Source organism: Salvia hispanica, chromosome 1 (genome assembly GCF_029641045.1).
Source record: "Salvia hispanica isolate PSC_SH4W2 chromosome 1, Shi_PSC_v1, whole genome shotgun sequence".
In the NCBI taxonomy this organism is placed as follows: Eukaryota; Viridiplantae; Streptophyta; class Magnoliopsida; order Lamiales; family Lamiaceae; genus Salvia; species Salvia hispanica.
Window position 1 is genome coordinate 194,800 of NC_142692.1, and position 263,117 is coordinate 457,916.

General features: G+C 37.7%; 28 protein-coding genes, 5 non-coding genes and 4 pseudogenes across 46 annotated transcripts; 18 read left to right on the plus strand and 19 right to left on the minus strand.

Annotated features, from left to right (window-relative positions):
• Nucleotides 1-88,944: 88,944 nt before the first annotated feature.
• On the plus strand, nt 88,945-91,666 carry LOC125221517 (WD repeat-containing protein GTS1-like). The gene is made up of 8 exons (XM_089069953.1): nt 88,945-89,160; nt 89,267-89,474; nt 89,637-89,732; nt 89,952-90,026; nt 90,552-90,662; nt 90,797-90,888; nt 90,975-91,059; nt 91,191-91,666. The coding sequence occupies exons 1-8, from the start codon at nt 89,021-89,023 to the stop codon at nt 91,548-91,550; spliced, it is 1,167 nt and encodes a 388-aa protein (XP_088926079.1). The 5' UTR covers nt 88,945-89,020; the 3' UTR covers nt 91,551-91,666.
• A 244-nt stretch (nt 91,667-91,910) lies between these two features.
• Nucleotides 91,911-94,611, minus strand: LOC125221852 (sm-like protein LSM4). Of its 3 annotated transcripts, none has more exons than XM_048124147.2 (8): nt 94,517-94,611; nt 94,342-94,374; nt 94,203-94,244; nt 93,807-93,905; nt 93,643-93,720; nt 92,933-92,972; nt 92,369-92,530; nt 91,911-92,240 (listed from the first exon to the last, which is right to left on the minus strand). In XM_048124147.2, exons 2-8 carry the CDS (start codon nt 94,342-94,344, stop codon nt 92,221-92,223), a joined length of 444 nt encoding a protein of 147 aa, XP_047980104.1. In that variant the 5' UTR covers nt 94,345-94,374; nt 94,517-94,611; the 3' UTR covers nt 91,911-92,220. The 3 variants fall into 3 exon arrangements, with proteins under 3 accessions (XP_047980104.1, XP_047980103.1, XP_047980102.1); XM_048124146.2 differs by having other exon boundaries at nt 94,342-94,375; nt 94,511-94,611; XM_048124145.2 differs by having other exon boundaries at nt 94,493-94,600.
• On the minus strand, nt 94,200-100,694 carry PMS1 (DNA mismatch repair protein). Of its 3 annotated transcripts, XM_089062551.1 has the most exons (13): nt 100,236-100,693; nt 99,474-99,797; nt 98,084-99,319; nt 97,540-97,811; nt 97,320-97,446; nt 97,127-97,195; nt 96,962-97,035; nt 96,549-96,614; nt 95,978-96,081; nt 95,385-95,566; nt 94,493-95,270; nt 94,342-94,374; nt 94,200-94,244 (listed from the first exon to the last, which is right to left on the minus strand). In XM_089062551.1, the coding sequence occupies exons 1-11, from the start codon at nt 100,464-100,466 to the stop codon at nt 95,145-95,147; spliced, it is 2,811 nt and encodes a 936-aa protein (XP_088918677.1). In that variant the 5' UTR covers nt 100,467-100,693; the 3' UTR covers nt 94,200-94,244; nt 94,342-94,374; nt 94,493-95,144. The 3 variants fall into 3 exon arrangements, with proteins under 3 accessions (XP_088918677.1, XP_088918676.1, XP_088918675.1); XM_089062550.1 differs by lacking the exons at nt 94,200-94,244; nt 94,342-94,374 and having other exon boundaries at nt 94,957-95,270; nt 97,519-97,805; nt 100,236-100,694; XM_089062549.1 differs by lacking the exons at nt 94,200-94,244; nt 94,342-94,374 and having other exon boundaries at nt 94,957-95,270; nt 97,519-97,811; nt 100,236-100,694.
• A 36-nt stretch (nt 100,695-100,730) lies between these two features.
• TRNAV-AAC (transfer RNA valine (anticodon AAC)) lies at nt 100,731-100,805 on the plus strand. The gene has a single exon. It is a non-coding gene; the product is annotated as a tRNA-Val (tRNA).
• A 1,576-nt stretch (nt 100,806-102,381) lies between these two features.
• On the plus strand, nt 102,382-103,465 carry LOC148933009 (uncharacterized). The gene is made up of 2 exons (XM_089067099.1): nt 102,382-102,690; nt 102,848-103,465. The coding sequence occupies exons 1-2, from the start codon at nt 102,508-102,510 to the stop codon at nt 103,463-103,465; spliced, it is 801 nt and encodes a 266-aa protein (XP_088923225.1). The 5' UTR covers nt 102,382-102,507.
• Nucleotides 103,466-105,600: 2,135 nt separating this feature from the next.
• LOC125221515 (B3 domain-containing protein At5g57720-like) lies at nt 105,601-106,856 on the plus strand. Its single transcript, XM_048123632.2, has 5 exons — nt 105,601-105,632; nt 105,714-105,789; nt 105,978-106,242; nt 106,330-106,523; nt 106,611-106,856. Exons 1-5 carry the CDS (start codon nt 105,601-105,603, stop codon nt 106,851-106,853), a joined length of 810 nt encoding a protein of 269 aa, XP_047979589.1. The 3' UTR covers nt 106,854-106,856.
• A 5,764-nt stretch (nt 106,857-112,620) lies between these two features.
• On the plus strand, nt 112,621-112,694 carry TRNAV-AAC (transfer RNA valine (anticodon AAC)). Its single transcript has one exon. It is a non-coding gene; the product is annotated as a tRNA-Val (tRNA).
• A 74-nt stretch (nt 112,695-112,768) lies between these two features.
• Nucleotides 112,769-114,986, minus strand: TPK1 (thiamine pyrophosphokinase1). 3 transcript variants are annotated; one of them, XM_048125083.2, is made up of 7 exons: nt 114,825-114,986; nt 114,663-114,759; nt 114,456-114,528; nt 114,033-114,131; nt 113,464-113,713; nt 113,104-113,228; nt 112,769-112,997 (listed from the first exon to the last, which is right to left on the minus strand). In XM_048125083.2, exons 1-6 carry the CDS (start codon nt 114,955-114,957, stop codon nt 113,107-113,109), a joined length of 774 nt encoding a protein of 257 aa, XP_047981040.1. In that variant the 5' UTR covers nt 114,958-114,986; the 3' UTR covers nt 112,769-112,997; nt 113,104-113,106. The 3 variants fall into 3 exon arrangements, with proteins under 3 accessions (XP_047981040.1, XP_047981039.1, XP_047981041.1); XM_048125082.2 differs by having other exon boundaries at nt 112,769-113,228; nt 114,825-114,985; XM_048125084.2 differs by having other exon boundaries at nt 112,769-113,228; nt 114,663-114,764; nt 114,825-114,967.
• Nucleotides 114,987-115,334: 348 nt separating this feature from the next.
• LOC125222455 (uncharacterized) lies at nt 115,335-125,142 on the minus strand. The gene is made up of 27 exons (XM_048125078.2): nt 124,932-125,142; nt 124,662-124,836; nt 124,354-124,478; nt 122,511-122,633; nt 122,251-122,394; nt 121,505-122,142; nt 120,916-121,037; nt 120,729-120,820; nt 120,424-120,628; nt 120,276-120,339; nt 119,805-119,953; nt 119,654-119,724; nt 119,381-119,554; nt 119,180-119,251; nt 118,820-118,921; nt 118,651-118,740; nt 117,978-118,053; nt 117,785-117,881; nt 117,595-117,664; nt 117,335-117,514; nt 117,121-117,243; nt 116,913-116,996; nt 116,645-116,829; nt 116,417-116,555; nt 116,264-116,323; nt 115,930-116,034; nt 115,335-115,732 (listed from the first exon to the last, which is right to left on the minus strand). The coding sequence occupies exons 1-27, from the start codon at nt 125,016-125,018 to the stop codon at nt 115,619-115,621; spliced, it is 3,666 nt and encodes a 1,221-aa protein (XP_047981035.1). The 5' UTR covers nt 125,019-125,142; the 3' UTR covers nt 115,335-115,618.
• A 2,484-nt stretch (nt 125,143-127,626) lies between these two features.
• On the minus strand, nt 127,627-128,456 carry TSPO (TSPO(outer membrane tryptophan-rich sensory protein)-like protein). The gene has a single exon (XM_048125085.2). It carries the CDS (start codon nt 128,338-128,340, stop codon nt 127,837-127,839), a length of 504 nt encoding a protein of 167 aa, XP_047981042.1. The 5' UTR covers nt 128,341-128,456; the 3' UTR covers nt 127,627-127,836.
• Nucleotides 128,457-129,406: 950 nt separating this feature from the next.
• LOC125222456 (dol-P-Man:Man(5)GlcNAc(2)-PP-Dol alpha-1,3-mannosyltransferase-like) lies at nt 129,407-133,069 on the plus strand. Of its 2 annotated transcripts, XM_048125080.2 has the most exons (13): nt 129,409-129,665; nt 129,754-129,788; nt 129,977-130,114; nt 130,498-130,566; nt 130,640-130,797; nt 130,928-130,994; nt 131,086-131,139; nt 131,346-131,434; nt 131,697-131,813; nt 132,031-132,164; nt 132,258-132,336; nt 132,544-132,600; nt 132,694-133,069. In XM_048125080.2, exons 1-13 carry the CDS (start codon nt 129,488-129,490, stop codon nt 132,875-132,877), a joined length of 1,359 nt encoding a protein of 452 aa, XP_047981037.1. In that variant the 5' UTR covers nt 129,409-129,487; the 3' UTR covers nt 132,878-133,069. The 2 variants fall into 2 exon arrangements, with proteins under 2 accessions (XP_047981038.1, XP_047981037.1); XM_048125081.2 differs by lacking the exon at nt 130,498-130,566 and having other exon boundaries at nt 129,407-129,665.
• Nucleotides 133,070-133,395: 326 nt separating this feature from the next.
• On the minus strand, nt 133,396-133,928 carry LOC125221513 (rapid alkalinization factor-like). The gene has a single exon (XM_048123631.2). It carries the CDS (start codon nt 133,910-133,912, stop codon nt 133,601-133,603), a length of 312 nt encoding a protein of 103 aa, XP_047979588.1. The 5' UTR covers nt 133,913-133,928; the 3' UTR covers nt 133,396-133,600.
• A 1,071-nt stretch (nt 133,929-134,999) lies between these two features.
• Nucleotides 135,000-139,113, minus strand: LPA1 (tetratricopeptide repeat (TPR)-containing protein). The gene is made up of 9 exons (XM_048126930.2): nt 138,795-139,113; nt 138,218-138,321; nt 137,883-138,018; nt 137,417-137,648; nt 137,128-137,285; nt 136,564-136,752; nt 136,183-136,283; nt 135,798-135,894; nt 135,000-135,213 (listed from the first exon to the last, which is right to left on the minus strand). The coding sequence occupies exons 1-9, from the start codon at nt 139,077-139,079 to the stop codon at nt 135,139-135,141; spliced, it is 1,377 nt and encodes a 458-aa protein (XP_047982887.1). The 5' UTR covers nt 139,080-139,113; the 3' UTR covers nt 135,000-135,138.
• Nucleotides 139,114-146,135: 7,022 nt separating this feature from the next.
• GH3.9 (putative indole-3-acetic acid-amido synthetase GH3.9) lies at nt 146,136-149,488 on the plus strand. Its single transcript, XM_048122059.2, has 4 exons — nt 146,136-146,570; nt 146,675-146,776; nt 146,899-147,737; nt 148,757-149,488. Exons 1-4 carry the CDS (start codon nt 146,269-146,271, stop codon nt 149,329-149,331), a joined length of 1,818 nt encoding a protein of 605 aa, XP_047978016.1. The 5' UTR covers nt 146,136-146,268; the 3' UTR covers nt 149,332-149,488.
• Nucleotides 149,489-151,227: 1,739 nt separating this feature from the next.
• LOC125219692 (uncharacterized) lies at nt 151,228-152,333 on the minus strand. The gene is made up of 3 exons (XM_048121735.2): nt 152,181-152,333; nt 152,016-152,091; nt 151,228-151,936 (listed from the first exon to the last, which is right to left on the minus strand). The coding sequence occupies exons 1-3, from the start codon at nt 152,256-152,258 to the stop codon at nt 151,341-151,343; spliced, it is 750 nt and encodes a 249-aa protein (XP_047977692.1). The 5' UTR covers nt 152,259-152,333; the 3' UTR covers nt 151,228-151,340.
• A 997-nt stretch (nt 152,334-153,330) lies between these two features.
• Nucleotides 153,331-153,401, plus strand: TRNAG-CCC (transfer RNA glycine (anticodon CCC)). The gene has a single exon. It is a non-coding gene; the product is annotated as a tRNA-Gly (tRNA).
• A 454-nt stretch (nt 153,402-153,855) lies between these two features.
• Nucleotides 153,856-155,496, plus strand: LOC125223114 (pentatricopeptide repeat-containing protein At5g66520 pseudogene; annotated as a pseudogene).
• A 136-nt stretch (nt 155,497-155,632) lies between these two features.
• On the plus strand, nt 155,633-155,706 carry TRNAV-AAC (transfer RNA valine (anticodon AAC)). Its single transcript has one exon. It is a non-coding gene; the product is annotated as a tRNA-Val (tRNA).
• Nucleotides 155,707-156,112: 406 nt separating this feature from the next.
• Nucleotides 156,113-159,345, minus strand: LOC125221512 (autophagy-related protein 18a-like). The gene is made up of 4 exons (XM_048123630.2): nt 158,322-159,345; nt 157,853-158,057; nt 157,225-157,351; nt 156,113-156,460 (listed from the first exon to the last, which is right to left on the minus strand). Exons 1-4 carry the CDS (start codon nt 159,102-159,104, stop codon nt 156,370-156,372), a joined length of 1,206 nt encoding a protein of 401 aa, XP_047979587.2. The 5' UTR covers nt 159,105-159,345; the 3' UTR covers nt 156,113-156,369.
• Nucleotides 159,346-162,230: 2,885 nt separating this feature from the next.
• LOC125223858 (nuclear transcription factor Y subunit B-4 pseudogene) lies at nt 162,231-163,001 on the minus strand (annotated as a pseudogene).
• A 7,417-nt stretch (nt 163,002-170,418) lies between these two features.
• LOC125185647 (zinc finger protein GAI-ASSOCIATED FACTOR 1-like) lies at nt 170,419-172,465 on the plus strand. Its single transcript, XM_048082209.2, has 3 exons — nt 170,419-170,764; nt 170,857-171,253; nt 171,328-172,465. The coding sequence occupies exons 1-3, from the start codon at nt 170,581-170,583 to the stop codon at nt 172,238-172,240; spliced, it is 1,494 nt and encodes a 497-aa protein (XP_047938166.1). The 5' UTR covers nt 170,419-170,580; the 3' UTR covers nt 172,241-172,465.
• Nucleotides 172,466-172,659: 194 nt separating this feature from the next.
• On the minus strand, nt 172,660-177,129 carry LOC125185649 (Cation efflux family protein). Its single transcript, XM_048082210.2, has 12 exons — nt 176,540-177,129; nt 176,384-176,453; nt 175,526-175,623; nt 175,250-175,404; nt 174,934-175,049; nt 174,313-174,409; nt 174,088-174,172; nt 173,915-173,977; nt 173,706-173,811; nt 173,429-173,574; nt 173,226-173,317; nt 172,660-173,147 (listed from the first exon to the last, which is right to left on the minus strand). The coding sequence occupies exons 1-12, from the start codon at nt 176,876-176,878 to the stop codon at nt 173,030-173,032; spliced, it is 1,485 nt and encodes a 494-aa protein (XP_047938167.1). The 5' UTR covers nt 176,879-177,129; the 3' UTR covers nt 172,660-173,029.
• Nucleotides 177,130-177,233: 104 nt separating this feature from the next.
• LD (Homeodomain-like superfamily protein) lies at nt 177,234-183,802 on the minus strand. Its single transcript, XM_048082208.2, has 13 exons — nt 183,449-183,802; nt 183,336-183,363; nt 182,945-183,075; nt 182,201-182,655; nt 182,023-182,116; nt 181,833-181,926; nt 181,283-181,412; nt 181,148-181,199; nt 181,025-181,068; nt 180,855-180,937; nt 180,134-180,568; nt 178,611-179,110; nt 177,234-178,152 (listed from the first exon to the last, which is right to left on the minus strand). The coding sequence occupies exons 1-13, from the start codon at nt 183,623-183,625 to the stop codon at nt 177,451-177,453; spliced, it is 2,925 nt and encodes a 974-aa protein (XP_047938165.1). The 5' UTR covers nt 183,626-183,802; the 3' UTR covers nt 177,234-177,450.
• A 517-nt stretch (nt 183,803-184,319) lies between these two features.
• Nucleotides 184,320-193,020, minus strand: LOC125219349 (cysteine-tryptophan domain-containing zinc finger protein 3-like). 3 transcript variants are annotated; one of them, XM_048121310.2, is made up of 14 exons: nt 192,780-193,020; nt 192,440-192,566; nt 191,858-191,930; nt 191,644-191,765; nt 191,165-191,533; nt 189,737-191,064; nt 189,068-189,528; nt 187,230-188,947; nt 186,991-187,142; nt 186,546-186,706; nt 186,067-186,227; nt 185,257-185,893; nt 184,876-185,169; nt 184,320-184,600 (listed from the first exon to the last, which is right to left on the minus strand). In XM_048121310.2, exons 2-12 carry the CDS (start codon nt 192,548-192,550, stop codon nt 185,702-185,704), a joined length of 4,848 nt encoding a protein of 1,615 aa, XP_047977267.1. In that variant the 5' UTR covers nt 192,551-192,566; nt 192,780-193,020; the 3' UTR covers nt 184,320-184,600; nt 184,876-185,169; nt 185,257-185,701. The 3 variants fall into 3 exon arrangements, with proteins under 3 accessions (XP_047977267.1, XP_047977268.1, XP_047977258.1); XM_048121311.2 differs by having other exon boundaries at nt 187,230-187,937; nt 188,019-188,947; nt 192,440-193,020; XM_048121301.2 differs by having other exon boundaries at nt 192,440-193,020.
• A 2,018-nt stretch (nt 193,021-195,038) lies between these two features.
• LOC125221511 (glucosamine 6-phosphate N-acetyltransferase pseudogene) lies at nt 195,039-195,515 on the minus strand (annotated as a pseudogene).
• A 968-nt stretch (nt 195,516-196,483) lies between these two features.
• LOC125223416 (chalcone--flavanone isomerase-like) lies at nt 196,484-199,090 on the plus strand. Its single transcript, XM_048126550.1, has 4 exons — nt 196,484-196,643; nt 196,714-196,872; nt 198,503-198,726; nt 198,804-199,090. The coding sequence occupies exons 1-4, from the start codon at nt 196,532-196,534 to the stop codon at nt 198,996-198,998; spliced, it is 690 nt and encodes a 229-aa protein (XP_047982507.1). The 5' UTR covers nt 196,484-196,531; the 3' UTR covers nt 198,999-199,090.
• On the minus strand, nt 199,015-203,442 carry LOC125223414 (uncharacterized). The gene is made up of 15 exons (XM_048126549.2): nt 203,130-203,442; nt 202,964-203,036; nt 202,835-202,856; nt 202,682-202,760; nt 202,572-202,604; nt 202,120-202,268; nt 201,808-201,964; nt 201,147-201,387; nt 200,821-201,062; nt 200,486-200,749; nt 200,290-200,400; nt 199,975-200,199; nt 199,696-199,896; nt 199,460-199,636; nt 199,015-199,364 (listed from the first exon to the last, which is right to left on the minus strand). The coding sequence occupies exons 1-15, from the start codon at nt 203,235-203,237 to the stop codon at nt 199,176-199,178; spliced, it is 2,271 nt and encodes a 756-aa protein (XP_047982506.1). The 5' UTR covers nt 203,238-203,442; the 3' UTR covers nt 199,015-199,175.
• Nucleotides 203,443-205,230: 1,788 nt separating this feature from the next.
• NDHT (Chaperone DnaJ-domain superfamily protein) lies at nt 205,231-206,178 on the minus strand. Its single transcript, XM_048122133.2, has 2 exons — nt 205,759-206,178; nt 205,231-205,686 (listed from the first exon to the last, which is right to left on the minus strand). Exons 1-2 carry the CDS (start codon nt 206,085-206,087, stop codon nt 205,266-205,268), a joined length of 750 nt encoding a protein of 249 aa, XP_047978090.1. The 5' UTR covers nt 206,088-206,178; the 3' UTR covers nt 205,231-205,265.
• Nucleotides 206,179-209,053: 2,875 nt separating this feature from the next.
• Nucleotides 209,054-209,708, plus strand: LOC125223711 (glutaredoxin-C13 pseudogene; annotated as a pseudogene).
• Nucleotides 209,709-210,365: 657 nt separating this feature from the next.
• Nucleotides 210,366-214,870, plus strand: LOC125224113 (E3 ubiquitin-protein ligase MIEL1-like). Of its 3 annotated transcripts, none has more exons than XM_048127462.2 (13): nt 210,366-210,654; nt 211,337-211,446; nt 211,537-211,624; nt 211,724-211,780; nt 211,891-211,923; nt 212,024-212,101; nt 212,224-212,267; nt 212,349-212,389; nt 212,637-212,719; nt 212,799-212,890; nt 212,998-213,067; nt 214,079-214,117; nt 214,305-214,870. In XM_048127462.2, exons 2-13 carry the CDS (start codon nt 211,352-211,354, stop codon nt 214,440-214,442), a joined length of 858 nt encoding a protein of 285 aa, XP_047983419.1. In that variant the 5' UTR covers nt 210,366-210,654; nt 211,337-211,351; the 3' UTR covers nt 214,443-214,870. The 3 variants fall into 3 exon arrangements, with proteins under 3 accessions (XP_047983419.1, XP_047983418.1, XP_047983420.1); XM_048127461.2 differs by lacking the exon at nt 210,366-210,654 and adding an exon at nt 211,039-211,193; XM_048127463.2 differs by lacking the exon at nt 210,366-210,654 and having other exon boundaries at nt 211,200-211,446; nt 214,086-214,117.
• A 1,220-nt stretch (nt 214,871-216,090) lies between these two features.
• LOC125217993 (zinc finger protein CONSTANS-LIKE 13-like) lies at nt 216,091-217,986 on the plus strand. The gene is made up of 4 exons (XM_048119579.2): nt 216,091-216,808; nt 216,916-217,095; nt 217,241-217,503; nt 217,654-217,986. The coding sequence occupies exons 1-4, from the start codon at nt 216,296-216,298 to the stop codon at nt 217,742-217,744; spliced, it is 1,047 nt and encodes a 348-aa protein (XP_047975536.1). The 5' UTR covers nt 216,091-216,295; the 3' UTR covers nt 217,745-217,986.
• A 982-nt stretch (nt 217,987-218,968) lies between these two features.
• Nucleotides 218,969-220,782, plus strand: LOC125219356 (rRNA-processing protein). The gene is made up of 3 exons (XM_048121317.2): nt 218,969-219,226; nt 220,003-220,112; nt 220,270-220,782. The coding sequence occupies exons 1-3, from the start codon at nt 219,046-219,048 to the stop codon at nt 220,546-220,548; spliced, it is 570 nt and encodes a 189-aa protein (XP_047977274.1). The 5' UTR covers nt 218,969-219,045; the 3' UTR covers nt 220,549-220,782.
• A 1,017-nt stretch (nt 220,783-221,799) lies between these two features.
• Nucleotides 221,800-224,653, minus strand: LOC125222064 (protein TRANSPORT INHIBITOR RESPONSE 1-like). 2 transcript variants are annotated; one of them, XM_048124474.2, is made up of 4 exons: nt 224,113-224,653; nt 223,195-223,448; nt 222,956-223,128; nt 221,800-222,862 (listed from the first exon to the last, which is right to left on the minus strand). In XM_048124474.2, exons 1-4 carry the CDS (start codon nt 224,565-224,567, stop codon nt 222,062-222,064), a joined length of 1,683 nt encoding a protein of 560 aa, XP_047980431.1. In that variant the 5' UTR covers nt 224,568-224,653; the 3' UTR covers nt 221,800-222,061. The 2 variants fall into 2 exon arrangements, with proteins under 2 accessions (XP_047980431.1, XP_047980429.1); XM_048124472.2 differs by having other exon boundaries at nt 222,956-223,448.
• Nucleotides 224,654-233,282: 8,629 nt separating this feature from the next.
• On the plus strand, nt 233,283-235,251 carry LOC125219061 (protein NETWORKED 3C-like). Its single transcript, XM_048120925.2, has 3 exons — nt 233,283-233,399; nt 234,031-234,160; nt 234,371-235,251. Exons 2-3 carry the CDS (start codon nt 234,049-234,051, stop codon nt 235,060-235,062), a joined length of 804 nt encoding a protein of 267 aa, XP_047976882.1. The 5' UTR covers nt 233,283-233,399; nt 234,031-234,048; the 3' UTR covers nt 235,063-235,251.
• A 1,725-nt stretch (nt 235,252-236,976) lies between these two features.
• On the minus strand, nt 236,977-247,469 carry LOC125218287 (protease Do-like 2, chloroplastic). 2 transcript variants are annotated; one of them, XM_048119924.2, is made up of 21 exons: nt 247,208-247,469; nt 246,644-246,799; nt 245,869-245,919; nt 245,088-245,161; nt 244,779-244,842; nt 244,003-244,047; nt 243,147-243,254; nt 242,359-242,436; nt 241,850-241,916; nt 241,627-241,685; nt 241,260-241,359; nt 240,809-240,888; nt 239,993-240,049; nt 238,985-239,088; nt 238,345-238,432; nt 238,157-238,242; nt 238,031-238,055; nt 237,855-237,926; nt 237,647-237,697; nt 237,500-237,560; nt 236,977-237,426 (listed from the first exon to the last, which is right to left on the minus strand). In XM_048119924.2, exons 1-21 carry the CDS (start codon nt 247,385-247,387, stop codon nt 237,188-237,190), a joined length of 1,845 nt encoding a protein of 614 aa, XP_047975881.1. In that variant the 5' UTR covers nt 247,388-247,469; the 3' UTR covers nt 236,977-237,187. The 2 variants fall into 2 exon arrangements, with proteins under 2 accessions (XP_047975881.1, XP_047975880.1); XM_048119923.2 differs by having other exon boundaries at nt 246,644-246,802; nt 247,208-247,468.
• Nucleotides 247,470-255,851: 8,382 nt separating this feature from the next.
• TRNAP-UGG (transfer RNA proline (anticodon UGG)) lies at nt 255,852-255,923 on the plus strand. Its single transcript has one exon. It is a non-coding gene; the product is annotated as a tRNA-Pro (tRNA).
• A 2,471-nt stretch (nt 255,924-258,394) lies between these two features.
• On the minus strand, nt 258,395-260,194 carry LOC125218150 (gibberellin receptor GID1B-like). Its single transcript, XM_048119759.1, has 2 exons — nt 259,898-260,194; nt 258,395-259,689 (listed from the first exon to the last, which is right to left on the minus strand). Exons 1-2 carry the CDS (start codon nt 259,934-259,936, stop codon nt 258,694-258,696), a joined length of 1,035 nt encoding a protein of 344 aa, XP_047975716.1. The 5' UTR covers nt 259,937-260,194; the 3' UTR covers nt 258,395-258,693.
• Nucleotides 260,195-263,117: the final 2,923 nt, after the last annotated feature.

Consider the following 263,117-nt stretch of genomic DNA (forward strand, 5'->3'; position numbering starts at 1 on the left):
AAATGACAGAGAGATAATCCAATTTCGAGAATGCCCAACTGTTACCCATGGAATAAGGTTTCCAAAGCCTCCTGGAGTGGCCAATTATCACGAGTAACAAGAAAGTTATGGCCTTTTTAATATTCTAAATAAATCCAAAGGTAGTAGTCTTTGGCCGTTTCTCAGAAAAATGACAGAGAGATAATCCAATTTCGAGAATGCCCAACTGTTACCCATGGAATAAGGTTTCCAAAGCCTCCTGGAGTGGACAATTATCACGAGTAACAAGAAAGTTATGGCCTTTTTTATATTCTATATAAATCCAAAGGCAGTAGCCTTTGGCCGTTTCTCAGAAAAATGACAGAGAGATAATCCAATTTCGAGAATGCCCAACTGTTATCCATGGAATAAGGTTTCCAAAGCCTCCTGGAGTGGCCAATTATCACGAGTAACAAGAAAGTTATGTCCTTTTTAATATTCTATATAAATCCAAAGGTAGTAGTCTTTGGCCGTTTCTCAGAAAAACGACAGAGAGATAATCCAATTTCGAGAATGCCCAACTGTTACCCATGGAATAAGGTTTCCAAAGCCTCCTGGAGTGGCCAATTATCACGAGTAACGAGAAAGTTATGGCCTTTTAAAATATTCTAAATAAATCCAAAGGTAGTAGCCTTTGGCCGTTTCTCAGAAAAATGACAGAGAGATAATCCAATTTCGAGAATACCCAACTGTTACCCATGGAATAAGGTTTCCAAATCCTCCTGGAGTGGCCAATTATCACGAGTAACAAGAAAGTTATGGCCTTTTTTATATTCTAAATAAATCCAAAGGCAGTAGCCTTTGGCCGTTTCTCAGAAAAATGACAGAGAGATAATCCAATTTCGAGAATGCCCAACTGTTATCCATGGAATAAGGTTTCCCAAGCCTCCTGGAGTGGCCAATTATCACGAGTAACAAGAAAGTTATGTCCTTTTTAATATTCTATATAAATCCAAAGGTAGTAGTCTTTGGCCGTTTCTCAGAAAAACGACAGAGAGATAATCCAATTTCGAGAATGCCCAACTGTTACCCATGGAATAAGGTTTCCAAAGCCTCCTGGAGTGGTCAATTATCACGAGTAACGAGAAAGTTATGGCCTTTTAAAATATTCTAAATAAATCCAAAGGTAGTAGCCTTTGGCCGTTTCTCAGAAAAATGACAGAGAGATAATCCAATTTCGAGAATACCCAACTGTTACCCATGGAATAAGGTTTCCAAATCCTCCTGGAGTGGCCAATTATCACGAGTAACAAGAAAGTTATGGCCTTTTTAATATTTTAAATAAATCCAAAGGTAGTAGTCTTTGGCCGTTTCTCAAAAAAACGACAGAGAGATAATCCAATTTCGAGAATGCCCAACTGTTACCCATGAAATAAGGTTTCCAAAGCCTCCTGGAGTGGTCAATTATCACGAGTAACGAGAAAGTTATGGCCTTTTAAAATATTCTAAATAAATCCAAAGGTAGTAGCCTTTGGCCGTTTCTCAGAAAAACGACAGAGAGATAATCCAATTTCGAGAATGTCCAACTGTTACCCATGGAATAAGGTTTCCAAAGCCTCCAGGAGTGGTCAATTATCACGAGTAACGAGAAAGTTATGGCCTTTTAAAATATTCTAAATAAATCCAAAGGTAGTAGCCTTTGGCCGTTTCACAGAAAAACGACATAGAGATAATCCAATTTCGAGAATGCCCAACTGTTACCCATGGAATAAGGTTTCCAAAGACTCCTGGAGTGGTCAATTATCACGAGTAACAAGAAAGTTATGGCCTTTTTTATATTCTAAATAAATCCAAAGGCAGTAGCCTTTGGCCGTTTCTCAGAAAAATGACAGAGAGATAATCCAATTTCGAGAATGCCCAACTATTACCCATGGAATAAGGTTTCCAAAGCCTCCTGGAGTGGCCAATTATCACGAGTAACAAGAAAGTTATGGCCTTTTTAATATTCTATATAAATCCAAAGGTAGTGGTCTTTGGCCGTTTCTCAGAAAAACGACAGAGAGATAATCCAATTTTTAGAATGCCCAACTGTTACCCATGGAATAAGGTTTCCAAAGACTCCTGGAGTGGTCAATTATCACGAGTAACAAGAAAGTTATGGCCTTTTTAATATTCTATATAAATCCAAAGGTAGTGGTCTTTGGCCGTTTCTCAGAAAAATGACAGAGAGATAATCCAATTTCGAGAATGCCCAACTGTTACCCATGGAATAAGGTTTCCAAAGCCTCCTGGAGTGGCCAATTATCACGAGTAACAAGAAAGTTATGGCCTGTTTAATATTCTAAATAAATCCAAAGGTAGTAGTCTTTGGCCGTTTCTCAGAAAAACGACAGAGAGATAATCCAATTTCGAGAATGCCCAACTGTTACCCATGGAATAAGGTTTCTAAAGCCTCCTGGAGTGGTCAATTATCACGAGTAACAAGAAAGTTATGGCCTTTTTAATATTCTAAATAAATCCAAAGGCAGTAGCCTTTGGCCGTTTCTCAGAAAAACGACAGAGAGATAATTCAATTTCGAGAATGCCCAACTGTTACCCATGGAATAAGGTTTCCAAAGCCTCCTGGAGTGGCCAATTATCACGAGTAACAAGAAAGTTATGGCCTTTTTAATATTCTAAATAAATCCAAAGGTAGTAGCCTTTGGCCGTTTCTCAGAAAAACGACAGAGAGATATTCCAATTTCGAGAATGTCCAACTGTTACCCATGGAATAAGGTTTCCAAACCCTCCAGGAGTGGTCAATTATCACGAGTAACGAGAAAGTTATGGCCTTTTAAAATATTCTAAATAAATCCAAAGGCAGTAGCCTTTGGCCGTTTCTCAGAAAAATGACAGAGAGATAATCCAATTTCGAGAATGCCCAACTGTTACCCATGGAATAAGGTTTCCAAAGCCTCCTGGAGTGGCCAATTATCACGAGTAACAAGAAAGTTATGGCCTTTTTAATATTCTAAATAAATCCAAAGGTAGTAGTCTTTGGCCGTTTCTCAGAAAAATGACAGAGAGATAATCCAATTTCGAGAATGCCCAACTGTTACCCATGGAATAAGGTTTCCAAAGCCTCCTGGAGTGGACAATTATCACGAGTAACAAGAAAGTTATGGCCTTTTTTATATTCTATATAAATCCAAAGGCAGTAGCCTTTGGCCGTTTCTCAGAAAAATGACAGAGAGATAATCCAATTTCGAGAATGCCCAACTGTTATCCATGGAATAAGGTTTCCAAAGCCTCCTGGAGTGGCCAATTATCACGAGTAACAAGAAAGTTATGTCCTTTTTAATATTCTATATAAATCCAAAGGTAGTAGTCTTTGGCCGTTTCTCAGAAAAACGACAGAGAGATAATCCAATTTCGAGAATGCCCAACTGTTACCCATGGAATAAGGTTTCCAAAGCCTCCTGGAGTGGCCAATTATCACGAGTAACGAGAAAGTTATGGCCTTTTAAAATATTCTAAATAAATCCAAAGGTAGTAGCCTTTGGCCGTTTCTCAGAAAAATGACAGAGAGATAATCCAATTTCGAGAATACCCAACTGTTACCCATGGAATAAGGTTTCCAAATCCTCCTGGAGTGGCCAATTATCACGAGTAACAAGAAAGTTATGGCCTTTTTTATATTCTAAATAAATCCAAAGGCAGTAGCCTTTGGCCGTTTCTCAGAAAAATGACAGAGAGATAATCCAATTTCGAGAATGCCCAACTGTTATCCATGGAATAAGGTTTCCCAAGCCTCCTGGAGTGGCCAATTATCACGAGTAACAAGAAAGTTATGTCCTTTTTAATATTCTATATAAATCCAAAGGTAGTAGTCTTTGGCCGTTTCTCAGAAAAACGACAGAGAGATAATCCAATTTCGAGAATGCCCAACTGTTACCCATGGAATAAGGTTTCCAAAGCCTCCTGGAGTGGTCAATTATCACGAGTAACGAGAAAGTTATGGCCTTTTAAAATATTCTAAATAAATCCAAAGGTAGTAGCCTTTGGCCGTTTCTCAGAAAAATGACAGAGAGATAATCCAATTTCGAGAATACCCAACTGTTACCCATGGAATAAGGTTTCCAAATCCTCCTGGAGTGGCCAATTATCACGAGTAACAAGAAAGTTATGGCCTTTTTAATATTTTAAATAAATCCAAAGGTAGTAGTCTTTGGCCGTTTCTCAAAAAAACGACAGAGAGATAATCCAATTTCGAGAATGCCCAACTGTTACCCATGAAATAAGGTTTCCAAAGCCTCCTGGAGTGGTCAATTATCACGAGTAACGAGAAAGTTATGGCCTTTTAAAATATTCTAAATAAATCCAAAGGTAGTAGCCTTTGGCCGTTTCTCAGAAAAACGACAGAGAGATAATCCAATTTCGAGAATGTCCAACTGTTACCCATGGAATAAGGTTTCCAAAGCCTCCAGGAGTGGTCAATTATCACGAGTAACGAGAAAGTTATGGCCTTTTAAAATATTCTAAATAAATCCAAAGGTAGTAGCCTTTGGCCGTTTCACAGAAAAACGACATAGAGATAATCCAATTTCGAGAATGCCCAACTGTTACCCATGGAATAAGGTTTCCAAAGACTCCTGGAGTGGTCAATTATCACGAGTAACAAGAAAGTTATGGCCTTTTTTATATTCTAAATAAATCCAAAGGCAGTAGCCTTTGGCCGTTTCTCAGAAAAATGACAGAGAGATAATCCAATTTCGAGAATGCCCAACTATTACCCATGGAATAAGGTTTCCAAAGCCTCCTGGAGTGGCCAATTATCACGAGTAACAAGAAAGTTATGGCCTTTTTAATATTCTATATAAATCCAAAGGTAGTGGTCTTTGGCCGTTTCTCAGAAAAACGACAGAGAGATAATCCAATTTTTAGAATGCCCAACTGTTACCCATGGAATAAGGTTTCCAAAGACTCCTGGAGTGGTCAATTATCACGAGTAACAAGAAAGTTATGGCCTTTTTAATATTCTATATAAATCCAAAGGTAGTGGTCTTTGGCCGTTTCTCAGAAAAATGACAGAGAGATAATCCAATTTCGAGAATGCCCAACTGTTACCCATGGAATAAGGTTTCCAAAGCCTCCTGGAGTGGCCAATTATCACGAGTAACAAGAAAGTTATGGCCTGTTTAATATTCTAAATAAATCCAAAGGTAGTAGTCTTTGGCCGTTTCTCAGAAAAACGACAGAGAGATAATCCAATTTCGAGAATGCCCAACTGTTACCCATGGAATAAGGTTTCTAAAGCCTCCTGGAGTGGTCAATTATCACGAGTAACAAGAAAGTTATGGCCTTTTTAATATTCTAAATAAATCCAAAGGCAGTAGCCTTTGGCCGTTTCTCAGAAAAACGACAGAGAGATAATTCAATTTCGAGAATGCCCAACTGTTACCCATGGAATAAGGTTTCCAAAGCCTCCTGGAGTGGCCAATTATCACGAGTAACAAGAAAGTTATGGCCTTTTTAATATTCTAAATAAATCCAAAGGTAGTAGCCTTTGGCCGTTTCTCAGAAAAACGACAGAGAGATATTCCAATTTCGAGAATGTCCAACTGTTACCCATGGAATAAGGTTTCCAAACCCTCCAGGAGTGGTCAATTATCACGAGTAACGAGAAAGTTATGGCCTTTTAAAATATTCTAAATAAATCCAAAGGTAGTAGCCTTTGGCCGTTTCTCAGAAAAACGACATAGAGATAATCCAATTTCGAGAATGCCCAACTGTTACCCATGGAATAAGGTTTCCAAAGACTCCTGGAGTGGTCAATTATCACGAGTAACGAGAAAGTTATGGCCTTTTTAATATTCTAAATAAATCCAAAGGCAGTAGCCTTTGGCCGTTTCTCAGAAAAACGACAGAGAGATAATTCAATTTCGAGAATGCCCAACTGTTACCCATGGAATAAGGTTTCCAAAGCCTCCTGGAGTGGCCAATTATCACGAGTAACAAGAAAGTTATGGCCTTTTTAATATTCTAAATAAATCCAAAGGTAGTAGCCTTTGGCCGTTTCTCAGAAAAACGACAGAGAGATAATCCAATTTCGAGAATGTCCAACTGTTACCCATGGAATAAGGTTTCCAAAGCCTCCAGGAGTGGTCAATTATCACGAGTAACGACAAAGTTATGGCCATTTAAAATATTCTAAATAAATCCAAAGGTAGTAGCCTTTGGCCGTTTCTCAGAAAAACGAAAGAGAGATAATCAAATTTCAAGAATGCCCAACTGTTACCCATGGAATAAGGTTTCCAAAGCCTCCTGGAGTGGACAATTATCACGAGTAACAAGAAAGTTATGGCCTTTTTTATATTCTAAATAAATCCAAAGTCAGTAGCCTTTGGCCGTTTCTCAGAAAAATGACAGAGAGATAATCCAATTTCGAGAATGCCCAACTGTTACCCATGGAATAAGGTTTCCAAAGCCTCCTGGAGTGGCCAATTATCACGAGTAACAAGAAAGTTATGTCCTTTTTAATATTCTATATAAATCCAAAGGTAGTAGTCTTTGGCCGTTTCTCAGAAAAACGACAGAGAGATAATCCAATTTCGAGAATGCCCAACTGTTACCCATGGAATAAGGATTCCAAAGCCTCCTGGAGTGGTCAATTATCACGAGTAACGAGAAAGTTATGGCCTTTTAAAATATTCTAAATAAATCCAAAGGCAGTAGCCTTTGGCCGTTTCTCAGAAAAACGAAAGAGAGATAATTCAATTTCGAGAATGCCCAACTGTTACCCATGGAATAAGGTTTCCAAAGCCTCCTGGAGTGGCCAATTATCACGAGTAACAAGAAAGTTATGGCCTTTTTAATATTCTAAATAAATCCAAAGGTAGTAGCCTTTGGCCGTTTCTCAGAAAAACGACAGAGAGATATTCCAATTTCGAGAATGTCCAACTGTTACCCATGGAATAAGGTTTCCAAACCCTCCAGGAGTGGTCAATTATCACGAGTAACGAGAAAGTTATGGCCTTTTAAAATATTCTAAATAAATCCAAAGGTAGTAGCCTTTGGCCGTTTCTCAGAAAAACGACATAGAGATAATCCAATTTCGAGAATGCCCAACTGTTACCCATGGAATAAGGTTTCCAAAGACTCCTGGAGTGGTCAATTATCACGAGTAACGAGAAAGTTATGGCCTTTTTAATATTCTAAATAAATCCAAAGGCAGTAGCCTTTGGCCGTTTCTCAGAAAAACGACAGAGAGATAATTCAATTTCGAGAATGCCCAACTGTTACCCATGGAATAAGGTTTCCAAAGCCTCCTGGAGTGGCCAATTATCACGAGTAACAAGAAAGTTATGGCCTTTTTAATATTCTAAATAAATCCAAAGGTAGTAGCCTTTGGCCGTTTCTCAGAAAAACGACAGAGAGATAATCCAATTTCGAGAATGTCCAACTGTTACCCATGGAATAAGGTTTCCAAAGCCTCCAGGAGTGGTCAATTATCACGAGTAACGACAAAGTTATGGCCATTTAAAATATTCTAAATAAATCCAAAGGTAGTAGCCTTTGGCCGTTTCTCAGAAAAACCAAAGAGAGATAATCAAATTTCAAGAATGCCCAACTGTTACCCATGGAATAAGGTTTCCAAAGCCTCCTGGAGTGGACAATTATCACGAGTAACAAGAAAGTTATGGCCTTTTTTATATTCTAAATAAATCCAAAGTCAGTAGCCTTTGGCCGTTTCTCAGAAAAATGACAGAGAGATAATCCAATTTCGAGAATGCCCAACTGTTATCCATGGAATAAGGTTTCCAAAGCCTCCTGGAGTGGCCAATTATCACGAGTAACAAGAAAGTTATGTCCTTTTTAATATTCTATATAAATCCAAAGGTAGTAGTCTTTGGCCGTTTCTCAGAAAAACGACAGAGAGATAATCCAATTTCGAGAATGCCCAACTGTTACCCATGGAATAAGGATTCCAAAGCCTCCTGGAGTGGTCAATTATCACGAGTAACGAGAAAGTTATGGCCTTTTAAAATATTCTAAATAAATCCAAAGGTAGTAGCCTTTGGCCGTTTCTCAGAAAAATGACAGAGAGATAATCCAATTTCGAGAATGCCCAACTGTTACCCATGGAATAAGGTTTCCAAATCCTCCTGGAGTGGCCAATTATCACGAGTAACAAGAAAGTTATGGCCTTTTTAATATTCTAAATAAATCCAAAGGTAGTAGTCTTTGGCCGTTTCTCAGAAAAACGACAGAGAGATAATCCAATTTCGAGAATGCCCAACTGTTACCCATGAAATAAGGTTTCCAAAGCCTCCTGGAGTGGTCAATTATCACGAGTAACGAGAAAGTTATGGCCTTTTAAAATATTCTAAATAAATCCAAAGGTAGTAGCCTTTGGCCGTTTCTCAGAAAAACGACAGAGAGATAATCCAATTTCGAGAATGCCCAACTGTTACCCATGAAATAAGGTTTCCAAAGCCACCTGGAGTGGTCAATTATCACGAGTAACGAGAAAGTTATGGCCTTTTAAAATATTCTAAATAAATCCAAAGGTAGTAGCCTTTGGCCGTTTCTCAGAAAAACGACAGAGAGATAATCCAATTTCGAGAATGTCCAACTGTTACCCATGGAATAAGGTTTCCAAAGCCTCCTGGAGTGGTCAATTATCACGAGTAACGAGAAAGTTATGGCCTTTTAAAATATTCTAAATAAATCCAAAGGTAGTAGCCTTTGGCCGTTTCTCAGAAAAATGACAGAGAGATAATCCAATTTGGAGAATGCCCAACTGTTATCCATGGAATAAGGTTTCCAAAGCCTCCTGGAGTGGCCAATTATCACGAGTAACGAGAAAGTTATGGCCTTTTTTATATTCTAAATAAATCCAAAGGCAGTAGCCTTTGGCCGTTTCTCAGAAAAACGACAGAGAGATAATCCAATTTCGAGAATGCCCAACTGTTACCCATGGAATAAGGTTTCCAAAGCCTCCTGGAGTGGCCAATTATCACGAGTAACATGAAAGTTATGGCCTTTTTAATATTCTAAATAAATCCAAAGGTAGTAGCCTTTGGCCGTTTCTCATAAAAACGACAGAGAGATAATCCAATTTCGAGAATGTCCAACTGTTACCCATGGAATAAGGTTTCCAAAGCCTCCAGGAGTGGTCAATTATCACGAGTAACGAGAAAGTTATGGCCTTTTAAAATATTCTAAATAAATCCAAAGGCAGTAGCCTTTGGCCGTTTCTCAGAAAAACGACAGAGAGATAATCCAATTTCGAATATGCCCAACAGTTACCCATGGAATAAGGTTTCCAAAGACTCCTGGAGTGGCCAATTATCACGAGTAACGAGAAAGTTATGGCCTTTTTTATATTCTAAATAAATTCAAAGGCAGTAGCCTTTGGCCGTTTCTCAGAAAAACGACAGAGAGATAATCCAATTTCGAGAATGCCCAACTGTTACCCATGGAATAAGGTTTCCAAAGCCTCCTAGAGTGGCCAATTATCACGAGTAACAAGAAAGTTATGTCCTTTTTAATATTCTATATAAATCCAAAGGTAGTAGTCTTTGGCCGTTTCTCAGAAAAACGACAGAGAGATAATCCAATTTCGAGAATGCCCAACTGTTACCCATGGAATTAGGTTTCCAAAGCCTCCTGGAGTGGTCAATTATCACGAGTAACGAGAAAGTTATGGCCTTTTAAAATATTCTAAATAAATCCAAAGGTAGTAGCCTTTGGCCGTTTCTCAGAAAAATGACAGAGAGATAATCCAATTTCGAGAATGCCCAACTGTTACCCATGGAATAAGGTTTCCAAATCCTCCTGGAGTGGCCAATTATCACGAGTAACAAGAAAGTTATGTCATTTTTAATATTCTATATAAATCCAAAGGTAGTAGTCTTTGGCCGTTTCTCAGAAAAACGACAGAGAGATAATCCAATTTCGAGAATGCCCAACTGTTACCCATGAAATAAGGTTTCGAAAGCCTCCTGGAGTGGTCAATTATCACGAGTAACGAGAAAGTTATGGCCTTTTAAAATATTCTAAATAAATCCAAAGGTAGTAGCCTTTGGCCGTTTCTCAGAAAAACGACAGAGAGATAATCCAATTTCGAGAATGCCCAACTGTTACCCATGAAATAAGGTTTCCAAAGCCTCCTGGAGTGGTCAATTATCACGAGTAACGAGAAAGTTATGGCCTTTTAAAATATTCTAAATAAATCCAAAGGTAGTAGCCTTTGGCCGTTTCTCAGAAAAACGACAGAGAGATAATCCAATTTCGAGAATGTCCAACTGTTACCCATGGAATAAGGTTTCCAAAGCCTCCTGGAGTGGTCAATTATCACGAGTAACGAGAAAGTTATGGCCTTTTAAAATATTCTAAATAAATCCAAAGGTAGTAGCCTTTGGCCGTTTCTCAGAAAAATGACAGAGAGATAATCCAATTTCGAGAATGCCCAACTGTTATCCATGGAATAAGGTTTCCAAAGCCTCCTGGAGTGGCCAATTATCACGAGTAACGAGAAAGTTATGGCCTTTTTTATATTCTAAATAAATCCAAAGGCAGTAGCCTTTGGCCGTTTCTCAGAAAAACGACAGAGAGATAATCCAATTTCGAGAATGCCCAACTGTTACCCATGGAATAAGGTTTCCAAAGCCTCCTGGAGTGGCCAATTATCACGAGTAACATGAAAGTTATGGCCTTTTTAATATTCTAAATAAATCCAAAGGTAGTAGCCTTTGGCCGTTTCTCATAAAAACGACAGAGAGATAATCCAATTTCGAGAATGTCCAACTGTTACCCATGGAATAAGGTTTCCAAAGCCTCCAGGAGTGGTCAATTATCACGAGTAACGAGAAAGTTATGGCCTTTTAAAATATTCTAAATAAATCCAAAGGTAGTAGCCTTTGGCCGTTTCTCAGAAAAACGACAGAGAGATAATCCAATTTCGAATATGCCCAACAGTTACCCATGGAATAAGGTTTCCAAAGACTCCTGGAGTGGCCAATTATCACGAGTAACGAGAAAGTTATGGCCTTTTTTATATTCTAAATAAATCCAAAGGCAGTAGCCTTTGGCCGTTTCTCAGAAAAACGACAGAGAGATAATCCAATTTCGAGAATGCCCAACTGTTACCCATTGAATAAGGTTTCCAAAGCCTCCTAGAGTGGCCAATTATCACGAGTAATGAGAAAGTAATGGCCTTTTTAATATTCTAAATAAATCCAAACGCAGTAGCCTTTGGCCGTTTCTCAAAAAAACGACAGAGAGATAATCCAATTTCGAGAATGTCCAACTGTTACCCATGGAATAAGGTTTCCAAAGCCTCCAGGAGTGGTTAATTATCACGAGTAACGAGAAAGTTATGGCCTTTTAAAATATTCTAAATAAATCCAAAGGTAGTAGCCTTTGGCCGTTTCTCAGAAAAACGACAGAGAGATAATCCAATTTCGAGAATGCCCAACTGTTACCCATGGAATAAGGTTTCCAAAGCCTCCTAGAGTGGCCAATTATCACGAGTAATGAGAAAGTAATGGCCTTTTTAATATTCTAAATAAATCCAAACGCAGTAGCCTTTGGCCGTTTCTCAAAAAAACGACAGAGAGATAATCCAATTTCGAGAATGTCCAACTGTTACCCATGGAATAAGGTTTCCAAAGCCTCCTAGAGTGGCCAATTATCACGAGTAATGAGAAAGTAATGGCCTTTTTAATATTCTAAATAAATCCAAACGCAGTAGCCTTTGGCCGTTTCTCAAAAAAACGACAGAGAGATAATCCAATTTCGAGAATGTCCAACTGTTACCCATGGAATAAGGTTTCCAAAGCCTCCAGGAGTGGTTAATTATCACGAGTAACGAGAAAGTTATGGCCTTTTAAAATATTCTAAATAAATCCAAAGGTAGTAGCCTTTGGCCGTTTCTCAGAAAAACGACAGAGAGATAATCCAATTTCGAGAATGTCCAACTGTTACCCATGGAATAAGGTTTCCAAAGCCTCCTGGAATGGTCAATTATCACGAGTAACGAGAAAGTTATGGCCTTTTAAAATATTCTAAATAAATCCAAAGGTAGTAGCCTTTGGCCGTTTCTCAGAAAAATGACAGAGAGATAATCCAATTTCGAGAATGCCCAACTGTTATCCATGGAATAAGGTTTCCAAAGCCTCCTGGAGTGGCCAATTATCACGAGTAACGAGAAAGTTATGACCTTTTTTATATTCTAAATAAATCCAAAGGCAGTAGCCTTTGGCCGTTTCTCAGAAAAACGACAGAGAGATAATCCAATTTCGAGAATGCCCAACTGTTACCCATGGAATAAGGTTTCCAAAGCCTCCTGGAGTGGCCAATTATCACGAGTAACATGAAAGTTATGGCCTTTTTAATATTCTAAATAAATCCAAAGGTAGTAGCCTTTGGCCGTTTCTCATAAAAACGACAGAGAGATAATCCAATTTCGAGAATGCCCAACTGTTACCCATGGAATAAGGTTTCCAAACCCTCCAGGAGAGGTCAATTATCACGAGTAACGAGAAAGTTATGGCCTTTTAAAATATTCTAAATAAATCCAAAGGAAGTAGCCTTTGGCCGTTTCTCAAAAAAACGACAGAGAGATAATCCAATTTCGAGAATGTCCAACTGTTACCCATGGAATAAGGTTTCCAAAGCCTCCAGGAGTGGTCAATTATCACGAGTAACGAGAAAGTTATGGCCTTTTAAAATATTCTAAATAAATCCAAAGGTAGTAGCCTTTGGCCGTTTCTCAGAAAAACGACAGAGAGATAATCCAATTTCGAGAATGCCCAACAGTTACCCATGGAATAAGGTTTCCAAAGACTCCTGGAGTGGCCAATTATCACGAGTAACGAGAAAGTTATGGCCTTTTTTATATTCTAAATAAATCCAAAGGCAGTAGCCTTTGGCCGTTTCTCAGAAAAACGACAGAGAGATAATCCAATTTCGAGAATGCCCAACTGTTACCCATGGAATAAGGTTTCCAAAGCCTCCTAGAGTGGCCAATTATCACGAGTAATGAGAAAGTAATGGCCTTTTTAATATTCTAAATAAATCCAAACGCAGTAGCCTTTGGCCGTTTCTCAAAAAAACGACAGAGAGATAATCCAATTTCGAGAATGTCCAACTGTTACCCATGGAATAAGGTTTCCAAAGCCTCCAGGAGTGGTCAACTATCACGAGTAACGAGAAAGTTATGGCCTTTTAAAATATTCTAAATAAATCCAAAGGTAGTAGCCTTTGGCCGTTTCTCTGAAAAACGACAGAGAGATAATCAAATTTCGAGAATGCCCAACTGTTACCCATGGAATAAGGTTTCCAAAGCCTCCTGGAGTGGTCAATTATCACGAGTAACAAGAAAGTTATGGCCTTTTTAATATGCTAAATAAATCCAAAGGCAGTAGCCTTTGGCCGTTTCTCAGAAAAACGACAGAGAGATAATCCAATTTCGTAAATGCCCAACTGTTACCCATGGAATAAGGTTTCCAAAGCCTCCTGGAGTGGCCAATTATCACGAGTAACATGAAAGTTATGGCCTTTTTAATATTCTAAATAAATCCAAAGGTAGTAGCCTTTGGCCGTTTCTCATAAAAACGACAGAGAGATAATCCAATTTCGAGAATGTCCAACTGTTACCCATGGAATAAGGTTTCCAAAGCCTCCAGGAGTGGTCAATTATCACGAGTAACGAGAAAGTTATGGCCTTTTAAAATATTCTAAATAAATCCAAAGGTAGTAACCTTTGGCCGTTTCTCAGAAAAACGACAGAGAGATAATCAAATTTCGAGAATGCCCAACTGTTACCCATGGAATAAGGTTTCCAAAGCCTCCTGGAGTGGTCAATTATCACGAGTAACAAGAAAGTTATGGCCTTTTTAATATTCTAAATAAATCCAAAGGCAGTAGCCTTTGGCCGTTTCTCAGAAAAACGACAGAGAGATAATTCAATTTCGAGAATGCCCAACTGTTACCCATGGATTAAGGTTTCCAAAGCCTCCTGGAGTGGCCAATTATCACGAGTAACAAGAAAGTTATGGCCTTTTTAATATTCTAAATAAATCCAAAGGTAGTAGCCTTTGGCCGTTTCTCAGAAAAACGACAGAGAGATAATCCAATTTCGAGAATGCCCAACTGTTACCCATGGAATAAGGTTTCCAAAGCCTCCTGGAGTGGCCAATTATCACGAGTAACAAGAAAGTTATGGCCTTTTTAATATTCTAAATAAATCCAAAGGTAGTAGCCTTTGGCCGTTTCTCAGAAAAACGACAGAGAGATATTCCAATTTCGAGAATGTCCAACTGTTACCCATGGAATAAGGTTTCCAAACCCTCCAGGAGAGGTCAATTATCACGAGTAACGAGAAAGTTATGGCCTTTTAAAATATTCTAAATAAATCCAAAGGCAGTAGCCTTTGGCCGTTTCTCAGAAAAACGACATAGAGATAATCCAATTTCGAGAATGCCCAACTGTTACCCATGGAATAAGGTTTCCAAAGACTCCTGGAGTGGTCAATTATCACGAGTAACAAGAAAGTTATGGCCTTTTTTATATTCTTAATAAATCCAAAGGCAGTAGCCTTTGGCCGTTTCTCAGAAAAATGACAGAGAGATAATCCAATTTCGAGAATGCCTAACTATTACCCATGGAATAAGGTTTCCAAAGCCTCCTGGAGTGGCCAATTATCACGAGTAACAAGAAAGTTATGGCCTTTTTAATATTCTATATAAATCCAAAGGTAGTAGTCTTTGGTCGTTTCTCAGAAAAACGACAGAGAGATAATCCAATTTTTAGAATGCCCAACTGTTACCCATGGAATAAGGTTTCCTAAGCCTCCTGAAGTGGTCAATTATCACGAGTAACGAGAAAGTTATGGCATTTTAAAATATTCTAAATAAATCCAAAGGCAGTAGCCTTTGGCCGTTTCTCAGAAAAATGACAGAGAGATAATCCAATTTCGAGAATGCCCAATTGTTACCCATGGAATAAGGTTTCCAAAGCCTCCTGGAGTGGCCAATTATCACGAGTAACAAGAAAGTTATGGCCTTTTTAATATTCTAAATAAATCCAAAGGTAGTAGTCTTTGGCCGTTTCTCAGAAAAACGACAGAGAGATAATCCAATTTCGAGAATGCCCAACTGTTACCCATGGAATAAGGTTTCCAAAGCCTCCTGGAGTGGTCAATTATCACGAGTAACAAGAAAGTTATGGCCTTTTTAATATTCTAAATAAATCCAAAGGCTGTAGCCTTTGGCCGTTTCTCAGAAAAACGACAGAGAGATAATTCAATTTCGAGAATGCCCAACTGTTACCCATGGAATAAGGTTTCCAAAGCCTCCTGGAGTGGCCAATTATCACGAGTAACAAGAAAGTTATGGCCTTTTTAATATTCTAAATAAATCCAAAGGTAGTAGCCTTTGGCCGTTTCTCAGAAAAACGACAGAGAGATATTCCAATTTCGAGAATGTCCAACTGTTACCCATGGAATAAGGTTTCCAAACCCTCCAGGAGTGGTCAATTATCACGAGTAACGAGAAAGTTATGGCCTTTTAAAATATTCTAAATAAATCCAAAGGTAGTAGCCTTTGGCCGTTTCTCAGAAAAACGACATAGAGATAATCCAATTTCGAGAATGCCCAACTGTTACCCATAGAATAAGGTTTCCAAAGACTCCTGGAGTGGTCAATTATCACGAGTAACGTGAAAGTTATGGCCTTTTTAATATTCTAAATAAATCCAAAGGCAGTAGCCTTTGGCCGTTTCTCAGAAAAACGACAGAGAGATAATTCAATTTCGAGAATGCCCAACTGTTACCCATGGAATAAGGTTTCCAAAGCCTCCTGGAGTGGCCAATTATCACGAGTAACAAGAAAGTTATGGCCTTTTTAATATTCTAAATAAATCCAAAGGTAGTAGCCTTTGGCCGTTTCTCAGAAAAACGACAGAGAGATAATCCAATTTCGAGAATGTCCAACTGTTACCCATGGAATAAGGTTTCCAAAGCCTCCAGGAGTGGTCAATTATCACGAGTAACGACAAAGTTATGGCCATTTAAAATATTCTAAATAAATCCAAAGGTAGTAGCCTTTGGCCGTTTCTCAGAAAAACGAAAGAGAGATAATCAAATTTCAAGAATGCCCAACTGTTACCCATGGAATAAGGTTTCCAAAGCCTCCTGGAGTGGACAATTATCACGAGTAACAAGAAAGTTATGGCCTTTTTTATATTCTAAATAAATCCAAAGGCAGTAGCCTTTGGCCGTTTCTCAGAAAAATGACAGAGAGATAATCCAATTTCGAGAATGCCCAACTGTTATCCATGGAATAAGGTTTCCAAAGCCTCCTGTAGTGGCCAATTATCACGAGTAACAAGAAAGTTATGTCATTTTTAATATTCTATATAAATCCAAAGGTAGTAGTCTTTGGCCGTTTCTTAGAAAAACGACAGAGAGATAATCCAATTTCGAGAATGCCCAACTGTTACCCATGAAATAAGGTTTCCAAAGCCTCCTGGAGTGGTCAATTATCACGAGTAACGAGAAAGTTATGGCCTTTTAAAATATTCTAAATAAATCAAAAGGTAGTAGCCTTTGGCCGTTTCTCAGAAAAACGACAGAGGGATAATCCAATTTCGAGAATGTCCAACTGTTACCCATGGAATAAGGTTTCCAAAGCCTCCAGGAGTGGTCAATTATCACGAGTAACGAGAAAGTTATGGCCTTTTAAAATATTCTAAATAAATCCAAAGGTAGTAGCCTTTGGCCGTTTCTCAGAAAAACGACATAGAGATAATCTAATTTCGAGAATGCCCAACTGTTACCCATGGAATAAGGTTTCCAAAGACTCCTGGAGTGGTCAATTATCACGAGTAACAAGAAAGTTATGGCCTTTTTTATATTCTAAATAAATCCAAAGGCAGTAGCCTTTGGCCGTTTCTCAGAAAAATGACAGAGAGATAATCCAATTTCGAGAATGCCCAACTGTTATCCATGGAATAAGGTTTCCAAAGCCTCCTGGAGTGGCCAATTATCACGAGTAACAAGAAAGTTATGTCCTTTTTAATATTCTATATAAATCCAAAGGTAGTAGTCTTTGGCCGTTTCTTAGAAAAACGACAGAGAGATAATCCAATTTCGAGAATGCCCAACTGTTACCCATGAAATAAGGTTTCCAAAGCCTCTTGGAGTGGTCAATTATCACGAGTAACGAGAAAGTTATGGCCTTTTAAAATATTCTAAATAAATCCAAAGGTAGTAGCCTTTGGCCGTTTCTCAGAAAAACGACAGAGAGATAATCCAATTTCGAGAATGTCCAACTGTTACCCATGGAATAAGGTTTCCAAAGCCTCCAGGAGTGGTCAATTATCACGAGTAACGAGAAAGTTATGGCCTTTCTAATATTCTAAATAAATCCAAAGGTAGTGGTCTTTGGCCGTTTCTCAGAAAAACGACAGAGAGATAATCCAATTTTTAGAATGCCCAACTGTTACCCATGGAATAAGGTTTCCAAAGACTCCTGGAGTGGTCAATTATCACGAGTAACAAGAAAGTTATGCCCTTTTTAATATTCTATATAAATCCAAAGGTAGTGGTCTTTGGCCGTTTCTCAGAAAAATGACAGAGAGATAATCCAATTTCGAGAATGCCCAACTGTTACCCATGGAATAAGGTTTCCAAAGCCTCCTGGAGTGGCCAATTATCACGAGTAACAAGAAAGTTATGGCCTTTTTAATATTCTAAATAAATCCAAAGGTAGTAGTCTTTGGCCGTTTCTCAGAAAAACGACAGAGAGATAATCCAATTTCGAGAATGCCCAACTGTTACCCATGGAATAAGGTTTCCAAAGCCTCTTGGAGTGGTCAATTATCACGAGTAACGAGAAAGTTATGGCCTTTTAAAATATTCTAAATAAATCCAAAGGTAGTAGCCTTTGGCCGTTTCTCAGAAAAACGACAGAGAGATAATCCAATTTCGAGAATGTCCAACTGTTACCCATGGAATAAGGTTTCCAAAGCCTCCAGGAGTGGTCAATTATCACGAGTAACGAGAAAGTTATGGCCTTTCTAATATTCTAAATAAATCCAAAGGTAGTGGTCTTTGGCCGTTTCTCAGAAAAACGACAGAGAGATAATCCAATTTTTAGAATGCCCAACTGTTACCCATGGAATAAGGTTTCCAAAGACTCCTGGAGTGGTCAATTATCACGAGTAACAAGAAAGTTATGCCCTTTTTAATATTCTATATAAATCCAAAGGTAGTGGTCTTTGGCCGTTTCTCAGAAAAATGACAGAGAGATAATCCAATTTCGAGAATGCCCAACTGTTACCCATGGAATAAGGTTTCCAAAGCCTCCTGGAGTGGCCAATTATCACGAGTAACAAGAAAGTTATGGCCTTTTTAATATTCTAAATAAATCCAAAGGTAGTAGTCTTTGGCCGTTTCTCAGAAAAACGACAGAGAGATAATCCAATTTCGAGAATGCCCAACTGTTACCCATGGAATAAGGTTTCCAAAGACTCCTGGAGTGGTCAATTATCACGAGTAACGAGAAAGTTATGGCCTTTTAAAATATTCTAAATAAATCCAAAGGTAGTAGCCTTTGGCCGTTTCTCAGAAAAACGACATAGAGATAATCTAATTTCGAGAATGCCCAACTGTTACCCATGGAATAAGGTTTCCAAAGACTCCTGGAGTGGTCAATTATCACGAGTAACAAGAAAGTTATGGCCTTTTTTATATTCTAAATAAATCCAAAGGCAGTAGCCTTTGGCCGTTTCTCAGAAAAATGACAGAGAGATAATCCAATTTCGAGAATGCCCAACTGTTATCCATGGAATAAGGTTTCCAAAGCCTCCTGGAGTGGCCAATTATCACGAGTAACGAGAAAGTTATGGCCTTTCTAATATTCTAAATAAATCCAAAGACAGTAGCCTTTGGCCGTTTCTCAGAAAAACGACAGAGAGATAATCCAATTTCGAGAATGTCCAACTGTTACCCATGGAATAAGGTTTCCAAAGCCTCCAGGAGTGGTCAATTATCACGAGTAACGAGAAAGTTATGGCCTTTTAAAATATTCTAAATAAATCCAAAGGTAGTAGCCTTTGGCCGTTTCTCAGAAAAACGACATAGAGATAATCTAATTTCGAGAATGCCCAACTGTTACCCATGGAATAAGGTTTCCAAAGACTCCTGGAGTGGTCAATTATCACGAGTAACAAGAAAGTTATGGCCTTTTTTATATTCTAAATAAATCCAAAGGCAGTAGCCTTTGGCCGTTTCTCAGAAAAATGACAGAGAGATAATCCAATTTCGAGAATGCTCAACTGTTATCCATGGAATAAGGTTTCCAAAGCCTCCTGGAGTGGCCAATTATCACGAGTAACAAGAAAGTTATGTCCTTTTTAATATTCTATATAAATCCAAAGGTAGTAGTCTTTGGCCGTTTCTTAGAAAAACGACAGAGAGATAATCCAATTTCGAGAATGCCCAACTGTTACCCATGAAATAAGGTTTCCAAAGCCTCCTGGAGTGGTCAATTATCACGAGTAACGAGAAAGTTATGGCCTTTTAAAATATTCTAAATAAATCCAAAGGTAGTAGCCTTTGGCCGTTTCTCAGAAAAACGACAGAGAGATAATCCAATTTCGAGAATGTCCAACTGTTACCCATGGAATAAGGTTTCCAAAGCCTCCAGGAGTGGTCAATTATCACGAGTAACGAGAAAGTTATGGCCTTTTAAAATATTCTAAATAAATCCAAAGGTAGTAGCCTTTGGCCGTTTCTCAGAAAAACGACATAGAGATAATCTAATTTCGAGAATGCCCAACTGTTACCCATGGAATAAGGTTTCCAAAGACTCCTGGAGTGGTCAATTATCACGAGTAACAAGAAAGTTATGGCCTTTTTTATATTCTAAATAAATCCAAAGGCAGTAGCCTTTGGCCGTTTCTCAGAAAAATGACAGAGAGATAATCCAATTTCGAGAATGCCCAACTATTACCCATGGAATAAGGTTTCCAAAGCCTCCTGGAGTGGCCAATTATCACGAGTAACAAGAAAGTTATGGCCTTTTTAATATTCTATATAAATCCAAAGGTAGTGGTCTTTGGCCGTTTCTCAGAAAAACGACAGAGAGATAATCCAATTTTTAGAATGCCCAACTGTTACCCATGGAATTAGGTTTCCAAAGACTCCTGGAGTGGTCAATTATCACGAGTAACAAGAAAGTTATGCCCTTTTTAATATTCTATATAAATCCAAAGGTAGTGGTCTTTGGCCGTTTCTCAGAAAAATGACAGAGAGATAATCCAATTTCGAGAATGCCCAACTGTTATCCATGGAATAAGGTTTCCAAAGCCTCCTGGAGTGGCCAATTATCACGAGTAACAAGAAAGTTATGTCCTTTTTAATATTCTATATAAATCCAAAGGTAGTAGTCTTTGGCCGTTTCTTAGAAAAACGACAGAGAGATAATCCAATTTCGAGAATGCCCAACTGTTACCCATGGAATAAGGTTTCCAAAGCCTCCTGGAGTGGTCAATTATCACGAGTAACGAGAAAGTTATGGCCTTTTAAAATATTCTAAATAAATCCAAAGGTAGTAGCCTTTGGCCGTTTCTCAGAAAAACGACAGAGAGATAATCCAATTTCGAGAATGTCCAACTGTTACCCATGGAATAAGGTTTCCAAAGCCTCCAGGAGTGGTCAATTATCACGAGTAACGAGAAAGTTATGGCCTTTTAAAATATTCTAAATAAATCCAAAGGTAGTAGCCTTTGGCCGTTTCTCAGAAAAACGACATAGAGATAATCTAATTTCGAGAATGCCCAACTGTTACCCATGGAATAAGGTTTCCAAAGACTCCTGGAGTGGTCAATTATCACGAGTAACAAGAAAGTTATGGCCTTTTTTATATTCTAAATAAATCCAAAGGCAGTAGCCTTTGGCCGTTTCTCAGAAAAATGACAGAGAGATAATCCAATTTCGAGAATGCCCAACTATTACCCATGGAATAAGGTTTCCAAAGCCTCCTGGAGTGGCCAATTATCACGAGTAACAAGAAAGTTATGGCCTTTTTAATATTCTATATAAATCCAAAGGTAGTGGTCTTTGGCCGTTTCTCAGAAAAATGACAGAGAGATAATCCAATTTCGAGAATGCCCAACTGTTATCCATGGAATAAGGTTTCCAAAGCCTCCTGGAGTGGCCAATTATCACGAGTAACAAGAAAGTTATGTCCTTTTTAATATTCTATATAAATCCAAAGGTAGTAGTCTTTGGCCGTTTCTTAGAAAAACGACAGAGAGATAATCCAATTTCGAGAATGCCCAACTGTTACCCATGGAATAAGGTTTCCAAAGCCTCCTGGAGTGGTCAATTATCACGAGTAACGAGAAAGTTATGGCCTTTTAAAATATTCTAAATAAATCCAAAGGTAGTAGCCTTTGGCCGTTTCTCAGAAAAACGACAGAGAGATAATCCAATTTCGAGAATGTCCAACTGTTACCCATGGAATAAGGTTTCCAAAGCCTCCAGGAGTGGTCAATTATCACGAGTAACGAGAAAGTTATGGCCTTTTAAAATATTCTAAATAAATCCAAAGGTAGTAGCCTTTGGCCGTTTCTCAGAAAAACGACATAGAGATAATCTAATTTCGAGAATGCCCAACTGTTACCCATGGAATAAGGTTTCCAAAGACTCCTGGAGTGGTCAATTATCACGAGTAACAAGAAAGTTATGGCCTTTTTTATATTCTAAATAAATCCAAAGGCAGTAGCCTTTGGCCGTTTCTCAGAAAAATGACAGAGAGATAATCCAATTTCGAGAATGCCCAACTATTACCCATGGAATAAGGTTTCCAAAGCCTCCTGGAGTGGCCAATTATCACGAGTAACAAGAAAGTTATGGCCTTTTTAATATTCTATATAAATCCAAAGGTAGTGGTCTTTGGCCGTTTCTCAGAAAAACGACAGAGAGATAATCCAATTTTTAGAATGCCCAACTGTTACCCATGGAATTAGGTTTCCAAAGACTCCTGGAGTGGTCAATTATCACGAGTAACAAGAAAGTTATGCCCTTTTTAATATTCTATATAAATCCAAAGGTAGTGGTCTTTGGCCGTTTCTCAGAAAAATGACAGAGAGATAATCCAATTTCGAGAATGCCCAACTGTTACCCATGGAATAAGGTTTCCAAAGCCTCCTGGAGTGGCCAATTATCACGAGTAACAAGAAAGTTATGGCCTTTTTAATATTCTAAATAAATCCAAAGGTAGTAGTCTTTGGCCGTTTCTCAGAAAAACGACAGAGAGATAATCCAATTTCGAGAATGCCCAACTGTTACCCATGGAATAAGGTTTCCAAAGCCTCCTGGAGTGGTCAATTATCACGAGTAACAAGAAAGTTATGGCCTTTTTAATATTCTAAATAAATCCAAAGGCAGTAGCCTTTGGCCGTTTCTCAGAAAAACGACAGAGAGATAATTCAATTTCGAGAATGCCCAACTGTTACCCATGGAATAAGGTTTCCAAAGCCTCCTGGAGTGGCCAATTATCACGAGTAACAAGAAAGTTATGGCCTTTTTAATATTCTAAATAAATCCAAAGGTAGTAGCCTTTGGCCGTTTCTCAGAAAAACGACAGAGAGATATTCCAATTTCGAGAATGTCCAACTGTTACCCATGGAATAAGGTTTCCAAACCCTCCAGGAGTGGTCAATTACCACGAGTAACGAGAAAGTTATGGCCTTTTAAAATATTCTAAATAAATCCAAAGGTAGTAGCCTTTGGCCGTTTCTCAGAAAAACGACATAGAGATAATCCAATTTCGAGAATGCCCAACTGTTACCCATGGAATAAGGTTTCCAAAGACTCCTGGAGTGGTCAATTATCACGAGTAACGAGAAAGTTATGGCCTTTTTAATATTCTAAATAAATCCAAAGGCAGTAGCCTTTGGCCGTTTCTCAGAAAAACGACAGAGAGATAATTCAATTTCGAGAATGCCCAACTGTTACCCATGGAATAAGGTTTCCAAAGCCTCCTGGAGTGGCCAATTATCACGAGTAACAAGAAAGTTATGGCCTTTTTAATATTCTAAATAAATCCAAAGGTAGTAGCCTTTGGCCGTTTCTCAGAAAAACGACAGAGAGATAATCCAATTTCGAGAATGTCCAACTGTTACCCATGGAATAAGGTTTCCAAAGCCTCCAGGAGTGGTCAATTATCACGAGTAACGACAAAGTTATGGCCATTTAAAATATTCTAAATAAATCCAAAGGTAGTAGCCTTTGGCCGTTTCTCAGAAAAACGAAAGAGAGATAATCAAATTTCAAGAATGCCCAACTGTTACCCATGGAATAAGGTTTCCAAAGCCTCCTGGAGTGGACAATTATCACGAGTAACAAGAAAGTTATGGCCTTTTTTATATTCTAAATAAATCCAAAGTCAGTAGCCTTTGGCCGTTTCTCAGAAAAATGACAGAGAGATAATCCAATTTCGAGAATGCCCAACTGTTATCCATGGAATAAGGTTTCCAACGCCTCCTGGAGTGGCCAATTATCACGAGTAACAAGAAAGTTATGTCCTTTTTAATATTCTATATAAATCCAAAGGTAGTAGTCTTTGGCCGTTTCTCAGAAAAACGACAGAGAGATAATCCAATTTCGAGAATGCCCAACTGTTACCCATGGAATAAGGTTTCCAAAGCCTCCTGGAGTGGTCAATTATCACGAGTAACGAGAAAGTTATGGCCTTTGAAAATATTCTAAATAAATCCAAAGGTAGTAGCCTTTGGCCGTTTCTCAGAAAAATGACAGAGAGATAATCCAATTTCGAGAATGCCCAACTGTTACCCATGGAATAAGGTTTCCAAATCCTCCTGGAGTGGCCAATTATCACGAGTAACAAGAAAGTTATGGCCTTTTTAATATTCTAAATAAATCCAAAGGTAGTAGTCTTTGGCCGTTTCTCAGAAAAACGACAGAGAGATAATCCAATTTCGAGAATGCCCAACTGTTACCCATGAAATAAGGTTTCCAAAGCCTCCTGGAGTGGTCAATTATCACGAGTAACGAGAAAGTTATGGCCTTTTAAAATATTCTAAATAAATCCAAAGGTAGTAGCCTTTGGCCGTTTCTCAGAAAAACGACAGAGAGATAATCCAATTTCGAGAATGTCCAACTGTTACCCATGGAATAAGGTTTCCAAAGCCTCCAGGAGTGGTCAATTATCACGAGTAACGAGAAAGTTATGGCCTTTTAAAATATTCTAAATAAATCCAAAGGTAGTAGCCTTTGGCCGTTTCTCAGAAAAACGACAGAGAGATAATCCAATTTCGAGAATGTCCAACTGTTACCCATGGAATAAGGTTTCCAAAGCCTCCTGGAGTGGTCAATTATCACGAGTAACGACAAAGTTATGGCCATTTAAAATATTCTAAATAAATCCAAAGGTAGTAGTCTTTGGCCGTTTCTCAGAAAAACGACAGAGAGATAATCCAATTTCGAGAATGCCCAACTGTTACCCATGGAATAAGGTTTCCAAAGCCTCCTGGAGTGGTCAATTATCACGAGTAACAAGAAAGTTATGGCCTTTTTAATATTCTAAATAAATCCAAAGGCAGTAGCCTTTGGCCGTTTCTCAGAAAAACGACAGAGAGATAATTCAATTTCGAGAATGCCCAACTGTTACCCATGGAATAAGGTTTCCAAAGCCTCCTGGAGTGGCCAATTATCACGAGTAACAAGAAAGTTATGGCCTTTTTAATATTCTAAATAAATCCAAAGGTAGTAGCCTTTGGCCGTTTCTCAGAAAAACGACAGAGAGATATTCCAATTTCGAGAATGTCCAACTGTTACCCATGGAATAAGGTTTCCAAACCCTCCAGGAGTGGTCAATTACCACGAGTAACGAGAAAGTTATGGCCTTTTAAAATATTCTAAATAAATCCAAAGGTAGTAGCCTTTGGCCGTTTCTCAGAAAAACGACATAGAGATAATCCAATTTCGAGAATGCCCAACTGTTACCCATGGAATAAGGTTTCCAAAGACTCCTGGAGTGGTCAATTATCACGAGTAACGAGAAAGTTATGGCCTTTTTAATATTCTAAATAAATCCAAAGGCAGTAGCCTTTGGCCGTTTCTCAGAAAAACGACAGAGAGATAATCCAATTTCGAGAATGCCCAACTGTTACCCATGGAATAAGGTTTCCAAAGCCTCCTGGAGTGGTCAATTATCACGAGTAACGAGAAAGTTATGGCCTTTGAAAATATTCTAAATAAATCCAAAGGTAGTAGCCTTTGGCCGTTTCTCAGAAAAATGACAGAGAGATAATCCAATTTCGAGAATGCCCAACTGTTACCCATGGAATAAGGTTTCCAAATCCTCCTGGAGTGGCCAATTATCACGAGTAACAAGAAAGTTATGGCCTTTTTAATATTCTAAATAAATCCAAAGGTAGTAGTCTTTGGCCGTTTCTCAGAAAAACGACAGAGAGATAATCCAATTTCGAGAATGCCCAACTGTTACCCATGAAATAAGGTTTCCAAAGCCTCCTGGAGTGGTCAATTATCACGAGTAACGAGAAAGTTATGGCCTTTTAAAATATTCTAAATAAATCCAAAGGTAGTAGCCTTTGGCCGTTTCTCAGAAAAACGACAGAGAGATAATCCAATTTCGAGAATGTCCAACTGTTACCCATGGAATAAGGTTTCCAAAGCCTCCAGGAGTGGTCAATTATCACGAGTAACGAGAAAGTTATGGCCTTTTAAAATATTCTAAATAAATCCAAAGGTAGTAGCCTTTGGCCGTTTCTCAGAAAAACGACAGAGAGATAATCCAATTTCGAGAATGTCCAACTGTTACCCATGGAATAAGGTTTCCAAAGCCTCCTGGAGTGGTCAATTATCACGAGTAACGACAAAGTTATGGCCATTTAAAATATTCTAAATAAATCCAAAGGTAGTAGCCTTTGGCCGTTTCTCAGAAAAACGAAAGAGAGATAATCAAATTTCAAGAATGCCCAACTGTTACCCATGGAATAAGGTTTCCAAAGCCTCCTGGAGTGGACAATTATCACGAGTAACAAGAAAGTTATGGCCTTTTTTATATTCTAAATAAATCCAAAGTCAGTAGCCTTTGGCCGTTTCTCAGAAAAATGACAGAGAGATAATCCAATTTCGAGAATGCCCAACTGTTATCCATGGAATAATGTTTCCAAAGCCTCCTGGAGTGGCCAATTATCACGAGTAACAAGAAAGTTATGTCCTTTTTAATATTCTATATAAATCCAAAGGTAGTAGTCTTTGGCCGTTTCTCAGAAAAACGATAGAGAGATAATCCAATTTCGAGAATGCCCAACTGTTACCCATGGAATAAGGTTTCCAAAGCCTCCTGGAGTGGTCAATTATCACGAGTAACGAGAAAGTTATGGCCTTTGAAAATATTCTAAATAAATCCAAAGGTAGTAGCCTTTGGCCGTTTCTCAGAAAAATGACAGAGAGATAATCCAATTTCGAGAATGCCCAACTGTTACCCATGGAATAAGGTTTCCAAATCCTCCTGGAGTGGCCAATTATCACGAGTAACAAGAAAGTTATGGCCTTTTTAATATTCTAAATAAATCCAAAGGTAGTAGTCTTTGGCCGTTTCTCAGAAAAACGACAGAGAGATAATCCAATTTCGAGAATGCCCAACTGTTACCCATGAAATAAGGTTTCCAAAGCCTCCTGGAGTGGTCAATTATCACGAGTAACGAGAAAGTTATGGCCTTTTAAAATATTCTAAATAAATCCAAAGGTAGTAGCCTTTGGCCGTTTCTCAGAAAAACGACAGAGAGATAATCCAATTTCGAGAATGTCCAACTGTTACCCATGGAATAAGGTTTCCAAAGCCTCCAGGAGTGGTCAATTATCACGAGTAACGAGAAAGTTATGGCCTTTTAAAATATTCTAAATAAATCCAAAGGTAGTAGCCTTTGGCCGTTTCTCAGAAAAACGACAGAGAGATAATCCAATTTCGAGAATGTCCAACTGTTACCCATGGAATAAGGTTTCCAAAGCCTCCTGGAGTGGTCAATTATCACGAGTAACGACAAAGTTATGGCCATTTAAAATATTCTAAATAAATCCAAAGGTAGTAGCCTTTGGCCGTTTCTCAGAAAAACGACAGAGAGATAATCAAATTTCAAGAATGCCCCACTGTTACCCATGGAATAAGGTTTCCAAAGCCTCCTGGAGTGGACAATTATCACGAGTAACAAGAAAGTTATGGCCTTTTTTATATTCTAAATAAATCCAAAGGCAGTAGCCTTTGGCCGTTTCTCAGAAAAATGACAGAGAGATAATCCAATTTCGAGAATGCCCAACTGTTATCCATGGAATAAGGTTTCCAAAGCCTCCTGGAGTGGCCAATTATCACGAGTAACAAGAAAGTTATGTCCTTTTTAATATTCTATATAAATCCAAAGGTAGTAGTCTTTGGCCGTTTCTCAGAAAAACGACAGAGAGATAATCCAATTTTGAGAATGCCCAACTGTTACCCATGAAATAAGGTTTCCAAAGCCTCCTGGAGTGGTCAATTATCACGAGTAACGAGAAAGTTATGGCCTTTGAAAATATTCTAAATAAATCCAAAGGTAGTAGCCTTTGGCCGTTTCTCAGAAAAATGACAGAGAGATAATCCAATTTCGAGAATGCCCAACTGTTACCCATGGAATAAGGTTTCCAAATCCTCCTGGAGTGGCCAATTATCACGAGTAACAAGAAAGTTATGGCCTTTTTAATATTCTAAATAAATCCAAAGGTAGTAGTCTTTGGCCGTTTCTCAGAAAAACGACAGAGAGATAATCCAATTTCGAGAATGCCCAACTGTTACCCATGAAATAAGGTTTCCAAAGCCTCCTGGAGTGGTCAATTATCACGAGTAACGAGAAAGTTATGGCCTTTTAAAATATTCTAAATAAATCCAATGGTAGTAGCCTTTGGCCGTTTCTCAGAAAAACGACAGAGAGATAATCCAATTTTGAGAATGTCCAACTGTTACCCATGGAATAAGGTTTCCAAAGCCTCCAGGAGTGGTCAATTATCACGAGTAACGAGAAAGTTATGGCCTTTTAAAATATTCTAAATAAATCCAAAGGTAGTAGCCTTTGGCCGTTTCTCAGAAAAACGACAGAGAGATAATCCAATTTCGAGAATGTCCAACTGTTACCCATGGAATAAGGTTTCCAAAGCCTCCAGGAGTGGTCAATTATCACGAGTAACGACAAAGTTATGGCCATTTAAAATATTCTAAATAAATCCAAAGGTAGTAGCCTTTGGCCGTTTCTCAGAAAAACGACAGAGAGATAATCAAATTTCAAGAATGCCCAACTGTTACCCATGGAATAAGGTTTCCAAAGCCTCCTGGAGTGGACAATTATCACGAGTAACAAGAAAGTTATGGCCTTTTTTATATTCTAAATAAATCCAAAGGTAGTAGCCTTTGGCCGTTTCTCAGAAAAATGACAGAGAGATAATCCAATTTCGAGAATGCCCAACTGTTATCCATGGAATAAGGTTTCCAAAGCCTCCTGGAGTGGCCAATTATCACGAGTAACAAGAAAGTTATGTCCTTTTTAATATTCTATATAAATCCAAAGGTAGTAGTCTTTGGCCGTTTCTCAGAAAAACGACAGAGAGATAATCCAATTTCGAGAATGCCCAACTGTTACCCATGGAATAAGGTTTCCAAAGCCTCCTGGAGTGGTCAATTATCACGAGTAACGAGAAAGTTATGGCCTTTTTAATATTCTAAATAAATCCAAAGGTAGTAGCCTTTAGCCGTTTCTCAGAAAAACGACAGAGAGATAATCCAATTTCGAGAATGTCCAACTGTTACCCATGGAATAAGGTTTCCAAAGACTCCTGGAGTGGTCAATTATCACGAGTAACGAGAAAGTTATGTCCTTTTTAATATTCTAAATAAATCCAAAGGAAGCTGCCTTTGGCCGTTTCTCAAAAAAACGACAGAAAGATAATCCAATTTCGAGAATGCCCAACTGTTACCCATGGAATAAGGTTTCCAAAGCCTCCAGGAGTGGTCAATTATCACGAGTAACGAGAAAGTTATGGCCTTTTTAATATTCTAAATAAATCCAAAGGCAGTAGCCTTTGGCCGTTTCTCAGAAAAATGACAGAGAGATAATCCAATTTCGAGAATGACCAACTGTTACCCATGGAATAAGGTTTCCAAATCCTCCTGGAGTGGCCAATTATCACGAGTAACAAGAAAGTTATGGCCTTTTTAATATTCTAAATAAATCCAAAGGTAGTAGTCTTTGGCCGTTTCTCAGAAAAACGACAGAGAGATAATCCAATTTCGAGAATGCCCAACTGTTACCCATGAAATAAGGTTTCCAAAGCCTCCAGGAGTGGTCAATTATCACGAGTAACGAGAAAGTTATGGCCTTTTAAAATACTCTAAAAACCCCAGAAAAACGAGAGAGAGATAATCCAATTTCGAGAATGCCCAACTGTTACCCATGGAATAAGGTTTCCAAAGACTCCTGGAGTGGTCAATTATCACGAGTAACGAGAAAGTTATGTCCTTTTTAATATTCTAAATAAATCCAAAGGCAGCTGCCTTTGGCCGTTTCTCAAAAAAACGACAGAAAGATAATCCAATTTCGAGAATGCCCAACTGTTACCCATGGATTAAGGTTTCCAAAGACTCCTGGAGTGGTCAATTATCACGAGTAACGAGAAAGTTATGGTCTTTTTAATATTCTAAATAAATCCAAAGGTAGTAGCCTTTAGCCGTTTCTCTGAAAAACGGCAGAGAGATAATCCAATTTCGAGAATGCCCAACTGTTACCCATGGAATAAGGTTTCCAAAGCCTCCTGGAGTGGCCAATTATCACGAGTAACAAGAAAGTTATGGCCTTTTTAATATTCTAAATAAATCCAAAGGCAGTAGCCTTTGGCCGTTTCTCAGAAAAACGACAGAGAGATAATCCAATTTCGAGAATGCCCAACCGTTACCCATGGAATAAGGTTTCCAAAGACTCCTGGAGTGGTCAATTATCACGAGTAACGAGAAAGTTATGTCCCTTTTAATACTCTAAATAAATCCAAAGGCAGCTGCCTTTGGCCGTTTCTCAAAAAAACGACAGAAAGATAATCCAATTTCGAGAATGCCCAACTGTTACCCATGGAATAAGGTTTCCAAAGACTCCTGGAGTGGTCAATTATCACGAGTAACGAGAAAGTTATGGCCTTTTTAATATTCTAAATAAATCCAAAGGTAGTAGCCTTTAGCCGTTTCTCTGAAAAACGACAGAGAGATAATCCAATTTCGAGAATACCCAACTGTTACCCATGGAATAAGGTTTCCAAAGCCTCCTGGAGTGGCCAATTATCACGAGTAACAAGAAAGTTATGGCCTTTTTAATATTCTAAATATATCCAAAGGTAGTAGTCTTTGGCCGTTTCTCAGAAAAACGACAGAGAGATAATCCAATTTCGAGAATGCCCAACTGTTACCCATGGAATAAGGTTTCCAAAGCCTCCTGGAGTGGCCAATTATCACGAGTAACGAGAAAGTTATGGCCTTTCTAATATTCTAAATAAATCCAAAGGCAGCTGCCTTTGGCCGTTTATCAGAAAAACGACAGAGAGATAATCCAATTTCGAGAATGTCCAACTGTTACCCATGGAATAAGATTTCCAAAGCCTCCTGGAGTGGTCAATTATCACGAGTAACAAGAAAGTTATGGCCTTTTAAAATATTCTAAATAAGTCCAAAGGTAGTAGCCTTTGGCCGTTTCTCAGAAAAACGTCAGAGAGATAATCCAATTTCGAGAATGCCCAACTGTTACCCATGGAATAAGGTTTCCAAAGCCTCCTGGAGTGGCCAATTATCACGAGTAACGAGAAAGTTATGGCCTTTCTAATATTCTAAATAAATCCAAAGGCAGCTGCCTTTGGCCGTTTATCAGAAAAACGACATAGAGATAATCCAATTTCGAGAATGTCCAACTGTTACCCATGGAATAAGGCTTCCAAAACCTCCTGGAGTGGCCAATTATCACGAGTAACGAGAAAGTTATGGCATTTTTAATATTCTAAATAAATCCAAAGGCAGTAGCCTTTGGCCGTTTCTCAGAAAAACGACAGAGAGATAATCCAATTTCGAGAATGCCCAACCGTTACCGATGGAATAAGGTTTCCAAAGCCTCCTGGAGTGGCCAATTATCACGAGTAACAAGAAAGTTATGGGCTTTTTAATATTCTAAATAAATCCAAAGGCAGTAGCCTTTGGCCGTTTCTCAGAAAAACGACAGAGAGATAATCCAATTTCGAGAATGCCCAACCGTTACCCATGGAATAAGGTTTCCAAAGACTCCTGGAGTGGTCAATTATCACGAGTAACGAGAAAGTTATGTCCCTTTTAATACTCTAAATAAATCCAAAGGCAGCTGCCTTTGGCCGTTTCTAAAAAAAACGACAGAAAGATAATCCAATTTCGAGAATGCCCAACTGTTACCCATGGAATAAGGTTTCCAAAGACTCCTGGAGTGGTCAATTATCACGAGTAACGAGAAAGTTATGGCCTTTTTAATATTCTAAATAAATCCAAAGGCAGTAGCCTTTGGCCGTTTCTCAGAAAAACGACAGAGAGATAATCCAATTTCGAGAATGCCCAACCGTTACCCATGGAATAAGGTTTCCAAAGACTCCTGGAGTGGTCAATTATCACGAGTAACGAGAAAGTTATGTCCCTTTTAATACTCTAAATAAATCCAAAGGCAGCTGCCTTTGGCCGTTTCTAAAAAAAACGGCAGAGAGATAATCCAATTTCGAGAATGCCCAACTGTTACCCATGGAATAAGGTTTCCAAAGCCTCCTGGAGTGGCCAATTATCACGAGTAACAAGAAAGTTATGGCCTTTTTAATATTCTAAATAAATCCAAAGGCAGTAGCCTTTGGCCGTTTCTCAGAAAAACGACAGAGAGATAATCCAATTTCGAGAATGCCCAACCGTTACCCATGGAATAAGGTTTCCAAAGACTCCTGGAGTGGTCAATTATCACGAGTAACGAGAAAGTTATGTCCCTTTTAATACTCTAAATAAATCCAAAGGCAGCTGCCTTTGGCCGTTTCTCAAAAAAACGACAGAAAGATAATCCAATTTCGAGAATGCCCAACTGTTACCCATGGAATAAGGTTTCCAAAGACTCCTGGAGTGGTCAATTATCACGAGTAACGAGAAAGTTATGGCCTTTTTAATATTCTAAATAAATCCAAAGGTAGTAGCCTTTAGCCGTTTCTCTGAAAAACGACAGAGAGATAATCCAATTTCGAGAATACCCAACTGTTACCCATGGAATAAGGTTTCCAAAGCCTCCTGGAGTGGCCAATTATCACGAGTAACAAGAAAGTTATGGCCTTTTTAATATTCTAAATATATCCAAAGGTAGTAGTCTTTGGCCGTTTCTCAGAAAAACGACAGAGAGATAATCCAATTTCGAGAATGCCCAACTGTTACCCATGGAATAAGGTTTCCAAAGCCTCCTGGAGTGGCCAATTATCACGAGTAACGAGAAAGTTATGGCCTTTCTAATATTCTAAATAAATCCAAAGGCAGCTGCCTTTGGCCGTTTATCAGAAAAACGACAGAGAGATAATCCAATTTCGAGAATGTCCAACTGTTACCCATGGAATAAGATTTCCAAAGCCTCCTGGAGTGGTCAATTATCACGAGTAACAAGAAAGTTATGGCCTTTTAAAATATTCTAAATAAGTCCAAAGGTAGTAGCCTTTGGCCGTTTCTCAGAAAAACGTCAGAGAGATAATCCAATTTCGAGAATGCCCAACTGTTACCCATGGAATAAGGTTTCCAAAGCCTCCTGGAGTGGCCAATTATCACGAGTAACGAGAAAGTTATGGCCTTTCTAATATTCTAAATAAATCCAAAGGCAGCTGCCTTTGGCCGTTTATCAGAAAAACGACATAGAGATAATCCAATTTCGAGAATGTCCAACTGTTACCCATGGAATAAGGCTTCCAAAACCTCCTGGAGTGGCCAATTATCACGAGTAACGAGAAAGTTATGGCATTTTTAATATTCTAAATAAATCCAAAGGCAGTAGCCTTTGGCCGTTTCTCAGAAAAACGACAGAGAGATAATCCAATTTCGAGAATGCCCAACCGTTACCGATGGAATAAGGTTTCCAAAGCCTCCTGGAGTGGCCAATTATCACGAGTAACAAGAAAGTTATGGGCTTTTTAATATTCTAAATAAATCCAAAGGCAGTAGCCTTTGGCCGTTTCTCAGAAAAACGACAGAGAGATAATCCAATTTCGAGAATGCCCAACCGTTACCCATGGAATAAGGTTTCCAAAGACTCCTGGAGTGGTCAATTATCACGAGTAACGAGAAAGTTATGTCCCTTTTAATACTCTAAATAAATCCAAAGGCAGCTGCCTTTGGCCGTTTCTAAAAAAAACGACAGAAAGATAATCCAATTTCGAGAATGCCCAACTGTTACCCATGGAATAAGGTTTCCAAAGACTCCTGGAGTGGTCAATTATCACGAGTAACGAGAAAGTTATGGCCTTTTTAATATTCTAAATAAATCCAAAGGTAGTAGCCTTTAGTCGTTTCTCTGAAAAACGACAGAGAGATAATCCAATTTCGAGAATGCCCAACTGTTACCCATGGAATAAGGTTTCCAAAGCCTCCTGGAGTGGCCAATTATCACGAGTAACAAGAAAGTTATGGCCTTTTTAATATTCTAAATAAATCCAAAGGTAGTAGTCTTTGGCCGTTTCTCAGAAAAACGACAGAGAGATAATCCAATTTCGAGAATGCCCAACTGTTACCCATGGAATAAGGTTTCCAAAGCCTCCTGGAGTGGCCAATTATCACGAGTAACGAGAAAGTTATGGCCTTTCTAATATTCTAAATAAATCCAAAGGCAGCTGCCTTTGGCCGTTTATCAGAAAAACGACAGAGAGATAATCCAATTTCGAGAATGTCCAACTGTTACCCATGGAATAAGATTTCCAAAGCCTCCTGGAGTGGTCAATTATCACGAGTAACAAGAAAGTTATGGCCTTTTAAAATATTCTAAATAAGTCCAAAGGTAGTAGCCTTTGGCCGTTTCTCAGAAAAACGACAGAGAGATAATCCAATTTCGAGAATGCCCAACTGTTACCCATGGAATAAGGTTTCCAAAGCCTCCTGGAGTGGCCAATTATCACGAGTAACGAGAAAGTTATGGCCTTTCTAATATTCTAAATAAATCCAAAGGCAGCTGCCTTTGGCCGTTTATCAGAAAAACGACATAGAGATAATCCAATTTCGAGAATGTCCAACTGTTACCCATGGAATAAGGCTTCCAAAACCTCCTGGAGTGGCCAATTATCACGAGTAACGAGAAAGTTATGGCATTTTTAATATTCTAAATAAATCCAAAGGCAGTAGCCTTTGGCCGTTTCTCAGAAAAACGACAGAGAGATAATCCAATTTCGAGAATGCCCAACCGTTACCAATGGAATAAGGTTTCCAAAGCCTCCTGGAGTGGCCAATTATCACGAGTAACAAGAAAGTTATGGGCTTTTTAATATTCTAAATAAATCCAAAGGTAGTAGCCTTTGGCCGTTTCTCAGAAAAACGACAGAGAGATAATCAAATTTCGAGAATGCCCAACTGTTACCCATGGAATAAGGTTTCCAAAGCCTCCTGGAGTGGTCAATTATCACGAGTAACAAGAAAGTTATGGCCTTTTTAATATTCTAAATAAATCCAAAGGCAGTAGCCTTTGGCCGTTTCTCAGAAAAACGAAAGAGAGATAATCCAATTTCGAGAATGCCCAACTGTTACCGATGGAATAAGGTTTCCAAAGCCTCCTGGAGTGGCCAATTATCACGAGTAACAAGAAAGTTATGGGCTTTTTAATATTCTATATAAATCCAAAGGTAGTGGTCTTTGGCCGTTTCTCAGAAAAACGACAGAGAGATAATCCAATTTCGAGAATGCCCAACTGTTACCCATGGAATAAGGTTTCCAAAGCCTCCTGGAGTGGTCAATTATCACGAGTAACGAGAAAGTTATGGCCTTTTTAATATTCTAAATAAATCCAAAGGTAGTAGCCTTTGGCCGTTTCTCAGAAAAACGACAGAGAGATAATCCAATTTCGAGAATGCCCAACTGTTACCCATGAAATAAGGTTTCCAAAGCCACCTGGAGTGGTCAATTATCACGAGTAACGAGAAAGTTATGGCCTTTTAAAATATTCTAAATAAATCCAAAGGTAGTAGCCTTTGGCCGTTTCTCAGAAAAACGACAGAGAGATAATCAAATTTCGAAAATGCCCAACTGTTACCCATGGAATAAGGTTTCCAAAGCCTCCTGGAGTGGTCAATTATCACGAGTAACAAGAACGTTATGGCCTTTTTAATATTCTAAATAAATCCAAAGGCAGTAGCCTTTGGCCGTTTCTCAGAAAAACGAAAGAGAGATAATCCAATTTCGAGAATGTCCAACTGTTACCGATGGAATAAGGTTTCCAAAGCCTCCTGGAGTGGCCAATTATCACGAGTAACAAGAAAGTTATGGGCTTTTTAATATTCTAAATAAATCCAAAGGTAGTAGCCTTTTGCCGTTTCTCAGAAAAACGACAGAGAGATAATCAAATTTCGAGAATGCCCAACTGTTACCCATGGAATAAGGCTTCCAAAACCTCCTGGAGTGGCCAATTATCACGAGTAACGAGAAAGTTATGGCATTTTTAATATTCTAAATAAATCCAAAGGCAGTAGCCTTTGGCCGTTTCTCAGAAAAACGACAGAGAGATAATCCAATTTCGAGAATGTCCAACTGTTACCCATGGAATAAGGTTTCCAAAGCCTCCAGGAGTGGTCAATTATCACGAGTAACGAGAAAGTTATGGCCTTTTTAATATTCTAAATAAATCCAAAGGTAGTAGTCTTTGGCCGTTTCTCAGAAAAACGACAGAGAGATAATCCAATTTCGAGAATGCCCAACTGTTACCCATGGAATAAGGTTTCCAAAGCCTCCTGGAGTGGCCAATTATCACGAGTAACGAGAAAGTTATGGCCTTTCTAATATTCTAAATAAATCCAAAGGCAGCTGCCTTTGGCCGTTTATCAGAAAAACGACATAGAGATAATCCAATTTCGAGAATGTCCAACTGTTACCCATGGAATAAGGCTTCCAAAACCTCCTGGAGTGGCCAATTATCACGAGTAACGAGAAAGTTATGGCATTTTTAATATTCTAAATAAATCCAAAGGCAGTAGCCTTTGGCCGTTTCTCAGAAAAACGACAGAGAGATAATCCAATTTCGAGAATGCCCAACCGTTACCGATGGAATAAGGTTTCCAAAGCCTCCTGGAGTGGCCAATTATCACGAGTAACAAGAAAGTTATGGGCTTTTTAATATTCTAAATAAATCCAAAGGTAGTAGCCTTTTGCCGTTTCTCAGAAAAACGACAGAGAGATAATCAAATTTCGAGAATGCCCAACTGTTACCCATGGAATAAGGTTTCCAAAGCCTCCTGGAGTGGTCAATTATCACGAGTAACGAGAAAGTTATGGCCTTTTTAATATTCTAAATAAATCCAAAGGCAGTAGCCTTTGGCCGTTTCTCAGAAAAACGAAAGAGAGATAATCCAATTTCGAGAATGCCCAACTGTTACCGATGGAATAAGGTTTCCAAAGCCTCCTGGAGTGGCCAATTATCACGAGTAACAAGAAAGTTATGGGCTTTTTAATATTCTATATAAATCCAAAGGTAGTGGTCTTTGGCCGTTTCTCAGAAAAACGACAGAGAGATAATCCAATTTCGAGAATGCCCAACTGTTACCCATGGAATAAGGTTTCCAAAGCCTCCTGGAGTGGTCAATTATCACGAGTAACGAGAAAGTAATGGCCTTTTTAATATTCTAAATAAATCCAAAGGTAGTAGCCTTTGGCCGTTTCGCAGAAAAACGACAGAGAGATAATCCAATTTCGAGAATGCCCAACTGTTACCCATGAAATAAGGTTTCCAAAGCCACCTGGAGTGGTCAATTATCACGAGTAACGAGAAAGTTATGGCCTTTTAAAATATTCTAAATAAATCCAAAGGTAGTAGCCTTTGGCCGTTTCTCAGAAAAACGACAGAGAGATAATCAAATTTCGAAAATGCCCAACTGTTACCCATGGAATAAGGTTTCCAAAGCCTCCTGGAGTGGTCAATTATCACGAGTAACAAGAACGTTATGGCCTTTTTAATATTCTAAATAAATCCAAAGGCAGTAGCCTTTGGCCGTTTCTCAGAAAAACGAAAGAGAGATAATCCAATTTCGAGAATGTCCAACTGTTACCGATGGAATAAGGTTTCCAAAGCCTCCTGGAGTGGCCAATTATCACGAGTAACAAGAAAGTTATGGGCTTTTTAATATTCTAAATAAATCCAAAGGTAGTAGACTTTTGCCGTTTCTCAGAAAAACGACAGAGAGATAATCAAATTTCGAGAATGCCCAACTGTTACCCATGGAATAAGGCTTCCAAAACCTCCTGGAGTGGCCAATTATCACGAGTAACGAGAAAGTTATGGCATTTTTAATATTCTAAATAAATCCAAAGGCAGTAGCCTTTGGCCGTTTCTCAGAAAAACGACAGAGAGATAATCCAATTTCGAGAATGTCCAACTGTTACCCATGGAATAAGGTTTCCAAAGCCTCCAGGAGTGGTCAATTATCACGAGTAACGAGAAAGTTATGGCCTTTTAAAATATTCTAAATAAATACAAAGGTTGTAGCCTTTGGCCGTTTCTCAGAAAAACGACAGAGAGATAATCAAATTTCGAGAATGCCCAACTGTTACCCATGGAATAAGGTTTCCAAAGCCTCCTGGAGTGGCCAATTATCACGAGTAACGAGAAAGTTATGGCCTTTCTAATATTCTAAATAAATCCAAAGGCAGCTGCCTTTGGCCGTTTATCAGAAAAACGACATAGAGATAATCCAATTTCGAGAATGTCCAACTGTTACCCATGGAATAAGGCTTCCAAAACCTCCTGGAGTGGCCAATTATCACGAGTAACGAGAAAGTTATGGCATTTTTAATATTCTAAATAAATCCAAAGGCAGTAGCCTTTTGCCGTTTCTCAGAAAAACGACAGAGAGATAATCAAATTTCGAGAATGCCCAACTGTTACCCATGGAATTAGGCTTCCAAAACCTCCTGGAGTGGCCAATTATCACGAGTAACGAGAAAGTTATGGCATTTTTAATATTCTAAATAAATCCAAAGGCAGTAGCCTTTGGCCGTTTCTCAGAAAAACGACAGAGAGATAATTCAATTTCGAGAATGCCCAACTGTTACCCATGGAATAAGGTTTCCAAAGCCTCCTGGAGTGGTCAATTATCACGAGTAACAAGAAAGTTATGGGCCTTTTAAAATATTCTAAATAAGTCCAAAGGTAGTAGCCTTTGGCCGTTTCTCACAAAAACGACAGAGAGATAATCCAATTTCGAGAATGCCCAACTGTTACCCATGGAATAAGGTTTCCAAAGCCTCCTGGAGTGGCCAATTATCACGAGTAACGAGAAAGTTATGGCCTTTCTAATATTCTAAATAAATCCAAAGGCAGCTGCCTTTGGCCGTTTATCAGAAAAACGACATAGAGATAATCCAATTTCGAGAATGTCCAACTGTTACCCATGGAATAAGGCTTCCAAAACCTCCTGGAGTGGCCAATTATCACGAGTAACGAGAAAGTTATGGCATTTTTAATATTCTAAATAAATCCAAAGGCAGTAGCCTTTGGCCGTTTCTCAGAAAAACGACAGAGAGATAATCCAATTTCGAGAATGTCCAACTGTTACCCATGGAATAAGGTTTCCAAAGCATCCAGGAGTGGTCAATTATCACGAGTAACGAGAAAGTTATGGCCTTTTAAAATATTCTAAATAAATCCAAAGGTAGTAGCCTTTGGCCGTTTCTCAGAAAAACGACAGAGAGATAATCAAATTTCGAGAATGCCCAACTGTTACCCATGGAATAAGGTTTCCAAAGCCTCCTGGAGTGGTCAATTATCACGAGTAACAAGAAAGTTATGGCCTTTTTAATATTCTAAATAAATCCAAAGGCAGTAGCCTTTGGCCGTTTCTCAGAAAAACGACAGAGAGATAATCCAATTTCGAGAATGCCCAACTGTTACCGATTGAATAAGGTTTCCAAAGCCTCCTGGAGTGGCCAATTATCACGAGTAACAAGAAAGTTGTGGGCTTTTTAATATTCTAAATAAATCCAAAGGTAGTAGCCTTTGGCCGTTTCTCAGAAAAACGACAGAGAGATAATCAAATTTCGAGAATGCCCAACTGTTACCCATGGAATAAGGTTTCCAAAGCCTCCTGGAGTGGTCAATTATCACGAGTAACAAGAAAGTTATGGCCTTTTTAATATTCTAAATAAATCCAAAGGCAGTAGCCTTAGGCCGTTTCTCAGAAAAACGACAGAGAGATAATCCAATTTCGAGAATGCCCAACTGTTACCGATGGAATAAGGTTTCCAAAGCCTCCTGGAGTGGCCAATTATCACGAGTAACGAGAAAGTTATGGCATTTTTAATATTCTAAATAAATCCAAAGGCAGTAGCCTTTGGCCGTTTCTCAGAAAAACGACAGAGAGATAATTCAATTTCGAGAATGCCCAACTGTTACCCATGGAATAAGGTTTCCAAAGCCTCCTGGAGTGGTCAATTATCACGAGTAACAAGAAAGTTATGGGCCTTTTAAAATATTCTAAATAAGTCCAAAGGTAGTAGCCTTTGGCCGTTTCTCACAAAAACGACAGAGAGATAATCCAATTTCGAGAATGCCCAACTGTTACCCATGGAATAAGGTTTCCAAAGCCTCCTGGAGTGGCCAATTATCACGAGTAACGAGAAAGTTATGGCCTTTCTAATATTCTAAATAAATCCAAAGGCAGCTGCCTTTGGCCGTTTATCAGAAAAACGACATAGAGATAATCCAATTTCGAGAATGTCCAACTGTTACCCATGGAATAAGGCTTCCAAAACCTCCTGGAGTGGCCAATTATCACGAGTAACGAGAAAGTTATGGCATTTTTAATATTCTAAATAAATCCAAAGGCAGTAGCCTTTGGCCGTTTCTCAGAAAAACGACAGAGAGATAATCCAATTTCGAGAATGTCCAACTGTTACCCATGGAATAAGGTTTCCAAAGCATCCAGGAGTGGTCAATTATCACGAGTAACGAGAAAGTTATGGCCTTTTAAAATATTCTAAATAAATCCAAAGGTAGTAGCCTTTGGCCGTTTCTCAGAAAAACGACAGAGAGATAATCAAATTTCGAGAATGCCCAACTGTTACCCATGGAATAAGGTTTCCAAAGCCTCCTGGAGTGGTCAATTATCACGAGTAACAAGAAAGTTATGGCCTTTTTAATATTCTAAATAAATCCAAAGGCAGTAGCCTTTGGCCGTTTCTCAGAAAAACGACAGAGAGATAATCCAATTTCGAGAATGCCCAACTGTTACCGATTGAATAAGGTTTCCAAAGCCTCCTGGAGTGGCCAATTATCACGAGTAACAAGAAAGTTATGGGCTTTTTAATATTCTAAATAAATCCAAAGGTAGTAGCCTTTTGCCGTTTCTCAGAAAAACGACAGAGAGATAATCAAATTTCGAGAATGCCCAACTGTTACCCATGGAATAAGGCTTCCAAAACCTCCTGGAGTGGCCAATTATCACGAGTAACGAGAAAGTTATGGCATTTTTAATATTCTAAATAAATCCAAAGGCAGTAGCCTTTGGCCGTTTCTCAGAAAAACGACAGAGAGATAATCCAATTTCGAGAATGCCCAACTGTTACCCATGGAATAAGGTTTCCAAAGCCTCCTGGAGTGGTCAATTATCACGAGTAACAAGAAAGTTATGGCCTTTTAAAATATTCTAAATAAGTCCAAAGGTAGTAGCCTTTGGCCGTTTCTCACAAAAACGACAGAGAGATAATCCAATTTCGAGGATGCCCAACTGTTACCCATGGAATAAGGTTTCCAAAGCCTCCTGGAGTGGCCAATTATCACGAGTAACGAGAAAGTTATGGCCTTTCTAATATTCTAAATAAATCCAAAGGCAGCTGCCTTTGGCCGTTTATCAGAAAAACGACATAGAGATAATCCAATTTCGAGAATGTCCAACTGTTACCCATGGAATAAGGCTTCCAAAACCTCCTGGAGTGGCCAATTATCACGAGTAACGAGAAAGTTATGGCATTTTTAATATTCTAAATAAATCCAAAGGCAGTAGCCTTTGGCCGTTTCTCAGAAAAACGACAGAGAGATAATCCAATTTCGAGAATGTCCAACTGTTACCCATGGAATAAGGTTTCCAAAGCCTCCAGGAGTGGTCAATTATCACGAGTAACGAGAAAGTTATGACCTTTTAAAATATTCTAAATAAATCCAAAGGTAGTAGCCTTTGGCCGTTTCTCAGAAAAACGACAGAGAGATAATCAAATTTCGAGAATGCCCAACTGTTACCCATGGAATAAGGTTTCCAAAGCCTCCTGGAGTGGTCAATTATCACGAGTAACAAGAAAGTTATGGCCTTTTTAATATTCTAAATAAATCCAAAGGCAGTAACCTTTGGCCGTTTCTCAGAAAAACGACAGAGAGATAATCCAATTTCGAGAATGCCCAACTGTTACCGATTGAATAAGGTTTCCAAAGCCTCCTGGAGTGGCCAATTATCACGAGTAACAAGAAAGTTGTGGGCTTTTTAATATTCTAAATAAATCCAAAGGCAGTAGCCTTTGGCCGTTTCTCAGAAAAACGACAGAGAGATAATCAAATTTCGAGAATGCCCAACTGTTACCCATGGAATAAGGTTTCCAAAGCCTCCTGGAGTGGTCAATTATCACGAGTAACAAGAAAGTTATGGCCTTTTTAATATTCTAAATAAATCCAAAGGCAGTAGCCTTAGGCCGTTTCTCAGAAAAACGACAGAGAGATAATCCAATTTCGAGAATGCCCAACTGTTACCGATGGAATAAGGTTTCCAAAGCCTCCTGGAGTGGCCGATTATCACGAGTAACGAGAAAGTTATGGCATTTTTAATATTCTAAATAAATCCAAAGGCAGTAGCCTTTGGCCGTTTCTCAGAAAAACGACAGAGAGATAATCCAATTTCGAGAATGCCCAACTGTTACCGATGGAATAAGGTTTCCAAAGCCTCCAGGAGTGGTCAATTATCACGAGTAACGAGAAAGTTATGGCCTTTTAAAATATTCTAAATAAATCCAAAGGTAGTAGCATTTGGCCGTTTCTCAGAAAAACGACAGAGAGATAATCAAATTTCGAGAATGCCCAACTGTTACCCATGGAATAAGGTTTCCAAAGCCTCCTGGAGTGGTCAATTATCACGAGTAACAAGAAAGTTATGGCCTTTTTAATATTCTAAATAAATCCAAAGGCAGTAGCCTTTGGCCGTTTCTCAGAAAAACGACAGAGAGATAATCCAATTTCGAGAATGCCCAACTGTTACCGATGGAATAAGGTTTCCAAAGCCTCCTGGAGTGGCCAATTATCACGAGTAACGAGAAAGTTATGGCATTTTTAATATTCTAAATAAATCCAAAGGCAGTAGCCTTTGGCCGTTTCTCAGAAAAACGACAGAGAGATAATCAAATTTCGAGAATGCCCAACTGTTACCCATGGAATAAGGTTTCCAAAGCCTCCTGGAGTGGTCAATTATCACGAGTAACAAGAAAGTTATGGCCTTTTTAATATTCTAAATAAATCCAAAGGCAGTAGCCTTTGGCCGTTTCTCAGAAAAACGACAGAGAGATAATCCAATTTCGAGAATGCCCAACTGTTACCGATGGAATAAGGTTTCCAAAGCCTCCAGGAGTGGTCAATTATCACGAGTAACGAGAAAGTTATGGCCTTTTAAAATATTCTAAATAAATCCAAAGGTAGTAGCATTTGGCCGTTTCTCAGAAAAACGACAGAGAGATAATCAAATTTCGAGAATGCCCAACTGTTACCCATGGAATAAGGTTTCCAAAGCCTCCTGGAGTGGTCAATTATCACGAGTAACAAGAAAGTTATGGCCTTTTTAATATTCTAAATAAATCCAAAGGCAGTAGCCTTTGGCCGTTTCTCAGAAAAACGACAGAGAGATAATCCAATTTCGAGAATGCCCAACTGTTACCCATGGAATAAGGTTTCCAAAGCCTCCTGGAGTGGTCAATTATCACGAGTAACAAGAAAGTTATGGCCTTTTAAAATATTCTAAATAAGTCCAAAGGTAGTAGCCTTTGGCCGTTTCTCACAAAAACGACAGAGAGATAATCCAATTTCGAGAATGCCCAACTGTTACCCATGGAATAAGGTTCCAAAGCCTCCTGGAGTGGCCAATTATCACGAGTAACGAGAAAGTTATGGCCTTTCTAATATTCTAAATAAATCCAAAGGCAGCTGCCTTTGGCCGTTTATCAGAAAAACGACATAGAGATAATCCAATTTCGAGAATGTCCAACTGTTACCCATGGAATAAGGCTTCCAAAACCTCCTGGAGTGGCCAATTATCACGAGTAACGAGAAAGTTATGGCATTTTTAATATTCTAAATAAATCCAAAGGCAGTAGCCTTTGGCCGTTTCTCAGAAAAACGACAGAGAGATAATCCAATTTCGAGAATGTCCAACTGTTACCCATGGAATAAGGTTTCCAAAGCCTCCAGGAGTGGTCAATTATCACGAGTAACGAGAAAGTTATGGCCTTTTAAAATATTCTAAATAAATCCAAAGGTAGTAGCCTTTGGCCGTTTCTCAGAAAAACGACAGAGAGATAATCAAATTTCGAGAATGCCCAACTGTTACCCATGGAATAAGGTTTCCAAAGCCTCCTGGAGTGGTCAATTATCACGAGTAACAAGAAAGTTATGGCCTTTTTAATATTCTAAATAAATCCAAAGGCAGTAGCCTTTGGCCGTTTCTCAGAAAAACGACAGAGAGATAATCCAATTTCGAGAATGCCCAACTGTTACCGATTGAATAAGGTTTCCAAAGCCTCCTGGAGTGGCCAATTATCACGAGTAACAAGAAAGTTATGGGCTTTTTAATATTCTAAATAAATACAAAGGCAGTAGCCTTTGGCCGTTTCTCAGAAAAACGACAGAGAGATAATCAAATTTCGAGAATGCCCAACTGTTACCCATGGAATAAGGTTTCCAAAGCCTCCTGGAGTGGTCAATTATCACGAGTAACAAGAAAGTTATGGCCTTTTTAATATTCTAAATAAATCCAAAGGCAGTAGCCTTTGGCCGTTTCTCAGAAAAACGACAGAGAGATAATCCAATTTCGAGAATGCCCAATTGTTACCGATGGAATAAGGTTTCCAAAGCCTCCTGGAGTGGCCAATTATCACGAGTAACAAGAAAGTTATGGCCTTTTTAATATTCTAAATAAATCCAAAGGTAGTAGCCTTTTGCCGTTTCTGAGAAAAACGACAGAGAGATAATCCAATTTCGAGAATGTCCAACTGTTACCCATGGAATAAGGTTTCCAAAGCCTCCAGGAGTGGTCAATTATCACGAGTAACGAGAAAGTTATGGCCTTTTAAAATATTCTAAATAAATCCAAAGGTAGTAGCCTTTGGCCGTTTCTCAGAAAAACGACAGAGAGATAATCCAATTTCGAGAATGCCCAACTGTTACCCATGAAATAAGGTTTCCAAAGACTCCTGGAGTGGCCAATTATCACGAGTAACGAGAAAGTTATGGCCTTTTTTATATTCTAAATAAATCCAAAGGCAGTAGCCTTTGGCCGTTTCTCAGAAAAACGATAGAGAGATAATCCAATTTCGAGAATACCCAACTGTTACCCATGGAATAAGGTTTCCAAAGCCTCCAGGAGTGGTCAATTATCACGAGTAACGAGAAAGTTATGGCATTTCTAATATTCTAAATAAGTCCAAAGGTAGTAGCCTTTGGCCGTTTCTCAGAAAAACGACAGAGAGATAATCCAATTTCGAGAATGTCCAACTGTTACCCATGGAATAAGGTTAACAAAGCCTCCTGGAGTGGCCAATTATCACGAGTAACGAGAAAGTTATGGCCTTTCTAATATTCTAAATAAATCCAAAGACAGTAGCCTTTGGCCGTTTCTCAGAAAAATGACAGAGAGATAATCCAATTTCGAGAATGCCCAACTGTTACCCATGGAATAAGGTTTCCAAAGCCTCCTGGAGTGGTCAATTATCACGAGTAACGAGAAAGTTCTGGCATTTCTAATATTCTAAATAAATCCAAAAGCAGCTGCCTTTGGCCGTTTCTCAGAAAAACTACAGAGAGATAATCCAATTTCGAGAATGCCCAACTGTTACCCATGGAATAAGGTTTCCAAATCCTCCTGGAGTGGCCAATTATCACGAGTAACGAGAAAGTTATGGCCTTTTTAATATTCTAAATAAATCCAAAGGCAGCTGCCTTTGGCCGTTTATCAGAAAAACGACATAGAGATAATCCAATTTCGAGAATGTCCAACTGTTACCCATGGAATAAGGCTTCCAAAGCCTCCAGGAGTGGTCAATTATCACGAGTAACGAGAAAGTTATGGCCTTTTACAATATTCTAAATAAATCCAAAGGCAGTAGCCTTTGGCCGTTTCTCAGAAAAACGACAGAGAGATAATCCAATTTCGAGAATGTCCAACTGTTACCCATGGAATAAGGTTTCCAAAGCCTCCTGGAGTGGTCAATTATCACGAGTAACAAGAAAGTTATGGCTTTTTTAATATTCTAAATAAATCCAAAGGCAGTAGCCTTTGGCCGTTTCTCAGAAAAATGACAGAGAGATAATCCAATTTCGAGAATGCCCAACTGTTACCCATGGAATAAGGTTTCCAAAGCCTCCTGGAGTGGCCAATTATCACGAGTAACGAGAAAGTTATGGCATTTCTAATATTCTAAATAATTCCAAAGGCAGCTGCCTTTGGCCGTTTCTCAGAAAAACGACAGAGAGATAATCCAATTTCGAGAATGCCCAACTGTTACCCATGGAATAAGGTTTCCAAAGCCTCCTGGAGTGGCCAATTATCACGAGTAACGAGAAAGTTATGGCCTTTCTAATATTCTAAATAAATCCAAAGGCAGCTGCCTTTGGCCGTTTATCAGAAAAACGACATAGAGATAATCCAATTTCGAGAATGTCCAACTGTTACCCATGGAATAAGGCTTCCAAAACCTCCTGGAGTGGCCAATTATCACGAGTAACGAGAAAGTTATGGCATTTTTAATATTCTAAATAAATCCAAAGGCAGTAGCCTTTGGCCGTTTCTCAGAAAAACGACAGAGAGATAATCCAATTTCGAGAATGTCCAACTGTTACCCATGGAATAAGGTTTCCAAAGCCTCCAGGAGTGGTCAATTATCACGAGTAACGAGAAAGTTATGGCCTTTTAAAATATTCTAAATAAATCCAAAGGTAGTAGCCTTTGGCCGTTTCTCAGAAAAACGACAGAGAGTTAATCAAATTTCGAGAATGCCCAACTGTTACCCATGGAATAAGGTTTCCAAAGCCTCCTGGAGTGGTCAATTATCACGAGTAACAAGAAAGTTATGGCCTTTTTAATATTCTAAATAAATCCAAAGGCAGTAGCCTTTGGCCGTTTCTCAGAAAAACGACAGAGAGATAATCCAATTTCGAGAATGCCCAACTTTTACCGATGGAATAAGGTTTCCAAAGCCTCCTGGAGTGGCCAATTATCACGAGTAACAAGAAAGTTATGGCCTTTTTAATATTCTAAATAAATCCAAAGGTAGTAGCCTTTTGCCGTTTCTCAGAAAAACGACAGAGAGATAATCCAATTTCGAGAATGTCCAACTGTTACCCATGGAATAAGGTTTCCAAAGCCTCCAGGAGTGGTCAATTATCACGAGTAACGAGAAAGTTATGGCCTTTTAAAATATTCTAAATAAATCCAAAGGTAGTAGCCTTTGGCCGTTTCTCAGAAAAACGACAGAGAGATAATCCAATTTCGAGAATGCCCAACTGTTACCCATGAAATAAGGTTTCCAAAGACTCCTGGAGTGGCCAATTATCACGAGTAACGAGAAAGTTATGGCCTTTTTTATATTCTAAATAAATCCAAAGGCAGTAGCCTTTGGCCGTTTCTCAGAAAAACGATAGAGAGATAATCCAATTTCGAGAATACCCAACTGTTACCCATGGAATAAGGTTTCCAAAGCCTCCAGGAGTGGTCAATTATCACGAGTAACGAGAAAGTTATGGCATTTCTAATATTCTAAATAAGTCCAAAGGTAGTAGCCTTTGGCCGTTTCTCAGAAAAACGACAGAGAGATAATCCAATTTCGAGAATGTCCAACTGTTACCCATGGAATAAGGTTAACAAAGCCTCCTGGAGTGGCCAATTATCACGAGTAACGAGAAAGTTATGGCCTTTCTAATATTCTAAATAAATCCAAAGACAGTAGCCTTTGGCCGTTTCTCAGAAAAATGACAGAGAGATAATCCAATTTCGAGAATGCCCAACTGTTACCCATGGAATAAGGTTTCCAAAGCCTCCTGGAGTGGTCAATTATCACGAGTAACGAGAAAGTTCTGGCATTTCTAATATTCTAAATAAATCCAAAAGCAGCTGCCTTTGGCCGTTTCTCAGAAAAACTACAGAGAGATAATCCAATTTCGAGAATGCCCAACTGTTACCCATGGAATAAGGTTTCCAAATCCTCCTGGAGTGGCCAATTATCACGAGTAACGAGAAAGTTATGGCCTTTCTAATATTCTAAATAAATCCAAAGGCAGCTGCCTTTGGCCGTTTATCAGAAAAACGACATAGAGATAATCCAATTTCGAGAATGTCCAACTGTTACCCATGGAATAAGGCTTCCAAAGCCTCCAGGAGTGGTCAATTATCACGAGTAACGAGAAAGTTATGGCCTTTTACAATATTCTAAATAAATCCAAAGGCAGTGGCCTTTGGCCGTTTCTCAGAAAAACGACAGAGAGATAATCCAATTTCGAGAATGTCCAACTGTTACCCATGGAATAAGGTTTCCAAAGCCTCCTGGAGTGGTCAATTATCACGAGTAACAAGAAAGTTATGGCTTTTTTAATATTCTAAATAAATCCAAAGGCAGTAGCCTTTGGCCGTTTCTCAGAAAAATGACAGAGAGATAATCCAATTTCGAGAATGCCCAACTGTTACCCATGGAATAAGGTTTCCAAAGCCTCCTGGAGTGGCCAATTATCACGAGTAACGAGAAAGTTATGGCATTTCTAATATTCTAAATAATTCCAAAGGCAGCTGCCTTTGGCCGTTTCTCAGAAAAACGACAGAGAGATAATCCAATTTCGAGAATGCCCAACTGTTACCCATGAAATAAGGTTTCCAAAGACTCCTGGAGTGGCCAATTATCACGAGTAACGAGAAAGTTATGGCCTTTTTTATATTCTAAATAAATCCAAAGGCAGTAGCCTTTGGCCGTTTCTCAGAAAAACGATAGAGAGATAATCCAATTTCGAGAATACCCAACTGTTACCCATGGAATAAGGTTTCCAAAGCCTCCAGGAGTGGTCAATTATCACGAGTAACGAGAAAGTTATGGCATTTCTAATATTCTAAATAAGTCCAAAGGTAGTAGCCTTTGGCCGTTTCTCAGAAAAACGACAGAGAGATAATCCAATTTCGAGAATGTCCAACTGTTACCCATGGAATAAGGTTAACAAAGCCTCCTGGAGTGGCCAATTATCACGAGTAACGAGAAAGTTATGGCCTTTCTAATATTCTAAATAAATCCAAAGACAGTAGCCTTTGGCCGTTTCTCAGAAAAATGACAGAGAGATAATCCAATTTCGAGAATGCCCAACTGTTACCCATGGAATAAGGTTTCCAAAGCCTCCTGGAGTGGTCAATTATCACGAGTAACGAGAAAGTTCTGGCATTTCTAATATTCTAAATAAATCCAAAAGCAGCTGCCTTTGGCCGTTTCTCACAAAAACTACAGAGAGATAATCCAATTTCGAGAATGCCCAACTGTTACCCATGGAATAAGGTTTCCAAATCCTCCTGGAGTGGCCAATTATCACGAGTAACGAGAAAGTTATGGCCTTTCTAATATTCTAAATAAATCCAAAGGCAGCTGCCTTTGGCCGTTTATCAGAAAAACGACATAGAGATAATCCAATTTCGAGAATGTCCAACTGTTACCCATGGAATAAGGCTTCCAAAGCCTCCAGGAGTGGTCAATTATCACGAGTAACGAGAAAGTTATGGCCTTTTACAATATTCTAAATAAATCCAAAGGCAGTAGCCTTTGGCCGTTTCTCAGAAAAACGACAGAGAGATAATCCAATTTCGAGAATGTCCAACTGTTACCCATGGAATAAGGTTTCCAAAGCCTCCTGGAGTGGTCAATTATCACGAGTAACAAGAAAGTTATGGCTTTTTTAATATTCTAAATAAATCCAAAGGCAGTAGCCTTTGGCCGTTTCTCAGAAAAATGACAGAGAGATAATCCAATTTCGAGAATGCCCAACTGTTACCCATGGAATAAGGTTTCCAAAGCCTCCTGGAGTGGCCAATTATCACGAGTAACGAGAAAGTTATGGCATTTCTAATATTCTAAATAATTCCAAAGGCAGCTGCCTTTGGCCGTTTCTCAGAAAAACGACAGAGAGATAATCCAATTTCGAGAATGCCCAACTGTTACCCATGGAATAAGGTTTCCAAAGCCTCCTGGAGTGGTCAATTATCACGAGTAACGAGAAAGTTATGGCCTTTTAAAATATTCTAAATAAATCCAAAGGTAGTAGCCTTTGGCCGTTTCTCAGAAAAACGACAGAGAGATAATCAAATTTCGAGAATGCCCAACTGTTACCCATGGAATAAGGTTTCCAAAGCCTCCTGGAGTGGTCAATTATCACGAGTAACAAGAAAGTTATGGCCTTTTTAATATTCTAAATAAATCCAAAGGCAGTAGCCTTTGGCCGTTTCTCAGAAAAACGACAGAGAGATAATCCAATTTCGAGAATGCCCAACTTTTACCGATGGAATAAGGTTTCCAAAGCCTCCTGGAGTGGCCAATTATCACGAGTAACAAGAAAGTTATGGCCTTTTTAATATTCTAAATAAATCCAAAGGTAGTAGCCTTTTGCCGTTTCTCAGAAAAACGACAGAGAGATAATCCAATTTCGAGAATGTCCAACTGTTACCCATGGAATAAGGTTTCCAAAGCCTCCAGGAGTGGTCAATTATCACGAGTAACGAGAAAGTTATGGCCTTTTAAAATATTCTAAATAAATCCAAAGGTAGTAGCCTTTGGCCGTTTCTCAGAAAAACGACAGAGAGATAATCCAATTTCGAGAATGCCCAACTGTTACCCATGAAATAAGGTTTCCAAAGACTCCTGGAGTGGCCAATTATCACGAGTAACGAGAAAGTTATGGCCTTTTTTATATTCTAAATAAATCCAAAGGCAGTAGCCTTTGGCCGTTTCTCAGAAAAACGATAGAGAGATAATCCAATTTCGAGAATACCCAACTGTTACCCATGGAATAAGGTTTCCAAAGCCTCCAGGAGTGGTCAATTATCACGAGTAACGAGAAAGTTATGGCATTTCTAATATTCTAAATAAGTCCAAAGGTAGTAGCCTTTGGCCGTTTCTCAGAAAAACGACAGAGAGATAATCCAATTTCGAGAATGTCCAACTGTTACCCATGGAATAAGGTTAACAAAGCCTCCTGGAGTGGCCAATTATCACGAGTAACGAGAAAGTTATGGCCTTTCTAATATTCTAAATAAATCCAAAGACAGTAGCCTTTGGCCGTTTCTCAGAAAAATGACAGAGAGATAATCCAATTTCGAGAATGCCCAACTGTTACCCATGGAATAAGGTTTCCAAAGCCTCCTGGAGTGGTCAATTATCACGAGTAACGAGAAAGTTCTGGCATTTCTAATATTCTAAATAAATCCAAAAGCAGCTGCCTTTGGCCGTTTCTCAGAAAAACTACAGAGAGATAATCCAATTTCGAGAATGCCCAACTGTTACCCATGGAATAAGGTTTCCAAATCCTCCTGGAGTGGCCAATTATCACGAGTAACGAGAAAGTTATGGCCTTTCTAATATTCTAAATAAATCCAAAGGCAGCTGCCTTTGGCCGTTTATCAGAAAAACGACATAGAGATAATCCAATTTCGAGAATGTCCAACTGTTACCCATGGAATAAGGCTTCCAAAGCCTCCAGGAGTGGTCAATTATCACGAGTAACGAGAAAGTTATGGCCTTTTACAATATTCTAAATAAATCCAAAGGCAGTAGCCTTTGGCCGTTTCTCAGAAAAACGACAGAGAGATAATCCAATTTCGAGAATGTCCAACTGTTACCCATGGAATAAGGTTTCCAAAGCCTCCTGGAGTGGTCAATTATCACGAGTAACAAGAAAGTTATGGCTTTTTTAATATTCTAAATAAATCCAAAGGCAGTAGCCTTTGGCCGTTTCTCAGAAAAATGACAGAGAGATAATCCAATTTCGAGAATGCCCAACTGTTACCCATGGAATAAGGTTTCCAAAGCCTCCTGGAGTGGCCAATTATCACGAGTAACGAGAAAGTTATGGCATTTCTAATATTCTAAATAATTCCAAAGGCAGCTGCCTTTGGCCGTTTCTCAGAAAAACGACAGAGAGATAATCCAATTTCGAGAATGCCCAACTGTTACCCATGGAATAAGGTTTCCAAAGCCTTCTGGAGTGGCCAATTATCACGAGTAACGAGAAAGTTATGGCCTTTTTAATATTCTAAATAAATCCAAAGGTAGTAGCCTTTAGCCGTTTCTCAGAAAAACGACAGAGAGATAATCCAATTTCGAGAATGCCCAACTGTTACCCATGAAATAAGGTTTCCAAAGACTCCTGGAGTGGCCAATTATCACGAGTAACGAGAAAGTTATGGCCTTTTTTATATTCTAAATAAATCCAAAGGCAGTAGCCTTTGGCCGTTTCTCAGAAAAACGATAGAGAGATAATCCAATTTCGAGAATACCCAACTGTTACCCATGGAATAAGGTTTCCAAAGCCTCCAGGAGTGGTCAATTATTACGAGTAACGAGAAAGTTACGGCCTTTTAAAATATTCTAAATAAGTCCAAAGGTAGTAGCCTTTGACCGTTTCTCAGAAAAACGACAGAGAGATAATCCAATTTCGAGAATGTCCAACTGTTACCCATGGAATAAGGTTAACAAAGCCTCCTGGAGTGGCCAATTATCACGAGTAACGAGAAAGTTATGGCCTTTCTAATATTCTAAATAAATCCAAAGACAGTAGCCTTTGGCCGTTTCTCAGAAAAATGACAGAGAGATAATCCAATTTCGAGAATGCCCAACTGTTACCCATGGAATAAGGTTTCCAAAGCCTCCTGGAGTGGCCAATTATCACGAGTAACGAGAAAGTTCTGGCATTTCTAATATTCTAAATAAATCCAAAAGCAGCTGCCTTTGGCCGTTTCTCAGAAAAACTACAGAGAGATAATCCAATTTCGAGAATGCCCAACTGTTACCCATGGAATAAGGTTTCCAAATCCTTCTGGAGTGGCCAATTATCACGAGTAACGAGAAAGTTATGGCCTTTTTAATATTCTAAATAAATCCAAAGGCAGTAGCCTTTGGCCGTTTCTCAGAAAAACGACAGAGAGATAATCCAATTTCGAGAATGTCCAACTGTTACCCATGGAATAAGGTTTCCAAAGCCTCCAGGAGTGGTCAATTATCACGAGTAACGAGAAAGTTATGGCCTTTTACAATATTCTAAATAAATCCAAAGGTAGTACCCTTTGGCCGTTTCTCAGAAAAACGACAGAGAGATAATCAAATTTCGAGAATGCCCAACTGTTACCCATGGAATAAGGTTTCCAAAGCCTCCTGGAGTGGTCAATTATCACGAGTAACAAGAAAGTTATGGCTTTTTTAATATTCTAAATAAATCCAAAGGCAGTAGCCTTTGGCCGTTTCTCAGAAAAATGACAGAGAGATAATCCAATTTCGAGAATGCCCAACTGTTACCCATGGAATAAGGTTTCCAAAGCCTCCTGGAGTGGCCAATTATCACGAGTAACGAGAAAGTTATGGCATTTCTAATATTCTAAATAATTCCAAAGGCAGCTGCCTTTGGCCGTTTCTCAGAAAAACGACAGAGAGATAATCCAATTTCGAGAATGCCCAACTGTTACCCATGGAATAAGGTTTCCAAAGCCTTCTGGAGTGGCCAATTATCACGAGTAACGAGAAAGTTATGGCCTTTTTAATATTCTAAATAAATCCAAAGGCAGTAGCCTTTAGCCGTTTCTCAGAAAAACGACAGAGAGATAATCCAATTTCGAGAATGTCCAACTGTTACCCATGGAATAAGGTTTCCAAAGCCTCCAGGAGTGGTCAATTATCACGAGTAACGAGAAAGTTATGGCCTTTTAAAATATTCTAAATAAATCCAAAGGTAGTACCCTTTGGCCGTTTCTCAGAAAAACGACAAAGAGATAATCGAATTTCGAGAATGCCCAACTGTTACCCATGGAATAAGGCTTCCAAAGCCTCCTAGAGTGGCCAATTATCACGAGTAACAAGAAAGTTATGGCCTTTTTAATATTCTAAATAAATCCAAAGGCAGTAGCCTTTGGCCGTTTCTCAGAAAAACGACAGAGAGATAATCCAATTTCGAGAATGTCCAACTGTTACCCATGGAATAAGGTTTCCAAAGCCTCCAGGAGTGGTCAATTATCACGAGTAACGAGAAAGTTATGGCCTTTTAAAATATTCTAAATAAATCCAAAGGTAATAGCCTTTGGCCGTTTCTCAGAAAAACGACAGAGAGATAATCAAATTTCGAGAATGCCCAACTGTTACCCATGGAATAAGGTTTCCAAAGCCTCCTGGAGTGGTCAATTATCACGAGTAACAAGAAAGTTATGGCCTTTTTAATATTCTAAATAAATCCAAAGGCAGTAGCCTTTGGCCGTTTCTCAGAAAAACGACAGAGAGATAATCCAATTTCGAGAATGCCCAACTGTTACCGATAGAATAAGGTTTCCAAAGCCTCCTGGAGTGGCCAATTATCACGTGTAACAAGAAAGTTATGGTCTTTTTAATATTCTAAATAAATCCAAAGGTAGTAGCCTTTAGCCGTTTCTCAGAAAAACGACAGAGAGATAATCCAATTTCGAGAATGTCCAACTGTTACCCATGGAATAAGGTTTCCAAAGCCTCCAGGAGTGGTCAATTATCACGAGTAACGAAAAAGTTATGGCCTTTTAAAATATTCTAAATAAATCCAAAGGTAGTAGCCTTTGGCCGTTTCTCAGAAAAACGACAGAGAGATAATCCAATTTCGAGAATGCCCAACTGTTACCCATGAAATAAGGTTTCCAAAGACTCCTGGAGTGGCCAATTATCACGAGTAACGAGAAAGTTATGGCCTTTTTTATATTCTAAATAAATCCAAAGGCAGTAGCCTTTGGCCGTTTCACAGAAAAACGATAGAGAGATAATCCAATTTCGAGAATGCCCAACTGTTACCCTGGAATAAGGTTTCCAAAGCCTCCAGGAGTGGTCAATTATTACGAGTAACGAGAAAGTTACGGCCTTTTAAAATATTCTAAATAAGTCCAAAGGTAGTAGCCTTTGGCCGTTTCTCAGAAAAACGACAGAGAGATAATCCAATTTCGAGAATGTCCAACTGTTACCCATGGAATAAGGTTAACAAAGCCTCCTGGAGTGGCCAATTATCACGAGTAACGAGAAAGTTATGGCCTTTCTAATATTCTAAATAAATCCAAAGACAGTAGCCTTTGGCCGTTTCTCAGAAAAACGACAGAGAGATAATCCAATTTCGAGAATGTCCAACTCTTACCCATGGAATAAGGTTTCCAAAGCCTCCAGGAGTGGTCAATTATCACGAGTAACGAGAAAGTTATGGCCTTTTAAAATATTCTAAATAAATCCAAAGGTAGTACCCTTTGGCCGTTTCTCAGAAAAACGACAAAGAGATAATCGAATTTCGAGAATGCCCAACTGTTACCCATGGAATAAGGTTTCCAAAGCCTCCTAGAGTGGTCAATTATCACGAGTAACAAGAAAGTTATGGCCTTTTTAATATTCTAAATAAATCCAAAGGCAGTAGCCTTTGGCCGTTTCTCAGAAAAACGACAGAGAGATAATCCAATTTCGAGAATGTCCAACTGTTACCCATGGAATAAGGTTTCCAAAGCCTCCAGGAGTGGTCAATTATCACGAGTAACGAGAAAGTTATGGCCTTTTAAAATATTCTAAATAAATCCAAAGGTAGTAGCATTTGGCCGTTTCTCAGAAAAACGACAGAGAGATAATCAAATTTCGAGAATGCCCAACTGTTACCCATGGAATAAGGTTTCCAAAGCCTCCTGGAGTGGTCAATTATCACGAGTAACAAGAAAGTTATGGCCTTTTTAATATTCTAAATAAATCCAAAGGCAGTAGCCTTTGGCCGTTTCTCAGAAAAACGACAGAGAGATAATCCAATTTCGAGAATGCCCAACTGTTACCGATGGAATAAGGTTTCCAAAGCCTCCTGGAGTGGCCAATTATCACGAGTAACAAGAAAGTTATGGCCTTTTTAATATTCTAAATAAATCCAAAGGCAGTAGCCTTTGGCCGTTTCTCAGAAAAACGACAGAGAGATAATCCAATTTCGAGAATGCCCAACTGTTACCGATAGAATAAGGTTTCCAAAGCCTCCTGGAGTGGCCAATTATCACGTGTAACAAGAAAGTTATGGTCTTTTTAATATTCTAAATAAATCCAAAGGTAGTAGCCTTTAGCCGTTTCTCAGAAAAACGACAGAGAGATAATCCAATTTCGAGAATGTCCAACTGTTACCCATGGAATAAGGTTTCCAAAGCCTCCAGGAGTGGTCAATTATCACGAGTAACGAAAAAGTTATGGCCTTTTAAAATATTCTAAATAAATCCAAAGGTAGTAGCCTTTGGCCGTTTCTCAGAAAAACGACAGAGAGATAATCCAATTTCGAGAATGCCCAACTGTTACCCATGGAATAAGGTTTCCAAAGCCTCCTGGAGTGGTCAATTATCACGAGTAACAAGAAAGTTATGGCTTTTTTAATATTCTAAATAAATCCAAAGGCAGTAGCCTTTGGCCGTTTCTCAGAAAAATGACAGAGAGATAATCCAATTTCGAGAATGCCCAACTGTTACCCATGGAATAAGGTTTCCAAAGCCTCCTGGAGTGGCCAATTATCACGAGTAACGAGAAAGTTATGGCATTTCTAATATTCTAAATAATTCCAAAGGCAGCTGCCTTTGGCCGTTTCTCAGAAAAACGACAGAGAGATAATCCAATTTCGAGAATGCCCAACTGTTACCCATGGAATAAGGTTTCCAAAGCCTTCTGGAGTGGCCAATTATCACGAGTAACGAGAAAGTTATGGCCTTTTTAATATTCTAAATAAATCCAAAGGCAGTAGCCTTTAGCCGTTTCTCAGAAAAACGACAGAGAGATAATCCAATTTCGAGAATGTCCAACTGTTACCCATGGAATAAGGTTTCCAAAGCCTCCAGGAGTGGTCAATTATCACGAGTAACGAGAAAGTTATGGCCTTTTAAAATATTCTAAATAAATCCAAAGGTAGTACCCTTTGGCCGTTTCTCAGAAAAACGACAAAGAGATAATCGAATTTCGAGAATGCCCAACTGTTACCCATGGAATAAGGCTTCCAAAGCCTCCTAGAGTGGCCAATTATCACGAGTAACAAGAAAGTTATGGCCTTTTTAATATTCTAAATAAATCCAAAGGCAGTAGCCTTTGGCCGTTTCTCAGAAAAACGACAGAGAGATAATCCAATTTCGAGAATGTCCAACTGTTACCCATGGAATAAGGTTTCCAAAGCCTCCAGGAGTGGTCAATTATCACGAGTAACGAGAAAGTTATGGCCTTTTAAAATATTCTAAATAAATCCAAAGGTAATAGCCTTTGGCCGTTTCTCAGAAAAACGACAGAGAGATAATCAAATTTCGAGAATGCCCAACTGTTACCCATGGAATAAGGTTTCCAAAGCCTCCTGGAGTGGTCAATTATCACGAGTAACAAGAAAGTTATGGCCTTTTTAATATTCTAAATAAATCCAAAGGCAGTAGCCTTTGGCCGTTTCTCAGAAAAACGACAGAGAGATAATCCAATTTCGAGAATGCCCAACTGTTACCGATAGAATAAGGTTTCCAAAGCCTCCTGGAGTGGCCAATTATCACGTGTAACAAGAAAGTTATGGTCTTTTTAATATTCTAAATAAATCCAAAGGTAGTAGCCTTTAGCCGTTTCTCAGAAAAACGACAGAGAGATAATCCAATTTCGAGAATGTCCAACTGTTACCCATGGAATAAGGTTTCCAAAGCCTCCAGGAGTGGTCAATTATCACGAGTAACGAAAAAGTTATGGCCTTTTAAAATATTCTAAATAAATCCAAAGGTAGTAGCCTTTGGCCGTTTCTCAGAAAAACGACAGAGAGATAATCCAATTTCGAGAATGCCCAACTGTTACCCATGAAATAAGGTTTCCAAAGACTCCTGGAGTGGCCAATTATCACGAGTAACGAGAAAGTTATGGCCTTTTTTATATTCTAAATAAATCCAAAGGCAGTAGCCTTTGGCCGTTTCACAGAAAAACGATAGAGAGATAATCCAATTTCGAGAATGCCCAACTGTTACCCTGGAATAAGGTTTCCAAAGCCTCCAGGAGTGGTCAATTATTACGAGTAACGAGAAAGTTACGGCCTTTTAAAATATTCTAAATAAGTCCAAAGGTAGTAGCCTTTGGCCGTTTCTCAGAAAAACGACAGAGAGATAATCCAATTTCGAGAATGTCCAACTGTTACCCATGGAATAAGGTTAACAAAGCCTCCTGGAGTGGCCAATTATCACGAGTAACGAGAAAGTTATGGCCTTTCTAATATTCTAAATAAATCCAAAGACAGTAGCCTTTGGCCGTTTCTCAGAAAAACGACAGAGAGATAATCCAATTTCGAGAATGTCCAACTCTTACCCATGGAATAAGGTTTCCAAAGCCTCCAGGAGTGGTCAATTATCACGAGTAACGAGAAAGTTATGGCCTTTTAAAATATTCTAAATAAATCCAAAGGTAGTACCCTTTGGCCGTTTCTCAGAAAAACGACAAAGAGATAATCGAATTTCGAGAATGCCCAACTGTTACCCATGGAATAAGGTTTCCAAAGCCTCCTAGAGTGGTCAATTATCACGAGTAACAAGAAAGTTATGGCCTTTTTAATATTCTAAATAAATCCAAAGGCAGTAGCCTTTGGCCGTTTCTCAGAAAAACGACAGAGAGATAATCCAATTTCGAGAATGTCCAACTGTTACCCATGGAATAAGGTTTCCAAAGCCTCCAGGAGTGGTCAATTATCACGAGTAACGAGAAAGTTATGGCCTTTTAAAATATTCTAAATAAATCCAAAGGTAGTAGCATTTGGCCGTTTCTCAGAAAAACGACAGAGAGATAATCAAATTTCGAGAATGCCCAACTGTTACCCATGGAATAAGGTTTCCAAAGCCTCCTGGAGTGGTCAATTATCACGAGTAACAAGAAAGTTATGGCCTTTTTAATATTCTAAATAAATCCAAAGGCAGTAGCCTTTGGCCGTTTCTCAGAAAAACGACAGAGAGATAATCCAATTTCGAGAATGCCCAACTGTTACCGATAGAATAAGGTTTCCAAAGCCTCCTGGAGTGGCCAATTATCACGTGTAACAAGAAAGTTATGGTCTTTTTAATATTCTAAATAAATCCAAAGGTAGTAGCCTTTTGCCGTTTCTCAGAAAAACGACAGAGAGATAATCCAATTTCGAGAATGTCCAACTGTTACCCATGGAATAAGGTTTCCAAAGCCTCCAGGAGTGGTCAATTATCACGAGTAACGAAAAAGTTATGGCCTTTTAAAATATTCTAAATAAATCCAAAGGTAGTAGCCTTTGGCCGTTTCTCAGAAAAACGACAGAGAGATAATCCAATTTCGAGAATGTCCAACTGTTACCCATGAAATAAGGTTTCCAAAGACTCCTGGAGTGGCCAATTATCACGAGTAACGAGAAAGTTATGGCCTTTTTTATATTCTAAATAAATCCAAAGGCAGTAGCCTTTGGCCGTTTCACAGAAAAACGATAGAGAGATAATCCAATTTCGAGAATGCCCAACTGTTACCCTGGAATAAGGTTTCCAAAGCCTCCAGGAGTGGTCAATTATTACGAGTAACGAGAAAGTTACGGCCTTTTAAAATATTCTAAATAAGTCCAAAGGTAGTAGCCTTTGGCCGTTTCTCAGAAAAACGACAGAGAGATAATCCAATTTCGAGAATGTCCAACTGTTACCCATGGAATAAGGTTAACAAAGCCTCCTGGAGTGGCCAATTATCACGAGTAACGAGAAAGTTATGGCCTTTCTAATATTCTAAATAAATCCAAAGACAGTAGCCTTTGGCCGTTTCTCAGAAAAACGACAGAGAGATAATCCAATTTCGAGAATGTCCAACTCTTACCCATGGAATAAGGTTTCCAAAGCCTCCAGGAGTGGTCAATTATCACGAGTAACGAGAAAGTTATGGCCTTTTAAAATATTCTAAATAAATCCAAAGGTAGTACCCTTTGGCCGTTTCTCAGAAAAACGACAAAGAGATAATCGAATTTCGAGAATGCCCAATTGTTACCCATGGAATAAGGTTTCCAAAGCCTCCTAGAGTGGTCAATTATCACGAGTAACAAGAAAGTTATGGCCTTTTTAATATTCTAAATAAATCCAAAGGCAGTAGCCTTTGGCCGTTTCTCAGAAAAACGACAGAGAGATAATCCAATTTCGAGAATGTCCAACTGTTACCCATGGAATAAGGTTTCCAAAGCCTCCAGGAGTGGTCAATTATCACGAGTAACGAGAAAGTTATGGCCTTTTAAAATATTCTAAATAAATCCAAAGGTAGTAGCATTTGGCCGTTTCTCAGAAAAACGACAGAGAGATAATCAAATTTCGAGAATGCCCAACTGTTACCCATGGAATAAGGTTTCCAAAGCCTCCTGGAGTGGTCAATTATCACGAGTAACAAGAAAGTTATGGCCTTTTTAATATTCTAAATAAATCCAAAGGCAGTAGCCTTTGGCCGTTTCTCAGAAAAACGACAGAGAGATAATCCAATTTCGAGAATGTCCAACTGTTACCCATGGAATAAGGTTTCCAAAGCCTCCAGGAGTGGTCAATTATCACGAGTAACGAGAAAGTTATGGCCTTTTACAATATTCTAAATAAATCCAAAGGTAGTACCCTTTGGCCGTTTCTCAGAAAAACGACAGAGAGATAATCAAATTTCGAGAATGCCCAACTGTTACCCATGGAATAAGGTTTCCAAAGCCTCCTGGAGTGGTCAATTATCACGAGTAACAAGAAAGTTATGGCTTTTTTAATATTCTAAATAAATCCAAAGGCAGTAGCCTTTGGCCGTTTCTCAGAAAAATGACAGAGAGATAATCCAATTTCGAGAATGCCCAACTGTTACCCATGGAATAAGGTTTCCAAAGCCTCCTGGAGTGGCCAATTATCACGAGTAACGAGAAAGTTATGGCATTTCTAATATTCTAAATAATTCCAAAGGCAGCTGCCTTTGGCCGTTTCTCAGAAAAACGACAGAGAGTTAATCCAATTTCGAGAATGCCCAACTGTTACCCATGGAATAAGGTTTCCAAAGCCTTCTGGAGTGGCCAATTATCACGAGTAACGAGAAAGTTATGGCCTTTTTAATATTCTAAATAAATCCAAAGGCAGTAGCCTTTAGCCGTTTCTCAGAAAAACGACAGAGAGATAATCCAATTTCGAGAATGTCCAACTGTTACCCATGGAATAAGGTTTCCAAAGCCTCCAGGAGTGGTCAATTATCACGAGTAACGAAAAAGTTATGGCCTTTTAAAATATTCTAAATAAATCCAAAGGTAGTAGCCTTTGGCCGTTTCTCAGAAAAACGACAGAGAGATAATCCAATTTCGAGAATGCCCAACTGTTACCCATGGAATAAGGTTTCCAAAGCCTCCTGGAGTGGTCAATTATCACGAGTAACAAGAAAGTTATGGCTTTTTTAATATTCTAAATAAATCCAAAGGCAGTAGCCTTTGGCCGTTTCTCAGAAAAATGACAGAGAGATAATCCAATTTCGAGAATGCCCAACTGTTACCCATGGAATAAGGTTTCCAAAGCCTCCTGGAGTGGCCAATTATCACGAGTAACGAGAAAGTTATGGCATTTCTAATATTCTAAATAATTCCAAAGGCAGCCTTTGGCCGTTTCTCAGAAAAACGACAGAGAGATAATCCAATTTCGAGAATGCCCAACTGTTACCCATGGAATAAGGTTTCCAAAGCCTTCTGGAGTGGCCAATTATCACGAGTAACGAGAAAGTTATGGCCTTTTTAATATTCTAAATAAATCCAAAGGCAGTAGCCTTTAGCCGTTTCTCAGAAAAACGACAGAGAGATAATCCAATTTCGAGAATGTCCAACTGTTACCCATGGAATAAGGTTTCCAAAGCCTCCAGGAGTGGTCAATTATCACGAGTAACGAGAAAGTTATGGCCTTTTAAAATATTCTAAATAAATCCAAAGGTAGTACCCTTTGGCCGTTTCTCAGAAAAACGACAAAGAGATAATCGAATTTCGAGAATGCCCAACTGTTACCCATGGAATAAGGCTTCCAAAGCCTCCTAGAGTGGCCAATTATCACGAGTAACAAGAAAGTTATGGCCTTTTTAATATTCTAAATAAATCCAAAGGCAGTAGCCTTTGGCCGTTTCTCAGAAAAACGACAGAGAGATAATCCAATTTCGAGAATGTCCAACTGTTACCCATGGAATAAGGTTTCCAAAGCCTCCAGGAGTGGTCAATTATCACGAGTAACGAGAAAGTTATGGCCTTTTAAAATATTCTAAATAAATCCAAAGGTAATAGCCTTTGGCCGTTTCTCAGAAAAACGACAGAGAGATAATCAAATTTCGAGAATGCCCAACTGTTACCCATGGAATAAGGTTTCCAAAGCCTCCTGGAGTGGTCAATTATCACGAGTAACAAGAAAGTTATGGCCTTTTTAATATTCTAAATAAATCCAAAGGCAGTAGCCTTTGGCCGTTTCTCAGAAAAACGACAGAGAGATAATCCAATTTCGAGAATGCCCAACTGTTACCGATAGAATAAGGTTTCCAAAGCCTCCTGGAGTGGCCAATTATCACGTGTAACAAGAAAGTTATGGTCTTTTTAATATTCTAAATAAATCCAAAGGTAGTAGCCTTTAGCCGTTTCTCAGAAAAACGACAGAGAGATAATCCAATTTCGAGAATGTCCAACTGTTACCCATGGAATAAGGTTTCCAAAGCCTCCAGGAGTGGTCAATTATCACGAGTAACGAAAAAGTTATGGCCTTTTAAAATATTCTAAATAAATCCAAAGGTAGTAGCCTTTGGCCGTTTCTCAGAAAAACGACAGAGAGATAATCCAATTTCGAGAATGCCCAACTGTTACCCATGAAATAAGGTTTCCAAAGACTCCTGGAGTGGCCAATTATCACGAGTAACGAGAAAGTTATGGCCTTTTTTATATTCTAAATAAATCCAAAGGCAGTAGCCTTTGGCCGTTTCACAGAAAAACGATAGAGAGATAATCCAATTTCGAGAATGCCCAACTGTTACCCTGGAATAAGGTTTCCAAAGCCTCCAGGAGTGGTCAATTATTACGAGTAACGAGAAAGTTACGGCCTTTTAAAATATTCTAAATAAGTCCAAAGGTAGTAGCCTTTGGCCGTTTCTCAGAAAAACGACAGAGAGATAATCCAATTTCGAGAATGTCCAACTGTTACCCATGGAATAAGGTTAACAAAGCCTCCTGGAGTGGCCAATTATCACGAGTAACGAGAAAGTTATGGCCTTTCTAATATTCTAAATAAATCCAAAGACAGTAGCCTTTGGCCGTTTCTCAGAAAAACGACAGAGAGATAATCCAATTTCGAGAATGTCCAACTCTTACCCATGGAATAAGGTTTCCAAAGCCTCCAGGAGTGGTCAATTATCACGAGTAACGAGAAAGTTATGGCCTTTTAAAATATTCTAAATAAATCCAAAGGTAGTACCCTTTGGCCGTTTCTCAGAAAAACGACAAAGAGATAATCGAATTTCGAGAATGCCCAACTGTTACCCATGGAATAAGGTTTCCAAAGCCTCCTAGAGTGGTCAATTATCACGAGTAACAAGAAAGTTATGGCCTTTTTAATATTCTAAATAAATCCAAAGGCAGTAGCCTTTGGCCGTTTCTCAGAAAAACGACAGAGAGATAATCCAATTTCGAGAATGTCCAACTGTTACCCATGGAATAAGGTTTCCAAAGCCTCCAGGAGTGGTCAATTATCACGAGTAACGAGAAAGTTATGGCCTTTTAAAATATTCTAAATAAATCCAAAGGTAGTAGCATTTGGCCGTTTCTCAGAAAAACGACAGAGAGATAATCAAATTTCGAGAATGCCCAACTGTTACCCATGGAATAAGGTTTCCAAAGCCTCCTGGAGTGGTCAATTATCACGAGTAACAAGAAAGTTATGGCTTTTTTAATATTCTAAATAAATCCAAAGGCAGTAGCCTTTGGCCGTTTCTCAGAAAAATGACAGAGAGATAATCCAATTTCGAGAATGCCCAACTGTTACCCATGGAATAAGGTTTCCAAAGCCTCCTGGAGTGGCCAATTATCACGAGTAACGAGAAAGTTATGGCATTTCTAATATTCTAAATAATTCCAAAGGCAGCTGCCTTTGGCCGTTTCTCAGAAAAACGACAGAGAGATAATCCAATTTCGAGAATGCCCAACTGTTACCCATGGAATAAGGTTTCCAAAGCCTTCTGGAGTGGCCAATTATCACGAGTAACGAGAAAGTTATGGCCTTTTTAATATTCTAAATAAATCCAAAGGCAGTAGCCTTTAGCCGTTTCTCAGAAAAACGACAGAGAGATAATCCAATTTCGAGAATGTCCAACTGTTACCCATGGAATAAGGTTTCCAAAGCCTCCAGGAGTGGTCAATTATCACGAGTAACGAGAAAGTTATGGCCTTTTAAAATATTCTAAATAAATCCAAAGGTAGTACCCTTTGGCCGTTTCTCAGAAAAACGACAAAGAGATAATCGAATTTCGAGAATGCCCAACTGTTACCCATGGAATAAGGCTTCCAAAGCCTCCTAGAGTGGCCAATTATCACGAGTAACAAGAAAGTTATGGCCTTTTTAATATTCTAAATAAATCCAAAGGCAGTAGCCTTTGGCCGTTTCTCAGAAAAACGACAGAGAGATAATCCAATTTCGAGAATGTCCAACTGTTACCCATGGAATAAGGTTTCCAAAGCCTCCAGGAGTGGTCAATTATCACGAGTAACGAGAAAGTTATGGCCTTTTAAAATATTCTAAATAAATCCAAAGGTAATAGCCTTTGGCCGTTTCTCAGAAAAACGACAGAGAGATAATCAAATTTCGAGAATGCCCAACTGTTACCCATGGAATAAGGTTTCCAAAGCCTCCTGGAGTGGTCAATTATCACGAGTAACAAGAAAGTTATGGCCTTTTTAATATTCTAAATAAATCCAAAGGCAGTAGCCTTTGGCCGTTTCTCAGAAAAACGACAGAGAGATAATCCAATTTCGAGAATGCCCAACTGTTACCGATAGAATAAGGTTTCCAAAGCCTCCTGGAGTGGCCAATTATCACGTGTAACAAGAAAGTTATGGTCTTTTTAATATTCTAAATAAATCCAAAGGTAGTAGCCTTTAGCCGTTTCTCAGAAAAACGACAGAGAGATAATCCAATTTCGAGAATGTCCAACTGTTACCCATGGAATAAGGTTTCCAAAGCCTCCAGGAGTGGTCAATTATCACGAGTAACGAAAAAGTTATGGCCTTTTAAAATATTCTAAATAAATCCAAAGGTAGTAGCCTTTGGCCGTTTCTCAGAAAAACGACAGAGAGATAATCCAATTTCGAGAATGCCCAACTGTTACCCATGAAATAAGGTTTCCAAAGACTCCTGGAGTGGCCAATTATCACGAGTAACGAGAAAGTTATGGCCTTTTTTATATTCTAAATAAATCCAAAGGCAGTAGCCTTTGGCCGTTTCACAGAAAAACGATAGAGAGATAATCCAATTTCGAGAATGCCCAACTGTTACCCTGGAATAAGGTTTCCAAAGCCTCCAGGAGTGGTCAATTATTACGAGTAACGAGAAAGTTACGGCCTTTTAAAATATTCTAAATAAGTCCAAAGGTAGTAGCCTTTGGCCGTTTCTCAGAAAAACGACAGAGAGATAATCCAATTTCGAGAATGTCCAACTGTTACCCATGGAATAAGGTTAACAAAGCCTCCTGGAGTGGCCAATTATCACGAGTAACGAGAAAGTTATGGCCTTTCTAATATTCTAAATAAATCCAAAGACAGTAGCCTTTGGCCGTTTCTCAGAAAAACGACAGAGAGATAATCCAATTTCGAGAATGTCCAACTCTTACCCATGGAATAAGGTTTCCAAAGCCTCCAGGAGTGGTCAATTATCACGAGTAACGAGAAAGTTATGGCCTTTTAAAATATTCTAAATAAATCCAAAGGTAGTACCCTTTGGCCGTTTCTCAGAAAAACGACAAAGAGATAATCGAATTTCGAGAATGCCCAACTGTTACCCATGGAATAAGGTTTCCAAAGCCTCCTAGAGTGGTCAATTATCACGAGTAACAAGAAAGTTATGGCCTTTTTAATATTCTAAATAAATCCAAAGGCAGTAGCCTTTGGCCGTTTCTCAGAAAAACGACAGAGAGATAATCCAATTTCGAGAATGTCCAACTGTTACCCATGGAATAAGGTTTCCAAAGCCTCCAGGAGTGGTCAATTATCACGAGTAACGAGAAAGTTATGGCCTTTTAAAATATTCTAAATAAATCCAAAGGTAGTAGCATTTGGCCGTTTCTCAGAAAAACGACAGAGAGATAATCAAATTTCGAGAATGCCCAACTGTTACCCATGGAATAAGGTTTCCAAAGCCTCCTGGAGTGGTCAATTATCACGAGTAACAAGAAAGTTATGGCCTTTTTAATATTCTAAATAAATCCAAAGGCAGTAGCCTTTGGCCGTTTCTCAGAAAAACGACAGAGAGATAATCCAATTTCGAGAATGTCCAACTGTTACCCATGGAATAAGGTTTCCAAAGCCTCCAGGAGTGGTCAATTATCACGAGTAACGAGAAAGTTATGGCCTTTTACAATATTCTAAATAAATCCAAAGGTAGTACCCTTTGGCCGTTTCTCAGAAAAACGACAGAGAGATAATCAAATTTCGAGAATGCCCAACTGTTACCCATGGAATAAGGTTTCCAAAGCCTCCTGGAGTGGTCAATTATCACGAGTAACAAGAAAGTTATGGCTTTTTTAATATTCTAAATAAATCCAAAGGCAGTAGCCTTTGGCCGTTTCTCAGAAAAATGACAGAGAGATAATCCAATTTCGAGAATGCCCAACTGTTACCCATGGAATAAGGTTTCCAAAGCCTCCTGGAGTGGCCAATTATCACGAGTAACGAGAAAGTTATGGCATTTCTAATATTCTAAATAATTCCAAAGGCAGCTGCCTTTGGCCGTTTCTCAGAAAAACGACAGAGAGTTAATCCAATTTCGAGAATGCCCAACTGTTACCCATGGAATAAGGTTTCCAAAGCCTTCTGGAGTGGCCAATTATCACGAGTAACGAGAAAGTTATGGCCTTTTTAATATTCTAAATAAATCCAAAGGCAGTAGCCTTTAGCCGTTTCTCAGAAAAACGACAGAGAGATAATCCAATTTCGAGAATGTCCAACTGTTACCCATGGAATAAGGTTTCCAAAGCCTCCAGGAGTGGTCAATTATCACGAGTAACGAGAAAGTTATGGCCTTTTAAAATATTCTAAATAAATCCAAAGGTAATAGCCTTTGGCCGTTTCTCAGAAAAACGACAGAGAGATAATCAAATTTCGAGAATGCCCAACTGTTACCCATGGAATAAGGTTTCCAAAGCCTCCTGGAGTGGTCAATTATCACGAGTAACAAGAAAGTTATGGCCTTTTTAATATTCTAAATAAATCCAAAGGCAGTAGCCTTTGGCCGTTTCTCAGAAAAACGACAGAGAGATAATCCAATTTCGAGAATGCCCAACTGTTACCGATAGAATAAGGTTTCCAAAGCCTCCTGGAGTGGCCAATTATCACGTGTAACAAGAAAGTTATGGTCTTTTTAATATTCTAAATAAATCCAAAGGTAGTAGCCTTTTGCCGTTTCTCAGAAAAACGACAGAGAGATAATCCAATTTCGAGAATGTCCAACTGTTACCCATGGAATAAGGTTTCCAAAGCCTCCAGGAGTGGTCAATTATCACGAGTAACGAAAAAGTTATGGCCTTTTAAAATATTCTAAATAAATCCAAAGGTAGTAGCCTTTGGTCGTTTCTCAGAAAAACGACAGAGAGATAATCCAATTTCGAGAATGCCCAACTGTTACCCATGAAATAAGGTTTCCAAAGACTCCTGGAGTGGCCAATTATCACGAGTAACGAGAAAGTTATGGCCTTTTTTATATTCTAAATAAATCCAAAGGCAGTAGCCTTTGGCCGTTTCTCAGAAAAACGATAGAGAGATAATCCAATTTCGAGAATGCCCAACTGTTACCCTGGAATAAGGTTTCCAAAGCCTCCAGGAGTGGTCAATTATTACGAGTAACGAGAAAGTTACGGCCTTTTAAAATATTCTAAATAAGTCCAAAGGTAGTAGCCTTTGGCCGTTTCTCAGAAAAACGACAGAGAGATAATCCAATTTCGAGAATGTCCAACTGTTACCCATGGAATAAGGTTAACAAAGCCTCCTGGAGTGGCCAATTATCACGAGTAACGAGAAAGTTATGGCCTTTCTAATATTCTAAATAAATCCAAAGACAGTAGCCTTTGGCCGTTTCTCAGAAAAACGACAGAGAGATAATCCAATTTCGAGAATGTCCAACTCTTACCCATGGAATAAGGTTTCCAAAGCCTCCAGGAGTGGTCAATTATCACGAGTAACGAGAAAGTTATGGCCTTTTAAAATATTCTAAATAAATCCAAAGGTAGTACCCTTTGGCCGTTTCTCAGAAAAACGACAAAGAGATAATTGAATTTCGAGAATGCCCAACTGTTACCCATGGAATAAGGTTTCCAAAGCCTCCTAGAGTGGTCAATTATCACGAGTAACAAGAAAGTTATGGCCTTTTTAATATTCTAAATAAATCCAAAGGCAGTAGCCTTTGGCCGTTTCTCAGAAAAACGACAGAGAGATAATCCAATTTCGAGAATGTCCAACTGTTACCCATGGAATAAGGTTTCCAAAGCCTCCAGGAGTGGTCAATTATCACGAGTAACGAGAAAGTTATGGCCTTTTAAAATATTCTAAATAAATCCAAAGGTAGTAGCATTTGGCCGTTTCTCAGAAAAACGACAGAGAGATAATCAAATTTCGAGAATGCCCAACTGTTACCCATGGAATAAGGTTTCCAAAGCCTCCTGGAGTGGTCAATTATCACGAGTAACAAGAAAGTTATGGCCTTTTTAATATTCTAAATAAATCCAAAGGCAGTAGCCTTTGGCCGTTTCTCAGAAAAACGACAGAGAGATAATCCAATTTCGAGAATGCCCAACTGTTACCGATGGAATAAGGTTTCCAAAGCCTCCTGGAGTGGCCAATTATCACGAGTAACAAGAAAGTTATGGCCTTTTTAATATTCTAAATAAATCCAAAGGTAGTAGCCTTTTGCCGTTTCTCAGAAAAACGACAGAGAGATAATCCAATTTCGAGAATGTCCAACTGTTACCCATGGAATAAGGTTTCCAAAGCCTCCAGGAGTGGTCAATTATCACGAGTAACGAGAAAGTTATGGCCTTTTAAAATATTCTAAATAAATCCAAAGGTAGTAGCCTTTGGCCGTTTCTCAGAAAAACGACAGAGAGATAATCCAATTTCGAGAATGCCCAACTGTTACCCATGAAATAAGGTTTCCAAAGACTCCTGGAGTGGCCAATTATCACGAGTAACGAGAAAGTTATGGCCTTTTTTATATTCTAAATAAATCCAAAGGCAGTAGCCTTTGGCCGTTTCTCAGAAAAACGATAGAGAGATAATCCAATTTCGAGAATGCCCAACTGTTACCCATGGAATAAGGTTTCCAAAGCCTCCAGGAGTGGTCAATTATTACGAGTAACGAGAATGTTACGGCCTTTTAAAATATTCTAAATAAGTCCAAAGGTAGTAGCCTTTGGCCGTTTCTCAGAAAAACGACAGAGAGATAATCCAATTTCGAGAATGTCCAACTGTTACCCATGGAATAAGGTTAACAAAGCCTCCTGGAGTGGCCAATTATCACGAGTAACGAGAAAGTTATGGCCTTTCTAATATTCTAAATAAATCCAAAGACAGTAGCCTTTGGCCGTTTCTCAGAAAAATGACAGAGAGATAATCCAATTTCGAGAATGCCCAACTGTTACCCATGGAATAAGGTTTCCAAAGCCTCCTGGAGTGGCCAATTATCACGAGTAACGAGAAAGTTATGGCATTTCTAATATTCTAAATAATTCCAAAGGCAGCTGCCTTTGGCCGTTTCTCAGAAAAACGACAGAGAGTTAATCCAATTTCGAGAATGCCCAACTGTTACCCATGGAATAAGGTTTCCAAAGCCTTCTGGAGTGGCCAATTATCACGAGTAACGAGAAAGTTATGGCCTTTTTAATATTCTAAATAAATCCAAAGGCAGTAGCCTTTAGCCGTTTCTCAGAAAAACGACAGAGAGATAATCCAATTTCGAGAATGTCCAACTGTTACCCATGGAATAAGGTTTCCAAAGCCTCCAGGAGTGGTCAATTATCACGAGTAACGAGAAAGTTATGGCCTTTTAAAATATTCTAAATAAATCCAAAGGTAGTACCCTTTGGCCGTTTCTCAGAAAAACGACAAAGAGATAATCGAATTTCGAGAATGCCCAACTGTTACCCATGGAATAAGGCTTCCAAAGCCTCCTAGAGTGGCCAATTATCACGAGTAACAAGAAAGTTATGGCCTTTTTAATATTCTAAATAAATCCAAAGGCAGTAGCCTTTGGCCGTTTCTCAGAAAAACGACAGAGAGATAATCCAATTTCGAGAATGTCCAACTGTTACCCATGGAATAAGGTTTCCAAAGCCTCCAGGAGTGGTCAATTATCACGAGTAACGAGAAAGTTATGGCCTTTTAAAATATTCTAAATAAATCCAAAGGTAATAGCCTTTGGCCGTTTCTCAGAAAAACGACAGAGAGATAATCAAATTTCGAGAATGCCCAACTGTTACCCATGGAATAAGGTTTCCAAAGCCTCCTGGAGTGGTCAATTATCACGAGTAACAAGAAAGTTATGGCCTTTTTAATATTCTAAATAAATCCAAAGGCAGTAGCCTTTGGCCGTTTCTCAGAAAAACGACAGAGAGATAATCCAATTTCGAGAATGCCCAACTGTTACCGATAGAATAAGGTTTCCAAAGCCTCCTGGAGTGGCCAATTATCACGTGTAACAAGAAAGTTATGGTCTTTTTAATATTCTAAATAAATCCAAAGGTAGTAGCCTTTTGCCGTTTCTCAGAAAAACGACAGAGAGATAATCCAATTTCGAGAATGTCCAACTGTTACCCATGGAATAAGGTTTCCAAAGCCTCCAGGAGTGGTCAATTATCACGAGTAACGAAAAAGTTATGGCCTTTTAAAATATTCTAAATAAATCCAAAGGTAGTAGCCTTTGGCCGTTTCTCAGAAAAACGACAGAGAGATAATCCAATTTCGAGAATGCCCAACTGTTACCCATGAAATAAGGTTTCCAAAGACTCCTGGAGTGGCCAATTATCACGAGTAACGAGAAAGTTATGGCCTTTTTTATATTCTAAATAAATCCAAAGGCAGTAGCCTTTGGCCGTTTCTCAGAAAAACGATGGAGAGATAATCCAATTTCGAGAATGCCCAACTGTTACCCTGGAATAAGGTTTCCAAAGCCTCCAGGAGTGGTCAATTATTACGAGTAACGAGAAAGTTACGGCCTTTTAAAATATTCTAAATAAGTCCAAAGGTAGTAGCCTTTGGCCGTTTCTCAGAAAAACGACAGAGAGATAATCCAATTTCGAGAATGTCCAACTGTTACCCATGGAATAAGGTTAACAAAGCCTCCTGGAGTGGCCAATTATCACGAGTAACGAGAAAGTTATGGCCTTTCTAATATTCTAAATAAATCCAAAGACAGTAGCCTTTGGCCGTTTCTCAGAAAAACGACAGAGAGATAATCCAATTTCGAGAATGTCCAACTCTTACCCATGGAATAAGGTTTCCAAAGCCTCCAGGAGTGGTCAATTATCACGAGTAACGAGAAAGTTATGGCCTTTTAAAATATTCTAAATAAATCCAAAGGTAGTACCCTTTGGCCGTTTCTCAGAAAAACGACAAAGAGATAATCGAATTTCGAGAATGCCCAACTGTTACCCATGGAATAAGGTTTCCAAAGCCTCCTAGAGTGGTCAATTATCACGAGTAACAAGAAAGTTATGGCCTTTTTAATATTCTAAATAAATCCAAAGGCAGTAGCCTTTGGCCGTTTCTCAGAAAAACGACAGAGAGATAATCCAATTTCGAGAATGTCCAACTGTTACCCATGGAATAAGGTTTCCAAAGCCTCCAGGAGTGGTCAATTATCACGAGTAACGAGAAAGTTATGGCCTTTTAAAATATTCTAAATAAATCCAAAGGTAGTAGCATTTGGCCGTTTCTCAGAAAAACGACAGAGAGATAATCAAATTTCGAGAATGCCCAACTGTTACCCATGGAATAAGGTTTCCAAAGCCTCCTGGAGTGGTCAATTATCACGAGTAACAAGAAAGTTATGGCCTTTTTAATATTCTAAATAAATCCAAAGGCAGTAGCCTTTGGCCGTTTCTCAGAAAAACGACAGAGAGATAATCCAATTTCGAGAATGCCCAACTGTTACCGATGGAATAAGGTTTCCAAAGCCTCCTGGAGTGGCCAATTATCACGAGTAACAAGAAAGTTATGGCCTTTTTAATATTCTAAATAAATCCAAAGGTAGTAGCCTTTTGCCGTTTCTCAGAAAAACGACAGAGAGATAATCCAATTTCGAGAATGTCCAACTGTTACCCATGGAATAAGGTTTCCAAAGCCTCCAGGAGTGGTCAATTATCACGAGTAACGAGAAAGTTATGGCCTTTTAAAATATTCTAAATAAATCCAAAGGTAGTAGCCTTTGGCCGTTTCTCAGAAAAACGACAGAGAGATAATCCAATTTCGAGAATGCCCAACTGTTACCCATGAAATAAGGTTTCCAAAGACTCCTGGAGTGGCCAATTATCACGAGTAACGAGAAAGTTATGGCCTTTTTTATATTCTAAATAAATCCAAAGGCAGTAGCCTTTGGCCGTTTCTCAGAAAAACGATAGAGAGATAATCCAATTTCGAGAATGCCCAACTGTTACCCATGGAATAAGGTTTCCAAAGCCTCCAGGAGTGGTCAATTATTACGAGTAACGAGAATGTTACGGCCTTTTAAAATATTCTAAATAAGTCCAAAGGTAGTAGCCTTTGGCCGTTTCTCAGAAAAACGACAGAGAGATAATCCAATTTCGAGAATGTCCAACTGTTACCCATGGAATAAGGTTAACAAAGCCTCCTGGAGTGGCCAATTATCACGAGTAACGAGAAAGTTATGGCCTTTCTAATATTCTAAATAAATCCAAAGACAGTAGCCTTTGGCCGTTTCTCAGAAAAATGACAGAGAGATAATCCAATTTCGAGAATGCCCAACTGTTACCCATGGAATAAGGTTTCCAAAGCCTCCTGGAGTGGCCAATTATCACGAGTAACGAGAAAGTTCTGGCATTTCTAATATTCTAAATAAATCCAAAAGTAGCTGCCTTTGGCCGTTTCTCAGAAAAACGACAGAGAGATAATCCAATTTCGAGAATGCCCAACTGTTACCCATGGAATAAGGTTTCCAAATCCTTCTGGAGTGGCCAATTATCACGAGTAACGAGAAAGTTATGGCCTTTTTAATATTCTAAATAAATCCAAAGGCAGTAGCCTTTGGCCGTTTCTCAGAAAAACGACAGAGAGATAATCCAATTTCGAGAATGTCCAACTGTTACCCATGGAATAAGGTTTCCAAAGCCTCCAGGAGTGGTCAATTATCACGAGTAACGAGAAAGTTATGGCCTTTTATAATATTTTAAATAAATCCAAAGGTAGTACCCATTGGCCGTTTCTCAGAAAAACGACAGAGAGATAATCCAATTTCGAGAATGCCCAACTGTTACCCATGGAATAAGGTTTCCAAATCCTTCTGGAGTGGCCAATTATCACGAGTAACGAGAAAGTTATGGCCTTTTTAATATTCTAAATAAATCCAAAGGCAGTAGCCTTTGGCCGTTTCTCAGAAAAACGACAGAGAGATAATCCAATTTCGAGAATGTCCAACTGTTACCCATGGAATAATGTTTCCAAAGCCTCCAGGAGTGGCCAATTATCACGAGTAACGAGAAAGTTATGGCATTTCTAATATTCTAAATAATTCCAAAGGCAGCTGCCTTTGGCCGTTTCTCAGAAAAACGACAGAGAGATAATCCAATTTCGAGAATGCCCAACTGTTACCCATGGAATAAGGTTTCCAAAGCCTTCTGGAGTGGCCAATTATCACGAGTAACGAGAAAGTTATGGCCTTTTTAATATTCTAAATAAATCCAAAGCCAGTAGCCTTTAGCCGTTTCTCAGAAAAACGACAGAGAGATAATCCAATTTCGAGAATGTCCAACTGTTACCCATGGAATAAGGTTTCCAAAGCCTCCAGGAGTGGTCAATTATCACGAGTAACGAGAAAGTTATGGCCTTTTAAAATATTCTAAATAAATCCAAAGGTAGTACCCTTTGGCCGTTTCTCAGAAAAACGACAAAGAGATAATCAAATTTCGAGAATGCCCAACTGTTACCCATGGAATAAGGTTTCCAAAGCCTCCTAGAGTGGTCAATTATCACGAGTAACAAGAAAGTTATGGCCTTTTTAATATTCTAAATAAATCCAAAGGCAGTAGCCTTTGGCCGTTTCTCAGAAAAACGACAGAGAGATAATCCAATTTCGAGAATGTCCAACTGTTACCCATGGAATAAGGTTTCCAAAGCCTCCAGGAGTGGTCAATTATCACGAGTAACGAGAAAGTTATGGCCTTTTAAAATATTCTAAATAAATCCAAAGGTAGTAGCATTTGGCCGTTTCTCAGAAAAACGACAGAGAGATAATCAAATTTCGAGAATGCCCAACTGTTACCCATGGAATAAGGTTTCCAAAGCCTCCTAGAGTGGTCAATTATCACGAGTAACAAGAAAGTTATGGCCTTTTTAATATTCTAAATAAATCCAAAGGCAGTAGCCTTTGGCCGTTTCTCAGAAAAACGACAGAGAGATAATCCAATTTCGAGAATGCCCAACTGTTACCGATGGAATAAGGTTTCCAAAGCCTCCTGGAGTGGCCAATTATCACGAGTAACAAGAAAGTTATGGCCTTTTTAATATTCTAAATAAATCCAAAGGTAGTAGCCTTTTGCCGTTTCTCAGAAAAACGACAGAGAGATAATCCAATTTCGAGAATGTCCAACTGTTACCCATGGAATAAGGTTTCCAAAGCCACCAGGAGTGGTCAATTATCACGAGTAACGAGAAAGTTATGGCCTTTTAAAATATTCTAAATAAATCCAAAGGTAGTAGCCTTTGGCCGTTTCTCAGAAAAACGACAGAGAGATAATCCAATTTCGAGAATGCCCAACTGTTACCCATGAAATAAGGTTTCCAAAGACTCCTGGAGTGGCCAATTATCACGAGTAACGAGAAAGTTATGGCCTTTTTTATATTCTAAATAAATCCAAAGGCAGTAGCCTTTGGCCGTTTCTCAGAAAAACGATAGAGAGATAATCCAATTTCGAGAATGCCCAACTGTTACCCATGGAATAAGGTTTCCAAAGCCTCCAGGAGTGGTCAATTATTACGAGTAACGAGAAAGTTACGGCCTTTTAAAATATTCTAAATAAGTCCAAAGGTAGTAGCCTTTGGCCGTTTCTCAGAAAAACGACAGAGAGATAATCCAATTTCGAGAATGTCCAACTGTTACCCATGGAATAAGGTTAACAAAGCCTCCTGGAGTGGCCAATTATCACGAGTAACGAGAAAGTTATGGCCTTTCTAATATTCTAAATAAATTCAAAGACAGTAGCCTTTGGCCGTTTCTCAGAAAAATGACAGAGAGATAATCCAATTTCGAGAATGCCCAACTGTTACCCATGGAATAAGGTTTCCAAAGCCTCCTGGAGTGGCCAATTATCACGAGTAACGAGAAAGTTCTGGCATTTCTAATATTCTAAATAAATCCAAAAGCAGCTGCCTTTGGCCATTTCTCAGAAAAACGACAGAGAGATAATCCAATTTCGAGAATGCCCAACTGTTACCCATGGAATAAGGTTTCCAAATCCTTCTGGAGTGGCCAATTATCACGAGTAACGAGAAAGTTATGGCCTTTTTAATATTCTAAATAAATCCAAAGGCAGTAGCCTTTGGCCGTTTCTCAGAAAAACGACAGAGAGATAATCCAATTTCGAGAATGTCCAACTGTTACCCATGGAATAATGTTTCCAAAGCCTCCAGGAGTGGTCAATTATCACGAGTAACGAGAAAGTTATGGCCTTTTACAATATTTTAAATAAATCCAAAGGTAGTACCCTTTGGCCGTTTCTCAGAAAAACGACAGAGAGATAATCAAATTTCGAAAATGCCCAACTGTTACCCATGGAATAAGGTTTCCAAAGCCTCCTGGAGTGGTCAATTATCACGAGTAACAAGAAAGTTATGGCTTTTTTAATATTCTAAGTAAATCCAAAGGCAGTAGCCTTTGGCCGTTTCTCAGAAAAATGACAGAGAGATAATCCAATTTCGAGAATGCCCAACTGTTACCCATGGAATAAGGTTTCCAAAGCCTCCTGGAGTGGCCAATTATCACGAGTAACGAGAAAGTTATGGCATTTCTAATATTCTAAATAATTCCAAAGGCAGCTGCCTTTGGCCGTTTCTCAGAAAAACGACAGAGAGATAATCCAATTTCGAGAATGCCCAACTGTTACCCATGGAATAAGGTTTCCAAAGCCTTCTGGAGTGGCCAATTATCACGAGTAACGAGAAAGTTATGGCCTTTTTAATATTCTAAATAAATCCAAAGGCAGTAGCCTTTAGCCGTTTCTCAGAAAAACGACAGAGAGATAATCCAATTTCGAGAATGTCCAACTGTTACCCATGGAATAAGGTTTCCAAAGCCTCCAGGAGTGGTCAATTATCACGAGTAACGAGAAAGTTATGGCCTTTTAAAATATTCTAAATAAATCCAAAGGTAGTACCCTTTGGCCGTTTCTCAGAAAAACGACAAAGAGATAATCAAATTTCGAGAATGCCCAACTGTTACCCATGGAATAAGGTTTCCAAAGCCTCCTAGAGTGGTCAATTATCACGAGTAACAAGAAAGTTATGGCCTTTTTAATATTCTAAATAAATCCAAAGGCAGTAGCCTTTGGCCGTTTCTCAGAAAAACGACAGAGAGATAATCCAATTTCGAGAATGTCCAACTGTTACCCATGGAATAAGGTTTCCAAAGCCTCCAGGAGTGGTCAATTATCACGAGTAACGAGAAAGTTATGGCCTTTTAAAATATTCTAAATAAATCCAAAGGTAGTAGCCTTTGGCCGTTTCTCAGAAAAACGACAGAGAGATAATCAAATTTCGAGAATGCCCAACTGTTACCCATGGAATAAGGTTTCCAAAGCCTCCTGGAGTGGTCAATTATCACGAGTAACAAGAAAGTTATGGCCTTTTTAATATTCTAAATAAATCCAAAGGCAGTAGCCTTTGGCCGTTTCTCAGAAAAACGACAGAGAGATAATCCAATTTCGAGAATGCCCAAACGTTACCGATGGAATAAGGTTTCCAAAGCCTCCTGGAGTGGCCAATTATCACGAGTAACAAGAAAGTTATGGCCTTTTTAATATTCTAAATAAATCCAAAGGTAGTAGCCTTTTGCCGTTTCTCAGAAAAACGACAGAGAGATAATCCAATTTCGAGAATGTCCAACTGTTAACCATGGAATAAGGTTTCCAAAGCCTCCAGGAGTGGTCAATTATCACGAGTAACGAGAAAGTTATGGCCTTTTAAAATATTCTAAATAAATCCAAAGGTAGTAGCCTTTGGCCGTTTCTCAGAAAAACGACAGAGAGATAATCCAATTTCGAGAATGCCCAACTGTTACCCATGAAATAAGGTTTCCAAAGACTCCTGGAGTGGCCAATTATCACGAGTAACGAGAAAGTTATGGCCTTTTTTATATTCTAAATAAATCCAAAGGAAGTAGCCTTTGGCCGTTTCTCAGAAAAACGATAGAGAGATAATCCAATTTCGAGAATGCCCAACTGTTACCCATGGAATAAGGTTTCCAAAGCCTCCAGGAGTGGTCAATTATTACGAGTAACGAGAAAGTTACGGCCTTTTAAAATATTCTAAATAAGTCCAAAGGTAGTAGCCTTTGGCCGTTTCTCAGAAAAACGACAGAGAGATAATCCAATTTCGAGAATGTCCAACAGTTACCCATGGAATAAGGTTAACAAAGCCTCCTGGAGTGGCCAATTATCACGAGTAACGAGAAAGTTATGGCCTTTCTAATATTCTAAATAAATCCAAAGACAGTAGCCTTTGGCCGTTTCTCAGAAAAATGACAGAGAGATAATCCAATTTCGAGAATGCCCAACTGTTACCCATGGAATAAGGTTTCCAAAGCCTCCTGGAGTGGCCAATTATCACAAGTAACGAGAAAGTTCTGGCATTTCTAATATTCTAAATAAATCCAAAAGCAGCTGTCTTTGGCCGTTTCTCAGAAAAACGACAGAGAGATAATCCAATTTCGAGAATGCCCAACTGTTACCCATGGAATAAGGTTTCCAAATCCTTCTGGAGTGGCCAATTATCACGAGTAACGAGAAAGTTATGGCCTTTTTAATATTCTAAATAAATCCAAAGGCAGTAGCCTTTGGCCGTTTCTCAGAAAAACGACAGAGAGATAATCCAATTTCGAGAATGTCCAACTGTTACCCATGGAATAAGGTTTCCAAAGCCTCCAGGAGTGGTCAATTATCACGAGTAACGAGAAAGTTATGGCCTTTTACAATATTTTAAATAAATCCAAAGGAAGTACCCTTTGGCCGTTTCTCAGAAAAACGCCAGAGAGATAATCAAATTTCGAGAATGCCCAACTGTTACCCATGGAATAAGGTTTCCAAAGCCTCCTGGAGTGGTCAATTATCACGAGTAACAAGAAAGTTATGGCTTTTTTAATATTCTAAATAAATCCAAAGGCGGTAGCCTTTGGCCGTTTCTCAGAAAAATGACAGAGAGATAATCCAATTTCGAGAATGCCCAACTGTTACCCATGGAATAAGGTTTCCAAAGCCTCCTGGAGTGGCCAATTATCACGAGTAACGAGAAAGTTATGGCCTTTTAAAATATTCTAAATAAATCCAAAGGTAGTACCCTTTGGCCGTTTCTCAGAAAAACGACAAAGAGATAATCAAATTTCGAGAATGCCCAACTGTTACCCATGGAATAAGGTTTCCAAAGCCTCCTGGAGTGGCCAATTATCACGAGTAACGAGAAAGTTATGGCCTTTTTAATATTCTAAATAAATCCAAAGGCAGTAGCCTTTGGCCGTTTCTCAGAAAAACGACAGAAAGATAATCCAATTTCGAGAATGTCCAACTGTTACCCATGGAATAAGGTTAACAAAGCCTCCTGGAGTGGCCAATTATCACGAGTAACGAGAAAGTTATGGCCTTTCTAATATTCTAAATAAATCCAAAGACAGTAGCCTTTGGCCGTTTCTCATAAAAATGACAGAGAGATAATCCAATTTCGAGAATGCCCAACTGTTACCCATGGAATAAGGTTTCCAAAGCCTCCTGGAGTGGCCAATTATCACGAGTAACGAGAAAGTTCTGGCATTTCTAATATTCTAAATAAATCCAAAAGCAGCTGTCTTTGGCCGTTTCTCAGAAAAACGACAGAGAGATAATCCAATTTCGAGAATGCCCAACTGTTACCCATGGAATAAGGTTTCCAAATCCTTCTGGAGTGGCCAATTATCACGAGTAACGAGAAAGTTATGGCCTTTTTAATATTCTAAATAAATCCAAAGGCAGTAGCCTTTGGCCGTTTCTCAGAAAAACGACAGAGAGATAATCCAATTTCGAGAATGTCCAACTGTTACCCATGGAATAAGGTTAACAAAGCCTCCTGGAGTGGCCAATTATCACGAGTAACGAGAAAGTTATGGCCTTTCTAATATTCTAAATAAATCCAAAGACAGTAGCCTTTGGCCGTTTCTCATAAAAATGACAGAGAGATAATCCAATTTCGAGAATGCCCAACTGTTACCCATGGAATAAGGTTTCCAAAGCCTCCTGGAGTGGCCAATTATCACGAGTAACGAGAAAGTTCTGGCATTTCTAATATTCTAAATAAATCCAAAAGCAGCTGTCTTTGGCCGTTTCTCAGAAAAACGACAGAGAGATAATCCAATTTCGAGAATGCCCAACTGTTACCCATGGAATAAGGTTTCCAAATCCTTCTGGAGTGGCCAATTATCACGAGTAACGAGAAAGTTATGGCCTTTTTAATATTCTAAATAAATCCAAAGGCAGTAGCCTTTGGCCGTTTCTCAGAAAAACGACAGAGAGATAATCCAATTTCGAGAATGTCCAACTGTTACCCATGGAATAAGGTTTCCAAAGCCTCCAGGAGTGGTCAATTATCACGAGTAACGAGAAAGTTATGGCCATTTACAATATTTTAAATAAATCCAAAGGTAGTACCCTTTGGCCGTTTCTCAGAAAAACGCCAGAGAGATAATCAAATTTCGAGAATGCCCAACTGTTACCCATGGAATAAGGTTTCCAAAGCCTCCTGGAGTGGTCAATTATCACGAGTAACAAGAAAGTTATGGCTTTTTTAATATTCTTAATAAATCCAAAGGCAGTAGCCTTTGGCCGTTTCTCAGAAAAATGACAGAGAGATAATCCAATTTCGAGAATGCCCAACTGTTACCCATGGAATAAGGTTTCCAAAGCCTCCTGGAGTGGCCAATTATCACGAGTAACGAGAAAGTTATGGCATTTCTAATATTCTAAATAATTCCAAAGGCAGCTGCCTTTGGCCGTTTCTCAGAAAAACGACAGAGAGATAATCCAATTTCGAGAATGCCCAACTGTTACCCATGGAATAAGGTTTCCAAAGCCTTCTGGAGTGGCCAATTATCACGAGTAACGAGAAAGTTATGGCCTTTTTAATATTCTAAATAAATCCAAAGGCAGTAGCCTTTAGCCGTTTCTCAGAAAAACGACAGAGAGATAATCCAATTTCGAGAATGTCCAACTGTTACCCATGGAATAAGGTTTCCAAAGCCTCCAGGAGTGGTCAATTATCACGAGTAACGAGAAAGTTATGGCCTTTTAAAATATTCTAAATAAATCCAAAGGTAGTACCCTTTGGCCGTTTCTCAGAAAAACGACACAGAGATAATCAAATTTCGAGAATGCCCAACTGTTACCCATGGAATAAGGTTTCCAAAGCCTCCTAGAGTGGTCAATTATCACGAGTAACAAGAAAGTTATGGCCTTTTTAATATTCTAAATAAATCCAAAGGCAGTAGCCTTTGGCCGTTTCTCAGAAAAACGACAGAGAGATAATCCAATTTCGAGAATGTCCAACTGTTACCCATGGAATAAGGTTTCCAAAGCCTCCAGGAGTGGTCAATTATCACGAGTAACGAGAAAGTTATGGCCTTTTAAAATATTCTAAATAAATCCAAAGGTAGTAGCCTTTGGCCGTTTCTCAGAAAAACGACAGAGAGATAATCAAATTTCGAGAATGCCCAACTGTTACCCATGGAATAAGGTTTCCAAAGCCTTCTGGAGTGGTCAATTATCACGAGTAACAAGAAAGTTATGGCCTTTTTAATATTCTAAATAAATCCAAAGGCAGTAGCCTTTGGCCGTTTCTCAGAAAAACGACAGAGAGATAATCCAATTTCGAGAATGCCCAAACGTTACCGATGGAATAAGGTTTCCAAAGCCTCCTGGAGTGGCCAATTATCACGAGTAACAAGAAAGTTATGGCCTTTATAATATTCTAAATAAATCCAAAGGTAGTAGCCTTTTGCCGTTTCTCAGAAAAACGACAGAGAGATAATCCAATTTCGAGAATGTCCAACTGTTACCCATGGAATAAGGTTTCCAAAGCCTCCTTGAGTGGTCAATTATCACGAGTAACAAGAAAGTTATGGCCTTTTTAATATTCTAAATAAATCCAAAGGCAGTAGCCTTTGGCCGTTTCTCAGAAAAACGACAGAGAGATAATCCAATTTCGAGAATGTCCAACTGTTACCCATGGAATAAGGTTTCCAAAGCCTCCAGGAGTGGTCAATTATCACGAGTAACGAGAAAGTTATGGCCTTTTAAAATATTCTAAATAAATCCAAAGGTAGTAGCCTTTGGCCGTTTCTCAGAAAAACGACAGAGAGATAATCCAATTTCGAGAATGCCCAACTGTTACCCATGGAATAAGGTTTCCAAAGCCTTCTGGAGTGGCCAATTATCACGAGTAACGAGAAAGTTATGGCCTTTTTTATATTCTAAATAAATCCAAAGGCAGTAGCCTTTGGCCGTTTCTCAGAAAAACGATAGAGAGATAATCCAATTTCGAGAATGCCCAACTGTTACCCATGGAATAAGGTTTCCAAAGCCTCCAGGAGTGGTCAATTATTACGAGTAACGAGAAAATTACGGCCTTTTAAAATATTCTAAATAAGTCCAAAGGTAGTAGCCTTTGGCCGTTTCTCAGAAAAACGACAGAGAGATAATCCAATTTCGAGAATGTCCAACTGTTACCCATGGAATAAGGTTAACAAAGCCTCCTGGAGTGGCCAATTATCACGAGTAACGAGAAAGTTATGGCCTTTCTAATATTCTAAATAAATCCAAAGACAGTAGCCTTTGGCCGTTTCTCATAAAAATGACAGAGAGATAATCCAATTTCGAGAATGCCCAACTGTTACCCATGGAATAAGGTTTCCAAAGCCTCCTGGAGTGGCCAATTATCACGAGTAACGAGAAAGTTCTGGCATTTCTAATATTCTAAATAAATCCAAAAGCAGCTGTCTTTGGCCGTTTCTCAGAAAAACGACAGAGAGATAATCCAATTTCGAGAATGCCCAACTGTTACCCATGGAATAAGGTTTCCAAATCCTTCTGGAGTGGCCAATTATCACGAGTAACGAGAAAGTTATGGCCTTTTTAATATTCTAAATAAATCCAAAGGCAGTAGCCTTTGGCCGTTTCTCAGAAAAACGACAGAGAGATAATCCAATTTCGAGAATGTCCAACTGTTACCCATGGAATAAGGTTAAAAAAGCCTCCTGGAGTGGCCAATTATCACGAGTAACGAGAAAGTTATGGCCTTTCTAATATTCTAAATAAATCCAAAGACAGTAGCCTTTGGCCGTTTCTCATAAAAATGACAGAGAGATAATCCAATTTCGAGAATGCCCAACTGTTACCCATGGAATAAGGTTTCCAAAGCCTCCTGGAGTGGCCAATTATCACGAGTAACGAGAAAGTTCTGGCATTTCTAATATTCTAAATAAATCCAAAAGCAGCTGTCTTTGGCCGTTTCTCAGAAAAACGACAGAGAGATAATCCAATTTCAAGAATGCCCAACTGTTACCCATGGAATAAGGTTTCCAAATCCTTCTGGAGTGGCCAATTATCACGAGTAACGAGAAAGTTATGGCCTTTTTAATATTCTAAATAAATCCAAAGGCAGTAGCCTTTGGCCGTTTCTCAGAAAAACGACAGAGAGATAATCCAATTTCGAGAATGTCCAACTGTTACCCATGGAATAAGGTTTCCAAAGCCTCCAGGAGTGGTCAATTATCACGAGTAACGAGAAAGTTATGGCCTTTTACAATATTTTAAATAAATCCAAAGGTAGTACCCTTTGGCCGTTTCTCAGAAAAACGCCAGAGAGATAATCAAATTTCGAGAATGCCCAACTGTTACCCATGGAATAAGGTTTCCAAAGCCTCCTGGAGTGGTCAATTATCACGAGTAACAAGAAAGTTATGGCTTTTTTAATATTCTTAATAAATCCAAAGGCAGTAGCCTTTGGCCGTTTCTCAGAAAAATGACAGAGAGATAATCCAATTTCGAGAATGCCCAACTGTTACCCATGGAATAAGGTTTCCAAAGCCTCCTGGAGTGGCCAATTATCACGAGTAACGAGAAAGTTATGGCATTTCTAATATTCTAAATAATTCCAAAGGCAGCTGCCTTTGGCCGTTTCTCAGAAAAACGACAGAGAGATAATCCAATTTCGAGAATGCCCAACTGTTACCCATGGAATAAGGTTTCCAAAGCCTTCTGGAGTGGCCAATTATCACGAGTAACGAGAAAGTTATGGCCTTTTTAATATTCTAAATAAATCCAAAGGCAGTAGCCTTTAGCCGTTTCTCAGAAAAACGACAGAGAGATAATCCAATTTCGAGAATGTCCAACTGTTACCCATGGAATAAGGTTTCCAAAGCCTCCAGGAGTGGTCAATTATCACGAGTAACGAGAAAGTTATGGCCTTTTAAAATATTCTAAATAAATCCAAAGGTAGTACCCTTTGGCCGTTTCTCAGAAAAACGACAAAGAGATAATCAAATTTCGAGAATGCCCAACTGTTACCCATGGAATAAGGTTTCCAAAGCCTCCTAGAGTGGTCAATTATCACGAGTAACAAGAAAGTTATGGCCTTTTTAATATTCTAAATAAATCCAAAGGCAGTAGCCTTTGGCCGTTTCTCAGAAAAACGACAGAGAGATAATCCAATTTCGAGAATGTCCAACTGTTACCCATGGAATAAGGTTTCCAAAGCCTCCAGGAGTGGTCAATTATCACGAGTAACGAGAAAGTTATGGCCTTTTAAAATATTCTAAATAAATCCAAAGGTAGTAGCCTTTGGCCGTTTCTCAGAAAAACGACAGAGAGATAATCAAATTTCGAGAATGCCCAACTGTTACCCATGGAATAAGGTTTCCAAAGCCTCCTGGAGTGGTCAATTATCACGAGTAACAAGAAAGTTATGGCCTTTTTAATATTCTAAATAAATCCAAAGGCAGTAGCCTTTGGCCGTTTCTCAGAAAAACGACAGAGAGATAATCCAATTTCGAGAATGCCCAAACGTTACCGATGGAATAAGGTTTCCAAAGCCTCCTGGAGTGGCCAATTATCACGAGTAACAAGAAAGTTATGGCCTTTTTAATATTCTAAATAAATCCAAAGGTAGTAGCCTTTTGCCGTTTCTCAGAAAAACGACAGAGAGATAATCCAATTTCGAGAATGTCCAACTGTTACCCATGGAATAAGGTTTCCAAAGCCTCCTTGAGTGGTCAATTATCACGAGTAACAAGAAAGTTATGGCCTTTTTAATATTCTAAATAAATCCAAAGGCAGTAGCCTTTGGCCGTTTCTCAGAAAAACGACAGAGAGATAATCCAATTTCGAGAATGTCCAACTGTTACCCATGGAATAAGGTTTCCAAAGCCTCCAGGAGTGGTCAATTATCACGAGTAACGAGAAAGTTATGGCCTTTTAAAATATTCTAAATAAATCCAAAGGTAGTAGCCTTTGGCCGTTTCTCAGAAAAACGACAGAGAGATAATCCAATTTCGAGAATGCCCAACTGTTACCCATGGAATAAGGTTTCCAAAGCCTTCTGGAGTGGCCAATTATCACGAGTAACGAGAAAGTTATGGCCTTTTTAATATTCTAAATAAATCCAAAGGCAGTAGCCTTTAGCCGTTTCTCAGAAAAACGACAGAGAGATAATCCAATTTCGAGAATGTCCAACTGTTACCCATGGAATAAGGTTTCCAAATCCTCCAGGAGTGGTCAATTATCACGAGTAACGAGAAAGTTATGGCCTTTTAAAATATTCTAAATAAATCCAAAGGTAGTACCCTTTGGCCGTTTCTCAGAAAAACGACAAAGAGATAATCAAATTTCGAGAATGCCCAACTGTTACCCATGGAATAAGGTTTCCAAAGCCTCCTAGAGTGGTCAATTATCACGAGTAACAAGAAAGTTATGGCCTTTTTAATATTCTAAATAAATCCAAAGGCAGTAGCCTTTGGCCGTTTCTCAGAAAAACGACAGAGTGATAATCCAATTTCGAGAATGCCCAACTGTTACCCATGGAATAAGGTTTCCAAAGCCTCCTGGAGTGGCCAATTATCACGAGTAACAAGAAAGTTATGGCCTTTTTAATATTCTAAATAAATCCAAAGATGGTAGCCTTTGGCCGTTTCTCAGAAAAACGACAGAGAGATAATCCAATTTCGAGAATGTGCAACTGTTACCCATGGAATAAGGTTTCCAAAGCCTCCTGGAGTGGCCAATTATCACGAGTAACGAGAAAGTTATGGCCTTTTTAATATTCTAAATAAATCCATAGGTGCCTATGGCCGATTTTCAGAAAAACGACGGAGAGATAATCCAATTTCGAGAATGCCTAACTGTTACCCATGGAATAAGGTTTCCAAAGCCTCCTGTAGTGTTCAATTATCACGAGTAACGAGAAAGTTATGGCCTTTTTAATATTCTAAATAAATCCAAAGGCAGTATCACTCAGTCATACAGCATCAAAACTACTTAGGGAAGAAACTAAGTAAAAACACAACGGATATTAGATAGAAAAAGGAATTTGTATAACCAAAGTCGTTACTAACATATCTCTAGAATCCTATGAGTTTAGTTACACATAATTGAATAAGCTAAAAACATAGATTGAAGGGAAGACAATTTGAACATAAAACTAAAGCAAATAAAACCTGTAGGTTGAATCCTTGTCGTTCTTGATGTTCTTTAAATCCTTCTCCAACTCCTTGCACCAACAAAATACTCTAGGTCTTGATCTCTATGAAGTATTTTGCAAGTAGAAGTTCTCTCTTTTTGATGAAGCTTGAGGCCTTATTTATAGGGAAAAGCCATGCCTTGTTGTAGAAGAAAAAAATCTCCAAAATATGGTAAAACTAGGCGCAAATCTAGGGCTTCTCGGATTCGCTGACTTTCTCCGGCGGGCCGCCGCACCTTGGCCGGCGGTCGCCGCGTTGGAGTCCAGAGAGTCTGTTCCCTCGGCGGCGGACCGCCGCACATCTTCCGGCGGTTGTCGGACGAGACTTCTCTTCCAAGCACATTTTTCAGAGGCGGACCGCTGCATTGATCTGCCCGCCGGGCGCCGGCGGTCGCCGCACACATCCGCGGTGGTCGCCGGTCGCCGTCTGACTCCAGATTCCCAAACTTGGCGTTTTGGCTCCCTTTTTCGGCTCATTTATGCACATTTCTCACAAAACACGTCAAAATACCAAAATAGACAAAATATGCAAATAATGGACGTGTAGAGTGACTTTGACATAAAAAACGGACCAAATAATGGCCTTAAAACAGTGCAAAATCCTCCTCTACTTTATTTAACTCACTAAACACAGATTTCTTAAATCACGTGCCGAAAATAAACACCTCAAGCAGAGGCGGACCTACATGTAGTTGTGGGATTCCTTGGAACCCCCGACCATTTGGCTAATTACTATAGTATGTATAATTATTCATAATTTTGAAAGCATTTAGTTAGCACAGTTGGTTTTCGAGTTGGTCGTGAAACCAGTTGGTGGTGGGTTCGACTCCCATTGCAGGCATTTCTTCATATATATTCTTTGTCATTTTAGATAATTTTAGATTTTTATCTTGAATGTACCGTATATATTACTATAACTTACTAAGGCAACTATGATAACTGATAAATATGATTATACGACCCAAGTCACCAATACATAAGAAGAGGAAAATACAGCTCAAACTATTTATCTCTCCTATTCATCTTTCTCGCAACTCTGTAATGTGTCGGGTTGTTTCTAGAATCGTCAACATTAAAAATAGTCATTTTAAATTTTTATCTTGAATGTACCGTATATATTACTATAACTTACTAAGGCAACTATGATGACTGATAAATATGATTATACGACCCAAGTCACCAACACATAAGAAGAGAAAAATACAACTCACACTATTTTTCTCTCCCATTCATCTTTCTCGTAACTCCGTAATGTGTCGGGTTGTTTCTAGAATCGTCAACATAAAAAATATGCAATTACCCAACTCTGTAATGTGTCGAGTTGTTTCTAGAATCGTCAACATTAAAAATATGCAATTACAGTTAATAGTAATTTGTACCTCCCAGTATAAAGATCCCACTGACCTCAGATAATGTGGGATAAAGGAAGTAGTAGTTAACAAAATTAAAATGAACAATATAGAAATGCACGTGTTATATATTACTCCGTACTAGCTTGTGTGGGTTGGTTGAGGGCGACAAGAGAGATGGATTGACAGAGTGGTAGCTGGGGCGGATTTATAAGATTAGTTATGATTCTGAATGTTGGGAAATACAATAAGCCTAGTGAGGAATGCATGTAGAAAATAAATCATAAAATTTGGTTTAGGTGTTGTGGCTTCTAGCTTTATGGGCTTCATAGTTCATTCCAACACCAAGCCCAACCAGCACCGTTTGGCCATTTTCAATTAACTCCAATTAGCCCAATTAAAAATTACTACCACATGGCTTTCTTCTTACACCACATGTTTAATACCCTCCGTCCCATTTAAAATGAAATATTTGGAAATCGGTACGGGATTTTATGTAGTGTTGTTTTGTGAGTTGATGAAGAGAGAGTAAAGTAAGAGAGATGAAAAAGTAGAGATAGAGTTGTTTCCATTTTAGGAAAGGTTTCATTTTTAATGGGACAAATAAAAAAGGAAAACGTTTCATTTTTAATGGGACAGAGGGAGTATTATTTTGTGTTGTCAGTCAGTCGTTTTGTCAAGCTCAATCCTAAAGCTCACTCTAATTAGCCTCTTCAAAGTATTTTGGCCTAATTATTAATCTGGACTAGTTGGATCATTAATTGATACTTTTCCAATTTAATAGGTGACCGCTCTAGTTGATAGGAGGTCCTCATTGTACTCTAAATGATCTTGGCGACTCATCACTTTTGGGTAACTCGATGTTTATTTTAATTGTCTTCGGTAATGCACAGATATGGGTCCGCCTTGACCCTCCACCCTTGGGGTGAGTTAAAAAAAAAAGAAAAAAAAAAAGTACCTCGTAACACCCACAGCGGTCAGCATGTTGGGGTGCTGTGATGTTGTGTTGTCCTGTCTCGTCGGGAGGGGACGTCAATGGATCGTTGTTGCGGTTGTCTCGTCCTAGAAGGCCTCCCACGCTGAGGGGTAAATGAGAAAAAATTAAAATTAATAAAATTTCTCACTTATCCAAATATTATCGTTTTTCCTTGTTATTTTATTTTATTTTTACTTTTTTTTCCTCCAATTCATCCTAAAATACCTATAAAGCTCATTCATCACATTATTTTTCACAAGAAAAAAACTATTTTTCACTCATTTTTCTCCATAAAAATTTTTATTTGCATTTTCATTTTAGCTAGTAAGTTAGTAAGTATGATTTAAAATTATGTAGTAGTAGTAATTTTAATGTGATTTTTAACTTTTATGATTTCAACTATATAAAATAGTGGGATATGACAAGTCAAAGAATGGGTAAGGAAGAAATAATTGGAAATGTGTACCCCTCCCTAAAACCCTAGCTCTACATTCAACCCAAAACCACCCATCTGATCACGAGAAGCATGGAAATTGCTGAAGAAATGGAGATAGAAGAAAATATTTCAACTCCAACCCGCAACAATTTCAATTTCAAGCGATTTGGACTAAAAAACTCAATTCAAACCAATTTTGGTGACGATTACGTCTTTGAAATTGTTGCCAAGTACGGCTTCTCCCCTCATTTTTTAGTCTCTCTTTCAATTTCGCTGCTAGTATTTTCTAAGCATCGTTTGTAGTGGCTGGCAAATTCATTTGGAATGTTTTCTCAGAGACGATTGGACGTCGATCGCTGTTTCGCTTTCTACCAATGCCGTGAAGTTGTACTCGCCGCATACAGGACAGTACCTTGGTGAATGCAGAGGTCATTCTTCAATGATCCACAAGGTTTCCTTCGCAGGGCCGTCGTCGCCGCACGTCTTGTATTCCTGCTCGTCTGATTCCACGATCAGAGCTTGGGATTCCAGGTCGTTTCAGCAGGTTTTCTACGCTGTTTATGTAGGATTATAATTCTATTTTCCCCCTAGAACAGCGTGATATCATATTCTGTGCGAAATTAAACGTTTCTGTGGTTCAGAGTGTTCATCACACATCATTTTAGGCCAAGTAAGCGTTTTGAAACAAGGTGGTTTGGAAATGCAGGTGGCCTGCATAAGCTCTGGCCCGTCAGAGGAGGTATTCAGCTTCTCATTTGGCGGGGCTGATGCTAATCTCATTGCAGCCGGATGCAACTCTCAGGTATTCATATGCCAATCTTGTAAGTGTGTTTGTGATGGTAATCTCATTGTAGAAACTTACTAATTAGTTCAAGTTATGTGTGATATATTGGAATTTGTTGTATTAAAAAATAATTGCACTGTTGAATTTGCCAATTAAGGAGACAGATTATATTGCTCGTGGCATTTCTCCTTTATTCATAACTGAATTTGTTGGTATTCACTGCTTGGCTCTATCTAGATTCGTTTGTGGGATTGGAGGACAATGAAACAGACTGCATGCTTGGAGGAATCTCACATGGACGACGTTACTCAGGTAATTTAGATCCCATTGGTTTTGACCAAATAACGCAGCAATCTTTCTATCCCATTCTAGCACACCGGCTAGACAAAATGAACTGAGAGATTGATAATTGTCCATAATGTGTATGTGCTTTTGACGCTATTGAGATCTCTGATCTGATTACAGCCGCATCCATGCTAATCTCCTTCCAGTAGAAAAGTAACCTGTTGTGATTTTCTAACTTCTGTGTACTAGCATTTTCTTCTTGTCCTTGGATGACGTGGAGAAAACATTGTAAAATAAATTATGGAACCTAAAATATAGACTGCATCGTTACTTTTCAGATAAGACCAGTCTGTTAGATACACTTTCTGGCAGGAGAAATTTTCATTTCTAGGCCTTTGTATGTTTTGGAGTGCTTCCCTCTCTTAAGTCGTGCAATAGCTGCTATTACTGTGTGTTTTGTAGGGTTGAATTGATGGGAGTTAGTGTTAATTATTTTGGCAAATATTTGTAATTTTGTATGGGTTTCTCACTTAAGACATGCAATAACTGCAGGTCCACTTTGTCCCCAGCCATCAAAACATGCTTCTCTCTGCTTCTGTTGATGGATTAATGTGCCTGTTTGATACCAGTGGAGAAATAAATGATGATGATCACTTGCTATCAGTGAGTGAGATAATCATCTTTAGTTTCTGTTACCATCTTCTGCATGTGTCTCATTGTCCGTGCACAGTCACATTTTAATGTATTTGAAGGTTGTTTAAATTTTTGACTCGTGCTATTCATACCTAATATGGAAGGTGTTCAATGTGGGAACTTCAATTGGAAAAGTGGGATTTTGCGGCCAGGCAAATGATAAATTGTGGTGCTTAACGCATATTGAAACTTTGAGGTATGTGCTATGCAGTGGATTCATTCATTAAGATTGATTGCATAAAAGTTTCATTAGCAATTTCTTACTTTTAATGCCTCTCATAGTGTTTGGGATTGGAATGAATCGAGAACTGAGGCAAACTTCGATAATGCTCGTGCATTAGCATCCGAGAGCTGGACACTAGATCAAGTACGCGAGTTTTACCCCTTTTTGTTGTCCTTTTGGCTAGCTTATGCACTGACTGAAGTCCAAATTGGAGCAAAATATGATACCGGAACCCTTAATGACTTTTGACTAAATTATCATCTAATTGCTGGCAGGTAGACTACTTTGTGGATTGTCACTACTCACCTGAGGAGGATCAACTATGGGTGATCGGGGGTACAAATGCCGGCACCTTTGGGTACTTCCCTGTAAATTTTGGAAGCACGAAGACAATTGGATCAGCAGAAGCTGTGTTCCAAGGCGGCCATACAGGCGTTGTGAGGAGTGTGTTGCCTGTTTCTAGCGTGCCTGGCAGAACAAATAGCCAAGGCATTTTTGGATGGACAGGAGGCGAAGATGGCCGCATGTGTTGCTGGTTATCTGATGAATCTCCTGAGACAAACCGCTCCTGGGTGTCTAGTACATTGGTCGAGAAGTCGCATAAAATCCACAGGAAAAGACATAGTCCTTACTAGAACTTCCACCTTTTTTCCCCCCAAAGTCAAATGTATGTGTTGTAATATTTTATTCATCTGTTTCATAGTACTACTTGTTTAAGGGGCAATGAAATGAATTTGTTTATTTTCTTATACTGACACAGTTTCACGTCGTTTCATAGAAATTAAAACAAAACAATCAAATTAACCGCGTGTATGTCAATGCAAGCCACTTGGATTATTCGTCATTAAAATGAAACCGGTGGCAATTAGTCGTGAATTGAGAACTGAACAAAGAAAAGATGCATCATTTAGATGACAGGGCAAGTGTTGAACGAAATGCTAGATAGTATTTGACTTGTATATAAATGTATAGAATTTTCTGTAATACTAAGAAAATACACAATAACCAGGCAAAATATATTGAAAATTCATGACATTTTTAGGACAAACCATATAATCTAGAATTTAATCCAATAATTGTCATATACTACTATGAAGTATACGTACACATACTCGGGACTGAGAATTACTAAGATTTAACACCTTGAAACCAAGCTCTACAAACAAAATGGTAGAATCAATGCATATTGCTCAAGCAGTTTTAATTCATAAACAGCTCGTTTGAGAAATTGGACAAGACTAGCAAGTGGTCTAAAAAAAATATTACGACCACACACACCTTCAGACTTGAGTGAATCTGGTAACTTCATCGGCCTCGACCACCACCTGTCACAAAATAAGCAAAGCAATCAAGCAAGCAGTGCATGATAGAACCTTAATATTCCATTTCACCCATGAAATCACAAGTGGAAACAAAACAAAACAAAACAACAAAAAAAGAGTCAAAGACAGACCTCTGTTTCCAGCAGCCCTTCCTCCAGCTCCACCCCTGCCTCGACCAGCTCCTGCACCCCGGCCTCCTCCATCCTCCAAACCACGGCCCACACCTTTTGCTTTAGAGCCTTCTTCTCTACCTCCTCTTCCTCTTCCACGGCCTACTCCAGGTGGCCTTCTATCTGTGAAATCACATAGCATGGAGATTAATTATTACCTCTAGGTTTCAGAGAAGAAAATATAGTCAAAAGTAACTTCAAAAGAATATGAGTTGAGATATAGTATCTACTATTATGTAAGGGAAAAAGAAAGAGAAAAATGGTAGTACCATTTTACATGCAAAATAATGTCAGAGATTGCATTTATATTTCAGTTAACAAAGATTCTACCCAACCCCCAACATGCACATGGTTGCAAATGCAAGGGGAGAAGCCACAGTAAAATCCTAGAATGTGGACTCCTTTTGTTGCATAGCTAATAGAAACATTACCAGATTCAGTCTTCATGTCTTGAGCTATCCTAACTAAACATGACTCCTTCTGTACATAAATATATTTAATAAATGCTGCATCAAAATGAATTACCAGAACGACTTTTTGTCTCTTCTTGAACTTTATCAATCACCTGAAAACGAGTCAAGTTCATCGAAGTTATCATAACATCCAAGAACACCTGATAATTATAACCACACACATGTGACACTTATACACTCCCTCCGTCCCACTCTAAGTGAACTTTTCTTATTCGGCACAGGATTTTATGCAATGTTATGCTGTGAGTAAAGTTGAGATAGAATAAAGGAGGAGAGAGAACAAAGTAGAGAGAGTGATGTTTATGTATTGAGAAATGTGTATTTAGATGTGTCACTAAGAGTGGACGAAGGGACTATAAAACATTCAAGCAACAATCATGAATATACTGATCAATTTAAAGAACTAGGAAGGGGGATACCAATTCATCATAGTTAGATACCCTATCTATCAGGCTTGGATGTGTATGGAACTGTCTAAAGGTTTTTTTAATGAATATTTATAAGAGATCTTATATAACCTTGAAATAGAGAGGGATGCATTAAGACCCAAAACGTCCACCAGCTGTTATGGAAGCAATCACAAGGTAAAGCAATAATTGAAAGAAAGTTTTGACCAAGGATTCAGAAACTTAAGAACTGATAATCAGCTCGACAAAATTATAATAGCCTCACTGGTTGCATCCATGAAAATGGAGATGAACTCAAAAAGCCCACAACTGATAGGAAACTTTCTTTCAAAAGACATGATGCATCAAAGAATACCTCGTCCGGAACTCTGAGATACTTGATCGTGTTACCCCTCACATAGCACTCTGGCATTCGCCAAAACCTATCTCCATCCTACATGTGATTGAAACCATTTAAATGCAATGTTAGAATAATTATGAAACATAGTAGTACGCCAAGGAGAGACTTAAGACATGTACCTTTGAGGTGCAGATAACTTCACGGAGATGGATGTTCATCCAAGTGTCGCAGTTAACCAGGTGACCGTTGTATGTCTCTCCATTTTTCAATTCCACCAACTATTAAATATAATAGAAACCAAAAACTCAGTCCAACTTTCCCCCGTCGTATTTGAGGAGATGAATCCAACACTATAGTTCACAACACAGACACAAGCATAATGTAATACTAGTAATAAACAGGCTGAAACCCGGAGATTGAATAAAAAACCGAACAAAATATATTTTCACGACAATGCAAGAAACTGATTGAGAGATAGTTACGTAACAGGACAGGTAAAACTCATTACCCTTCTCTAGTAAATAGTACTCCTAGTAATGAAAAGAAAACAATACAGAATAAGGGAAAAATTGTACCATAGGGTGTCCTTGTGCAGACTTGAGCAACGAAAGCGGAAGCTACAAAAATACAAATTAATCATTCAAACTATATTCGACAATCAAAACCCCCAAACCAACATAAACCCTAAATCTACAGCAGCAAGTAGAGACTTACCATCTTTTCTTATTTCCACACTGGTAAATATAACTGCAAAATAAAGGCGTCATTAGAAGGTGATGCACAATCTAAACACACCAAGAAAATCGCAGAGCCTGAACAAGGAAAATTAAAAAGAGAAGTAATTACTGAAAGAAATCGAAGTTACCAATAGCGATTCGCGCAAACAAACCAGAGCTACGAGCGATGGTGAAGCTTTGTATGGAAGATAGGTTAGAACAGTATATCCTCTGATCTCTCTCTAGATTTGTTTCATCCTCTCCTCTGTCTCTCTTTTCTGGAGGTAGAAGTAATGGAGAACAGCAAGCCGACTCCTTTTCCCGACGACTTTCAAATTCTAGACCGATTAGTATTAATTTTTTAATGATACCTTAATTTTGCTAGTTCTTCTTTAATTAACAACTTCGTGTCATTTTCAAGTGCATATTTCTAGTGTGTAGTGAGTTTATAACTTATAAATATAGAATACACTATACAGTATTCTTTATATTCAAATTGGTTAAAAGCGTTAATGGTAGGTAAATGCGTCAAATTATCATCCAATTCGTGAATTCGAAATTTGGTAGTCCAATACCCCTACTTTTTGATTTGTTTTAATTTTATCACGACAAATGGCACTAATTTTGATTGACACTATTTTCATCTTAAATAGTAGTAGTAGTAAGAAAGTTAAAGTCGTTTTTTCTCTTCTCTTCAACATCCCTCCAAAATGACTCAAAACTCCAAAAAGCTTCAATGCTGCTCCATTTCCTCTCCGGCTGACCCCACCTTGCTCGGATGTGCTTAGAAAGCAGCGCCCATCACGACTGCATCTCTTCATCATCTGTTCTTCTCCGTACACTTCTTAGGTCGACCAAGTGGCGCATTGTTGGTCTGCCGTGTGGACAGTTCCAAGGAGATTTGAGGGACGCCAGATGTACTAGGATCTGCACAAGATTGAATGTAGCAAGTGTCATCAAAACTTGTTATATATGTTAGATGATTCCTAGATTGAACATTAGATGATTCCTAGATTGAACATGCGACTATTTCTTGAATACCTTCTGCATTTCGGTCCTCCCCAATGAATCTCCTATCATAACAGATGACCTGCAAGCACGTGAAGCTAGCATTGCACGTACTCTGGGTGGGCAAACTGAATCAGCACTGTCTGATCGGTAACTGCCAATCATGGAGCATTCTCCATGACTATCAGAGAGGAGAGAAATAAGATCCCTGATATCTGCATTAAAAGCAAAGGAGACCACCCTTAGCACTGCAAATGTACTAACCAAATCATGGTTTTTCATGATCTGATCAATCGTCAATTTATTTTTGCTTTCACTTGTTTTCTCCTCCTACGAAATTGGCAACATGAATACAGCAAATCGCAACGCATGGCAGAACTACAACTTTGAAGCTTGTTTCTATTTAGAGATTGAATTGGAGAAGTTCCTCCTTTCCTCAAAGTTAACCCTATTTTTCAGACCACTAACTAAGACAAACAAAGAGGCCAAGTCAAATAAAAGCAAAAAAAACATGTGAATTTACCTCCAAACCTTTTGAAAAAGGAATCCACTGCCCTCATAAGTCATAACATGCATGATAAGGCTACAGCAAAGTGTAAAGACTGTACATAGAAGGCTTTACTTACCTTCAACCCCAAAAGTTATATTTTTGCTGAAAGGAACCGCTTTCAGTACGAAACGATGTCCACAAGGAGCCTGATCATCCTCCTCCAGTATAAAGCCATTTTTCCTGAAAATTGAGAAGTCTCATTATGGGAACTTCATTACAGCAAAAGAGCAATCAGTCAACCTAGAAAGATATAATCGGAAAAAAGAAAAAAAGAAAAAAAAGAAGATATAATCGGAAATAAAAATACCCAAATGTGGAATGTGGTACCACTAAATACTAGTAATAGTTTGCGCAAGAATGGAGCCTAACATTCTAGTGACATGGAATTCCCAAAAAAAAGAGATTAAACAAGAAGCTCAAAGAAACTCATTAGGGCTATCAAGTCTTCACTTACAGCAGTAAAAGCACAAAAGAATCAGCTTATTCCTAGTACTATATAGATGTTGGTAAACCGTAAACATCTCTTAACTGCTAAACATGCAAAGTGCAAAGTGTGACCCCAGCTTCCAATACTGTATGCATTATCTATGAGCTAAAGAACCCACATAACAATGTAGGGCAAGTGAAAGTAAGTGTAGAACTAACACCTGAAGATATCCATGTACATGGAGATGACTATCTCTTCTTCAGGAGCTAACTCTATTCTCAAGGGCCTGATAGGACAACATGAGAACTTCTCTTAGAATTTTAAGCATAAGAAAGTGAAAGCCATTGCACAAGTCAAATATACTAAAAAATTTGTAACACAAGTTCAAGGCAGCAGTAAAATAACAGGATAACTTCTGTAGGTGATAAATACACAGTCAGAAGCAGCTTATACAAGAAGGGGATGGGGGAAAGTAAGCAGGAATAAGGAAGGGTAAGCATCTTGTTATTGGCATAAGACAATTTTGTTTCAATAACTTCAAAATCTCAATATTGTCTTAATAGGGGTGATACTGATAGGTAAATCAAATAAATGTGTGCCAATTCAATTTCCTGATTTGATCAAGCGCCTTACCTGAGTAAAGGTTGTTGATTCAAAATGGTTGTTTGAGACAGACGCTCATAGTTGTATTTTTCATCTGCAGCATGCTGATGCAGAAGCACAGTAAATCAACGTCCTTGATTGTTCAAATAAGCATAACGCTTGTTTACTGATACCTATTATAGAGAAGAGGATTACCTGATCCACAATGAAAAGGTCCTGAGCTGTTTTTCCAATAATAAACCCGCAGTTAAACTGTCCAATCACCTGCAGGCAAAGATGGTAATTAGTGAGATGAAGATCATATATATTTTCTGGCTGTTATTGACTCATGTAAGGCTTGGAAAAGTAGTGATAATGGTAAATGTTATGAAACTATTCGTGTAGAGACCTTCATTTGTTTAAAGTCTTCTTTCTTAAATAGTCTTTCCAGCTCACTGGTAGCAGCAGCTAAGGCTTTGGCCTTTCCCTCCTCATTTACTCCTTCTGCAAGCTCCAGTGTAGCTGCATCAAAACCCCTAGAGATAAAAAGATGGAATAAGTTAACTGCAGAATGTCCAATTATAGTTTTCAGCATCGGTGAATGTTACATGGATGAACTTCCTATATACCCTTGTAACTTTATACTTCCTGACGTATGGCTGACATATTTGAGTCTTGACAGCCTCTTCTTCCTCCTTGACATCAAATCTTCCAAGCTAAACTGCAATGTGAAACCGACCTTTGAGCCAGAACAAACCACTGGAGCATCTGTTGGTGGACCAGAAGATTGTAATGGAGTGCATACATCTGGAAGGTCATGAGGTACACGTTGAGCATTTGCACTAACTGAAGCAGCTAGTACAGAATTATCATCCAGATCTCTAACTTGAACTTTCTGCTCCTGCAATTTTATACGCATCATAAAGTATAATTGATTGTCAAATACTTGAACTTATTTAGAGCATTAGTTCTCTTTATCCAACTTGTGAAACAAATGCTTTAAGAAACCTTACTAGAAAAGGACCCAAGTTCTTCAATAAATTCACCATGACATGTTTAGTTTGAGAGCAGTGCACGCAGACTCTCTATCCATAATTATGCACTGAATGTAACCTTATAAGAAATTACCACCAGGTAAAATTTGATCACAGAGGAATATGGAGAATTATGTACCTCACTAGCTTTATTTTGCTTCTTCTCAGCACAAGCTAACAGAACACTTGTATCACCATCATTCCTGACTACACTTCGGTTTCTGCCCCCACAAGGAAGTAGAATGCTGTCATCTGATTCATTATAGACGCTATTGGTACTTGAAATTTTGATCATCCTAGTCTCATCAATATTATTGGAGTCATCAGTATCAATAACATTCCCTGGAGAGCTTGGAGATGGAGTGCGCTTCAAAGAGCTGCTCAATCTAAGTCTAGCCGCACCAGGTTCACTTCTAAGAAGTGGGACTTCAGATAGTGCAGTTTCAACACTTTCATGTTTCCTCTTATTTACAGTTACAAATTTGTTGAGTGACATCTGTACAGTACTTGAGCACCCAAGCAACTTTTCACTGCAAGGACTACCTTTCTTGGTCAATGTAGATGGCAGATAAGTATGTTTGTCTATTCTGTCAGTAATTTGCTTATCAGGTGTTACAGATAAGTTGATCTTCTGATTACTGTGTACTCTGAGCGGTAGCCCTCCACTAGTCTGTTTCATTTTCTCGCTGGACAATTCTCTCAGATTGTCTGTAACAGTTGGTGGGATACCATCACTTTTCGTGTATAATTTATCTTCTCTTTCCTCAGGAACCATACCTCTGTCAGGCAATAATTGCTTTGAAGGTGTTTGTGATCCCTCATGCATAAACTGAACATTAATTCCATGGTCACTCTCATTAAGTTCGTCCACTCTGTTAACTGAATAACTTGCCTCATTGGAGGAATATACCTTCTCCAGAGCATCTCTTAAGGATTTCAATATGGAAGTTTCATCAGAGAAAAATATTTTCCTTTTATCAGGAGTAACATTTACATCATATGCTACTGTTGGGACAGAAAAGTTCATAATGACAATAGGATATTGTCTAGAATTAGCACCTCTATATAACTCATTAACAAGCTTGCCAACTTTGGGCATATCAACTGGACGACCATTAACAAAGAAGAACTGCCGATCCCCTATATTCCGGCCGCTTCCATATCCAGGTTTGGAAACAAACCCTTCAACCATGCAACTATCAGATATGTTAAGTGCGAGGGGCTGTAAACAAGAAAAAGTACTTGTGCCAAACACCATAATGATATTCTCTTTTAGGGACCCATTACCCTGTGTCTTCAGCACTACAGACCTTGCATTTTTCCCAGTGGTATTGGTGCAAACAATTCTAACTCCTTTAGCAATTACAGCATAGGCCTGAAAACCAATTTCACAACAACCATACAAGCATTTGAGATTTTCCAGTTCACACAAACAGAAAACGATGATTGGGCAAAGACAGATTTTCACCGATGAAACAAATGCTGCTCAATGAAACATGGAATATATAAATGAAAGCAAAAGGACTCACGTTTAACAAGCTGATTAATTTGCCATATTCCTTCCGAATATTTCTATGGAATTCTTTGCTCCTCACAGGAAGATTGGAGAACAACTTCTTGACAGTAACCGTCGTACCTACTTGACGAGCACTTTTCCTCTCAGCTATCAGAACACCCATGTGATCAAATGTCAGGTGTGTAGCAACAACATCATCCATTGTCCGTGTCTCCACAGTCAACTCCCCTAATGAACAAAGTGAACTCAATGCCTCTCCTCTAAATCCGAAGGTCGTTAATGACTGGAGGTCTGGAAAATCCAAGAGCTTGGATGTATGGTGCTTTAGTGCCAGGGACTATCAACAGCAATTCAAAGGGGGAGAAGAACAAGAGAAAATAAATTAGACTCAGTTTTGACTAGAGCTTTCAATGTCATAATTTTATAACACTAAGGAAAACAATTCTGCTGCTTCTAGGGGTAAAATGCATATATATCACACATAAATTAGCTCGTTCTCCTGAATTTGTTCTTTACTCTATCAGATTTCAATGTGAAAATAACTTCAAACAAAAGCATGAGCACTGTTAGTCCTTAGTAGCTCGATTTTGTTGATATATGCACTATCCCATTTCTCATTCTTGACAACGAGATAGAATTAACCTTATGAAATAGAATTGGAGAACAATTATCAGATCTACTGTACCTATTCTCGATGCCCCAAAACAATGTCATAAAATTGAATAGTGTTTTTTATCTACCTAGGAAAACAAAATCCAGTTGAAAATCCATTTACTTTGAAATTCTGCGAGGTAATTCCAGCGCCGTTGTCGATGACTTGTATGGAGTCGAGGCCGTAGTCTTTCAGCGCAATCTCGACGCTGGTGGAGCCGGCGTCGAGGCTGTTCTCAACGAGCTCCTTCACGGCGGAGGAGAGGTCTAATATCACTTGTCCGGCGCAGATTCGGTGGACGACGGATTTGTTTATGGGCCTGATGACCGCCGACTTCTCGGTTCCGACTTCCATGGCGGCAAAACCCTAATTACAGGTGATTCTCAAGCCCGCAGGCAAACTGTTCTATTAGCGAAGAATGCGCAAATTATGGCGAATTTCAGCACGAGCAAAATGCCGAGTATGCAGCGAAGAGCAGAACCCGTGAGAGAAGAGCGTGGATATCCAAGGCTTTTTTGCCGCCAAAATAACTGGCTCCGTGATGAAGAGGGGTTTTGTTGAGTTGTTGCTGCCGTGAAACATATTATTTGTAAAATAGCTGGGAGAACAATATCATCTGGTTTCGTGGTGTAGCTGGTTATCACGTCAGTCTAACACACTGAAAGGTCTCTGGTTCGAGTCCGGGCGAAGCCATTTTATATTTTGTCTGCAATCTCGTAGCTCAGTTTCTGGCCAGCTGTTACGGACTCAATTCCCCATCGATTGTGAGAACAACTGGTGTGGGGTATATAGACTAAATGGACTTTCTCAGCTAACAGACTAGTCTTTTGAGCTGGGTTTCTATTTGGTCTGTATTACCGGCGGTGTCGAATTTCTGAGATTCCACATGCCGCCATATGAGAAATTTATGGGGTGACCATGGGCCCCCTTGGCCCATATATATGTGGCTTCGCCACTAATAATAAGCATGCATTTATGGTTATCACAAACCCACTCCACTTGTGTTGTAGTACAGCGTGTTAAAAGACATATATTCTGTGAAATTAGACTTCCCTATAATGGTATCATTCGCAATTTATGGGTAGCTCTCCTCATTGTGGAAGGGGGAATTTTGATAAAAATTCATGTGTTCTATTCTAAAATTATTTGATAATAAAAAAGAGGTATATGTAAAATAATTATTTTTTATATTTTGTTTCAATTGCAAACAGAATTTGGGTATCCAATTTTTCAGGCCATTTTTAAAATTTCCAATAATTGAGACACAGTGAGTATGAAATTACTCAGCGTCTAGTGGGCAGTGAGGCTAAGATTGTCAAAGTTTTAACCAGGCAAAAAATGGATTGTCTCAATTTAAATCCTTTGAGACATAAAATAGTTTAAGGTTCGATTGATTGTCGAGAAAGGAAAATCTCAGATAAGTTAGTAATATGCTTTTCCATATTTTTGGAGCAGAGTTAGTAATCCCATGTCAGTGTTTGATTATCGACATTGTTAACTTAGGTTTGACAAATTGGTGTTTGATAGGTGATATAGTAGTCATTGTTCCCAATTTTCAAAATTTTCTTCCCTCCAATTTCAGCATTGCCTTCTAGAAATCATATACATACCTCAAATAAGAGACTCTCGGTGGCTTGTGGATGGGGGAAGAGGCGTAGATTGACGCTCAACGCTCCACTACATATAATCAGGCATGGTTTCGATTCACTTATTTACTCTCTATAACGTTATGATAATTCCCGGAACTTAGTCTATGTTGAAGGGTTTCTGGTTTTAGAACAGCATATTTTTGTTTCGTAAATCGTCGACTGCGGTCTGTATTGTGCTCACTATATGTTTGTTAATTTGCTATGCTTCATCTGTGCCTTTCTTTTTCTACAAATTTGGGGCAGTTGATTTGTGTTGGCGAAATCAATCGGGGAATTACTCACCAAGTTTCTATTCATGACATTGTGTGGCGAGCTTGATTGATTTCATGTCTGTTGTTTCTTCATCCAGAATATTTATACATAGTTGGTAATTTATGTCATTCGCCAAAATAAAATGTAGAATTTTGGAGAGGACCTATGGCAGACTCGCAGACTCGCAGCAACGTGCAAATGCTTTCGAAAGGAATACAAGTTTTCAAGGTTAGTGTAAGCATTACAAATTGGGTATTTAACTACTTTCTCATGGTGCCTTTTATGAACGAAGAATTGTCATTGAAATATGAGTATGTTGTACAGATAGCAGTGAGTGTGGTCAAAGTAAAGCAATGAAAGGAGATAGGTCTAGGCGTTGTTGGTCAGATCGAGAGGATGCTACGCTAATAGTTGCATTGAAGGAATTGGTTGCACTTGGGTATAAAGCAGATAATGGTTTTAGAGGTGGATATTTAAAACGTCTTCATGAAGCAATGAAAAAGGAATTTCCAAGAACCGATATAAAGCCCCATCCCCATATTTACTCGAAGGTCAGTACTTGGAAGAAGAACTACTCCTCAATTTGTTCCATGCTCGAACGGAGCGGGGTAGGTTTCAATGTACACGATGATTACAAAATAGAGTGTGACGACGAGCAATGGTCTCAGATTGTGCAGGTACGAGCTGTGTGTATTGAATAATGAATAAGTTTATAATAGGTTGCTTACAAAATTTTGATCCAATGCTAGAATTCATATGTTTCAACTGTGGTCGTAATCCATCTTTATTTCAATATGCATAATGACTTTGTATTCGATCTCTAATATTAATTAGAAGGACAACAACGCGAGATACATGCGCAACAAATCTTGGCATCTTTGGGAAGATTGGAAAGAGATCTTTGGCAAAGATCGTGCTGTTGGTGCTCGGTCAAGAGGTGCAGCGGAGTCCGCTGCTATGATGAAGGCAACACAGGAGCAGCCCAATGGATATGTGGATGGCGATTACCATCCAAGCTTGGATGAACTATTTCCCGATGAAGTAGCAGCTAATGAAGTAGTTGGTGAACATGTCATCCCCGAGCCTGGGAATTCAAGCAACACTCATGGGGAGAGGTCTGCTCAAAAACCTGTCAACAAAGGAGGTAAAAAACGGAAATCTATAGACCAGCTAGAGTGTGTCCTTGACATCATGAACAAGATGAATGACAATACAACTGCACGGCTAGATACCTTATCAAAAAGGATAGGATATGAGTTCGAACAAAGTGCTAAGCAGGAAGAAGTCTACAAGCTGCTGGGACAAATCTCCGGGTTAACAATGAAGCAAAAATTCTACACATCTGCAAAACTTGTCAAAGAGCCGGAGCTGTTGGATCTCTTCAGAAGTATGCCTGAGGATGACCGCCCTGAATTTGTGGTTTTCATGCTGGAAAGTGATAACATGATATAGCAGTCAGATCGAATGTTTAGACTGTTTTCCATCTTTTTTTGAACATTGCTAGTGCAAATGGTGGAATGGTTATTAGGTTTTTTTGATGAAGGCTCCATGATGGGCTAAACATTCAACAATATGCTACCTTGTTTTGCTTTTGTGAAACTAAATGACTTTGTAGTTTTTGTAATTCTAATGGCAGTGATCAATGTTGCCTTTGTTTACCGAAAGTTTGCATTTTATGTTTGAGAATTTGCATGTTTGAGAAAGTTACATTTGTTTTCCATAAGGTATCTTAATATGTTTAAGAATTTGCTTAATCTGTGGGAGCAAAAAAATTCCTCAATTTGACTAAAATTTTGTTTACCTTGTTTGCTTTTTGGGAGGAAAAAAATTGGTTTTTGGAAGCAAACGAATCCCTCAATTTGTTTTCAATTTTGCATACCTTGTTTGCTTTTTGGGAGCAAAAAAATTGGTTTTTGAGAGTAAAAAAATCCCTCGATTTGACTAAAATTTTGCAGAATACGAGCCTAAACACTGAAATAAGATAAGTTACTTTTGATCATCAATTCAGAATACAAATTTCACTGGTACTAAGTCCAAAAAACAACCTTCACATATGATAATTAATACAACACAGATAACATTGTTAAACTAAGTAGTAGCTAGACAACTGTGAGCAAATAACATACTAATTCCTGCGACACACATTAGTAGTCATCCATAACCTGATCCTAAAACATTTACTCGTTTTACATAAGTCAAAAACCAAAAGGGATCAGGATTAACACATCTGATATCTAATGCTTAGTAGGCGGGAATGGGCTGCACGAAGCACATGAACTACCTGTAGGAGATGTCCATTTTCTAGCAGCCGTCGAGGCGCCCAAGCAGCATGGTGGATTGGGGACAGTTCCAGCAGAGGATGAATTCCGATCTATATTATCCACGTCGTCGGACATGAAGAGTTTGCGCCGCACACCTTTCCCCATGGGTGCCACAGGTGAATTGACTTCATCCAAATCCGGTGAGAACACGAGATTAACACCATTCACGTTGTGAAAAATGTGAGGCGAGTCTGATATAATGACAAGCTCTGTCATTACTTCAGGGTGAATACGTTCAGTTGTGTCCGAGACGACGATGACCTCAGTACCATCTTCAGCCCGGACAAAATCTAGAGATGTGTCTGACACATTGATGACCTCTATATCATCTTCCTCTTTGACATCTTTAAGGCCGAAACAAATTGTAAGCATTTCGTAGTGAGGCTCGTCGTGATAGTGGTAGGCCCCTGCGAATGGGTCTCTCTATGGTTGAAAACAAACATCAAAACGTTACAAACTTGATTTGCATGCAAACAAAAATAATGTAAATATGTAATATAAATCGATACCTTCAAAATGTCACTCCACACTTCCTCTCTGGCTACCACGATTTCATGTTTGACGTCCCATGTCGCGCCATTGGTTGCAACAACCTCGTTGAAAGTGTCGTGACGTTTCTTGAGCACTTGCAGCCGTGTTGAGAGCTCGTCAGCCCTGAAATGAACAGCATTCTCCCTTGCGAGTATTTTTGAAGCTTCATTGATTGCCACTTGCGGAATGAACTCATCCTCCCATGGATATGTTTCTTTCACACGAGTTAATGCCAACAACAGCTGTGCATCAAGCTCAAACATCCACGGCCGTTTGTAAAAGAAAAATGACTGAGGTGGAATGTGTGTAGGCATTTGAAACTGAAGTTTGTATTGGAGAATTAGGTGGTTTAGCAGTGAATACGGGAATAACTTAATTGATGATTTATACACACTTTTCTTCACCTAACTGATTGCTCATCTTTAATTCATCTACCACTAATTAAATTAAAGCATGGTGACAAGATTCAATCACTCACACATCTGCAAAAGCTTTCTAGAGCCATTCTCTCTCATTTAATTTGGGTTGGAGTGGTAAGCAACCACCTATTTCAGTATGCATATATCCACTCAGCCGACCTAGTCCTAAGTGCATTCATTTCTAATTACTATTTTCGATGAGATATTGAAATTTAAAGAAATTCATGAATAGTGATATTGTAGTGGAATGCAGAGTTAAATAGGAGAAGACCCAATGTCAATGCCCACATTTCATCATCTCAACTACTCGGAAGTAATGGCACAGCCTCTTCAGCTGGATCCGAATGGGTTGGTGTTCCTTAAACTCAGCCTTTTTCTAATGAAAGATTTGATCCCTCATAACATTGATCATCACTTGATTTTACGCAGGATCGTCGATGATGCATACCCTGAAAAACCGTCCTTCCTCAAGCGTTTCAACAAGGAAAAAAACATCGACAACATTGTGAGTATTTATTTGCATTTGAATTGTCGACAACAAAATATACTTCATTTCAGCAACAGAAATAATCTTTCCCTCATTTATTTATGAATTGCAATTTTATAGATCTTCTGATAAAGTTCAGTGAAATTTTGCATTTTATTAGTGAAATTTTGCCTTTTATTAGTGAAATTTTGCATTTTATCATATAGCGTATACCTCCCGAATTTGTCGCTGAGAATGGAAACTCTCTCCCCTTCCGTTGTCGTTTGGTGCTACCTAACAAACGCTCTTGGGAAGTCGTTCTTTTGAACATTGCTAGTGGATGTCATTTTCGAACGGGGTGGTCCGATTTCGTCCGTGATAATAACTTAAGAGACGGTGACACATTAGCATTCACTCTTGTAAGTGATGGAATATTTGATGTCAAATGCTATTTGGCAAGAAGTGGATGTCCTCCAAGGCGTGACATTGAAGGTGTGATAGAATATTCAAACTGCTTCTTAATTGTTGATCTTGCAACTAAATTGTATTAGCTAAGTCTTTGCATTAATCGTGTTTTAGTACCAGATAGCGAGGATGAATACGATGCGCCACACTCGCCGGATATTGACACATCTGAAGACGACGAGCCATCAGATACTGAACCTGAAATAAGCACAGGGTGCTCAAAGTCCATGAGCGCGTTGGCCTTAGCCGAGTACGACCATCCAACTTTCGTTGTTGTCCTCACTAAGTCAAGCATCAAGAAGAGCTTGGTATGTTTGATGCCAAAGTATTTAATGTTCTATGTTTGTTATCATTTGTAGAACACAAGTTGATACAGTTTGTCTTCATCCATGCAGGAGATCTCTGTCGATTTCTGGAGGAAACATATACGAGCATCGGCACTGGACGAACCCATATACTTCACTGCTGAAACTGGAGGAACATGGTTGCTTGAGCTTGCGCACACTGAGCGAAAGATTTGGGTGAAGAAAGGTTGGGGACGTTTCAAAAATGACAATCGGCTAGTTCCAGGAGTTCAATGCACTTTTCAGCTTGTAGATGTCAAAGAAATCCACTTCTATGTCCATTTCGATCACTAGAATGAACTCATGTATCGTCATTATATATATCTACTTACTTTGTATCCTAATCTATTGGCGCTTGGAACCTTTGCTCAATGTTCTATTAGGCCGAGTCTTACTAGCATAAGACTCATTTTCAATATATGGAGGCCTTGTTTTAAACTTGTGTGATGGTCATCTTCGACACAATTTAGACCTGAGAGTGATGTAATTGCTAATCAGTAGCCGTTAAGGCAAAACAGATCGAAACTAATGAAAATGGTAGTCCACAATGACCAAAAAAATTAGAATTGATAGCAATTTATAATGGATCAGTAGCTTCCATAAAATTAACTAGTTCATATAAAATTATGTCTATTTCAAAGTACCATCAGGAATATATCAAAAATCCTAAAATAAAAAATGAAAACGAGTTCTGAAGTAGTACAGTTTCATCAACAAATTATGAACTGAAATCAAGCCACATTTCAGCTGCTAAATCGTCTCTCTTCTTAGCCCATGCGGTGGTAGGTTCGATGCTCTGTATGAAATCCACTCGATCATCATCAGGATCAGATCGACTGCCATCATCCCCTTGGCTATCCATTTGCACTTCGAGAGGATCAATCTCCATTTGACTGCGAATGAAATTGTGGATCAAAAAACAAGCATTGATAAGATCTGTTTGCACATCTATAGGATAAAAGCTTGCACTGCGAAGAATCCCCCAGCGCATTTTCATCACAGCAAAGGCTCGCTCTATGATGTTCCGAGCCTTGGTATGGCGCATGTTGAACAATTCTGCCGGTGTCTGAGGGGCTTCACAAGAGGGTCCCCATTCTTTCAAATGGTATCTAACTCCTTTGTATGGAGTGATAAAGCCTTCACTATTCGCATACCCGTTGTCGCACAAATAGTATTGTCCTGCGTAAGACAATACTAAGCTGTAGGAACATACAAAACAAGAGTGGAACTACTGACCCAAAAATTACCATAAATTATATAATACCTCTTGGTACTTTGAAGCCAAGTGGTCTACTGAGTGCGTCTCGCAATATCCTCGAGTCCCCGGCAGATCCCTCCCACCCAGGTAACACATAGACAAATCTTAGACGGCGGTCGCATACAGCCAATGTGTTGGTGGATATTTGTCCTTTCCTATTGCGATATCTGGGAAGATCTGTGGCAGGAACACGAACATTGATGTATGTCCCGTCCAATGCTCCTAGACAACCCTATTGAAGGAGTAACAAAAATTGAGATGGATTAGTTCAGTTGGAGATAAGCATATAAGATTCAACCAACTATTAATTGACACAAATAACCAAACCTTAAACCACTTCCACCTTGCGTCGGTGCAATTTTCATCAACAGGTTCAGGTTTCACTAGCAAAATCTCATGAAGCTTTAGCACTCCATATAAGACAACGTGTAGGTAACGAGAAACGGTTTGCGATGAGCGAATGAAATGGAAACCAACCACACGAGTTTTATTGTGGTGAGCTAGTATACCCAAGAACATTGCTACCATTTCTTCAACGGTGACCCACTTCTTATCCACAAGACCACTGACATCCTTCAATAAACGACATAGTCGGCCGAATGTGTTCCTATCCATGCGTAGATTATCTATGCAGGCCCGATCAGTTACACCAACCAATCTGTTGATATGGTGTAGATTCGGCGAAATGCGCTCGAGCAATGAAAACCTATTCGTCCAAAACCTTCTAGTTTTTTTGTTCTTCTTGGATATGATAATGGAGATTAACATCCAAATAACCAACATATTCAACCGATGGCTCGTAATTATCTCCTCTAGCACTAGCATGAAGTATGATAGCTCTTTTCGCCGACGTGCAACCTGAAGAACAATGCAAAAATAGAGAATTATTGATTTCAATAGCTAAAAATGATTGCCACAAAAATCATAAAATTGTTTCGTCCACCAACTGGAAACCATAGCAAGATACTGGTATCAACATAGGTTCTAAGATGCTCAATCCAAACTACAGGAATATTAGGATATCAATTTATTCAAATTACAAAAATCTTTCTATTGAAAAGTACAATTCAGAATTGAATGAAATAATAGTGGAAATTCGTGGAACAAGAGGTCAACAAAAAACATTATATCTAACTTTCGATGCAATATCAGAACCTCTAATTGCGAAATCCATTTGTGAAATTCGATAGAAAATGGTAACGGAGGGAACCCTCTCCCTTCAATGCAATAACAGAACTGTAAATGCAAAATCGATTTGTGAATTCGAACAAAAATGGTAACAGAGGGGAACCCAAACCCTTCGACGACATATCAGAAACATATCAGCAAGATCGATTTGTGAATTCAATCAGAAAGGGTAACAAAGGGAAGCCAATTGAGGGGAAATAGACAAACCTTAGTCTGAGTTTGTTCGCCCGTCATTTTTACGCAAACTCTCTTCGCCTCTAAATCGATCGTTCGCTTATGGCCACAACTGGAGAAACTCAAGTGTTGGAGCTCTCACTTCAATTTGGGGTGAGGCCACAACGAAGAAGAAGAGGAATTGAAGGACAAAATGGTCTGCAAAGTGCCCTAAATTCTATGTGGAAATTTGGATTTCACACTATCGGAGGGGTGTTGGTGATATTGTCTATTCTGTGAATTGTAGATAATAAACTAAATTTTACCGGGTCAAGAAAACAAACCCGGGTCAAGTGGGTAGACTAACATTCCAATCAATCAGCTAGAAAAGCCCATATAACTATCACTATCGGACTTATTACTACCAATCAAAGTAGAAACCTTTGAGAACTTAGTTTAAAAAATGAGTGTCGGGTCATTATAATTTCAATCAATCACATCCCAACTTTGGAACATGATACTACCTCTGTCCCTAAAAATTTGATACAGTTTACTATTTTGGTCTGTCCCTGAAAATTTGATACACTTCACTTTTTACCATTTTTGGTAGTGGACCTCATATTCCACTAACTCATTCATTCTCACATTTTATTATAAAACTAATACTTTAAAAGTAGGACCCACATCCCACCAACTTTTTCAACTCACTTTTCCATTACATTTCTTAAAACCCGTGTCGGGTCAAAGTGTAGCAAATTTTGGGGGACAGAGGTAGTATCAATTACGGCCATAGGATCGAAATTGATGTACACGTTGCGAATTGGGCCATTGGATTGAGAATTGATGTAAAATGGTCATCAATCTATCATTGACAAATCTTACTTGTTGACAAGTGACAACAATATGGATTATAAATATGACCATTTTGTGGATTAAAGTTATAGAAATTAGAAGTTTATTAGTTCTACAATGTCCGAGTTCGCCGAATCTTTCCACCAAATAACCTCCTCAATTATCAATCAGCTCATTGCATTCCTGCAACTGAAATACCACGGCAAAGATGAGCCACTCACCACGCACCCCATCACAATGCTCGTCGCCCTCTCGAGCTTGGTCGTCTACCACGTGCTCCAAGTCCTGCTCCTCCGCTCTCCCAGCCCGGCCCCCGTAGCCGAGCGTTTCTTTGTCTGCTCAGGGTACACGGTGGTTGCCACTCTCGCAGCCGTCGTGTTCCCCGAAGGAGCCAGCCCTTTCCTCTACACCATCTTCGGATTGCTATCAGCACGCGAGATTCTGTACATGCACCGTGAGGACGAGAGCAAGGAAGAGGATGGCAGTAAGTTTGAGGTTTATAAAAGGTGTGTTTGTCTATGTTTCGAAAAGGTTTGCTTCGGCCTCGAGAAAGTGGCTAAATTCTTTCGGAAGGAGACCCCACCTCCTAAACCAATTTCGATTTGAATAATTTCCAAAATTGGTGCTTACATGGAATTTTTAAATCAAAGTAGTATAATTTTATTTAAAGTCGTAAACATGGTTTGTGTGTGTGTGAAGCAGTGTATTGGATGTCAAAGTATTTCGTATTGTCAATATAAGACATACGTTTGACGTAAGAAATTTGCTTTTTAGAGCTTGATAGAGATGTTTTGTACCGGGGTTCAAGGTTCCTATGAATATAATCAATATAGTTTGAAAATTGGTGGGCTGTCTCGAATTCGCCGTAAACTGATTATTCTGCAATATGAATCGGACTAATTCGAAATCCAATGGGTGGCTTATTGGTTGGTCACAGGTACAACTATTGTATCTTCTTCTATCTTATTGGAACTAATTCGATACTTGAATAATGATTTTGACAAAATGAATATCATGAAAACTAAACTACAAAAAAACCGCGAAATAGTGACGAATTAATAGCTCAACAATTAGTGACGGAATTAGTGACTGATATATGTCTGCCACTAATTAGTGACAGAGAACTCCGTCACTAACGCCAAACAGTAGCTTATGATTTCAGTCACAAAAAGTTCAGTGACGGAGATTCCCACTAAAACTTTTTACTGACAAGTTTGTTATTGACAGATCTGCCAAAACTTGATCTGTCACTAATCTATGTGAAGAAATATCGCTGTTTAGTGACGGATTTTTCCGTCACTAATTGGCGATTTTTTGTAGTGTGAATTAAATTAAATTATCTAATTTATATGTATAATATAGATACGCACATTAGTTTTTATTTAGAAATGAAGAATCTTTAAAGCACTTGTGGTTTTATATAGTAGTATAAGATTTTAAAGCACAACTTGTGAATACTGATGTTGACTTAATCATATTTATAAGCGATTAAATTTGGATGTGAATCCAGATATTGACTTGTTATAATATATATTCACAAAAAACTTGTGTAAGATAATATATTTATTGAATCTTTAATAACACGACCAAACGTAACCTTACTATCTCCGTGCACAACCACTATCCAAATCCAATAAGCAATGCAATGACAACAACACACACGTATTAATTCGGATTGGATCACCTACAATTTTTTTTACACTACCCCCTAGTCCACCTTTCACAAACATAAATATGTGACTGAATCATCAGTATTCATCGTAATCTGAACAATCACACAAATCAAAGCTTCTTTTTAACAACGATATATACACACAGTTTTGTGGAAAAATAAATAAATTTTAAAGATCATTTTGGAGACTTGCACTAATTCTTCTATTTGGAGAATGATGGTACTCCTATTTGGAGGCCTGGGGGCCATGGAAAAGTCAATTTTTGTAGGCCACAAAGTCATTCTAAAATCAATTTTTTAATAACATCATTTCCGTTTTAACATTCTCTGATGAAAATAGAATTGTCAAATGCTGACTATGATCACATGGCCACTAAAACTTTTATGCACTAGATATATAGTTAAGGGCCGGCCTGGTGTCATGTAAGTAGTTAAGATTATGTTAAGAGATTAAAAAAAATATTTATTTCTTTTCATAACGTTATGAGTAAATTTATGATTAATATAAAATTTAATACACATTTGATAGAGTAAAAAAAAAAAGACCAAGTAAAAAATGATTGAAGTATTGTTATTGAATAATGACTCCCACCACAATACATCAAAAATGATTGAAGTATTGTTATTGAATAATGACCGCCGACTTCTGGGTTCCGACTTCCATGGCGGCAAACCCTAATTACAGGTGATTCTCAAGCCCGCAGGCAAACTGTTCTATAAGCGCAGAATGCGCAAATTATGGAGAATTTCAGCACGAGCAAAATACCGAGTTTGCAGCGAAGAGCAGAATCCGTAAGAGAAGAGCATGGATATCGAAGGCTTTTTTTGCCGCCAAAATAACTGGCTCCGTGATGAAGTGGAGGGGTTTTGTTGAGTTGTTGGTGCCGGGAAATATGCTATTTTGTAAAATAAGTAGCTGGGAGAATAACTTCACATCCGGTTTCGTGGTGTAGTTGGTTATCACGTCAGTCTAACACACTGAAGGTCTCCGGTTCGAGTCCGGGCGAAGCCACTTTTCTTTTTTATTACAGATAGAGAGAGTCCCAGTTTGATTCAATTACAGCTTTTTTTTTACAAAAATTAACATTTATTTGAGAAAGTAATGATTCTCAGAACAAATCTTTAATGGGGGATACATTCATTGTTCATATGACATCCTACATGTAAACATTATATATTCAGTATACACTAATTTATTGCTTCAAACGATAAAACTACACTTTATAAGAACACAACTTTTAGGAGCTTTCCCGCAACCTGCGATCATCTTCAGACTTCAGCCCAATTAACCTTATGGCAAAATCCTCAACAATAGCTTCCGTTTTCCAATTTCACATCATAGTGAACAAACAAGAATGATAGAGATTATCAGAATTTGTAGCAGCATTGAGAGTCATTTTGTGAGATCAGTTAGCACGCACCAGTCATCCAATCCATTTGAGGGATATAGTCCAAAGGAGATCAGAATCGGATTGGACAGTTACTATTTCATCTTTTACCAAGTTTGATGTGCTGATGAGGCCACCAAATTTCATTTCTGTATCAGCTGTAAACACAATCACAAGAGCATAGCATTAGAGATGAATCAGACTCTAACTTAGCACTAGATAGACGCAAGGCAGATCACTCAACATAAGCATTAAATAACTACAGTTCAGCAGTCATAACATGTATCCCAGTTGTGGCAGAGTTGATGCTCATGGGAAAAGGAATCACATGATATGCAGCTTGAGTAAATATCCTACAATGTGAAAAGAATGGATGTCATCATAGATACTCACATAGATTCCACTGAAGCCCTGTGGTGGTGCTACTTTTTGATGGGCCGCGAATGGGTACGAGGCCGCAATGTGGTCCCTCGATGGTGGGATGAATATGGATCTCATGATGATGACTACGGGGAAGAAGTTGGATGAGGCAATCATCGGATAGAAGAACTATCCGTGTGCTTGAGAAACGGCATAGAACATTGATGTTGCCAACCTCGTGATCAAATCTTCCACCTAGTGCTCCAGCAACAAGGATGCAAGTCTGGTGGAAACATGCGTTAGTGGAGTGGAAAACTTACAAGCCAAGGGAAAGCAGAGAGAGAATAATCCAAACCAAATTACCAACAAGATTACTAATAGTACAAACAAGAAAAATTGGGTATCAGAACCAGCCAAACAAGCAAAATATACCAGACTGTGTAACTGATAGTACAAACAGGAAAATTTGGGTATTGGAAGCAAACAAATAAACAAAATATAGCAGATTGTTCGATTTGATCTTTTTTCCTTTAACCTTGTCATTCCACCATAAACAGAGACTTAATCCACATAGATGATTAAGTAGAAAGCAGTAGACTTACATTTTGATGCTCCAGATTAGGTAAATCTCGAATATATGCAACACATTTATGCAAATCTGTGGTGTCCTGGTCATCTGAAGCATCAACTACCTTGGTTCCCTGCACTTAAGAGCAATTTAGTACATATGATACAATTCTCATGAAATGCAGAAAACCACACCAGATTTAAATTGTTGGACTTAAATGAATCAATGAATAAACTATGAGAGCATGTAAACTTAATAAGAAAAATTTGGAGAAGCAACAAATGGAGGCATGATGAATATGGAGATGTAACTGCATCCATCTTGCTAGGAAAGCTTAGCAAAAATTTGTATAACCTCTCCAAATTAGTCACGCACCTTAGGAAGTGGATAAACAAAAAAATTAGAGTTAAAAGATGTGCATATTGGTAGTGAGATTCAATAACATAAATAAACCTACCAAATCTGTGTAGAAGTGTGAAACTTCTTCCCTAACGGAATCCATGTCCCCCTTTATTACGTCTGGCATATACCTGGATCAGCCAGTATTAACATGTGAGAACTCAATATTTGACATCAAACTTTTTTGTTTTCCTTTTGCCCTACAACAATGTACTACTTGAAACCAATTAATTTGTTGACTAATATATATTGATCGAAGTCGAACCTTTGACGAACAGCTGAATTAGGTTCGTGAGGGAACAACAACGGCAATTCATCATACAATCTGTTGGCACCACCGTCCGCGCAAATACGAATTTGTGCTGCTCTACAAAACACTTAAATAAACAAACTAGTGAAAAATTAATGAGTATGAACTCGAAATCACCGTTCTTCCAAATAAGCGGAGTGAATCGCGGGAGGTCCCGGTTCAGGATGACGAGCACGTATTTGAGCGCGGTGGGCGGCGGATTGGAAAGGAGGAACGCACACGAATGACTCATTAACTCCATACCTCGCATCGGAATCTCGCTTTCGCTAATGAAGATACAGTATATCTTTGACTTTTAAGTATTTATTTCATAAAAAATTTACTTTTATTAATTCAAAGACGGATTAAAATGATTATGATAAACAATTTGTTGGCTTTTATAAATTTAATTACCTGTAAACTAAAATTTCGTTTCTTAACCAAAACTATTTTTTGGAGTTTTGGATTGCTATAATGAATTAAACTATGCATGACATATGGCATGTGAACTAGCAATCTCTGTGGCAATTAAAACAAAAACCAACACGTATAGCAAGATTCACAAATTTTGTTCCAATTTACACAAGTCCAGCACTTGAAAAAAATAAGAAAAAAGGATAACTTCTAAATCATTTTACTCTAGCGATATGAAAACTGAAAAGATGGCAGTTATTGATTACAGTACAATATACTGTAGTAATTAAATTGAATATACAGAGAAGATAGAGAAAAATAAAATATCACTCCGCTAGATACCTGTAGTGTATAGAAAAAAAAAAAAAAAACAAGGGACTTAAATAGAGAGGGAACCTGAAATTGGATTTCTATGAGCACAGGTTGCAAACCACCTCAGAACGAAGAATAAATAACCCCTAAACATCATCCATACATTATACCCCTTAATTTATACACCTCCATTATTGAAAACTCTTCTACATGAAGTAGCTTAGTGATTTCTTCTTTCTCGATCCTCCCTCTCCGTACAGCTCGTTCCACTGGTTCAGCTCGTTCATGTTTTGTGAGTCTGACGACACACTTGCACATACCTGCATTTTCACAAAAACTACACTTTTAGTTCTCCTGAAATATTCATAATTTTTGTGCACACAATATAAATGACTGTTACCAGTTAAGTAATTGTAGACATAATGATTAAAATTTTTGATAGACTAATAGACTATGAAGACCAGAAAGTTCCTAGTGAGTGAATGAAACGTAGAGATCCAAATTAATCGATATAAACCTGTTCGTGTGCATATTTGAAATCCTCCATACTCAAGGAGCGAACATCTGCACTGCTGTGCAATGGCGGTAATGGTCTATTCTCTTCCAGTGCCAATGCTTTTTCCTGTAATTTTATATTGATAAGCGTAAGCTTTACTACATTCTTTCATGTATGAAATCGACAAACACATGCAAAAAAGGCAGCCTAAAGAACAGAATTTCTGAAGCCAGAAATGGAAAAAGGCCAAATGCTTGATCATAGAATCTGAAGATGGGCACATGATAGCAACTGCTACGATGCGGTTTCCACCACGAACAAAAGTCCAGATGAGCAACAACAAAAAAAAACTAACCATCTTCTCCTTTTCCAAAATTTCTCTTATAGGGCAATGTGCAGCAGTTACACAGAGATTCTGTAAACAGAAAGTTATTCAAATCAGAAGAGTACAAATGAAAGAACGCCCCCTAAAAAAATAGAAATGAAAATTAAAATTAAGATCAAGGACCTTTAGATCACTTCCTGAATATCCATCTGTCATACTAGCAACTGCTCCAAGATCAACATTTGGAGCAAATTCCTCCTTAGCTAAAATAACCTTTAATATTTTTTCCCGATTTTGAGCATCAGGCAAGTTGACCATTAATCTGCACCAGTTCACACAAATATAAATGACTGGTAACAGTTGCCTTTTAGCGAACAAACAAACATGTTGTAGGTTGTGAGACAGAAAAACCTCCTAGGAAGCCTCCGGATTACAGCCTCATCAAGGTCAAAAGGCCTATTTGTGGCTGCAAGCACCAATACACGTTCCTTATCTTTAGTACGCAAACCATCCCAATTCATCATGAATTCGTTCTTCATTTTGCGCATCGCTTCATGTTCTCCAGGGTTTTCTCGTCTTCCTAACATGCTATCAACCTACAGCCATAAAGATATAAGAAAAGACAAGGAGTCTAAGAATGGTAAGAAACATTAACGAAACACCACAGCATTGGACAAACCTCATCAACAAAAACAACACTAGGGGCTATCTTGCTGGCCAAAGAGAAGACTGCTTTCACGTATTTCTCTCCTTCACCAAACCACTGATGCAAACAAGAAAATGATCAAAAAATGTGAGATATGATAAAATAAAGACCGGACCTTTGATGTTAAATGGTAAAATGTAAAAAAAAGAATAACAAATTGAAGGTCTACGAAGATCTATACTTTAGATGTGATGCTGGACATAGAAATGTTGATAAAGTTTGCACCAGCTTCAGTAGCCACAGCTTTTGCAAGCATAGTTTTACCAGTACCAGGAGGTCCAAAAAGCAAAATTCCTTTACAAGGCTGCAAGATTACATGGTCAGCAAAAAAAGATGCAATACTTAGTAGCGGGTATTTTTAGATCCAACAAACTCCATAAAAACAATGTCTTTACCTTAGTTAGCTGTCCTTTGCTGAACAATTCTGGCCTTTGTAGAGGTAGCATCACCAATTCTTTCAAGGTCTCTTTAACATTTTCCAATGCTCCTATATCTTCGAAAGTGACTCCAATATCACCAGGTGGAATAACTTCAGCAAGGAGCTTTTTCTCAAACTCATTTTCAGTAACCACATCCTGAAACTCAGGGAGTCATCCAATTACACACGAAAGCAATTCAATATATGAAGACTTTAGTTAGGGGCTGAATTCTGCACCTTGAGAGATTTCTTCGAGCCCTTATTCTCATTCTGAATGCCATGTAGAATATTGAGCCCATAGTTGATGCTACAAAATACACATTGACATAGAGAAACAGTCAGAACTATCATACCAGAAAGTCCTTCCTTCATCACCAGTCAATTTAGCCTTGTTCATTGCTAAGGGAAATATTTTTAAAATAGTTACCTTTCACTTGAAATGACGAGTTTTGGCTCCTTAAGTAGGTCTTCAGAGCGATGCATAAAATGATGGCTCAACGCCCAGCCAATAATTTTTTCAATGTCTATAATCATATTATAACAACCATTTTTAGGATTACCACAAACTGAAGCAGATAACAACCAATTTGAAGATCATTAGTTGTGCAAAATCAACTCACTTTCATTAGTCAAAGCTTGATCTTTAATACATAGTGAATCGAGATCAGGGCAGTCAAGACGAATTCGATTTAGGACCTACAATTCATGGGAAGAGAGAGCAAAAGTTACACACTGTCACAATTATGACACCAAATCTTATCATCACAAAAACAATACCCACATTCACTGTCAAGTAAAAGTAGTCCCATAAAGATAACGAAATATCCTCCTGATATTAAAACTAGAAATATTATACTATAAAAACAACAAAGTCCACCCAAACAAGCAGAGTTCTGAAAATGTCAAATTGTTTTCCTTATCAATTTCTTCTTAAACAAAATCTAACAAATTTAAGTTTCCCAACGAACTTTATTCCAGAATATAGAAATGTGTAAAAGGGTTTCAACTGAAGTTTTCCAGATACACTTAGGCATTGTGACTTGTAACAGAAGCTCAACAAGAAAGAATTCAGAATTCAATCCACAATACTAATATATTGGACAGATGTATTTCAGGAATCAGATAATTTTGAAGTAGTGGGCACAGATGAAACACCACAATAAAAGTTCTCTTGATATATATAAGTGATCTAACTAAAGCAACTCCAGGAAGAAAACAAAGAGGACTAAGCAGCCCAAATTAAATTTAATCAGGCAAATAAAAATGAAGCAGTCATTCATTTAAGTTACACACCGTGCGAATGCCACCAATATTTGATAGTGATTTCATTGTTTCAATATCCCGATCCAACTGCTGTTTCCAGTCAACTAAAACCACCTCATCCTGCAATATTGAAAACCAGATTTGCGGCCTGCTTCTCCTTAATGATAGAAATATCATAGAGCAGCAAAAATCTGCTTACCTGGGGAATCTGAATGGTCACTTTGTTTGGAAAAAGACGGCTGAGCTGCTTCAGAATCTTTGGAGTTTCCTTATTCCTATCATGTAATCTACCAAAATTATCCTGTAAAAGGAAAAGGTTTAGTCTTCAAAGAGGAGCTAATTCAATAAAAATTGAGTGGCCAAAATATCTTTTCATAGTTTTACTAGGTAAGTAGTTATTTATTTCCACAAGCTTTATGGACATTTGAGCTCTCCCCGTGAAATTCGGAGACAGAAAACACTAAATATGATTCTACCCATGAAGATGAAAAGAATTAGGTGAATAGAAGAGATGATAACAGGATGAGTATAGAAAGTCTCTAATTTAACCAGGACATACCGGGAAAGCAAGGTCGAGCAATGCTGTTTGGTTGCTTCCAAATTTTGTGAAAAGTAATCCACCAGAATGAGACTGCATCCATCATACACAAGATGAGAGGTTACTTTCTTTCATTTGAGAATTAAAAAAAAAAAGCAGGAAGGGGTCAGGAGAGAAGGGGATCGCAACATTAAGAATAAGTATAACACAGCTTAAACTCACTTTCTCCTTGCGGCTGTCTGTCTGAGTATGTGAGGCTATCACAACAATGTTTTCTGGTAATGATTCAAGCTTAACTTTAAAGGCTGCATAAGCCTCAGAATTCCCAACCATGGACTTCTCTACGTCTTTCAATAACAGGATTAATGGACTGGTTTTACATTCTGTCAAAGCTACCTACAAATGGAAAAAATTTAAGTGTTTATTGGAAAGTACATAATATGCAATAAAAAAGTAGATCAACTTAACATTTTATACTTTTACAATGAATTATACCTCAAAAATCTCATTAATGGCAAGCTTATCAATGTCATCAGCACTGGAGCTCTCCAGGCGGAGTAAGTCAGCTGCATAGAGTGAAAATGGTTAATGAATGAACAGATTAAATTACTTGATACACAATAGACTGAAGGTCAAAGGATATTACCTGCACAGAAGAAACCATGATCTTCTTCACAGAGGCCTCCAAGATCATTACCTTCTGGAATTGTTCTATCAAATCTAACACCAATTTTGGAAGAGCCATTATCCTCAAAAGCAAGTAACACCTTGCCCCTGTAACCGTAGGTTGGACCCCTGTACAAAATATTGGAAATCACAGCTTAGAGAACATAATCCCACCTGATCAAAGAATGCAGTTCCTAAACTAGCAGCTGAGTTACTTTCGAACATGGGCAAATTTTGATTGGATGGGAACATTGAAAGATGTCACTGACTCATTGTTGAAAAAAAATCATATCAATCTCCAGATTTAACTGGTCATTGGTCTTTACTTATACAGTAAAGAAACTCGACATATTGTCCCACGTATATTCATAGCCACAGACTTCCATATCTTAAGCACTTAAGAGTAACAGAACCAAACCAGATAAATATAAAAAAGAAGAAAGTTAATTACCTTATGGAAGTTTGAGTAGGAGAAAATCCTGTTGGCAAAGAACCAACATACTTGACCCTGTCACCTATCAAAACAACAAAAAAATCAATTAATACAATTTCTCTACAGGCTAAACAAAGACAAGGAAGAAAAGCTTTCAGAGACTTACCCTTTTTGAAGGTATAGGATTTAGATGAAGCCGTAGATGCTTCCTGCTTGGGTTGAGCCTGAGAGCTCATAGTAGAACCCCCAGTAATATCAGCCTCCACACTTGAAGCTGGTTTTTTGAGATGCAGATTCCGTCTGGAATATACAATTGCTCGCTCTAATTTAGTACTTTCTTTCACCGAATCAGCTTCTTTTATTGCCGGTCCCTAGACAATGAAAATAGTTGTGCATCAATAATAAGTAAATTAATTTCTGGAACAGCAAATAACAATAATAAAATTGAACTTAGGTCGCATAGAAACTTACACCAGGTAACAGAACAGTGTCAACAATAAGAAGAGAAACACCAAAATATTTGGCAAGTGCTTTGGTCAATGTTTCCTGGTATATTTCTGAACCTATAAAGAAAAGAACAACCAAATAACATTAAGATTAGTTGGGAACAGTACAGAAAAGTACTTGCACAAATTTCGGGAAAACAAAACTGCATTACCTGCAGGACCTGACAGCAAAATTCTCGGGCATACTGTAGGGAGATCTGAAGTGAACTTCACATATTTATTGCACTTCAAATGTATGTATGTGGAAGCAATGAGAACATTTTTTGTGTTTTCACTGCCAAAAAATCGAGTAATTATTATGGAAAACCAATATAATCTGCCGCAGGACAGAACTAAAAGTTAAAACTTATAAATATAATAAACAAAGTTTCATAGACAGGCAAATGAAAGTAAACTATGCAAGTAACTAAGCATGTAATAGAACCCTCCATACCAAGAAATATGAATAAACAAGAATATCATTTACAAAATATGTATAATAATAGATGGATATACATATATAATTATATACAGAGCTTATCCCAGTACATTATTAAGTCTCACCAAAACATCTGATGTTATGGAATAAAATTATCTAGAAAGCAGCCGTCAAATAATCACAAGAATTGTCCATAACATATCACTTATAGCTCAATCTCTGTAAATCAGTGTCATACAATTCCAGATTTGCAACCGTTTGTTCTTTATCCATGAAAAATATTATGGGACAAGAAGCGTTGACAGCATGAATGTGACTTTTACCTCAGATAATAAGGAAAATCCTGAAAAGAAACATCTATGTTATCACAATGCAACAGTCCTTGTCGCAAAGCATCTTTGTAGGCTTCACGTCTCGATGATATTGAAATGGGAGGATCAGAATCCTTGCCCTGATCTCTAGCTGCCTTGTGCTCATCAAGAATCTTAGATATCGTGCCACTGATATCAAATTTTGGAGCTATTGAAATTGGAAAGCGATGTCCCAAGGCATTGCTTTGTGGAAGAGTTTTCCCATTCTCAGCAGCAACATTGAATTTCTTAATAGAGACATCAGGAGATAAAACACCACCTTTCTCAGCAACTGGTAACATAGCAACATCTTTAAGGTCAGAAGCATCTTTGTTTCTAGTGTCTGCCATTTCACAAGTTTCTGGTAAAGCTGGCGTCTCAGAAACATGTTGGGCATCTCCAGCATCCTGGGATGAAGAAGGAAGGAGAGATAATTCTTCAGGGTGACTCGTTACTGATTCCAGTGTTGCTGCAAAGGGAACATCAGAAGGGTCTCCTGATCTGGCCTCAATATGCAAACCTTTTATGGGTCCTTCATGCACTTCTAACATACTAACCGATGTTGGGTCATCCATCGGAGATGCACTTTCATTGGTGAGTTGTTGGAAAACCTAATAGTTAGTTAAGGCCATAAAGAGAAGACAGATATGTGTGCCCATGCATAGCAGATCATATAATAAACAGGTAAAGGAACTAAGTGTTTAGAAAAGAAAGGATACATAAGACCGTTTATCGGACAAGCTGAACACCACCTCATCACCTGCATTTATAGGGATCGTGGTATCCTTGTAATAGTGTTTTCCATTCACTTGTACAGATCCTTTTTTCCCAGTGATTTCAAGCAGCGTATGTGATTCTCCTTCCTGAATCAGACATGGAACCAGCAAACAGATAAACATTGAATCCACTCCAATGCGATGGTGAGAACCATATGTGACTTAAACTCCCAACCAAAATTAACTTCAGCATAGAAGTTTACCTCAGACTCCATGCGCTTCAGTTTGCACAAAGATTTACTAATTGTTGGATCTCTCACGCATAAATTGCATTGGCGGCCTTGGCCAACAGTGTATATTGGGCAATGCAAGACAACATGTGGATTCTAGGAGGAAATCATCACACAAATATAGTTATGGCCACGCACCATATAATGGTGAAAACACAAGCATGCTTGGGCATAAAATCCCTCACCACAACACAAAGCTTTAAAAGCAACCCAATTGTCAAACAGAATGCGCAGAAACAAAAGTCTGAAGGTGCAGACGTGGTAAATGGCAAATGCTCATCAATAATTGCTAATGGTTATCTCCACCTATCTCCACCTAAAAGGTCTAGTCTAGTCAATCCCAGATCAATGATAAACAAGCATACACAAGCGACTACTCTTATACATAAGCAAAAAGAAATTACTCAGCAGAAGGTACTCAGCTTCTGGAAATTCTGTTCTCCAGACATTATGATACTCTGTACTAGAGACATCAGAACAGGAACTGGAAAACGATTCGGAGTAATACGCAGGCGTAACCATATGGCCATATGCATTCGCTAATATCTCAGCATACAAAGCATATCACACAATTGAAATGATAATAATGAAGAAAAAAGCAGGGAGCACTGCAAAAGTATGAGACAATTGACATACTAGGCTATCTTCCGGAAAGTAGGGAACTAAGTCCAATTTGTAAGAATCTAAAAAAGACTCCAACTTGAATAAAACTCTAAAAGATAAAACTAGACTCCTAAACCAAATCAAACTCTAAGATATAAACTTATCTCTAACAAACTAATAGCAACTAGATAAATAATACTCCATCTATCCCGTAAAAATACCACATCTTGGGATGGCACGGGTTTTAATGCACAAGTTGCGAAAAATATAAATATCTATTTTTATGGGACGAACCAAAATGGAAAAATTAGTTTATTTTATGGGAAGGAGGTAGTAATAACTAATAAAAATCTAATGATGCATTTCTATATCAGAAAATGTGTTATCTCGACATTGTGATACTTCATACTGGATAAATCAGAATACGAAAATAGCCTATTTCCTGATTATTTTCAAATATACAGAACAGGAGTGGGACTACCACGGAAAATATTTTCTTTGGACCAGGGATGAGCTAGGTAACTAATCGTGGGTGCTAAACAATTCCTCTTCCCACCCCCGGGTTTCTCTCTAGCGCTCTTGGATAAGGGGGACTAAATCATTTGTCTAGAAAGTAAAAGATACATTGAAAGAGGGTTCTTTGACATGTCACAGACTGAACTATGGCCCCTAGAGAACGAAGGACCCACTCTTGTTTCAGAGTGAAGTTCTGACTAATGATAGAACATAACAAGAGACCCGATAAGGCAACTACAAGAAATTCTGAAAGGCAAAAACTTGAACTTTCAAACATAATGCGGGTGAAATTGATGCCAAAGAAAATTACACTTGATACCTTCCACCAGTGATCAGTAGATAATTGACACTAAACCATTTTAAGTATCGGACAAAATAAGACCTTCGGGATGAAAGGCTTACCTCCCACCCCACTCCACAACTAAAAAGAAAAAGAAAGCCTAACTATCAAAAAGTTAGTACTCCAAACCTAAAGCTGAGACAGACACTTGAAACTCTATATGAACCTAATCCTGTTAAATCCCACAAAGTTAATACCATTACAATAATGAAGGGCTTGCACCTGCAGTGGATCTGAATACCATCTAACATCAATTCTATGTGACAGGCAATTACAATATCGGCCCAAAAATCGAATTTTCATTTCTAATCGAAGCAATAAGAAAGATGCAAAATTTAGCTGAAAGAGTAAGACTACCTGTGGACACTGGGATATAAGTTTTCCCCATGCAGCCCCGGCATTAGTTTTCAGTTGCCCCTTCTTTCCGCGGTTCAAAGGCGGCCCACTAGATTTCCCTTTCTCTGCACCAGTTATGGAATCACCTGCTTCCAGCGCAAACAATCAAAAAGGAGCAAATTTTCCCCCCAACAAGAAGAAGAAAAGAAGATCAAATTTTGAAGAAGTTAAGAAGAAAAATAACTGAATTGGACACCGGAATTCAATAGAGAATAACACATGCAGCGCATGATATAGCACCAACAGTAACGAGAGAGCCAAAACCTCACCTGCAACCACGGCCTCCGACGATTGGCCCGCCGCCACATCCTCCGATGGCTTCTCTGCGCCGCCGTTATCTAGATCAGCCGATCCGGCTATAACTTCCTTCCCCTCCACCGCGTCAACGACTTCCTCCGAAGACGGCAAATCATTCAGGGAAGAAGAAGAAGACGCCTCCGCTCCCTGCATGAACTCGAAAAAATCGAAATTGGAAAAACAACCAGAAACGACCAATCAAGATGGAAATGCTCAAATTCACTAGATTACAAAACCCTAACCTTGGATCGTTTGCGATTTGGGAGGGATGATGGAGGTGAGGGAAGGGGGCGCTTGAAGGAAGAAGAACTCCGCCTCGTTTCCACCATATCTTCAGATCGATTAACCTAAAATGGCCAAAAAAGAAGCTAAATTTTGATCCCAAAATTTGATTTTCCAACTGAAAATCAAGGGATGTTTCAAAGAGATGATTCTTGTGTGCATATATAAATATAATATTTGTACTTATATAATTTAGTAAGTCTACCCAACTCTACGAGTGAGAAGGATAGAAGTTTATTAGAATTCTCTTTATAGATGACATTTATATTAGCGTTAAATTTAATTGATTGTATAGGATAAATAGATTGGGAAGAAAATATATTTGAATGGATTGATTATGGTGCAAGATATACATTAATTACTAAAGAAAACGTTTGTAACTAGTACATAAATTACAAAAATTGTACGTACAAAATGCCCTTCAAATTTGAATTGAATAAAAATTTGAATTGGATAAGATGCAAGTATTTTGAATTGGTAACATCATTAGTTACATACTTCTATGACAAATTTGACCATATTTACAATTATATAAGAAAAAATATACTATTACAATTTTTTCTTAAATCATTTATATTAGAAAATATGTAATTGATTTTATTTTTCAAAATATCTACCATTATTAAAAGATTCACAAATAAAATTTAAATAGAATAGTCATTCATATTTTAATGGAATAAGTTTTTTTATTCATTTTATTTAAACTATCACAATGATATGAAGATAGATAATTATTCCTTTGTTCTAAAAAAAAATGGGCAAAATACTCATTTATTTTGAATTTCTCTAGTATTATGCCATATATATGTTTTTTAAAATTACTGATATTTTATTTTCTAATTTCTACCTTTTAATTTCACAAGTATTATATTAGATATTGTTAGATATTTGAAAAGAAAGTAAAAACAACGTTAAGTATTGAAGGAAAGTGAAAAATATAATATGCTAGCAAAATTAATCTTTAAATAATTTCATAACATATTCCATATATTATTACATTTTTTTAAAAATTATTTTTACTTAATTAATATTAATTCAATCATCAATATCTTCACTGTTTTTTATATTTTTTTTCTTTTACTTATTTTCATATTTCTTATTAAAACTAGAAAAAACATTATAAAATATTTGTTTAAATTTATGAGAATAAAATATTTTTATTAGAATTTTTTTTAAGTACTACTCCTATTTCTTTTTTAAAATTTATTTGAAAGTACTATAGTTCATTCCTTAATTAATATGAGGGGCTATGATGTAAAATTGAAGTACAATTAAAATAGGTAAATCCCTAGGACTCACGTTTAATTAGCTATATTTCAACTCACTTCTATTACATTTCTTAAAATCTGTACGGGTCAAGTGGGAGACATACTGGGAGTAATATACTCTCACTATTCGTAAAAAATAGTCTAGTTTTGTCATTTTTGAGTGTCAATGAAAAAAATAGTTTCATTTTGAAAATAGAAACTTTCTCTTGTATTCTATCTATTGTTTTCTCTTACATTCTCTCTTTTCCTCTCCTACTTTATCTATTTTTTCTCCCATTTTTTGTATTCTACTATTATTAATTAAAACTCATGTCATCCATAAGTAAGATTGACTATTTTTTTTTTGGACGGAGAAAGTAGTAGAGAAGAGGATGATTAAATAATCGACTAAATTTTGGTGTGATAGAATAAACTATGTGCACTCTGAATAATGTAGCATGCATACAATGTAAATCAAACAAATATCTAATTACATTTGATTTTGTTATAAACTGTGCATATCATTTGTGAAAGGGGGCTAATTACGATGGAAAGAAATGGTATTCCTATTTCCATTTCATTCCTTTGTTTATTTAGCCTAAGAGTTTATATAATTGGCCCCATTTTTATAATAGACGAGTAGTCGCTTTTAAGTCTCAACTCTTGTTAATGTATAAGCTATGTACTGCTTGTTAAAAAACAGTAGGAAATTGGGGCGGCGGAGGAAAAGATGGAAGCCTTGGGGCAATTCAATCGGAAAGGAAAGGAGAAGCGTCGCGTGGCCTCAATCGACAAGCTTGCCTCCCTCAAATTTTGGGGATAGCCTGATAGACCTTCGATCTATCGGATTAGAACACCAGCAACTGAAGAGATTAATTGAACATAAATTGAAGAGCTGAACCCTATTTGAGATGCTAGGGTTTCAAAAAACTTGATGATAAAAGAGTATTCGTCTTATTTATCAATGATTTTGACTCTCCAATAGACTCTACTATTTATTTTTTCTGGACAATACTTGGTTTAACTTTATGATTTGGAAAATATTTAAGAAGAAAATCAAAAAAAACTTATATAAATCATATTCTAAAAAACATTCAATCCAAGAAGAAAAACATAACTAAAATAAAAGATAATCATAAAGATTTGCTACTTACGACTTTAATCTTATCCTTGTATCTTGTTGGGCAAGTCTTCTTCCTATTGAGCCAAGAGGAGGTTGCGTGGTTCAATTGTCTCAGCTGTTGGGTTGCTCATCTCGGTTGTTATTCATGGATCACGTGCTGCAGCTGTTGGTGGCGTATCAGAGTCCATATCATAGCCAGACTTGGCTCCTATCTTCACTTGAACGAGATGAAGAAATCAATTACGCAGTGTTTAATCGAAAACAATCAAACATCAAAGATCATAGTTGGAAAATATATAACGCTTCATTTAGTCATGATTCCGTTTACCATTGATAATTATTGGAAATGGATAATATTATCCTATTTTCAACATGGAGTATCAAAATGGCACCAGAATTTTACGAGTCAATAAATCCAAGTATTACATCTACCTATCTATCCATATCACAACATAACAAAACCTAATAAAAGGAGATACACAACATCCAAATTAATCATTGATACACAAGCCTAAGATTAGCTAGGGCGAGCAACAACGCCCACACTAAGCAGGGCTTGACCAAATCCCCGGCGATGGGATTCATATTCCGGAAGGCCCGCTCACACCCAACCAGCGCCCCAAACAAGGCCGCGCACAGCGCCAGCCCGAGCCAGACGGCGCCCGCCCTGAACACGACCGGGTACCACGCCAGGCTCGCGGCCAGCTGCGCCAGGTACAGCCCAAGCGCGGCGGGCTGCCGGTGGAGGCCGCCCTCGGCCCACACCAGCCACGCCGACAAGCCGGAGAGGAAGGCGGTGGCGACGCATGCGAGGTGCAGAGTCCACAGAGAGGGCACGTAGAAGGGCTTGTGGAGGCTGGTGTAGCGGGCGGAGGAGCCGAAGAGGAAGATGTCGAGGAGGGTGAGGGAGAGGGGCAGGGCCACGGCCACGCTCAGCGACTTTAGCCCGCGGCGCGCGGCGGCCAAGTTCTTGCTCTTGTTGCGGAGGTGGTGGTTCATGTCGTCGTCGTTGGTGTGTTATTGGATGAGGCGGTGTTTGAGGTCATGGTGGGATTATTGGTGAGGTGAAGGGTGGGGAGGAGGTGGCGGAGAATATGTAGAGTGGACCGTCTTTATCTATAATGACTCATTTATTTGATTATTTTTCTCAACATCTAAATAAAGAAACAGACTTGGTACTCCTAATTCTAACATCTAAAATTCTATTATTGATATAATAAGTCATTTAATGACGGCAAAATCCATCCTCCAAAATTTGTCCCCTTTTGATCCGGCACGAGTTTTAAAAAATGTAATGGAAAGTGAGTTGAAAAAGTTAGTGGATCGTGAGTCTTACTTTTATACTTGCTCCGTCCGCAAATAGAAGTCCCGTTTTTCTATTTTGGTTCATCCGCGGGTTCATAATTACCATAAATGGTAAAGAGGCCCCACATTCCACCAACTCATTCCACTCACATATCATTTAAAACTAATATATACAAGTGAGACCCCTATTCCACTAACTTTCTTCCACTCACTTTTCTTAACATTTCTTAAAACCCGCACCGATAAGAAATGAGACTCCTATTCGTGGACGGATGGAGTATATTACTACCTCCGTCCCCCAAAATTTGCTACACTTTGACCCGACAAGGGTTTTAAGAAATGTAATGGAAAGTGAGTTGAAAAAGTTGGTGGGATGTATGTCCTACTTTTACAGTATTAGTTTTATAATAAAATGTGAGTAGGAATGATTTAGTGGAATATGGGGTCCACTACCAAAAATGGTAAAAGTGAAGTGTATTAAATTTTCAGGGACGGACCGAAATAGTAAACTGTATCAAATTTTCACGGACAAAGGTAGTAGTTTTATAATAAGATGTGAGTAAGAATGAGTTAGTGGAATATGAAGTGTACTATCAAAAATGGTAAAAATAAAAAAAGACAAATTTTAGAGGACGGACGAAAATGGAAAAATGAGACAAATTTGTATGGACGGAGGCAATAACTGTTTTTAACTTTTACAATTGGTTTGGATTTTTGAGTAAGTCCTCTCTCCCAGTGTCAAATCCGGCCTAACAGTTGACGCGAAACGCAGCGTTTCACGTTAATAGTTGAGAGCTTCAGTGTTAAAATTTAATAAAACCGCGCAACCAGTCTCAGTCCGATGCCGCGACAAACCTCCGCCGCGCGATCCACCTCCGCCGCCACTGGATTGAAGGCGGAGGGGACAAAAAATATGCATTTCTTTAAAAAAGTATTAAAAAACCCCAAGCTATCCTCCGCCGTCGCCGTGCTCCTCGCGGACGCCGTCCTGGTTTCTCTCATCATCGCATATGTTCCATGTAACGAGAAATTCACTCTCTTCTTTGCAATTGAGTTAGGTTAGCTACATATTTATGTCTTAATCATTGTTTCGCTCGTGTGTTTCAGATACGAAAATTGATTGGGATGCTTACATGTCACAGGTGAAAATTCCATGTTTTTCTTTCAATTCTGAAAGAAAATACTTTTAGTATTGCTGGTGATTACTTGCAGTAACGTATGTGAAAGACTATTGGAAGTTAGTTGGCATAGAATTGAAAAAAAACCATTTTTTAAAGAAAAAGTTCAATTCTATCTGAATCCTGTTAAAGGTGCAAATTGATTTGGATAGGTTACTGGTTTTCTGGGAGGTGAAAGAGATTACAGCAAACTGAAAGGTGATACAGGGCCTCTGGTATATCCAGCTGGATTTCTGTATATCTACTCTGCCATTCAGTATGTTACTGGTGGAGAGGTTTATCCTGCTCAGGTAAATTTGCAATTTGTTCAATTCTTTTGAACTAATTATTTGCCTTTGTGCAAATTGGATGAGTAGGAGCTTACCCTTTCTAACCATAAACTTTAAGTTCCACACTGCATGCTACTTATATTGCTTTGTCTACTCCATGGTTGCTGTTTTCTTCCCTATTGTTTTGTGATTATTTATTGGTAGAATTTGCATTTCTGATGAATGTAAAGCAATTTAATCGTTGATATTATTTCCACTCTTGTTTGATAATTATTTTTTGTAGCCTTTTAAAAATCTGAAAAACTACATCTCTTTTTGCAACTCTGATTTTGTGATTACTTGAAAGATCATTAGAGATATTATGTATACTAAGTTGTCATAACCTGATGTTCTATTGATTACAGATTTTATTTGGCATACTCTACATTGTGAATCTCGGGATGGTTCTATTTATTTATTTGAAGACGGATGTGGTATGGAGTTTGATCCTAGTGAACAACTAGTCTTTGTAGCAAAGGTTTTGATTTCAGATCATATGTCTTGCAGCTTCCTTGGTGGGCTCTATGCCTGCTTACTTTGTCAAAAAGATTGCACTCAATCTTTGTGCTTCGCTTGTTCAATGACTGTTTTGCCACAACAATGTTCCATGCAGCACTGATTTCATTTCTTTATCAGAAATGGCATCTAGGTTTAATCATTTTCAGGTAGCATACTGATTAAATTTGTATTTATTTTTTCTAGTTCTTAATGCATTTGCCAGTAAAGTTATCATTCTTTATTGGTGAATATATTTATTGCCTAAAGGTGCGTTAGACGTTCTTCCTGTTAGCACAGTGGGGCTGTCTCAGTGAAGATGAATGTTCTGCTTTTCGCACCTCCATTGTTACTCCTCTTGCTGAAGGTAAGCTGATTGCTAACATTTTTCATTTGTCAAAATTCCTAAAATGACATTTACATCTTAAGAAACTTACTGGGTCAAACATGGAAAGCAGGCTATGGATGTTTTTGGGGTAATATCTGCTGGTGCAGGTGCGGCCATAGTACAGGTGATTGCTCTTAAATCCTTCTTGATAATAAATCAGTGTTACCACTGAGTCACTGATAATGTGTTACATACCTCTACTTTATTTGCCATAATGAAATTTATTTATTGAGTTAATTAGCAAATTATCAAAATAAGTAATCTTCAACTGTGGCATGGTCTGACAAAATATTTACCTTTTACACTGTTTTCTGGTGGATGATTATGCAGATTCTCTTGGCTTTACCTTTCATATTATCACACCCAGTCGCATATTTCTCAAGAGCTTTTAATCTTGGTCGCGTGTTCGTCCATTTTTGGTACCTCCATTGACCCAGATAATTTTCTATGCTCGACACGTGTTACCTATTCAGTATCAGCACATTGTATACTTACTTTATCGTATATTTACTTGTATGCAGGTTTATTTAACTATTTCTTGTGACTTCGTGATTTAAAATTTTTCTGTGGGTTGTGGATCACAATGAAAATAAGCTAGTGTTAAATATTTGACGTACTATATAGCAATGAGATTAATGAAATAGGCATTTCAAGTGATAAAAGTTTAACTGTATTATCCAGGTCTGTCAATTTTAAATTTGTCCCAGAGCCGGTTTTTATTTCAAAAGGATTTGCGCTGTTTCTACTGGCTGCTCATCTTCTTCTGCTTGCAGTCTTTGCTCATTATAAATGGTGCAGGTAAGGATTATCACCATTTCAATGCCACTAAAGGCTTTTAAGCTGGCCTTTTCTGCTAAATTTATAATCAATTTTTAAGTAAATTTCTTATCACTTCTAATATAGTTGGACCTTTAATATCCATCACTTGCAAAGATAGTGTCCCATAATCCAATGCTACATACAAATGATCTTTTTATTGATATAGTGTCTTTGTTTTTCTTTTGACTTGGTGCAGGCATGAAGGAGGTTTGTTCTCTTTCTTGCATTGTAAACTTGCTCAAATGAAGCTCAAATTTATTAATCCAACTTCTTTCCCCCTGAGAGGGCTCAATGAGCAGAATATCAATCCGAGGGTGCTTAAAACAGAGCGTAAGTAACAGCTAATAAATATCCATTTCCCTCTTATACAATTGATTTTAATCACGACTTCATTGCTTCATCCTCTTGTTGAACTCAATTCAGATATTGCAACGACTATGTTTGTTGGGAACTTTGTTGGAGTCGTGTGTGCTCGGTCTCTCCATTATCAGTTCTACTCTTGGTATGTGCTCTTGGACATTGCCTTTATGTTGGAGTCGAGTACCACATTCTTTACTCTTTTTGTAGACGTTCTTAATAATCTTTTCTGGGCCTTCTGTCACTTACAAAATAAAGAACCACCACCTACTGACAAACTACCGTCGAAAATAAAGAACGAGATAGGTTCCATGTAACATATACTCTTCTAATGTCATATATTTACTTGCAGGTATTTCTATTCTCTACCCTATCTATTGTGGCGAACACCATTTCCAACTTGGTTCCGGTAGGTCTCGTGACCTCGAAACGTTAATTCTCTAATCTATTACTATCAGCTTCTCCGTCCCCTCTGATAATCCCTAATATCTATTCCATACAGTTTAATTCTGTTTGTAATGGTGGAGTTATGTTGGAACATCTTCCCTTCTAATATCTACTCATCAACACTGCTGCTCTGCGCCCACTTAATCATCTTAGTAGGTCTGTGGATGGCACCCCCGGAGTATCCATACATGGACAATACTACTAACGGCAAACCTGCAAACTCAAAGAAGGCCAGATGAAATACTAGTAATTTATATCCCATGTCAATCAGATTTTGAGGCAGAGTTTGTAGTCCAAAAAAGGTGGAGGATGGTAGTATTAGTATGGTCATGGCACTTTTTTTCTTTAGGATATACTCCTACATTCGATAATGAGTTGTACGTAGTGGCAATTCTTGAATCTGTTTTTGCTTAACTGTTATTTTTGCTTAACTTACTATTTGTACTTTAATTGTTTTTTCTCTGACCAAATCAGAGACCTCCTTCCGATACGTTATACGTCAGACCGAATTTTATGATCCACTTCACAATAATACTACTACTTTGAAATGGGATCATAGCAATAATCCAAGCTCAATTGGGATGATAGCAATAATATCACAAATCGACCAAAAAAACAAGACTCGATTCATTCGAATTTTATAAAAAAATTTATTAAATGTCAAGTAAAAGTCTTGATCCAAGACCACCAATAATGTTAGTGGCATAAAAAATTGTTGAGATGAAGAAATACTAATGTATAGATCGGAAGGCAGAGATTAAACATTAAACAGTAGTTTCTCTTACTTGCACTAAGAAATAGTTGTTCACAAAAATAATTCACTCCTATAGGTAGAAGAAAAGCGAAAAAAAAAGGAAATGGAAAGAGATAAGAGATGTTTGAAATGCGAAAAATAGATTATTAGTAATGTTTACGTAGCCTATTTAATTTTATAAACATATATATACATAGAAATAACGAAGCTAACTGCGGCACTGTGTTGCAGCGGAGCACGATCGGGTGTAGGGGTTGGCCTCAGCTCCAGGCCTGCAGTTGTAGTACGACGCACCACGCCGCGAGCACGGCACGTTGTTCGCCTGCAGCGCACCGTAGCTTATGTAATTCGTCGTGGCTAATATGCGCCGCTCCGACTCCCACTCCATCTCCATGCACGATCCCTTGCAGCTAGACTGATTACTCACCGGAATCCAGCTGAATTCACCGCCGCCCTCGGCGCTGCTTACGAGGAATGCCGTCACCGCTGCGGTGGCGATGAGGAGGCGGAGGAGTCCCATTTCGTCGATGCTTGGGTTTGAGTAATTTAGAAAATACTACAAAATAAACTGGCCTACTTAACTTATATAAGTTCAGAATTTGGTTTTAATGCTGTACATTATTTTGGGTACGGGCGTGGACCAGAGTTTTTGTAGTCGCATACACGTTTTTGATAAATTAAATGAAATACACAGCTGTGTTACAATTTGCCTAAACAAGAATTTTGTTCTTTTATTGACTAAACGACATTTAACTATTATGAAAATTATCTAAGTCTTCTCACTGTGAACTGAACCACATAATTTCAGCTTCATTATTTAACAAATTTTGCAATTATACATTTCTTTCTTATACATGTAATTAATGTGTATTAGGAAAAAAAATCAAAAGATAACTCATTAAGAAACTGGTGGAGCTACTTTTGGTTTTATGCTTTTCTATAGCGCTAGCTGTTTGTGATCTTTAATTGCTTAAAAAACTATACAAAATTAAAGGATTCCCAAATAGTTGGCAGTGATGATTGATATCAGACTCTATTTTATTTCTATTTATTTAAATTAGCTTGACCAATGATATAAAATGGATTGAAATCAAGTACTATTTGAACTTGAACATTGATTATAGAAATGATCAATAGAACCCACCCTAAATTATTGAGAATCTCTCTTCCTGACTTATAGAAAACTTATTTTGGTTGTAAGCTTGGCATATTTAAACAAATAATGATTGAACGATTTTTTTTATTAATTATAATTTTATACGATCACCATACACTATATTCGAATGCTTCAAAAGATTAAAATCCCTACGAAGAAATGATCCCTACGAAAAAATGATCCAAAAAGATATACCCAAATTGTTATTGGTGAGCTAACCGTTGATTATAGCTAGTTTGGACACTTGAAAAAGGATGTTAATGCTTTATGCAGTTAGTCAAGTCAGCATATTCACAACAATAATCAATAGTTGAATTGTCCTAATCTTGATTAGTATAATGAAATAATTGCAGATTTAACCTACCAACAAAGATTAAGTTGAAAAGGGGCAAATGATTATGATTGGCGGCAGGCGGTGGTTATAACTAAGTATACTAAGTAAACATGAGCAGATATCAATTTGCACTCACTATAACGGTAGATCAATTTGAGGAAGAAGTATACAATATTTTCTCACAAGTATATATGCATATAACAACAGCATAGAATAGAAATAATTTAATCTCAACTAGCACCCTCCAACACGTGGTTTATCTCTCCAGCTTGCTCAAGAGATCTTCCATTGGGGGCACCTCCTTCACAATTTCTTGCCAATCAGGCATTCCCTGCAAAACAAATGCTTACTATCTCAGCATGGAAACCAAATATATTCATCTGGGTCTTCACCCTTTAGACGGTCCGAATCAAGACTCTTCGATAAAGTTTACATATCTAAGCTAACAGCAATGGGGTCGACTCGCCATAAAAAATAGCAATATGAATGCCAAAAATGTCCATAAAGTAGCTACAAGTTGATGTATGGTGAAATGGCAGCCTTCATATTCTAGTGGGAGACTTTTATCTTTGATGGTTGGTGGTCGAGAATCAACTTTACTAATGCTTCTATGGCATTTTATGGTTGATAGGATCTATTGATTTTCAGAATTGACACGCTTAAATCCTAAAAACTGATCCGTGACTTAAGCCTCAACGTCTCACAATCCTGACTAGCTAGTTGCTTAGAGTGATCTTTAGTAACGGCTAATGCAGCAGAACAAGGTTTGGAGCATAGAAAAAGATACCCTTCTCCACCAATACATTCACAAATCACAATGAAGACTTTCATTTGAAAGCTGGTGACAATATTTTCATTGGTTGCATAAAAGAGTTGACAGCTTATCAGGATTGTAATTAGCAAAGAATCACTAACCAGCCCTGATTTTCGAACACGGCCATCTAGACGGAGAATTATGTACACATCTTCACCCGGTGTTATGCCTTCAGCCTCTTGTTGATCTCTTATCCACCTGGAAGTAAAAAGGCTAAGTCCATATTTGGTTTAAAAGCTCTACGTAATTCAAAAATGATGCACATTAATAAACATTGTCTTATTGGAATATCCTACTCTCGGATAAGAAATACAGTATGATGGAAAAATTATCATGTGCCATCAATGGAGAGTTCCGAGTAAAATTGTGGTAACAGTTACCAAGAAAATTACTGCCATGCTTTTCTTTTTCTTGATAGTGGGATGTCTAGTAATCGAGAGAGCCAAGTCAAAAGACATTCATAATCTTGCAAGTAGGAGTACCAACCTTTCCCATTCAGCAGGTGATACCACTTCTGCTCGGAATCGAATCTCAGCTTTGATTTTTGAATTTGCAACAACTGATTGAGTTCGCTTATCAAAATCTTCCTAGCAAAATGTAAGCAGAACAAATCAATCAGAACACATACTGTTTTTTTATATATATTCAAGGGAAGGTAGAATAATAAGTAGAATGATCTTTTCTCTCAAACAGGACAATCATACGAATATGAAAGAGCTACCATTAACTATGTCATGACCAACAAAAACTTGATAAACCTCTGTCAGATGGTTAAGGTGCAACACCATTGACACCATGCAATATTAGGAGGAGTTACTCAGATTCCATGACAAACAATTCATTCAGACCCTGTCTAAAGTGTCTTACCCCAATTGATGGGAGAGAAGCAGCTGCTTTTGGAGAAAGACCAAAGCCTTTTTTCTCTGCCAGCGGTTCTCTCCTTTCACCCCATACAACAGGAATCAGTATAACTCCTCTCCGGAGAAGATCCGTTCGAAACCTCTCTGCCTTTCGCATGGCTGAATCAACTGTCTCTTTCTTACCAGCCAAAATAACCTACAGCTGGTACCAGACTTAATGCCAAATGATGGAAGGATATAAGCAAAATGTGGGTACTGTGAACCCTCAATAGGATCAAAAGAACACAGGCACTACAACATAAACTAGGCCTCATTTCTAATAGGTTAAAGAGGGAATTTGAATAAAAAATTCAACTTCAAAATTATAAAATAAAAAAAAATTATTGAGGAAATGTTACAACAAACGTTGACAGAAAATGCCTGAGGTCATTTTAAACAAGCAGTTGTAACATCTAGATAGGAAATGATGCCAAAATAGAGCTCGTAGAGGGGGTTTTTTCTCAGTAACAACTTAATCCCCTGATGTTTGAAACTGTGCTAGAGAAAAAATGAGAGAAGAAGGGTCACTAACAGGCCTTGCTGTGTCCCGTAGCTGCACAAGTTCAACAATCCTGTTTGTCGAAAGGCGCAGAGGAAGCCTTGATAGTGTTTCATTCCTTGTAATTTGAGCAAGCTGTTCCTCCTCCTTTTTGTTGTCCCATAAGAATAAAGCCACAAAAACAATAATACCTGCACCATGCTGAGTCAAAAACTTAATTAATTCCTTGAAAGACTTCTGTTATTTTGGGCATGACTTTATGTTATACATTACACATTACACAATATACATCAGACATTATACAGTATACATTATACTTTACCTCCAATATTTATTCCTGCATTTTCAGATGTCTGTAACAGGTCAGGAGCACCATCACCACCTTTAATTGCAGCAAATAGTCTAGGTATGGTTAAGAACAATGAGATTCCCGCAGCAGCTGTGAATGCCACATAGAAAAATCTGCGAATCCCGCGGAATGGTGCCTGGACCTCACTAATGAGCTTTAGATCCCTTCGAAAGCCATAGCCTATATCCTCTCCACCCAGTCTTGCCTGTTGATGGCATTAGGAACATTGTACCATTGGTAAGAATTGTACAATGTTGCTTGGGGAAGGTGGAGGAGTTGGGAGTTGATATGATGTGAAGCAAATTGAAATGAGGTGACGTTGCAACGACAAATGGTGCAAGATTTTACAAAGTGAACAATGACAGTTGAAATACATTGGAATGTCTTGAAAAATAGAAACATATGCAAGATAAAAGGTGGCCATAATTGAGAAGCCAACCTCTTCTTGCAATTCCTTGAATTCAGGCATAGCTCTAAATGAGGCCAAATCAGGATCATTTAGAATGGTTCCAAACTTGAGGTCATATTCTCTCAAAGCTGTTCGTAAACATTCAGCAGCTTTCTTGGTTTCCTCCCTTCAACACACAACAGAAGGGAAAAAAAGATTCCTCATCAATGCAAAATGATCAAATTTATACATAGTTGAATCTGCCCCAAAATTCTACACCGGCATAGTATAACAGCTTCTAAATTGTCAATCATAAAGAGACTAGATTGGCTTTGTCTTGCATCCTTCCCATGGTAACACGAGTTTTACAAAGAACACAAATTTACCTGTAGGCATGGCAGCAAGCTTTGTTATACAGCGCAGCTTGAGCCTCCACAGGGTTAGGATCCAAAGTGAGAGCAGTGTCAAACTGTTCAAGAGCATCCTTAACCTGGAATATAACTCGAAGAAATTGATACTAAAACTTGGAAGAACTCCCCCCCGAAATACTAATCATTGAAATTAGAGACCCATTACCCCAAATGAGAGAAGAAGAATGCTAGTAGTAGTTTTTACTCCCATGATAAAACATATACAGCCACAATGCACATAAATTTCCGATTTAAAATCCAAACTTTATCTCAACCGAGCTTAGAAATTCATTTAATTTGGATGATTATTAAATGAGCTTAGCTCACACAAGCTCCAATCCAGATGAAAACAACTTTGTTTAGCTGGGACTATTCATCAACGAAACACAAACACTGCAAGTCTACGCAGACTATTATACTGATCATATCCAATACTCTACTTTGCAACAAACTCTATAGCATTCTAAATCAATAGGCAATTACAAAAATACCTTCAAAAATGCAAAAAATACAAAAATAAAAAATGAGATAGTAATTTAGTTTTAAAAAGTACCCGTCCTTTGGCGAAAAGCGCCAGCCCCAAATTAACACATGACTCAGCCGTGGCGGCACTAACTTCCGGCGAAGTGGAGGACGGCGACGGAGAGCAATTAACTAGCTGTCCATGAGTGATTTTCGCGGGCTGGATCGACGCACAAAACGAGTAGGAGGATGAAAAATTTCTGCTAAGGAAACACGCCTTTGATATCAACAACGAGCTCGAATTTGGCGGGGACGAGCAGCGGCGGAAATGGTGGTGGTGGAGTGGTGCAAAATTTGCCGCCGCCATTGAGATCATTCATAGGCAATATCTATCGGTTTATCTGTAACGGTTGCTACCATCTGATATTTTACTTGTATTTAATTTAATAATTTTTTTAACGAATTCTACATAATTAATGGGCTGGATTCTCAAAGCCCATTTTTCTGGATTGGGATTCCTAATAAACGGCCCATCGTGTACCCAAAAGTTACACCAATGATCAATGTGAATGAAGTCTTTTCCCAAATACTAGAATTACAATTGTTTTAGAGTTAAACGGTCGAAAATGGTCCTTAGCATATGGTTATTTTATAAATTTGGTCCCTAACATTATCTTTTTGATTATTTGGTCCCAACATATTAACTTTGACCCGAATTGGTCCCAAATTGACGGGACCGTCAATAATAGACGAAGCAGCGGCACCGCCGCCGGCTGAAAACCGCCGCTGCTATCATCGGGCCGCCGCCGCCACACCGCCGACTTCGTAAAACAAGTTTCTAGGTTAGAAGCTTGTTTCATCCGCCCCCAAATCAGAGCTCCTCAAGGAGGTGAACTCCACAACCGTCGTCCTCCCTCCGTCATCGCCGCTCCGACGCCACGCCGGCGGTACTCCGATGGTTCAGGCCTCCGTCGGCTGAGGTGCATCTCCAATTCGAAGAGATCTTCCCCCAATCGACCAAATCGGAAATCCCCAAATTTCAAACCCTTCAAATCCGCTGCCTTCGTCGCTGGTCACCACCAATGGTCGTTGCCTCACCCTCACCGGACATCTCCGTCGCTCAGCCGCTGCTGCTGCTCCGTCTATTATTGAAGGTCCCGTCAATTTGGGACCAATTCGGGTCAGAGTTAATATGTGGGGGACCAAATAATCAAAAATGTAATATTAGTGACCAAATTCGTAAAACAACCATATGCTAGGGACCATTTTTGGCCTTAACTCATTATTGTTTTATTTTCAACCTCATAAATTTTACAATGATAGAGAAAATTGTGGTATCCATTAAGATTTCAGTAAGGATTTTGTTGTGTAGTTGCAAATCAGTGTCAGCATAGTCAAGCAATTATTCAAAATTGATTTGAATCTAAATGAGTTATATTGATACTTTGATAGTAGTATGTATGCATACGCATATATATAAAATTTATCACTTCCTTCCTTCTTGGCAATCTAGTTATATCTCATTATTTTATCATCGATTTATTTAGGAGGTCCTTATCACCTTTATTTTCCTGAATGATCATATTCATCTAGAAAAGAAAGCACTAGGGATATGTAAGCTGCAGTGAAATGAGGAATAATAAAATTAAAGAATATTATTGTTTGTTGCTAGTGTAGATGGATATGCATTTGCAGAATTTTTTCTCAATTAAAAGCAATATGAGAGGTTGTGATGATAGTTGCTGTCCCACATTTTGGTTTGTCTTGTTCTTGGAAAAGGCTGCTTCCGTCATACTGCAGTTTAAAATGATATTGTTATATTGTTAACAAAATTATGTGTGTTAATTATATCATACACTAAAGCTAAAAATGTATTAATCACATTGATTTTGTGGAATTAATGCTACTACTATTTATTCAGATCGGACTAATCCGTTTAGTAATCCTCTATCACACTTACTTTATACATTCACTAATCAACCGTACAAAGTATAATTTTACTTTCTCTACAATTACAATTTTTACATGATTTGTGATTTTATTTTGCCAAATTGATCCGACATGATAAATAGTCTGAAATTTACAAAAATAATTTATATCACCAATGTCATGTTAATTTTAAAAACAACTAAAAGTTCACATATTTCACCAGTGATCATAAAAATAGATAAATAAATTATAATAAAACAAACAAAACAAAGGGTTTATTGCTTTGTCAGTCACCACTTAACTTTGTCGAAAGGACATGACAATAATTTTCTGCAAAACTATAATCTTACTAAGTCAACTCATCGAAGAATATTTTTATTTATTCATCTCATATTTTATCTGTAGAATCGAAATAATCAGAAATCCAACATAAAGTATCATGACGTAAATTGTAATGTAAATTAAATTAAAACCTAATAAATAATTGATATTAGGTTGGGGTGATAAAGAACGTAGGAAATGAAGGCATATGACAATGATGAAATTTGTTTGTGAAGTGGCCACGATATATCCACTTGGGAGAGCAATAATGCAAGGATATTTCATAAATGGATAAAGCAACCAACAAGTAATTTCAAGTACAACATTGTCATCATTCAACACCACATTATTAATGTACGGATTATTAAATTTTCTAGAGTTGAAATATGAGTTTGCATCTACTAGAATACATATAGATTTCCATTTTCCTAACATTTTTAAAGATTCCATTATCTTGTAATGTAGATTAGATTCATATTGTGTTCACCACCAATCGTAGATGTTTCCATTAAATGGTTTCCTAGATCTCCCTTTTTTGGGTACTACTACCATATATCAACAAAAAAGAGAGAGATGAAATTGATACATTAATTTCTTAGATTTTAAATTTCGATTCTTATACTAGTATTCTTTTTGTGATTAATTAATTGATAACGGTACACAGAAATATCAATTTATGGACCTCAACGTAATTATAAGTTAATTAATTATAAGACAAAACCCTGATTGTGATTGCAATGCGACGAAAAATATAAATAATTGAAAGTGGAATGGATAAGGCCGTATGAACTAAGGGTACGTAAATGATGTCATGTTCATAATAAAGCCTTTAACATTTCACTTTATAAGAGTATTTCATAATTATATATACTCCCCCTTCTATTTCTATTCAAAAATCCACTTTATAGTACTAATATATTTATAAGTTTATATACACCATTTTTCTTACGATTAGTGTTTTTTTTTTTTTTTTTTGTTTCTATATATCCATGTAATTAATAGATAAAGATTAAAAACCAACTTTTGTAGGTAGATGAGCCATTTTCTTTGTTTTGCCAATAACCTTCTGCTTCTCGGGGCCGATAACAATCTTGATCGAAGATAAGCGAGTTATCTGATCTAAAATGTGTATTCTTATTATATTTTGGCTTAATCTCATCTTCCCTATCGAACATGATATCCAAGTGAAATGGATGTGGGAGATTGAGGAAGAGAAAGAATCATGGTAGGTTGATGATAATGGAAGACACAATTATGCAGACAAGGGCACGCTCATGTTGTCTGAATCTAGTCATTGAAAACAAGGCACGCCAAAAAGATATCTTTCTCTTGCATTGTAGGAAAAGCTGAGCCCTAACCATGAGAGAAAGAAAGAAAGAGCACTAATTACTGTTGCCCTAAAATCGTACATCTAAAAGCCATCTTTCACACACATCACCAATACATTATGTCTCTCACTTGTTTTCACAAAGGCAAAAACATTATTTTTGGGGCTTATGTCATTTGAGATGGACCTCTAATTTCTTTTCTTCACCCCTCCCCACCTTTTTTTTTCTTTCCTTGTTTTCTGATATGCATTCTTCAGAATTACTCTAATTCTTGATTGATTACTACTATTAAATTATAGTCCTAGATCAATAAATGATCATTATAATGAACATATACACACATATACAACATATGCTACATATGTATAGTCGCATTAAACTGTACATATATACGTATACATACTAGGGGCATGTTAGGGTGCCACCACCCCTTAAAATAACACCATACCATCATTCCTAACCAATCATTTGTACACGTGGACGAATATTAAGCTGCCACGTGGCAAAAAAAAATTATGTAAAAAAGACGGCCAGCAATTCTTTGCTCTTTATCCAGCAATTTTTCTTGTCCAGCAATATCCGACACACTATACAGCAATCTATAGATTGTCGTGTAGTGTTTGTAATATTGTTGTGTAGTGTTTATAAATTGCTGTATAAGTAGTGTCACGGTGTCACTTTAAGAGGGATTGTCATTTTAACTCAAACCTACGTACTAGGCATATAATACTTACATAGATATAGTCGAACCTGAGTGATGTCACTAAAAAGGGGCAAAGGGTGGTTGTGATAAAATGTTCACAGACATGAATACTCCTATTAGTGAAGAATAATAAACTTTAATGTGGATAGGACATAACTAAATATATAAGGAAGTGATTGGCTTCAAACCCTTTAAATTAAACTACAAATCACGAATTAAAACTTATCGTGAAATGTCTATAATTCGTTGATTAAATATATAAATTCATAAATATGTATAATTCATTGACTAAATATGGAGTACCAATTAACACGATGGTAAATACATGCATGCTAGATCTTTCGTAATTACCTAAATATAGTTAATAACTGTTATTTTATTTTAGACAGACAGATAGATATGCCAGAGAACAAATTGTACATGTTGAGAGATTTGGTAGAAACGACATCAGGTTTCCGATTTATTCTGTTCAGATTTGCAAAGTCGTTGCACATAAGCCGCACAAGTTGCAATCATACAAAAGAAAATTTTTTGTTCCACATGTCAGCAGTATTTAACAACTTTTTCTTTAATTTTCAATTATTATTATTATTATTATTATTATTATTATTATTATTATTATTATTATTATTATTATTATTATTATTATTATTATTATTATTATTATTATTATTATATAAAAGATGAAACAGATGCCTAGAAATAATGCGTGATTGATTCAATTGTCTTTTCTCATGCAAGCACTCATTTTGTGTGTTGGGATAAGAAGAAAAAAGAGGATGTTATTGTTTCTCTTATGTGGCGAACCAAAACCCAATCACAACTTTTTTGCTTTCTCTTCCTTTTATTTTGTTCTTCCATCACAAATGTTTGGGTTTTATTCATTCTAGTAATACCTTTGGAATATAATGATTTTATCCTTTTAAAATTGGATGAGATGAACAAACCTTTATTGAAGTTTCAATTTTATATACTACTTTAATTTGACTTCATTTTGTAATATTGTAATTACAATTTTGGTTTTTTTTTCTACCTTTATAAGAGTATTATTTTTAATTTCTAGAAAAGTTAAGGGTTAAGGGCTTTCAGTTATAAGCAAGTAATTTGGGTTATTTGATGTAAAAATGATCTGATAATTAAATCACAATATGTCTATAATGGCTTGCGGATTTGGACATGAAAAATAAAATTTTGAATTAATATAATCAAATTGTTTCTTGTCCAATAATAAAAAGCAACCCTATTGGTCACTGAAATATTTGTGAAAACTATATGATAAATAAGGTAGTATTTTTCGTTTGATGACGATGTCTATCATTATGATATGCAGTACTATTATTCAACAATCATAGTCTCATAGAGAAATTATATTTAAAATTTCAAATTGTACTATATATATATTGGATTAAGAGTTTTGAAACGAAACCACGTTTTTCACATCCAAAAACATATGCATCGGATGCTGTCTGCCGACATCACTAAAATCGTTAAAAGTGGGAAAACAGTAACAACCACATAAATCCATTCACTCAAAAAGCTATTTTTCCATGGCATATACATCTAACTTGTTTTACTTTTACATCAACAATTTAAAATATATACAATTGTTACTTCACATGTCCAACTAATTAAATAATATACATGTGCTACACTTGTCGATATGATCAAACAAACATATATATAGCACGTTTCTAAATGAAGAGCTCAACAAAGCAAGAAATGAACATATACTAATTTAAAAATTTGGGGTTAAAAACGAAAGCATGCTTATTTATAACTATATTTTTTTAAAATAGATTTTAGTAATTTTATTTATAGTTATGCATTAATGTATATATATAGTAATTAAAAAATATATCCAAAAAATAAAAGAATAATTTGAGGGGTTTAATTTGAAGTGTGGATTGTTTCCAAAAGTGATTTGGCATTTCGCTAACAAATGTTGTTAGCTTTGTCGGGTGGTATCTAAACCTCTCTATATTGGTACAAGACTAGTTCCCTTTTTCAAGAATTCGGTTTCACGAAATTTTGGTAAACATAAACAATAGAATGGTTTACGTGAAAAATAGATGTTATTTAACCACAAATAACTAAACCAACATTTTAGGATAACTAGAACTTGCAAGAAAAAGGAGGAAACACTCACGTCATCACTTTTTAATTGTTTTTCCTCAACAAGTAATTAATGAAACCTAGAGTTGGTTTATAGATTAGATTAGCTTACAATTTAATCACACTAATAGTACTCCTATATAATTTTGTGGATAGAGATAAAGCTTTCAAAATAAGTAACTATCATCAATTGTTTGAATAAATTAGATTAGCTTACAATTTAATCACACTTAGTTCTGGGTCAGGTTATCTGATTTGTACGTTGATTGCGAATGATTTTGGCACATAGTAATACTTTTCTTTATATATATATATGCTCAATTAACGCTACTATGATTTGTGATTTTTGTAATATACAGTATATCAATTTTCAGGTTGATATGTGATAATTAATTAAAAAATATTTTCATTTAAATTGCCTAATTTATATATTTACAAAAGTAGAGTAATATAGGGAGGGTTATACTAAAATGACAACCACAATTAAAATGACAATGTACCACCAATAGAAACCCTTAAATTTAGAAGTAGATTCAACTTTAGTCTATCGCGTGACAGTCTTGCTTGCCTATGTATCACAGATTGTTTGATTATCTCTGATTTCGTAATCGCAGATTCCTTGGAAATCATATATCGAGTTGCGTGTCTCTATATATCACATATTGTTTGTCTATATATCGCAGATTGCTTGTCTAAGTTGTCATTTTAATTATAATGCCACTATAGTGCTCTGTTCGGGTGCATGATACACTTTTCTTTTTTGTATTTCATATTTTATTTTCTTTAAACTATAAAAAGTAAAAACGTGTTAGAATGGAAATATTTGTTCAAGAAATAAGTGATTTTCGTTGGAAATGATATTGTTGGTGGCTAGGGCCTAGGCAAGTGGGGTGTAGAATACTGGAATCAATTGAAACGACAACGTGCAAAGGGGAACCAATCCTCATACTCAAAAAAGAAACTAGCCACTATTCTTATTAGATTTTACTAATTAATATCTTCCACCTTATATATAGAACCATTGAACCCTCAAACTATTCAACCAAGAAACACAATTTCGAGCCATACCACACAATATAGTCATCAATCCAACAGGAAACCAAAAACAAAAAAAAAACAATAGTTTCTTCTCGTAATAATTCCCTTGTTATTTACAATTCTTTTTTTGTTTAATGGACGGCAAGAAATTGGAATACAAAGGCCATGAAGCACTGAATGAGCTGGAGAGGCTGACAAGTAAAGCAGGTGAAGTTCAACACGAAATTTTGAGAAAAATTTTGGAACAAAATTGTGATACAGAATACTTGAAAAAATATTTGGGAAATTCATCAAAATCAGCGAAAAGCGTGGTTCATTTTAAGAATCGCGTTCCTGCAATATCGTATAAGGATATTCGTCCTTACATTGTGAGAATCGCTAATGGCGAGGAGTCCTCTCTTATTACCGGTCACCCCATAATCGAGATGCTTTGCAGGTAAAAAAAAAAAAAATATGTAAAATTTATACTCCATAGCTTCATTTTTTTTTTTCTATTACTACTATTATTGAATTTTAGCATTGAGAATCATCGATTTGCAGCTCCGGGACGTCGGCCGGTGAGCCCAAGTTGATGCCAACGATTGCGGAGGATCTTGATCGCCGTACTTTCCTCTACAATCTCATCATGCCAATTATCAACCAGTTAAGATCGCTATAGGAGTACTATATATTTCACTTTCAATATTTTTATGGTATGTATTTATCACATGCTTTTAAAAAATTTAAAATTTAGTCATGAAATTTTATTTATATTTTGACGTTAGGCATGTCTCCGGGCTGGACGAAGGCAAGGCGATGTACCTCTACTTCGTCAAGGCGGAGATGTCAACCCCGTGCGGGCTGGCAGCCTGCACGGTGCTGACGAGCTACTACAAGAGCGGTCACTTCTCGCGCCGGCCCCCCGACCCGTTCAACGACTTCACCAGCCCGGACGCGGCCATCCTCTGCCCGGACAGCAACCAGAGCATGTACTGCCAGCTCCTCGCCGGCCTCGTCCACCGCCGCCGCGTCCTCCGCCTCGGCGCCGTCTTCGCCTCCGCCCTCCTCCGCGCCATCTCCTTCCTCGAGCGCCACTGGCGCGACCTCTGCCGCGACATCCGCGCGGGCTCCCTCGACGCCGGCGTCACCGACCCCGCCTGCCGCGCCGCCACCCTCAGGCTCCTCGGCCGCCCCGACCCCCGCGCGGCGGACGAGATCGAGGGCGTCTGCGGCGGCGCGGCCTCGTGGCGCGGGATCCTGTGCAAGCTGTGGCCCAGCGCCAAGTTCATCGAGGCCGTGGTGACGGGGTCGATGTCGCAGTACGTGCCGGCGCTGCGCTATTACAGCGACGGGCGGCTGCCGCTGGTTTGCACGATGTATGCCTCGTCGGAGTGTTATTTTGGAGTTAATATGAAGCCGCTCTGCGATCCTACCGAGGTTTCCTTTACGCTGCTGCCCAACATGGGCTACTTCGAGTTCATCCCGCTCGGTGAGGACGGCGAGCTGTCCATGGATTTTGACGACGAAGATGACGACGACGCACCGCCGCAGCCGTCCGAGCTGGTGGAGCTCGTCGACGTTAAGCTTGGCTCTTACTACGAGCTTGTCGTCACCACATTTTCCGGTAAATTGCTCATTCCATTTTTAAATACGTGCTTAGTCACTAATTAAGTACTCCTTCCGATCCCCCATTAGGAGTCACACTTTGATCGGGCACGGGTTTTAAGAAATGTAAAGAAAAGTTGGTTGAAAAAGTTAGTGGAATGTGGGACCCACTTTTTTATATTGGTTTTAAAATAAAATGTGAGTGAAGTGAGTTAGTGGAATGTGGGACCTATTTACCATTTATGGTAAAAATAAAGTGACTCTTAATTAGGTACGGATCGAAATGGAAAAGTGTGACTATTAATCGAGGACGGGGGGAGTATTACGTAGCGTTTATATAAAAATCAGATAGTAGTATTAGTACTAGGTTGAGATGCAACATAATGTGTCATTATTTGTTGCTCAAAAGAGCATTATAGAGCAATAATTATCAACACTAATAATTTAATGAGTTGAAGAAAGGCATCTTGTCCCACGTTAATTCGTATTGCAATTCGTAGTACTTAGTACGGAAAGGTACAAACATTAGTCAAAAGATTTCTCGATGCTTTCTTTAGGGTAATCATGACATGACATAATTTCCCATTTTACTTTTGCCTCTTTATTTGCATCTTATCTCATTTTTTGACAACAAATTGATGTAATGATTATGAATTTTAGTAAAATTCTTGTTTATTTTGGTATTTAAATAATTAGTTTGAATTAGCATACCATTATGGAGTACCCCATATTTCAATAGAAAATGTATTTTCGTTGCAGCAGGATCTGTCCCTTCATTGTCAACTGTGCTACGTTTCAGTGGGCAACATATTACATATTAGTATTGTAATTAACAAATAAGGGGGTGTTCGTTTTGCAAGATTGTAACTGAGATTAAATTTGTAGTGTGTTTGGTTCATGAGATTTAACCTCACAACTCAATCCTAGATGAATAATCATGGGATAATTAGTCATAGCTAATCAGTCATAGCTAAAATAATCATGGAGTATTATTTTATTTTGGAAACCGAACACCGCCTAAAGTGTGCGTTTGATCAGGACTGTACCGGTATCGCATCGGCGACGTGCTGCAAGTGACCGGATTCCACAACGAGGCGCCGCAGTTCCGCTTCATCTGCCGCCGCAACGTCGTCCTGAGCATCGACAACGACAAGACCAACGAGGAGGACCTCCACCGCAGCATCACCGCCGCCGCCCGCCGCCTCCTGGAGCCCCGCCACGCCCTCCTCGTCGAGTACACCAGCTACGCCGACACCTCCTCCATCCCCGGCCACTACGTCATCTATTGGGAGATCAACGAGGACATCCACCCCCACGCGCCGCCGCTCCCCGCCGACGTCCTCTCCGAGTGCTGCATCTCCGTGGAGGAGGGCCTCGACTACGTCTACCGCCGCTGCCGGACCAACGACAAGTCCGTCGGCCCGCTCGAGATCAGGGTCGTCAAGCCGGGGACGTTCGAGAAGCTCATGGACCTCTTCATCGCGCAGGGCGGCGCCTCCATCAACCAGTACAAGACGCCGCGCTGCGTCAAGTCCAAGCCGGCGCTCAAGCTGCTCAATGCTAACGTGCGCGACTCCTATTTTAGTCCCAGAGATCCCATCTGGAACGCTTGAAATTGGACTGGAGGAAGGAAATAAAATTTGGGAATTAGGGATTTTACAATTTGTAGCCGTCGATGGTAAGCTTATTTGCCACGTGTAATGATCCAGCGGTCATGATCTTATTCCGGACACAATTTCGCATCGCAATAAATAACAATTTTGATTTGCAGTCTCTCTACTAAATAATTTTGAGTATATTTTTATATGAAGATTGTTCGATAAGTAGTACTAACAATTCGATTTATTAGTAGAGTAATAACTAAAAAATAAATTATTAGTGGAGCAAATGATGATAGAAATAATAAATAAATTGATATCTTGCGAATAATACATAGTGTGATAAAGTCTATAAATGAAGAGACTAATATTGGACACGTCTAAATTAAAAAAAAAAAAAAAAAAGTCTTGTTTAAGGAGGGAGCGAGTACAAACTTTATAATTCTTCCATGTTGGTGTCCATAACTTTATAATACTCCACTATCTATGCATATGGGATTAATTTTCAAATCTATTCATAAAATAACACTAGTATGATTTTGGAACTTCCAAATTAGTTCAATCGATATGTTATTCAACTTCCCATGTTTAGCCCATATTAATGTCAGATCACACCAGACTATGGAGAGAGGCCCATTTGAGGCCCACGTGATTCTAGGCATATCATTTTCTATGTTTTGAGTGTTCAATACACTTCACTATGTTCATGATTTTTCTAATAACTTAATTTTAACCTTTTCGTATATAAACTACCGGAGATATTATTTTCACACGGGGCAATAGACATATTTCTCATTAGCAAACTTCGTCCATATTTTGTTGGCTTTCTAAGCACTCCCCCGTCCCAACTAAGCTGAGTCGGATTCATTTTTAGGATAATCTAATTAAATTGAGTTATTTCCTTTAAAAAAAAAAAGACAAAACATCCAATCATTTTTACTTTATTTTATCTTTTTTCCCGTGATTATTTTCTGGCTCTGACCCTGCTTTGTTACGTTCTTATTGTTGTTCATATTTAAAATTGTGCTGCTAGCTTATTATCTTTTTGGTTTGAACCCTTTAACTGTGCAAATTGAGTCTCGAATCATTCATGAAACACTGAATTAAAGAAGTTGAATGACGGCTAGCATTATTACTTCTTTTCTGGATGATGATTATTTCTATCTAGCTATAGTAACATATATTTACCTACTAATTTACTAAATTATACTCACATAATTGCAATTTTTTCAAAATATTAGTGAACTTTATACCAAGTTGCTCGGTTTGGGATTGCCTATTGCTATCCAACTCACGCACGTACACACACTCACACAGAATCTTTCTGATAAAAGATTCTGAGAATGTGCCTGTGGATAAAGAAGCTGTGAATAATCTTATACCAAAGTGATTTACATATATTCCAAATAGATAAAGCTCAAATAAGATTTCCCAATAATTCAATGTTTTTTACTCTCTATCCTTTCACCACTTGACATGGACCACTAAAAATGCATGCAATCCCTCCTCATCTCTTCAAAGCAAGATTCTCAACATCTCTTCAATTACTATTCCTTTTTTCTCTACATTTATACGGTCCATCTTCTGTTTTTTTTTCAGGATATTATACATGCACTACTTTTTCTACACTCTAAAGTGGATGTCTACTACACAAAGTTATCTTCACCTTAATTTGCATATATTCAATTCTGCATGCACAACAAATTGTTTAAAGCTATAAAGATTTAAAGGTTTAAAAGTGAAAGGTCTCAACTAAAGAAAGATTTCTCTTTCCCGGAAAGGAAAAATCTTTTGTCTTGTGTGTGCGTGTGAGAACCAGCATATATGCTTAGACAAAACATAACTCCTAGACACTAATTAAGATTAATGAAACTCTTCTATTCGACCAAAAAATGCAACTTAAATGACTGCTTTGTAAGAGAAACGGTCAAACTATATATATGTCCTACATTATCATAATCAATTACACAACATATCACCTTAATTCCCAAATAACAATATTGAGATGGGGAAATTAAAGAGAATCAGGAGATGGAGCAAGAGGTGTCATCTATGATTGAATCGGACGGTAGATAAGAGTCCGCGCCATAATACGCGTACGAATACCTAGGCATCGTATAATACCCCCTTCCCATACTCGCACTCTGTGGAGCACTATTGTAGCTCACCCCATACTCCGGCGTAGGATAGTAAAACTGCGGATAACTGAATACTTGCTGACGTGGAGAACTCTCATTCGTCTGCTCAACGGGCCCACCCATCGCACCTGGTGGAGCGCCTGGAGCCGCTCCACCAGGTGCACCACCGGCATTGGCGTTGGAGCTCTTCTTCTTTTTCTTTTTCTTCTTCTTCTTACCTCCACCCCCGCCGCCGCCTTGAGCTGGGGGAGGCTGTGCCCCGCCCTTCTCCTCCGCCTGATCCTCACCGGAAGAGTCACAGCCGGTTTTTGAGCCGTCGGTCTGATCAATTTTGCTCTCTCCGCCTTCTTTTGACTGATTTTCCGGCCAAAGCTCCGCGGTTTTTCCCGATTTGGTGAGCTTCTTGATCAACGTCTCAGATTCGACGTTACCGGTCACTACAACTCTGTGTTGCTTGGGATCTATCTCTATCTTATATACTCCTGGATTGGGATTAACATAATTTGTTTCTATTATTAATTGAAACAAAAACACAAATTAAAATAAAAGTTGCACGCATACCTTCAATACTTTGAAGGACTTTCTTTACTTTCTTTTGGCATCCACCACAATGAATTGACACTCTCAAGATCCATGTCTTCATCAAAAGATATATAAATTCATCCACTAATGATTATATACATAATGAAAAACCGGAAAATTAATACTCCACATATGATCATATACCTTATAGGTGAGGGGTTCGGGGCCTTCGCTGGTGCCACCGGCAGCGGCATCTCCTTCGCCGTCGGGAGCTTTTTCCATCCACTAGTGGAAGCGGATTGAGAAAAGAGGAGAGATCCTCACACAAGAAGAGAAACAACAATGGACACTTCTGTTCTACTTCTATTTCTAGTCCAGGAAAAAGAGGTCAAATCAAAACACACGACATGTGAAATGACTGATCCACCCTTGCCCTGTGGAAGCCACATCAGACGGACTATTACCGTCGACTTTGACACGTCATTGGAATAATGAGGCTGACAAATCAGAAAGGTAGATAAACCATTAGTAAAAGGGATGCAATTAAAGATTGAAAACTGAAAATGACAAATTAGAATGCATGAGAAACAACAATAACTCTTCCACATTAAGCAAGTTACAGTAACACTAGGCACAATAGTTTAGCCAAACCACAAAAACTTGTCACAAATCACATTATTTTATCAATTGTTGGCACCAATCACATTATTTTATCCAAAAAAAACTGAAAAAAAAGTTTTCCGGCATCCGCGGCGCCCCTCCATGCACCGTGTCCGCGCCAACTCCCCGGCCTGCCCATGTCCAACCCTCGCGGCCCCACCTTGTCCACCCCTATAGGGAGTCACGGCTCCCTGTTGTGGACACTCTAAAGGTGACTTGAAATAATGAGGTTTCACCGCGTGTGGCACTAATATTCCCCCTGCTTATCTTGTTTAAAAATTGATTTATAAGGATATAAGCAAAATTGGTTTATCGTTCCGCCAATGAAACACGCCGAGTCGCATTGCATAGAGGCAGCGGGATGTGGCGGGGCGACATGAAAGGCTTGAGCCCTTTATTCTACGTGTGTTTGTGTGCTGCACGGTTTTTCTTTTTATTAGTTGTTTTTATTTTATATTTCTTTTTTATGTATATCATATAAATGTATGTATATCAAATGAACACTACTCCATAATTAGCATTTTAAATAACAATTTTAAAATATAATTATCTAAAAAATAAAACTAAAGCATATATTTATTTTAAAAAATATTGTAAAACTGTATTTTAGTTGATAAAGATAAGCTCAGCAATTCATGTTTGAGTTTTCATGTCCGACAATGTGTAGTATAGTGCAATACTATTAACCAATGAAGCGCATCTAGTGTAGTGGTATCATAGTACCCTCCCACGGTACTGACCGGGGTTCGATTCCCCGGATGCGCATTTTTAACTTTTTTCGCTTCTTCAGTAATTTAGCCTTTGAAATGCATGGATTTTAACTTCTTCTTTTTTTTTTTTTTTTTGCTTCTTCATTTATTAAGCCTTTGAAATTCGAGTTAGTCAGCAATTCACAATTCATGGCATTTTAACTTTTTTTGCTTCTTTAGTAATTTGGCCTTTGAAATGCATGGATTTTAACTTTTTTTTTTTTCTTCTTAATTAATTTAGCCTTTGAAATTTGAATTATTCATTACTTCGGTGACTCATTTCCTTTTTTGGTACTCTCTCTTACTTTTTTTTCCGGTACTTTATTAACTCTCTTACTTTATTCACTTTCACTTACTAACAATACCTCCATTTTCTTAATCCCGTGCCGAAAAGTTTGTTGTCACTGTCTTGGAACGGAGAGGGAGTAATTTTCTTCATTAATTAAGCCTTTGAAATTGGAGTTAGTGAGCAATTCACAATCCATGGCAGGAATGATCAACTCTGCCACTGCAAGATTCATCCTTTCCTTAACCACTGGCTGCACAGCTCCGTCACACGTCTCATTAATTAAGCCTTTGAAATCCGAGTTATTCAGCAATTCACAATCCATGGCAGGAATGATGAACTATGCCACTGCAAGAATCCTCTATTTAATCCCTCGCTGCTCAGATCCGTCACACGTCTCTCAGATTCTAACGCAGCTTATCGTCCACAATCTAACCGCAGACACCACCTTCGCCGCCGCCTTCATCTCCTACTGCCGCAAACACAACCTCCTCACTTCCGCCGCCTTCCCCCTCTTCATTAACAACCACACCAGGCCCCACACCTTCGTCTGCAACACCCTTCTCAGAGCCTTCTCCCATTCCGATGCTCCTCAGACCTCTCCGATCATCTACTCTCACATGCACACAAACTCCATTCCCGCCAATCACTACACTTTCCCTTTCGTCCTCAAAGCCGCCGCGGATTTGAAGCTGATTCAAGGCGGGCAATCGGTGCATGCACAGATTATCAGATTAGGTTTTCTGAGCGATCTCTACGTTGGGAATTCTTTGGTCAATTTGTACGCTGTGGCTGCCGATTTTGAGATGTGTCTCAAGGTGTTCGATGAAATGCCTGTGAGAGATGTCGTGTCGTGGACTGTCGTGATCTCGGGGTTTAAGGATTCTGGGAGGTTTGATGATGCGTTATCAGCATTTGATAGGATGAGAAACGAGGGTGTGATGCCTAATCAGGTGACTGCAGTGAATGCTCTGGCTGCCTGCGCAGGCTCTGGAGCGTTGGATACGGGCGTGTGGTTGCACGATTATGTGAAGAGGAAGGAGTGGGAACTGGATGTCATTCTTGGTACATCGTTGATTGAAATGTATGGGAGATGCGGGAGGATTGAGGAAGGGTTGTGCGTTTTCGAGGAGATGAGTGAGAAGAATGTGTACACATGGAATGCAGTGATAAGAGGGCAAGCACTGTCCAAGAATGCGAAAGAGGCGTTGAGGTGGTTCTTGAGAATGGAGCGTGAAGGGATTCAACCTAATGCTGCTACTTTAACTGTAGTGCTCAGTGCTTGTGTGCATATTGGTGATGTGGAAATGGGGCAACGTATATTTTCTTCGTTAGTTGATGGAAAGTATGGAGTTCCACCCAGTGTGGAGCACTATAACTGTATGATTGATCTCTTGGCGCGTGCTAAGTTGTTTAATGAGGCGTGTAGGTTGATCAATGAGATGCCGTTTGAACCTTCTGTGAGTAGTTGGGGAGCTTTAGCTGCTGCCTGCCGAGCTCATGGTGCCAATGAGTTGGCTGAATTTGCTGCTTGGAAACTCGTGGAGTTGCAGCCGGAGGTCAGTGCGTATTACGTTGCCTTGTCTAATGTGTACGCAGAGAATGGGAGATGGAATGATGCAATGAGAGTGCGAGAATTGATGGCTGACAGAGGACTTAAGAAGGATATGGGTTGCAGCTTGGTCGAAGTTCAGAATTCAAAGCATCCCCTTGTGCTGGAAGCCTGAAGTTTAGCTTAGATCCCGTGTTTTGTCGAGGGGAACGCTGCAGCTACACTGTGAATACGATTGCTAGATTATTTGCATTAGTCGTGTTGAGTCCTTGATTCTTGATTATGAATTCTTGAATGGTGCAATGTAGTGGAAATGTTAGTAAAATAAGTGTATTTTACCTACGAAGTTATTGGATGGTTTATCTGTTGCATGCTTATTTATACAATGATTGAGAGATTAATGCAATGTGGTTTCGTGGTGTAGTTGGTTATCACGTCAGTCTAACACACTGAAGGTCTCCGGTTCGAGTCCGGGCGAAGCCATTTTATATTTTTTGTCTGCTAGCCTTATAATTGACCATGGAGATAACGTTACTGATTTGATAAGAGGACTCCAACTCATTCAACACTAACCAAACAACAATGATATATTTCAGCTGTCATCAATTGGATCTTCTAAGCCCCAGTAACCTTCTTCCAAGAGGGACGGGCCAAGAGCGTGGCAGCCCAGGCGGCGACACAGGGCCTCGCCTCGAACACGGCCTTAACCTTGGTGTTTAACAAGTTGGCTATGATCAGAATGTGGTGCAGATCGGCCAGAGAGAAGTCTTCGCCGCCCAAGTACTTTGAGTTGGCCAAACGGTTCTCGTACACGTCAAGAACCGCCGCTAACTCGGCTTGGCCCTGCTAGATGGAAGTAACACCTCCGCATAAAAATAATGGCACTAGATGACATAATAATATTTCATGCTCCATTATGAATAATAATATTACTCCGTATACAGTAGTCAGCAGATGACATAATAAAACAATTGAATGTAGAAGCAGATATTGTTGTTATTTCCATTTTTTTACAATACTAAACTGGTTATAAATTAAGCAGTTTCACTCTGTTGGTTTCATTTACGGGTGGATATTTACAACTTCATCGTGAACCCACAAATTAGCAGCGGGAAAAACATTAGCAGCAGAGGCAGGGAGGTCATGCTAAAATGCTTCTTCTGGCTTCAGGAAATTGTGATACTCCAACTGTGTCATCTCCCCACCATTCCCTGGCTCGAATTTGCACCGGTAGAAGCTGCATATACGAATCCAACTAGTCAATATCTTTTCTTCTCTCTCAATAACTTACTAAGAGACGGATGTACATATAGAGATACGTACACAAGTAGATATCTCTTGCTAAAACAGAATAGTATAAGAGGCCCATATATTATGGGAGGCAAATGCAAAATGTCTACCAAACAAACGGACATTTCTACTCTAGTTAATACTTCCTCTGAAGTTGCTAAGCATCATTAGTTCATTTTGACAAATTTCTTAATAATTGTAAGAATGTCTAAAACAAACCTTAAGCAAAATCAGTTGAGTATAATTGTTTTCCCAAGCTCGAATTTTGCAGCTCAAAACATCATATGCTATTGCTGGCCTAGCCAACCCAACTTTAATAATCTACCTAAGTATCAGCTTTACAAGGCAAAGAAATTGTTTAACATGTCACCGCCTATAGAGGTGGGTGACAGCCATATATCCTTATTTCACTATTTAAATCTATCAGTTCTTGTGGTGCTTCACTACTAATCTTTTCTTCTACTTGAGACAAAAACGTGTAAAGTTGACAGATGTACAGAAACCCCGTCTATCCAGACCAATCAGCCAATATACCCAGTCTTTAGCCAGTTGTAGAATTAGAATAGAAACAGTCCTACCAAAGGTTTGTGATTATAAAAGCCCAAGTCTATGATACAGGAGTGAGGAGCCTAGCAGCTGCATGCAAACTTGGAAAAATAAAAACTTCCAAACGGATTGAAGCAGTACTACTTGGATTTAAGAAAAACTGACCTTCCATCCAAGCCAAGAATTACCACTGTATTCTTCTGGTGACCAAAAGCAACAATATATTGATATCCTTCAGGTAAACGAAACTGAGCCACCGACCATTCTGAGCTGAAATATTTCGGAAGGACTCCTGCCAAAACAAAAGAAAACTGAATCAGTAGGCCCAGAAATGTTCAAAGAAAGGCAGTACATACTCTCAGTTTCCTCATGAAGGATGCATAACCAGGTCTAACTACTAGTAGCTTTTACAGCCATCAAATGGGGAAAACAAAGAAAGAAGCCGAATAGAATTTTCAAGGGAAACCTAGAAAAGAGCTCCTCAAAGCAACACAATAAAACCAAGCAGTATCCGAGATTTGACAATGGCAGACATGCACGATTTAAGAAGATTATACGGAGTAGATAACAAATTCGGTTTCCAACAATGCATTAATGATGTTATAAAAACTATAGTACGATAGTAAGTTGTTTATTTAAGAATTCTCATTCAATTTTACATTAGTACTTGTGGAAAATAATCTAATCCAATTTCCTTCTAAACTCAGATGAATCTAAGGCAACCAATTAGCAGGCTCCATGATAAATTAAGAGAACCAATTCCATTCAATAAGAGTAAAACTCAGCATTATACCTTTAATGAAAGACAATGAAGAACCTGGCATCACAGCAGAAGGGTTATCAGGAGGGCTATTTGACCTCTCGCTTCCGACATTCCCAGAATTAACCTTAAGGCTGAAAACATGAACAGTGCCCTTATCACTTGACACTGCCAACCACTGAGCTGTGGATGAGAATGCCATGCTATATATCTCTGCCCTATCTGCACCCCTTCGGACCTGCAGCATATTACAAGTGGGCTCTTCTTAGGCCATTTTTCCATGGATAGAGCATTAACACAAACAAACTTATCAAGGCGCAACACATAGAAAACAAAAACAAAATCAGATTACATCTTTCTTCCCCACTTCAGAACAATAGCATTGTCACCAACATACCAACACCAATTGTTGCAGTTGAATGTATCAGCTACTTTTATGGAACAATCAAATAATCAACTCAAGCTGAATGGTCTACATTATAGTATGAGAACAAGAATTAACCTCCTGCAGCAGAGTCCCATGGTGTGTATTATATATCCTAACGAGCGTCCCCTTAGTGCTAGCAGTTGCGAGCATATTGCCGTCTTGCGAGAGCGTAATGCAGGCAATTCTGGAATCATGAGCCATGATGAATTTAGTCCTCTTTGAAGCGTAATGTTCCACCCTAACCTGCCCCTTCTGCAGGCCAGGGCAAACCAGCACAAACGATCCCGCAACCTGAGACACCGCACAGAGCCCCTTGGGGTTGGCAATAGTCTCAATCTGATGCAGCAGCTTCAAATCCGCGAAATTGTAGACAAAAATCTTCTGCTCGAGAACAACAATAATCCGATCCCGCCGAAGCCGAACCCCGCGCACTTCAGACCTGAAGGAGAGCTCACCGATGCACCTGCTCTGATGGTCGTCCCAAATCATGACCTTATTCAAGGGATACTGCGGCGAGTGGCCTCCGCCGACCAGCGCAAGTATATTGCAACGGAAGAGCATCTCGACGGCGCCAACTCCGGCGCCGAAATCACGGCGGAAGATCTCGCGGAAGGGATCGCAGTTGTATATTCGGAAGCCGCGATCGGTGCCAGAGGCGAAGCAGGCGTGGTCCTGGTTGAAGGAGAAGTGGAGGAGCTTGATCGGGCTAGGGTTTGGATTGGCGGCGGGGGAGGAATCGCGGACGCCGGCATCGTAGGGGGACACTCCGTCGTCCGGAGGCGTGTCTAGGTAGGGCTGAAGCATGGGGGAGGCCAGAGTGGGGTTAGGGTTAGGGTTTGGGCTGGAAAGAGTTGCCATGAGCCGGATGGGAATGGGATTACGGGAAAAAGGGAAGGGGCGGATTGATTCAGGGTTTGGTTACAGGGAAGGACGCTTCAGGCCTTGGGACAAAAGGGTAATTTACATAAAATCGTAATTCAAATACTACTATATATACTCTGTTTTATTTGGTCAACGAATCAAATATGGAGTAGTACTTTGTAATAGTGAAATATGCAAATGGTCTCTGTATTACTCCTTTAGGATTCTTATTTATGGGCGGCATGTGTTTTAAGAAATGTTAAGAAAAGTGGAAGAAAGTACGAAAGAATAGTAAACTGAGCACACCGCATAAAGATTCTAAATATGAGTTGTCCCCCTTGGATTCGAGAAGAAGGAAATGAAGAACGGGAACGAAACTAAATAGGGCGTTTCTAGCTCTAGTTTCAGATGAGCTTCCCCCAATTATGTCCGGTAATAGAATAGGACGGCTTGCTCTGACCAAGACTCTACTTTTTGCTCTGTCTGTGGAGCGTATGAATTTCCTTGAATGTAGATAGACCAAAAGAGGGAATGAAGCGATAGGAATATAAATTATAGTACCATTGGAAAAAGGGGCACCTGTGGGAACATCTTTACTGACGAACCATTTCAATAGTACGGGTGCTGCCGTGCCACGAGGCACGACCATGGAAGTAATTAAAAATAAAAAGTTATGTAGTTGAACCATCTGTTCTATCCCTTAGAGTTTTGCTTCTCTAGAGAAGAAGATGAGAGGCTAAAAATGAAAGTGTTCACAACACATACCGAAAGGATAAGGATACGAATCAAGCCGACCATTAATGATTATTCGGTAGAAAAAAATTAGTGGAATAGGGATCCCACTTGTATATACTAGTTTTAAATGAGATGTGAGTGGAATGAGTTAGTGGAATGTGAGACCCTATTATCATTTATGGTAAAAGTGAACCGGAACTCTTATTCACGGACGGACTAAAATGGAAAAACGGGACTCCTAATTGCGGATGGACGGATTATTTGTTTTGCATGTAAATGGTCTTTCAATTTTAAAAATATCATGGGTAATCTTTAGATTAAGATATTATATTTTTTACTATTTATCATAATTTTGTATCAAAAATGTCTCCAAGGCATTGAGGACATTTTTGGACTTTCAAATCTATGTATTGAATATGATATTTTCTCTATTTTGTCTAGTATTGGATATGATATTTTCTTATAGTTTGAGTGATTGAAATGATATTTTTCACTTCCCTTTTTTAATCACATTATGTCAAATCATCTTTACCATCTTTCTCTTAAACTATTACTTCATTCATCTCATTATAAGTGAGGCCTATTCCTTTATAGGCCGTCCTACTATAAGTGAGATATTTCCTTTTATGGCAAAAACCAACACTCTCACTTTATCCTCTCTCTTACTTTTTGTCTCTACTTTTTTCACTTCTAAAATTGGTGTCCAAAAGAAATGTCTCACGTGGAGGGAGTATAAAGTAACTATGAAAATTTTAAATATATTAATTATAAAATTAAAAGTATAAATTTAATTATCAAAATAATTTTTAGCTAAATTTAATTTTAACCATGATTTGATTATTTTTTTAATATTAAAAATTATTTTTTAAAATTAACTCTAAATTTTTAATTTTTAATTAATCCTAAATTTTAATTTTAATATTAAAAAAAATAATCGAATCACAATTAAAATTAAATTTAGTTACAAGTTATTTTGGTAATTAAATTTATAATTTTAATTTTTATAATTAATATACTCTCTTCGTCCACGAAAAATAGACCACATTTGTCATTTTAGTTGTCCACGAAAAATAAACCATGTTTAAAAAAATTAAGTTCAACATTTAGCAATAACTATTAGTGTCAACAATATCAAATTAGCAACAACTGATTTCAATCATTAGCAATAGCACAACACGGACATACACGCATACACTGCACAAAATACACATACAACACATACACACGCACATCATAAACATGTAGTAGTAAGAAAAATGAGGGAATGAGGTACTTACGGGTAGAAATTAAATGACATGCAGTAGCAACTAAATGTGGCAACATGCTTATGTATATGTAGCATATATTTGTGGTGGCATCTTTTAGAGTGTCATAAGTTATAGATGTACTGATAGTCTATTTTCCTAGAAGTGTAAATAGACAACTGTAATTTATACTAAAATTAAATTAAATTTATAAAACATGTACCAACGAATTAGTTTGTTAGAAAACAAGTACAGGTCAATCAGTCGATGAAATTACCAGTAGTTTTGTTGCATTCACTTTGTGGCATAACCCATCGAGGGATTTAGCGAAAGTCAATTTCGTCGTAATCCATCGACTAGTAACAACGAATAATAATCCGTCGATGAGTAACACCCATTTTTAGTGCATATTAGGGTCTATTTCATACTCCTATTATCTTATGGTGAGAGACACATAGCTAGCTAGCTAGCTAGTTGCTATTCACAAGTATTTTGAGAGTAATATATAAGTGGTCCCTTTCGGCATCTAGGGCTTCTCCATTGTTTAATTGGGAATACAACAAGTTATATTTCTTATTACATAGTTAATTAATTGGGCAACAAAAGTCGAGTACTTTATCTTACAAATTTGATACTAGATGCTCGGGGTGTACAACAATATTTTCAAGAATACACGAACTGGACAACAACGTGTCAAGTGCACATTTATTTGGACTAGAGTGCTTTGATCTACTATTTTAAAAGTTATTTTAAGAAATAAACTCGTTTTCCTAGATGCATCAAAATATTTTTTTAATTTGCTAAAAAAGGTAACTGAATGAGAAGCAGCAGCAGCAGCGTCTGGATTGCAAAATTTTTGGGTATTTGACTCCAACAAGTTCACCTAGAAAACCTCACAGATTTTACTTAAGTGAACTCCTTATATATGTAGTAGTACTATAGATCTCGATATCTAATCAAATTTTGTCATTTTGATAGGTTCGCGAAAATTTGAAATATAAAGGCGATAGCTCTAATTAATGTATTTCAAAGTTAAACAAGTGTAAAATGGAGTAGCTTGAAGAGCTGAAATCTGAATCATCTTGCTTTGACTTGAATCGAAATACCTAACCCTAATTCGAATTTCTTATCTGCAAGATTAAAGTTAATCATAACATTCCCAAACTGCAAATCCCAATCTTGGTTTTATACAAATACAAGCTTCAAATCAATTCCACAAACTCAAAACACCAAATTAGTAAGCAATGAAATTAGAAAAGTTTTAGGTATTCATACAGCCCCAACTGGTTCAGAATACTTAAAAAAGAAGAAGAAAAATCACAGTAATTTGCAGCAACAAGATACTTAATTAAAAATCAGATTTAATCAAAGCATACTTTTCTAATTAAATCCTCCTCTTATCCATGAGATCGAAGCTGAAGTGCAGCGGCTCGGGGGCGGCGGCCTCGGCCGCAGCCGCCTTGTTCTGATTAGCCAGCCTCTCCCCCTCGGCCTCCCTATACCGAATAAGGTACCTCTTGAGGGAGTCCCCGTAGTCGTCGAATCCCAGGCTCCCGAGAGCCCAGCAGATGTCGTCCCCGTTGACGGTCTTCCTCTTCTCGCGGTGGCACTTGTCGGAGGCCTCGCCGGTGACGAAGCTGATGAACTCAGAGACGCATTCCTGCATGGTCTCCTTCGCCTCCTTGGAGATCTTCGCGTTGGGCGGGAGGATCTGCTTCATGATCCTCCCGACATTCGCGATGGGGAGGAGCCGCTCCTGCTCCCTCACCGCGCCCTCCTCTTCGTCTCCTCCTCCGCCACCGGAAACTGCATAATTAGATCGAAAGCCTCTTTGCTTGTTTGAGTGATTAGGGCCTATGCTGTCCACCATCTTTCTATATAGAGAAACCTTTGGATCCTCTCACACACAGACACGTTGCAAACCCCCTCACTTACCTTGTATATATAGACATATATACACCATATTTTTGGATATGTCTATGCCTGTAGTTTATAATAAAGTCTTAATTAGATGGATGGGAAAGTGTTGGTATTGAGAATAGATTAATTATAACCATGATCAACTTTTTAGTCGGAAGTTCGAGCTATATCTCAGACGCAGAAATAAACGTAGGTAGTGGCTAAACTTTCAAAATTCTACTTAAAAATGAAATTTTAGGTAATTTTGATTATTAATAGGGGCTTTTATATAATGATATGTGTAAACTATGAATAAATTTAATAACTTTATTATAGAAAAAAGCTAAAAAAATTAATTCATTAGGGGCTAAAGCCCCTCCTCTTGTACATGTAGTTATAGTATATGTGAGCTCTTAAGAGCCTATATATTAAATATTCTTTTATTTTTTATTTGGATTTTGTAAGATGGTTATAAGTAGAGGATGCAACTTCGTGACTGGTGTCCTAGTTTTGTGTCAAGAAAAATATTTGTTTAAATTCAAAACCTAGTTATAAAATCTATATAATATCTTAAATTTGTCATGTCAAGTATCATCACACACACACACACACTTGAAGGCAACTTAATATTTTTAGTGAAATTGTAAATTGAAGCGAGTTAGGTCACCTTTCTCGGTGTTAATTAAATTGTTAGTTAATTAAATTCCAGCAATTTAAACACCTTAAATATTAGTAGTACTAGTTAATTATTGAAAAGAGAAAAGGACTTGTGCAATTCTTTATTCATTTATAGTAACTAAGCTTATAGATGGTCCCCTCTTACGTTTGCTCTCAAATTGGTGTACTATAATAATTAGATTAGCAAGTTAATTATGGATTACTGTGGTGCACAGGTGCCTGGCGCAGAGTGCATTGGTTGCTACCAAACAAAACCTAAAAAGAACCAAATTTTGAGGATTATAATCCAAACCCATGTTGGATTACCTGTACTACTTAATTAGGTCTAGCTGCACATATTACTATATATGTACATATCTCTCTTTCATATTTATTTGTATGTATTACCTACCCTACTCGATAACCTATATATGGATATGTAAATCTTTTAATTTATCCATTCCGAGAAATCTAGTATGCAGAATCTATTACCATAAATCCATAATATTATTGTTTGGTTTCTGGAACGACAAGAAAAACATGGCTTAAAGTAATTATAATTAGGCTTATTTTCTTTTTCCTTAATTCTTTTCTTTCCCTCGTTTAACAATAAGACCTGTCACAAAAAACTTGACATTCTTATATTATAATATAAATCACAAATTAATAAAAACTTATTAATCAAATTGGCACACTTATTTTACGATATAAATTACAAATTAATAGTAAAAATTATTAATCAAATATTATAATCTAAATGGATATAATTGAAGCGTCCCATTAGTAATGGTTCCCTATTTAAAGGACATCATATATCTTTATCAGTTCAATGTAATTTAGATTTAGATAAATCCATATGTCATTTTCCTTAAGTGCTGAGTTTTCCGCTGAACAGTTAACCCCTAACACCATCAAGATTGGCAAGATTGTGACATCAAACATATAGTAATCAGCTGTACATGAATAAAAAAGAATTAGAAAAAGTGGTCACCAATAATTGACTTGCCCAATCTACGTACCAATACAAATACCTAATTCATTAATCCCTTCCATATCTAGAAGCCCTGTTTTAAAAAAATAATCAATTAATTAATAGCAAGTAATTAAATAAGTGTAGCCATTCCAAATTATGTTTATGCCTCGTGTATTTAACGTAATCATATATTTTAAAAAATCAGTTTAATTTTATGGTTATGTTTAAGGGGAGTAAAAGCACCCACCAATCAAATTTAATTATATTTATTTATATATCATCAAATTTTGTTATTTAAGTGAATATCTGTGTAAATATCTCTATCATCCTGACAATATTAGTTAAATCATAAAGATATAGTTTACGGAAATTTAGAAAATTCTGTACTTAACTAGATAGGAGTATGATTTTTTTCTCCTAGCCCGTGCACTTAGGGATAATTCCCTATAAAATACGAGGTATTTTGATAAAATAATGGGTAAATTCTCTATAAAATTGTGAGGTTTGATCAAATTTTGGTCAGTCGTGTATTTTTCAAATTTTAATGACAAATGAAGTTCGAAAAATGATAATAGATGAGATTCAATTGCAGCTCAACTTACTTAATGTTAGGTAATCTAGAGCTGTAATTATGACGGCATGCTGATGGCATTTGTGTGAATTACGATACTACTGTGAATTATGTACCCTAATAGAGTAAAAGGGTAGTTAGTTAATTACTATTAGAGCATCTCCGATCATTTACACTAAACTCAAACTCATTTTAATGTAAATGTCACATTAAATATGATTTTACTCCGAACCATTTACACTAAATTCAAACTTAAAAGGATATTCTCTACATTAGGCCTTTTTTACTCACAAAATTAATTTAAAAAAATTTTGGGTTTGAGTTTAATGTAAACCTTGTTTTTCTCAAAAATAAAAAATGGGATTGGTTTTTGGGTACTATTAGATTATCTCCAACAATTTACACTAAACTCAAACCCATTTTAGTGTAAATGTCACATCAAATATGATTTTACTCTAACCATTCACACTAAACTCAAACTTAAAAGAATATTCTCTATATTATGTCTTTTTTACTCACAAAATTTGAAAAAAAATTGGATTTGAGTTTAGTGTAAACCTAGAGATGTGTAAGAAGTATTTCTTTTTTCAAAAAATCCAAAATAGGATTGGTTTTGAAGTACTAATATTGGAACTAATTACCTATCTCATTACTGGGTAACAATTCTTTCTGATCATATATGTATCTAAGTTTACCATTCATATTGTTAATTTTTGGCCATTCGGAAAACTCATATATACACCGAATCAGAAAAAATCGAGATAACAAAATCTCCATTTCCGTTTGTTAATTCATTAGAATTTTTCGTCATACATAAATATATCTTTGAACAATCATCCACGTGTTTTCATGCTTAGGATTTTAAATAATTAATTAAAAATGATAGTATCAATATACGTATCATTTGAATACATTATATATTATATATAGCATCGTTAATATGTCCTTAGGAATATTATTTTTCTGTTTACATATGATATAGTACAACTTACACCAAGAATAATAGTAGGAGTAATATGGAATTTCTTAGAGATTAAAAAAAAAAAAGATAACATAAGAGAGCAAAACCTAAATGAAGAATAAAAATGTGTCAGCTTCAATTGCCAATGGCTGTGAACTTAAGTGAATAGTGTTTGTAAGGTAAAGTGGTCAATATATATACCGATTCACTCTTTATTGGAATCCTAAATAATTATTAATATTCATAATTCGGAATATATCCAATATGCCCATTATAACATTCATTACTATTTCCACTATATTACTTAGTAATTTATTATTGGGGTTTAACCAATAATAATGTTCCAGCCGTACAGTGAATTCACTATTGCATGGGACAGGGAATGTGGTTCAAAAATCAGCTTGAAATAAACAAATATTATGTGACTTTTGGTCTTATCAAGTAGGAAAAGCATTTTAGGACCACAAACTAAAGTAGGGATCTGGTTCAATTTTTACTTCATTAATTTACTTATTTAAAAGTGAAAAGTTTTTGGTGCTAATATATAAGCTGATATATATATTGATAATGGATCATATAGTACTCAAGTTGAAGTTTAGACAATAGATAATTAATTCGTAATATCAAATTTCATTCGCACATTCCTCACATCCAATATTCGCATTCCACAATATTTTCTAGGTATTAGGAGTCTGATCCCATGTTATATTTGAACCAAATAAAATAAATCAAGTGGCTAATTGTATTTTGTTAATGCCTTTTCAAAAAAAATTAATAGAGGTCGAGAATATTTTTGAAATGATCCTAAAATAGAATATGCATCCTTTTATATTCGAACACCAAAGACTCTTATTTTTTGAGGTTGACTTTTAGCCATCCAATCTACAACATTTTGTATATTTAATCCAACCATATGACTTCACAGATTTTCTTTTATTGAATTTAACAACGACATGATGATGGAATATTCCACCAAAATAGAAAATGAATTGCTATTTTGGGGTTGGAAATAAGGTGTTCGCAATAGAGAATGTGGAGAAATATTATAATACATTAATTAGGTGTGATGGTCGCATTTTGAGATTTGAAATTAGTGAAATTATTGTGGTTTGGTAAGTGAATGATTAAAGAAAGCTAACCAACATGATGTAAAACGGTGTACGTGAACGTAAAAAAATCAATAAGCACTACGCGCGATTGGTTAAATATAAATAGAATAAATCAACATAAAAAATAATTAATGTTAAAAAAATTACAATTAGTTTAACAAAAATAGAATTTTTTTAAAAAAAATTGAAATATTACAATAAGTTCAATTAATATAGTTAGATAGAGAGCATAAATAAAAATAAAAATAAAATACTTATGCATGCTCAATCCGAACAATTGTTGGAAATGGGCTTGTTGAGATATTTAAATGTAGGTTGTCCAACATAGAAAATGACTAGTGAATCACTCCTCATCTAACTAATTGGAATGCTTCTCTGACAACTTCGAAATGTATTCTTTGCACTAAAAAGCTTAGTATCTTTTAATGATACAAAAATCGAAATGCAATTATCTGTGTTGAAAAGTTTTAAAAATAACAACAATTTAGAATGCAAAAAAAAAGTCCTTAAATTAAGGATAAATTTACTTAATCTTTTATTTTATTTTTTAGTTGGGATATCGACAATAAGGATATTTTTTAAAGTGTCGATAGTAAATTTAGAAACACAATTAACGTGTTTAACTGTTTAAGGGCATATGAAACAACTTAGAAAGGTATTCTTCAAACATGGGATTTTAAATTTGGGCTTTCCGACCACTTACGAAATGTATACTTCAAATTAGGGCTTTCACATTTATGTTCCATGTTTCAGCCCAATATCGCAATTATCATTTTTCTTTGTAATTATTTTGTTGCATGTGAGTTTAATACACAACCATTTCTCAAGAATTAAAGTTACTAACTAATGAAGAAGTTGACAAAAAAAAAAATGTACATAAAATATCATACATGCGAGCGATTGATTTCAATCCGATTATTAAAACCTTGGTTTTGGAGGGAACTTAATCGACTATAATGTACAATCCGATGAAGCGACCCATGTAAAATTTAAGATCACGAAATTTGAGTGAAGGAGACAATATATTGAGCAATGATTCAAGCTAATTAGTTGCTTTTATATATGTCGAATTTAATTAAAAAAATATTACAACCTTTTCGCAACCATCTATTTACAAGTCAAAAAGTCTTAAGATTATGTGAAGGAAAGTAGCATACCATATACCCCTCATACGCAACTTGGAAACTTTATTTTATTGTATTACTTTTATATAATCTATTATAGTAGTATATGGAGTATTACTTATTAGTTTGTTTCATAAAGAAAATATATTTAATAAAAATTCAAGGATGTTATACTTATATGATATATCCTATCCTTATTATTTATAGGAGTGTTTAATTAGTGAAATGATGAGTTTTGATTAAATGGTTATAGTTAATATAATATGTGGGTATGATGAATGGATGTTCTCACTCTCATATATTAATGTATAAGTTGAAATATGTAAATTAAGTAGAAATGAAAACAAAAATATGTAGACTACTTTTTCAAGGTGGGCTCAAAGAGTTGCTATCAATTGAATATAAATAATAGGGCTGATCTGTCTCCTTTTTTGTTTCTTAGTATGTGGAGCCTTTTTTAAAAATTTTATATCTTCCAAATAATTACTCACTGATGTATAAATAATTAAATGTATAATTGACCAAGTTCCTTCACTATGCAAATCTGCAACGGAATCTAAATGGCTCTTTCACTCATTTATTAATAAATATTTCTGATCAAATTAATGTCTAAATCAAGGAAAGTAAATTAATCGAAAATCCCCACGTCGTATTCATCGGTTAAAGTTATACAATGGGAATAGTTAGAGGAATATAGAGCTCTAATCTGACTTATTTTGTTGGTCTTACACAATAAGCGCGTATTTTTTACATAAATTGTCCAGTAATCCTGCTTATTTTAATTATTTTTGTTGGATTATGGGTGTCATTATATTTGTGTGCTGCCAATGATGTTCATTAATTGTATCGAATTCCATCGATGAATCCCACGTAGAATTTTTGTTTTTGATTAGGAATCAAGAATTGTTAAATATGCTTGAAATTCTACTTCCTGTCTTGTTGTTGTTTTTTATTTTTAAGTAGCCGGACTGCTTGTTTGTAATCTAATAGGGTTAAGTGGAAATACATATGCAAATCCAGACTTTTGTTTGATTGAATTTGCTTGAGTTAGAGTACTACTATATATTATAAAGCACATAGTTATAAATGGATTGAATTGACTTTAATTTAATTTAGCATCTTCCTTTGTAGGTCATAAATCATTAACTTTTCCATACGGCTTTTAGAATATTACAGTGACACGAATATAAAATGTTTTTTTTTTAAATCGGTGAAATATTTTGTTAGTTAAATGTTGTGAGATTAATATATTCCTGTTCCTAATATTTAATCTTGATTATAGAAAAAAAAATATCATTATTTAAACAATAGCAACTCATGAATTTGGTTTTATGACTTTATCAATTCCCGAAACCAAATAAAAACAGTAGTAGCTTCAACGGCACATATTTCGGCCGGTAATTGGCTACAAAAATTATTATACTAATTGGGATTTGGGAATATTATGCAGATGCTCTCTGTTGGACATTATATACATTTTTAAATTTTAATCTATAATATACATGCATGCATGGATGAATATATATAATACTCGTATTGAAGATAAAGCTAGATATCTGCAAAAGAGCAATATTTAATATCAAATCAAAGCAACTAAAAAATATCAAAACAAGTATAATGAAATAACCTAAGTGCAATAACTCATTATTTGTAAACTAAATTAAATGCACAACGCTACGACCAATATATATGTATTTAATAATTTAAAGAAATAAGAGTGCAAATGTCAATTTTTGTATAAATAAAGAGACCTATATAAATTTTACGTATAAGGCAATTAATTCTCATTTTTCATGATAAAATTAATGTATCCTGTATTATGTGAATTGAGTTTTGTATGCAACAACTCACAATTACATGAACAGAAACAGTGACAAGCACTTAACTTTTTATGCCACTTCATCATATATACACAATATTCCTTTAACTTGCAAATTAGCATGAAGCATATTTAGGAGGAATTTGTGTGTCAACTGTCTCTTATATATATATATAAAGCAAATAAGCCAAAGGAGATGAAATTAGTAATTCACATTGTTGGCAACAACATCTCCCTAGCTCCTCCACCCCAGCTGCCCCTTTGTCCTCCTCCACCTAAACTCATTCCCATCTCCTCCAAATATACAAACAAACAAACAAACTCAAGATTTCACTCCACCAAATAATTCATAAATTTATCTAATTTCTCCATAAAACAAATATGTCAAACATCACAGGTGGTGATGAAGGGAGCTTCTCTTCTGGAGAAGTCCAACAGCAGCCAGAGAAGCACTCCAACCCCGCTGCCACCTCCACCAACAGCAATGGCTCCTCCGCCTCTCAGCCGCCGCAGAAACAGCCCCAGCCTTCAGCTAAGAAGAAGAGAAATCTTCCAGGAACTCCAGGTATGTATACTCGATACATATGTATATATACTTATGAATATTTCAACAATACAGTTAAAGTTGTTTATAAATTATAATTGGAACGAATTAAGATCCAACGGCGGAAGTGGTGGCGCTGTCCCCAACGACGCTGATGGCGACGAACCGGTTCGTGTGTGAAATCTGCAACAAAGGGTTTCAACGAGACCAGAACCTGCAGCTGCACAGAAGAGGCCACAATCTGCCGTGGAAGCTGAGGCAGAGAACCACCACCGAGGTCAAGAAACGGGTCTACATCTGCCCCGAGCCCACCTGCGTCCACCACAACCCCGCCCGCGCCCTCGGCGACCTCACCGGCATCAAGAAGCACTACAGCCGCAAGCATGGCGAGAAGAAATGGAAATGTGACAAATGCTCCAAGAAATACGCTGTTCAGTCCGATTGGAAGGCCCATCACAAGACTTGTGGCACTCGCGAGTATAAGTGCGATTGTGGAACTATTTTCTCAAGGTATTTTCTTCTTCTTCTTTCTTCTTTCTTCAGTCATCATTTATCATCATAAGCCTCCTTGATGATGTGTGCAGGAGAGATAGCTTCATCACTCATAGAGCTTTTTGTGATGCACTGGCTGAGGAAAACAGCAAGGTGAATCAAGGCTTGTTGGGCCCAAATTTATCGGCCCAACTTCCTGATCTAATGTCCACCATGCCCATAACCTCCAACACAAACACATCAATGGGATTCAACAACCCATTAAAATCACTCCCCCAAGATCTCCTCCCAATCCCCTTCAAGCCCATGAACATGCCCGCCGGCGCTACCATGTTCTCCTCGGCTTCCGGCAACCTATTCGGCAGCCCGCGAAGCATGCCCTCGTCGTCATCGGGGCTCCAGCTCAGCTCAAACTCCAACCAAGCAGGCTACAGCTACCACCAAGACAGCAGCAAGCATTTGGGCCAAATCTTTGGATCGGCCCAAATGTCGGCCACCGCCTTGCTGCAAAAGGCGGCCCAAATGGGAGCAACGGCTACCAACTCCCCTATGATGCAGAAGAACTTCGTCAGCACCATGGCAGGCCCAGACCACGTGTCGAACCGGCCCGGCCCGGCTGTGCATGGGTACGAGAGCTTCCATAACGAGCCATTCAGCAGCGGGTTCTCGACCCAGATGATGCACAAGGGCCCGCCAGAGCTCTTCGAGGGAGGGGGCGATATGGTTATGTACGGAGGGATGCTGATGGATCAGAATATTCCGGCGCCCGGATTCTTGAAAAACATGGTGGAAGGGAGTGGTGATGGGAGAATGGGCGGCGGAGACGACATGACGACGGTGGATTTCTTGGGGGTGGGAGGATCAAGAGGGCAGAATTTGGAGATGAATCAGCAGAGAATGCAAGTGATGCAGAATAATAACAATAATAATTTCCATCATCATCAGCATCAGCAGCAGCAGCATGAAGAATCTGATATGGAAAAGCCACTCTACAACACATTCTGAAATAAGTAGCTAATTCATATTCAAGAATTTGAGATATTGTTGATTCAACTTAAACTTTTACTCATGCTGGCTCCAATCTACATGGATATTGTTTTTTGTTATAGTAAAAAAAGAGAGATCCCAACTTAAAATCAATACAGTAGTGAGATCTACTGTATATTAGATGTATTTTATGCTATTTTACGAAGTCTAGTTCATAAGTTTTACTCACTTTTTTTTATAACAAATCCGTTTTTACTGGGATTTCTTTTTACAAATGATATAGATTTCTTATAGTGATGGTAATTTTTTATACTCCTATTATGTTATTTAGACTTTTTAACATCTATAATAACCTTATTATTCATGTGAAAATTTGAAGGGAAAAACAATAGAGAGAAGAACAGAACAAAGAAAAGAAAAATAAGGAAGAAAGTTGATAGCTCATAAACTTCGTTGTTGCTCCTCAATTAAAAATTGTGGATCAAGGATGATATTTTATCAAGTATTACCGATGGCTCATATACTCGAATTATTCAACGTTGGTAGTTGAAGCATGCTAAATCAAAAAAATTTTACAGAGGGCGAAAATAAGTGGAAATTGCAGTAATTGTTTCTACTTAGGCTAAAAAGCTGGCCTGCAAAAGGTATTGGGGAGACGATTGTTACAATGGCCTTCCTTTAACTGCCCAATACTGTTATTTCTTTTTATAAATGCAAAAGAAGCACAGATTAGCATTATTTAGCAGAGAGCCTCAATCTTTCTTACTAGTTGAAAATCACCACGAACGTGCTGCGCAATGCCTTAGTTCATTGTTGGATGTCGGGCATTGGGCGGCCAAGTTGCAGCTGAATGGAGACGTGTGCGATGCTTGTCACAGCCTCCAAGATCTTCTTCTCAGCCTCTTTTGCAACCTCCATGGCCTCCCTAGTTTGGCACCCCCCAGTATGAGTAGAATGCCAGAGAGCTAGGAACAAGATCTTTTCAAGATTGTTGTGGCATTACCTGATTGATGTGTCCGGTGGCATGGAAACCTCGATTTGGAGAAGGATCTGGCCTTGCAACGAATGGCGTGTGATGCGTTCGATACTCATTTTCTGAAACAAATTTCCAATACCTCTACCTCACTTGTAGTACCATATGATGTTGTATAAACAAAACACAAAGGGAGATGAGCGAGTGGATGATTAGAAACAGAAAACTCATACCTCAGAGGAGGTGGATGATATAATCGCCGAAACAGTGTCCACCACGTCTGTTGGCTCTAGTGAAGCGGTGTTGCAATGATGATTTGAGCTTTTACAGCTTCTTTGGTGGTTAATACCACTCTCCGTAATATGTGAAGTTCCTGGCTCTACAGGAAAATTCAAAAAACTCTTGATCAAATCAAGAATATAGTCAATTTGAATCCTTAACTTTCACATAGCACAACTCTAATATAAAAGGCCAACAGAATCTTCCTATTTTGATGAGCAACTTATTTACCTATATGTATAAAGACTTCTGCAACTTCTGGGTGGGATTTCTGAAGATGACTGCGAACATTTTCACCAACATCATGTGCAGCACTAACGCTAGAAAAAGGGTCAACCTACACCAAGTATTTACTCATACCGGCTCTCTAAACATGTAACCATAATATGGAACTTGTAATATTATTTAGTGTGCTTCAAAACTGAGGCGATAGAACAAACCTCAACATCCACATCAAGGTACAGATTTGATCCAGCTCGCCTTCCTCTGAGGTGATTATAGCCCTAAAGTTTGAAACCATGCATAGCAGTTAAAAAGCTAAAATAAAGGAACAAGCCTGAAATGAATGTTTATAAAAAGGAATTAGTTCTGCAGGAATTTGAAAATTTCCTACCTTGACTCCCTCAACCCCAAGTATTGTTCGTTTATAAGGTTCAAGCTGTTGTGATGGAATAGCAGCATCCACCAATTCCAAAATACTGAATCATCCACACAGAACAAGGTCATGTCAAAACTCTCAGCATCTAAAATGATCATTCTTTTTCTCAAACTAAAGCATCGATTTCTCAATGCAGAAAATGTAAAGGAAGCAGATATATATTGACGCTTGACACTCTACCTTTGGTAACCGCTTTCAAGTCCTGCTTTAAAAATCATCCCAGAAACGAGAAGTCCAGCAAGAGGATCAAGAAACCTCACCCCAAGGATAGATCCACCTAATATTGCAAGTCAGAAATAAATATCACAAAAAATTGTTAATGACAAATCAAACAAAGGATGTTGCATGCAACCAAAAGTATATATTGAGTTATTGATAAATTCAAGAGCAATTTTTAACAAGCGTTATGCAAACCAAGCCTTAAAAGTAAAAGAAACAGATGATCTTGGACCTATGTAGCTCAGGTTTAGGTCATCAGAGAAAATCTAATATCCCAGACTTAAATATTAAGAACATATAACTGGCTAAAAATTTCCTAAATTCCTCATATGCATACTTTGGAATTCATTCTTTTACTCTTAAAGACAATGGACAGATATTTCAATTTGACTGCAAAACAAACTGGTAATTATTATGATATTCATGCACATTTAAGCCAGATAGATTGCAAAATATTCTTTCCACCAAAAATAGTATGCAGGCTCGAAACAATCAAGCCCTTTGAAAGTGAATTAGGGCAAAACACTGTTAAATTTAAATGACCGAATAAAAAAGTAAATAAATATGAAGTAAAATATTTACCAACCCCAATGAGGGCAACTACTGATGAGATAGCATCTGCACGATGATGCCAAGCATTAGCTTTCATGAGTCCACTGCCACTCTTCTCGCCTGCTTTCTTAGTAACCCAATATAGCCTTTCCAAAGTAAAAAAAAAAGGTGCATATTAGCCAATACAACAATTAGAGGTAGATCGATATCTGTAGAATCAAATCGACAACAGAAATATCAACTACGAAACAGAACATAAAGAAAACACCCTCAAAAGATACTATCCAGTCAACGTAAATAAAGGCAACGGATCTTATAGATAATAAAGAGATAAATGGCTTTATACCCTTCTTTTACACCTATGGAGACTACAGTCATATTTAAGGCCAGAATCGGGTGCTCCATGTCCATTCCGTGGTGATGTCCACCGAGCAGGTGACCATGGGCATGGTTATGAGCCAAGGAGTGGTTAACCACCTCGGGAGCAGCCGACCAGACACTCTACACAAATAAAAAAAATGGAATTGGGATGTTTAACATTGTAAACTGCAGATCTTCAGCTTTAAATAAGTCAGATGCAGCACACACAGTGACTTTCATCAGAAAAAATATAGAAATGTACCGCCAGAACATCTATAGCATGCCAAGCAATGCCTCCAGCAGTTAGCAAGAGCACACTTGAAATTCCAAGGGCTCCTAATGTCTCAAACTTTCCATGCCCTGAACAATGGCAATTACAATTAATTGTCAAATGTGGTGAGTAGAATATTTCAAAATGAAATCTATCAAGAGTGTTTAAGAATATCTCATAAGTCATAATACAATGTGGACATGACGATCCGTCCAATATTCAATTGCATTGTGCGCAAGATGGAGACAAATAGACAATATAAAGCGTAGCTGAACACAGCAAAATTCAGTAATTCACTAATCCAACAACCTTCAAATACAGCTTTATACAAACATTCACATTTAGCTATCGCCTAGTAAAATAGTTTGATCAAAATTTTCAAGGGTAGAAAAAGGGCCAACGAGTTTTAGATTCTATGTTTTTGACAGAGAAAGGGCATACGAACTATTTCCTTTGTAAAACAGACAAATCAGCGACTAAGGCAACTAGGTACAGCTCTCATTTATAAATTTCTGTTTCATCGTTCCTGATGGATGAGGCCTGAACAATCAAAGATGAAAACATCCAAACTAATGAAACATTACATCATTCTCAAGTCAGATGGCATCTCACATTACACCTATTTAACACTCAATGTCTAACAATACTGAACTGTCCACATTATCTATTTAACACTGAATGCCTTAGCTGAATCAGTAAAACTTCAGCAAAGAGGAATGTCACAAAAGCGTCTCCATATGAAATTATGGTGATACAGATAGTAAAAGCTACTACAAAAGAAGGTGGAAAGCATGAATTTAGAAGCAAATTGAATGAACAGAGACTGCTTAAATACAGATCAAATGTGACCATATGGATGTTCTTTATCCTTGGGCGCCCTTCCAGCTCTAAATGAAAACAATGCCACCCCACTCAATACCTAAACCATCACACCACACAGCTAAAATTATTAAGTAAAGAAAAGATGTCACTGCATAAAGAAACAAAAAAACGCCCAAATCATACCACATCAGAAACCGAATGAGCTGCATCAGCAATAATGGCGGTGCTGCCGGACACATAGCCCGTGAAGGCTTTTCCGAGTGCTAATCCGACGTCCGCGGCGAGGCCTAGCCGAAATATCCTCTCGCCCTCTTTTCCAGAATGAGAATCGCCGTGATCGTGGTGCGAGTGGCCGCCATGCCATCGCCGGAAGATCTTGATATTTCGATTTTCGGAATAAAAGGATGGCCGATCGTGAAATTCACCAACGCAAGAGCTTCTCAAAATCTCCGAGTTGCAAAGCTGCGATTTGATTGATTTCGTAGCAGGATGGTGGAGAACTTTCCACAATCGAAACCCCATTTCCTCTAATGTCAACACAAATTGAAGCTCATGCTCTCTCTATGCACGACTCGACGAATCTTATTTCCTTTTCTTTTTCTTTTTCTTTTTCTTAACTAACTCATTCAATAAATTAAATTTCTAAACACCGTCTTTTATCTTGATTTTGTCTATTGAATTTTTTTTTTTGAAGTAGTAATAATGTATTTTCGGAGATAATCACCTACGGCAAATCCCAATCCATCTCCTAATTGTACATGCGAATTAAGATGTCTACTAATTGTAATTGTATATCTTAATCAAACATCCAAAAGTTCAAACAGTTTGTTTTTGAACATATATACGTTATTAATTGAACGCATACAAGACAGCGAAAAATCGGATAATTTCTGGAGCTTGATAGAAGCATCCCTTCATTCACAATAAACCATTTTGTTAGAAAGAATTGAGAAATTCAATCGCAATAATGTCCATTTATCATCCCCACCACACGCCTAAATATTTCAGCAACAAAATTGCTCTAATTCTACATCCGTACAGATTGCACTTCACCCCGTCCTGCGTCTCTCACTTAGAAACCAATCCGATCGCTGCTATCTTCTCCGGTCTTGCCACCTTTTACTTCCAGCATCTTGATAGCCGGAATGCTGAACGAAATCTTGCTGTGTCGTCTTTCCATGCCTGTACCCATTCCTCGAGCTCAAGCTCGGCTCATTATGGCGTTGGCCTGGTACATACTCGTGGCGCCTGGAGGGGCTGTTGTCCGGGCTCCATGACTCGTATTCACGCCTACTTCTACCACCCCAGGTACCTGAGGATGACGATGGAGGCCCTCCCGAATAGCCATGGTGGTAATTCGCACTAGGATTACTTTGATACTGATAATTCGACTCAAAACCCTGTCTTGCTCTCAAAGTATTTGGTGGCGTGGCCGACCGAGACAGGCCTGAGGCTTCGCCCCAGATAGCCGAGGATGGACCCCGATTCGGGATAGCCATTTCTGAGGTATAATGTTGTGCGTTTGATGAATTATGACTATTTAGGTGGTGCATTTGTGGATTAGTGTGTGGCTGCCACTGTTCAGGCAATTGAACTGAGGCAAGCTGAGGCGCCACCTTGTGGGAATACTGTTGGAGTGATGCTGAACGCTGAGGAGTCAAAACCGTGGTGGCCGGAATCGCTGAAACCATACCTTGCTGCCGGGCTTGAGAAACCCCGTATGTGTTCCCATTGGCCAAGCCCTGCTGCTGCTGCCGAGAAAATGGATTTCTTGAGAAATCGGGCTTCGCTCCATTCTGCATCAAGAATAAAATTTTCCATCAACAAGGTATTCAGCAGAATCATCAAAAAAGTGGAGTAAAATATTTAAGCAAAGTATTATACAACAGTTGCAGGATGGGTATCTGGACGTCAACGAAAACTGATATTTCCCATCCTTCCCAATTTTTCAATAACGAACATGCCTTTTTAGTTATTTATTAATTTATTTTTTTATATTTGCCCTTTCCAGAAATGAGTTTGCCTGATCTTTTGTTTGTAAAAAATGATTTCATTGGATTCCTGAGTGTAATAGTTGAATTTTGCGAGACATTTGAGTACTTCTCTTCCCAATTCTCATTCAACTAACCAGACCCCAAAGAATTATAAACCATGCAAATTTTGTTAAGAGGGAACAGAAACGGACACTGAACATTACTACGCAAAAACTGGAAAAATTTCCAAGTTGAGTACAGAATTTGCTAAGATTACGCACCGGAACAGGGTCGCTTGAAGGTGTTGGAGATGGCAGGGAAACTTCAACCGTATTGTTGCCTAAATTACCCAACGAATTCACCCCGTTGGCTTTGATTCTATCAAGCAGTTTGACGGTCTCTTCACTAGATAGATTACCAGCTTGCCCAGAAGTCAAGGCAAAAACCAATTCTGGGTTTTTCAATAATTCTGCTAGTAGCTCAAAATCAGGCTCGTTTATACTCTCAGACGATGCTGGAGCAACAATTTTGCTGCTATTGTGTGGAGGATTGGCTGGTGATTCTAGGGGTTCAACATCGGGCAGTTGCTCGATAGGGATTTCAGGGGTTAATGAATCATCACAGTCCATTTCACGGTCCCAAGGTTCTCTAGGGTTGGATGGAATTTCCTGTATTATCCTATAAAATACTTCTCTCTCGCGTCTATTTCTGTTATTTTGGACTTCAACTTCTTTGCTATTAGCACCTTCGCCAACACTCCATGTCTCGTCGATTTTCAATTCTGCACGAAACAAACAAAGTTTCTGGAATAAATAAAGAACAACAAAATCGGTAGCCTAACTAGAAATATCACCTAGAACTATGAATGTTTGATTAAGATCTACAAAATCAAATTCAGCAACTATGAATGTTTGATTAGAAGAGTTACACTTGAAGGCTTAGAAAAGAATACAAACAAGAAACTAGTCTTGTATTCTCATTACAAACTCCCGAGTAATTAATGGGATATTTGTGAGAAACATCTTAAGGTAACAGCAAAATCCAAACAGATGTTTGATACTGCCATCTCTCACTCACGTACCACTACTAAATGCAGTTTTCAGATTTCAGAAGATGAACTTAAGTCGCAAGCTCTTAAAAATCTATTTGTTACATTTGAATTTAGAGCAAGAAGATTATACTTTGTGGAGACGTTAATTTGCATTTTGTTACATATTGGTGTCTGATGTATCATCTCATTAATCAATCTTAAAAAAATTAGACCACTTGCACTTTATTGAGCTTCCACAACTTGGAAGAGAGAATCATTCGGTATAATGAAGACAGCTGATCATTGTATGATTCGCTCCGGAATGGTCAGAAATTAAATTAAGATAATATGTATGCCATTTAGTCCTTAATGTTACCTGTAGAGTATAGTCCTGATGAAAATTATGATAGAAAGATGATGATATCAGATAACAATAAGAAAACATGAAATTAAATGCCAATATCTGTATTGTTTGTACGACTGATTTCTGCAAAGCTTAGAAAACAGCAGAGCCACACAAGCATCATATTTAGGAATGATCAGATTAAACGCCCTGATGTTTGGAATCCCAAAATAATCTCCTCAGGTTTTAATTTTTCTTGGAATTAAGTTTACAAAACAATAGTAATAAGCATGCAGTATACACTTAGTTAATTATTTGTGTAATTATTTGTTCATTTGAAGGGAGGAATTAGCTTATCTTGTAATCTGTTGTAAACTGCATTACAAAGTAACATTAAAGATCAATAAGGAACAGGAACCCAGCAAATGTACCTGGAGGCATCTTCCATTGGATCTGAATTCTCTTGCACTTTTTCCATTGAGGCTCCTCCAATTTCAAAGAAGTTTCACATGGATTAGAAAGTTTAGATAAAGAATCGTCAACAGTTGTCTGCTCCTCAAGTTCTATCTGAACATTAGCTTTGGAAACTAATGTCACTACACTGGCATTTGGACTAGCTGTAGTCAACTTATTCTCACTTTCAGACTTTCGTTTCTCACTTTCTGACTTAATTTTTTCATCAGGTGTAATTGTCTTTCCATATTTATTCTGCATAAAATGAGCACGCATCTTTGCTTTTTGGATATCATCGGCCGAGAGTGGGCGGCTCTGAGTAACACCAATTGATCTTGTGACCTGGGGACTCCTTACAGCCACCCTTTGACCTGGATGCTCTACCAACTGGACTTTACGACGCTCTCGTGTTTCTATCGACTGTTAAGGAAAACAATGTGTAGAAAACATGAAGAGGAAAGAATGGTATCTTGAACGTGCATTGGAGCTCTTTTGACCTCTCATATATTTATTATCACTCAGATTATTGGCATAAAATACAAAATCTATAAAGCAACTATCAACTTTGACAGAAAACTAGAGCAAATCTGCAATCCATCACAACAAATCTATTTCTCATGATCTTATCTAACAGCCCATAATCTGTTCCAAACAAAAAACATGTAGCATTTATGATTAAATGAACACAATGAAGGATACGGGGCGGGAAAACACCTCTCCTTTTATTGGAGTCATCTGCTGATGCTGTAAGCATTTTTAGAGGCTGAGCAGTGTCCAGCTTCCTACACAAGAAAATCAAGGTTTAGAATGCAATACTAAAACAGAACCCTTGTTAATGTTGATGAGGAAAAAATGGTAAAGTGGGATACCTATGGGAATCAGTATTCTCACACATGAAACTCAAACCATCTTCCTGAAGTTTTACAATATACATTAGCACTTAGTTGGACATGCTGTGAATATATAAGTTGATAAAGTTAAAAAAGACTTACGGGATTTTCCCTTTTCAAGTCCCATGACTCATTACCCATAACTTCACTAATGCTGAAAATTAAAAGACAATAACACTCAATTAAAGTGAAAAGTCGAAAGAGTAGTTTTCACATGGGATAAAAGAATGTGCTTGCCTCTGCTTCAACAACATCTCATCCTGTAAATCACTTGCTGATTTCAGTCCATCGTTTTTCTTTGACGATAGGTTCTTTCCCAGCCTCTTGCTCCATTTCGATAACATAGACCGAGCCCTGTTTGAGATGTCTGATTTTCAAATCAGAAAATGAGCAAACTAGCAAGAGGATTTCAAGCAATAAAGTTCATGAATAGCAAGAACCATGAACACAACTATGTCATGTTATATTGATTTCATTTATAGCATGTAAAATACTTATTTGTCAATAACATGATAATCAGATAATGAGATTAAAAAAAATTGGTAAAATGAGAGGTAATCGGATTATGTTTAGTTGTTTGCAAGGAACAGCCTCAAGATCCATAGTCTAAATTTCAATCCAAATTGATATTTGAGTCTCTGAAAATATATTTGCTAGTAAACTAAAAACCAAATAATAAATTTCAGCATATTCCTTCAGAAAGCACGGATTATTCACTGAAAGCATTAACCACATTGATGGATGAACAAAAAAAAAATGAAGCAGTCACTGAAAGAACAGAACACACCTGCTGCTCTGTAAAACCGTAGCTTATTAACACTCTGCAATATAGCAGACATATGCCCAGGGAGAGCCTTGCTTACAGGCAAATAATCAAACAACTGAAAATGAAGAATTAGCCTACAGCTATTAGCTATATGAACTCCATTATAAAGTGAAATACAAGCATTGAGTAAAATATGTACATATTCCAGTACCTTGAGGATAACAAGCAAAACACTTGTCTGTTCTTCTGTAGCTGCTTCACTTAACCATGTTGCCAATATCATCAATCCACCTTCAGCCAAGAACCTGCAAACACACAAGCATCATAAAATGAAGGGAGGGAAACAATTGATTATGTCAATCATAAACACGAATAGAAAGGGAAGCTACCAATTCAGTACTGACGGATTTGTTATACGCAAAATCCAGCGTATCAATTTAACCTGACCAGAGAATGATTCTTCTTTCCTCATTAAGCCAAATATATTATCAATAAAATGCTTCTCTGAATCAACCAGGCCAGGTAAATCCTCATGCCTCTTTGAACTAGAAGGCCCTTCATCGATACTTGTTGGAACAACAGTGGCTAAAGGAATAGGTTCAGCAACTGTAGCTAAAGGAATGGGTTCAGCAACTGTAGCTAAAGGAATGGGTTCAGCAACTGTAGCTAAAGGAATGGGTTCAGCAACTGTAGCTAAAGGAATGGGTTCAGCAGGAATAACCAAATTCGCAGTGGTAGCAATCACATCATGCATCAAACCATAGGCAGATGTATTAGCTTTCTCTCTAGCCAATCTGACAAACTTTCTCACTCTAGTTCGTTGCCCAGCAAAGAAATCCCGAACCTACAAATGATAAATATTTGAACATCATTGAGTTAGATCCAGGTTTATAGCATCACCAGCAGCTATTTGTCTCCGTAAATTTCATAATGAATAGTAAACCAATAAATGTATAGAGAGCAAAATTTCTTTCAATGGTATCTTATCAACAATATACATGAGTCCTTTCATCAATGACAAAGCATGGTAGCATCTCATAATCATTAACCGAGACAAGAAGAAACAACTGTTGTCTAAGGCACCCGCTTCTTTTTACCAACCACTGGAAATGAAAAGGAATGAAGATTAAAACCTGAGTCGCAGTAACTCCAAACTGGGAACTTATCTCCCGAGTTTCCCTCTTACTAATCGCATCCTTCAAAGAGAACACGAGTTGCATGTACTTTACAGCCTTGGGATTCAGCAAATCCCTAGGTCTCTTTCCTGCAAAAACAAAATTACAGATAAATATAACAAAGGGTGAATTCTACAATCCACAAATACATTCAGATAAATATTGACATCACAACTGGAACACCACGCCTTTAACCCTCAAACAAAATACATACATAAATTCAAATTATACCAATAATCAAAAAGCAAGCAGAAGCCCAAAACAAACAAGAATTCGCAATGGGCATAATCACAGAGGAAATTAATTCCAATTACCGATACAGAAAGTAACAAAGAAATAAAAGACTCACCAATTTTAATGGACAAGGCACTAGCAGCCTGCATTGTAATTCCAAAAATTAAAACAATCAACTAACCAGCTAAAAAATGCAATAAACTGAGTAGAATATTAAACAAACAGTACCATCTCCTGAGAAAGGGGATTGACACCGGTGAGTTTGCATTGGGTGGCAACAATCTGTTGCAGCTTCTCGATCTGATTCTGGAAAAGATCCTTCTGCTCATCCAACAAGGCCTGGTACGAAGTCGGCGCAGGAGACGCTGCGACTTCCATCAGTTGAGTATCTTTCGATGACTCCATAGCCTAATCCCAATTCACCCAACCATTCTGAGCTAGCAACTGCTGAAATGAAGGGTGATTGTTTCCGATTGGGTAGGGTTACAGGAAATAGAGAAGAAATTGGAATTGGGTAAATGATTAGGGTTCCAATTCGAATTTGGGCGACCCTTGTTTATTATTACAGCGGAGATCTGTTTTACAAAGCATAGGAATTGGCGTGGAGTTTTAACTCTTCGTTCAGCTATTTTATTTATTAGTATATCCTATTTTTTTAATTTATCCATTTTATCTTAGTCTTTTCAATCCATATAATTAAATTGATGAAGTAAATTAAAAATATTTAGATAAAATTAATAAATTTAAATAATTCAATAAAGTTAATTGTACCTTGAAGTATAATTATTAAAAAGAAAGATAAATTTAATTTATTTTTCAAATTTAAATAATATTAATTCAACAAAAATGCCATGTTTAACCCATAACCCATGACTAAAATTATCAGAGGAGACTTAAAAAAACGTGTGACATGATATTGGAAATACTTTATCAGATTATCTCACTGTTCTTAAACACATGATCGTATTCTAAAGATCAGTAGTTGCCTAAAATCTCACATAAACTTTGTGTATATTAATATGAGGTTGAATTATAGTATAATTTATTGCTTAAAGAGTAACGTATTTATGATGGTATATTTTTTTCATAAAAAGAGGAATACCTAAGAATTAAAAAAATTGAATTACAAGTATAAATGGAATAAAATGTGCATTCTTTTCACTAAATCTAACCTAGTGGAGAAGAAATATTTTTTACAAGTAAATACAGTACATATCAAAGAATTCTCAGCAAATTGGATAAGCAAATTTCTGCTGCAGATAAAAATGTTCCCACACAGCTAAATGGGGCGCCAAACTTGCCACGAAATCTTCACAGGGACTCAAGACTCTCCTCCTGCATCCATCAGAAGCTTTGATCGCGTCTCACCTCACGTACCACCTGCACCAAGGATCGAATAATTACCAAAAAAAAGACAGTGTTCCTTTCAAAAGTAACACATCTCCGACTCCAGCAAAAAAATGATAATCTGCAACCTAAAAGAGATTAAGTTCCTGAACGATTTTGCATCAAACGTCAGGTGATTCGGGCCAAAACTGTGGGGGTCAAAAACGTGCATACAAGGAAATAATTGTTTTCTTCGACAATGAGAAAATGTACATTATGAGAACCACAGAGAGCAGATATCTCAGCAGTAAAAGAGACTGGTTGTGTACCTGTCAGCCGATGGCGATTTCACGGGTGTCCATGTCCAGAATGCCATCAAAATGAAGTGGCTCGTACGTTTTTCCAATGTAAGTATAGCAACTGGGATATTTCAGAAAAGTTAATAGCTATACAAGTATACACTATTAGGCCATCACTTCCAACTCATTCATCAGTGACATATATACAAATTGCCATATTACTCTTCCCAGCAGGTGCAGCTGATTCAGAAACTTATTGCACTTGACTAAATGAATACAAAAATAGATTCTCTGAGGGCACGAGCAGAAATTATATGATTGCACCTGAAATTATTGAAAGACAATATAAGAGTCAGATTAAGGGCCATGTATAAATCTAAAGGAGCGGCCAATGGTGAAGGGATAATTTACCTGAGGATGCAATCCCGATTCCCAATCAGAATTTGCTGGATCTGGGCAAACTCATCGGGGCCAATTTTGTTATTATCAAAAATGCATCGAGCTTGTATATGAAACACAGGGCCAGCACATTCAAGACAGCACACCATTGCAACTGTGGGGCATGCATCAACACTCCAACACCTTAAAATGGTCCGATAGCCTTTCGTCAACCAAGCTTATGGTCATTTCATCAGTGATACACTTTATCAAACATCATCAACCCAAGTTGAAAAAAAATAAAAAAATTGAGGCCTTTATTTCATCCATAAGCATGTGATTAAGAATCAGAAAGGCAATGCAAACTCAATATAACTGTACAGATTTACAAGGGTGACACGTTCTAGTTGAACTCTTGATGCATTGCATATTATTTGGTGAGTAAGGACCCAAAACTGGAATGTTAATTACAAGTTGTTTAACGGCTGATGGCTTCCATTGCAATTCGCACAAGCTGCAATAAACCCTCAACATCTTGGAAGTTGTAGTCAAGTGCATTTTTAAGTGAACGGATACCCTCTTTCTGGGTTTCTCCTAGACCTGACGAAGCAGCTGCAAAAGCAATTCTTGATTTTCTTGATGCTTCCATTGCAAAGGTAACATCCTGTGCCTAATGAAACCAACAGTGTAAAAATCAGACACCCGCACAGAATGATTATTGCTGTACCACTCAGAATTTCTAGGCAGCCTACTACAGCACATAGATCAATGAAAAATTCAAAGATTGGATCCCATGAAATATCTATTTGCTTCAAGAAGTGGAGTATCTAGTCATGTACTTACAAAGTTCAAAACACGCAGAAGACCACAACGATTACGTGAAGTAATCATATGGCTTCCAGAAACTTGAGGAGAGCCCGCAACTCTGGCTGAGACAGCCTTGTCTGCTGTCGCTTGGTGGTTCAAGTTGTCGACATCAGAGGCAGAGGAGGATGGAGATTCACCTGAATGGGGATGATTGAGAATACTTAAAATTAAAGTTGTTGAACATAATTGACATAAAATGTGTTACATTGAGTCATGATAAAGCAGTCAAAGGGCAGTTTACTTCATATGCTTCTAGTTTAGCTATCCTCTTTGAACAAAGGGAGGTAGCCCTATAAATTTCTGGTCCATAACTTTTTTTATGTGATGGCGCAACAGTTCATAGCCCAGTGTCCTACTCATAATATTTATCAATAACAGCAGGGGAACCAGCCACAGATGTTCTGATATGATTCTGATCTAAATAAATTATAACGAATGCTGAATCAAAAATTTACCAGGGGCAGCAATTTGAAGAGCACTTTGCAACTCGGCCCGATCCCTGCTTGTATTGCTATGAGATGAATAAATCACTCGCATGTAAGCAACCTCCATACATTTGTACGCCAAAGCAGCAGCACCCATGTCTTTTGACTTTTCATAGTCATGGGCACAAAACCTACAAAATTTAACTCTTCAACAAACAGAAATGGTGCCATGTCCATTTATGGATATAACACTATTAGATAAAGGAGAGAATACACATGCCATGGACCAACTAGTGTAAAATGTAAAATTATCCTTTGATTCTTCTTTGTTCGCGAAGGGCACAAAATATAACATACAGGGATTAAGTTGTAACAACTCATTCAAATTTTGGATTACCAAAGTAGAAGCATGAAAGCATATGAACAGAGCACAGGCAGAGCTAAGGCTGGTTATAGATGGAGATTAATGACTTACTCGCATAGTTTTGCAGTGCTACTATATATATGCAATGAGTGCATCAGTTCATTATGCTTAGTAGCTTCACTACTTCCAGATTCAAGCAAAGAGGCTCCATGGAGAAACTTGAGGGAAGCTTCAAAGTAGAGCCCAATACTGGTTCCAGAATTCTGCAAAAAAAAAAAAAAGAATTCAGTTGTGGAAAATTGAAGAAAGGATACATAAAAAGAATCCAGAACACCAATATATGCATCAACCTTAAGACGATCAGCCATGTGTTTGAGGTCCTTCGCCTCTTTTAAAATGGTATTAGCAGCATGACTGGAGGAATCCTTTCGAAGGGGACTTGGAGCGTCAACATCCCGAACTTTATGAGAATTTGGGGTTCGATGCCTCATAGGCTGACCATTTGAGTTCTCAGATTTCTTTCTCTGATTCAAGGCATTTTGTGCATCACTGTTATCGGATGCATCAGGAGCCAAACCTTTTAAACTATTTTCCTTCTGAGATCCAGAAACAGGAGCAGTCTCAGTCTGTATTCTTGCTAAGGGTGGAAGTGAGTGTGACTTCCCATTCCCAAGGAGTTCTGTCTGGTTGTTTTTCTTAGGTAATTTCTCATTTTCATGCTCTTGTGGGAGATCATGCTTCTTATCCTGGTTTCTGATAGTATCTTGTCCATCATGGCCAAGTTTCTTTTGACTTGGTGCTCTAGAGCTCCCACTTGACATTCCTCCTGTCGTATCTTTCTTGGAAACAAACTTCTCACCCCTTTTAGGAGTGCCAGATTTCTCATTAGACTTGTTTCTTTTGCTCTTTGACTTCTCCTCATGCAAATGCATGTGATCTGGAGCATCGTTTCTTGAATCAGAAGCCTTGATTTTAATCTTGTCTACGTCAGAACCAGAGGCATGAGCCTTGTCGTTCGAATGTGAAGACTTTCCAGATTTTTTCGAGTGAACTCCACTCTGAGATTGGTCGTTGTTTGTTCTTGTTTCAGCTTTGGATTGTTCAGAATAATGTTTTGTACTATGATTACTATGACATACCTGATCGTTGTGGATATCATCGACATGATCTTTCAGAGCAAGAGCTGCATCTATTTTATCCAATCCGGTTCGGTCATTCCCTCCATCATCACTGCCCGGAAACCTTCTCGGGTTGGCAGCTACAGACTCATGAAAAACAGTCCATCCATCGAGGCTTTTCCGAGCTGATGTGACCTTATCAACATTAGGAAATCTCAGAGGGGATGATGAGACTGATTCAACTGGGGAGCCTTTAAGTTCTTGGCCATTAGTTTTGGTTCTATGTGAGCCAGATACCTTGGAAGAGCTTGAATTGGCAGCAACTGAAGGATTTGCAGAAGCCATGTCACTTTTCAAATAATCTACTGCTTGAGTGCCGTTCACAAGCTGCCCATCATATTGGTCCTTAATACTTTTGCTTTTTCTGTCCGCTCCTACACTGGCTTTGCTTCCGCTCATAGCTTTTCCTCCAGACTTGGAAAGTCTAGCTTTCTTTTCTTTTCTGTGTTCACTTTCACTCGATTCTTCTCTAAATTCATCAGAGTGCAAGTAATGTTGTCCTGAATTGGAAACAGGCTCATTATGAGTCTTAGAACCATGATTTTCTTTTGTTATCCTCTTTCTAGGATCTTCATCATCATATTTTCCAGAACAGAGCAAACCATCAGCTGCAGGTGATGGAACATGCATTTCTACATTCATACTCGATACTATACTTTTCATGGATTCACCATTAAAATCGTGAGGGTTATTGTACTTGTCTGGATCATTACCAGATGTATTATTTGACAGACTCCACGAGCGATGACCTGCTTTTGTGGAAGCCCCGCCGCCATTGTCAGAATACCAATTTTCATCATCACAATGTAACTCCTCACTCTTAATTCTTTTAGAAGATCTAGAGCCCTCCATATCAGAGTCACGCTTGCTCTTTATCTTTACATTCGTACCTATGCAAGCCCATTCGAAGATAATAATTTAGAATGTTCAGGAAGAAAGCCCAAGGTCGAAGTAGATATGACTCACAAGTGCACTTGACCACAAAAAAGTACACAGAGTAATGATAATACCTTTATCGGAAGAGCTGACTTGTGATAATTTTTCTGCTTTAGCATCCCTGCACTTCTCTAATACCATACTTGCTTGCCGCATGTGCTGTCCAGATTCATCTACAGAAGGTGAGTTACTCGCGCTGTTCATTTTAATTACTTTTCCCAACATACCAAGATTCTTCTTCCGTGAGTTCGATGAGTTGGTGGAACCATCTATATCCGCTGAATTTGCAGCCACTGCAGACCCATGTTTCTTCTTCCAGCTATTTGGTGCAGTTGGGACAGCAACATCTTGGTGTTCTTGAGCCAGAGGCCTTGGCTCAGCTGAGTTCATCCCCGCCATAGCCATAAAGGAATTATTTGGCCGAATGTCTTGACCCTCGGAAGGAGGGACCGGAGCTGAAGCAACAGGATGGTAAAGAGCCCTTAAAGCATTAGTCGTCTCCTCCTCTGGGATGCTACAACGGTTCATCCCAGGCCTGTAAGAATTGGAAAAAGTGAGTTATCCACATTGAATAACTTCTAAGTTCGCCAACATAACAGCAATTGACCATCAAAGGCAGTATTGAAAACTTCGGATCAACTATAACACTGATAATAAGAGAAAACATTTCCAAAGCAGCAAGTCACGTGACAAAGATCCTAAAAGATTACATATTTTAAAGTGGCTGTAAAGTGACAACTTACAGCCAGGAAAGCATCCTGCAAAGCCATTTCTCAGGGAGATTTTTGGGATTAGTACCAAGTGGGAGTAGTCTCCATGTTTTACACTTATCACATAAAACCCAATCTTCTTGGACCAGAGGAATCGATCCACCTGGAGCTTCAGAACTCGGACCATTTTCAAGGGGAGGAGCTGGCCGGAAAACGGATTTAGCATTTTTTTCTAGTGTTTTTTCAGAATTTCTGACTGCATGTTTTTCTCGATACATGTTATGGTCTTTACTTAAATTTCTTTTTCCAGCAAGTTGAGAATCTTTTAACCTTCCTGAGGATGTCATTTCCCCAGAAACTGATTCATTGTATTCATTTTCGAATTCTACATCTCCAAAGAAGTCCTTATACCGGTCCCTTGGTTTCTCATGCTCCTTCTGGAGATCAGGTGTGCCATTTTTAGATATGAGACTATTATTAGTCTGAGAACTCTTGCAACTTTTAGGATCCAAAGAAGACTCAACCAATAACTCATCTTTTGCCATGTATGCACCTTCAGAGTCTTTATTCTGAGCTTCCTTCCGTTTCCTCTTCCCCCCAGTTGATGATTTCTCAAGAGATGATTCCAGGCCTTCCTCTTTAACTGACCCTCCTTTCTGAGTGACTAATTGTTTCAAGAGATCAGGCGGTTCGGCAGCAGTATGAGCTTTTGTTCCCTTAGAGGCATTAGACTCCGACTGGTCCAAGACAGGAAGCTTTTCTGCCTTATATACGTCCTCCTGAGGGCAAGCTGCAACAGTACCTATTAAATTTCCCTCTTCAGATTCAGAAGCCTTGACCAATGAGCCAGACCTCACACCCAATTTCTCAACTCGCCTAGCATCATGAGCAGGTGCCGAACCCTCCAAATGTTCCTTCTCAATAAACGGGGTTAAGGCTTCTTGCTTTATCCCATCTTTCACAGCAAAAGCTGCAGGGGACATACCCTTTGATGGATCGGAAACAATATGCTGAGAACTCGATAAAAGTGGAAGCTTCAAAGCATTACAGACGAGCTCCTCATACCCAAACGCATCACTATCATTTTCTTCCTTCTTCAGTGGAGAAACATTACTCTCCACAAAAGCATTATTTTTCAGATATGGTAATTCTGTGAAGCAATCATCAACCTTTTTCTGTTCAGTAACTTTATGGTTGCTCCTACTAGAAAGAGATCCATTCCATAATGGCCCAGACATTTTGCTTGTTTTGTCACCTGGTTTAGTTTCACTTATTCCCCTCAACTTCCTTTTTTCTGTAAGATGAATCAGATCCTCAGATAGAGGGGATAGAAGAAGTTCCTCAGAATAAGATGTCATAATCTGCTTGAGCACCAAAACAACAAGAAAAGCTTAAACATTTTTTTACAAAAGATAAATTAAACAAAAAGTTCCCGCAAATAAATATCAACAACAATATTACCTGAAGAATACTGGTTGGTGATGCCTCAGGCACACCCAAAAGTTTACCACATTGCCTTCCACTAGTTGTGGGACTGTCGTCCATTGAAGAGGATGGTGAAACTACAAGACCAAGTCCACTGTAGATTTCAGCATTCTTCTGTGCTGACAGGTTTTCAGAGCCAACTTTGATCCGGACCTTCAGTGTTCTCTGATCACTCGCAGATTTTTTATTTGTTCCACTTTTTAAGCTTGATTGTTTAGCATGTTTAGATTTTAAGTAGCCATTGCCTTGCAAGGAGGTTCCCACTGATAAAGGTTTTCCTGAAGCAGAAGGGGGCCTTATTGATGGAGAAGCACTTGATGAAGCTAAAGAATTCTGCCTTTGATCCTACATCAGAGAAAAATCAATAAATCAACTTAACATGATTTTAGGTTAAGGTATACTTTCTATTCTGCTTTTAACAGGACTTGGGGGATAGAAAAACATCAGTTGAATACCTCTGTGTGTGGCTTTCTTGGTGACTCATAGTTATGAGCCCCTGCTGGACTTTTTGTATGGGACCAAGATGGACTCCGCTGATATGTAGGTAAAAAAGAACCATAGCCACCAAATTTTGCCCCTATAAAGTATTTGATTAGTACATAAAACATTCTAAAATCACATCTACATGGCCCTACAGTTACATAACTGGTTGTACTTGTTCTAACTTACCCAAATTCTCAGCTGAAACACCTCCTTCAAAATCTTTCTGGAGGTGACCCAAAAATTTATGGACTTTTTCCTCCTATAAAAGGAACATGAAATGCGGAACATATCTATTAATTAACGAGAACAAGAATGAAAATCAAAATCAAGCTTCATATCACCTAATACTACAACCCCATCAGCTTGCAGTGATGGAAGGAAACTTAACATTTAACGTGTAGTCAATGTTGTCTATCTTAAAAGCCACTATCATCTAACCTAACTAAACAAAACTCCGGCTTAATTAATCAAAAAGAAAAGGCAATATCCTCTAGGATCACACATAAGCACATATGGAATACAGATGACCATCAGATATTGGTAACTAGCAGCTCAAGTTCAATACTCAGTAGCATCATTGATCCAATTATTCCATAAACCAAAACATAAATGACAGAGCTCATCGATGATCACAATACACGGGTCAACAATAACTACTACACCAAATCACCAACGCCTTACAATTTATAAACAAGATCCAAACAGCCATACTGCATACTCAAGAATTAACATAACATTACAAACTGAATATTAAGCAAAGATCCTTACAATGTAAGAGAGAGCAATATCAGGGTCAATGGTGGAATCTTCTCCCTCCTGATAACCAAGAGCCTCCCCTTCTTCTAGCTCAGTTTCTTCCATGTCTAATCCCAAACCCATCCGCTTTCTACCATCCCTACTGCCCACAGATAACATCTCACACAAATTGAAACCAAGGGAAACAGATATTACTAACAATAACAATCAAAACTCCCTTAAAAAAGTGAACTTTTTCCCCCCACCGTTTACTTTTCCGCCAAAAAATTTGAAGGCATATACACAATACGAGCCCCCAGAAAAACCCTTGAATGTTTTTCCCTGATCATACTTACAACTCCGATTTCCTCACCTAACAAAGAAATAGAAAAAAGCTTATTTTGCTCGGCAATACACCAATCTACACTCGGAGATGAAAAAATCGGCAAATTGTCAATTTATCTTGAATCCGAGAGCTTGCTTGATTCACGTAACGTGGAAATTAGATCGTGTTATGCGATCTCTGAAGCTCAAAATGTTGAGCAGGAACAAAAAAGTAGAGAGAGAAAAACGTTTAGAGAGAGAAAGGACTCTGGTTTCAGCAAGTAAAAATAAAATTGGAAAAATAAAAGCTTTTAGAAAAACACGAATGTTCTAAATTCTTTTATTTTATAGTTTTGGGAAAATAACCACTATTATTAGTACTATTTACTTCTATAAGTTTAAATACAACGAATTTCTGTTTTGACTTGTGCTACTGTTTTATTTCCTTTTGAGATTATAAATACGAAACTACTTTAGTATGTGTTAAACTTAAACTACTTTGGTTTGTCATTCATAATTCATTCAAATAGAGTTCGTATAAGGTTTTTTAGATGAGTAAAGGTTAAATGTGGTCCCTAACATATGGTCATTTTATTAATTTGATCCTTAATATTATCATTTTGATTATTTGGTCCCTCACAAATAAACTCGGACCCAAATCGATCCTAACTTCACAGAACCATCAAAAAATAGCTGGTGATTGCAATTTGACTATATTAAATTACTAATGGTAATTAATTATATCTAATTATAATTCTTAATTCCTATTAAATTACAAATTATTTATTTATTTTGCAACTGATACTATCTTTTTTTTCAATTTTGCTAATAGGAAAAGAATTCTGTTATCATGAATATTATAAAACTATTTAAAACGTGTTTGAAATTTCAACTTATATGAGTATTACTACTAATTTAAAATTTCAACTTATATTAGTATTATTAAGTACTCCAATAGTATAAATTGACTGATGTATATATGTTAATTAATCTTGCACACAATCAACCATTATTATAAGTAGGTTTGGTGTCATGGTATTTATCGGTCAAATATATACATGACTTGCCATACTTTGCGTGGGCCAGCGTACCAAATCCTGTATACGCAGATTTTGCAGGTCTAATATAATTTGACTAAATTCATACTAATCACATTTATCAAAATTTCCCTTCAAAATAAGCATTTTTGCATGCAAGTTTAATTATCCATTCTTAAATAAGGTTAGATATATTTTCGTCAAGAATTTGAAATCAAATACTCTATCCGATTCTGGTCCCCATTAAATATTTCATAGCATTATTTTATTTGAACAATCCCCAATAAATATTGTAGGTATCTTATTTCAATTTTAGTAATTTTAGTAGGGGGACCTCATATTTCTCTAATTTATTATAATCACGGTTATTATAAAATTAATACTCCATTTAAAAGCGAGGTCCACATTCCACAACTTTTTCATTTACCTTCCTTCACAGAGTCAAATAATTTATTAAAATCCGCACCGATCAAATATGATACATTTAATAAGGACCAGAAGAAATAGTGTATTTAAAATATTAGATTTTTATAGTGTATTTAAAATATTAGATTTTTATATAGTAATATTTTATATATGTGGTTGCCAAAAATATTAAAAAGTCACAAAATAGTAGGCTCTAGTATTATAATCTCAATATTACTTATATAGTATATTTTAAAATTAATAATCATTGACACGCTATACTTGATTTAAGAGTATTTTGCATGTAAATGCATAAACTTTCAATATTTTATGATTTTTCCACTAAACTTCTAATACACCCTCTAAATACATGAACTTTAAGTTTTTCTTATTTTATCCAATAAAAAAAATTCAGCCAAATCATTCTATATAACATATTTTTAGTCTGTAAATACATGAACTTTTAAAATCATTCTATTTTTAACTATATTAAAATGTCTAATATCTTGAAAAATTAATAATTTTAAGAGTTGTTGCGAGATACTTGTAATTTTTGTCTTTCAATTTGCATTTTGGTAAAATGAAGATCTTTTTCGTTTTGATGGGATTATGTTATCATGAATAATAGGAGTATAAAACTATTCAAGATTATTTGAATTTTCAACATATATTAGTATTATCAATTTAGAATTTCAATTTATAATAGTAGTATCACCAGTCATGATATAAATTCATTTATATACGTAACATAATCGTATTGTAAGTTTTTAGTAGTATTTTCTTCTTCGCATCAATCAATCATATGTAACAAAGAAACAATAACTTGATAATCAAAAATCCACCAAACAAACCAAATGCTAAGTTTTTCAAGAACTAAGATACTTCACCATCTGATTTTCCTTTTGGTTGAAACCACACCGATTATAAAACGGCACATTGTCACTGCTGCAATCAAGAATCACCTTGTAACACCCCATCAACCGAGCTTGATCAGCTAGGAATTCAATTATCTTCTTTCCTAAATGCTTTCCCCGAACCTTGGAATCCACAACCACGCCTTTAATGTGACCAACTTTGCCACAATTCCTTATGAATTTCTTCTATATGAAGACGCTCCCGGTTGCAATGATCCTGCCTGAAATTTCGTCTTCTATCACACATATAAGATGATCGTTGTCATACTCAGCCACCTCCCTAAACCGTTCTTCAAATGCTTCGTCAGAGATGGAGTCGCATACAGTCAAGTGTTGAAGTAACTCGACGAACCCCTTCTTCTTATCAGATATATCTAACTTCCTTACTTCGAATGCTTTGTCGAAGATGGAAGACTTAGTTGTTTCCATCGTTTATTTTAAACTGATGTGGCTAAACTGTCATTGATAAATTAAAAGAAAAATATGTGGGTCAGAAGAATACTGAGAATATGAAAAAAAATAGAATAATAAATAAATAGATATAAAAAAGTTGGATGACTGAGTTATTTCCTTAATCATTGACAAACATTATATCACTCGGACGATATAATTATTTAGATTTATAATCTTGATGTGCTGACTCTTTTGGTCAAAGTGATGATACATTGACTAAATCATAATCTCCTTGTACTTCTCTCATATATATATAAATACACAATTTTGTTGCTAAGGTAAATGAAAATATATGTATTAAAAAATTATAGGAGTACTACTATTGAGCTTACACTTAAATTAGTACATATAGACGAAGTTAACTAAATTTTGTATTTTTCATTAGGAGAAGTCGAACACTGTTTTTATCCTTCTATCCCCTCTATCTTTTTTGGACCATATAAACGCACAAAATCAATAAACATGTGATAGAAAACTAAATATACGAAGCACGTTTGGACCAACGCTCAATCTCTACTTTGGGCCCAAGAGAGATCCACTCTAGCACAATCAAGATTGCTAAAATAGGTATGAAAAAATTTATGTTCCTCTCCGAATGCCCTACTATACAGACTATAGTCTTAGACTAGGTATGAAATAATTTATATTCCTCTCCGAATTAAAGTATGTACTAATTACATTTATAATTTAAAAAACGTAAAAAATTTATACACAAATCATAAATACATGACCATAATATTATGCACTTTTCACGTATGTATCCATATATTTTAATTAAATGTATAAATAAATTTATTTTTTTTAAATAAATTGTGTTACTATTCCTTGATAGAGGAAATAGGTTGGTTGGTAAAACTCGTGGTATGTGTAGCGCCTAGTGTGACAATTAACAACTGACCTAACCTCTGTTCCCTACTTCCCATCCTTATTTATAACACATTCATCTTTGTGTGTGTGTGTGTGAGAGTGTGTGAAAGAAAGAGAGAGAGAAAATGTCAGCAACTTCAACGCCAACCGTCACCAAACTCCAAGTGGAATCCGTTGTATTCCCGCCAACGGTGAAACCGCCGTGCTCTAATAACACCTTATTCCTCGGCGGCGCAGGTTAGTCTTAGTCCTACGTGTCTCTCCTTACAATCATCCCACTTTTTTCACCGCCGGCTAACGTGCGCAGGGGTGAGAGGCATGGAGATCCAAGGCAACTTCGTCAAGTTCACCGCCATCGCCGTCTACGTGGACCCCACCGCCATCCCCGCCCTCGCCGCCAAGTGGACCGGCAAAACCGCCGCCGAACTCGCTGAATCCGACGACTTCATCCGCCAAATCGTCGCCGGTAAATCCATCAAAACCGAATTAGTGGAGTTAATTGATTTTTTTTAAAAGATTAAAGGCATTGGCGGACACAGCCCAAGAAGCTATTTTTTGTGATTTTTTTTCTATTTTAAAATTTTCAAAAGTTTTCGAGCACTCTCAGCAGCCCTCCCAAAATCAACGTGGTTGAAGAATAAATCACTGAAAGTTATATGATATGAAGGGCTGAATTTAGATTTAGAGAAAAAATTACAGTGGCAAAAGGATGAAAATGGCTGCTGGTGTTTTCACGAGGAAGAAGACAACTTTATTAATGTCAAATCAATTATTATGTACTAATATAATCGATCATTTCACCCTTTTTTAAAATAAAAGCAATCCATCCAAATATATTAGATTAATTTATTTATTTAAACAAAAGTATTGCTTTCATTTTTATTTAGGAAGTTTTAATTTTGTTTAGAAAGTGTAAATTAAATTCCAAATTCATTATTTTTTTTAAATAAATGATTAATCAATCAATTGTAAATATAATAGTAATAGAGTTCCTACTATATTTTTTCCAAAATCTTTATCGATAAAATATTATTATAATTTCCCACATAATTCACGAGAATTTCATAACTTTGCAGCTTTAATTTATAAAGTTAGTTGTTCTCTTTTTATTTAATTTCCTTTATTAATTTAATTATTCAAAAATCAGTTTTTCCATAGGTGTTTAATAATTTTATTATGTGAAATTTAGAATGAAAATATGAAAGTTTTTGCTTAAATTTTATGAAATAATTGACTTTATAATTTCATCTTAGTTGGAGCATTTTTTTTTCACATAAATTAAAAAATGAGTGCTTAGAGATTAAGTGGGGAGAGAGTAAATTTTTTGTCAAAATAAGAAATGACTCAACTATCTTAAGACGTCCCAAAAACAAATACGACACAGCTATCGTGAGACGAATGAAGTATACATTGAAGCCCCTCCTAACTATATTTTCTGCGTCCGCCACTGATTAAAGGTCAAATGTGGTTCCTAACCTATGACCGTTTTATCAATTTGGTCCTTAACATTATCTTTTTGATTATTTGGTCCCTCACAAATAAACTCGGACCCGAATCGGTCCTCACTTAACAGAACCGTCAAAAAATAGACGATGACCGCAATTTGACTAAATTAAATTACTAATGGAATTAATTATACCTAATTATAATTCTTTTCCTATTAGCCAAATTGAAAAAAAAATAGTATCAGTTGCAAAATGAAATGAATAATTTGTAATTTAATAGGAATTAAGAATTATAATTAGGTATAATTAATTACCATTAGTAATTTAATATAGTCAAATTGCGGTCACCGTCTATTTTTTGACGGTTCTGTTAAGTGAAGACCGATTTGGATCCGAGTTTATTTGTGAGGGACCAAATAATCAGAATGATAATGTTAAGGATCAAATTGATAAAACGGTCATATGCTAGGGACCATATCTGGTCTTTACTCTTTTTAAAATCACAAAAATTAATTTTGTTAGGTCCGTTTGAGAAAATGACGCAAGTCACGATGATCCTGCCACTGACGGTCATATTGATAAAACGGTCATATGCTAGGGACCATATCTGGTCTTTACTCTTTTTAAAATCACAAAAATTAATTTTGTTAGGTCCGTTTGAGAAAATGACGCAAGTCACGATGATCCTGCCACTAACGGGGCAGCAATACTCGGAGAAGGTTGCGGAGAACTGCAGCGCCTACTGGAAAGCAGCCGGGAAATACACAGATGCAGAGAGTGAAGCCATACACAAATTCCTTCAAGTCTTCAAAGACGAAACCTTCTCACCTGGCGCATCCATCCTCTTCACTCAGTCACCAGCTGGCTCCCTCACGGTAACCGTTTCACCACACCGTTGCGATCTCAACCTCCGATTTTGACACCGTGTTTTTTTTTTTTTTTTGTCGTGCAGATCGCATTCTCCAAAGATGGCTCCATCCCGGAGCAAGGGAAAGCTGTGATAGAGAACAAGCTGCTGGCCGAGGCGATTCTCGAATCGATCATCGGGAAGAACGGGGTCTCGCCTACGGCCCGCCAGAGCTTGGCCGCTAGAGTTTCGGAGCTGTTGAACCAGACTGAGGCAGAGTGCATCAAGAAAGAGGAATAAGATCTTCATCACCAAATTATAATAAGCCTTTGCTTATGTTGTTATCATGTATTTTTCAATCCAATTATAATAATACTGAGTTTTTATGGTAATTTTACATGGCTTCCTATCCAATCTACACAATAAGAAACCATGGAGAAAACAGAAGAGCTGCTGCATCTTATAACACCACCTGAACTAATTGCTTTCGAGCAGAGATCCGAGCATACTCGCTTCATACACCGGAGGACTGCATGCAAAATTCTGGCAGACGAGCGCAACAATCTTGTCGGGCACATAGTTGGTCTTGGCCATAGCAGCAATCTTCTCATTGTTTTCCTCCCAGAAATCCATTTCCTCTGCATCTCTAGGGTCTATGTGAATCACCTGTGTTTACGGGTCCAAACACAAAACTCGTCCCTTAGAGAGAGAATGAATAATACAGTACGATAAAACGAATCGCAACACTTCTTGTTACATACCGTTTTATTAGGATTATACGATGAGTGAGCTGCAGCTAACATTTTGTCGAATTCTTCACTCGCCTTGTCTCCCACCACCACAACTTGCTTTCTTGAAGGGACGCAATGCATATCTGCGCCGCAGCACATCAAAGGCATGGCCATTGCCGTTTCTCTTAAACTATTCTCGAAAACAGCCTGCAACAGAGATAGTGAGGGAGATGGTTGCAGTCATAACAAAAGGCAAAAGATCATACCAGCAGAACTTCTGCATTTTGCCTGTAACGATCAGAAGCGGGCGCTACTAGTGACGCCAGTCTCACTAAGTTGATCACTGCAACAGAGTTACCCGACGGTTCTGCACCATCATGGTCCTCTTTGAGCCGGAGGAGGACCGAGGGGTCCTCACCAGGAGTATTGAAATAACCTCCGCCCTCCTCATCCAAAAACAGCTTGTCCTGAAAAAATTATAGAGTCGCTACAAAATCAGAGGATCCGGAGACGCCACGGTAGTTTGCAATTTATCACCTCGTTACCTGTGAATGCTGAAGTTCAATAGCCCAAGCTAGCCAATTTGTTGAACTCCCACATTCATACATATCTAAAAGACCAGATATCAGGAAGGCGTAATCGTCTAAAAATCCAGGTGCCTTAGACGGGCCGTTCCTGAAACTGTGCTGTAGTCTTCTTGTCTGCTCATCGTAAAGATGCTTCCGGATAAAAGTTGCTGCCTTCTCCGCAACTTCCATATACTCCCTAGGCTGTAGTTCACATTAATCAAGAAAACATAAAAAATCATTATTGCAAAACTCGCATGACACGTACTTGAAATTTGCAGTCCTAAAACTTACATTAGCTCCAACAACGGGAAAGTGGAACTGTATTCCTTCGTGCTCGTTCTTTAGGATTTTCGACGCTCGAGCAAAGGCAGATATTGCCATCCCATTCCACGAAACGATGACCTGAGAAATAATGGACATCGTCTTCTCTGTTGTAAGATACTACATGTAAGATGTTAATGGTTTATTTCCATATAAATCGTGCTACCTTATCATCCAAAGATGGTCTTGGGCGTTTCGACCGAACATCATAAAGTTTCTTTCTACAGGTCCCCAAGATCTTTAGGTACTCATCCAGTGGCATACCAGATTTCGACGCCATTGCAGAAGTACTATTTCGCTCTATAAGCACATTCTTACCCTTGAACTCGTCGTTAGGGTCGCTCATTCTTGATAGATCGCAATTGCCCGATGATTTAATGTAATAGTGCTCTTTAAAGAGGGGGGCATGCTCTCCGAGTATGTCATCGATCTGTCCAATGTAAAAATTAAAAATAAATGGATAGGTTCATACAAAACAACTGAATGGAGACAATATTGTACCTCTTGGCTGGTCCAGACATAGAAGGCACCCTCCTCCTTCCTCATTGCGCCTTCAAATTCCGCACTATCTGCATCCTCAGCAGAAAATATTTCCCCACTAGGGCCGATCATCTCCCGCTGCAAGTAATCAAGAATGTCCCTCGCTGTGCTTGAATAGAACATATCATTCGTAAGCGAGAAAGCATCTAGATAAATGTTAACAAGTTGCCCTTGATCATATAGCATCTTCTCGAAATGAGGTACTGCAACGAGGCAAAAGATAATGATCAAATAATCAGAAACCAATGCGTGCCGGAAACCTATATGGCATTAGTTGACTAACTGACCATGCCAGCATTCATCCACGCTATATCTGTGAAATCCGCCTCCAACATGATCATGGATACCACCCCTCGCCATGGACTGAAGGGTCAGAGCCACCATACTCAGGTCATGCTTTGCTTCTCCGGGCATTTGGTTATCCTTTAACTTCTTTTTATGATAAAGCATCAGCTGGATTTCAACGGGTCTTGGGAATTTCGGAGCAGAGCCAAATCCACCAAACTTGGAATCATAACTATCCGCAAGCTATGACAGATATGGAGAATTACGTTCGTTATCAACTCTTAATGATGGAGAACCGATGACAAAATACATAGCAGAAGCTACATTAGAGTCCAATTCCTTGTTGCCAAAGAATAAATGAATGCATTCAGATAATTGATGATGGAACGTACTCGGACAAACAAAGATATTATATCACTTCCATGCCAAAAACACATGGTATGTATCATTGTTTACGACTTCCAACACATAATGAGCAAGAACGTACAACTAGAATTCAAAGCAAAAGAATGTTCCTTAATCCAACTTGTAATGATGAAAGATAGCGAAAGAAGACACCATACTGAATTCACAATATGAGAAAACTTCAAGCTCAATTACTCAAACGAACAAAAGAAGAAGTTTAAGCTCAAAGTAACATTTTTGCAACCCTGAAAATTTCACCTCTTCAGCACATTTCTGGACTGCCCTCTCTGGAAGTCCGTCCGGAAGCTTTTCTGATCTTGCAACGGCAGCTAATGCTTCAGCGAGCTGTTCCATTGCAAATAATCCACCTTTGACCATGTATTCCTTCTTAGTGTCCCAAGCTTCTTTAACCTGCCTATTAGATAAAATATTTCCTCAAGCTACAGAATCCTTCAAAATAAATAGGGACTTCTATTCATTAAAGTAGATAAATAAAAAAGGGCAACGGGCAAATTTCACTTAAAACAAATCTGCCACAGCTTAGAATTAAATGGATCGCAAATGTGTTACCTAAGTAGAGATTTGAAGCCTGGTCTTCCAGGGTTATCATCTGGAGAAAAATAAGTGCCACCCATCATAGGCTTTAGGTCAGGTGAAAGGAAGACGCTTAACGGCCAACCCCCGCCACCGTATAATGCTTGTACATAGGTCATGTATACCTAGAAAAGTAACGAGAACAATGAGCGACTTAACGTACCAATGAAATCAAATATTTGAGCCATTCAGGTATCTCATAGAATTACAAAAGCAAAAGTAAAATTACAGCAATGTATGTCCATCAGGAACAAACAGAAATTGTTATTTGGAGAGAGAGATGAAGCCATATACTATCAAACTTGTATTCTAAGAACATAAGTTGAACACCAATGGTTTCTAAGGTAAGATGAAATATAAGTCCCTAAGCATCATAAAGCAATCTGAATGGAAGAAAGCAGCTAGAAGTGAAGCAATACAATTTTTACCTTATCAACATCTGGTCTCTCTTCACGATCCACCTGACAAACAAACATGCATCTCTAGTAAAAGAACAAACCTCAAACACAGACAAGGAGTGACCTTAACTCATACACACCTTGATACAGACAAACCAATCATTAAGCAATTTGGCCACCTCTTCATCCTCAAATGATTCAACTTCCATTACATGACACCTAAAATGAAAAAAGATCATCACCTGACATAGCCTTTCAGATATTTGTAACAAATCAAGAACGATGTAACATACCAATGGCAAGTGCTGTAACCAACTTCAAATGCAAGCCAGCAACAATGCAAAAAAACAAAACATGTTATTCTAATGATTCCCCAAAATATATAAAATCAATAACTAAGCTGAAAAAGGCGCCGTGCATACTTGACAGGAAGATAGGGGTATCTGTTTTACGAGCTTCTGCAAAAGCCTCCTCCCCCCATGGATACCAATCAACCTATATTCACATCAACCAATCATGAATCTGTGAGCCCACTTAAAAAGATTCGATTTTTTCATCAATTTCACAAAAAAAATGAGGAGAATTTACAGGATTATGAGCATGCTGAAGAAGGTAAGGACTGTGCTCCGCTGCCAGCCGGTTGGTGTGCTTTATGGACTTCGACGGCGCCGTTTTGGGAGACCCGCCATCCGCCATGGCCACAACTCTGGAAAAGTTGAGATAATGGAAAAGATACCGAAATGTCGAGTTTTTCCACTAAATCGTAGGTGGGTTGGTAATGAATGATGATAGACTCATAGAAGGAAGTCCTTTGAGCATAACAGTGAAAAGAAAATTGGGCGAGAGATTGAGGATTGCCATTTGTGATTGCTGACGAAACTGAATTCTGTACGTGGCAGAAATATGGACAGTTGGAGATCAGAGTTGTAACTGCCAAATTGTTCAAATTTCATGTGTTCACACAATTTTATTCATTCTTCAACTCATTAATTTTTATTTTCTATGTACAATTTATTTACATTTCTTCACTATATGCTAGAGTGATTCGCCATGAACTTTTTTTTTTCTTTTTTACTAAATTAGATGTAGTAGCATTAATTATTCTCTTTTTTATTTTCCATGTAGAATTTATTTACATATTAATTAGATTTCAATATTTATCGAAACTTGAATAAATAGCTCTAATCATCAGATCTAATGAAATATCCCAACATTTTTACTCATACCAAATTCAAACACACTCCATAAAACTAATTATTATGAACAAATATTACATTTATTTTTTTTCCTTTCCTACTTTAGTATCTATTCATGACTGCAACGCCTGCGGAAGTATCATATACATCGTTTCATGTCATTATCATGTTATAACCTGTAAATTTGATCATCCTCACTCAGATGGAACATCTGTGTCAGCATCTGCACTCTCCAACATCCAGCTACAGGGTTGGAAGGCCTTCTTTGTTGCCTGGTTCGTTTGTCGCTGGTACTTATGGTCCAATGCTGCTCCCTGGAGTCTTTCCCATTCCAAACTGGAGCCTGCACTCAGTAGGCCTTTGTTATCGTCTTTCTCTGAAATTTGAAAACCATTTACTTGGGAGTTAAGACCCTATCTCAGTTTCTTTGCTAATTTGTGCTTTCGTATATCTGCTTGAAATAGGAACTATCTTAGATTCCAGTGTAATGATGGCGTGCATGCGTAGGGACCATCACCGGTTGGAGCAAGTTCAGTGTATGGACTGTCACAGCTAGGTTCTTCTTCCCCTGCCCTTCGTGGAGCTTATTCCCATTTACCGTTATCTGCCAGTATAGTACAGGAACAAAAGTTTCCACAAAGACCCGGCCAGCCAGATTGCAAGTACTACATGAGAAGTGGAGACTGTAAATACGGACCATCTTGTAGGTATAATCATACAGAGTCTAATTGTGTTCTTAATCCTCTGAGGTTGCCTCTTCGTCCGGTAAGATTCATCCTTCCTTTCATTGTTATTATCTCTCTGTTTTATCTAATCTTTCTTGTGGTGGGGACTGGCTTTGGTATTGGGTTATTGGTCCAACTTTTGATCTTATGTAGTATGATTTTCTGCATTTCCAGAAATAAAAGCTGCCATTTTCATGTTTTGTGATGACATGATATTGTTACTAATACATTGTTTGGTTTCTGTTCTGCATTTTTATTTTATCTTATGGGTTTTCGTTCGATCAATTTCGATATGAAGCCCTGCATATTAAATGTGTTCTGATTCATGATTGATTGGGCCACCATTACATATCAAGAAAGTTGGCAGGGGCACTGTATTTTCTGCTCTTGACTTGTTTGTAGTGAATATGTGATTGGCACAAATCTGATGCTGCATAAAATCCGTTTGTCTTAAATAGCAACTTACATAACATGAATTCTTCCTCTGTAAACGTCTTCTCAGAAAATTTATATTAGCATGGCTTAATTCATCAAGGTTTCCTTTCTCCGCATTCTTCAGTTAGGAATTAAGAAGCTTTACTGTTTTTGATGAATTTGCTAATGTAATTTAGGCTATGGAATATCAAGGATGCATGAATAGATGATTTTGTTCGCAGCCTATTTCTTGTTCTTCTCTGATAAATAATGTCAGTGGTGCTCATTAGTACTTTGCCATTTCTAATATGTATAGACATATATTCCCTTGACCAATTTCAATGTACAATGATCTGTATAAATGGTTGTATTTGTTTGAAGGTGTTGAACTAGTAGGGCTCTTTGAAGTAGACAACATATATTAGACAACATATAGAGAAGAGAATGATCAAAATATCAAAAGTTAGAGCTTGTGTTGCCTGGTCACTGAGCTCCATGTTCCTCCCCCCCAACCGATCCACCATATCCGGAACGGACTCATATTGCTGCACCTCTCGCATGTACGGGTCGTCCAGCTTGATCCTCATCTTCTCTGCTTCCCGGCTCGCTGCCTCCTGAGCCAGCGTCCAGTCATAGAACCTGCGCTTCTCGTCATCGCTCAGCACATTGTAGATCTCTCTTAGTTTCATGAACTTGTCCGAGGCTGTTCTCAGAGGAAGCACAGTTGTGTCCGGATGGTATTCCTTCGACAGCCTCCGGTAGGCCGCCTTGATTTCTTCGACGTCAGCGTTTGCAGGCACTCCCAGAAACCTGATTGGCAGGCATCAGTACTGTTTCACTCATCAAAAGGTAATACTAATCCATTAAGAAGATTGATTTTACTGGTAATATGAATCAGTTGAGCTGTTGAGCAGCTCGGAGAATTTCTCCCCGAGCAAGTCGTCTTCGTCTTTGGGCTGCTCCTGTGAGCTGCTGCCCCCGATCCATCCTTCGTCTTCGCTCTCCCAGTGGATTCTTGTGTCGACTCCAGGTGGCGCCTGCCGCCTCTTTTCGCTGCTGGGAGTTGGGCCCTGCACGGCCTGGACTCGGAAGGTGCAGCGGCGTACGTGCCTTGTCCCCCTCTGTGTTGCATGGGGAATTCTTGATTTGGTGATTCGGTTAGTAGGTGAGAGTGGGAATGAAGCAGGGGGAGTTGCTGTTGGTGCAGCCATGAGAAATGAGGAGAAAAATGTGTTTGTTTCTGGTTTGAATTTGGGATTCGGAATTCAGACCAGGAACAGAGGTTTCGTTCCACCACCTCATCTTTATGTGTGGCTCAGGATTATAGCTGGAGTTGTTTTCAAATGGGGTTTTGTTGTTAGTCCTGACAAAAAGGAAAAAAAGAAAAAATTGTGTATTTATTTTTTCTGGAAGTGAAAATGAGCCCATCTGAAGTTGACTGCTCACACACATTGTGGGCTGTGAGTTGTGATCATATTGTTTGTTTCCTTATTGCTTAAGAGGGAACTTGCTAGGATGTGGGAGTTTTTAATTGTATCTAATAGGCTAAAACTTCATTTAAAATAAAAATTATGAATTTCTTATGTGATCATGAGTTTGAATTCTTGCAAGTATATGAGAATTACAATGCTATAAATTAAGTGCCACTATTTTGTAAGTAAAATAAATTACAATGCTATAGGTTTTATAGACAGAGAAAGAATATAAGATATAACACGAGAAAATTAAATGATGATAATAATAATATTGTAAGAAGAAATTAGTGCGACAATTAATTACTACATAGCTGGAACTCGGGATATGGGGATTTGGTATTCGAGTCACGACGAATTCAATCCGGTTGGCTTCACCGGGGCGGGGCCGTTTGGTGATGAGAGAAGCAGCTCTGGCTTCGTCTTCAATTTCGGGTCAGGGGCAGTGGCGTGGGGGTCTAGGCAGCGAGGGCCGGGGATAGTTTCAACAAGCGAAGCTGAATATGACAATGCGGACATGACCAAGAACACGCTCGTGCACGGGAGAACAGAGCACATTGATAGGAAGTTGGATTTTGTAAGAGAGTTGGTTGCAGGTGAGTTCATCGCTTTCACGAGCTGTGATGCTCGTGAACAACAAGCGGACATCTTCACCAAGGTGGTGTCCCGGGACAGACAAGCCGGATTCAGAATTCGACTTGGTGTCCGCAGTTATTAATGAAAATCGATGCTGAAAGATTAACTACTTTAGTCCTAATTAGAGGCCACCTTGTCCACCTTTTCTATTTTTGTACTCCATTTTTCTAGTAAGTACACATAAATTTTACTGGCTATATAGTGCCTTTTGATATAGTAGGTGATAAAATTCACATATTTCATGTCAAAAATGACTGCATAACTAACACTTGTCTCTTCTTATCACTGGAAGGATGAAACAAAATTCTCATTTCAACATCAAATTTAGACAACGATATTCGTGTATATCAATGCTAATAATCACAATCAATCTATTTGGTCTATACTTTTGTTGACATCTCATTTCAATCAGACAGCAAAAGGCCAACTTGTTTATAAATCATTCCACACTCATACTTTATCATTAATTTAATCATATGGTCATAAAATTTTACCTTTTGAGATTTTATTTTGTGGAATAAATAGGGAATAATAGATACCTGAAGGCTTTTACTTAGTGCCTATATTCAAAATGAATGAATATATGTCCTCAAAAAAATCCTCCACATCCGAGTATTGAGGAAATTACACACCCACATCAATGTCCTCGGGAATCAGTTTCGGGAAAGCAAATACTATATCATGATCATCTTTTCAGAACGTAGATTGATCCTATACCGTTTAATTTTATAAAATTAAATGGTATAGAATCACATCACAGTTCATTCGTAGGCACACACAACACAATAACACACATACACACAAGCGTAGAGTTGTGTATAAAAACGTAGAATACAAGTAGTGTGTACGTACGGACTACACAAGTTGGTGGTCGCGACTCCAAGATTCACCACCGAAAGCCCTCCATTTATTCCCCATCTTTCTTTTAAGACAGAATAAAATTTATCTTTTTCCCCACCAAGGATGATTGCAGGAATCTTGCTGAAAATCGACCACCCCTTCTTCACCAAGCATGCGATGATTCTTATTTGTATTAAGAGAAGAAACGTGCACCTTCAACGGTCAGTAGTGGCTCAACGTGTTTTCCTCCTCAAAGATTCTTGAGATTATATTCTTGATCATCAACGAATTTGTGTTGTTTGCTTTTTTTTAATAATTAATAATAATTGAATTGCCAATTCTTCATATCACCATACGGTCAAAAAAATGTCCCTATATCCCAGAGAAAAGGTAGTACTAGTATATAAAAATCTAAATATTTTGATGTTCATTTTTTCGTACATTATCAAAATTAGTATAGTATTTATAGTAATAAATGTTAGGGAGATTCAATATACAGAACAGAAAAACGGATAATCTATCTGAAAGTCGTGATGAATCACTTTCAGATCAAATCAATTTCGGTGGTTCTACCAAACTATTTGATCGGATAAAATTCAGATAAATCAGAAATATCAGATGTGTATTCGAGATTGTAATGAACCAGAAGAATCGATCAGATTTTGAAGAAGACGAACCAGTGCAGTTGCTGATGAAACAATGCATCCGTTGGGAAAATAACTGAAAATAACTAATTTTCAAAAGGTTTTCGAAATTGCAAATTAGTCCTTTGATTTTCAGAAATTATATTTTCGGATGAATTTCTTATACAGCAACTTCGTTGGAAATAAAAAATTTCCAAGCTGACCTGGCCCCGTCCAGGGGCTCTGCCCCTTGGACCCCGCTACCCGGGGGCGCTGCCCCTGGACCCCCGTTCATCTCCCTAACATCATAATGAATTCAAATAAGTCTGCACTCCGCACCTCCATACTTAAATGATGTATCATTATAACAATACTGATCAATCAAGTTAATCCAATTAGACTAAAATATCCAACAATAAATTAAACACGAATGATAAAATAGTGAAGTGAAGTTGAAAAAAAAGGGATTTTGTATGCATCAAGCACGGTTGAGCATCCAGAATGGAAGTGTCAAACTCAAAGTAGTGTAAAGGCAACCAACTTTTGAATGTTCTTGTTCGAAAAAGGTCCCTTCTATTTCCATGTATAAATAGAGCCGTAAAACCGCTCCATTCGAGGCAAGGAAGGTTTGTTAGAAATCGTGCAACAAACCTTAAAAAGATCGAAAAAGGAAGCACCAAAAAAAGGAAAGAAAAATGGACAAGATAGGGAAACTGGCATCGGAGAACGGCGTGGTGGTCTTCAGCAAGAGCACGTGCTGCTTGTGCTACGCGGTGCAGATCCTGTTCCGCGACCTCGGGGTGCAGCCCCTGGTGCACGACATCGACCACGACCCCGAGGGGAAGGAGATCGAGAAGGCGCTGATGCGGATGGGCTACAGCGCGCCCGTGCCCATGGTCTACATCGGCGGCAAGCTCATGGGGTCCACCAACGAGATCATGTCGCTCCACCTCAGCGGCTCCCTTGTCCAGCAACTCAGGGCCTACCAGCAGACCAACTAGTCTCACTTTCTCTTTTTCGATCCTAGCTATTTCTATTCCTATGTATATACTCTTTATCAATGTATTTGTAACGTTGTAGTAGTGAGAATAAGAGTTTTGTGCCTTGCCTTGCTGGATGAGGAACAACAACAAAGATTAATGTAGTCATAGTAATTACTCCTAATTAGTGGTGTGATTAGGGCTAGCTCGGATTTAGCTGATTCACAAATATTGTTCTTCTCTCTTTTCCTTTTGAATGTTAAATCAAGATTAATTAGTCTTCTGTTGCTCTTATTTTGTCATTTGGCCGCTCTTATTATTTACTACTCTCTCCGTCCTCCGTCACCAATCACTTGTCGTACCTCGAAATAAAAAATAAAGTGTGAAAAAAGTTAATGAGTTAGCGGAATGAGACAAATAGTCACAAATTCAATATTTAGAAAAATAATACGAGACATGTAATCGCGGCCGTATGCATGAGGTAAAATATTTTATTTGAACTACCACCATATAGCATAAGTAATGTTAAACCTAAAAATTTTTAAAAAATGATTTTTAGTTTCAAAGTTATATTTTTTGGATTATCCATATAAAAATTGTTTTTCTGTATTTCAAATATTGATTATGTACTTGCATGACATCTTCCTGATTTATCCTTTAAGTGTGTTCGAATTTGAAAAAAATAATAATTTCACGTTTTGTTCTGTATATGAATATATGTTGTAATTAAACATGAATATATTTGGCTGGAAAGAAAGGGACTCCAAGGGATGCTTTCCACTTTATGAAATTCCTTGTCCATTTCAATTTTCCATTTGCATAAAGTTGTAACAAAAGAAAAATGCTCCACTTTGTGTAGTAGTAATAAGAATCCATAGATTCAACCACTATATGTAGATAAGGAAAGGCGTGAAATTCCCTCCAACTTTTCCCATACTGTTTATTTTTTGGAATCATCTGCATATATCTATGAAATAATGTACGTATACCTCAACATCAAAACATTATAATGTTGTACCATTTTTTATTTTGAATTTCGCATATATGTTTGGACCAAAAATCATCAGGAATTATGAGTTCACACTCATCTTTGTGTTAATGTTGTAAATTGTTATGCTTTTATGATGGTACTGCTTTCATTTCTCCGGGGCTTCGATCGTCGACTGATGTGTCGGAGATGCTGCACTGCACAATGGCCTCTAATGAAGATGATGGTGTTGATCACTGGTAGGGGTTTCTTTCAACTAGTTTATGAAAGAAGGCTGATTTTTTTCTGTATTTCCTCAGCCTATAGTATGTTTATGTATTTGGAGATTTACTAGAAATTTCCCCTTTTTCATTATGAAATCATTTTGCCCTTTCAGTTTAGGTTAAATTATTATCTTGGTTCTCATTTATGACTAATAATTAAATGTAATCTAAATTACTATGTGACTATTAGTTATGGGACATTTTTTAATTTATACTCCTATCTCAAATCCTTAATCAAACTTGTGTCAAACATTTTATGCAATAATTTAGATATGCAACAATCAATCAACGAATGCAATATATGTAATGATAAATGAATATAAAAAAGGTTATTGCTACAAGGGGTTAATGACTAATCTTTCCCCACTCATCCAAGTTATATACATAAGTCGTGTTAGCGTAAATCTTACTTACAGCCAGAATTAAATCTACAAAAAAGCGCTTTTAGCTGAAACTGCAAAACACCGGAGCATTCCATTCCCGCAAAATTGCCTCTGCCGCCGTCAGATTTCGAGGTTCAGTTTTTGAGTGGCGGCTGAGAATTTTTGTGCCTTCTAACTGCTTTAATTTATCGGGTGGCGCAGCATTGCCGCGGCCGCCGTGAGATTTTTTCGATTGAATTTTTGAAATATCCTTTTTTTTAAAATTTCCCAATCAGCCCGACGATCCGGCGATGGAAACCCTAGGCGCGAATTCCGCAGCTGAACAAACGCAAAATCGTGATGATAGCGATGTTGCGCGAGAAGATTTCGGGGCATTGCAGCATGGGTTCGTTTCCTTCTTCCCAATTTTTGGTGCAAGTTTTCCTTTTTTTGTGTCTTGATTGTTGATTTCGGTTTTCCAAACGTGGTGTTTTAGGTGCGACCATTATAGGAGAAGATGCAAGCTGAAGGCGCCTTGCTGCGATCAGATTTTTACTTGCCGTCACTGTCACAACGAAGCCACGGTTAGCTTGTGCGCTGTGAAAGAGAGGGAGCTTTTTTTTATTGGTGATTGTTTTCTATTATATCTGCAATTTTGTTGATACATGTGGAATTTTGTGTAGAGTATTTTGAGCAACCCGAGAGATAGACACGAGATTGTTCGACATGATGTTAAGCAAGTATGAGCCACTTCCCTTTACATGTCTTTGTATGTTTGTTAAAATTGTAAGCTTTTGTCCTACAAAGTATGGTTGAGTAAGTGTTCTCTTTGTTTTTTTAATCATATTAGGTTGTTTGTGCAATATGCAATACTGAACAACAGGTTTGTCTGTCATACGATTATCTGCGTTTTAGGCCTTTTGTCATTGTGAACATCCTTTTGATTGTTATGGCTATGATCTGGGTTGTTTCTATATGAGCAGGTTTCCAATCTATGTTCGAATTGTGGCGTCAAATTTGGTGAATACTTCTGCAGCATATGCAAATTCTATGATGATGATGTAATACACTGCCCTTTGTTTACTTTGTTGACGCAATGCTCTTTGAACCAGGGATAGTGTCTTTTTTTTTCTTTTTCTTTTTCTGTTTGATTAGTGACACAGGTAGCTTGTTGTTGTGACAGATCAGTAAAAAACAGTTTCATTGCAATGACTGTGGCATTTGTAGGTAAGAGAGTTCAATTAGTGAATTCACGTTGCAATTTTTTATTTAATTGTTATCTTTTTCTGATGCAACCGTAATTCCCAGAGTTGGCGGTCGCGAAAAGTTCTTTCATTGCCAGAAGTGTGGTAAGTAGTTTCGCAATTTTTTTTTTGCTTGGCCTGATATTGTGATGCATATTAATGTGTGTGATTAATAATTTTCCATTTTCATGGAGTGCAATTTCATGGCTCTGTCTGAAGCACTCAAAGATGAGATCTTTTTATAATTTTATTTCTAACAATATACCTAGTGTGTCTAGTATCCCCATTTTTCTTCCATGTCAGTCATATGTATATGGATTAGAATACATCTAACTATCTTCTTTCTGTTCAGGTTCTTGCTATTCTGTTAGTTTGCGTAATAATCACAGATGTGTAGAGAACTCAATGAAGAATCACTGTCCTATTTGTTATGAGGTTTAGTACATTACTCGTGCAATACTGATATTAATGTCGTTTCATGCCCTTTAATATATAATCTTGTTCCTTTATGCAGTTTCTTTTCGACTCAACCAAACAGACTACTATTATGAAATGTGGGCACACAATGCATGTGGAATGTTATAATGAGATGTTTAACCAAAACCAGTACGTGTGACATCTATGTCTTTTCTTTCTTATTTAAATCATTTGGATCTCACTTGTCTCGCTCTCTGAAAACAACTTTTCAAATTTTACATCCCAATATTTTACAGGTATCGTTGTCCAATCTGCTCCAAGTCAGTGTTCAATATGACTAATAGTTGGGCAAGATTAGACGAGGAGGTACTTTGCAATATACTTTTCTGCTTGCAGCTGTATGCACATTCTCTTGCGTGTTTGTACTCTTAGTTTATTCCTAAGATTCCCTTCCTTCTTCATGCCATGATATGAAAGATCCCGATTCTGGTTTCTCCACTTCAATAGTTTTCATGGAGTCACGCTAGATAGTTCTTCTATGCCATTGTATGAAAGTACCTCACCTACATTGTTTTCTTGAAATCATCTAAATAGTTACTTTGTGATTCTAGATGGTCTTCTTTAGTTTCCTATGAAAACACATACGGCATGTCTGATCAGCAAGTTAGACTGTTGCAGACTTTTTGTGTTTCTTGCTTTCTTTCATCAATGACATTTATTACTGTCATAGTCGCAATCATGTCTTCTCCTTCACTTCATTTCTCTGGGATGCCTTGTGAATTCAAATATACCCTTGAATATCAATTAGACCTTTCTCACATTTCCAGTAAAAGTGATATTACAAACATAGTTAGAACAACGGGCTATCTGTGGCTTATTGTTGGTGTCCATTTATGGCTTAAATTTTGAAAATATGACTCCTATGAGTACTTTTAGAAATATTGTATGGGTACATGATTAATATCATGAAATGGTCCAATCATAGGCGACGCACTGAAATTCCTACACATTGAGTTGAGCATTTAGTTCTCAGATATCTACTTTCCTAGAAAAATTGGTTTCTAGTCTTCTCAAGATTTCAAATGGAGTTGTAACTAGTTGAGCATATTTTATTTACACTTCTGCATCATATCACTACAAATTCTTCCATTTTGGTTCGCACAGTTCTTGATTTATGTGGAGATTCTTGAAAGCTATATTCTATGTGGTTCTCCTTTTTTTATAAATTTGAAGATACCTATACCAAGCATCCAACATTGTGACATGAACACTGGTCAAATATGATCTCCTTTATTATTCCATAGACGCCCTGTTGATAATGATATGATATGATATGATATGATATGATATTGATATTGGAATTTGACATTCTGATAGATTGCAGAGACTGCAATGCCTGAGGAATACCGCTACGAAGTAAGTTCATTATCCATTTCTTGATTGACATTTTCTAGTGTTACATTTCTTTGTGGAAGATAATTGATGCCAATCAGTCCGATATCTGTGGCAATGGAACATCTTTACAGAGTTTCTTCATTTCATTCTTGTATCGTGTAGTATTTGATAGAATTAGATAGTATAACAATTAAATGCAACTATGCAGGTTGAAAATCTCTGCAACGATTGCAACCATACTAGCAAGGCGTTCTTCCACATATATGGTCACAAGTGCCAACACTGTAATTCCTACAATACACGTGTGATTACAAGTGGGGAGAACGGCAACCATAGCTCTACATAGAGCAGTCATACAGAGCATATGTTTTGCTGGATTAGCGGAATTATTACTTCTTCATGGGGTTTTGATCCACTGGTACGATGTTTACCAACTATTCTTCTTCTTCTCCAATTGGAGATTAGCCTGCTATCATATCATATGCAGTGCGCATTCATCTGGAAAATCCTTCATGCTTGCGGTTGCATAAGTGAATATTGATATAAATTATTTAGCCATCACTTATTTTCAGGGAATTTTTTCTCACATTTTTCTGTATGTATGTGTTTTGCCTTGGATGGACAATTGCATTCTAGTCGGAAATATTGAGGATATTATATTTCTTGGACGAATAATTGAGTGGGTAGCCATATTAGGGAGAAAATAGCATTTTCTCGTACCCATTATTAATTTTATTTTAACTTTTTTTTTATATTCAAGATCCATTTGTGAAATCCTTTTATCAATTAAATTCTCAGACAAACGTTCGAAATTACATTTAATTTTATTTATCTCTTTCTTTTTGTCTTGATATGGGAATATTATAATGCAAATTCCTAGCAGATTCCAGACTGAAATTCTCCAGTCTTCTGGTATTTTCATAAACAAATATCTCTGCTAGAAAATGACCTGTTAGATCTGTGGAGTCCAAAAATCCAACATTTGTCCTTTCTCCTAAAAAAGTTATCCATTTTGTTTAATACTAAGATCTAATCTAGACCATTCATCTCGTATTATCATGGAGTAAATATAATCCATTAAAATAATGTAGTATAAAAAGCGTTAGTCTATGCATGTAGTCAGAAACTCAGAATAGTATGCAGAAAAAAATCTATTTCGACTATATTCACATATTTCTTGTCCTCATACGATATATATACCGATTATACTAACAAGGACAGAAAGTGTATTGAAAAGTGAAAACGATGGGTTTTCATTCGTATCCTCAAGTACAACTATATTAAAATTGAATGTATTGTAGATTAACCAAGATTTTATTAATAATTAAATGCTTATTCATAATTTCAAACTTGGAGAACAAGAAAAGTCATTGTTTGATGTTACATCTCTCTAGCAAAGTAGCAATCGACTTGCAGCTACCTTTTGGACTGCGATTGTGGCAATTGACATCACTAATTACGTAGCAATACGGCATTCGTTTCTCAAAAATGTTTATTTGATGTAACACATTATCAAATGGTGTTTACGATCTACCATCTCTTATAGTACCACTTGGTAGGTTTGTGTTAAAATGACCACCCCTCTTAAAGTCACACCGTGACACCACTTATACAGCAATATTATATATAAACGCTACACATCAATATTACAAACACTACACAACAATCTATAGATTGTTGTATAGTGTGTCGGATATTGCTGGACAAAAAAAATTACTGGATAAAGACCAACAAATTGCTGGCCGGTCTTTTTCATTTTTTTTAAAATTTTTTTTGCCACGTGACAGCTTATTATTCGTCCACGTGTACAAATGATTGACTATGAATGATGGTACGGTGTTATTTTAAGGGGTGGTAGCACCCTAATATACCCCCACTCGATATTTATAATTTTGATTAAAAAAAAATAGCTATAAAATTAGCTTCTTTATGTTTTGTTATCAAGACAACATTGATATATTCACCATCACTGATACTTATTTTATTCCAAAGTTATATGGAGTAAGTAATTACATATTGGGAGAAATAGAAAGTCAAAATATGTTTCCAAGTATAGAATTGAGTTAAAAACAAATGGAGTAGGAGTTTCAGTGTGACAATTTATAAGTAGATATTATGAGTCGTGAATTGCGATAAGGTTAGCTTTCCGTTTTTCCATCTTCTTCCTCACACCCAACCCAGTAGAATCATTCCAACGCCATGAGTGAAGAAAGTTGTATAGATCAAACAGAGCGTCTCTGCGATTTCTGCAACGAGTCCAAGGCGCTCCTCTACTGCCGCGCGGATTCAGCCAAGCTCTGCTTCAGCTGCGATCTCGAGGTCCACTCCACCAATCCGCTCTTCCAGAAGCACAACCGCTCCCTCCTCTGCGATTCCTGCAGCTCCTCGCCCTCCTCCATCTTCTGCTCCACCGAATCCACCGTCCTCTGCCAGAATTGCGACTGGGAGATCCACAACACCTTCGCCTCCATCCACGACCGCCGCCCCCTCGAAGGCTTCTCCGGCTGCCCTTCCCTCACCGACCTCCTCAGATTTCTAGGCTTGCAGGATTTCGAGAAGAACAAATCAGATCTCGGCGCCGGAAACGAATTTCTCGATATGCTGGTGTGGGAGACGCCGACTGTCGTCACCATCAACGATTTGATCGTCGCCAATAATTATGACGATTCTGCCCCCGCTCTTCAGGCTACCGCCTTGCCCCCTTTCCCTAAGGTTCTCTGTTTTTTTTTTTTTTTTTTTTTTTTGTCCGATTTCTCAACTGATGTCTATATATGCACATTCGTTACACGATTTGGGGTTTAATGCCGTGATTCTATCAGAATCGAAATGCATCGTGTGGCAAGCACAAGGAGGAAATATTTTCCCAACTACGCGAGATGGCGAAGAAGGATCCAAACTACAGTGGCTCCCTTGAAGAGGACTTTGAAGCATTTGTGGAAAACAATCAGCCACAAGTAGCTGCAAAATGTCCGACTGGCCTCGAAACTAAGGCCGAGCCGGTAATGTCTCTGAGTTGATTAAATTTTGTTTGTAAAATAGTCTATTATCTTGATAATGATGGTATGTTCTACTATTTCATTGGTTGTTGGATTACGTTATTCGTTTGATTTTACGAACAAGTGTTGTTTCAATACTATTTTGCAGGCTAGTATTGGTGATTGGTGTTTCGTTGATGAAGGCTTTCCTTCCGCGTATTTCGGTGATTTCATCAGTGAGATGAGCCATTTGGTGCCGGACAAGGACTCAGACAGTGCTGGTGTTGGAAATGGTATTCAAGACATTCAACCGTGTGTTCCTGTCGATTCCCAGGCCTTTCAACTGCCTCCTACTGCAGCAACGCGTGAGCTTAACAGCCAAGAGCGAGACTCTGCGCTATCACGCTACAAGGAGAAGAAGAAAACTAGAAGGTAGTAGAATTTGAGTCTCCTTTCAAACATGTCATGTGATGGATGTTATTACTATGTAAAAGTGATAAAACTGTTTTACATAATCTTAACTTGAATCTAATATAACTTGAGTTTCTTACATCTCTGTTGGAAATTGTCGTTGTGTTACAGGTACGACAAGCATGTGAGATACGAATCAAGAAAAGTTCGAGCAGAAAGTAGGGTGAGAATAAAGGGCCGTTTTGCAAAGAAGGATCGCTAGTTTCTGCAGCGCGAACAGTGAGATTGTGAAATCGAAGTTCGAGTGTTTGGTGAAATGCGGGTATGCATATTCATTGGATTATTAGCACATACTAACAGCAGTTAGTTAGGCAAATGTTAGCTTAGCTTTTCCTTGTTTATGCTGTAAACAAATGTACTGTAGCTGTTAGAACACACAGTTGTTTGTTATCCTCTCCTTTTCTCCCAAGAATGTGTATAATACATATGTACTATACTACTATATATTTCGGCGTTTGTAGCATACAAAAAGAGATTTAAGATTATTTTATATAATTAAACATGAATTAGTAACTATATAAGAATATTTAAAGTTTACAATTTCACAAAAGTGTCCATGGGTAAGGGATCAAATTTCATTAGATAAATTGAAATCGGCCAACGATTCATGGTCAAACCGGCCGATTTTTCGGGTTCCAATCAAATTTTTAGTTTGATTAAATTTTATTTCTTTATAAGTGGACCTCACTGAATTAATTTAATTTTATTTGATTAAAGACAAATGGAATTGGGGATTTGGAAAAGGAAACATTCCGTACTAATTTATTGCTTTTATACTTAAGGTGTATACATTTATTGCAATTTATACATATATACAGGTGCATGCATCATGGACCTCGTGATAGCCTCTCCCTAAAAAAATTATATTAGGCCGAAAATCTTGACAAATTTAAATGGGCACACCTAAGCGGAACTTATGCACGAAATATGACAATACATTAATTACTCGGTTATTTGAAAATTAATTTACAATTTATCATATAAGCAAAGCTTGAATACGAAATTAGTTAAATTTATACGTTCCAAATTTTTAACAATTTATCATATAAGCAGAATTTGATTTCGATTGATTTTGAGTTCTCGAACTAAAGCAAGGTTTTGAGTTTAAATTAATTAATTTTAATTATTTTACAAATCTATTCAAATAAACAATTTTAATTTAAGATAAACTAATATTAAATATTTTCAGTTTTTATAATCTAGTCAACTAAGTAAAATATAAAATCCAATACTAATTTTATCTTACATAAGGTTATCTCAACTAGTTCACTATCTCGTTAACTGAACCCCGCCTAAGTGACTTGTTGGCCCGTAACGAAATTTCGAGCCTGTAAAATTGGCTCGGCCCGTTATAATCAAGGCCTGAAATGGGCTGGCCGAGTTTTGGGATTTCGGGCTTAAAAAATCAGCTGTTTGTGCGGAAGTTATCTATTCCCTTTCCGAATTTGCAATTAGGGTTTGCTTCTTCCATTGCAGCACTGTAACTTGATCGAAATTTTCACGATGAAGAGAGGTGGAGGGGTTCCCCACCGCAACGATGACAATGAGGCGAAAATTGGCGGCGTCACCAACAAGAAAAAGATGAAGAAGAATATGCAGAGACTCGGAGGGCGAGGTGGCCTGTCGCTCGCATCATTTGCCAATGCTAAAGCCAGGAATGACACGTACAACCCTTCGGTTATCAGTATGTCTCTCGATTTCTCCAATTTTTTTAAAAAAATTGCTTCTTTTAGTATACTGAAACTTGAAATCAGAAACCGTTTGCTAGTTTTGTTTGATGTAATCTCAACTTTGAAGTTATTAGGAGTAATTTTTTCTCTTCAATCTAGGGGATTGCAAATTTGCAATATGAATGTGTGTTTGGGTAGCTATATTCGTACGAAAAATGGTAACTTTTGCTGATCCATTCAAGGAAGTTGTGAATATCCACGTTTTTTTTAATGATTTGTGTCCATGTTTGGATTATTTTGTTGCGGAGTAGTACTATATTTCCTCAATTTTGAATCTTTGATTCGCCTGAAATTTATTGAGTTGTTATTGGGAGCTAGCTGGTTGGATCAACACATTGTTAATTGCTCACCAAAACTAAATCACTCTGCATAAAGTTGATTGGAATAGCTGTAGTTCAGTAGGCCCTAGTGAATGTTAAGTTGGGGATAAGGGTTTTTTTGCCCGCCCAAAGCTCGGTGTGAATTATTCGTCGCGTTAGATGATTTTTGCAACAGGCTTGGCATAGGCTCATAGCACAGTTGTGGAGGTTGAGACTCTATTTTTGCTGATCTTGGAATAAAATTTAAAGTTGCACTTTTGTTCTCCAATTTATCACTTGTAGTGGTGATAAGGTTTTAGATGTTGCGAATGCTGCAATCATGTCTATAAGCGTGTCTAACACTTATGCATAGGGAACCAAGAGTTGCTAACTCCTACGCCTGCTTACTAAACAATTGGTTTCTTCTGCAGAAAAGCAGAGAGAATTCTATAAGAACGCAAAGTATGTTAAGAAATATAAGAAGTCTCTAAATCAGCAAGAGCGCCAGAGCACTCCTTCCACTGCTCAAGAACTGTTAGAGGTTTGAATTTATTCCCAATTAATTCATTTTCCACTTTCTCGCCATTCTTGCTACTTATGTAGTGTTCCTATGTGGTTTCGCTTGCTGCTCGTATCCAAGTGCATTAGTTTACTTTCCGGATAATTTGTCTCAAAGTTTACAATTCGGCTTATGGCAGGGTGAAAATGGCGGTGGTAACGCCAGCCAGAAGAAGATGAAGTACAAGAAGAATGCGCGAAACCTTCAGGAGTTGTACGAGAAGAAGCATGGCGAGCAGGAGAAAGATAGGATTGAGAGGGAAGCCATGATGCAGGCTAAGAAGGAAGAGAGAGAGGCAGCAGAAGCTCGAAGGAGAGCGCTGAAGGAGAAAATGTATAAGAAAACGAGGTCTGGTCAACCTGTCATGAAATACAGAATTGAGCATATGTTGGAAGCAATCCAAGGTTCAACTAGTTAACACACCTTTTTGTTGTATATGTAAAATTTGCCCCAAAAATAACTCCTCTCCTCTCTCTATCTCTATAATTTGGTTTCACTGCTGAAATATTGTCCCATGGTGTGAAATGCCATTCCTTCAAAATTCAAATATTGTCAATGTGTGATATCAATAAGTATTGGAAAGAGAGTCCAGTTAACCAGTTGTACTTGTGTGGAGTGAATTTAAAATCAAAGAATTTGTAATGTTGATATATTTTAGTTGTTACGGATACTACAGTCATCAAAAAGTCTCAAACTATTTCACTTATATCAAGTAATACAGGTCAAATGAATCATGTTTGTCAGAATCAGCAGAAATAATTACTGCTTTTATTTTATATATGTGACACTTCCTTAAGTATTATCAGTAGTAGTACTATCTATTTGGTGATGATTTTTTCTTTTTGTGTAGTAGCATTCAAAGCAGAGGTAAAGTGCTATGTTTATCCATTGTTTTAATTGCTTTAAAGACCATATTCCACAAAAATTGAGGGCTTATCATTGAACTTGCCACAACTTTTGCAAGGACAAGTCAAATAGTGGCACTTTTACCCAAAAAAAACACTTTGGTACTAGTACTATTATTCAATTTCATTAGTATAGTCATATTTCTTCAAGGCAAGAAATTAAAATTAGAGTCAATGATCGAACCTTATCACAAGCTTTACTGATTTGACTGAAACTTATCAGTCTTGTTAATTCACTTAAGTAATTTCTCATTTAGTTGTGGTGGTAAATGGAGTTAGGAGTCAACTTTGGAATCGATTGTCAAGATAATTTATCTATGTAGAAAATGAGAATGGTTACTGTGTAGGGTACTTACAAATGTTGAGTAAAAACTTATAAAAATCACTAAAAAATTGAGATATACTAAAAATTTAGGATATACTAAAAATATAGGATATACGTATTCAACAATTCAATAAGAAGCAAATGAATTATTGGTATTCAGAAGAATAGAGATTATCATCATCAGATTCAGATATAGTAGTATAGTACCCACCCCCACTTGTTTTATGTCAGCCTTCGCATTACACTTTCCCTCTTTTTTTATTTCTCGCTTGTCTCTGCATTTCTGTGTTGTTATTATCTGCCCACATAAGATTCCACTGCTTTTTTTACTCTCCTATCTCCAAAAATAAAATTTCAAAGAAACGACAAATCACAGCAGCAAAGAAATTATTATTCAACTCAATTATTTGTTGCCCCTTATCTTTCATGCACCCAAAGGTCACGCATATCAAACCATATTTTATTTTCATGTCCATTTCTGTAAGCAGACATGAATTAGTAAGATACAAACATTGAGTTGATAAAATCCATCCATAATCCAATAAACTAACATAGAAGATTGCATCTTTATTTGTAACAAGATAGTAGCTCAGCCAAAGTGAAAAATGATGGCTTTTTTCGAGCTAGGTCGTCTCAGTGGCAATGTACGTTGCTGCAATCACACGAACCGTTTTCAATCGAGACGCTGCATTTTTGTTAGATTAGGAATACCTCAAGGATGAATCCTCATCAAGAGTCCAGACAAAGTCAGGCATGTCGAGCCTCCGCCTGCTAGCGACAGTGCGATAGACATAGACTCTCTCAACGGAGCAGTCTTCAGGCCTTGAATCAGGTGGGCCTCTCTCGTCTATGACTTCAACGTTGAGCCTAGGCATCTTCTGTGCGAGCAGCTTACAAGCTCCAAAACTCACAGAACAAGAAGACATCCAAAGGGATCGCATTGTCTCTAGCTTTGCAGCATTGGCCAAGAGAGCCTTGTCCCCAAATGGGCAGTCCCTGATCTCTAGTTTCCGGAGGCTGTCGCAGCCAGACAACACGTGATGGAGGCCCAAGTCGCTATCCCCTGCGAAGGCTATTGAAAGCATCTCCAGCTTCTTGGCGTGTGATCCAATGTATTTGAACACGCGGTCAGTGAGGAGGCCGGTCATGGAAAGCCGGCGCAATTCTTTACAGTTCTCCACAATGGCTCCAAAACCAGCATCAAGTGGTTCGAGGGTTAAGTAGTCAGGTGCTTGAGGATCAATGATACAGAGGCGGAACCGGATAAAATTAGGCCGATTCTTTGCAATAGCAATCAGTGCAGCATTTGACATCTGGCGGCAAAAGTAAAGAACAGATTCAAGCTTGGGGCAGCCTTCAGAGACAGACACAAGCCCTTGTTCCGTCAAAGACACATTTGGTTCTGCTCCAAAAGGATCAGAAGGGAACACCCTAAGTTCTTGCAGATCCTTGCAAGATGCAGCAAGAGCCTCCAATCCACTGTCTTCGATGTAGTCCAACACCTATACATAAATAAAAGTTGTTGATCAGCTCATAGATACCATACGACTATATTGCAATGAGAATGAACACAAGACAAGAAGCGAGAATCATACCCATAGACGCTGCAAATTCTGGCATTGGCTAATAAGCTTAACAAGATCAGAACTCGGAATGGCAGCATAACTTAAATTCAGCGAAGTGATTCCAGAACAGACAGAATACATGGCTGGAAGATAAGAAGGAACAACATCCCAAAAACCAGACAAAGCCTTAAGTTGCTTACAGGCTGAAAATGCATCAGTCAGATTTGAAAATGTATCAGATCGAATTTCAGCTGAATAGGCACCGGTACCTAATTCAACCAATTGGGGAGCACGCCGAATCAGGTTAGCAAGCCTCTCAAGGGGCACAGCACGGTTCAGCCGGAGAGTCCTCAGGTTAGGGGAACGTGCAACCAGTCGCTCCAAGGCGGAGAAACTTACCTCAGAACCCAGACAAGACATGTTAAGCGACACCAAAGAAGTGCAGCTATCGGGAAAGTGGCTAAGCCAATGCCCACTCAGGTCCTCCACTTCACTCTCCCTCAAATCTAGTTCCCTCAAATGCCTGCAGTGAACAATCACAATCAATAATCAAAACATTGCATTTAAAAGCAAACCAACCATTTCATGGTGATAGGAAACAATACAAGCTAGTCCCAAGTAATACAACAACTAAAGTACAGCAAGTATCTAACAGAATCAAACTTCATCCTGAAGGAACTAACTTAAATTAAAAGCAAAATAGTGCAAGCTGTTGAAACTGACATAAAAACCCAAAAGGAGTCTAAACAATAATTGAAAGTAGAAAAAATACTAGTAATAAAAAGCAACACTTTACCAAATACAGTGAGTGTTCCACAAGAACAACATGCCTTACTATAAAACCAAGGCAATCAAATATTTTTCAAGATAGTGCACCCCACTTAAACTAAACTCTAACAAGCATAGAATCTCAGACTTCGCTTATGATAATACGAGCAAGAGAAAAAAGACTTCCAGCTAAAATGCCAAAAAAATCAGATCTTTCTCACGAGCTTAAGTCAAATGGGTAAATATCAACGAGATCCGGCATTCCCTGGAAAAGAACACAAGAAAACAATCCTAGAATTGAATCGATTCATGAATTCAAAACCTAAAAAGGAAACAAATAACACTTTTTCAACTATCACGACATTGCCAGAATAGCGAAAGTTAGCAAGCATTCAAATGGAATAAAAAAACAAACAAACCTGCAATTAGCCGCAATCGACGCGAGACCATCCGTGGTGAAACCCTCGCATGACGTCAGCACCAGAACTTTGAAATTCTTATAAGACTTGGAGATCAGCTCCAAGCTCTCGTCCGTCACCACCATGCGCTTCAGCCTGATCTCCTCCAGGAACGGATAGGCCTCCGCCATGGCCGCGATCCACGGGTAGGCGCAAGCGCCCCATCCCTCCGGCACGAGGTTGAAATCGGCGAAATGCGGCTTCCCCTTCATCTCCACCGCCCTCAGCTCCGGGAACCGCCGGATCACGATCTCCGGCGAGACCGCGTAGCAGTTCCCGACGAACACGCGGCGGCGGCACCACCGCTCGATATCGTACCACGACTTGCAGACCAAGGAGACGGCGTTCCGGTCCCTGTCGGAGCTCAGGAAGGAGAAGACGTGCTCCAGAACTTCCTCCGGGAACGAGTACGCCATGGGAGGTTGGAATGGTAGAAATCCGAGCTCTGGATTTGAGCAGTTTTTAGAGAGAGAGAGAAGGCAATTGGTATTGTGGAGAAGAAGATAAGGTTATAATTTTAGGGGAGGTTTTATACTAATCTCACCTGTGGTGAGCTCAAGGATTTAACCAACGAGTGGGAAGGCGACGCGTGTCGTGAATGCGTTGCTGCCGTTGGATCTGATGGTCGGGGGGGCCCTTCTCTGATTGATCGAAACGTCACCGTAGAACAAGAAAAATGTGTAACTGTGACGTGGCGTATTGTGTAAAACGTAGTAAATGGTAAATTTCGTTACGTTTCTTTCTACTACTACTTACTTTTTTAAATAATAAGGAAAATGAAAAACGTGGTTATATCATTAATTCGGTAACCTATGTTTTGTTTCAAAAAGGAAAAAATCTAAACTGCACTTCAATTCAATTACTATTAGTAATGGAAGGTAGTGTAGTATTTTATGTGAACGATCAACAATTTTATTGTACATACATCAACATATTTTGCCTATGATATATTGATACCGGATGCTAATGTTAATTTCCTATATGCCTATAAATATCCTTTGTAAAGTTATTTTTGATACATAAATATTACACTACGGGCCCGTTTTATAAGTTAATAATGCCTAAATATAGATACTTATATGACTATTTCTAAGTGTTTGATATCATAGTTAACCTATTATGTCAGCCCGTGGTTTCCTCTATGGCCCATCCGAGCCCGCAAATTTTTCCTTCAAATACAAAGATATGTATCTCACAAATTTGGTCGGATAGCATTTCTACCTCATTTATGGAGTATGATTTATTAATTACAAAATCTAGATAATTTCTTGTCTATCAAATAACAACGAAAAAAACCTTCATCCGAGCGTATCTTGACACGAAGCCCGCATTTCTTATTTTATTTAACAAATCTTGTTATATATGAGAAGTAGTGATTCGTAAATTATCATCTAAAGCACTAAAATTATCGTGGCAATTGCATGCAATTGATCTCCCACTATTATTGCCTTTTTGTATTAATATTTAATCATTTTTCATGTCGTCAAGCCTAAGTTTATAATTGAATGAGATTGTTCAAATTTTTATCCAAGTTGTGTTTAAGTTCAATGGTCAAGTAAATCCAAAAGTTGTAGAGAATTAGGCAGCCGACCCTCACTCCAATTATGCTGAATATTTTGCAAGTGAGAAAATAAATTGTGAGTGAAAATAAAAATTAACATAGTGGAGTAGCATTTTGTAAATATTGTTATAGAAAATTTAGATAAATCACGATACTTAGAATGTGGCGATCGAGAGAAATGAAGGTGCAAATCTGATTAATTATTTTTAATTAATTTCTAATCAAGTACACAGTTTGCTGAGTTGTAATGCACGTAAAGTTAAACTTTGCAGTAAGATAATGCAATCAAGATTTAATCAATTATTAATTAAATTGCTAAGATTTAATTAATTATTAAGCCCACGCATGGTTCTCCGGGAATCTCTCTCCTCCCTCGAATGAGAGAGATTGGACTTCTATATTTATTAATAACATTTTTGGGAAATGAATTCTAGGGTTTTTAAGCTATCATTCTTAAATGGAGGTCATTATTTTTTAGCATATTTTTTGTAATCTTCAATTATTTTATTATATCATGTTTTGCCCCCATACTTGACGGTGTGATGAGCGTGTGCGACCAATTACATTTTTGTCCAATTTTTTTTATCGATAAATGTGACATGTAATGTTATAGTACTAGTACTCCATTAATTTAGTAGTAGGAGAGTGTTCTCGGCTTTGATAGATTTAGATGGATCATAGATTTTTGTGAACCATGAAATGAAAAATTAATAGAGATGAATGCATCTCAAAACTCATAATTGTTGTTCTATATGTAATTTAAATGGCATTATCTATTCATAAATAAAGTTGAAAAACATTATCAATATTGCACGTAAAATAAATTCAAATTTCATTTTTTTCAGATAATTTTATGACTTTTGCAATTTCCAGCACTGTGTTAATAATAGAGTGGTTAATGCCTATATATTGCCAAAAGATTTGGGGTTCAAAATTCAATCTCCTGTAAATTTATGTGTACTTCCTATTAGTGGATTTGGAGTAGGTACAATTTATTTGTATGCATCCATGTACCAATCAATTTTTAGGGTAGGTTAGGATTTGAAGAGTCAATTATTTCAGTGGTTTTGCAACAAAAAGTGCATTTGTCTGTGTTCCAGAATAAGAAAGCCAATGGCTATGCATCTTAGTGTTATACCTCTCTAATTATAATCTTTTTTTCAATGTATTTACACCCTTCAAATATTCCATGAATCATCATTATATTTCTCACCTTTTTCTACCATTTAAAATGGATTTCATGTTTGGCAATTATTGTCAAACATATTGTTTTTTTATTGAATTATAAGTATGTTGGCTTTTAGTTGATATATAGTATGATGCAAATAATTATTTTGAAACTACGAAGTTGAGAATTTCGCCAAAACATATCTATCAATTTCGAATATCAAAATGCATAATGCGACACATATGCTAGGGCCGGTGACAATACTATTCTTTATACATATAAATGTCAGTAATTCAAAATTATTAATTACTTATGTTACTTCCCTCAGTTAAAATTAACACCACTTTTCGAAATTAAATTTATAGATCGATCTCTAGCTGCCACCAATAGCACTAGCAGAGTACCATAGAAACATTGTTGGACCTACCAAACTACATTATCTAATAGCTACGTGAAAATTAAAATTTATTTCAAGAGAATAAATAAATCATAAATATGTCAATAAAGAGATATGAGTGGGTCTCATACAATGAGCGAACCAATTAATAAACATAATAAATAGAGCTAATATTGTGGCCCACTAATCATGTGGAATTAAAATTTCCTTCTTCCTTTTTGCAGGACATTATTATGTGGATATACATTAGCTCAATTACAATTTATTAATAACATATATTTTGCCCAAATATTATTTTTATTAAGTTCTTAAATGTTCCTTTAAAATCATGGAAGGATATAGTAAGTATTAATATGCTTATTTGCAATAACAATTAAATCACGGATGATAATGCTTATAGCTTATAACGACTTGGTTATTTAAGTGAAGGAAAAGTAAAATTTAAAAAAAAAATTAAAATAAAGAGTTACGTGTGAGTAAAGTGGGAGGAGAAAGATAAAAAGTAGACTAAATAGTTGGTCTGAAGAAATAAATTGGGGGCCCAATTTAGGAAGGTACTGCCTTATGCCAGCCTTAAGACTGTCTTTTCAAAACTTTTTGGATAATCAAATTGTGACGAATTCGAATACTACTAAACTTACTTTCGTAATCAATATTTTGACTAATTTGCACATAGAAAAGATAATTAGTTTGTTAACTAGAAATTATACTGGTAGTAGTAGTAGTACCAATTAATTGATACATATTTGATTATTATTGAGGTTTGATATCAAATTATAATGGGAAATTGGTCTCTAAAACCATGAACTTTGCCCAAAATTTGGTATTTCCCATGAACTTTGAAATTGGTATAAAATATCACGAACTTTGCATTTTGTTTGGTATTTCCCACGGCATGTTTATTACTATATTTGGCTAACTTACGAGGCTTTTATCATACTTGACACAATTAAATCAACGTGGTTATCAACTTGACTTTTTATGCTACATGTTATGAACTTAAAAAGTGGTTTCAAATATTATAAAACATATCACGGTTGCCTATATTAAATAAGATTTTGAGGAAAATATCTTATTTGAGTGAGTTTGGGAAATACCAAACAAAATGCAAAGTTCGTGATATTATATATCAATTTCAAAGTTCATGGGAAATACTAAATTTTGGGCAAAGTTCATGATTTTAGAGACCAATTTCCCAATTATAATCTATATATATAGTATATTGGAACATGAACAACTAATCTTTTTTTGTCTTTTCAAAATGGTGGATGTAGATATTGCTCAACTTAAACAAAATATAGTTATATGTTTGTTTCATCGATTAATATTTTACTAGCCTACTTTTTCAATTGTTTTGTTATGCTAGTATTAAAAAACTCAAAAGCTCAGCCTACATCACACTATTTTCTATACTCCGTAAAGAAACTATTTTTAATTAATCCATTTTACTTATCCCTATTCCATTTTAATTTGTCATAATCCCACATAGAGAAGAAATAAGGTAAATTAAACATAATAAATCAGGTTAAGCACATATACAAGAAATACACATGGAAATATTTCTCTATGATGACAAAATCAATTTAATTTAAAAAACCTTTACCGATATTTTCAAGTTTAATATAAACTCTAAAAATTATTGAAAAAATATTGCAATTTATACATATACTAATATCAAAACGAAGAGAAAAAAAAAGAGTTTGCATGATTTGATTTGAAAAGATTAAGTGGATTGGAATCAATTCCCAGAGTCATGCACAATTTATGTCAAAAGTAGTTATCTTATCAAAAATCGTCAAAAAGTAAGAGAATTGTCAAAATTAACCAATTATTTTCGGTGCTTAATTCGTTTGGGATTTTCCATTGGCGGTTTATGTTTGTCTACATATGATTTTTTTCATAAATTACGCATAAATTAATTTTAACTAGGTGCTTTTTACGACATACTATTAAAAAATTTTAATTAGGGTTTAATCATTTTGAAGGAACAACAAAAAACCTTTAATCTTATTGAATATATTTGCACCAAACCTTATATTAATGATATGTGAACACTTTTACATTGCTTGATTTTGAGATACATGTATTAGCATCTGTCCCATTAAAAATAAAATATTTTTTTTTGAATTGTTTTATTAAAAATAAATAATTTTCTTCTTTTTTATTTTATTTTTTTTTATTAACTCACAAAACAAGAAACCAAAATTTCCATATTTATTACTTATTTAATTTGCACCCTAAGTTTCGAACACACGCTAAGCACATTGATAAGTCCAATAATTAAGGCATATTAATAAAATTAGCGGATAAAATGGAATAAAGTTTAAATACATCAATCACATTATGCACACTTTGTAAAGTTATGATAGACGTAAACCTAAATCTTAAACGTGTGACGACTACCAAACTCAAATTTACATATGATACTTATCCAAACCACTTTTTCAAATCATGACAATATATTAATTATACTAGTACTATATCTTTGCACACACCGAAATTCATCGCATGATAGATTGCAGCTATCAATTTTTTTGAAAAAGATGTCCAAACAATAATTAATCCTATTATACAATGATGATGATCAAGCATGTGATTATTACATCTTGGTCAAATTGTGTAAGCTTGTCAATCAAATAACTCCATAAATTTCACTATCATGAACGCTACGATAGCTACTCACTTATTTCAATTCCTTAACTCAATAAAAATTCACAAAATATATTAATTTTAAATAAATAATTGAGCGTCATTTGAGAATTTATTGTCCACTTCAAACGTAAAATGGACCACTCACTAAAGTGGATGATTGGTCCAAAAGATTAATACTACATTATACACACAATAAATGTAGGAGTATTATTACCTTTGTTGTACATAGAATAAAGGATAAAAAAGAGGATGAAATACAATGACTTGTCCAACCGTCACAACAACAAAGGAAAATAAAGTTATTGATGAGACAAATTTTTTTAATGAAACACTCTTTGGGCAGCCTAGTTTGTGACTGCAATTTTTAGCCATATATTTGGTCTGCCAATGGATATATATACTCAACAATTTTGTAAAGGTAACAATATTTGTTGTGGTAATGAGCTAAAGAAACTATGCTTTAATGAAATATAGCTTTCAACGATGAAATGAAAACCATCTATATTTGTTGTGGTAATGACAATACAGATTTCAATTGTAAACCTATTCCTCTCCCTACATCTTTGGGCCCTTTTATATATTAAATGGCTTTTAAATAGTTATAAATGGAGAGTTTAAAGATTTGAAATTGAAAATGAAGTAATGTGATTAATGAACCTTGTGAATATTGTCATCTGAAACTAGTTACACTAGTTCTATTCGGTTCTTTAATCAAGATAATAGTGAGATATAATATGAGATAAGCTATTCGCAAACTATTTTGGTATCAAAGTTGTTGAGGCTATATTTGAAAATAGTTTGCACGCCACGATTCCGCTTTATGAAACACCAGGCTGCATCAATCACTACTAAAGGTCATCCAGGTACACTAGGAAGAATGGTATGACAACAGCTTGATCGAAATTAAAGGACTATTACATGTGATTCAGAAATAGCAGGTCAGATTCTTCTAACATTATTTCATACTCCTACTATAAGTTAACATAAACACCTTTGAATATTTAGACCAACCATATGTTTCGTGCTTATAGTTTGTTACGATCACTAATTTAGTAGCCACGGAGCTCTTTCTTGGATGCACGATGATTCTCCCAGATCGAAAAAGAGAGCACGAAAGAACTGAGGAGTTGAATAAAGATTCATAGGACTCTCACTGCATTCTTTCAAGTTTTCTAATCAACATTTAGTTATGTAAAAGAAGCACCAAATTGTCACATTAGCAACACTATTTTATCTAAATTCAAGAATAACAATCATCCTAGTGATATTGGATAATCCAACAATCTTCCAACGAATCATTTTGGCATGCTAAATCAAGAAAATAGGCAGTATATAAACCTGCTTGAGAGAAATGGGAAATGTGAGCTTCCCAGAGAGTCCTCAACCACTTGATCATACCTTGACATCATTACACTATCCAAAAAATCTAATCTTTCTTCAACAATTCTAATAATACCAATAAATCAGCAAAACCCCTCTTATAATAAGCATGGATTCACACACAGCTCCCAAAAAACTTGAAAATGGCATGCTTTATAGATAGTGAGCTAACAAATTTACACTTGTTTATCAAAATCTAATACAACAATCAAAACAAAAACTACCAAACCGTAATAAGATCCTCGGGAGATAAACAACAACAGTGGTCCAGTTCAGAAGTTGAAGATCATATATAGATATAGATGCTCTGCATGAACTCAATATATTGTGTGATGCGAATTTGTTAGCTATAAAAGTTGGGGACTTTTGTTTAAATAGTAGGGAAATTAAATGTAACGAATATATGTGAATCTTATTTGTATTTGTACTATATAAATGGGTTTGTATATGAGCAGTTAGTGGTGTAGATTGTCTAGTGAAAGTTAGTTTGTGTATTATTTTCATTCAACCGCCGCCAATAGTCTCGTTTGACAAGTTAAAGACTTTTATATTTAAGCAACAAAAGATTTGGCACACTCCCTCCACCAGTCATATAATAAATTGATCCAACTCGGATTTTAAAAAATTAACATAATGTGAGTGAAAAAGTTAATGGAAGTTTTTATAATAAAATTGTTTCACATTTAAAATGATTAATTGACAATATGACAATAGTACGAAAATAAATTGGATAGGGCATCGTTAACAATAGTTTTATGGAGTAATAAAATTTAAGCGGTATAAAATTACGAAATGTTGGATCAATAACCCAAAGTATTGTAGTAGTACATAAAAGTTAAGTGTGACAAGTATTAGTGGACGGATTGAAAAGGAACAAGTGAGTATATGCCAAATTTTGAGGTTTTATAAAATGCATCCTCAACTTTTCCAAACGATCAGTCTCACTTCAACATAGAGATGCCCAAGGTTTAGTTAACTAGCGGTTAACGGTTCCGAGCTGGAACCGTGAAATTAAAATGGAATCGGAACCATGACAGTTTGAACCGTGGGCCGGTTCAAGGTCAAAAAATCCAGAACCAAAATCGTATTAGAATTGCCGGTTCCGAGCGGTTTCGACTGGACCGTGAAAAACCGTGAAACCGAATTGGAACCACGAAAAACCACTGGAAATCCGGCGGTTCGAACAGTGAAAAAACCGCTGGAAAACCAACGGTTCGGAACCGAATCCAACGATTTTCGAATCGGAACCATAACTGCGAAATATGGTCAAGGTTCAGTTCCGATTTGAGATTTTCCAGAACTGGCGATTCTTGAACTTAGTCATGTCTACTTTAACATATTCTAGTGAAGAAATAATGATTCATCTCATCGGTTACTTAGCTCCCAATCTAACTGATATTGTTACGTAAAAAAATATAGAATCGACCTTAAATTTATTTTCGATTCGAAGTGACTGTAATCGTCGTTGATAAGAGAAGTAAATTGAAAGAAAAAAATAATTAAATATTTTAGAACAGAAAAAGAAGAGATTAATTTATTTTTAGATATAGAAAGAGGACCTCTCGAGTGGAATAAACTAAAAAAAAAAAAAAAAATCTTGAATGGTATTAAATCAGGAAACTTGTCTCCCTAATCACTTTATATTCCAAAATAAGCAATTCGACCGTTAGATTATTCATTTTATACACATGGGATGGGTCGGACGCTCCCACTCCACTTTACCGCCGAATAAAATGGCAAAATAAATCGAGTCAATTGGGCTTATAGTAAATTTAATTTAAGTCCAGCACAACTTACAATATGAAATCTCACTCTTGACCCACAACAAATTAGTAAGTAACCCATTTCTTTGGGGGACAGAAACGTCAATAGCACCACGAATTTGAATTTATCACACGCTGTAAATCCCGAGGCCGCACGACACGTGGCGAGTTCGCGTTGAAGAAAAGAATTTAAATAAATTAAATTAGAGTGAGACAGTGTATCCAAGTTTAAATTGAGGCATCTTCATCACTCTCACTGGTTTTACTTTGAGACAGAGACAGAGAGAGCTGTTTGGCATCGGAAAGAGAAAGAGGCGGCGACTCAAGGTCAGCTCCACCACCACCACCACCACCTTCTTTGTTTATTACTCTCTATGAATTTTTCTTGATACACAAAAGTGCTTGTTTTTGTTTTGTTTTGATTTGTTTGCTCTCTTATTGAATCTTGCTGATGCATATATGCGTCAATTCATCAGTCTTTTCTTGTTTTCATCTACTACTGCCTAACTTTGCTTGAATAGATTTGGAATTAGAATAGGACAAACTTGGCCTCGACTTAATCTCAATCCCAACTTTAGCAATCCTTTCAAATTAGTGTTTCTTAGTAGTAGGAAAAAAAAAAAAAAAACTCCTATATAAAGGAGGAAATTACAACTGATGTCAAGAGGGCTCGAACTCGGCACCTCAGACATTGATGTCTAAGCTCATTGCCGATGGGACAAAGGCTCTTGACTTCTTAGTAGTAGTACTTACTAACAAAGAGAAGCTTTTTTTTTTTTGGAATGACTTTTCTGAAAAACATAGGTTAGGATAAATTAAGCATAATCATTTGTATATCCCCAATCCAAGGCTAGTCAGAATTATAATACATACTTAAATTCAAGCTGTCTTGTTTACTTAAATTTGATATTTTATTCAAAACTCTAAACATTTAAGCTTTCTGCATTTTTCTTCCAAGGTAAGAAGAAGTAAGAAGATGATGATGGCGAAGGAGGCGAAGAAGAAGGATTCATCACACTGGTGGTGGTTCGACAGCCACAGCAAGGGCAGTCCGAATCGATCTCCGTGGCTTCAGACAACACTTTCAGGTCACCTTTATTTTGTCTGATTATTTCGCTTCCTTTTTGCATAAAAAGGTCTAGTTTGAGTTTACACTTTGAAATGTAGTATTCACTTTAGTTTAGATCTCAGCATTTGACCGTTGCTGCTATGCATACAAATATCTTTACAATGGAATCTTCTTATTGTGGATTCAACTTTGCTTTTTGTGATTCACATTTGTTGATGGTTGTGTGCAGAGCTGGATGAGAAGACAAGAAGAATGCTGCAGGTGATCGAGGAAGACGCGGATTCATTCGCGCAGCGCGCTGAGATGTACTACAGGAAGAGGCCCGAGCTCATCAGCATGGTGGAAGACTTCTACCGGACTCATCGCTCTCTAGCAGAGCGATATGATCTAGTGAAGGCGGAGAGCGGGAGCCGCCTCCCATCCTCACCATGGTCATCGCTATCACTGTCATCAGCATCATCGTCTCCACTGCCCTTCGCCAAGTATCACCTGGAGAAGTCTCCGAGCCTGTGTGAAGGAGCCTATGACAGCTACTCCGAGGCCTGTGGGCCGGATGATGAGTCAGATGAGTCTGAGGTCGATGATCCCGAGGAGGAGGAGGAGGTGGTGGTTGGATCAGACGTGTCAAGTGAGGGCCGTGATGGGGAACTCGTGAGGCTCAGGGAAGAAGTGGCGAGGCTCGTGGAGGAGAACGAGAGGCAGAGGGAGGAGCTCAAGGCGAAGGATGAGGAGAAACGCGAGGTCATAAGGCAGCTAAGCCGGGCCATGGAGTTGCTTAGAGAAGAGAATGTGATGCTGAGAGAGTGTCTGAGCAACAAAACTCCCAAGAAGGAAAGCAAGATTGAGTACACCAAAATGAAGGAGAATTTCTTTGGGAGATTGTTCAATGGATTTGGGAAACCACCAGTTATTGCTCTCTAAATGTTAAGGAATCTGTTTGAACTACAATTTGTTTGAGGGCTTCACTTTAAACTGTATTCTTTATTCTTTTGTGTGTATTGTATTATATTGTATTGTACTATTGTCATTCCCTTCTAGAACTCAATATCATTTGTATTATTGTAGTAGTAAATTTGATTTTTGTAAGTGATTACATATGTATTCAAAGCCTGCATAATCTTTTAGAAAGCTAAGAACAGAACATATATATTAATGAATTCAACATTATTCAGAAAGTCATAAGAATCAACCCCTAAATTCTCTACAACACTACAAAAAACATCAGAACCAGTGTCATTAAAACTTAAGAAAAACATATTTCAATACTTAGAAATAAGACTAAGAAATAAGAAGCTTATCACAAAACATAAACTAAGGCTGGATTTACCCAAATGGAAGCATACAGTACCACCACCAAGCACAAGAGCACCTCCACGCGTGGCCGGTGTGAGGAAGAATCCGGCAGCATCCCCAAAGGCGAAAATGCAGCCCCGGGGCCCTCAGCTGCAAATGCATCAGGATTTGGAGGACTGGGGCTGGAGGGAATTAAGGGAACTGAGGAGTCACTTGGAGAAAGCCCGGGGCCACCCGGTGAAGGGAAAATCGGATAAATGTCTGGTGATAACGCAGGCGGAGATGATGATGATGTTGGAGAAATGGGGTCAGGCAGCAATGCAGGTGCAGCAGAAATGGTGGAGGCAGGCACATTCTTACATAAGACAAGTGTACATGAAAATGCCATAAAGGTAGTGATTAAGCTAGCAAGAATTTGAGTTGTGTGGTAAGAAGCAGCCATTAATGATGGAAAAGAGAAGCAAATCTATCAATGTGCAAGAAAGTGGCAGTGAAATAAATGCAGAAGGATGAATGATTGTTGGAGCCTTGAATCATATCATGATGATGAGGGGTGGGTGGGAGTGGGGGGTGTGAATGACAGGTGGCGGGAGGTGATTGGGTGGTCCATCTGAGGAAACAGCTACACACATGATAAGGAAATGGACAAGATTTGATAAATGAAAACACATGGTAGAGTGAATTGGCCAGTGTTGTCCTGTTCCTAAATGGCTGTTTTCTGCTGCTAACAATCTTGTGTATGTTGAGAGCATATTAATGTGAAAGGACAATTGAGTTCTTTCAATTTTTGGAACCATGTGAGCCACTTTTTGGAGGTGGGTTTTGCATGGAGGGAAAAGGGAGTTGGGGTTCAAAATATATGGTTTTTTTGAAAGGGATAAAAGATGACACTTTTTTCAATAAGATTGCAGTTTTTAAAGGGTATGGAAAGGACAAAAAATAGTAAAATTAAGTATTACGGTCTGTTTTGTTTACTAGTGATTAAAATGTTGTGTTTTGTTTTTTGGAAGGAGATGAAAAAACAATGAAATTGTTGGGTGTATATGGGTTTCTCCTTTTATTATCATTTTTGTCAATAATTAATTGGCATTTAATATATTACGAAAAAAGAAAATGCAACCCAAAACTGCTTGATTTTCTGGTCTATTTTGGAGCGGCCCAATTTTTATTTATTTTTTAATGACCTTAGCCCACATTCTACTCTTGGCTAAAGACCACAAAAATAGACTGATTCCACATCTTGTAACATTGATTTCATTGAGAGACCTTTGTAAGTATTAATTTGTAGGCACCTCAGTTGGATTGTTGGTCCAAGAAATTTGATTATAGTAAATATTCAAAAAAAGATTGTATAGCAAATTCTATGTGGAGATTTAACTACAAAAATTCAATGCCTAAAGAGAGGCCTTTTCTCTCAAAGATGTTGGTACATTGGATACGAGCAAATGTCTGAAGATTAAGGTTTGTTAATTGACTGAAGCTTCATGAGTAGTATTTGAATTATTATATTTTAGTTTCAATCACAATAGTTGGTAACATGTATATAAAAATATATGATCGATGAATAATTAATGTATGTGTAAAAAATGTCTTCTCTAACTAAATCTATATCTACAGCCCCATCAGACTACACACACTCACTAAACAACTAAACTAAAGCCGTTGCACAAAATTTTCTTGTGATGTATGAGCAACTTATGAAAATTTAACAGTGATATGGTAACATAACACGAAAAATAGGTAAGAAAAATGCTTACGCCCAATGCAGGTCATTGTTACCGATCTCTGAATCTGAAACGGCTGAATCACCAACCTTGCGTTCATCGTTCTGTCCCACTGGATCTACGTATGGAGCTAAGAGATCATCAGATCTTTCTGATGGAATTCCGTAGCCTTTTAGTATGCTCTTCGAAGCAGCTAAAACTGATTCCCTCTCCAAGACAACCAAAAAGTTGTCTTCAAACTCGAACACCAGATATTTGTCCTTGCAAGCTGATCAAATTCTCCAATTGTTAGGGGATGCCGTGGAATAGTGTTAAAGCAAATGAGGATTAGGAATACATACAATCAACTAGATGAGTCAGGTGGTGAATATTTTTTATCCATGTTCCGTTTAACTTCAAAACCTGTCATAGTTTCTCAACATAAGTTTAAACCCGCAAATGGCAGAAAATGCTTAATAACTCCCTGATACATCTGACAATTAACTTACCTGCTCATTGCTCATATCTTCATATCCAATGTTTTCATCGTTTGCCAGAACCTGTACATAGTTATAGAAAAGTGTATTATGGAAAGCACATTTCTTTTGTTGAGTAGACTTGTATGATGCATAGCTTTAGTCGCAACATTTTTTTAATAAGAGAACAACTGATAAGTATACAAGAGAGAAATTTTTTGGGTGAGAAGTGTGCTTCTACCTGTGATAGGATCACAATCTGTTCTCCTCTGAACCTTGGCATGGAGTACCGGGCCTTTGTCAACAATTTCAGCTGGCAAAACAAAGCAGAGGCTCAGCAAGTTAACTTGAGAAATACTACTTGTTAAGTATACTTTTAGCAAGGAAACAACACCAAAAAAAGAAAAAGGAAATTACCCCGATGCTATCTTCACATTCTTCCCTGTCAGAACAAAATAAATTAGCAAAGCAATGAATGAGATTAGCAGTGTAACAGCTAATTAGAAGTCAACTGAATAATTGCAACAATTCCAATAAACATACGCTATCAGGGGTTCTGAAAGAGGCGTGAACACCAAACCAGCAATTATCAAGTATGAAGGTTGATCTCCCTCAATGTGATATGGAACCTTCAGGTTAATGATAACAGAAAGACAAGTTATACTGAATGCATTTCAAGTCATTTTATAAGAATTGAAAAGTTCAACCCATTGGAGAGACATTTCAGTTACCAAGTGCACTCGGGTATCCAAGGTCACTTGGACTTGCATTGATTGTCCTCCCCTAATAATGCCAAGTTCTGCTACATCACCGGTAAACCTGAAATTGAACATTAGTATCAGAGGCAACAGTATTAGCTCAATACTAGTATAAAACAGAAAGCACTGTGTTTATCGCTCATTAGATTTGAGGAGTGAGTTTTCTAGAATGAAATTGTGATTAATGAGAGATCTTAGTTGAGATCGAATGAAGTATGAGCTTCTTCAGATGATCCACTACAAAAAAGCAGTTGGAACTTGGAACAACAGTTGGGAGTTCAAAAGAAAAAAAAACAGTTGGGAGTTCAAAAGAAAAAAAAAACAGTTGGGAGTTCAAAAAAAGTTGTAAGTTCAAAGTAGAGCTTGGAATTATAGTTCTAATATCAATTATATGCAGAAGACTACCAGACAGTGAACGCACTTCAAAATCATATGGGCACTTCAAAATCATATGGGCGTTGAGAAACAGCACTCATCTGAAACAGGAAGTTGCATCTTACGAACTAAAACTGACAGTCTCTCTCTACTGTTATCAAATTTAAATAACACTGGCTGTGCAATAAAAGTAGATGTATGCAGTTTGTAGTCTGAATTTACAGAAAATAAATTTTACTTTTGACTGATAAGATAGCGAAATGCAATGCGCTCAGATGGTCGAAACGGTACAGTTCCTTCACATCCAACACGAACATTGTTGAAGCTCACGATGACATCCCCCTTGGAAGACAACAAAAAAATCAATTGATAATTATTAATTGAATTGAAAGCAACTCAAATTTATCATTGTTCACAGCTGTCTACTGAGGAATAAGCAGCAAATATATATGTCGAGAATGAATCTTTTACCCCCTCCACTTTTGGGTTGTGGCAACTGGGCATGCAGTTGTTTCATAATAGTATTATTACAAAATTTTACTGGAAAATTAAGTTGTTTCATAACTAACCTATCTCACTGAGTATTTAGTTTTTTAAGTTTTCAGCAACAAGCCTGATTCTAAATAATACTATTTCCGTCCACCAAAAATAGACATAGTGTTAGTGGATTGTGAGGTCCACATTATTAATAGCATTTTAATGTTTAAAACTATCCATATTTAGAAATTGGTCTAATTTTGGTGGACGGCCTGAAATGGTAAAACTAGTCTATTTTTTGTGGACGGAGGTAGTAGAACTTTGCATATATTCTGCAGTAAGACGAGGGGTAAACAGTCCAACCATCATCCAAGAAATTTAAGAATTTGTCCAGATGTTTTCCCCAAATGGAAATTCAAGTATCCAATCCCTTTAAGGCACCAAGAAACGTAGTTTCTTAACATAGTGTTTCGAGATATATTTGCGAATTTGAAAACTGAAACAAATACAAAGAAGCAAGTTCAATTTTGAGTGAAAGGGTGTGTTGACTATTTTTGCAGATATAGCAGAAAAAACAACAAAATTGAGAATGATTAAAAATCGAATAAAGAGGAAAAAACTGCTTAGAATTGGTAAAGTTACTGTTCGATTTGAAAAGAATTTAAAAAACCCATGTTGAAGGACGAAATATGAAAAGAAATACAGAATGCCAAATAACTAGCAAGAGCAAACAAAAACATGAAAACAGAAATCTGGGAGCTAGATGTACCTCCTTTAACACATGACTGGCATGGGAAGTTGGTTCAACTTTCCGTACAAGCACTCCCTGAAGTGACATGTTGAGAATTATCAGGAGAGGCTTATCCTTTACAACAATAGCATGAAACAAAACCAATCTAGCTAATTGTAACTGATTGTCGTTGGAGGCAAAGCAAAATCACTCCACCAGGCCTTAAATTAAGGATCTAATTAAGTTTCACTTACAAAAGAATTCCCAAAGATGACCTCAAATCTAGTATATACTCCCAGTATTGTTTCGACCAGAGCCCATGGTAATAAGTAACAATTATCACTTGATAAAAGAGAGGAATATAAAGACAAAACAATACCAAAGAATGAAGAAGATAAGGAGGCAAGTAAAAAGATTTGTCTTCTGGAAAATTAAGGAGAGTTCTTCCAACAAGAAGAACAGAACTTGCTGCTTAGATTATACTTCAGAGAGTCATTTTTTGTGAATAATGCACACAACTACTACCTTCTCCAGATTATACATCAGAAAGCATTTGTATGCAATTGTATGCCAAAGAAACTCTCAACCATAAGGTTGCTCTTGGCATTAATTAGATATAGTCAAATCACTAACTACCAAAGATCCCATCATCACATTCCTTGAATGATAACCCATTATGGATCATACAGGTCTGAGATAAGGAAGAAATACATAACTCTTGTATAATAACATGAAATGAAGTAAAGCAACAAGAATATTCCACATTAGAGAGTAATATGCAAACTAGAAAGAACTAAACAAGGTTCTAGACAAACTATTTCAATGATCCTGGTCCAGTTCATAAAAGAGAAATACCTCATTAGATGGCACATTTAAGCACGCACGCAAAGCTGGATTCTCCAATTTTTGCAATAACACACCGAGACAAGGAAAACCTGAGAACATGTGGCAAGATTACAAGAGTTAAGAATACTGAATACCTTTACAAGAATAACATTCAAAAAACTAAAGAGACAAGCATATAAAGTGATTCTCGAGTAATATCTATAATTTGATGATTGAAGAAAAACCCATATGAGTTTGCAATAAAACGCATGCTTTCATTTATAGTGTTTTAGCCATTACTTTGCACGGCACATTCTTGTGGAATTTTATTGGTTAAAAATAAGAGCTAGGGTGAGAGGAACTAAAGCCTGGGTATTCACCCAAAAAGTAAAACTAGTCATCTCCTCCAGACTATTTTCCAGAATTTGAAATTTTGAATGCTATTGGCAAAATTATCAGTCAGCAAGAAAGTAGAGCTCACCCGTGTATTTCCCATTCCTCTCATAGTCTTCAAGAAAATGAGAGACAACTGTCGTTGGAATGACATAGCCAATATTCTCCACCTCATCGGATCTGTATACCTAAAGGAGAGGCCTTCTGAGTATATTTAAATGAAAAGAACTGACATTGATTAAGAACTGTATGCAAGGGAAAGATCCCCAGTATATTTAACGAAATCTTTTCCTGATCATTGCCAAGAAGCCATTGGGTGTTTAAACCAGGACCATTAAAGATGCCAGGAGTTCTGTAGGCAAACTATTTTTCACATTGTAAGACAACAGTCCTATAAAGAAAACTGCATAACTTAGATGAGCAGAAGGCTACCAAAACATTTTGTAATGACACACCTGAAAGGCCACCCCAATGCATTCTCCTAGGTCATTGAATGCAGGACCACCACTGTTACCTAAAAACTTCTTGGCATAAGTAAAGGCACAAAATATAGGAAAATAACAGAAGAATGGAAGTTAATGCTTGTGTAAGAGCAAATTGCTAAACAGAATATCTGGCTTCAAAGCAAATAGGTCCACCAAAAAGGAAATTACCCATAGTCACACAGGATAAACTAACCAGGATTTATCGCAGCATCAATTTGAATTCCTAGCAAGTCAGAAGATCCATGGGCGTATGAGGTTACCTGAAAATACATGACAAGCAGCTAGTGGTCTTAATTGCATGTGCATGAGATAAATACGAGAAACACAACTATCGATTTTGATATGGCTGATTATTCTCTCTGTCCCTTCCTAATGTTCCCATTAAGATAGTGGAGTCAGAAAATGTGTTTGTGCAGTTGACCAAGTGGAGTTCCAAAATAAAAACAAAATACTCTTGTAAACAGATCGATGTAACAAGTAGGAGCTTCTCTATACAAGTGATTTCACTAAATGACTTGAGTAGTGGCATATAACCCTATGTATAGGAGTGAGATAGTTAGAGCATCAAACAGTAGCAGAATATAGCCAGCAAATCTTGAAGTTACCATCAAAATATTGGCCAATGCCATAAAATATTAAGTCAATGGATTTCATCATTTCATGTGAGTAGTTTCAAATATGAGAGTGTAAGAGTGAACTAACCTCAATTCTCGATACCACACCCTTGGACACTGATATGGTTTCTCCTCCAAGAGGATAGCCCACAACAGTAACGGAATCCTGCACATTCACTTATGATGGTGAGATCAATTTATATAAAAATAGGACATTTAATGAAACAAATGTAATCTACAGCTCAACGACCAGGCAGTAAGTTAGGCTTATGATATCAGCTTTTGACAGACACAAAATGGACATGGATAGTTTCAAAATTAATTATGAAGGAATTTATTTTATATCAGAACAAGGACACTAGGTTGCCCACAGCAGACCTACTCTTTTCACATCACAAAGTAGCACATATCCTTATAAGAACTGGATAAAATCACAACAGCAAACACTAAGTATTATTCTCCCTTTTCACCCTTCACAAAAGCAGGACATTCATGTATTCTTTAAAAGTGGAAAGGAAAGTACTTAGAGATGCATCAGAAAAATAAGAAAAATTATGGAACATCAGTGTATTAGATGAGATGATATGCTAACCAGCACAATGTCAATATGTAGTCTTTCTTGGTGAATCAATTTATATTACTCTACTCTAGTGAAACAAGAATGATGAAACACTCCAATCAGAAAACATATGGAAATAATAAATTTCTTCTATTTGATAAGTTATGCTATACCTTCCGTGCCGTAAACAGGGGGAATCAAAAAAGTAAAAGAGCACTATGCAAGAGAGTTGATATTCAATCAAACCGATCCCTGCATACCTAGAAGAAAGCGGTAGAACATTTAAGTTTCCTTGCCAGAAAGCAGAGAAAGCAAACCTGTAAATTGGGTAAGCGTCCGAATTGCAATGGTTCAGTGCCTTCCCAGAATTCCTTGCTTTCAACAAAAAGAAGAGCTAAATCACATTCTACACCTCGCGTTAGAACCTGAAATCATGACAGAGGACGGTGTAAGACATAATCAAAGATCGAACATGAACTTCTTAGTTCTCTCGCCCAGACCCAAACAACAGAGTAAATTATGCAAGAAACACAAAAAAGAATGGCATCGGCCCATGGAAAATCAAGGATTCTAAAAAATTTTTGAAACATATTAGCATTTACTATTAGTAAATTCAGCTTTACACCTTTACCACACAAGAAATTCAGGATGCAAAAGTTGTGAGAGAGAAAAAGAACATGAATGCCGTCACTTGATAAAGCAGTTACAGGTATAAAATCCCAAGATATAAAGAGGATCATTTTTCTATTGCTCAAGAAACGATATGTAAGTACTCCATTTTCATCTTTCTTTCCCTTATTTTTTGTCATTTTTCCTTATCCTCTTTGTAACCTTTCTATTTCTTAATGAGCTTTTGGTACCTACTAGTGGCCCTAACCGTTTCTGTTATCAACTTAAAGCTTTACAATCAGAAGAGAGGCACAAAACACCTTGATTGTTATCAACATATTGAGATGGGATTATGTTGCATCAAACAATAGTGCCAAAGTATCACATAGCATATCAAAATCTAACAATTCGTTACTTATGCATTTACTGCGAGGTGGGTGCATAATATATACCCGTCTGACAACTGTCAAGTATTATCAGATGTATTACAGAGAACAATGCAACTTGAAAGAGTAAAAAAGCAATACAATCGAGACTGGGTGATTCAATTCCAAAGAAGGCTACCTTGGCAATATACTTTGTATCGTCCCCTCTTCTTTTTACTTTGACCTGAAATTAAGATAAAAGTTAAAAATATAACTGAAGCAAACCTATAGCGCAAGTGAAGACATAATACAGCTTGGACAGAATAAATGCTTGATTTCCGATTCTCAAGTTTAAACCAATTAACTAGGGACTAAAGAATTTTCAAATAGTACTGGAAATATGTAAGTTAGCAGTAACTAGATGTCAGTAATAATGAACATAAGAACAATCCGTTTATAACCTAAAGGTATTGCTCCTTCCATCCGAAAAAAAGTGTGAACATTTGGTCCGACACGGTTTTTAACTTTTAATGTATGATTGGTAAAGTAAGAGAGAGAGAGAGATAAAGGGAAGTGTTAGTAGTGTTAGTGGAGAGTGGGCTCCACATCATTAGTAGTGTAGTGTAATGGTATAAGTTGTAAATAAAATGATGTGTAGGGGTATTGAGTAGTTTAACTATTCCAAAATTAGAAAGTTCATACTTTTCAGAGACAAAGGGAGTATTAAACTTCATAAAAAGATCATGTCCAAACACATGCAACATTGCAACACAATTTGTGAAATAGACTAGGTCCATACATGAGGTAGTTCGAGTTAAAAAGACCCTAAGCTGATTGTGTCAACATGAATTTGAATATTGAACTAGAGCAAATAAAAAAGAGGGCCAATATATATCTACTTAGCACAACAAGTTTGTTATATTAACCAACTTGAATATAAACAATAAACGGGAAGGCATTAAATATTCAGAGTACCTGTGTATTATACTCGACACAGTGGGCATTTGTCAACAGCTTCCCATCCCCAATCATGAAAGCACTGCATAGGAAAACAATATTCATGAGGTGAAACTATTTTCTTCTTTTTCTTCACTCTTCTTTCATTTTTATTTGGAAAGAATTGCAAAGAATATCACCCAGAAATATTTTCATCTAGAATTGACATATAAAAGTTGACATATAAATGGTAGCTCGGTCATTTTTATTTGGAAAGAATTGCAAACAATATTCAGTCAAAATAACATATTCTTAAAAGTTGACATATAAATGGTAGCTCGGTCATGCCTTCCTGTACTCGTGTACTGTTTTTGTTTTTGCCAAGGAAGGGAATAGTCTGGTTCAGTGTGAGTGCAGTAAACCTATGAAGGGAAAGAAACAAAGAATTAGCAAAAAAATTCAAAATTATTTTAACCTCATCACATAAATGGTGATTAACCTCATCTGCAATGTCTATGTTGCTAATAACATCATTATTAGCACTCCATGGATGCACAAGCACTTAAACTTGTTTATTAGAGGAAAAATTACTAAATTCAATTGGATTTAGTAACTGGTCATTGTCCATGAGTCTCTCTGTGAAACTTTACAAGATTATAAGTAAAATATAGTATCTTGTCCTGTCAGCAAAATTAAGTGTCGTGATACAGAGCAAACGGCGGTGTATATTCTTGATAATATGTCGGCAAAGTAGCATAACGCACTACGCCATGATAACTTGGCTAAAACATTAGGATGGAAATAAGAATGTGAGCATAATAGATAACTCTTTCCTTCATGGAAAGATAAATTGTCATTTGATACTATATTCAACGAATATAGTATATGGCAGTTCAGAAAATTAAATAAAGTTCATATTCCCACCTAAAGTATCATAAAAGATTGGATGAACAATAATAATCACACCATAATTAAAGCAACCACACAAAATGGGTGTCCTCAGTGGATCTCCTTTGGTCTTTCTTATATGAAAAAACAAGAAAAACAAATAAAACTGATTGTATGAAAAGGAGGCAAAAAATAATTTCAAATTTAGCTAACCATAGTATCTAAAATTCCAGTTATTCACCTTCACGACAGCATTAAGGAAAGAAGCATCCTGAATATCACTTGTATCCACCTGTGAAATATATGTGGTGAGCATTGGGGAGAAAAATCAGTGGAAGTTAGCTACAGAGTAGAGATAACCAGAAACTAAGTGAGTAAACCCTGGAGAAATAAATAGCTTTACATATAAAAATATGATTTGCATTAAATCATAACACGGTTATAGCCATTTAATCTAAAGCATGCAGGCCAAAATATGAATGACACAGACGACACTTTTGCTATAGCCATGCATTGAAAAATAACTAAATGTTATACGGTTATGCTATGGAGAGATAAGATGACCAATTAAGTATTTATATCATCTCAAGACCATCAATGGGTAAGATACCTGTGTCATACCATTCAAGGTATACCGACATGTTCATTTTATAGATAAGATATTTTTATCATGATAATGATGTAATTTAAGAGTATTAAGAGAGGTTCTCCATATACTGAATATTCTGAAAAAAAGATTGTCACCCATAGGAGATTATGTCCCATGTTATAGTAAAGTTTAAGTATTCTAGCATTTATAATAGCATTATTCACTTTAGCTCCCACCTCCTATCTACTCATTTATGTAAAAACATAACAACATGGACAGACTCTTTATCCCTCCAAATAGAATTTCACACCAATGGCACAGACACTATTCTTCTCGAAAACTCCACCCCAATCAAGAGAAACTTGAGCACTGCGATGACTTAAATAAAACATGAAGAAGCAGATTTTATCAAGGATGCTCAAAGTACCTTTTGCTCGTCCAAGTCAGCCAGAAATCCCTGGCTTCCTTTCTTCTCTACACCAACTCTTTTAGACGTTGTTGATTGGGATCGTTCATTTTTAGTCCTACCACTACTACCGTCAGAGTTTGAAAAGGATTTCTCATCTTTTGATCTCCGTGACAACTTCTGTGTGATAAACGAATATCAAAATGCATGAGCTAATGGTTCCATTCAAAGATAATCTCTTGCTCCAAAGAAAGGCTATACAATATATTCAACATCATTACCTAAAACAATTATGAATTGTCATTTTCCAAGGAAAAAAACACTATGAATAGCCTCCATCGCGTAGTGTGAAGATGCATATTAACTTCTAATCATCGAAAACCCAAAAAACAAATGACAAAGAAAGATAGTATCTTTTCTTTAGGAGGATATGACTCAGTAAATTATACAATTACTGGAGTCTAGAGTGAAAAAATACTCCAATAACAAAAACGATAAATCCTCAGTTGAGAAAAGCATATACAGTAAATCAAACTTAATACATAAGCATTGAAGAAAATTAAGGTTTTGGTGTGTAGCTTATACCTCAATGGGGTAATTGCTGGGTGATTTCTTAGGTTTTCCTCTGACTGGAACTGGATTCTGATTGTAGGAGGCACTGTATAAGTAGTTAGGTGTACGCAGAGTGTAGAATAGGCGGTGGGTGGTGGAACGGCCGGTGAATGCGGCGGCGAAGAAACAACAGTTAGCGGCGGCGACTGCCATTTAAAAAGTCCGGCAAGCAGGGAGGCGCCAAGGACCTTATCTTTAAAAGACTATCTATTCTATTTTTTGGGAGCTGTTTTTTTTAGTGGGGAAGCTTTTTACATATAAAAATGACATTCAAACAGTTCTTACTCTCTTTGCACTTTAGTTAATCATTGTGCGAGTGAAAAAAAGAAATGACTCAAGTAACAAATAACATGAGACAGAAATAATTAATTTTTTTTAAAAAGTTTTCTCTTACTTTACCATTTATTCATTTTAATTATTTATTACCATTTTTATAAAACGATTGCAGAAAGTCAACGTGATTCCTAATAGTGGATGGATGGAGTATTATATTATATACTTCATTCTTCCCCTAAAAATACATATAGGGCATGTTTGTTTGCAAGATTTTGTCAGGAAAAGTAATCGGATTCCATACAGATGATACGGGTTTTTACACAATTAATGAATATGAGTATATACATAAATACTAGTTGAACTAATGTTAATTGACAGTGGAACTCACATCATTAGTAATGTAACGTATGGTGAAAATAAGTTAAAAGTAAGATTTGGTATCGTGTTACCAATCAGGCAATCAAGTATGCTTGATTATCTGATTGTGCATGCCAGCTAACATGTCGGGAGCGCTGCAAGAAATACTCATCATGTTCAATCAATGTATTAGCGATGTGCTCAAAAAACAGTCGGCGCATGCAAAAACGACGTTGAAACATTGGTTACCCCATCTAAATTTTGCGACAAAATAATCTTCCACTAATCGTGCAACAATCACTTCACGTTCTCAATGAGAATAAGACATTGGTCATGAAATACGTGCATCGGCCATCCTCGCAAAGCAATTCTCTCCTATATTTACTTTCGCACTACTGGTTCAGCTCTAGAGAGCTCCTCTTTTACTTAATACTAGTAGTTGGTGTTCGGTTTCCAAGATAAAATACTACCAAAATATTATCTAGAATTGAGTTGTGAGATTATTTTAGTCATAGAGGGTTAGTTATGCTAATTATCCCATGGTTATCTATCTAGGATTGAGTTGTGAGGTTGAATCTCATGAACCAAACACACTACAAATTTAATATCGGATATAATCTCGTAAACCGAACGCCTTATTATTAGTAGATAGTGAAAGTGTGAAGATTCAAAGCATGAATGAGGATCAAGCCTTGAATGAAGAACAAGGCATGCAGTGGTGTGCACAAGTGGATAAGAAGAAAATGAAGAAAGCAACTTCGTGCCATGTTGGAATGAGTTGCCAGCTGTACTCACCTACGTGTAAAGAAGTCTTAATGAGTCAAACCTGATATGATCAGATCAAAGATATTAAGATTAGGAGTGCAAGCTGGAATCAGATATGCAACTTTGTCTGCTAGTTGAGATTGGCAGCTAGCCATCTAGGGTTTTAGTTGTTGATTCTAGACTCTTCTAATGTCATGTATAAATACCGAGTTGTATGTAGTTTGTACACAGTTTTTTAAGTTTCATAACATCAATGCAATAGCAGCTCATTCCCTTCATGCTCCCACAAATGTTGTCTCTTCCATTCATGGCTGCTCACCCTACCATTTCTAACATGGTATCAGAGCCTAGGCTCTGATCCTAGGCTATTTCTTATTCCCTCTCTCTCTTTTGTCTTTATCCATGGCAGAAACAAATGAGCCATATCTCTTTTTTCCCCAAAATCATCCCATCTCTCTGAAATTAACCGAAGATAATTATCTTGTGTGGAAGCAACATATGCTATCTGCTGTAAGAGGCTATGGCCTGGAAGGATTTCTCACAGGTGAAGAATTCTCACCTCCTCGAATGCTGACTTCGAAGGATGTCCCTGAAGAAAAAAGGTTGAATCCAGCCTACACTAAATGGCAAATGCAGGACCAGCGGCTCTCTCACTGGATCCAATGCTCACTTTCAGAAAATATCATGACCGTTGTTGTCGGGTTAAGCTCCAGCCAAGAAATATGGCATGCCATTGAAACTAGTTTTGCAAGCAGATCATGCAATACAAGCTCCAGCTACAAACAGTGAAGAAAGAGTCCTTGAGCATGCGAGCTTATCTGCAGAAAGTGAAAAACTGTTGTGATCTACTTGGCTCAGCAGGCTGCTGCATCTCTGAAGAGGATCAAATCATGCATATTTTAACAGGACTTGGAGGAGAATATGATCCAGTCGTGGTGGTTATAGCATCTCAAGCAGATACCTGGACAGTAGCAAATGTTTCATCTTTGCTAATGAGTTTTGAATCAAGGCTGGAATCAAAATCTCTTTCTATAAATTCTGATGGATCCTTACCCTCTGTGAATTTTGTTTCTTCTGGAAATCAGAGAAAGGAACCTAACTATAGAGATGGTGCACCACATTTCAGAAGTGATGGAGCAAGATCTTCAAACTTCAGAGGAAGAGGAGGAAGAGGGGCTCGTGGAGGCAGATCTGGTGGAAACAAGCTCACCTGTCAGTTATGCCAAAAACCAGGACATTCGGCTGACAAATGTTGGAACATTCAGAGCTATGTCCCCAATGTTGCTCCTCAGAACAGATCTCAAGGAAACTTCAGCAACAATTATCACCAAGGAAATCAGCACCACACTGCTAATGTTGCACAGATCAGAGGAAGCCAAGGATTTCCACCCTCTTCTTCTCAGCATGTTCCTCCTGAATATGGTACTGATGCCATCTCAACCTCTTCTTGGTATCCAGACTCCGGAGCTACTAATCATGTTTCAAATGATTTCTCCAATCTGAATTCAGCCACTGATTACACTGGGGGTAAGCTTCTTCATCTAGGTGATGGCAAAGGAATAAATATCTGTCATATTGGAAATTCTGCTTTCAAACCCTCTCATAATTCCTCATCTAGAACCTTATTCTTGCATAATCTCTTACATGTGCCTCAAATTTCTAAAAACATTCTTAGTGTATCTCAGTTTGCTAAAGATAATGGAGTCTTCTTTGAATTTCATTCATCTTTTTGTTTGGTGAGAAATCAGGTATCCAAGAAAATAATCCTCAAGGGCACACTTGATCAAGGGCTGTACCATTTCCTCCTTCACAAAACTCCACCAAGTCAGAAGAACACCAGCTCATCTCCTTTCCCTTCAGCCAATGACATCAAGACCACTTCTAATTCTAGTTTTCAGTTTCCTAGTTCAGTAGCTGCTGTGATGATACGCCCGGATTTTGCACTGTTTTAAGGCCATTATTTGATCCGTTTTTGTTATCAAAATCACTCTACATGTCCATTATTTGCATATTCTATACATTTTGGTATTTTGACGTGTTTTGTGAGAAATGTGCATATTTGAGCCGAAAAGGGGAGTAAAAACGCATAGTCTGGAAATCTGGAGTCAGACGGCGACCAGCGACCGCCGCGAAGTTGTACGGCGACCGCCGGCGCCCGGCGGTCAGAGCTATGTGGCGGCCCGCCTCGGAAATTTACGCTAGGAGAAGAGTCTCGCCTGGCGACCGCCGGAGGACATGTGGCGGTCCGCCACCGAAGGGTCAGAGTCTCTGGACTCCAATGCGGCGACCGCCGGCCAAGGTGCGGCGGCCCGCCGGAGAAAGGCGGCGAATCCGACCAGCCCTAGATTTGCTCCAAGATTTACCAAACTTTGAAGATCTTTTCCTTCTATGATGAGGAATAATCTTCCCCTATAAATAGGACCTCAAGCTTCATCAAAAAAAGTTTCACACAACAAGAACACATTCATAGAGAAAGAGAGTGACTACTTGCAACATTCATAGAGATCAAAAGCTAGAGTACTTCAATTGTGCAAGGAGTTGGAGAAGGATTTCAAGAACATCAAGAACGACAAGGATTCAACCTACGGGTTTTATTTGCTTTAGTTTTATGTTCAAATTGTTTTCCCTTCAATCTATGTTTTTAGTTTATTCAGTCATGTGTAACTAAACTCATAGGATTCTAGGGATGTGTTAGTAGCAACTTTGGTTATACAATTTCGTTTTCTATTTAATATCCGTTTTGTTTTTACTTTGTTTCTTCCCTAAGTTAATCATGATGCTTCATAATTGAGTGACACAATTATGTATGATTCAATACAACTTGCTTCATAACTGTGACAGAGTTCTAGCGAGTTAGATCCACTTAGTAGACACTACAGTTAGCTTCCTTTAAAACGGCACTGTTAATTGAGAGTGAGGACTTTTCAAGGGTCTTAGGAGCTTTTTGGAGTTACGTGTTAGGATTGACAACCCTAATGTTAGTAATCAACGTTTGTATCGCATGAGCATAAGCTAGGTGAGTCGTCCTTTCAAAGTATTAACTGTGCTAGGGTATTGTAGTTTGGAATTTGTATAACCATAAAAGTGAAAGCACATCCCTGGAATTCCCCTTATCTCTATACTTTTCTCTCCGTGATTTGCTTGCATTTAGTTGTTTACTGTTTTTAATATTTACTGTTTTCAAAAGTTTCCAAAAATTCTTGTTTCTCCAGATAGTAATTGAGTTCTAGTAGAAGATAGACACTTTGTGTACATCTTCCCCGTGTTCGATACCCGGTACTAACCTTTTGCTATACTATACCTACTCTGTATACTTGCAGGTATTTATAGTGCAAATAAAAAGTGCATCATGTGACAGCATTTTCTTGTTCAAATTATGCTTCTAATCTAGATTTATGGCATAAGCGCCTTGGCCATTGCTCTTTTGACATGGTGAAGTGTGCTTTGAAACATTGTAATTTGCCTTTCAATCCAATGAAATCAAGTGTCTTGTGCCATCCTTGTTGTGTTGCTAAAAGTCACAGATTGCCCTATTTACATTCTGAAACTCATCACTCTCAGCCTCTTAATCTTGTGCATAGTGACCTTTGGGGGCCATCTCCTATTTTATCAAGGAATGGGTTTAGATACTACATCACCTTTGTTGATCACTACAGCCGTTTTACTTGGTTTTATCTTCTTAAAGCTAAATCTGAAGTTGAACATGTGTTTAGACAGTTCAAGACTTTGGCTGAAAATCAACTCAATGCAAAGATTAAGATATTGCAAAGTGATTGGGGGGGGGTGAATTTCAAGGTCTAACTCAGTTTTTGAAAGATTCTGGAATTCTGCATAGAGTATCTTGCCCTTATACTCCACAACAAAATGGAATTGCCGAGAGAAAACACAGGCATATAGTTGAAATGGGACTTGCACTTCTAGCTCAATCTGGTTTATCCACTGGTTTTTGGGATGATGCTTTTGCTACAGCATCTTTCATCATCAATAGGATTCCCACTCCCACCTTGAAACTGCTCTCTCCCTATGAGGTTCTCTTTAAGACAAAACCCAATTACCTTGATCTTAAGACCTTTGGGTGTCTTTGCTACCCCTTCACCAGACCATATAACAAGCACAAGTTAGATTTCAGATCAAGTCCTTCTACTTTCATTGGCTATAGCTCAGCCCATAAAGGCTACAAAGCTTTGCTTCCATCTGGAAAAGTTATCATTTCCAGAGATATAATTTTTTATGAGTCTATTTATCCTCATTTATCACCTCATGCTTCTGGGTCATCTCATATTCAACCTCCCTCAGCTCAAATGCCCAACACACCTATCTTTCCTTTGTCAATTTCAGTGCCTAGCTCTAGCTCTAACTCTAATCGAAACTCTGTTTCTCCTAGCATATCCACTAATTCTACTCATTCTAATACGCCCCTGGCTCTTCCTTTAACTCCTCCAGCTTCTCCATTGCCTCTTGCATCTCCTCTTGTCACTCATGTTACTGCATCATCACCTCTTGTGTCTCCTGATGCAGCATGCTCTCATATTCCCTCACCCAAACCTGTTCATCCCATGATAACTAGAGCAAAAGCAGGAATACATAAGCCTAAAGTCTACACCATTCAGTTGAATATTCTTCCTAAATCTGCCTTAGAGGCTTTGCTTATTCCAATTTGGAAAGCTGCAATGCTAGAAGAATTCTTGGCCTTGCTTAGAAACAAAACTTGGATTCTCACAAAACTCCCTCCTGACAAGCACTTGATTGGAAATACTTGGGTTTTTAGATTAAAAATGCATGCAGATGGAAGCATAGCCAGACACAAGGCTCGATTAGTTGCTCAAGGCTTTTCTCAAGAGCCAGGCTTCGACTTTACTGAGACATTTAGTCCAGTAGTTAAGTCTACAACCATAAGACTCATCCTCACTATTGCAGTATCCTCTTCATGGTGCATCACTCATCTTGATGTGAATAATGCCTTTCTACATGGAGACTTGGAGGAAGAGATTTATATGAGACAACCTGTTGGCTTTGAGCAGGGAGATCCTTCACTTGTTTGCAAACTTAACAAGTCCCTCTATGGTTTAAAGCAGGCATCAAGATCTTGGTTCCTAACCATACAGTCTGCTCTTTTGGCACTTGGATTCCAACAATCAAAAGCTGATACTTCTCTATTCTTTAGAATCAAAGGCAAGAATGTTATCTATCTTTTGATCTATGTTGATGACATGCTCATCACAGGTTCATCCCCCACTGTTGTTCGACAGGTCATATCTCAATTGAGTGATCAGTTTTCCCTAAAGGATCTAGGGGAAGTAAGTCAATTTCTTGGTGTTGAGGTTAAACGCACAACTGAAGGTCTTCATCTTAGCCAAGGAACCTATATCAAACAGTTGCTGCACAAAGTTCAGATGCTAGATGCTAAGCCATATCCTACCCCAATGCTCTCTAACCTCAAGCTCTCAAGAAATGAAGGCGATCCTTTTGCGGATGAAAAACTTTACAGAAGCACTGTTGGGGCCTTGCAATATGCTACTATAACAAGGCCCGAAATTAGTTTTTCTGTCAATAAAGTAAGTCAATTCATGGCAGCTCCTCTTGACACACATTGGAAGGCAGTCAGAAGAATTCTTAGATACCTATCCGGATCTTTAGACTATGGGTTGCACTTCAAGAAATCTGATTTGAAGCTGACCACTTTTTCAGATTCGGATTGGGCTGCAGATTTGGATGATAGGAGATCCGTATCAGGATTTTGTGTATTTTTTGGAGAAAATCTTGTTTCTTGGTGCTCTAAGAAGCAACCAGTTGTGTCTAGATCAAGCACAGAAGCTGAATACCAGAGTCTAGCACAAGCCACTTGTGAAGTAAGTTGGATAACATCACTACTTGGCGAGATAGGAGTAAAATGTTCTTCAGTTCCTGTGATTTGGGTTGATAATGTTAGCACTATTGCTCTTGCCGGAAATCCGGTGCTACATGCTCGGACAAAGCACATTGAACTCGACATACACTTTGTGAGAGACAAGGTAAAAGAGAAAAAGGTTGAGCTAAGATATGTTCCAAGTCTTGATCAGATTGCTGATGTGTTGACAAAGCCGTTAGGATATCAATTCTTCTCACGATTAAGGAACAAGCTAACTATATGTTCCTTATCGGCGATTGAATTGAGGGGAAGTGAAAGCGTGAAGATTCAAAGCATGAATGAGGATCAAGCCTTGAATGAAGAACAAGGCATGCAGTGGTGTGCACAAGTGGATAAGAAGAAAATGAAGAAAGCAACTTCGTGCCATGTTGGAATGAGTTGCTAGCTGTACTCACCTACGTGTAAAGAAGTCTTAATGAGTCAAACCTGATATGATCAGATCAAAGATATTAAGATCAGGAGTGCAAGCTGGAATCAGATATGCAACTTTGTCTGCTAGTTGAGATTGGCAGCTAGCCATCTAGGGTTTTAGTTGTTGATTCTAGACTCTTCTAATGTCATGTATAAATACCGAGTTGTATGTAGTTTGTACACAGTTTTTTAAGTTTCATAACATCAATGCAATAGCAGCTCATTCCCTTCATGCTCCCACAAATGTTGTCTCTTCCATTCATGGCTGCTCACCCTACCATTTCTAACAGATAGTATAACAAAATGAAATAAAATGAACTAAAAATTAGAGATATAGTAATAAACGGTTATTAAAACACGGCCCTCTCCAATCCAAAGCGACGAGGTTTTCATGAGCTTCGCACCAATAAAGTTGCCAAAATTAGTTGGGCCGAAGCCCAAACTAAATAAGTAGATAATGCAACAAGAAATGAAAACACTTGGATTCTTTCAGATGTAACTATTCATTCTAGCATAAAAATGCATGTTTGCTAAATTCAATGGATTGAAAAAGTAAACCCATACTAACACACCCAAAACTGGTGGCATTTAAGTAGGCAGTCCTCGTATTCAATGACAATTGCAACTTACATTATGTTCAACCAATCTTATTGGCTTCAAGCCTACAACATATTACCAAAAAGATCACAATATTGAACCCGAAATCTTTCCCTACTTTTGCTTCATTAATTTCATGTTACATCAATATTAGTTTAAGTTAACCATCATATTCATCTTCCCCTTACAAGCATATTATTAGATTCTCACAATATTCTTTCAAGGCTGGGTGAGTTCACTTGACAAAATAAGCGGACTAACAATATTAATATATAGAAACTAAATAGAAACCTCGTCATCAAAGGGCATTTGGTCTAGTGGTATGATTCTCGCTTTGGGTGCGAGAGGTCCCGAGTTCGATTCTCGGAATGCCCCATTTTTTATATTTAATTTTTTTAAGTTGCATAAAACGGAAATATTAATACTATTAAGTTACTTATTTAGTAGTTAAAATTTAATTTGTAAAGTTAGAGTAGATATCGAAATTCAAGTAAACAGACTATATTTTAAAATACATATTTAGCATTAGTATTTTTTTACGTGCGTGTAAATATACATAATTATAGAAATGATTGATATTTTTAACTTAAAATTATTGTTTTATTGTTTCCACTACGAGGTTTTGGACGGCGAATAATTTATTTTTATGGATTATATAGGCAATTTTATAGGAGTATTAAAATGCTACTAGAATAATAAATATTATATCAATATTAACTATAACATTAAGGGTGTATTTGTAACCTAAAGGCCTAAAACACTTGAGTATTTACTTGTACCTTAAGATAAATATGAAAGGTTTATTTGACCATTTTCCCAAAAAGTAATGAAGATATCATTCATAATGAATAATACACGGTCCACATGAACGTACACGAAATAAAAATAAATAAATGTCCAAAAACAGATAAATAATGATACAAGAAAAATACTTTACCAACTATACCATTAAAATCTACTCCATATAACATTATGAAATATATAGTAATTCATTTAGAAATGGAGTAACATCTTTCAAATCGAGTTATCCAAAACTGTTCACTAAAAATAGAAAAAATGGGCAAGTAAATCCAAATTCGAAAATTGAGGATACAACAACCATTTCTGATGGTCACGAAACCAACAAGCTACTAAAAGCCAAAATAAAATACTAGTGCTACCTTGACCAAAATCAGATTGAGTTATAATCTCTTATCTCCATCTATGTGATTTGAATATGGACATAATTAACACTAAAAAAAGAAGGCACCAACCGATGGGCATGGCCTGCAGACAAAGTATTTCCAATTCAATAAACGACAAAAAAAATAAAGGACAAAAATTGATATGACGTTAAATTAAACCAAATTTTAGTGTAAATTCAAATGCTAGCATTACTCACATTTAGGAATGTCTTGTACGTTTGTCTTTTTGTTTGGACCATTTTTATTTTCATTATTATCATAAGGACCACTTTACTTCTGGAGTCTAGCACCTAGTGCGATCCAGGATTAATTAAAAATAACTTTTCCCTTTTTAAGATTATCTAATTAAATTGTGTAATACTACTACTAATATTCAATATACACATAACTCCATTTCTATAGTGGTATAATATTCTTTAATTGGGTATTGCGAATTAATTTGGTTAGATTCGTAAAAAAAAATAGAAGGTCAAACTTTGGTACTGAACAAATCAAATTTTATATCTCAAGAATTTTTACCTATGGGCTATGATTTTATATGTTAAATGGAATTCAAATAGTGCAATCACTACATCCAAAAATAACTCTAAAAAACAACTAAATATCAATGGTATGAACAAGCAAGCCGCCGCGAATTTTCCATGGAAAATAGTGACAATATTCGAGTGCCGACAAACAGCTGATTAAACAATTAATTAATATCTTGTCTTAAACAGAAAAACCTCCATATTAATGACAGTGACTTCACCTTGTTTAGCAAAACACCAAAAATTTCAATAAAAAGTTAAAACAAACCAGCTAATCACGTGAAGAAGACAAATCATAATAGGACAAAAGAAATAAGATTAATAATTTCGAATCAATCAATAAATCAACAGACAAACCAAAAGCAATTAGTACAATTCATAGTATTAGGACAAATTAATCCCAGAAAAAGTCAAATGTGAAACAGGAGTGTTTTATAATTTGTTGTCATTGTCTAATTAGAACTGTTTTAGTAACACTCACCAAAAAAGCAATCCCAACAACTGTAATTTTTAAAGGTTTGTTTTTATGTGATGAAATTAAAGAATTAATTTATGATCCAGTGATATCTCAGTGTATGCAAAGGCAAAAGGATAAAATCAAATCAAGGTCTGATGATTGTGAGAATCAATTATTTAGAACTAATGCTCAATCATACTTTTTGTTTATCAATTTTGTTTTTGGCATGAATGAAGATTGTGATGTATGGTATGTTCTATTCCTTTGGTGGACGGGGTTCTTTGCTTTAGCAGTGAGGGCTCCACTTATAACGCTGTTGTGAATTTCTCAGTTACACATACAAACAATATTTTTTTGTTTTAATTAAACAAACCAAAATTAAAACAAATATTGTTCATTTGCAGGTTTTAAGGTGTTAATCCATCATGGAATGCACAAATAAGACATGGTTGAATTCACACTACCTTTGCAGTTGTGGGAGTAGGGAGATTTTGTAAGAAACAGACACAGTGACACAACATACGAAATAAACATAAGATACTCTACTTTTATGGCAACATTGGTCCCATCCCCATTTTCCCATTTCAGGAAGTTTGGTTGAAGTTGTGAATATAATCCTACAATTTAGAACTTGGATTTTTAAAATTCATACCATAAGTTGTGTATATAACCTCTACATACCATAAAACATGCCCTTCTAAATTACTAGTAGTAGTATTTACAAAGTACTAACATACAAAGTGGAAACCAAAAAAAAAAGGACTAGTACACAAAATCATAGCACCATGGATTTCCCTAATCCATGTTGCCGAATTAGCCTCTCCCCACCTATAAACTACCGTGGCTCGCTAGACCGATTTGTTGAATAGAGTGACGATCTCATGACTTTGAACGTTGGCAACCAAAGGTTATGTATATCCACCAAAAGAAGGGGGGATGGTGACTTGAAATTCATACGATAAAACTATTAACAATAATTAGGAGTGGAGAAAGGCGTTGATCTCCTCCATTAAACAATGGAAATGATTGTTGTTTGGCAAGAAGTAGAATCCAATGGTGGCCTTTTCAAGATAGAGCAATTTCACCTCATGCCCTGATCCCTCCAATCCATGGACGTACCCTAGTTGCCAATCTTGGAGGAGATCGAGCCCGGCCACCACCACGAGGCTCTTCGGGAAGCGCAGCCCCTCGATGCTCCGGCTGCGCCTCCCGAACACGTTGCACGCCGGGTGATCCCGATCCTCGCCCTCGGGCAAATACGCCCGCCAGTACCAATCCCGGTCCTGAATCCGGACAAAGTACTTCCCGTCCAGCCGCGTCTCGGACTCCGTCCGCTCCTGCCCCCCGAAGAGCGGGTGGAGGAGGATGTTCCCGAGCACCTCCACGCCCTCCTCGGCCGCGCGGACGGCCACGTGGTGGGCGATGTTCCCGCCCGAGCTGTCCCCGGCCAGGTACACGTGGGCCCGGGCCGCGGCCCCGGCCCCGCTCCGGAGCCACGGCCGCGAGTGGGCCCACTTGAGGGCCGCCCAGCCGTCGTCGTAGGCGCACGGGCAGCGGTGCTCCGGCGAGCGGCGGTAGTCGACGGACACGACGGCGGCGCCGCACGCCCGCACGAGGCGGCGGCAGAGCGTGTCGTAGATGGCGCTGTTGGCGGAGGAGTGGACGAAGCTGCCGCCGTGGAAGAAGACGATCACCGGCACGGCGGCGGTGGCGCTGAGAGGCCTGTCGAGGTCGGGGACCCGCCAGGGGGCGTCTCCGTCGGCGGCGGCGAGGTAGACGCGGTTGAGGAGGCTGGTGGCGCGGTCAAGGACGTCGAAGGAGCAGACGCCGTCGACGGGGACGGCGTTGGCCGGAACCTTGCGGTCGAGGAATTCGCTCAGGTCGCGGTTGAATGTGCCGTCCGATCGCCGGAGCAAGTTGTAGGCGAGCTTGAAATTGGATATCAAGATCCATGTATTCAGGGGAACCACTCTCTGCAACGGAAATCACAAATTTGTAAAAGACTAAAAACAAAATTGGATAAAAGAAAGGAGATTATAAAGTAGAGAAAGCACCCAAAAAAACCCAACACGCGAGAGAGAGAGAGCAGCCAAAACCCTCAAAATCAAAGGTAAAAATCGAGTCTTTTCGACACAAATCAGAGCCCCTTTTCCCCAAAAAAAGGGAAGGAAGTAAAATTACCTGTGATTCATTGACATTTACTTCATTACTGCCCGTCATTAGAGGTTGCCGATGAATTACACTCTTCAAATCGATGATGATGGTGATCTCCTCTACAAAAGATATGATTTTTTTTGTCCGATATACTAGCTACTTGTTCTCTCTCTAGGAAGAAGACAGGTGGGAAGAAATGCAGAGACGCAGAGAGAGGGATTGAGATGAGATGGGACGAGCAGCTCTCCCACCCAATCACAACTAGAGAAAAGTTCCAAAACGGAAAACAGAACTACAAAGAGAGAGACGAGCGTTTAAAGGAACACTGAAGGTAGCGTGTCAAATTATTTAATAAATCAAAGGCAAAACGACGACGAAGCGAGTGGATTAGACGACACAAACGACAAACCGGGGCGGCCGAAATAGGTGGGGCCCTCATTTTTAAAGTTACTCCTACAAAACAAAATCTACGTGGCAGTACTAAGGGTGTCCACAATGGTGGCCCTCTTGGGCATGCTCAAGCCACCATTTTTTGGGCATGCCCAACAAACTTAGCCCTTGTCCTCAAAACTTGGCCACCACAATGGTGTTTTTTTTTTCTATTTCAACAATTAAAATTATTTTTATACATTTTTTTGTATATTTTAATATTCCTAGAATAAAAATTATATGCATATAATAAGTAAAAAATGCATACTTTAAAAATTACTAAAAAAAATTGAAACCAAATTGTCGTAGTATTATAGATAGGGTAAAATTATACAACGACAACGTTTTAAATACAATAAAAAAAATGACGCACACCGCCCGACTACTCGGTGTCGTCATCGTCATCCATCACATCATCGGCACCGCCTCCACCGCCGCCACTGCCACTTGCACCGACCCCACTGCCGCTGGCACCGCCCGACTGCGACCCTTCGGACCATCCCAACTTCGACCTCGGTCGAATAATGAGGTCGTAGTATAATCTCCTGGTCTCCGGATCAGTTGACTTCTCGTACAAGGCCAAATTATCCAGAAGTTGCTTCATCATCTGCACCTCTAGGGTATGAGCCAAAGCCGCCCGCGGTGTTGAGGGCATTGCTGTAGAGGTCGCAGCGGAGAACTGAGAGCCGGTTCTAGATTCCCGGATTGCGGCACGCTGGCCCTGCGGACGTGGGCGCCGAGAGAGTCTGGAGGGGGGCTCCTCTTCCGGAGCATCATCGTTCAGGTCGAAGGCGCGTGAGTCACTGCTACTGCTGTAGTTGCCGGCGACGCCCAGTCTAGTCCGCTTCGGCGCAGAGACAGGTTCTTTGTCGATGATGACCCTGAATTTCGGGCAGTCACGCAGAACGAGGTATTCGTCTCAGTAGGTAAACTTCGGCCACGATTCAGTATTGAACAACTGATACGACAACGCTCGTACGTTGGCTTCGGTGCGGCCGCTCTTAGCAAGGCGGAGTTGGGTCTCGTATATGCCACTGAACCTCTTCAACGCTTTAGTAATCCTTCCGAACTTCTTCCGAACCTGGCTAGCTGTACGCTCGACGCTCCCATCTGGTTTGAATTCGTTGTACACATCGAGAACACGATTCCAAAAGCAAACGTCGGTCTGATCCGTACCGACGATAGAATCGGTCGTGACCGCATACCAGGCTCTGGCTACAGCAATGGATTCTTCATTGCTATAGTAGGTCGACCGCCGGCTTCGACCGCCACCGCCACCGCCGCCGCTTCGCCCCCCACCATTTCCGCCATTTCGCCCACCTCCGCCGCCGTTTCGCCCCCCAACGCCTTGAGTACCGGACACCGGGGTGTCTGGTGGTGTTCCCATCAACTGTTCCCACGTGAATCTATCAGATTCAGATAGAGGGGATTGGGTGTATTGGAATTGGGAGGATTGGAATTGTTAAGAAGGGTTGTTGATCGCGTCCATATTGGGCCGGTAGTCGCCGAACCCTGATTGGGGACGACCCACGTTCCTCTGCGGCTGAGAGGAGGACTGACCCCGGAGTTGGGGTGTCTGTTGCCACGGCGGCGGCGATTGTGGACTCCACAGGTTCGTTGGAGGGGGGTCGGACTCGATCTCCACGGTTGGGAAGACGAATATGCGCCAAATCCCGATTCTCCATAGCCGGGAGAATCATCTCCACCTTGCATTTTGTAGACTTTGAAAATAGTAGATAGTGAAATTTTTAGGGTTTAGAATTAAGGAAGATGAAAAAAATGGAAAGAATATAGTATTTATAAATATAATTTTTGAATTTTAAAAAAAAAAAAAAAAAAAATGAAAATCGGTGGGCAGGGCCGCGGCTCTCGGCCCTTGCAGTGGCGGGCCGAGCCGCCTGCCCAAGAGCCTCCGCCTGGCCGAGCGCTCGGCTCCCGTCCACCCCCCCGAGCCGCGGGCATGCCTCGCCTCAGTAGTGGGGGGCCGCGGGCTGCCCAAGCCCGGGCCGAGAGCCGTGGCTCCCCCACTGTGGACGCTCTAAAGAAGAAGAACCAAGTCATTATTTTCGACTCACAACATAATTTTTTAGGTCTTATAAGGTTATCTTTTTCCAATTAGCTCACTTTACATGTAATAACACCCACAAATTATATAATATACTAGAAGTAATATTTCATGTACAATAATTCATATACTACTATAATACTTAATGACGTGTTTATAAGTTAGTAATATCAAGATAGGGAATTATACATGGACATTTCTAATTGTTTGATATCATAGTTAAACTTAATTCAAAGCCTAATATAAGACAAGGGTCCTCCCCAATTTAACCTAAATTATAGCTTTAACCATGTTTATGTAACCCACCAATTTGTCAAGTTAAGCCATGTTATTTAATATACTATACAAATTTAGATAATTTATGTTCTATCAAACAACAACAAAAGAAAATCATATCTTTGCATATCTTGACATAAACCCGTATTTTTTATCTTATTTTATATGTCTTCTCATATCCCATCTTTTTTATCAACCGAGACCTTAGTATATATTTAAAGCTATCTTTACAGCAAGCTAAATAATTAAATAAATTGAGAAAAGGTCAAGTTCATTGTATTTGTGCACTTATTAATTACTTTAACCAATGTGACACTCGTTGCTGGCACTCGGCTTATCCACATGTACACGTCGAACATTAACTGATTTTTAAAAAATGAAATGCACAATGAATCAAAACGATGGCTTCCCAAATAAATCTCGATTCTCAAACATTAAAGTTTCGATCACTGTGAGATTGTTATGGCGCTTTTGATC

What these genes read in the sequence shown, in the direction of transcription:
- LOC125219061 (XM_048120925.2), top strand. Translation starts at nt 234,049, where the DNA reads ATGATGATGGCGAAGGAGGCGAAGAAGAAGGATTCATCACACTGGTGG. An exon ending in GCTTCAGACAACACTTTCAG is followed by an intron (nt 234,161 to 234,370) that starts GTCACCTTTATT and finishes GGTTGTGTGCAG; the next exon opens with AGCTGGATGAGAAGACAAGA.
- PMS1 (XM_089062549.1), bottom strand. Translation starts at nt 100,466, where the DNA reads ATGGAAGTCGGAACCGAGAAGTCGGCGGTCATCAGGCCCATAAACAAA. An exon ending in AGCAAAATAAAGCTAGTGAG is followed by an intron (nt 97,812 to 98,083) that starts GTACATAATTCT and finishes ATAAAATTGCAG; the next exon opens with GAGCAGAAAGTTCAAGTTAG. An exon ending in TATATAGGAAGTTCATCCAT is followed by an intron (nt 97,447 to 97,518) that starts GTAACATTCACC and finishes TTTTATCTCTAG; the next exon opens with GGGTTTTGATGCAGCTACAC.
- LOC125219356 (XM_048121317.2), top strand. Translation starts at nt 219,046, where the DNA reads ATGAAGAGAGGTGGAGGGGTTCCCCACCGCAACGATGACAATGAGGCG. An exon ending in GTACAACCCTTCGGTTATCA is followed by an intron (nt 219,227 to 220,002) that starts GTATGTCTCTCG and finishes TTTCTTCTGCAG; the next exon opens with AAAAGCAGAGAGAATTCTAT. An exon ending in CTGCTCAAGAACTGTTAGAG is followed by an intron (nt 220,113 to 220,269) that starts GTTTGAATTTAT and finishes GGCTTATGGCAG; the next exon opens with GGTGAAAATGGCGGTGGTAA.
- LOC125218287 (XM_048119923.2), bottom strand. Translation starts at nt 247,387, where the DNA reads ATGGCAGTCGCCGCCGCTAACTGTTGTTTCTTCGCCGCCGCATTCACC. An exon ending in ATACAAAGTATATTGCCAAG is followed by an intron (nt 243,255 to 244,002) that starts GTAGCCTTCTTT and finishes TCATGATTTCAG; the next exon opens with GTTCTAACGCGAGGTGTAGA. An exon ending in TGGATACCCGAGTGCACTTG is followed by an intron (nt 238,243 to 238,344) that starts GTAACTGAAATG and finishes ATTAACCTGAAG; the next exon opens with GTTCCATATCACATTGAGGG.
- LOC148933009 (XM_089067099.1), top strand. Translation starts at nt 102,508, where the DNA reads ATGAAAAAGGAATTTCCAAGAACCGATATAAAGCCCCATCCCCATATT. An exon ending in AATGGTCTCAGATTGTGCAG is followed by an intron (nt 102,691 to 102,847) that starts GTACGAGCTGTG and finishes AATATTAATTAG; the next exon opens with AAGGACAACAACGCGAGATA.
- LOC125222456 (XM_048125080.2), top strand. Translation starts at nt 129,488, where the DNA reads ATGCCGCGACAAACCTCCGCCGCGCGATCCACCTCCGCCGCCACTGGA. An exon ending in CAGGTGCGGCCATAGTACAG is followed by an intron (nt 131,140 to 131,345) that starts GTGATTGCTCTT and finishes ATGATTATGCAG; the next exon opens with ATTCTCTTGGCTTTACCTTT. An exon ending in CATTATCAGTTCTACTCTTG is followed by an intron (nt 132,337 to 132,543) that starts GTATGTGCTCTT and finishes ATTTACTTGCAG; the next exon opens with GTATTTCTATTCTCTACCCT.
- LOC125185649 (XM_048082210.2), bottom strand. Translation starts at nt 176,878, where the DNA reads ATGGGGTTTCGATTGTGGAAAGTTCTCCACCATCCTGCTACGAAATCA. An exon ending in ACCTTGATGTGGATGTTGAG is followed by an intron (nt 173,812 to 173,914) that starts GTTTGTTCTATC and finishes TACTTGGTGTAG; the next exon opens with GTTGACCCTTTTTCTAGCGT. An exon ending in TATCATCCACCTCCTCTGAG is followed by an intron (nt 173,318 to 173,428) that starts GTATGAGTTTTC and finishes AATTTGTTTCAG; the next exon opens with AAAATGAGTATCGAACGCAT.
- GH3.9 (XM_048122059.2), top strand. Translation starts at nt 146,269, where the DNA reads ATGGACGGCAAGAAATTGGAATACAAAGGCCATGAAGCACTGAATGAG. An exon ending in ATCATGCCAATTATCAACCA is followed by an intron (nt 146,777 to 146,898) that starts GTTAAGATCGCT and finishes TTTTGACGTTAG; the next exon opens with GCATGTCTCCGGGCTGGACG. An exon ending in TGTCGTCACCACATTTTCCG is followed by an intron (nt 147,738 to 148,756) that starts GTAAATTGCTCA and finishes GCGTTTGATCAG; the next exon opens with GACTGTACCGGTATCGCATC.
- LOC125222455 (XM_048125078.2), bottom strand. Translation starts at nt 125,018, where the DNA reads ATGGTGGAAACGAGGCGGAGTTCTTCTTCCTTCAAGCGCCCCCTTCCC. An exon ending in CCATTAATGAGATTTTTGAG is followed by an intron (nt 119,555 to 119,653) that starts GTATAATTCATT and finishes TTCCATTTGTAG; the next exon opens with GTAGCTTTGACAGAATGTAA. An exon ending in ATTCAGGAAGTGATCTAAAG is followed by an intron (nt 116,324 to 116,416) that starts GTCCTTGATCTT and finishes TTCTGTTTACAG; the next exon opens with AATCTCTGTGTAACTGCTGC.
- LOC125222064 (XM_048124472.2), bottom strand. Translation starts at nt 224,567, where the DNA reads ATGGCGTACTCGTTCCCGGAGGAAGTTCTGGAGCACGTCTTCTCCTTC. An exon ending in TCGATTGCGGCTAATTGCAG is followed by an intron (nt 223,449 to 224,112) that starts GTTTGTTTGTTT and finishes TGTTCACTGCAG; the next exon opens with GCATTTGAGGGAACTAGATT. An exon ending in AGAATTTGCAGCGTCTATGG is followed by an intron (nt 222,863 to 222,955) that starts GTATGATTCTCG and finishes ATTTATGTATAG; the next exon opens with GTGTTGGACTACATCGAAGA.
- LOC125221513 (XM_048123631.2), bottom strand. Translation starts at nt 133,912, where the DNA reads ATGGGACTCCTCCGCCTCCTCATCGCCACCGCAGCGGTGACGGCATTC.
- TSPO (XM_048125085.2), bottom strand. Translation starts at nt 128,340, where the DNA reads ATGAACCACCACCTCCGCAACAAGAGCAAGAACTTGGCCGCCGCGCGC.
- LD (XM_048082208.2), bottom strand. Translation starts at nt 183,625, where the DNA reads ATGGAGTCATCGAAAGATACTCAACTGATGGAAGTCGCAGCGTCTCCT. An exon ending in TGCCTTGTCCATTAAAATTG is followed by an intron (nt 183,076 to 183,335) that starts GTGAGTCTTTTA and finishes TTGTTTTTGCAG; the next exon opens with GAAAGAGACCTAGGGATTTG. An exon ending in TTTTGCTTGTTATCCTCAAG is followed by an intron (nt 181,927 to 182,022) that starts GTACTGGAATAT and finishes CTTCATTTTCAG; the next exon opens with TTGTTTGATTATTTGCCTGT.
- LPA1 (XM_048126930.2), bottom strand. Translation starts at nt 139,079, where the DNA reads ATGATCTCAATGGCGGCGGCAAATTTTGCACCACTCCACCACCACCAT. An exon ending in CGCTTTTCGCCAAAGGACGG is followed by an intron (nt 138,322 to 138,794) that starts GTACTTTTTAAA and finishes GTTATATTCCAG; the next exon opens with GTTAAGGATGCTCTTGAACA. An exon ending in GCTTGCTGCCATGCCTACAG is followed by an intron (nt 138,019 to 138,217) that starts GTAAATTTGTGT and finishes TGTGTGTTGAAG; the next exon opens with GGAGGAAACCAAGAAAGCTG.
- LOC125221852 (XM_048124147.2), bottom strand. An exon ending in ATCTCAGAGTTCCGGACGAG is followed by an intron (nt 92,973 to 93,642) that starts GTATTCTTTGAT and finishes ACTCGTTTTCAG; the next exon opens with GTGATTGATAAAGTTCAAGA. An exon ending in AGAGACAAAAAGTCGTTCTG is followed by an intron (nt 92,531 to 92,932) that starts GTAATTCATTTT and finishes GTGATTTCACAG; the next exon opens with ATAGAAGGCCACCTGGAGTA.
- LOC125224113 (XM_048127462.2), top strand. Translation starts at nt 211,352, where the DNA reads ATGGAAACCCTAGGCGCGAATTCCGCAGCTGAACAAACGCAAAATCGT. An exon ending in AATGACTGTGGCATTTGTAG is followed by an intron (nt 212,268 to 212,348) that starts GTAAGAGAGTTC and finishes CGTAATTCCCAG; the next exon opens with AGTTGGCGGTCGCGAAAAGT. An exon ending in GGGCAAGATTAGACGAGGAG is followed by an intron (nt 213,068 to 214,078) that starts GTACTTTGCAAT and finishes ACATTCTGATAG; the next exon opens with ATTGCAGAGACTGCAATGCC.
- LOC125221515 (XM_048123632.2), top strand. Translation starts at nt 105,601, where the DNA reads ATGGCACAGCCTCTTCAGCTGGATCCGAATGG. An exon ending in CTTCAGCTGGATCCGAATGG is followed by an intron (nt 105,633 to 105,713) that starts GTTGGTGTTCCT and finishes GATTTTACGCAG; the next exon opens with GATCGTCGATGATGCATACC. An exon ending in AAAAAAACATCGACAACATT is followed by an intron (nt 105,790 to 105,977) that starts GTGAGTATTTAT and finishes TTTATCATATAG; the next exon opens with CGTATACCTCCCGAATTTGT.
- LOC125219349 (XM_048121301.2), bottom strand. Translation starts at nt 192,586, where the DNA reads ATGTTATCTGTGGGCAGTAGGGATGGTAGAAAGCGGATGGGTTTGGGA. An exon ending in TGTTTCAGCTGAGAATTTGG is followed by an intron (nt 191,766 to 191,857) that starts GTAAGTTAGAAC and finishes AATACTTTATAG; the next exon opens with GGGCAAAATTTGGTGGCTAT. An exon ending in TGCAGGATGCTTTCCTGGCT is followed by an intron (nt 189,529 to 189,736) that starts GTAAGTTGTCAC and finishes CAATTCTTACAG; the next exon opens with GCCTGGGATGAACCGTTGTA.
- LOC125218150 (XM_048119759.1), bottom strand. Translation starts at nt 259,936, where the DNA reads ATGACGGGCAGTAATGAAGTAAATGTCAATGAATCACAG. An exon ending in TAAATGTCAATGAATCACAG is followed by an intron (nt 259,690 to 259,897) that starts GTAATTTTACTT and finishes TTTCCGTTGCAG; the next exon opens with AGAGTGGTTCCCCTGAATAC.
- LOC125185647 (XM_048082209.2), top strand. Translation starts at nt 170,581, where the DNA reads ATGTCAAACATCACAGGTGGTGATGAAGGGAGCTTCTCTTCTGGAGAA. An exon ending in AAATCTTCCAGGAACTCCAG is followed by an intron (nt 170,765 to 170,856) that starts GTATGTATACTC and finishes GAACGAATTAAG; the next exon opens with ATCCAACGGCGGAAGTGGTG. An exon ending in TGTGGAACTATTTTCTCAAG is followed by an intron (nt 171,254 to 171,327) that starts GTATTTTCTTCT and finishes TGATGTGTGCAG; the next exon opens with GAGAGATAGCTTCATCACTC.
- TPK1 (XM_048125083.2), bottom strand. Translation starts at nt 114,957, where the DNA reads ATGCGAGGTATGGAGTTAATGAGTCATTCGTGTGCGTTCCTCCTTTCC. An exon ending in TCCGCTTATTTGGAAGAACG is followed by an intron (nt 114,760 to 114,824) that starts GTGATTTCGAGT and finishes TTTGTAGAGCAG; the next exon opens with CACAAATTCGTATTTGCGCG. An exon ending in AATTCAGCTGTTCGTCAAAG is followed by an intron (nt 114,529 to 114,662) that starts GTTCGACTTCGA and finishes TGGCTGATCCAG; the next exon opens with GTATATGCCAGACGTAATAA.
- LOC125221517 (XM_089069953.1), top strand. Translation starts at nt 89,021, where the DNA reads ATGGAAATTGCTGAAGAAATGGAGATAGAAGAAAATATTTCAACTCCA. An exon ending in ATTCCAGGTCGTTTCAGCAG is followed by an intron (nt 89,475 to 89,636) that starts GTTTTCTACGCT and finishes TTGGAAATGCAG; the next exon opens with GTGGCCTGCATAAGCTCTGG. An exon ending in ATGATGATCACTTGCTATCA is followed by an intron (nt 90,663 to 90,796) that starts GTGAGTGAGATA and finishes CTAATATGGAAG; the next exon opens with GTGTTCAATGTGGGAACTTC.
- LOC125217993 (XM_048119579.2), top strand. Translation starts at nt 216,296, where the DNA reads ATGAGTGAAGAAAGTTGTATAGATCAAACAGAGCGTCTCTGCGATTTC. An exon ending in CCTTGCCCCCTTTCCCTAAG is followed by an intron (nt 216,809 to 216,915) that starts GTTCTCTGTTTT and finishes TGATTCTATCAG; the next exon opens with AATCGAAATGCATCGTGTGG. An exon ending in TCGAAACTAAGGCCGAGCCG is followed by an intron (nt 217,096 to 217,240) that starts GTAATGTCTCTG and finishes ACTATTTTGCAG; the next exon opens with GCTAGTATTGGTGATTGGTG.
- LOC125219692 (XM_048121735.2), bottom strand. Translation starts at nt 152,258, where the DNA reads ATGGAAAAAGCTCCCGACGGCGAAGGAGATGCCGCTGCCGGTGGCACC. An exon ending in CCGAACCCCTCACCTATAAG is followed by an intron (nt 152,092 to 152,180) that starts GTATATGATCAT and finishes CTTTTGATGAAG; the next exon opens with ACATGGATCTTGAGAGTGTC. An exon ending in AGTCCTTCAAAGTATTGAAG is followed by an intron (nt 151,937 to 152,015) that starts GTATGCGTGCAA and finishes ATCCCAATCCAG; the next exon opens with GAGTATATAAGATAGAGATA.
- LOC125223414 (XM_048126549.2), bottom strand. Translation starts at nt 203,237, where the DNA reads ATGGCGGATGGCGGGTCTCCCAAAACGGCGCCGTCGAAGTCCATAAAG. An exon ending in GACCATCTTTGGATGATAAG is followed by an intron (nt 200,401 to 200,485) that starts GTAGCACGATTT and finishes ATTATTTCTCAG; the next exon opens with GTCATCGTTTCGTGGAATGG. An exon ending in AAAATGCAGAAGTTCTGCTG is followed by an intron (nt 199,637 to 199,695) that starts GTATGATCTTTT and finishes TCTCTGTTGCAG; the next exon opens with GCTGTTTTCGAGAATAGTTT.
- LOC125221512 (XM_048123630.2), bottom strand. Translation starts at nt 159,104, where the DNA reads ATGGCAACTCTTTCCAGCCCAAACCCTAACCCTAACCCCACTCTGGCC. An exon ending in ATGGGACTCTGCTGCAGGAG is followed by an intron (nt 158,058 to 158,321) that starts GTTAATTCTTGT and finishes AATATGCTGCAG; the next exon opens with GTCCGAAGGGGTGCAGATAG. An exon ending in TTCATTGTCTTTCATTAAAG is followed by an intron (nt 157,352 to 157,852) that starts GTATAATGCTGA and finishes TTGTTTTGGCAG; the next exon opens with GAGTCCTTCCGAAATATTTC.
- LOC125223416 (XM_048126550.1), top strand. Translation starts at nt 196,532, where the DNA reads ATGTCAGCAACTTCAACGCCAACCGTCACCAAACTCCAAGTGGAATCC. An exon ending in CTTATTCCTCGGCGGCGCAG is followed by an intron (nt 196,644 to 196,713) that starts GTTAGTCTTAGT and finishes TAACGTGCGCAG; the next exon opens with GGGTGAGAGGCATGGAGATC. An exon ending in CACCAGCTGGCTCCCTCACG is followed by an intron (nt 198,727 to 198,803) that starts GTAACCGTTTCA and finishes TTTGTCGTGCAG; the next exon opens with ATCGCATTCTCCAAAGATGG.
- NDHT (XM_048122133.2), bottom strand. Translation starts at nt 206,087, where the DNA reads ATGGCTGCACCAACAGCAACTCCCCCTGCTTCATTCCCACTCTCACCT. An exon ending in TCAACTGATTCATATTACCA is followed by an intron (nt 205,687 to 205,758) that starts GTAAAATCAATC and finishes CCTGCCAATCAG; the next exon opens with GTTTCTGGGAGTGCCTGCAA.